At 34.6% G+C, this 206,288-nt stretch overlaps 6 protein-coding genes across 10 annotated transcripts; 3 read left to right on the top strand and 3 right to left on the bottom strand.

Annotated features, from left to right (window-relative positions):
- Positions 1-1,927: 1,927 nt before the first annotated feature.
- LOC136029630 (kinase D-interacting substrate of 220 kDa-like) lies at positions 1,928-23,054 on the bottom strand. Its single transcript, XM_065708132.1, has 7 exons — positions 22,843-23,054; positions 13,894-13,992; positions 9,786-9,884; positions 7,669-7,866; positions 3,955-4,449; positions 2,074-2,350; positions 1,928-1,968 (listed from the first exon to the last, which is right to left on the bottom strand). Exons 1-7 carry the CDS (start codon positions 22,990-22,992, stop codon positions 1,928-1,930), a joined length of 1,359 nt encoding a protein of 452 aa, XP_065564204.1. The 5' UTR covers positions 22,993-23,054.
- Positions 23,055-29,590: 6,536 nt separating this feature from the next.
- LOC136029002 (dipeptidyl peptidase 3-like) lies at positions 29,591-101,822 on the bottom strand. Of its 5 annotated transcripts, none has more exons than XM_065707008.1 (15): positions 101,652-101,822; positions 83,415-83,607; positions 81,085-81,204; positions 75,661-75,888; positions 69,412-69,549; positions 64,520-64,651; positions 58,252-58,382; positions 55,438-55,691; positions 53,485-53,655; positions 49,991-50,082; positions 41,461-41,582; positions 35,584-35,707; positions 33,381-33,557; positions 30,657-30,807; positions 29,591-29,825 (listed from the first exon to the last, which is right to left on the bottom strand). In XM_065707008.1, exons 2-15 carry the CDS (start codon positions 83,574-83,576, stop codon positions 29,680-29,682), a joined length of 2,148 nt encoding a protein of 715 aa, XP_065563080.1. In that variant the 5' UTR covers positions 83,577-83,607; positions 101,652-101,822; the 3' UTR covers positions 29,591-29,679. The 5 variants fall into 5 exon arrangements, with proteins under 5 accessions (XP_065563080.1, XP_065563079.1, XP_065563077.1 ...); XM_065707007.1 differs by lacking the exon at positions 101,652-101,822 and adding an exon at positions 95,433-95,535; XM_065707005.1 differs by lacking the exon at positions 101,652-101,822 and adding an exon at positions 95,250-95,352.
- On the top strand, positions 33,557-40,857 carry LOC136029005 (uncharacterized). The gene is made up of 2 exons (XM_065707010.1): positions 33,557-33,703; positions 39,418-40,857. Exons 1-2 carry the CDS (start codon positions 33,675-33,677, stop codon positions 39,923-39,925), a joined length of 537 nt encoding a protein of 178 aa, XP_065563082.1. The 5' UTR covers positions 33,557-33,674; the 3' UTR covers positions 39,926-40,857.
- Positions 101,823-116,543: 14,721 nt separating the features above from the next.
- On the top strand, positions 116,544-137,341 carry LOC136029001 (NPC intracellular cholesterol transporter 2 homolog a-like). Its single transcript, XM_065707003.1, has 4 exons — positions 116,544-116,683; positions 129,113-129,223; positions 134,507-134,682; positions 137,096-137,341. Exons 1-4 carry the CDS (start codon positions 116,614-116,616, stop codon positions 137,177-137,179), a joined length of 441 nt encoding a protein of 146 aa, XP_065563075.1. The 5' UTR covers positions 116,544-116,613; the 3' UTR covers positions 137,180-137,341.
- A 1,401-nt stretch (positions 137,342-138,742) lies between these two features.
- Positions 138,743-153,066, bottom strand: LOC136029000 (intraflagellar transport protein 46 homolog). The gene is made up of 7 exons (XM_065707002.1): positions 152,931-153,066; positions 146,232-146,407; positions 145,543-145,602; positions 143,659-143,887; positions 142,455-142,567; positions 141,429-141,556; positions 138,743-138,951 (listed from the first exon to the last, which is right to left on the bottom strand). Exons 1-7 carry the CDS (start codon positions 152,961-152,963, stop codon positions 138,845-138,847), a joined length of 846 nt encoding a protein of 281 aa, XP_065563074.1. The 5' UTR covers positions 152,964-153,066; the 3' UTR covers positions 138,743-138,844.
- A 13,033-nt stretch (positions 153,067-166,099) lies between these two features.
- LOC136028999 (silk gland factor 1-like) lies at positions 166,100-172,383 on the top strand. Its single transcript, XM_065707001.1, has 2 exons — positions 166,100-166,827; positions 171,367-172,383. Exons 1-2 carry the CDS (start codon positions 166,276-166,278, stop codon positions 172,075-172,077), a joined length of 1,263 nt encoding a protein of 420 aa, XP_065563073.1. The 5' UTR covers positions 166,100-166,275; the 3' UTR covers positions 172,078-172,383.
- Positions 172,384-206,288: the final 33,905 nt, after the last annotated feature.

Below are 206,288 nucleotides of genomic sequence, written 5' to 3'. Positions count from 1 at the left end.
GCTAGTACCCTTTTTAATAGTCAAAAGTGATTGGAGGGCAACAAACCTCCCTCCCACGCCCACCATTTCCCCAAACACATTCAACCAAAATTTTGAGAAAGCCATTTTGTTCAACGTTAATTGAACGGTCTTTAAATTATGTCTTTGAGGATGCCCCCCCCCCACAGCCCTCAGGGCAAGGGTTTTAAGTTATGCCCTTGCGGTACATAAGGTATATATAGAAAGGGTGATCATTAATACTATGGAATGGGCTCATCGGATGGAAAATCAGATATTTATTGCCTCTTTTTAAGATTAGGAGCGGTAAGAGGGTGGATACCCCCGAACCTCGTATATTCCCGAAACAAATCTAATAGAAACTTTGAGATGGCCGTTTGTTGTCGTAGAAACTTCGAAAAGAGCTCATTCAATTGGAAATTGAAAGGGCTAGTGCTCTTTTTAATAAGTGAAAGTGATTGAAGGACAACTAATCCCCTCCAACGCCCACCGTTTCCTCAAAAACATCCAATCAAAATTTTGAGATAGCCATTTTGTTCAACGCAGTTGAAAGGTTCGGAAATTATGCCTTTGAGGATGACAACCCCTATAGAGCCCTCAGGGCAAGGGTTGTAAGTTATGCTCTGGCGGCATATAAGGTATATACAGAAAGTGTGATCGTACAAACTTCAGAGGGGGCACGTTGGATTGGTAATCAGAAGTTCTAGTGACCTTTTTAAGATTCAGAGTGATCAGAGGGAGGATACTCATCCCCCCATTCCTCATATTCTCCCGAAATGCATCAGACAGAAATTTTAAGGTGGCCATTTGTTGTCTTAGAGACTTCAAAAGAGCTCATTTGATTGAAAATTGAAAGGGCTAGTGTCCTTTTTAATAGTCAAAAGTGATGGAGGGCAAGTGATCCCCCTCCCACGCCCACCATTTCCCCAAACATGTCCAATCCACATTTTTGGATATCGATTTTGTTCAACGTAATTGAAGGGTCCAGAAATTGTATCTTTGAGGACGACAACTTCCCCAGGGCCCTCAGGGCAAGAGTGGTAAGCTACTCCCTGGGGTATATAGGGTATCTTTAGAAAGGGTGATCGTATAGACTACGGATGAGGCTCTTTGGATCGGTAATAAGAATTTCTAGTGCCTTTTTTAAGATTCGGAGCAATCGGAGGGTGGATGAAACCCACCCCTAAAACCTTGTATTTTCCCGTAATGCATCTGAAAGACATTTTGAGATGGTCATTTGTTGGTGTAGAAACTTTGAAAAAGGCTCCTTCGATTGAAAATTGAAAGGGCTAGTGCCCTTTTTATTAGTCAAAAGTGATTGGAGGGTGACAAGCCCCCTCCACCCACCCCACGCCTATCAATTCCCCCAAAAAACATCTGATAAAAATTTTTAGATAGCCATTTGTTCAGTGTAGTTGAAAGGTCTACCATTCAACTACAATGGTATGGTCTCCCATACCTTCTTAGGACCAGAAAATAATTTGTACTTTGCTGAAAAAAATGGCTGTGGATTGTCAGTTTAGTATACATATACTGATATATATATGAGGTGTAATAATTTTTAATTTATTAAAGTAATTTTGCGTTTTACTGAAAACAAAATACTATTGAAATGTTTCCATCTTCCATACTTCCTTAAATAAAAACTTATTAAAAACTTAAAAAAGAAATGTCAGTATATGTCAATTTAACTGACAATCCACGGTCATCTGTTCTTTTTTTTTTTTCAGTAGAATGCAAATTGTGTTCTGGTCTTGAGAAGGTTATCATCCCTACTCATGTTAATTTTTGCTCGTTTTGAGTTTGACTCGGCTATTTATTGTAATTTTTCGTTCGTTTTGAGTTTTATTTATTTATTGATAGTGATTCGTGGTAGCTTTACGTTTGGAAGATTATTTGCCTTAATTTTTGCTCATTCACAGTGGGCCTTTTATGATGCTTCGGGCAAGACGAAACACATTATGAAAGAAGCTGAAAGAACGACAACAAATTAATAATATTACAATACATAGCACAATAAGATTACCAACACTTTTTAAGCAGACATTAAAAAATTAAATATCCTAATCATCTTACTCGACCCAGAAATCATCGTCAGTATAGGCTTCTCATGCGAGTGGTCAATGTTGTATGGTGTTTCTCCGGCTTTATTTGGCTTATAGAGAAGCTTTGAGTTCTTGATGTCTTTAAGGATGAGTTCTGTAATTGGTCGATTTCGAACTCGCATAGCAATATGAAGCGCCGTATCTCCATGATGATCTGTTGCACTAACTTTAGCCCTTTTCTCAAGGAGAATTTGAACAGAATCAACATTACGAGCCTTTACAGCACACAGCAGAGGCGTATCCCCATCCTGTAAAATTTATATGCAAGTTGATCTTCAATCACATTACCTAGACCTGAAGACCAAAACAAATATAAAAGTAAGGGTACTTGTCTATTGAACGGAACACACTCAACAATTAAACGGAACACACTCAAGAATTAAACTGACAAAAACCGGTTTGCCTCTCTGGAATCGGTTATGATTTGCTTATTTTGAGTTAGAAAACTACGATGTAGGTATATTTTAATTAAATTTTTAATATTGGGGTGGCTAGGGGTTATGTTAAGTTAGATATTTAATACAATACGTTCAACGCGTACTGCTTTAGATAATTCTTTGTCATAGTTTCCATAATTTAGTTTCTAAAGTATTATATTATCGTCAAGTTTTGGTACATTTCATTAGGATTAACTTAACTTCACTTCTTGGGTTTGTTTCCGTTTAACAAACAAATACCAAATGAAGTAATATCTCCAAACATGTTCTAACCACTACACATAAATACTTTAAACTTCCAATTCCTTTTTTTTTTTTCTTTTTTTCAATTCAATATTTCAGCTTAAAATGACAGAAAATATGTAAAGAATGTAATTGAAAGTTACAGCAAGCAATTAAGAGCAAGTACGTTTGAGATCAAATAATGAAAAACTTTATGAGTAAAGATCTGTTTAAAACTTCTTTTCCCATGCTTTTTTGTTTCTATTATTAGGATCCATTGCAATACGAACTGAGCACTATCCCAAAAGGTGTTCCAACACTGTAGTAATAGAATTTTCTATTACATTTTGGCAAAGCTCGAATAAAACGAAACGATAATTCAGATCAATCTTAGTGGGAAATGGTGACAAACTGACATGATACTAATTCTTTACCCCTCAAACTAGACCTCCAAAGCAAAAAGGATGCAAAAAGACTCAGCAAAAGTAAAAGTAAAAATATAACAAAGTGGAAATGTCCCAATGTAGGCTCTATTTTATAATGAATTCATACCTGCAGAGACCTATTTTTCCGGCCCATAAAATAATTTTTGTAGAAATCAAATCACTGCAATAGCAACTGCACATATTATTTTTTTCTTTTCTTTGGATTTCCGTTGAGGGTTCAAAAATCATAAAAATTATCTTTGTTAGGCCTTGTTTTCTTAAATAGAAGGAAGGTCCAATAAACCAATATCGGTAAGATTACACCTCAACACCCTTCCCCCTTTTCGGTACATGGGTATGAACGTTGATTGTTTATTTTGTTATCTACAATATTTTTTTCATTATCTAATTTACCTACTTTGTTTGTCTATACATAGCCTACTTTAGTTAATTATGCATCATAATTCACCAGAGGCTTAGATCACCAGATCACCAGATTTTTAGATCAACAGAGGCTTACAAAATTTGAAACAAGAAAAGAATGTCTTTCAAAATAAAAACAAATGTAGGAAAGCTCTTGTCAAAAAATAAAATAAAAAAAACACTATTTCGTGAAAAAAAAATCAAGGGAAAAAATAACTTTTTTGCAGAAATGAAACAGTAGCTCATATTATTATTTGATCTCCTCAGTAGACTTATTGAATTATAATTTGATTAATGGAATCAAATGCTGAGTATATATAAACAAATAAGTAAAGAAAAACTTACGTCTGAGAAAATTTCCAAACTGGGGCTAACATTCAAAAGTAATTTCAGAATTGCTATGTGATTCCTAGCAATTGCCCAATGAACTGCTGTTTTCCCATTTTTTCCCTGAGCATCTACATCAGCATGCTTCTTAAGCAGCTTCTCAACAATCTGTCGGTGTCCACTTTTAACAGCATGGATAAGTATAGTATCGTTATACCGATCATGACAATTGACAGTAGCACCAGCATCTAGAAGCAGCTGACATATTTCAATATATCCCTTTTTGCATGCTATTGTAAGGGGCGTGTGTCCATCGGCATCCATTACAGACAGGTTAGGTTTCTTCTCCAGTATCTTTTTAACGACACTTCGATAATTTCCTTCAACAGAAACCAGTAGAGGGGTCCAAGACTTCATTCCGACAACCTCTATTTTTGCTCCAAATTTGAGCAGGAGTTCGACAATTTCAAGATTCCCTTTTCGTGCTGCCCAGATAAGTGGAGTGTTGCCATGCTAAAATTAAACAGGGGAATAGAAAAACTGTTAGGGGGATAACAAAACTGCTAAAGAGAGTTGAAAAACTGTCTTTTCACTATTGAGGGCAAAAACGAAGAATTAAAAACGCTGTAACATATCTATGAAAATAAATGTTCTGCAGTGTAAGAAGCGATGAGGCGTGTTGCTACAAGATGGCTAGCAAAATATAACAGATCAAATTTCCACAAAATAATACCTATGTACTTTGGGTCATTTAACTTGTAAAGGCCTTTGCGATTCTGTATAAAAAAAAAATTCAAAAACTATATTTCACGCATCAACAAAAGATTCTCATCTTAAAATTTTGTGATCTCTTTTCACCGTGCATTCACAAAGGTAAAATGTAAGGAGTGTGCCCCAGTTCCCAAGACGTAGCTTATCAGGGTGAACGACACCAAATAAACTGGCTAAATACTAAACTTGCTACAGCCAATAAAAATATGTCGAAACATTTTAGTTACTTCCAACTGCATACCCCTAGACCGTATCTTTAAATTAAATTTAAAAAAAACTAGTTTTTTTAATGAAAGTAAGGAGCAACATTAAAACTTAAAACGAACAGAAATTATTCCGTATATGAAAAGGGCTTTTCCTAAATATATGAAAGGGGCTTTACGCTAAAGTTTGACTCTTTCTCTTAACTCTATTTTTAAAAAGGTAAGAAACTTTAGCGTAAAGAGGGGGGGGGCTTGAGGAGGAAAAGCTCCTTCCATATACGGAGTAATTTCTGTTCGTTTTAAGTTTTAATGTTGCTCCTTACTTTAATTAAAAAAAACTTGTTTTTTTATTCAATTTCTGGACGTTTTTGAATTAATGTATGTTTTGATCTTGGCTCTCCGCACATAAATGATTAAAACGAAATTTGCATATTAATTAATTGCAATTAATCGGATGATTTTGAGAAAAAGGAGCGAGGGAGGAGGCCTAGTTGCCCTCCAATTTTTGGATTACTTAAAAAAGCAACAAGAACCTTTAATTTTTTACAAACGTTTTCATTGGTAAAAAACATACGTAACTTACGAATTAACTTACGTAACGAACTTCTATATTCGTATGTTTTTATTGCGTTTATGAGGGGGTTCAACCGTCTTCGATACCTCGCTCTTTACACTAAAGCTGAAATCTTCTCCCAATTCCTTAAGAATTACCTCTGAATCACAAAGGCCGTAGAATAAATAGTTGAAATTACTAAAAATACTTTAGCTTAAGGAGTGAGGAATAACGAGGAGGTAAACCCCTCATATACGTAATAATTTTTGTTCGTTTTAAGTTTTAATGCTGCTCCTTACTTTCAGTAGAAAAAACTTTTCATACTTTTTTTCCTTATTTTTTCAAATAATGCTAGAAAATACTCCACCCCCTTCATTGAAATTCTCTTCCCCCATGAGAAGTTTCTCCATGGAAATATCCTCCCACGTAACCCCCCTTCAACTCTCCCCCCTAAACCAAAAAAAAAATCCCCCTGAAAACGTCTATACACTTCCCAGGAATCATTACTATATGTAAACAGAGGTCAAAGTTTGTAAATTGCAGCCCCTCCCACGGGGACTGCAGGGGAGTAAGTCGTACCTAAAGACATAGTTATTAGGTTTTTCGACTTTGGTGAATAAAATGGCTATCTCAGAATTTTGATCCGGTGACTTTTGGCGAAAATGAGCGTGGGAGGGGACCAAGGTGCCCTCCAATTTTTTTGGTCACTTAAAAAGGGCACTAGAACTTTTCATTTCCGTTAGAATGAGCCATTTCGTGACATTCTAGGACCACTCAGTCGATACGATCACCCCTGGGAAAAACAAAACAAAAAAAAAACAAACAAAAAAATTAAATAAACACGCATCCGTGATCTGTCTTCTGGCAAAAAATGCGAAATTCCACATTTTTGTAGATAGGAGCTTGAAACTTCTACAATACGGTTCTCTGATACGCTGAATCTGATGGTGCAATTTTCATTAAGATTGTATGACTTTTAGGGGGTGTTTCCCCTTATTTTCTAAAATTAGGAAAATTTTCTCAGGCTCGTATCTTTTGATATGTATAACTGATCTTGATGAAACTTATATATTTAAAATCAGCATTAAAATGCGATTCTTTTGATGTAATTATCGGTATCAAAATTCCATTTTTTAGAGTTTCGGTTACTATTGAGCTGGGTCGCTCCTTACTACAGTTCGTTACCAAGAACTGTTTGATAGTTTATTGAATTTTCGTTTCAAGGAAGAACGTTCAATTTATTTAACTTCAACTTTTTTCCCTTTTCTGAGTTATTTTGATTGATAGACTGTTCCTAGTAATTTAGTTTACATAAGAGATCCTTTCGAAACTCTTATTATCCCTGAAAACAAAAACTCTAATACAAAGTTGTAAAAACAGTGCTAAAGAAAATGACATAAAGCGTAGCGTTGTTGGTCAGAGATCCTTTCGGAAAAACCGCCAATAGAAAAAGAATACTGAACAAAGTGGTGAAATTTATCTCAATGTTTGTGCCACCCAGTCGATATAGGTTCCTTGTTTCTTAGATTGGGCATCGTAATTTTAATTCAATACGATTTTTCCAATGTCAAAAAACTGCGAGCAAATCTTGATTTAAGAAGATTTTTGACTGAAACTATTTCTCATAAAAGTTTCTTTTATCACTTTTGTAAAAATATTGTCTCTGGAATTCTAATTCTTTTGCTATATTGGGAGTAAAACATCATTTTTAATTCTAATTTTGTTTTTACTATTAGTCATAAAATTTGCGGTAGAGACTTTTTTGAATGAACTGTTGCTTCTTTAGTCTGTAGCCATTACAATAATTTTGGGTTATAACTTTAAATTCCCAGTGTTTTTGCTTGATACCATTAAAGTGTTGGGAGCAAGCCATCTTTGCGGACTCTCATCAACGAATTTGTTTCAGTATCACTGTAAGTTTCAAAGCAGTAGCTTCATTAGGATTCATCAGATCTATTCCAAAAATTCAGCGCGAGCAAAATTGGGGATGCACCTCAAAGAAAGCTCTTTGATTATATGTATCACCAAGACCAAATTAAAAAAAGAGAGGGACAAGTTGTCTTGATACTTTTTTGCATACCTTGTCAGGTCTATTCGGATTTGCTTAAACTCCAGTAACATTTTTAGAATCACTCTGATCCATCACCAAGACCAAAGTAAAAAAAAAAAGAGAGAGACAATTCGCCTTGATACTTTTTTGCATACCTTGTCAGGCCTATTCGGATTAGCTTTAGACTCCAGCAACATTTTTGCAATTTCTAAATATCCTCTTCCACATGCCCAAATTAAAGGTTGAGCATTATGATGTCCACTGCAGTTTACGTCAGCTCCTCTCTCTATCAGGCATCGTGCAACATCAGTCTTACCTTTATAAGACGCCCACATCAAAGCAGTCCATCCAACCTAGAAATTAGAAAACCTGTTAGCTGTCTTTTTTAATTATTTCTAACAGTCCATAGAATTAGATAGATTTTGTGGAAGTATTTAGTTTCTGGATGCAGGGTATATTTGTTCTGCAAGAAGCACCACAACGATTAACCTTAGGTAAATAGAAAATCTAATCTGTTTAACCTATTCCTTTCTCCAAGGCTGATTGAAGGCATATTGTGTCCATATGCAGGAAAACTATGAGCAGTGAAAGCTGTTTTTGGATAAATTTTGGTGGTTGCTTAGATGATTCTTTAGAAATTCCCGGCAGGATATTTTTGCGGGGCGACTAACGGCTAATTAAAGTGTACTGCGTTTATTACGTTCTATGGATTGCATGTGGGTATTTACGCACAAAGGAATTGCTGGACTTAATTATTTGGGATTACAATCATACTTAAAACTTGGAATTGTAATCTAATTTTGCTTGTTAACCTTTTGTTAACAAGCAATATTGTCACTTACACTGTTTATGGTCTCAAATCATACACATTTTCGCTGCTTTTGTGTTATCATGGTTGCAGATAGCTGCAATCAAGGAAAGAGCAACCACGGCCCATAGCGACCACTAGTTTCACGGTTCAAAAACAAACTGTCTAATGATAAAAAAATTCATTTGTAGCTGATTCAGGAATGGTAGCTATTATTTCGATCAATTTTAATAGTAAAACAATAACTTGAAAAAGAAAATTGTATGAATACTAAAAAATAGCCTGAAACCCCTCAAAAACGGTGTCGGATCGAAACAAAAGTTACACTAATGAAATACCCATCGTCAAAAACCTTGCACAGACCATTTGCATCTACCAGCTTTGAACAACAAGGAAAACTGCTTTTTATATAGACAGCAGCATTGATGTGCCCTCTTTTTCCTGCTTTTCATAACACAGATGGCGGGCCACTAAACAACATAGAGAGCTGTTTAAGGGCTCCTATAAAAGCTAATTTTTATACATATTCCTTTACATGCTTGAAATAATCAGAACGAGATTACCCTATGAGCTACTATAGGTGGTAAGCAAGGAGCCCAAAGCTTGAGAACCTATTCATAATAAATATTCATCGCTGTACAAAAAAAAGAAAAGAATCAGTGAAATATTCAAACGCATGATTGTAAGACACTAAGTTGAATTAATTTATATGACAATTTAAGGGGGCGCAAGAGGCCATGCACGCATCGAATGTTATAAATCTAGCAAAAAGTAGTTTCTAACTAACTTTAAATTGTGGTTATTAAACTCTGCAGTACATTTTACTAGCTGCACCATCTCCCATTTAAACCAATTTAACCGAGCTTGAATCAAAGCGTTAAAGAGAAATTACTAATTAATTCTCTTTTCGGGAATCAGCCATTGTACTGTCTATCATGGTTGTGGTGATACCTGCAACCCAGTAAATAGCGATCACCGACCCTTAGTAACCAAAAATTAAAAAAAAAAGCATTTTTAAATAAATTTCAAAATGTAAAAAATCGCCATCTGAAAACTATTCAGGAATGGTAACTATTATCCATAGTTTTGTAGACGCAAGGAGGAGGGAGGGGGATTAAACTAACTCCATTTTTAAATCTTTGTAAGAGTCCTTGTATTTTATCTTACCAATCGAGCAGCGCTCAGGCCAAACCGGTTTACTCGACGTTTAAGTGTTGATTTTAAGGCACCTACTGGTACAATGATGTTCCCAAGAAGAGAATATGCCGAACCTCTGTCTAAAAAAACAAACCTCTGAAATTACTTACACATTGACAACGCTAAAAATAGGGTAGTTTTATTTAAAATACAGCAAAATTATCGATGATATCGTACAAACTAAAACATTCAGGGAGGAAGGGCGGGGTCGATGTATGGTTATAAAGAAAAACTAAACGAAAGAAAATAACAAAGAAGTGAATATACCGAATCTTTGTACTCAATATCTGCAGAAGCTTCAAGTAAATCAATGCAAATCTGTGCATAACCCTCTCTGGCAGCAACAATCAAAGGAGTAGCACCATCCTAAACAAAACAAAAAAATATACTCGAGTAACCAAAAAAAGTTGATAAACTTCCATTTAAAAAATAAAGTTTGATGATAGGACACCTTTGTTCACTATAATGCCCCAAATATAGTCTGGGCGTGTGAATAAAACAATAAACGTTTCAAACGCAAGTAAATGTTTCTCCAGTCAACTTGAATGGTTAAATGACAATTCAAACACAGATTTTCTCAATAGCAAACAAAAAGCCATTCCACCTCACATCAGGCAGGGCATGTCTGTTGACTATCTTCCATTTCCTCAAACCGAATAGTCAAGACTGATTTACTAATTGCCTAGTTTACTGCGTTTGCCTAGAGGCCAATGGTTTTATCACGAAAAAGTATACTATCCACATATGGCAGGAAGCTGTTTTGCTTGAAAAAATATAACAAAAAGTTGGTTTTAATATTACTGGCGGCCGCAGGCAACGATGCATAAGCCGTCCCAGTGTCTTTTCTCTTAATTTTCATTAACACTAACCTATATAAAACAACATTTATGGGGCTTAATTGTTCTGAAAAAAACGGCAGCTGTTTCGTGAACAGAACCTCGATATTTGTTTGAACTTGAGTAATTAATATTTTAATTTCGAATGTTTTTTTCTGTGGTCCAATTATTGTGACTGAGTTTTAATGCTGTTCCTTATTTTCAGCTGGCATATCAAAAGTTATGAGCCTGAGAAAATTTGCCTTATTTTTAAAAAAAGGGGGAAACATCCGCTAAACGTCTCACAATCGATCAGATTCAGCGTACCAGAGAACCCTACTGTACAGGTTTCAAGCTCCTATCTGTACAAATGTGGAATTTTGTATCATTAGCCAGAAGAAAGATCACGGATGCGTGTTTATTTGTTGTATTTTTTTTCCATGGTGATCGTATCGACTCGGTAGTCCTAGAATGTCACGAGAGGCCTCATTAGAACACATACTACAAATTCCAGTGCCCTTTTTAAGTAGGCCCCCTCCCACGCTCTTTTTTTCCCAAAGTCACTGGATCAAAATTTTGAGATCAAAATTCAACAGAGTTGATAAATCTAATAACTATGTCTTTGAGGACGACTAATCTCCCATACTTCCCGGAGGCTGGAAGTTATGAACTTTGCCCATTGTTTACATATAGTATTGGTTATTGGGAAGTATACAGGGCAGTATACATTTTCAGGGAGGATTTTTCTGTTGGGGGGCGAGGGAGAGGGTTACGTGGGGGGATCTTTCCATGGAGGAAGAAAATATCTGTGAAGGGGGCGCTGGATTTCCCAGTATTATTCAAAAAGCAATCAGAAATTAAACTTAAAAAAACAAGATTTTTCAACTGAAAGTAAGGAGTAACATTAAAACTTAAAACGAACAGAAATTATTACGTATTTGAGGGGGGTTCACTTCCTCGTCCATACCTCGCTCTTTACGCTAATTTGTTTTAGTAATTTCAAAAGAACTATTTATTCTAATTAAATGGCTTTTTGGATTCAGGGGGCATTCTCAAAGAATTGGAACAACATTCGAAATCCCCCCTACCCCCTTCATGTGACTTAAAATTTCAGTTCGTTTTGAGTTTTAGTGTTTCTCCTTACTTTTAGTTGAAAAAACTTGTTTTTTTTTTGTTTTTTTATTTCTGATCGTTTTTTAAATAATGCCAGGAAATCTGATACCACCTCCACGGAGAAACCCCCTCACCATGGAAATATCCTCTAGACAATTTAATCCCGGTGAAAATGTATCCTGGACAATTACTCTTAACCACTCCGCATAAAATTGAGACGGAAAAGAGAAACAAGACACATAAAAAGAATTTTGTATAAGAATTCTGGCAAATTCGCACAATGTACAATTTCCCCTGACAAGTGCACTCCCTGGAAACTTCTGTCCCCACGGAAAATTCCCCCTTGGAATAATCCCCAGCAGAAAATTTGTCCCAGCAGAAAACTTGAAAAGATATGCATGCATCCCAATAACAAATACTATGTGTAAAATATGGGCAAATTTTATAACTTAAGACCTTTGCCCTGAGGCTATGGGGGGGGGGGGGGTTGTTATACCCAAAGGCATAGTTAATGAACCTTTCAACTACGATTAACAAAATGGCTATCTCAAAATTTTGATTAAACGAACTTGGGAAAAAAGCTGCGGGGGAGGTGGCATAATTGCCCTCCACTTATTTTGGTCACTTAAAAAGAGCACAAGAACTTTTAATTTCAGTTGGAATGGCCCTCTTCCGATATTCTAGGACCACTGGGTCGATACGATCGCCCCCTGGGAAAACAAACAAGAAAAAACAAATAAAAACGCATCCGTGATCTTTCTTCTTTCAAAAAACACAAAACTCCACATTTTTGCAGATAGGAGCTTGAAACCTATACAGTAGGGTTCTCTGATACGTTGAATTAGATGTTGCGATTTTCATCAAGATCACTAGACTTTTAGGGGGTATTTCCTTTTTTTCGAAAATTGGAAAAAAAAATCAGGCTCGTAACCTTTGATGGATAAGACTACACGTAATGAAATTTACATATTTGAAATCAGCTTAAAAAGCCAATTCTTTTAATATATATCTCGGTATCAAAATTCGTTTAAAAAAAACGTTTTTTTTATATTTCGGTTACTATTGAGCCCCTCCACAATATCTCGCTTTTTACACTAAAGTGTTTGTGAATTTGTAAAAAGCTTATGGAGTCATTCTTAAATAACTGGAACAAAAAGTCAAACATTAGCGTAAAGAGTGAGGTACTGAGAAGGGGGCAACCACCTCAAATACGTAATAATTTCTGTCCCGATTTAATTTTTAATGTTGTTCCTTACTTTCAGTTGGAAAAAAATCTGTTTTTTACATTTAATAACAACCACAAGCCGAAGACATACAATATTTTTAGTTCATTATCACCTAAAAATCATAGCTAAGAAACTGCTTGAGATAATATTAAATGCTAAGATTGGTCAAAAAATAATACAAACGAATTATTGTTTATATCGGACATTCTTTAACAAAATTATAACTTTATCGTAAAGAGCGAGGTACTGACGACGAAAAAAAAACCCCTCATATACGTAATATGAAGGGGTTCGCCTCTCGTCAATACCTCGCTCATTAGGCTAAAATTTGAATTAAGTCCCAGTTCTTTAAGAACGACTCCTGAAATACAAGGACCATTTAATTAGAAAACTAAGACGCTTTTTTAAAAGTACTTTTTTGCAAAGAGCTAGGTGTTGAGGAGGGGGCTCTCCCCTTCATACACATAATAATTTCTGCTAGTTTTAAGTTTTAATGTTGCTCCTTACTTTCGCTTGAAAAAACTTGTTTTTTTCATTTAATTCTTAAAGGCACCTCTGATATCCGTCTTATTCCAAAGGAAAAGATGATTTTGTTGGTTTATGAATACGGATAACGAAAAAACATTTAAGTTGAAGCTACTTTTTTCCAGTTGAACAAACACAGGCCCTACTATTGATCGAAATAAAAATCGGGGGTGGCAATTTTATGCCACTTGGTTAAGTAGAAAATATTAGGGGAAGTGTGAGTTCCAGAACGACCCATATATTGTCCAATATTTTATAAAGTTCTTCCTTCAAAGTTATTATTATTCATTTTGGTCACTGTATTAGTTCCAGGACTTAAGGATTAAACTATAACTGACAGATGTGGGAATGTCATACCACTTGCAGTAAGGAGAAATAATCTGGTGGAGTTTGTGGTGCAAAATGGCCTATTGTTTTATCCAATGCCTGGTGAAATAGAAGATCTTATTTATTTTCTTAGTTTTTGCAATGGTTTGCAGGACTTAGGAAAAGAATTATTTATGATGCCTTTAGGCGGAAAGGATTGATTAAAACGAATCCATTGACATGCTGGTATTTAAAACGTTAGTATATATGTATAGATGGGCATATAGCATAGAGAGTATAATCCTTATTAATGGCTTAAAGTATATTTGTTTTTATAGCCCATTTTCTTATAGCCATAAATTTACAAATTAATATCAAGCTACAACTTACATCATCTTCAGGGTCTGGGTCATCCAGAGATGCTAAAAGTTGCGCTATATACGGTGTTAAACCAAGTCTTACAGCAACATGTAAAGATGATAATTGACTCTACAAAAAATGGAAAATAAGCTAGTATAGACTTGCATTAGATCATTTGCTACAATAATAAACTAATTTAGCCATATTCACTATTTGTATATCCACTTTTATTTATGAATTATAGTCAAATAATCTGTTTCCCAGTTTTCTCAATGTTTCACTATCCTTAGATACACCTTGAGAAAGTATATGACATCTATCTCAATGAGTCACTTAAGCTCACCAGCTCTCCTAAATATGAAAGCTGGTGAAAATTAACTTTATTGCACAACTTTTGCTCTTCCACAACTTTTTGTTGTTGGTTTTTTATGGCAGTTGCCCGTTGGCGAAGTGCCATATAGCGATCACAATTTCTGTCCGTCGGTCTGTCGGTCCTGGTGAATAAGGCTTGAAAAATAAGGCTTTCAAAATTTGAGAATTTTATTTGAGTTTTTTTTCCATAGGGGGAAGGAATTTTGGTACTCATGTATTATGTGCTGCTGACTCAAGTTTACGCTGAGCAAAACTCGAGAACAAACCGGTTTCATCGTTAGTCTTTTTTCTTTTGTTTTAGCTTAACGCCGGCCACCAATGTAAATAGTGGCGACATTACTTTAAAACGACATTTGGAAAGCTCAGGTGCATATACTACTTATATAAACAAAACAACACAAAATGAATTAATTGAATGTTATTCTCAAGAGATTCTTAAATAAATACTTGCAGAAGTTCATCTTGCCCAGTTCTACAGTGTGGTTATTGATGAAACAACAGATGTGTCACACAAGTCACAACTAAGTGATACCCTTTCCTACAATTACAATTGAACATGACGTGAGGATTTTGTTGATTCTTAGACCTAAACAAAACATATTACTGACAGCATTGAAAACTACAAACCAATAATTAATGGGGATACAATCACTAAAGGGGATGTAGTAAATGTTGTTTTGGATATTCTTATATCTCTTGGTCTAGACTTGGAAAGTTGTGAGGGCATAGGCACTGATGGATGTAATATGATGGTGTCAGAAAATTGTAGTGCTGTAAAAGAAGTTCAACAGGTAGCAAAGAACGCCCTATGTTTTCCAAGTTTCAATGATGCTCTAAATTTTTCTGTGCCAGATATTTCTTCTTCCCAGAGAGTTAAAAACTCCATTGGGGCAACAAAAGAAAAAGGCCAGTTCCTTTTTTTGGTGCTTCTGCAAAGCGCAATTATGTTTTAACCAGAATAATGTATGCACAGCCATCTGGCATGTGGGAAACATGCTGGATTCTAAAGCATGATTCCTTATTCTGTTTCATGTTTGAGCTCCTTAAAATTGAGTAAGGTGATGAGATAACCCGTGGCTGGGCAGAATGCACAACTGCAGTAAGAGCAAAATCCTTATCGACTAAAGTCACACACTCTAATCTGAATGTAACCATTGACACTCTTAGTAATGTATCTGGACTGATTTTGCCACTTGGTTATTCATTTCAGAAGAAGTGCTTGGACCTTGTATCTACAGCAAGCCATATTAAGGACCTTCTAACCCTGTTGGATGTCCACTATTGGGAGAGTGAAAGCAAGTTCATTAAAACATTTCACATGGTAACTAAAGCAGCAAAAAAGGCTGGGTTTGGAAATAGCAGGCCCGCTGATTACAAAAAAAAAAAAAAAAAATCAGATTAGTATGCCATTCAGTTCACACAAGGAATAGTACAGATGGTCAGTTGTTATTCCTGTGTTATGCATGATCATTTCAGACTCAGAAAGTCATTTTTCATAGAAACCCTGAACACATTTAAGCTCAGTATTTTCTTGGCAATAAATTGTATGGAAAAGAACAAACCACAATTTACTGATATGATTTATGACTTGTTAGTGCAACACTGGTCAGCAATTGGTTTCCCCTGCCAATCAGTTTGTGAATCTGCCCTGACTGGAGAAGTGACAATATAGAAAACTTGATGGCTTCATCTGAGATAAAGCAATGCAGGCATAGGAAGAATACCTAAAACACAAGGGGAAGCTTTATAGAAACACAACGGCAAGGCTGATATTTTCCTGAACATTTCAGCACTCTTGCAGAGCCAAGTGACCCTTCCTGTCAATGTAGCAAGGGCAGATCCAGAGGAGACCTAAGATTTTTTTTTGTCCTCACACCCTCCTCCTGTTTTTTACTCTTTTTTAAATGGAAGTTGTCAATTTGGTCAATTACTAGCACTCTTATCACATTTCCTGCCCCCCCCCCCAAGGTTTTGCTCTAGATCTGGCTTACAGAGTATTATCAGTTTAGTGAAGTGTTTCTATGAGAGGATTGAAAACATAGCTATGAAAAAAAAGATAGAGGAAAGACTTGCCCTTCTTTATGTTGACTGTGATATTATCACATAAGTCTAGAAAGTGTTACTGATAGATTTGCTGATATGATTTTTGCTGGTATAGATTTACTGATTGATTTTTGCGGTTCGTGGTAATAAACTGTAGTAAGGAGCGACCCAGCTCAATAGTAACTAAAACTCTAAACGAGAGCTAAGAGCTCAGATGGCACTTGTGACGAGGTAGGAAGAGCCAAGAGCTCATATGGTATAGCTCTTGCAAAATTCTAAGAATCAATAGATTGCTTTAAAAGGAAAATCAGAGACTTAATACCAGTCAGGATTTAAAATAAAAGCTCTGAGTCACGAGGTCCTTCTAAATATCAAAATTCATTAAGATCCGATCGCCCCCTCGTAAGTTAAAAATAACTCGATTTTGCTAATTTTTCCTCTCCCTTCAGCCCCCCCAGATGGTCGAATCGGGGAAAACGACTTTATCAAGTCAATTTGTACAGCTCCCTGACACACCTACTAATTTTCATCGTCTTAGCACATCCAGAAGCACCAAACTCGCTTAAGCACTGAACCCCACCACCTACCTCCCCCAAAGAGAGTGGATCCAGTCCGGTTACATCAATCATGTATCTATGACATTTATAAGCATTTCCCAAGATTTCCGGTTTCCCTCTCCAACTCCCCCAATGTCAGCAGACCTGGTCGGGATTTGAAATAAGAGCTATGAGACATGAGTTCCTTCTAAATATCAAACTTCATTAATATCTGGTCACCCATTCCTAAGTTAAAAATACCTCAATTTTTTTAATTTTTCCAAATTAACAACCCCCAGCTCCCCCAAACAAAACGGATCTGTTTGTAAGTTACAAATACCTCATTTTTTCTTATTTTTCTAAATTACCCCCCCCCCCCAACTCCACAAAAGAGATCGGATCCGGTCCGGTTATGTCAGTCACCTATCTTAGAATTGTGCTTATTCTTTCCACCAAGTTTCATCCTGATCTCTCCGCTTTAAGTGTTTCCAAGATTTCCAGCCCCCCCCCCCCCCCCTAATGACAATGGATCCAGTCCGGATCTAAAATAAGAGCTTAAAAATTCTTCAAATAAATACAACATCCATACTTACTACATGCGATTCAAACAAGTGTCATTAAACATATTCCCCTGTCAATTGCCTGCTAAACAACACCACCCGTTGACACATCCAGCAAAATAAACATAAAAATAAATAAAAGAAACCAAGAACCCTAGAGAATGCCCAGCTTCAGTATCATCAAAAACCAGATAAAATGGGAACAAACTTAACATCCCAAAGGCAACCCCCACCAACCAACAACAATTCACTTATCACAAAAGATTTCCATAAATCAACATAAATTTAAGTTTTTGTTTAGCTGTTTTAATTGATTTTGAAGTATCCAATTTAGATGTATAAATATTCCATTACCGAGTTTCGAAGCGAAAATTTCGACCTTTCATTTATTATTCTTGGCTGATATAATCTATTAAAATTTCTAGTTAGATGTCCATGGTAAATTCTTTTGAGTGGGAAAAGGTTCAAGGAACGAAAAGACAAGGGAAGCAAACCACGGTCATACTTAAGTTTGAAGAGGATATATTCAACCGTCACAAAATGTCTTAAAGGAAGAATATTAAGGAAGCAATACAGAGATTCAGCTGATGACTTCGCTGGATATAATTTAGGGGAAGGCAAGTAGCTCTTAAGGACCCGCAAAGCTTTGTCCTGTTGTCTCTGAAGTGACGTAATATGAGAACTAAATGTGTTAAGGTAAACAAGTGATGAAAACATTAAATGAGAATGAATAAGTGCATAATAAAGTGATAATAAAGGGAAGGGACGACGTGAGTATTTGCATTATCCCTATATTTCTCCCCAATTTCATCTGCAGAATAGATATATGAGGCTTCCGTGATAGATTAGAGTCAAGGAGGACTCCAAGGTATCACATAGTTGCTGCGTGTGAAATCTTTATTTTAAAATCACTTGATTCAATTATTTGAAGTTCAGGAACTGCAGCATTACAACGCGAGAAAACTAGCTAGGTAATTTGACTCAAGCCACAATAGGAGATGGTTGAAAGCTTCTTCCAATACAAGTTTCAAACAGCTCACATCTTTCCCTGCGACAGTACACACAGTGTCATTCACAAATTGCAAATTTAAACCAAATATTCTCATTGAATTATTCAGGTTGTTCACACAAATTAAGAAAAGTAGGGGACCAAGTATTGACCCTTGCAGAACACCAGCAGTATTAGATTAATGAGTCATTTCAGCTATTAACTAACCTGAGCATCTAGATAACTAGGCAATACACAGTTTACTGGATGGAATATTATTTGAAATGATCTAAAAATATAGAAACATGATATACTAATCTGATTAATAGAAATAGCAAATTTGCATGTTGCTAGGATGAAAGTAAATACCTACATGATTTGATGCCTTTTCTTATACCCTTTCATACATCAATAAGTATTTCTGTGGCAAATTCTATTTTGATTCTTTAATGGTACCCTTAAATGTAAAACAGTCCATAGTAACCAACAGTTTAAAAGCAAGTAACTAGAAAAAACTGGCTAGTGAGAAAAAATTGTCATTTGCAGCTGATCCAGGAGTGGTAACTGTAATTTTCTTAGTCTTCATAGTAAAATAATTATTTGAAAAAAAATTGATAAGTTTTCAAAAGAGCCTGAAGCCCCTGAAAATGATATCCCAGCAAACATGACATCATTTTTTATGGGTTTCTCTTTATACAAATTCTACAGATTTGCTTTTATACTAACATTTTGCTATTAAGACTAATACAAAAAAAAATATAATTACTATTCCTGAGTCAGCTACAAATGGCATTTTTTTTCTCTTTGACCTTAAATTACCTTAAATTGCTGCTTGGAGCAATCTAAGGATTTTTCCTTGTAGAAACTCCAGAGTTGATAAAACATGACACTTAGTTGAATACTTACACTCGACTAGTGGTTTGATGTTGCTGATTCGAGTGCTTCCCAGTTATACTTCCATTCTTTTGCTGACCATTTGTTGTCAAGATGGTTCTTAAAGCTGTCTGTGGTTTGGGCAGCAATTGCATCTGGCAGTTATTCGTTCCAGAGGTGGGCCACATGGTTGGTTAGAAAACGGGTGTGTTGCCACTTTGAGGAGAAATGCCTGGATATCTGCAAGTTATGTCCCCTTGTACAAAAGTCCTGAGACGCCAGAGGAAGAAGATCAGGAGGTGCCTTTGAGTTAATAAGTTTATGAACCAGAATGGCATCACCCCGTCTTCTTCTACAAACCAGAGTTGGGAGTTTCAGCTTGCACAGCCTTGTAGGGTAAGGGAGCTCATGCAGTCCACTCACCATCCTAGTGGCTCTTTTCTGGACATCTTCAAGAATTTTAGCATTTTTTTGAAAAAGCGGTATGCAAGGACCATGCCTGTCTCAAGCCTTGGCCAAACAAGTCCTTTATGCAAAAGGCTCAGAATTTTAGGAGAAAAGGAGGAAATTGTTCTTTTTATGAGCCCTAGTGATGAGCTAGCTGATGCTGCTGCCTTCTTCGCATGAGTGCTAAATTTAATATAATTGTTGACAATTACTCCTAGGTCATGTTCTTCCAACACTGGAGAAAGGGACAAACCGTATTGACATTCTTGTGCCCAAAGTGTAAAACATGACATTTTGACAAATTGAAAGTGAGTGGCCAAGATTTTGCCCACACACTAAGGACATCAAGGTCTTTCTGAAGTTGGGAAGTATCCTCAAGAGTGCTAGCTGGACCAATTACCTTGAGATCATCAGCATATAGCATCATCCTGCTTTTAGGTGCTAGAGGAGCATTGTTTATGAAAATATTGAACATGGTGGAGCCAAGAACACTACCCTGTGGAACCCCACTGATAACATTTTGAGAGGAGGAGAGAATAGGATTACCATCTGTATCAAACAGTCTTATATGCTGTACACAATTCCTCAAGAAATCCAGAATCCATTTAATAATTTTTCCTCCAAACCCATAGATTGTAGCTTAAGCTCAAGTCTCCTATGACAAACTTTGTTGAATGCTTTTGAAAAATCAAGAAGGATCATGTCAACAGGGATTCCCAACTCCAGTAGTTTTGAAATAAAGTCATATGACTTGAGCAGATTGGTGTCAACTGATCTGTTGCATTGGAAACCATGTTGAGAAGGTGATTCTGATCAAGATGCTCAATAACTGCCTTGTTGACAATACATTCAAGAAGCTTAACAACAACAGAGGTGATACTAATAGGCTGGTAATTTTCTGCAGAATCTTTCCTTCCCTTTTTGTGAATGAGGGTAATATGTGCCACTTTCCACTCAGCAGGAAGCTTTGAGCTATCAAGAGATAGTCTGATGAGCTTTGAGAGTGGATATACTATTTCTGTTCTGCACTCATGCAAGAGACAGGATTAGAGGCCATCTGGCCCTGCAGATTTATTTACATCCAACAAAGCAAGTTGTTTCAAAACAGACTCCTCAGTGAGCTCAAGAGGTGGCATTAGTTGAGTAGCAGCATATGAGGGAGGAGCTGGGAGCTGACTAGCAGTTTCTGGTGTGAAAGCTGATGCAAACTGGTTATTTAGGATCTTGGCTTTAATAGCTGGGTCAGAAACTGTCTGACTATGATGGGTCAAACCAGGGACAGAGTGCCTATTTCAACATTTAACAGAAGCATACTGCCAAAACAGCTTGGGATTATTTTTTATATTTTTAGCTAACCTTTCTTCATGACTCTTCTTCAGTTATTTGATGGAATTGGTGGCCTCTTTCTGTGCCTTTTGATACTTCTGATAGTTTGCAGCTGTTTTCTTTTTTTAAAGTGTTCCTAGGTTAAATTCTTCCTACTCAGTAGTTCGCTAGTTAGACAAGTCATGAAGGGTAGTGTTTTAGCCTGTCTCCTCCAAAATGTTCTAGTGTGAGCTTTGTCAAAAACTAGCAATACAGCTTTGAATTTCTGCCAAGATTCTTTGATATCTGAAGTGAATATGGTATTCCCAATCAAAGTCAACAACTATCCCAGAGATATGCTTGTAGTCAATAACTTTGTGTTGTTTAGGAAGAGGTTGAGTAGTAGACAAGAACAATTCTGTGAGGATAGCAGCATAATCACTGTTACCAATAGGAGCAAGAAATCCATTTTTAGTCCACAAATCTGGATTGTTAAGAATAATTAGGTCCAGTATGTTAGATGTCTGACCATCTCTGTATGGTGTAGGTTGGTCAACAGTTTGGAACAGCAAAATGTTCAGACAGATAAGTAAGAAATGGAGATTCCTGTTCTTTGGCTGAAAATCAGAACCATCAACCCAGTCATAATTGGGAAGATTGAAGTCTCCAAGAATCACCACATGTTGGTTGCAAGAGTCTTTGATACTATCAGAAATGATATTAGCAATATACTGTTCAGATTCAAGGCAAGAGGGAGTATTAGGACTACAATGAACCACTCTGACCACTATTGTAGAGTTACCACACTGCAGTCTAACCCAGACATTCTCAACCCAAACACAGCAATGGGAAGAAGGAATCAAAGTGCTTACCTTGAGACTGCTTTTTACATATATTCCAACACCTCTCCTGCAGGCATTGGACTCAATATTAGATATGAGTTGGTATCCACTGATTTCAAGTGCTTGGGCTGTATGAGGCTGTTTCACATTTTAGGGGCATATAACAGATATGGCTGCAATAAAAACCACTTCTTTAGCTAGGCAGAGATGGAGCTCTGGAACTTTGTTGAAGGTTTGCACTAGCATTTGCACTAAGAATCCTTAATTTTCTAATATCATTTGCATGATGAGTTGCGCTGTGCAGAGATGATTTTGTAGCAAAAATACACCAGCAGAAAGAGGCTCAGTTGATGAAGCACCAGAAGAAACTGTTGAATTAGCACTGAAAAAATTGCAACTACTTGAAGACAACTCACTAATACATGAAATATTATCATCAACTGAAACAAACTAACTATTTATACTCTCACCTGGTGACAATAGTCTGTCCAGATGAGAAACATCACAGCTTAGTCCAAAATCATCCCCTGCTGTGGAACTGTGGTCTGCAGCAGGTCTGTGTTATTTTTTATGAAAGTTTGATTTAGAAACACATTTCTAAATTTTTGATTACTATGGACAATTTTCAGGCTTAGAATGTAATTTCATCCTACAAAAATCATTGAATTATGAAAGAGCACAAATAGGGCATAAAATGATGTATTCACTTTCATTCAAGCTAAATTATGTTGTCAACAACAAATTTACCATAGAAATATCCTACATAGCCTATTACAAAATAGGAATTTTATTGTTATAGTATTTTCTTTTAATTTCTTATGTATCTTAGAACTATATCTGGGATCAAGAGGGGGTATAGGCAAAACAAGAAATCTAATTGTTTTAGCTACTCTTTTTATTAATGCTTCCTTCAGAATAGCCATCCAAATGCACATTAACCAAAAGTATCATATGTTAACTTCTAAATATATTGAATAGAGATTTTGCCTAGACCATGGGCTAGCCTAGCCTACCTGAGCATCAAGAGAGCTTAAAAGCTCAACACCGTTTGGATGAGAGGCAAGATAAGTTTCAAGTCCTTTCAAGTCATTACTTCTAATACAACTCATCAAAGTTTGATCCACTTCCTCAGCTGCAGCTTGATACGGCAGCACTCCAGTCATTTTGTTAGCATCAGCAAATGTTTCAATCTTTTAAAACGTTTTGCCTTTAGTCTGCTTCATTGACTATTACTTGAAGTTTTTTAGATGCTAATCAGTCTTCTAAAAACTTGGTTATTGGTAATGTTTGAAGCATACAACCAGTTCAGCCTATGAAGTTATTAAATAAAAAAACAAGTTTTTTAACTGAAAGTAAGGAGCAACATTAAAACTTAAAACGAACAGAAATTACTCCGTATATGAAAGGGGTTTTTCCTCCTCAACTCTTTACGCTAAAGTTTGACTCTTTCTCTTAACTTTACTTTTTAAAACAGTAAAGAACTTTAGTGTAAAGAGTGGGGCGTTTAGGAGGAAAAGCCCCTTTCACATACGGAGTAATTGTGTTGTGAGAGCAACACTTTGGTTTTGTCTCTCTTTTTTTCTTTTTTTTTTCCTATGCCGCTGAACATTGATGAATATGGCATTACATTTTGGAAAGATCCGCAGAACTCTTGCCTGGGGCCAAAAAGGATGGTTTTTGCTTGTCCACGAGCCAGAGCCTATGGTGTACAAAGTGAAGTGGAGTTATGTAGCCTATGTCAGAGAGCAGTATCTGAAGTTGTGCAGCCAAGCTTTCGTTTCAAGCTTTCGCTTTCGTTTCGGAAAGCTCCGTTCTAGTAGGCAAGCAGGCAGGCACCACTTTCAAATTGAAGATGGAACAAAATCTATAATTTTTAAATATGTGCGGCAGTTACCCGGCCCCACAGCCAATACATCTTCTTTGAGTGATAAATAGAAAAATTTACAGAAGCAAAAAAGCAGCATTTTCCCACGGGTCCAAAAGTGCTGCCGTCATTTTCGCTGGGTTTATCATTTGTTTTTTCGGACTTGGGATTGAGGTAGAGAAATGTTATCAGATGTACCTCTTAAACTTTAAAAGTTCTGCCATTGCTAAAGAAATTGGAGCTTATCCTTTGCTCCTTTCTAAGTGGTGACATTAGAAAGTTGGTCTACGGCAAAAAAAATCAACTTTTGAACCAAGACAGATAGAATTTATTTTCGACGGCAATCGATAGCTCTTGATGAGATGATCAAAGTATATATCATCCATTTTTTGATGCAAAAATTCCTTCATGAGATATACTAGTTTGAAAGTTTCAAGGGGCTATCAACTTCAGTAGTAGGGTACACACTGAAACCAAAAATAAGCCAATACAAATTGTGAGACATGTAGGCGACTTGTAAGGAAAGGTCAGCTGTTAGCTCATAATCATCTTTGGCAGTGAGGGTTTGCAAATTTTGCTATTTGGTGTACCTATTATTTTTTTCCAGTGTATTTGATGATAAGACCGAGTTGGTTCCAGTGGTAAGACATGTAGGGGACTTATAAGTAATAATCATCTTTAGTGAAGAGGGGTTTATAACTTTTGCTAGTTGGTGTAGCCTACCCATACTCTCTGTAACCTAGAATTAAGTGTTTACGCAACGGGTACAAACGATGTCGTAAAACAACGAGGCAGTTTCGTAATAATTAATAGAGTGTCATCTATGGTATTTTGATCCTGAAAAGTTACGGATAGCTTTGTAAAACCAACTGGATTATATAAGATATTGTTCCAAGTCTTGATCCGTCACGATGTCTACGATTGAAAAAGATAAAGTTCAACTGGCTGCAAAGTCAATTTAGTCCCTTCTTTCGATATTCTTTTGTTATTGCTGTTTTTTCAAAGCTGAGGAATAGCCTTTGATCATGTGATTACTGATCGCGTTCTTCTTTGAACATAACTTTTTAAAAGCTTCGAAAGGCTGACAACTTCAGCGTTTAACCAATAGCAAAGAAACAAAACCAGTGTTGCTCTCGTAACACTTTATTCGGCGAAGCCGGACAAAGGTTGCCGCAACACTTCACGTTGCTCAGGCAACGTAGGTCCAGTTTCTGTTCGTTTTAAGTATTAATGTCGCTCCTTATTTTCAGTTATAAAAAAACTTGTTTTTTTAATTTAATTTCTGAACGTTTTTGAATTAATACATGTTTTGATTTTGGCTCTCCGCACATAAATAATTAAAGCAAAATTTGAATATTAATTTTTCTTTGGCTAAATGGCTTTCTCACAGTTTTAATCGGAAGATTTTGAGAAAAAAAGAGCGGGGAGGGGGCTTAGTTGCCCTTCAATTTTTTGATTGCTTAAAAAGGCAACTAGAACTTCTAATTTTTTAAGAACATTTTCATTAGTAAAAAATATACGTAACTTACGAATTAACTTACGTAGCGAACTTCTATATTAGTATATTTTTATTACGTATATGAGGCGGCTCACCCCCTCGTCAATACCTCGCTCTTTATAATAAAGCTTGAATTTTGTCCCAATTCTTTAAGAATGACCCGTAAATCACAAAAGCCGTAGAATAAATAGTTGAAATTACTAAAAATACTTCATCTTTAAGAGCGAGGTATTACGAGGAGGTGAAACCCTCATATGCGTAATAATTTCTGTTTGTTTTAAGTTTTAATGCTGCTCCTAACTTTCAGTTGAAAAAACTTTTCCTATTTATTTTTTCATTGTTTTTTTTTAAATAATGCTAGAAAATCCTGGCCCCCTTTATTGAAATTCTCTTCCCCCATGACAAATTCATCCACGGAAAGATCCTCCCACGTACCCCCCCTCAAACTAAAAGAATCCTCCTGAAAACGTCTCTACACTTCCCATTAACCATTACTATATGTAAATACTGGTCAAAGTTTGTAACTTGCAGCCCCCCCATGGGGACTGCGGGGGAGTATGTCGTCCCTAAGGACATAGTTATTAGGTTTTTCGACTATGGTGAATAAAATGGCTATACCAGAATTTTGATCCAGTAACTTTGGAGAAAAAATGAGCGTCGGAGGGGGCCTAAATACCCTCCAATTTTTTTGTCACTTAAAAAGGGCACTAGAACTTTTAATTCCCGTTCGAATGAGCCCTCTTGCAACATTCTAGGACCACTGGGTCGATACAATCACCCCTGAAAAAAAATAAATAAAAAAAATAAATAAACAAGCACCCGTGATCGGTCTTCTAGCCAAAAACACTAATATCCACATTTTTGTATATAGGAGCTTGAAACTCCTGCAGTGGGGTTCTCTGATACGCTGACTGCGATGGTGTGATTTTCGTTAAGATTCTCTTTTCTAAAATGAGGCAAATTTTGATAGTTAAGACTAAACTTGATGAAACTTATATATTTAAAATCAGCATTAAAATGCAATTCTTTTGATGTAACTATTGCAACCAAAGATCCGTTTTTTAGAGTTTCTGTTACTATTGAGCCTGGTTGCTCCTTACTACAGTTTGTTACCACGAACTCTTTGATGATTTAAGCTTGTTTAATAGGCTTCAATTTTATTGAAGCTTTATAAACATAAAATTTTATGGTTCCAATTAATTTGGTGATTGCACTGATCTAAATTCATATTCTTCCGCTTCTAGCACGCCACAACGTCGTCAATCGTCATACATAGCGTAAAGGCATCTGGATACCCAGCCTTTTTCCTAACATTGTTAGATGGGACACATAAACATATGTATCATTTACTTTTTTCTTTGTCTCGAAGAGAAAATTTTGAATCTTTATCGATTTTTGTTTTTGATTTGCCATGATTTTAAGAAATACAAACGCAGCATCAACTGCCATCTTGTTGTGATAAGACCGAAAACATCTTCTGTAAACCTTCAAATCTGTATTACTTTAAAAAAATGTCAACAAAAAAATTACAAAGAAAAGTAAAGAGCTACATTACACCTAAGATGAGATGAAATAAAGTCAAATTATGATTCAAATGTAAATGAACATAAATCACTATCAATAAATAGGCAAAACACAAAGCGAACAGATAGTTAAACTTCAAACAAACATAAACTACCAGAAACAGGAGCAGGGTCTCCTATGCATTGTAAGGACCAGAACATCACTTGAGCTTAATTGAAAAATTCCTATTACAAGCTGAGGGTTTTTATTTATCATACCATTAAAAAAATCATCATGTTATCCAAGATTAATGAAAATATCTAATGAATTTCAGATTGACAGTTTAATTCAGAAATTTTGTATTTATTGATATTATAAAAAGGAAAACGTCTAAAACGTATTTTATTTTCTTTAAAGTGCAAATAGCGTTCTGGTCTTTACAAGGCATTTCTGGTAGTTCCTGTTTATTTTAAGTTTAACTTGATCATTTACTTCATTTCTGATCGTTTCGGGTTGTTCATATTTATTGATGGATGGTGATTTATGTTTGATTTACATTTTAATTACTATGGCTTTATTTCCCCCCGTCTTAGGTTTAATGTAGCTCTATACTTTCTATGAAAAACCACTTTTGTGAAACAAGCTTTTTAAAATTAATTTGTGTTCGTTTTCAATTGACACAGTTTTTCTATTGTTTTATGAAAGGAATATCTGCAAGACTTTTTTTTCAGTTTTTCTCTTTATGAATGAAAATATTGGCTCGGAATTAATATATTAAACACAATTTTTGTTTTATAATAGTTGTACTATAAGACTTTGGATGGATGGGCATGTGGAATATTATTTGAATAGATTGAATGAAAATATGCATAATCTTTGGGCATCTATAGGTTTGAAGCCATTCCAACCACACTCGTGTGACAACCCAAATATAGACAAATGTTTATTAGCCATCCTCTAAGCCGTTCCAGAGATGTTACTGATACTCCCTTTTGACAACCTGCATGCACATGTGTTTTGATTTAATTGGACATCCCCCTTAACGTTCCTTGAAAATTTAGCAGCAGTAGTAGCATGCAGATAGTGCCTTTTGGTTGGTTCGAAATTCTACTAAAACTATTCTGAAAGTTTAAACTGAATATACCTTTTTGACAACCTGCATGAACATAGTGTGTTTTGATATGCCAAACAAAATGGTTGTCTCAAAATTTTGATTGGATGTGCAGAAAAATGTGTAGGGGGACTGGTTGCACTGCAATCGCTTTTGACTCTTAAAAAGGGTACTAGAATTTGTAATTCCAAATCGAATCAGCCCCCTCTGAAGTTTCTACGAAAAACCGCTTCCTTACCAGGTGGTTTGGTGAAAAGCTAAAAATAAGTAAATAACTAATACATAGAGCCGACTTGGTTCTTTGGTAAGCAGCGCTGATGATGTCGATGAATGTTGTTACTTTTAGGATAGCATTGCCAAATCCCACATAGCTTTCGCCCAAATACATAGTAATTTCGTTATTTGCAATTTGACAGAACTTCAAGACATATTCGTATGCACGGCATCGAACAAAATCTTACTGTGATAGGACCCGAAATGTCCCGAGCTTTCCATTACCTCAAATCTTTCTTTTGCTAGATAAAGCTCAGACACCTGTAGAATTCTCAAAGAATTTGCTGACACTATAAGGCAAATTTACTGAATAACCAGTCCTTTTGACCTAACAATATTAAGCTTGTTACTAGTGTCCGCCAAAACTGTGTCTGCAGGTAAGCTGCCGATGTTAAGACCGAACGAAGTGAGAAAAAGCTATGCCAGTTTCATTTGGAACTAGTTAGCTTTTAGAACTTCTTGGAGTAGCAAAGGGTTGTGGAAGCATCAAAGAAGGAGGAATTAAAAGAAAGTTTAGAAGAATTCAGCCTCTCCAAACATAGATTGCATTCCATTGTCTTCTCTCGTATTTAAGTAATAGGAGTTTCAGCTTTACCGACTGGTGGAGGATTTTTAGGTTTGTCGGGATATGAATGTTTTTTTTTTGCACACGTGATTTATTTTTACTAATAACTTGAGGTGAGATGACATAAGTCTATATTCAGACAGCGAAAGTTTAATTCTTAGAGGTTTTTCAGAACTGCTGGCCGTTATAACAAGACCTAAGGTTCTATTAACCGTTGCTACTTATTTTCCACTGGTCTTTTGGGTATTAAATTGTCAATCATAGCTCAGTGTCATCACTTTCCAGGTCTAGTAACTGCGCATCTTGGGTAAGAATGTGACAATGACGATATAAGGTGTATCTAAATCCAAATAAAGAACCACATATATGTAACGAATAAACTGAAAGATTAGGGGAATACCCAATAAAGAAAACAGATGAAGGTCAGGCTAAAACTCATTATTTGTTTAAGATATATTTTGCAAACACGGTTATTTGACTCTCAATAACAGGAAGACAAACATTAGTGCATAAACGGAATAATGTTGATCCAAATGTCCAAATGTGGTATCTAGTTGAACTAGGATAGATATCAAATCAGGAAAAAATTTCTAGGAGAGAAGGATTGATATAAATATATATATATATATATATATATATATATATATATATATATATATATATATATATATATATATATATATATATATATATATATATATATATATATATATATATATATATGTATATATATATATATATATATATATATATATATATATATATATATATATATATATATATATATATATATATGTATATATATACAAAGAGAGAGAGAGAGAGAGAGAGAGAGAGAGAGAGAGAGAGAGAGAGAGAGAGAGAGAGAGAGAGAGAGAGAGAGAGAGAGAGAGAGAGAGAGAGAGATTGAATTGCATAACTTTAAGGATGAATTAGGAAGGAAGATCTTTCGTGCAAAAACTATGCCTCATTTAATGTGCACTAAAAAGAATTATAAAATACCCAATCAGGTAATCACAGAATTGAACTCGGAAAATTAAAACTTAAATTGGTCTTTGTCCTTGTTATAAATATCGGTGAGGGCTTTGTACAGAGATGCTTCTTTTCCAGCAAAGCGGTCAGTCCAAGACTTAATTAGCCCAGATGGTGATGCCTCATAATTTCTCAAGATGATATCCTCACCTAAAATATAATTTCATTTGAAACCATTCAGGTTTTCATAGTTGCCACACCTTTAAATAATATTTATGTTGAGCACTCTATGGATCCAAATTTTACTAAAAAAAATTCAAATTTCACTGAAACCTTTGCTTTTTTTCAACTAAGTATAGAAAAATTCCATTGTCGACACTGATTCAAAATATGTATGTTTTATTGAGTTTGAGTTTCATTCAAAAAAGAAATTTGCATGACGAAAATTATGGGGAATCCCCTTTTTAAGCATAATGTATGCATCAGAAATCGGCAGTTATTCACCTTTTTTATTAGTTAAAATAAACAAAGACGGTATGAAAAAAGTTTTTTACAAAATTTTCTTATATCTTTTTATTAGTTAAAATAAACAAAGACAGTATGAAAAAAGTTTTTACAAAATTTTCTAATTCTAAGTCAGTTCAAAAATATATCTAATTAACCTTCTCAGTTCAAATTTTGTTAAATTTTCTTTTACATAAAAAAAAAAATATTTTCTCATAAAGTAGGGATCTTCTTGAAACACCTAAATTTGAAACAAAGAAGCGTTCGGTACAACAATAAACAACTATTAAATAATTATTCCGAATTTGATATGTCAGAAAAACGTCACTTTAAGGTAATGCAAGCACCTAACGAATTGCAAACAAGACCCAATATGCCTCCCAATGAATAGGCTTTATTATTTTTCAAAAGTACCTCGCATTCTTAAGAGAATATAGTAGACAATTCCAATAATTTCTAGCAAGAGAAGAAAATCAATAATCTACCTATCACTTTAAGCTCAAAATCCCATCAAATATCATGTGATTTTAACAATACCTGAAATTTCTGTATTCGCTTGAACAAAAAGCTTTCTTGGAGTTCTTCGAGCCAGTACAATATCTCTCCATTTTGACCAAGGTTCTTTCACTTCTGTATATTTATCAAATAGAGCTTTAGCACCTTTAACGTTGGCAGTCGCTTTGAAAACCTAAAACGGAAAACAACAGGTAAAAATAAGGTTCTTCAAACCTTAATCGAAGAAGGACCAGGGTTGCCACCCAATGAGAAAAATCACTAGATTTAGTGTCTTTTTTATTGATCTAGTGATTTTCTTCAACAATCTAGTGATTTATGTACTATTTTAGAGATATTTTTGTTCAGACAATGTGAAAGTCACTAAAAATAGTGATAAATTACTAGGAATGGAAAACCTGAGTAGGGCTAGGGTAGCAAGATAAATATCTCCATTTTGACGAGGATTCTTTCAGTTCTGTGTATCCATTAAATAGAGCTTTAGCTACTTTTACGTTAGCAGTCGCTTTGAAAACCAAAAAACGGGAAGCTAACAGTTTAGAATAAGGTTTGTTAAACCCTAATCAAAGAAGGACCGCGGTTGCCGCTCGGTGAGGAAAAATCACTAGATCTTAGTGATTTATTGGCTGATTTAGTGATATTTTTGCTTAGACAATATTAAAAATGATTAGAAATAGTTATAGATTACTAGGGGTTGCGACCCCGAGTAGGACTGAGGTAGCAAGATAAATATCTCTCCATTTCGACGAAGTTTCTTTCACTTCTATGTATCTATCAAATAGAGCTTTAGCCACTTCCACGTTAGCAGTAACTTTGAAAACCTAAAACGGGAAGCAAACGGGTTATAATAAGGTTTGTCAAACCCTTATCGAAGACGGACCAGGTTGCTACCCCATTAGAAAAAATCACTAGATTATTTTTTTTAGTGATTTAGTGATTTTCTTCAGTAATCTAGTGATTTATGTGCTGATTTAGTTATATTTTAGTTTAGGCAATATTAAAATCACTAGAAATGGTGATAAATTACTAGGGGCGGCAAACCTGAGTAGTACTGGGATACCAAGATAAATATCTCTCCATTTTGACGCAGATTCTTTCACTTCTCTGTATCTATCAAATAGAGCTTTAGCAGATCCAATAACAGCACTCATTTAAAAAACCTATAATGTATAGTAAGCGTGTCAAAATAAGGTTCTTCAAACCCTAATTGAAGTAAGACTAGGGCAGTCAACATTTTAATTATTACTAGACGTATTTTTCAAACATGAGGCATATAGAAGGATTTAATATTACGATGCATTGTGTGCCAAGAGTAAAAGCGAAGGCAATTAACCTCGACATGAGACGAAACTCTCTCCTTTAATTATTTAGATTTAATTTATTTAATTAATTATTTAGATTGAATTTAATTATTTAGATTTCGCGTGTTGGATCCTCGATGTGTATATTTTATTTTTATTTTTAAGTAGGTGATGTGGAGACAAGTTGTACTAGGGTGAGGATTGGTGAGTAGAATCTAAATATATTTTGAGTGTGAATGTATTTAATAGTTATTTATATTTTGTTTTGTTGTTTTTTTCCCAAATAGTGGGCCATCGAGCCCTTTGGGATATTCTTGTTTATAAATGGATGTATATTGATAATAATAAAAGGAACACTAGAGGAAAATATAATTTTTTATAACAGAGCACACATTGTGGTTGATTACAGCTGAAGTAAGGGACAAAAAAGAATAACTTGGAGGAAGTACATACCCTCCCCTCGCCGCGAAAAGTTGAGCTTTCCAAACTTGGAAATTTTATTTGAGTTGTGTTTTTTTTAAATATTTTAGTTGAGAAGTCCTAAGAAAAGGGATAAAGAGGAATTTACACACCATAAGTATGTTAAAAACTATAAAAAAAAACTCATAAATCTAATGTTGAATTAATGTTGAAAAGGCTTCCATATTAACTTCTGCAACTTTTGGCAGTAGCGGAAACCAAAAAAAAAAAAAAGAAGAAAAATATGAGTGAAAAACCATCAAAATTAAGCTAAGAACATATGTCTACAAAAAGTTTAAGAAGGTGTATCTCCTTTGAAAGCATAGTTGGCTTTGGGAACCAACAATTTCTTATTGTTTAAGTTCTTACGGACAAAAGCGTTGTCAAATTTTACGAGACTACCCCAAATCACCATTAATGAATAAATGAAACACAACACGAACAGAGGCTACAATAGATAACTTAGTCAAAGTCAGAACGAGCAAAAAATAAAACGAGTAGGGCTGACAACGCCCATGTCTTCTCAAGACCAGAACATGAGTTCTTTGCTTAGGCAGCACTAGTGCGCTGACTATGGTAGCCTTTTTCATGTTTTTGTTTTACATCTTTGTGTGTTTTCTTTTCTATTTTCTCCATCATTTTTTATTTTTCTATAGTGGGTATTTTCCAGGGGGAGGGGCTATTTTCCAAGGAGGTAAACGCTGGCCACCGGAGAAGGATCTGTGCGCTTGTGTTAGCCTCAAGTAGTTTTGTGCTATAAGCAGGTGTCTAGTAGTAATCTAGCAATAACTGAATCACAGTTATTTGAATTAATCTTGCTTTTGGTTTTGAAACAAAATATCACTCTGGTAAGTTGCGTTATACATAAATAAGAAGCATATATATCAATAAGTTACTAACTTCTGAAAAAACGAAAAGATATAAGATGTACCATCATTATTTTCTTAAGTCTTAGAATTTCTTTTCCTTCCCCGGTTACTTTACTTACTTGCAGTTTTCTAAGGAAGTCACCAATCACTCGTTTTCCTTCAGTTGATATCTTGGAGCGTTCTAATTTAATCAAAAGATCAGGATTGCCATCCTCTCCTGTTCTTTCTTCAATTCTTAGAAGTCCATCAGCTTCTAGCATTACTTGTAAAATAGCGTATCTAGCCTGAGAGTGAGCCTGAAAAAAGAACATTTCCAATTTTACAAATCAAATTAAGTAGTCAAATGACGAACAAGCCCAAAGAGGTAATTCCAAAGTATTATTTGAATTTCAGACGTTAGGTGAGGCGAGAAAATGCCTAGTCCTGCTGCAAGTACGAGTAGGTAAGTAAGTCAAGGTAAGGTAACTTATAAGTAAGGTAAGGTGGTAAGGTAACTTATAAGTAAGGTAAGGTAAGATAACTTATGCCCAGCACTAACCCTCTTCTCAGTTTTCGCAGACTATTACTTCTTACTTTTTAACCCGTATAGAGGTCTCAATTTTACAGGAAACCGTGAGGAAAATAGTAAAATATCGAGTTTTTTGGGTCTTTCTAAGCCTTTACCATCTCTTACAAACATACTTTAATAAAAAGGAAAAGCTGCAGGGTAAAGATAATATACAAAATCCTAAGAATACCAGATTTTACAAAAAGGACAAGGATACAAAGTCCTTCCCCCTTCCCGAAGACTTGCGTGCCTTTAACAAATAGATTACTTAATTGACTCTATGTACTGCCAATTGAAAACTATAGGTCTCAATTTTCAAAAAGCGGACATACTGGATTCTTTTTCTTTAATTCGCTACTCTTGCTTGATATGTTTGGCAATAGAAAATAAAACCGTTTTTCTGTTTTTCACCTATCTGGTAGCATTATTAGCAGCACTGGTGGATCCAGTGAAGATTTAAAACACAGGGTGTTTTTCTACAGATGAAAAAAAAACTGGAATGATAGAAAGTTAAGTCTTTGGACTAATACTAGAATACTATAGCTTCCTCAACCTTCGGAAAGTAAAGGAAGATACTCTAGGTATTTCACAGAGATATTGTTTAAAGATAAGTTTAGTTACTCGATTCCATGACTGTACATCAATAAATAGACTGAAAGAAAAAAATAGCTTGACTCCATTTTCTACGCCTTAGGCGGCTTGGTTTTGTGATGGGTTATCAGTAGCAGTAGCAACAGTAGAAGTTTGCATATTCTCTGAGAAGTTTCGATTATATTATTTCCCTTACTATATCTTTATCATTTTCACTATTTGTTATTTTTACTTTTATATTATTTCTAGAAGAAATTCGGATCACTTTGAATCAACTGTAGACAGTGCTTGAAATGAGTCTTTCGTTCACATGTTGAAAATTTGCTTTGGACAACTATGTTTACATGAACTCGTGTAAAATCCCGATTATACATGTTTGTAAGGAAAGTGTGTCATAAAGGTTGTTTTAAGTGACAAGGAAAGTTAAACACAAACTGTAAAAACGGCGACTTTTATTATTCAATATCTTAGATAAAACTATCAGATCAGAAATATGCCTTTTTGATTCGGGTTTACTTTAGCAAGAGAGAAAATAATATAACATACGGGGGTCTCACCTCCCTACTTCAGAATAAGAGGATAGCTTTGAAACTTCAAATGGGGACTACCATAACCCCCTCTCCTCCGTTTTAAAAGTTATATGAGCAATTTTTAGCTCTAACAAGATTCCTGCTGAAATTACGAAAGCTAGGTTATATTTTAAAATACTTAGAGTAGGTGCTAGAAAGGGTTCACATTAAATACATTTTATAGGTTAACGACAAAACAAACAATATTGCAAATTAATAGAAGTACATATTTTTCAAGGTCAATTTCTTTTCTCTCTTTCAATTTCTTTTTTTCTTGACACTTTCAATCTCTTTCTTCTCCAAGCAAATACCAATGATAGACGTTGACATCACCCAATTATGCAATGTCTACGTTTTGAGAGCTTACCAAACAAATAATTCGGTCTGCTCGTTTTTTTTTCAACAGGTAGAAATGTTGTCTTTTGTGCGAGAATCTGGCCCCCAACGGCAGACTATGACAAAATTGAGCGTAAGAAAAAGGACAAAAAAGATAAAAAAAAACAACAAAAACCAGATAATAACACTGACTTTGACTTGTTGCAGTTGGTACCTCAAGAGAGGAGACGCTATATGGTTAAAGACTCTTCCAAAGATTAATTTTTTTTAGGATTTTACCTGAAGCCAAGCATTCGTAGCCGGTGCGTACATTTCCAAGGCTTTGGCAACTCCAGCAAAGACCATACTCAACCAATTCGTATATATAACGTCCTCTGCTTCATCACCTTCATGACCAAATATCCTTTAAAATATAAAATATACTAAGTTTAACTGTCAATTTCTTTCTGAACATTGACGACTCACAACATCAACAGGAAGTTTTAAGAGTCGGTCTTTGCTTTGAGAGTTCGTCTCAATCAGTCTTGTTTGAGAGTTCATACAGTAAACACCTCTATTGGATACAATCTAATTACACAATAAGACTCAATTGTGATTCCCTATGGACTTCTCTTAATTAACCTTGAACTGGAAATTACTTGAAATTGGATTATTTAGTTATTTGATTTCCCAATGGACTTTTATTGAAAATATTTCCAGAATCAGAACTTGAATTATTTGACAGCTAATTATTATTGATTTTGGACTTATTAGTTAGTTGTATTACCAGTAAAATTGTACTTTGAATACGAAACGAACCAGAGCTACTTATATCTGCCTTGGATGTGAGAGACCGTGTGGGAAAGGTGTGACGATTCAGTGCTCAAAGTGCCTTTTATGGTTTCATCCCCATGTGCTGGAATCACACCAGTATTACGGGAAGAAAACCACAACTGGAAATGCAGCTCATATGTTATGGCAGTTGTAACTGAGCACCCTGTTGCTGATACTCCTACATACTCTGTTTTTAACCTCGACAATATGTTTTCCCCACCTTTGGATAACTCACCCCCTCAAAATTGTCCCAGTAGTTGTAAATGTTGCCTTTCAAAAGACAATTTGATCCTACAACTTGAAAAAAGATCCACACATGGAAATATAGCTTGAATTTCAAGCCCGATCCCTGTCGATGAATCAGACCGAAATCGACAATCTGAATTTACAGCTATTCGAAAACAGTTGTGACGATGTCGTGAAAATTGCTGAAGGACAAAGAATTACCGGAAGAGGTGAAACTAAGAAAAAGAGTGTCTTTTTTATATCGACTGGTGCATGCTACAAAAAAGAAAATTGTAATTTTCTACACATATGCCGAAAATATAAACTAAAAAAGTGCAAAGCAATTACTTGCATTTTCGACCATGTCGATCTTTTCCCTATGTTGGCTTGTGCCAACAAGTTGTTCAGTCTTACTCATAGTGATTTAAAATGCCGCATTAACCGTTCAGTGCCTTTTAAGTATTATGACCGTTTGGCTCGTTTTAACCGTGATCCAGTATTTGATTATAAATGCCAAGCCATACTCAGGTTGTTTATGGGGGCAATGCTTCAAGCAATAATCCTAGACTTGAGCCGGTACCAAAAAACTTGTTGAGGCGAGGGGGCCAAGAGCTGAGTCAAAGAAACCCGCTTTTTCGGTTCCTTCTCTCAATCGCGCCCACGACAACCTTTTTCAATACCGACATCGCGTTAGTAGATCCTTTCTTCGCAGTCACCGCGGGTCAGTCGGGCTCAGCATATCTCTCCAGTTCCCCTTGGTACTTCCCCCTTCCTACTTCCCCACCGACCCTCCGCCAATCCCCAGATTTATCCTTCCAAAAATATCAGCCTCCCACATTTCGACTATAAGCCACGCCATCCCACTTAGTAACAGGTTTTCGCTATTAGAAGAAATTGATCTTGTAGAATCGTTTGAACACTAGGAAACTTTTACCCCAGGCTCTCTCAATTTACCCCTAACTTTTAAAACTGAACCTCTTCCTCTCCCACTTCAAAACCAGTTTAGTAGTCACCCTACTACTAGAAAAATTGATCTTGAGTCCACCAATAGCACCTCCATCCCTGCAAAATATGATAAACCCCGGCCACCCCCAGAAAGTGTTCATAGAGCTCCTCACCCTCATAGCCCTTTTGCAAATCGTTTGCCAGATAAAACGGGTGTTTCTAGTACTCATAATAGTAAACATAAGAATAATAAACTACGTTACCATTTCCCTAGGTTTTATTAAGTAATGCAGAAAGCCTTAATTTTGAAAAACTTATTGGAGCTTGAAATTACGGCCAACAAGCTAGCATTAGATTTAGATAGCATAACCAAGGCTCAGTCCCAAAACTCGGATACTCTGAAGATGGCTCATTTTAATGAGTTTATTAAACTCCACCCACATGATCATTACCTTGGTAAAAAGGGTGGAGGGGTAATGATTTTTTGTCGTGATAATTTGTCCCCAAGGGAAGTTAATGTTCCAGGAATTAATGAATATGATGAAATAACGTGGATTAAAGTTAAAACGAAAGTTCTTCCACACCCATTAACTAATATTATTGTTGGTTGTTTTTATTATTCATCCAGCCCAAAATAGGAACAGCGTAAAGATTTCTTGGAAAACTCCATGCATCGCTAGAATACCTCCAGTCTGAAAATCCAAACACTGGGATCCTACTTACCGGTGACGGAAATGAAATAAATACAAGTCATCTTTGCCAGGAAGCTAATTTAAAACAAATTGTTAATATCCCAAGCACAAAAGGTGGTATTTCTCTCGACATTATTTGTAAAAACATGCATTAATTCTATCAAAGACCCAATTCCCTCCTCCCACTTGGTGGCAGTTGCCATCTTACGCTTTCACTAAATCCGATACAGGATTATTTCCACAAGCATAAATTTGATGTATTTAAGTATCAACCAATTGCTGGTAGTGGTCTACTCAATTTTGGTACATGGCTTTCAGAAGAGCAATGGGAAGATTTATTTGCTACCAACGATTTGAATAAGAAAACCAAACTTTTCCAAGAAAAACTAATCAATAATTATTTAATTCATTTTCTAGAGGTCAAAAAGAAAAATGTTCTAATGATAAGCCGTATATAAATGATGAAATAAAAAATTTAATCCGTCAAATATTAAAACTGGTCCGCTAAAGAAAAACTGAAGAAGCTAACCTACAAAGAAAATCTATAAAGAAGCAGATTCGGAAAGCTTCAGCCCAGTATTACCGTAATAAAGTAAGTGAACTCTTTAAAGCACGGTCGAAGCAGTGGTATAATACAGTAAAGAAAATTAGTGGTAAAATAGTCAAAAATGTTGATTTTAATTTTGATCTTTTCCCTGAAACTACAGCTAACTCATTAAATAAACACCTTGCTGCTATTGCACAATCCTTCCAGCTCTCTCACGTCATATTCCCCCAGCACCAGACCAGAATATCCCTGTAGTACAACCTCTTGATGTCGAGGCGAAAATACGTAAACTAAAAACAACTTCAATATGCCCCCTTGACATTCCAATTGATTTAGAAAAGGTATTCCCTGATAAGTTATCAAAACCTTTATCAAATATTTTTAATGCAATTACTAGAAGTGTTTCATTCCCTAAGTGATAGAAAAAAAGATACATTACACGCATACAGAAGAAAGGTGTTAGATTAGATTTTTATGGAGTTCGACCAATTATCTTAACACCAGTATTCTCTAAACTGTATGTACTCTCTAAACAGTATTCTCTAAACTGTATGAGAGTTTCGCAGCAAATTGGCTTAAAAACACGATCCTTGTACTTATTGATGAATAACAATTCGGAAACATGAAAGGTTTATCAACAACACATTACCTGGTCAGTCTCCTCGATACTGTATATAAATTACTTGACGAGCCAGACACCTGGCTCAATCTCCTTTTAATTGACCTCCAAAAGGCTTTTGATCTAGTTAGTCATAGTGTTTTAGTTGAAAAGTTGCTGAATGAATTTAATGTCCCCCATTTTCTAGTCAGTATTATTGCATCTTTTCTGTCAAATAGGAGTCAAGTTGTTAAGTATAAAAATATTTATTCTGATTCACTCTCTATTTCTAGCGGAGTTCAGCAGGGCACGCTTATAGGTTCTTTGCTATTTTTGGTAATGATTAACAGTCTTACTAATGAATCAGCCAATCGATGGAAATTTGTGGATGACATGTCATTGCTCAAAAAGTGCAGAAAAAATACTAAGAGCAGTGCAATGGAAATTCTTGAAGACGTTGCAAGTGAAGCAGCCCAGTCAAAAATGAAAGTGAACTCCCGTAAATCTCATATTATGACCTTTAGTTTTCTTAAATCAAAGCCATCATTTATAGCCCCAATACCTACTGAAATAATTAGAACAAAAACTAATCTCTTAGGGGTCACACTGACTAGCGATTTGAAATGGGATGCCCACATTTGCTCTATTGTTAAACAGGCTAATACGTCTCTGTCTCTCCTTAAGCTATTTACTAACTTTTCGCACCCAAAAGCACATATCCTCCGCCTTTATTCATCTTATATCCGTCCACAGCTTGAGTATGCTTGCCCGGTGTGGCATAATGGTCTTACAGTGGATTAGTCCGATAGATTAAAAATTATCCAAAAGAGAGCCATGAGAATTATTTACGGTCAGGACAAGTGCCTTACATTCTCCTCCTCAAGGAATTCCACCTCTCTACCTTGGCAGCCCGACGTGATACTCTGTACCAATTTCAGAAATAATCTGCGTTGTAACCCACGCTTTCAATGTATACTCCCAGCCCATTATTGCCCTCCAAAGCCCCGTTTATTTTGAACAAAATCACAAAAAATTCCAGTTTTAAATCCTATTAATGTGAGAACTGAGCTTTACAGAAAGAGCTTTGTGCCAGCGTTTGTTGAAATCATAAACAAATGAAATTTGTAATGCATCATGTCAATGTGTTATTTATATTATTAATGTGCTAGTTTTGTTGTTTCATTTTTATCTGACAGGTCAGTTGGATTCATCGGTGTATGTTTTTTATAATCTACTTATGTTTTTACTTATGCCCCCATTTTTTTTTTTCATTTTATTCATTGCACTCACTGTATTTGACAAGCCAGTTTGATTGACAGGCCATCGCTGTAGGCAATGCTTTAATATTTCACTTTTGTGCTTATGTAGGCTAGCTGACTAAAGGCAACAAGTTCGGCAGTTTTATTTTGTGAGAGTTTTCTTGATAATAAAGTACTTCTATTCTAAGAATTCTTAAGTGGCTATTTAAACTGATGCATCCTTCACATGTAGGGTAGATAGCCTGATTAAAGACGGCATTAATTAAAAGATTTGAAAAGTACAAGGCACCACAAAAAAAAAATGACTAACTAATTGGCTGAAATAATTATTTATGAAATATAAAACGTATATGAAATATGGCTGAATAAAAAGCTGAAACGATAATTGACGAATAATTTGCTCATTATCAAAAGCTGTAGCACAAGCACAACTATATAAGCTGTTAATTAATAAAAGGAAAAAAAAAAGATATAGATAAAAACGGTAGCCAACGAAAAAATCGTAGCTTACCGAAATCAACAAAACAGTTCAGTTTAAATAGTTTATAAAAAATAAAACAGTTTCTTATTTACAATTCGATTTAGACTTGGGCAAAGACAAGACAAAGCATTTACCGTGGTTGCAGCATCATATACAACCTATTTAAGAACCTTTTGCTCCGATCAGCACTTTATTACGAGCATAGCCTTAAGAAATTGATAACCACATTTTTTTCGATTATTGACTTCAAGGTAATGCACATATTTTGAGAAAAAAAAGTTTTTACACGGTAGATAGGGATACCTTGCTCATTCCGCTTTACTTTTTGATTCAAATAAAAACTAATAAACTACTTCTGGCATTTCTTTCAAAACTTAACGAATTTTCAATTTAAAATGATTACAGCCATACCGCCCGTTATGGAATTACTTCTCAATTCCAACAGGACGTGATAAACTGCACAAAATTTGGTTATCTACACTTCACCATTTTTCAGGTAATCATTCATAGGTTTAAGCTCTTGCCGAAACTGCGAGGTGGCTATAAAACAGAAAATCATACTGGATTGATGATGGCGTTCCTTTTGTTTCACTTACCTTAGTACATCCTTGTCAAGGGATAGATAAAGACCAACACATTCGGCGCGACATTCTTCATAGGCAGACCCAATAGTTGTAAAAACAGAGTCGTATGTTTCCCCCTCTTCGTAATATTTCAGCTAAAAAAGAAAGCAAGTTTAGAAAGAGTAGCTCCCTGAAAAACACAAAAATACAAAATAAACATATATACAGAACTAGCTGTTGGGGTGGCGCCGCTTCGCGCCACCCCAACACCTAGTTGGTGGGGCGCTACGCGCCCCCCCCCCCCAAGCCCCCCTGCGCGCGTAAGTCGTTACGCGCCATATTAGTTACGCGCCATTGTAGTTGTGTCCCTTTGTTCCACCTGTGAATAGAGATATATAAAAAATATATATATGTTTTTAACTACGTAAAACATGCGAATATACAACATTCTTCGCTGTCCCATTGTCTGTGCATATAAATAGATTGTCAGGTTTACTGACTCTTGAACATGCAACATATAATTGTCCATGGGAAAAACAATCCGTATTCAGATCTATGTCTCATTATTCTAATGATGTGTCCCTGTGTCCCGGTCGTCATTTATATTCCCTGTGTCCTGGTCGTCATTTGTGTCCCGGTGTCCCAGTTTGTAATTTCTCTTTGAGTGTCCCGGTCGTCATTTATATTCCCTGTGTCCCGGTCGTCATTTGTGTCCCGGTGTCCCGGTCTGTAATTTCTATTCGAACAATCCCTGTGTCCCGGTCGTCATTTATATATCCCGCCTGTGTCCCCGGCGTCCCCATTGTAGTTGTGTCCCTGTGTCCCGGTCGTCATTTATATTCCCTGTGTCCCGGTCATGATTTGTGTCCGGGTGTTCCAGTGTGTAATTACTCTTTGAGGTTCCCGGTCGTCATTTATATTCCCTGTGTCCCGGTCGTCATTTGTGTCCCGGTATGTAATTTCATCAGTTGACAAACATGACGTCAGTCGACAAACAACTTCATGACGCATAAAGCTCAATCCTTATAATGACATCAGTCGACAAACATGACGTCAGTCGACACACAAACATGACGTCACTCGACACACACAGACAACTTATTTATATTATATCTATAAAAATAAGTTGTCTGTGGATGGATGGATGGATGTGTCAGGTGACGTCACCTGAAAAAACTGGATTAGGTGACGTCAAAACTGAAAAAACTAAAAAAAGGCAAAAACTACAAAAAAAACTAAAAACTAATAAAAAAAATAAAAAAGCTAAAAAACTAAAAAAACTATAAAGGTAAAAACCAATAAAAAACTAAAAAAAAAACTGAAAAAACTAAAAAAAGGCAAAAACTACAAAAAAAAAACTAAAAACTAATAAAAAAAGTAAAAAAGCTAAAAAACTAAAAAAACTAAAAAAACTAAAAAAATGTAAAAAACTAAAAAAAATAAAAAATAAAAAAAAACTAAAAAAAAGGAAAAAACTGAAAAATAAGCTAAAATAAAGGTAAAAACCAATAAAAAACTAAAAAAAAAAGGAAAAAACTAATAAATGACGACACTCAAAGAGAAAGCGACCAGGACAAAAAACTAAAAAAAAAGGCAAAAACTACAAAAAAACTAAAAACTAATAAAAAAAATAAAAAAGCTAAAAAACTAAAAAAACTAAAAAAAGGTAAAAAACTAAAAAAACTAAAAACTAAAAAAAAACTAAAAAAGGTAAAAACTAAAAGAACTAAAAAAAAAAAAAATAAATGACGACACTCAAAGAGAAAGCGACCAGGACAAAAGGAATGTTCGATTAGCAATCAACAAAGCACCGGGACACAGGGAGTATAAATGACGACCAGGAAACAAGTAAAAAAAAAAATTAACAAAACTAAAAAGAAGGTAAAAACTACAAAAAAACTAAAAAGAAAAAAAAAACTAAAAACTAATAAAAAAACTAAAAAATCTAAAAATCTAAATAAACTAAAAAAGAAAAAAAAAGGAAAAAAATAAAGGAGAAAAACAAAACTAAAAAACGAATGTATATACAGACCGGTACACCGGGATACAAATGACGACCGGGACACAGGGAATATAAATAACGACCGGGACACAGGGACACAACTACAACGGGGACACCGGGGGAAACAGGGGGATATAAATGACGACCGGGACAAAAAAACTAAAAAGAAATAAAAACTAAAAACTAATAAAAAAAACTAAAAAATCTAAAAATCTAAATAAGCTAAAAAAGAAAAAAAAAGGAAAATCTATATATATAAAAATAAGTTGTCTGTGGATGGATGGATGGATGTGTCAGGTGACGTCACCTGAAAAAACTGGATTAGGTGACGTCAAAACTGAAAAAACTAAAAAAAGGCAAAAACTACAAAAAAAACTAAAAACTAATAAAAAAAAAAAAAAGCTAAAAAACTAAAAAAACTATAAAGGTAAAAACCAATAAAAAACTAAAAAAAAAACTGAAAAAACTAAAAAAAGGCAAAAACTACAAAAAAAAACTAAAAACTAATAAAAAAAGTAAAAAAGCTAAAAAACTAAAAAAACTAAAAAAACTAAAAAAATGTAAAAAACTAAAAAAAATAAAAAATAAAAAAAAACTAAAAAAAAGGAAAAAACTGAAAAATAAGCTAAAATAAAGGTAAAAACCAATAAAAAACTAAAAAAAAAAGGAAAAAACTAATAAATGACGACACTCAAAGAGAAAGCGACCAGGACAAAAAACTAAAAAAAAAGGCAAAAACTACAAAAAAACTAAAAACTAATAAAAAAAATAAAAAAGCTAAAAAACTAAAAAAACTAAAAAAAGGTAAAAAACTAAAAAAACTAAAAACTAAAAAAAAACTAAAAAAGGTAAAAACTAAAAGAACTAAAAAAGAAAAAAATAAATGACGACACTCAAAGAGAAAGCGACCAGGACAAAAGGAATGTTCGATTAGCAATCAACAAAGCACCGGGACACAAGGAGTATAAATGACGACCAGGACACAAGTAAAAAAAAAAAATTAACAAAACTAAAAAGAAGGTAAAAACTACAAAAAAACTAAAAAGAAAAAAAAAACTAAAAACTAATAAAAAAACTAAAAAATCTAAAAATCTAAATAAACTAAAAAAGAAAAAAAAGGAAAAAAATAAAGGAGAAAAACAAAACTAAAAAACGAATGTATATACAGACCGGTACACCGGGATACAAATGACGACCGGGACACAGGGAATATAAATAACGACCGGGACACAGGGACACAACTACAACGGGGACACCGGGGGAAACAGGGGGATATAAATGACGACCGGGACAAAAAAACTAAAAAGAAATAAAAACTAAAAACTAATAAAAAAAACTAAAAAATCTAAAAATCTAAATAAGCTAAAAAAGAAAAAAAAAGGAAAAAAATAAAGGAGAAAAACAAAACTAAAAAACGAATGTATATACAGACCGGGACACCGGGATACAAATGATGACCGGGACCCGGGACACAGGGAATATAAATGACGACCGGGACACAGGGACACAACTACAACGGGGACACCGGGGGAAACAGGGGGATGACCTGACAATCTATTTATATGCAAAGACAATGGGACAGCAAAGAATGTTGTATATTCGCAAGTTTTACGTAGTTAAAACCATATATATATATATATCTATATTCACAGGTGGGACATAGGGACACAACTACAATGGCGCGTAACTATTATGGCGCGTAACGACTTACGCGCGCGGGGGGGCTTGGGGGGGCGCGAAGCGCCCCCACCAACTAGGTGTTGGGGTGGCGCGAAGCGCCACCCCAACAGCTAGTCTATATATATAAAAATAAGTTGTCTGTCTGTGGATGTGTGGATGGGTCAGGTGACGTCACCTGAAAAAACTGGATCAGGTGACGTCAAAACTGAAAAAACTAAAAAAAGGCAAAAACTACAAAAAAAACTAAAAACTAATAAAAAAAAATAAAAAAGCTAAAAAACTAAAAAAACTATAAAGGTAAAAACCAATAAAAAACTAAAAAAAAAACTGAAAAAACTAAAAAAAGGCAAAAACTACAAAAAAAACTAAAAACTAATAAAAAAAGTAAAAAAGCTAAAAAACTAAAAAAACTAAAAAAACTAAAAAAAGGTAAAAAACTAAAAAAAAAATAAAAAATAAAAAAAAAACTAAAAAAAAGGAAAAAACTGAAAAATAAGCTAAAATAAAGGTAAAAACCAATAAAAAACTAAAAAGAAAAAAAGGAAAAAACTAATAAATGACGACACTCAAAGAGAAAGCGACCAGGACAAAAGGAATGTTCGATTAGCAATCAACAAAGCACCGGGACACAGGGAGTATAAATGACGACCAGGACATAAGTAAAAAAAAAAAACTATCTATATATATAAAAATAAGTTGTCAAACTAAAAAAAGGCAAAAACTACAAAAAAAAAACTAAAAACTAATAAAAAAGCTAAAAAACTAAAAAAACTAAAAAAAAGGCAAAAACTACAAAAAAAACTAAAAACTAATAAAAAAAATAAAAAAGCTAAAAAACTAAAAAAACTAAAAAAAGGTAAAAAACTAAAAAAACTAAAAACTAAAAAAAAACTAAAAAAAAGGAAAAAACTGAAAAATAAGCTAAAATAAAGGTAAAAACCAATAAAAAACTAAAAAAAAACTGAAAAAACTAAAAAAAGGCAAAAACTACAAAAAAACTAAAAACTAATAAAAAAAGTAAAAAAGCTAAAAAACTAAAAAAACTAAAAAAACTAAAAAAACTAAAAAAACTAAAAAAAGGTAAAAAACTAAAAAAAAATAAAAAATAAAAAAAAACTAAAAAAAAAGGAAAAAACTGAAAAATAAGCTAACATAAAGGTAAAAACCAATAAAAACTAAAAAGAAAAAAAAGGAAAAAACTAAAAAAAATTTTCATCTAAAAAACTAAAAAAAACTAAAAAAGGTAAAAACTAAAAGAACTAAAAAAGAAAAAAATAAATGACGACACTCAAAGAGAAAGCGACCAGGACAAAAGGAATGTTCGATTAGCAATCAACAAAGCACCGGGACATAGGGAGTATAAATGACGACCAGGACATAAGTAAAAAAAAAATTAACAAAACTAAAAAGAAGGTAAAAACTACAAAAAAACTAAAAAGAAAAAAAAACTAAAAACTAATAAAAAAACTAAAAAATCTAAAAATCTAAATAAACTAAAAAAGAAAAAAAAGGAAAAAAATAAAGGAGAAAAACAAAACTAAAAAACGAATGTATATACAGACCGGTACACCGGGATACAAATGACGACCGGGACACAGGGAATATAAATGACGACCGGGACACAGGGACACAACTACAACGGGGACACCGGGGGAAACAGGGGGATATAAATGACGACCGGGACAAAAAAACTAAAAAGAAAAAAAAACTAAAAACTAATAAAAAAACTAAAAAATCTAAAAATCTAAATAAGCTAAAAAAGAAAAAAAAAAGGAAAAAAATAAAGGAGAAAAACAAAACTAAAAAACGAATGTATATACAGACCGGGACACCGGGATACAAATGACGACCGGGACACAGGGAATATAAATGACGACCGGGACACAGGGACACAACTACAACGGGGACACCGGAGGAAACAGGGGGATGTAAATGACGACCGGGACACCGGGACAGGGAATGGTCGATTAGCAATCACCATCAACAAAGCTCAAGGGCAATCATTAGAATCATGAGGTATAGATCTGAATACAGATTGTTTTCCCATGGACCATTATATGTTGCATGTTCAAGAGTCGGTAAACCTGACAATCTATTTATATGCAAAGACAATGGGACAGCAAAGAATGTTGTATATTCGCAAGTTTTACGTAGTTAAAACCATATATATATCTATCTATCTATATTCACAGGTGGGACATAGGGACACAACTACAATGGCGCGTAACTATTATGGCGCGTAACGACTTACGCGCGCGGGGGGGCTTGGGGGGGGGGCGAAGCGCCCCCCACCAACTAGGTGTTGGGGTGGCGCGAAGCGCCACCCCAACAGCTAGTCTATATATATAAAAATAAGTTGTCTGTCTGTGGATGTGTGGATGGATCAGGTGACGTCATGTTTGTTCGCATATGACGTCTGAATTATTTCACACTAATACAAAAGAAGAAAAAAACTAAAAAAGGTAAAAACTACAAAAAAAAAACTAAAAAGAAAAAAAAACTAAAAAAGCTAAAAAACTAAAAAAAGGTAAAAATCTAATAACTAAAAAAAAACTGAAAAAAAATAAAAAAAGGCAAAAACTACAAAAAAAATAAAAACTAATAAAAAAACTAAAAAAGCTAAAAAACTAAAAAAACTAAAAAAAGGTAAAAAACTAAAAAAAACTAAAAACTAAAAAAGAAAAAAACTAAAAAAAGGAAAAAACTGAAAAATAAAAGAGAAAAAGAAAACTAAAAAAATATGAATAAATATATATAAAAATAAGTTGTTTGTGGGTTATGTCTGTCTGTCTGTCTGTCGAGTGACGTCGTGTTTGTCCGCATATGACGTCTGAATTATTTCACACTAATACAAAAGAAGAAAAAAAACTAAAAAAGGTAAAAACTACAAAAAAACTAAAAAGAAAAAAAAACTAAAAAAGCTAAAAAACTAAAAAAAACTAAAAAAAAGGTAAAAAACTAAAAACTAAAAAAACTGAAAAAACTAAAAAAAGGCAAAAACTAAAAAAAAACTAAAAACTAATAAAAAAACTAAAAAAGCTAAAAAACTAAAAAAACTAAAAAAACTAAAAAAAGGTAAAAAACAAAAAAAACTAAAAACTAAAAAAGAAAAAACTAAAAAAAAGGAAAAAACTGAAAAATAAGAGAAAAAGAAAACTAAAAAAATATTAATAAATATAAAAAATATAAATATAAATATAATATAAATTAGCAATCAACAAAGCACCGAGACACAAATGACGACCGGGACACAGGGAGTATAAATGACGACCAGGACATAAGTAAAAAAAAAACTAAAAAACTAAAAAAATGGTAAAAACTACAAAAAAACTAAAAACTAATAAAAAAACTAAAAAATCTAAAAATCTAAATAAACTAAAAAAGAAAAAAAAGAAAAAAGGAAAAAAATAAAGGAGAAAAACAAAACTAAAAAACGAATGTATATACAGACCGGGACACCGGGATACAAATGACGACCGGGACACAGGGAATATAAATGACGACCGGGACACAGGGACACAACTACAATGGGGACGCCGGGGGGCACAGGGGGATATAAATGACGATCGGGACACCGGGACACAAGGAATATAAATGACGCCCGGGACACTCAAAGAGAAATCACAGACTGGAACACCGGGACACAAATGACGACCGGGACACAGGGAATATAAATGACGACCGGGACACAGGGACATAACGACAAAGGGGACGCCGGGGTGCACAGGGGGATATATAAATGACGATGGCGACTCAGGGAATGGTCGATTAGCAATCACCATCAACGAAGCTCAAGGGCAATCATTAGAATCATGAGGTATAGATCTGAATACGGATTGTTTTCCCATGGACCATTATATGTTGCATGTTCAAGAGTCGGTAAACCTGACAATCTATTTATATGCACAGACAATGGGACAGCAAAGAATGTTGTATATTCGCAAGTTTTGCGTAGTTAAAAACATATATATATATATATATATATATATATATATCTATATTCACAGGTGGGACATAGGGACACAACTACAATGGCGCGTAACTAATATGGCGCGTAACGACTTACGCGCGCGGGGGGGCTTGGGGGGGGGGCGCGAAGCGCCCCCACCAACTAGGTGTTGGGGTGGCGCGAAGCGCCACCCCAACAGCTAGTATATAGATAAATATAAGGTATTTACATTTTTAAAAGGATCTAAATAGTGCAGCACAGAAAAGTGTACAATTATTTGCGTTTTTAAAATTAGAAAAGAATGGAAAACTGATATTTCTTTACTACTTTAGGCTAATTCTAGATTTTCAATACACACGACAAAAATTATTTTCCATACTTTGGAGGTCATAAGGTTTATATCCATTTAGATATGTTTGGATGGATATGTACACAAAAGGGTTGGATCACCTATTTTTGGTCTGAAGGAGCCCCCCAGAAAAAAAGAAAATAGGAGCCTTTGAAGGCATCTTTTTTAATTCACCCCACCCCTCCGAGAAAAGCCCTGATCCTCCCAAGAGTCAGAAATGTGTGCAACAATATTTACACATATACTGTTAACAGACCTACGAAGTAACTATTATCTTCCCTATCCGACCTCTGCCTTTGGTATCCTACTGAATATCCCACATCAGTTTAAACTATCTTCACGTTTGTATATTAAAAAAAAAGAAAAAAAAGGAAATTTATTTCGGAAGTTCAAGTATCTGTGTAGATTTGACCAATAAGTGAGAAGTTACCTTTACGATTAAATTTGGCAGAGAGAAAGAGAAAGAGGGAGTGAGTGAGTGAGTGAGTGAGTGAGTGAGTGAGAGAGAGAGAGAGAGAGAGAGAGAGAGAGAGAGAGAAATCTTTCCGAAGATCTAACTACAATGATTTTTCTAACGATTCACCTCTTCACCGGCTTGAAGAATGTTCTTAACAGCAGCTTCATCAAAATTAAGTTCTCCTTTTTCCCTGCGCAGCAACTTTCCACTACCGTGTCCTAAAAAAATGGAGGCATTTTTTTTTACTGGTTTCTATAATCTCTTGAATTATTCCAATATTTTCTCTATTTTCAATCCGTTTCGAAGTTGATCTATAGTCTTTTTACAATAAATTTAATTTACAATAATTTAATCTTTTTACAATAAGTTTAATTAATTTAAATTAATTTTTAAATTTTTATGGCGTCAACCTCTACTGACAATTGGTGGTCAATTAAACAAATTAAAATCTCTACGGCATTTGGGGAGTTTACGTCAAAAGCTTTAAATAGTATGCTACGGAGCAGGAAAATGCGCCATTGTGTCAGTCTCTGGCGGTTAAACGAAAAAGAATGATCACAAGAATATCATTTGTAACCTTTTTTCTTTAAGTCTGTCTCTTCTTGGTAAAACAATTTAATGACATGCACCCCTGATTGAATTAGTAAATTCGAAGAACGATTCGGCCAATAGAAGCCGAATCATAAGGTACATAATTCATAAGTTATTTACTGCATATCAGGTTAATAGGTTCTATTTCAAATTACTGTCTTTAGCATACTAGACCCTTAACTTCAAATTATTTTTGAAACTTGAATTAATAATACAATGTCTGAGCAAATAAGAATGTATAAGTAAGCCTATTTTTTCTTTCCTTTACAAAATTTTGTGTGTTTTCAATAATTTAATTACTAAAGAAGAGACAAAATCATTAAATCCAATCTAAAATGTAGTTTAAGTGCAGTAGAAAAATGACAACAAAATAATCACCCGTAAAAGGTATTCAAACTTTGTCAACAATAAAAAGCAATTTTCAGATCATTTTTGGATGAATCTTTAAAGTTTGGTGCATAAGATTCTTCTGATACAAACAAGCTATTTCCAACATAAAAAAAAATCTCTAACAAAAGGATAAATCTGGGTTAGCTCGTGTTTCCCTGTCTTTTTATTTAGTAAGCATCTGTTCATTGGCACCTAATTATGCCTTTTTTTAAAGTGAATAGCTGCCACTGATAAGAATGATTTTAAATCGGCCCCATAGCAGAACTAGATTGACATTCTAAGGCAGTTAAGGGATATAAACACATATACATATCATAAAAACTTGTCTTATCAAAAATGTTTTATCATATATAAATGTATTAATATATTTGATAATGTATGTACGTTTTCAATACAATCATCACTACGTTTTCTGATTGTCTGGCTTGCCCGAGGTCCCTCTTAATTTCACATTTCATGCCTCATAGGAGTAACACAATGGTTTAGGGGGTTGTTAATAATCCCATCTAATTCTGATTCTACACAATTTTGACCATCACAGGCATACAACATATAATATCTGACCTCTTAAGATGTCACTTGTTTCTTACAGATGCTTTAATGCTTAACTATGATCATGCCAATAGACCTGTACCCACTTTAAAATTTCAAAGATTAAAATTTAAGGTTTAACGAATGTTACTTTTTCTAATGATCATGATAAATTAACAACTGATTTCAACAACACACGCAGAAGTAGTTTTGGCCGTATTACCCTCCTCACTTTCAATATAAATTGTCAAAGATAATGTAGGAGTCAAAATATAAAATTCTTCACTCGCCTTGTTTTCGTTTGGAGGGCCAAAAAATATTTCCCGAACAAGAACTTTTAGTGGACTCATCAAAATTTGAACACGTTAAACCACTGACGACATCTAGCTTCAGTTTTTCATAACTTGCTAGATGACATCTTCCCTGTCCATGAGCGAAATATGCAAATTAAAGAGCAAGAAGTTTAAAATCAGGGTATAGGCACCACTGCATTGAAAAAAAATTTCAGAACAGAGCGCAAGTTCTTTTGAAAGATAGACGTCTGATTTCCATTGTCTGCAGCTTATATTTTCACATACACGAGGAAACTGGCATCTGATTTGATTGCAACCTTAGGACAGAAGTTCCTTATTTATAACCATAAATGTAATAAAAGAAATGCTAAAACGGACACAAATTTGGTAAGAGGTTAAGGTAAGTCATCTTTCGTTGGAATTAGATCTTTCATGTAAAATCAAAATAATTTATGGACACTCTATGTTTTATCCTGGTGAGTGTAAAATGCGTTTCTTTCCCTGGAAACCCTTTGGTAAATAATACGTGCGCTCCGTCTCTAAGCTCCTTTGGTAAACTGTTAATATGCTCCAATTTTTCCTAATCTCGTAGGAGACTTTCTTTATCTCACCATTGTACATATATTCTGTATCTCTGTTATTAATGTAATTCAACACAATATGTCTGAAGAAGATGTAGAACCGCAAATTAAAAAAAAAAAAATTACTACCCCCTACTACTAACAACTTATCGCACCGCATCACAGAGCAATCTGAGGCCAAATCCGCAGCACTGTATCAATTCCTTGGCTACAGTTACCTTGAGTGTTGCTGCTCCTTGAGTGCATTGTGACAGACAAATTCGAACCGTAGTCCCCAGAGTTTATGGTCACAATTAAAACAAAATAAAGATACAGAAAACAGGTATAATTTTCCAATAAGACGATGGAAAAATAACAAAAACAATTTTTTTTTCACCGAGGATAAGAAACGTCCAAATGTATCAGCTTCACTTCCGAACGCCTTTATCAAGGGAAAAGATAACAAAATATCACAAAAAATATAAAGAAAAATGAAAAACAACACAACACAAAACAAAAGCACATTTCAATCGCGCCCAGTACGTTAATTCAATTTTTATGCATCAGAATGCGCAAGGTAACATGGTAGGACAAAGCAAGATGTCTGCCTGATAGTGGAATCTGAGTCAATTTACAAAAAAAAGAGTTACATATGCCCTAGGTTAAAACAATTAAATTAAAAACAGGTGAAAAAACTTCACTGGTATGGCAGTTGATAAATTAAATTATTTTTTTTTCTGCCAGTTTAACCAAAGCTCGTTGACAATTTTAACCTTTATTTTTAGGGTTCAAACTTGCTAGGCGCTGATTATGCAGAATGTCATCATTCAAAGAATTCCAGGTTTTGGCTTGTCTTTTATCTAAACTATTATAAATAGAATTCAGTCTATACTCCCCGTCATCTTTATTTATGCTAATCCCCATAGATATTTTTTTCTATTTCTATTATTTCCCTAAAAACTTTGTAACAGTCCAACGAAATTATCATTTATTTTGTTCAATCAGATAGCATGGTATGATGAGGAAAATCAAACAAATGTTCCACCACTGCTGAGTCAAAAGCTTCTGGTCTTGTATTAGATTTTGCAGACAAATCTATTATAATCTCATTTTAATGATAAGATAATTTAATGATAATTTAATTTTATCTTGATAAGATATATAATTTACCTTGACAAACCTCTAATCTTTGAGGTGGGAAGTAAATGTATGCAGCCCCTTTCGAATTAACCAGTGCGTGACTAATCTGACTTACCGAGAAGTTCGTGAAGTCCTACTTGAACTTCAAATGATTCAACCCTGTATTTATCCATCAGAGCTTTATCTTCTGATGAAACAAAAGGCATCTTTGCATCTTTATAGCTAGCTGGAATAACATTTCCTAGTGATACATTTTTGAATCCTTCATTCTGACGAATTTCGTCATCTGAAATAGACATATTAAAATCTTTGAAAAGCAAAAAAAAAAAAAAACAACGAAAAAAACCGCTTAACAAACCTGGAAATGTAAGGGAAGGGGCAAAATGTATTTTTCAAAATCAGGGAGGGGGGGCAAATTTAGTTGCTTCTTTCATTTCTCTAGGAAACACGAAATAAGGCATGTTTCTATGGAAACATCCCAAAAAAGATATTCTTCAAAATCTAAGGAGGGGAGGGGCACATACACAGCCACCCAACCGAGGCCCTTGAGTAGGACAGGTTTGATCTACACAAAAAATTAAAGAAATGTTATTATAAAATTTGTTTTAAACAAATTTACCTAAAAATTAACTTTCAGAAGAAAAAATTGACAAATAAAAACCCACAACATAGTTACGTTCAAGTTGTTTATCTCTTCTTCTTCTTAGCCTCATGATGGTTTTGAATAAAATAAAACTAATTTGGAGCTATAAAACAAATCTAAAAAAAATTAAAAAGATTTATTTTCAAAAATTGATAAGGGGCAGTCGCCCGCATTAATTCAATTGTATGAGATACAATTTTAGAGTCTTGGTAACAACTTTGATTTTGCCTAAAAGGACCTCTAAAGGGACGGAGCATACCCTTGAAAATTAATCTCAAGTCTGCTAGAAAACTGAAAGCATTTGAAGACAAAACTAAGATTCATTTTTTTATCCAATGACTTAGGATTGGGCATAATATTTTTTTTTTCCATTTTAATCATTCTATTCATTAAATGCGACTGATCTGCCATTGGAATGGGCTTAAATAACGCTTCTCTTTTCTTTTCCACAACAGATAACAGTTGTTATTCAGAAACAAACAAACAATATTAGAAAAATCTCGCAATACAATTTTTTAGGTATATAGCAAATGGATTTGCCTATGCAAATAAGCAGGTATTTTTTTCCCATTAGAATAAGCTCTACGGCCAAATTTTACAATATTTCAGACACAGTTTAATTTTGACAATTACATTTACCCAAATTCACGGCTAACTAAAAGCGTTTGGGTTTCACTAGGGACACAACATTTCTACATATACTTAACTCATTTTTATTTTAAATTTACTTTATCTATTTTACTATTACTTACTTTATACAACTATCAGCTTTATACTTTTATATACTTAATACTTTTATCATATTTACTCGATGTTACTATTATTTACTTTATCTTTTTTACCTTAAATCCTTGATAAATATTCTACTTTACACGATTATTAAATTAGTGAACGCTAAAATTTTAAATATTTGGACAGGGAGAATCTATGATTGGCAATACAATATAACTAAAATCGCAAATTATTAAAATTACTGCATAATGGGCATTTAAGACCGAATATGGCTACCCACTTTATTATCGGGAAAAGAAACACACTTGGTACCCTTCAAGAAGATCCAAAATAGGAAATAAGTAGTAATACCATAAGATACCAACTATTATCTCTAAAAAGTTGGTATCGTGCGGTGTTAATGTGCCAAAAGCTCAAATTAAATTGTAAGTCACCTTAATCTGTCCCAGGATTTAGGCAACAACAAGAAGAAAAAAAAAACCTGAAAACCACACATATGTTCTTTTATCTTTGGAAAGCAGACTCCTCTACACATTAAAACCCAGAATAAAAGATACATAGTTTGATTGTAAGTATCTTACTTACAGTTTGGTATATTACACATATGTTCTTTTATCTTTGGAAAGCAGACTCCTCTACACATTAAAACCCAGAAAAAAAGATACATAGTTTGATTGTAAGTATCTTACTTACAGTTTGGTATATTGATTCCAGCTGGAATTCCACTACCAGCAAAAGAAACAACATCCAAAGAAGTGAAATCTGGCCTCAAAAAAGTATCCTTTTCCAAAACTTGGTCCCATGGAAGAAGTTTCAACAAGGTTTCAGCTTTTTCGACTAAGACAGAAAATTTAGCAGACATGGGCTTATTGACAACGGCAACAAATCCTTCAAATTCTCCACGAACACCAGATGGGTCACGATATGTTTCTATGAAACCAATATAGCTCTGGGAAAAATAAAAGAAGTTAACGAGAAATACTTTCAATTCTTTAAAGTCGATTAACTAAGAAGTCGATTAGTCCTGTAATACTCAGTTAATGGAAGCAATTACTGATTTTCAAAATACGGTTGATTTAACTCAAACGTTTAATTGTGTTTATATTGATTTTTATTTGGTATGTGATAAGATTTTAATACGTCTCATGGTGAAAAAATGCCAAAATTACGGAGTTAGGTGCAGAACTCTGGCTTGGATTACGGAATTCCCAATAGATAAGTCACAAAATTTTACAGTCTGTGTGGCTTTATCTGAGGAATGTATTGTTTGAGCAGAGTCCCCCATGGTTGTTGCTTGATATTAGTTTTTACTTTGTATGTTTATATATGATTTGCCACATAGTCAAGGACCCACAATAAAGAAAGATCACTAGAAAATAGCTAACAGGCTTCAACAAGTTGAAGAAGGTTTGAATATGGGCCAGGATTAACTAAGAACAGAGAAGAAATTAACGTAAAAAGAACTTTCGATGGTTTTTCCTAGTAGACTGAAGGTTAGCACTCTAAAATAATTTTTTTTATTTCCTAGGACAAGTGTACAGTGTACATTTCATTTCTGCTTGTGCAGTTTTCTCTGTATTATAAGCATATGTATTACAAGTTTCTGTGAAGTGTGGCAAGGGTAGAAGTGGCGAATAAAGTTGGATGGTTTATAACAGTTTCAGCAATAAAATTTAAATAAGTTATTTTGTTAACTGGTACATTTAATACAAATAGCGCGTTATAATAATAGCTAACTTGCTCAAATAGTAAATCCATTAACTCTATCAAACAAATATAAGAGAAAAATGAGAAAGAAGAAACAATGAGATAACCTGTGAGAAATGAAGGGCTTATATTTTTGTGGGACTACATGGTCAGGGAGGGTAGCCTTGGAAGAGGCATTAAAAAAGGTATCGTTAAAGAAGAATACACAATAAGATATAATAAGGCGACTAATTCCTGAGGTGAGCTGCTAGTAGTTGTCGTGAAAACCAGATCAGAGCTTCAGCAGATACCATAAAGTTTTATAGGTTGAATGTGTGGCATCTGAAGAACGCTTTGTGGCCCAGATCCTCCTTCCGATGAGGAGACCAGTCGTTCAGATCAATCTTCATTCGTCGTTTTGTCAAAACTATATCCCTAGATTTTCATTTGAACTCTTTTGGTTGCCAGTGCAAACTCTTTCGTTAGTAGTTTACTTTTCGTCAAGTTCTTCTTTGCATATCTTCCTGTCTCTCAATGTGTTTGCTTCCTTTGGTCATCTTATTTTATCTTAGGGCGAGAATATGAGGCTCAACCACGGGGAGGATATGTAGCGTCTCTAACATAAGTCTTTCATAAAGTTAGTAAACAAAATTTAATAATAACAATAAAAAAAAGTACGTATAAAACATTTTGAACAATAGCTCGCTATATGAATGTTTACATGCTGAAGATTGAACCACTACTGACAATACAAATTTAACTTAGTCTATTATATTCACTTTAAATCCTTCCACAAGAGTTGAGCTTTCGCATCCTAATGCTGTTATTATTTTTCCAGGTTATTAATTAAAACGTTGAAAGCATCCATCTTAACATCACTTCATTAATTTGCATCCCTTGATATATGAGGACCGATCTAGAAGCAAGCTAAGAGGCTCAATCTCTAACGACATATTCGTATAGAACCCGGAAACATTCTCTAAGAGTTATTTTTTTAGACTTAAACGCGACAAAATTGTCAAAAAGTTTAAAATCGTTTATAATAAAGTTTATTTTCAGCGTGGTTATTTCAGCGTAGGAGACGGCTGAAGCGTGCTCTCAGGCCAATATTTTTAAACTTCAGCGTGAGCGAGGATCGTTTAGATCTATCAGGTGGTTGTGGGGGGGATTCATCGTATCCCTCTTTCCTCCTTATGTGCAAGTACGGCTATGAAATGACAGACCTGCTACTTTAAGGACCTGCTCCCATGTGCTCACTTAACTAATTGTCTTTACCATTTGACTAAGCTATTATCTTCCTTTTTTTTTAATCTGGAGCCGTCTTTAATTCCCTTGGGATTCATAAACTATTCAGAAACATAAAAAAAACATTTTTGTCTTCTAGTTTATTTCTCAGTATTTATAAAAGATTTCGGCACCATACAATTTCCCACGACATGCTGTCTCTTCATGTTACACTAATTGAGATAAAAAACAAAAAGTTGAATATAAAATTCGATACCATTAATTATTTTATGAAATAACATTTGTTAGCGCGCAAACTTCCACCAATCGGCCCAAATAGCCAAAACCTTTCAAAACAATGATCAAAAGCTATTTAGAAAAAAAGACTACTATTACTGTATAATATATATATATATATATATATATATATATATATATATATATATATATATATATATATATATATATATATATATATATATATATATATATGCTACTACTACTATTATTATATAGTATATTAAAGTTATATATTATATTATTCTATATATTAGATTTAATATATATTTACATTCATATAATACATTCGATACTCACGTTTCAATTATTGGTCCCTTATTCTTGATCCAAAACCTTGATCCGTCTTTATGAGCATCTAAGGAGCCAGTAGCAAAGGACTCGATGTATTTCTCGACCATATGAACTTCTGTTTCATTAGACGCTGAAGTCTTAAATTTAGAAATGAAAGGAAATATATTGCACTAAGTTAATTATTTTGAAGATTCATGACCTACGAACAGGTAATATATAAAAAGATTAAACAAAGAAAATTTAAATAGGAAAACAAGTGTTTTCAACTGAAATTAAATAGCAGCATCAAAATGAACAGATTTTATTACATATATTCCCCCTCCGCAGTACCTCACTCTTGACCCTAAGGTTTTTTATAATTATAAAAAAGCTTCCTATTGTTCTAATTAAACGGCCCTTGTGTTTCAGGAGTCCTTCTTAAAGAATTGGGATAAAAATTCAAAGATTAGAGTATGAACCAAGTATTGAAGAAGAGACAACCCCCTCCCCACATAGGTAACAATTTCTGTTCGTTTTAAACTTTGATGTTTCTCCTTTCTTTCAGTTGAAAAAACTTTTTTTTTAATTTAAATTCTGATCGTTTTCCAAATAATGCCACGAAATCTGGCTCCCTCTCCATGAAAAACTCCTTCCCCCACGGAAAGTTCCTCCCGCGTAAAATACTCCCCCCCCCCACCGGGGGAATTCCCTCCAGACAATTCCATTCTCACTGAAAATTCAAACATGATAATTTCTTGAGGACAGTTCTGGTTGATTTTTCCACAAATTCCCTCCCCCCTAATAGGAAAATTTTTCCCGGACCTTAAGATCTCCACATGTAAAAAAGAGCAAGATAAATAAAAAGAATTTCCTATAGAAATTCTGGCAAATATCCCCAGTGCAAAATTCCTTCTGGAAAGTCCAGCTTTTGCAAACTTCCCTCCCCATGGAAAATCCCCCAAGAAGAAAATGCAACCTCTCCCCCTCAAAAACGTCGGTATACTACCCGATAACAAATATTTACGTAAAGAGTGAGCAAATTTCATGACTTACAGACCTTTGCCCTGGGGCTGTGTAGATAATGTTATCTAAACGGCATAGTTACTGGACCTTCCAACTATGCTGAACAAAATTTATATTTCGAAATTTTGATCGGAAGACTTCGGGAGAAAAAGGGGGCGTAGGAGGGGGCCTAGCTGCCATTCAGTCTTTTTGGTCACTTTAAAAGGGCACTAGAACTTTTAGTTTTCTTTCGAATGAGCCCTGTTTCGATATTCTAGAACTATTGATAAGAACCGGTTACCCCTGGAAAATAAACAAAACAGAAACAAACTAGATCTAAGTTGCATGGGCAACGTGAGGTGTTGCGGCAACCTTTGTTCGGATTCGCCGAGTAAAGTGTTGCGAGAGCAACACTTTGGTTTTGTTTCCTCGCTTCGATTAAACACTGAAGTCGTTAATCTGTAAGGATATTCAAATAAATACTAGGCACACCAACTCGAAAAGTTTCCAACCCCTCATTCCAACCAGCAAAAGTTGCAAATCTCTCATCGCCGAAGATGATTGTAGCCTAATAGCCGATTATTACTTACAAGTCCCCTGCATGTCTTACCACTGTAACCAAATTGGTCTTACCACCAAATACACAGGAAACAAATAATAGGTACACCAACTGGAAAACATTGTAAACCCCTCATTGCCGAAGGTGATTATGAGCTAACAGCCGACTGTTGCTTAAAACTCCCCTATATCTTTCAAAATTGGTATCAGCCTATTTTTGGTTTCAGTGTGTATCTTACTACTGAAGTTGTCAACCCCTTTAAACTTTCAAACTGGTAGATCTCATGAAGGATTTTTCCTACCCAAAAATGGATGACATATACTTGGATCAGCTCATCAAGAGCTATTGACTGCCATCGAAAAAAAAATATCTGTCTTTGTCCAAAAGTTGACTTTTTTGCCGTAGGCCAAGTTTCTAACGTCATCACTTAGAAAGGAGCAAAGGATAAACCTTAATTTCTTTAGCAGTGAGAGAACTTTTAAAGTTTAAGATGCACATCTGATACTATTTCTGTATCGGCCTATTTTTGGTTTCAGTGTGTACCTTACTACTGAAGTTGTCAACCCCTTTAAAACTTTTAAACTGATATATCTCCTGAAGGAATTTTTCTACAAAAATAGATGACATAAACTTCGATCAGCTCATCAAGAGCTATCGACTGCCGTCGAAAAAAAAATATATATCTGTCTTAGTTCAAAAGTTGACTTTTTACCATAGGCCCAGTTTCTAACCTCATCACTTAGAAAGGATCAAAGGATAAACTCTAATTTCTTTAGTAATGAGTGAACTTTTAAGTTTAAGAGGCACATCTGATACCATTTCTCTACCAGAATCCCAAGTGCAAAAAACCGAATGATAAACTCAGCTGAAATCACGAACAGAAATAGGTAGACACAATAATAGATTTTTGGCCCCAGGCAAGAGTTCTACAAAGCTTTCCAAAATGCAAAGTCATATTCATCAATCCGGCCTAAGGTCCATACTTTCAGTAAAAACCGCAGAGGTTAATCTCTTACCACTTTCTAGGAATAAGCTGAAATCGGGTTGCTAGAAAAAAAAACACGACAAAACCAAAGTGTTGCTCTCGCAACACAATAAACACGCATCCCTGATCTTTCTTATGACAAAAAATAAAACATTCCACATTTTCGCAGATGTGGACTTGAAACCTCTACAGTAAGGTTTTCTGTTACGCTGAATCTGATGGTGTGGTTTTCATTAAGATTCCTTGACTTTCAGGGGGGTGTTTCCACCCTTATGGAAGCCATGTAAACTTTCTCAGGTTCGTAAATTTTGACAGGTAACACTAAATGTAATGAATCTCCTATAGTTGGAATCCGCATCACAAGCCAATTCTTTTGATGTGTCTATTGATATAAAAATTTATTGAATCTAAGTTTCAGTTGTTACTGAACCACATCGCTCCTTACTTACAGTTCTTTAACACAAACTGTCTGATAAGAAATTTCGCGGAGTAAACAAGCATCTAGAAGTTTTTTTGCCTTAACTCAATTTTTGCCTTTCTTACCTCAATTTTGCTAATTTTTCCTAATTTTGCTAATTTTTGCTAATTTAAAATAAGAGCTCTGAGTCACGAGGTCTTTCTAAATATCAAAATTCATTAAGATCCGATCACCCACTCGCAAGTTAAAAATACCTCAATTTTTCTAATTTTTCCTCTCCCTCTGGCCCCCCAGATGTTCGAATCGGGGAAAAGACTTATCAAGTCAATTTGTACAGCTACCTGAGACGCCTACCAATTTTCATCGTCCTAGCACGTCCAGAAGCACCAAACCCGCCAAAGCACTGAACCCCACCACCTAACTCCCCCAAAGAGAGCGAATCCAGTCCCGTTACGTCAATTACGTATCTACGACATTTATAAGCATTTTCCAAAATTTCCAGTTTCCCCATCCAACTCCCCCAAATGTCAACAGATCTGGCCGGGATTTGAAAGAAGAGCTCTGAGACATGAGTTGCTTCTAATTATCAAATTTCATTAAGATCCGGTCACCCATTCTTAAGTTAAAAATACCTCAATTTTTCTAATTTTTCCAAATTAACAACCCCCAGCTCCTCCAAAGACAACGGATCCGTACCAATTATTTCAATCTCGTATCTGTAACTTGTGCTTATTCTTCCCATTAAGTTTCATCCCGATATCTCCACTCTAAGCGTTTTCCAAGATTTCCGGTTTCCAAGATTTCTGTTTCCCCCCTCCAACCCTCTGTGTCCCTGGATCCGGTTCAAATTGAAAATAAAGCATCTGAGACATATGATTCTTCTATATATCAAGTTTCATTAAGATCTAATCACCCATTCGTAAGATGCCTCGATTTTCATGTTTTCCAAGAATTCCGGTTTCCCCCTCCAACTTCCTTCATTGTCACCGGATCTGGTCGGGATTTAAAATGAGAGTTCTAAAGCACAAGATCTTTCTAGATATTAAATTCAATTAAGATCTGATCACTTGTTCGTAAGTTACAAATACCTCACTTTTTTTTAATCTTTCCAAATTACCCCCCCCCCCCCCCAACTCCACCAAAGATCCCTCCACCGATCCCTCCAGTCTAAGATTTTCCAAGATTTTAGGTTCTGCCCCCCCCAACTTCCTCTCCACCGGATCCGGTCGGGATTTAAAATAAGAGCTCTGAGACATGATATACTTCCAAACATATAATTTCAATAAGATCCGATCACTCCTTCGTAAGTTAAAAATACCTCATTTTTTTCAGAATTAAACCTCCTCTCCCCAACTCCCCCGAAGAGAGCGGTTCCGTTCCAGTTATGTCAATCACATATCTAGGACTTATGATTATTTTCACCACAAGTTTCATTGCGATCCCTCCACTCTAAGCGTTTTCCAAGATTTTAGGTTCTCCCACCCAACTCCCCCCAATGTCACCGGATCCGGTCAGGATTTAAAATAAGAGCTCTGAGACACAATATCCTTTCAAACATCGAATTTCATTAAGATTCCGTCACCCGTTCGCAAGTTAAAATACTTCATTTTTCTATTTTTTTCCGAATTAACCGGGCCCCCACTCCCGCCCTAGATGGTCAAATCGGGAAAACGACTATTTATAATTTAATCTGGTCCGGTCCCTGATGCGCCTGCCAAATTTCACTGTCCTAGCTTCCCTGGAAGTACCCAAAGTAACAAAACCGAGACAGACAGACAGACCGACAGAATTTGCGATCGCTATATGTCACTTGGTTAATACCAAGTGCCATAAAAAGAAACGTTACGATTAAAAAAAAATTCTTTTGAATGGCCTAAAATTTCAGACAAAAAAAATCTACAATTTGTTTTATGTAAAACTATAATCTATATTTCTGAAGACTGTAGAACTTTAAGAAGGGTAACCGTAGCTTTAAGTTACAGCCCAAAATCCAAGGAAGTATGTCAATGATTATATGACGTATTATTTTTACTCCGTCATATGCAGATACTTTTCCCACCAATTCCCGAAAGACAAGCATGTTGTACTTCGTTTTAAGGTCTTCAATCCACATTATTAGATGTGTAGATATTATTCATAACCTCTTTATTCAAAATTTAATAAAAATAGAAAAAAAATAAAGGAATACAACAAAAATAGATGAAAAGATGGGACAAGTAAAAAACTGACTACTTTATTTTGATCTTACTCATCTTTTCGGATGCTTTGTGACAACTCCAGTTAGGAAAGATTGTCCGATATCAATGGTATTAAAATTATACTGAAAGTACTAAATATCGAGAAAAAAAAATAAAGGGATTATTTTGAGTAATCTTCACTGGGCTTCAGTAGATTGGCAGAAACCAATATGTAGATAGTCCTGGCATTACATTCGTGAAGGTACCAGGTGAAGCCACCCCCCTCCTTTGCCTGAGTGTGGTTTCCATGCCAGTTTACTTCTGTAAGATCTTTATCCCACCTCACAGAGTTCTGTATCTACTGCTATTTGGAATGCACTATTTTTCAGGAAATACCGTACAAAAATTCTTAACAATGAACTTAATACTCCCTTAGAGCACTGGCCTGGGAGCTTTATATAAGCACCTAGGAAAAATAATAATAAGCTTCTCTATAAAACTTACGTATTCAGTTATTAAGTGGTATTTCAGGCAGTCCATGTAATATAAGCTAGAATCTCCTAAGTAACCTAAGCTTAAAAAAGAGTTTCAATGACATTCTGGTCTGACTCAAGCATTGAAAAAAATAAATAAAGACAAAAATAGTTGAAAAAATATAATAGTTGCAGATTTTAAGGTAAAATCAGGAAAAATAACATTTGATAAGGCCACTTTTTCAATCTTTGAAGATTTCCCCAGCATCCTCATAAAAGGAAGACTTTCCTTTGATTTAATTTGAAGAGTTTGATTTAATTTAAGAAATAAAATATATTTCAAATCATTACATAAAGTCCAACGAAGCCCTGCAAGAAAAAAAAAAAAAAAAAAAAAAAAAAAAAAAAAAAAAAAAAAAAAAAAAAAAAAAAAAAAAAAAAAAAAAACTTATTTTCTTGATATTATAATGCCCAGTGAGTCCATAGAATGTAGTCTTCAAATGGCGTTAGAAAGGATTGTTGTCATAACTATATTCTAACCTTGGTTTATTCCAAGCTTATATTGACCAGATCCAGACAACTATTACAGCCACCAACGGTATCCAAGGAAGAAACACCTTCGGAAAGATACAAAGGATATAAACAAATTATTAGATAGGATACTAGCTTCCACGTTCATACCTTGGCTTGTTCTAGTTCTGCATTGACCAATTCAAGCAAACTGCTATAGTCACCACCAGTCATTGTAAAAGAAGCACCTTCAAATACATCAGGTTCACTGTTATCTCTTGGGGCAATAGATGCAACTCTTATCTGAAAAAGAAATACGAAAATAGACGAAGGAGGATTGGGATAAAAAAAATGCCATAAATAAACAAACTAGGATACATACACAATTGATATATTAATTTTTACTATATCAAGCAGAATGATAAATATTATTATCACATGCAACCCAACCTGAATTACCGTTCCAACCTGACTTCCGTTTGCTACAGGCAGCAGCTTCAGACTTTGGACTTCATTTCACTTAGGCAGTGAGTACCAAAGGGACCACGAGACAAAAAAAAAAACTTCGACAGCTAATAAAAATGTGCCATATGGTGCAATAGGGACATAGGTTGCAAGCACGTGGATTGCACTTTTGGAATAATGTCATGTTTTATTACATTTTCTAACCATATATTTGTACTAGATTTTACTTTTCACAACAGAGCAAAGCAACATTTTAGCTCAAATTGAAACTTACTCTTTAATTTAAATCACTACGCTACTGATAGTTTGTCCCGTTAAATTTCGTTGAAGAGGATGATTAGTAGCTATTATTCGACATGGTGACTTGTACATAATTCGATATATTGCGATATATATATATATATATATATATATATATATATATATATATATATATATATATATATATATATATATATATATATATATATATAAATAAAAATATATATATATATATATATATATATATATATATATATATATATATATATATATATATATTTTATATATATATGTATATATATATATATATATATATATATATATATATATATATATATATATATATATATATATATATATATATGTATATATATATATATACATGTATATATATATATTTTTATTTATATATATATATATATATATATATATATATATATATATATATATATATATATATATATATATATATATATATATATATATATATATATTTATATATATATTACCGTGAATATCAGAAATCTAGTGAATGGCAACAACATTCACTGGTGAATGTTCGAAATTCCCTTTTGTCTGCTTCGATTCAATTAGTCTTGTGAGTCAGCTTTTTCAGTCTCATGCAAGCTATGATGGTAAAAGTTAACGTTAGGTTAGATTATGAAAATTTAGATTAGGCTAGGTTAAGTTAGATTACGTTAGGTCAAATTTGGTTCTAAATATCAGAAATGGATTAGAAACCTAACTTAAGCTAACCTAAACCAACATAGCCTCGTCTAACCCAATCTAATCTAACCTAATGTGTCATCATCAAACCTTGCATTAAATTGAAAAAATTGACTGGCAACGCTGAATATATCCAAGGAGAAAAAAAAAATATTTCGGACATTCACCAGTGAATGCCGACATTAGCCGATTTGCGGGCATTCACGGTAAGATATATATATATATATATATCGTCTTTCTGCGATATATCTCTAAAGAATGTCCTGCAGTAAACATTGCAACAAAGAATTTGGCTCCTGACTTAAGAGGGCAGGGGATATTCACCAACACCCCTTTAAAATTGGAATTGAATCACTTTTAACATCCAAGATGAAAGGAACTCTGGAAGTAAGTTGAATTTATACAAATTCAACACATTTGCTGTTTTTTATGCAATTGGACTTGCTCTATGTTCCTTTTATAGTTCCAAACATTAAAATACACTAACTTGTCGACCAGTAATTTGCGTTAAAACAGGTTTCCAAGCAGAGGAAATAAAATACTTGACATCCACTCTTAAAATAAAATATTTGCCACTAGCCGCCTCCCAAACCCTGAAGAAGTATATCGAAATAGAGTACACTAATTTCCCACGTCATGGCTTATTACCAAAACTGTAGTCTCTTTTGATATCCAGACCATTTCGGGATTTTTTTTAATGCCCTATTTTACGTAACTTGTACATAGTACTTTTGGTGAAAAATATTTTCCGGCAATTAATACGTAAAGAATTAATACATCCCAAATAACATAAGATATGTCTGGAAGTGCTACTACTATAAAAACTCCACTACCATTAAAAACCCAAGGCAAAACCAAGCAGCCTGAGGCCAACACAGCTACGCACACTCCTCCTCTATTACAATCTATCTAAAGCCTCCCTCTTTACACCCTCCTAAGAAGGTTCCACTTCCCTTAAATCTTTCTTTACGACATCCTCCCACTCAATTCAGGGACGAACTGCTTTTCATTCGACCCTTGAAGGTTGGCCGCAATGACAATCTTTGTCAACCTGTCATCCTTCATCCGCAGAACTTATCCTAGCCATCTCAACTTTTCTGTCATTATAGCCCTAGAAAGCGGATTTAACCAAATTTATCATACAACTTACTGTTTGAGATATGGTCGGTCAGTTGGGAACCCAAAATAATCCATAGACAATTTCTCTGGAAAACAGCCAGCAAATCCCCTTTGATTTTCGGAGCACCCAAGTATCAGAATCGTATTTCACGAATATCACCACTATAGCTTCCAATATTCTAATCTCGAATCGCAGACTTATCCTCCTTTCCTTCCAAACTTTTCTTTCACTTGTCAAAAAGCACCCTTGGTCTTGGCTTTTTTACTTTTAGCATTTTCACTGCATCACCATCTTTACTAATAATACTACCTAGGTAAGTCAATCTATCCACTTTGATCGGTCTTCTCATCACATAACATCACCTCTTCACCTTCACTTCTTCCTTGTCTTAACGACTTGGTCTTCTAAACATTAATTTTCAAACCTATGCTTGCACCCTCAACTCGCAAAACTACTTATTCATTTTACTAACAAACTCATCTAGGATAATTAAATCATCAGCATAATCTAAGTCTAGGTGAGTTTTACTTCTCCACTTGATTCCGTGTTCTCCCATTACCTTTGCTGTGCTTCTTAGGGCAAAATTAATCAAAATAATCCATATAAATGTGGATAAGCCGCATCCTACTTAACTCCTGATTTAAAACAAAACCTCATTTGCTAACCTCAGCTGCTAAGCTCATTTCCTACCTTAACCGCAGCAGTGTTATTCTTGTACATAGCACTAATAACTGTGATGTATTTGTCTGGTATACCATACAAGAATAAAATCTTGGCTTAAGCTCTTCTATCAACAGAATCGAACGCTAATCACTTCAATGTATTTGTCTGGTATGTTATACAGGTATAGGCCTTCCACTAAAAATCCTACTATCAGCGGAATCACAAGGTTGCTTATAATCGATAAAACTGAGGATTAAAGGGGTTTAATGACTCCGCCAATTCTCAATTATTAATCTAAGAGTAAAATTAGCTCGACACACCCTCTCCCCTTCACTAAGTAATTTACTTCCTACAAAAACCAAGCTAATACCTCTATAATCACAACACTTACTCTTATCACCTTTCTTATAAAAAAAAGTAAAAATACGGCATCAGACTTTATAGTCCCTACCGGCGGTGCTGATCACCGTTTCATGGCCCTTCAAATAGGAATTGTAATTCGTACCCCCTTCCTGTTTACCTTCTCCAGATTTGACCAGGTAGCAATTCAGAGCTGGGTCTACTATGGCTGAGATTATAGTTATGCCACGTACTCCAGTTCCTAACCAAATAATCAGCGACACCAGGACTTGAAACTCGTCTTCACAGACAAAAGGTTTCAAGGGTACCTTGAATTAGAGCATTCCTAAAATCGCTAGGTATTTCACCTTTTTCAAAAATCATAATCATAATCTTCAATAACTTGTATTTAACTTCAAGACCGCCACATTATAAAAAAAAATCATTTATCACACCATCAGCACCGATGCCTTATTATTTTTTAATCTTTTCAGTACTGTCATTAATTCTTCCTTCCAAATAAGTCTTCGTCACATCAAAAGTGTCACTAACATTCTCGTTCTTTTCTATATCTTTTCCAGTGTCTCTATCATGGTTTAGCACATTCTCAAAATGTTCTGCTCATCCCTCTTTCCTTATCGCTAATTGTGGTCCCGTTACTATTCTTAACTGGAACAAGTCCAGATTGTCTATTTCCTCTCAACTTATTAACATACAACTACATTATTTTAATATTAAGCCGTCTGGCTGCACCTTCCAGATCTCCAGCAATTTTATCCATTGCCTGCACTTCACACCTCCTTAATTCATACTTTAATGCTTTCTGCACTTTCTTTCCATTCCTCTTATTTGCACATGATCTATCCCATAAATACTTCTTGTACAAGCCCATCCTCCTCTCTATTAAGCATAAAGGATTTTCACTAATATTCCTAGCTGCATTTTTAATTTTCTTCCCAAGACACCACTAGCGACTTCACAAACTATTTTCCTAAAATTATTCCATCCATTTTCAATATTGTCAAATTTTAAACTCTCTATTTTAATATTCAACTGTTCCTAGGAAGTTTTTCCCGAAGTCTCACCTTGGAATCTACCAGCGTCATAACTTCCAGGGAGGAAGTTGCCCTTCCTAAATTTCAGCTTTAGGTTAACCCTAGACATTACTAGATGGTGATCTTTACTTTTAACATCAATAGCAGCACTCCTATATACCCTAGTATCTTGTGTCGATCCTGCCAATCTTCCGTTTACAACAAAATAATCAATAAGGTTAGCATAATTACCATCACGTGAACACAATGTCAACTTACGGGCCATTTTACAACCAAATTTTATATTGGTACCTACAAAACTGCAGCATTCCGGAACATTGCTATTTTCTTTTCCCATGCCAAATTTACCTAGGCTAGGATACCATATATTATAGTTGGCCTAAATTTTATAACATATGATAATTTTCTATAATAAAAAGTACAAATAAAAGTACCTCATAGGTGGTCGCTCCATTTTTCATATGCTTGAAGCATCTGTTGTTGTAACCTTCAATTCCTCTGACTTTAAAGAAACGGTTCACGAATTCGGCATCTTTTAAAGTGCAGTTGGATGAGAAGTATGTCGTTACACCCTTCAAAGATAAATCATTATATCTTTGCCTTCTAAACTTAGGGATGTAAACTTAGAGATACCAACAAAGAAGAAGAAAATCCCGAATCCAATAGCATGTTTGAGTATATATATATCCGACTATTGATAAACGTGATAGTATTGGTGGTATGGGAGGTAAAGTTATTTCCTTTCAAAGTTTTTTTTTCCTATCAGTGATTTGTTTCCTCTTCTTCCCCCGGTGACAAGTTTTGCTTTTAGGCGAGATGATTAAGTTTTTTTAATGCCAATTATGTATTTCATTAATAAATCCTTCCTTCCTTCCCAAAAAAAAATTAATAGAAGCGAAAGTGAAAAGAGATACGTATGTTGGTAAAAAAAACATGCAGGGGCTAGAAAAAAGCAAAATATACTAATACGGTACAAAAGGATTCAGCAAAAAAAAATTCAAATTCAAAAGGATTTAACGACCTATATTTCGAAAGGATCAGTCTTCCGTGACAAGAGAAACGGAACAACTATACTAGCAAATGTACCGGTTTTTGGCCGACTTCGGAACCAGACAGAGTTCATTTCTTTAGATACCAGAGCAGAGTTGTCAATACGTTAAAATACGACTTACTATTTCACCGGAAGTTAAGAGGATTCTTGTATTAAGCAGTAAAAAAAAAGTACAATCGATACAAGTACTGTCTTCATTAAAAAGTGCTTGTCCCTGCGACTGGACGCCTTTTATTCTATCAGGGAGACAGGCCGAGTCGAAAGAAACATGGGCCGAAAACTCGGTGGCGACGCCTGTTTCGCTTCCCAAAACATAAGCAAAATTATCAATTGTAATATATTTCCTCATTGTAGAATATCCTTTAGCAATTCTGGCTGTTTCAGACAGCTCATTGCACCTCTACAGTCAATACATTTATTCGTATTTCCTTTCAAGAAAAGGTCAAAAATGTGATAGAGCCTTTTTAAGAACTTGACTATAAAGGAACTGATAATGTTTGAAGTCTCCAATGAGATGTATCCAAAAAAAGCGACAGGAACCCTCCCCCCCCCCAAACCTAGTTTGCTACTTCTTTTACTTTTGGCACAGCGAAAGTTTGTTTGAATAAGAGTAAACTAAACGTTGACGGTTCACGTAAACTGTTTTGACCAAACCATCAATATTATTTTTTTGGGAAGGGGGAGGGCGTTGGCCTCCCCAACCAAACTAGCTAAATACATCCCGTGATTTCTAAAATAACATTACTTTTCTTTTCTGTTAAGAACATTTTTTCGATCAACCACTTGTCCTTTATTCCAATAGAAGTAGTACAAGGATACTGATAAAATAAAGAAGTAATGTGAACATATGTCTCGCGTCAAAAAGCAGATTTTTCAATCTTGCAATGTTTTGCAAAAAAAAAAAAAAAAAAAAAAAAAAAAAAAAAAGCTACTGTTTCAAATATAACATAGTGTCAAGTCACAAGAAAAAAAAACGAATAAAAAATAGTACAAATGGACTGGAGGTGGCCACACTGACCAGATGCATCTCTGTTTGCTTTGGGCCCAAAGTTTCAACATATTTAAAGAAAGTAGTTTCTTTCTGCTGTTCATATTGAAACAAGGAAGTGACCTTAATCGATTAACTGTTGCAATTTAAACTAACAATTTAGGTTGTTAGATTGCATAGGTGAAATATGAAAGCATTGCTCTATATTATGCATTTTTTGTTGTTGACGAGAGCAATAATTGAAGAGAGATATATTCTGTGAAATTAAGATGCTAAAAGTTAACATAGATCCAATGAAAAAAAGAAAGAAAATAAGGTACATGATATACACGTGAAAGTGAAAACATTGTGAAACACCAACAAATTTTAATTTGTATCTACATAAAACTTGAATTTACATTCAATGTCCTTTTATGCAGAAGAGAAGCACGAAATTTGAAGCCTAATAGGTACACTTAATTAACAACCATATAGTTAAGAGTGTCGTTCAAATAACTGTAACGATCATATAGTTAAGAGTATCGTTCAAATAACTGAATATAAAATTGGTGGAAGACGATCTGTAGAGTTCATTAAAGCTCTGGATCTCAGCACCTACCCAAGGATATGACCAAGAATAAAGTTAAACTTCTTAAAATCGTGTATTAGGACCAGATCTGGTCAATTTTACAGAGTACATACAGTCGAATCCAGCCTTCCTCTTACAAACTTATAGGCAATTTTGTAAAGCTATCAGACAATTTGTAGGACACTAGAGCACCTTTTCATGATGTACATAGTGAGTTGGAAAAAACTTCTTTCTTTCCATGATTAAAAGCTGCAAAAACTGCCACTTAGAACAGTGTATTAGGACCAGGTATAAATAAAGATCCTGCAGAGCCCTTAGGCTAATGATATTTTGGGGTCTCTTTGGACTCATTTAAGTTATTGAGATAAGCCAATGGGAAATCCGGAAGTGGCCCCTAATTCGAATAACAGGATTTCACATTAAGTGCCCTTCCTTCTAACAGTGGATCTCAAATAAGAGGCTGACATCTGAGCTGTATGTATTTCTTATTAGGTAAAGGATATTTTTTTTAAAGCACTTATCCTTAATTGAACTTTTATTTGTTAATCCGTGCTGCTTTATTACATTTTTGGATTTCACGTTCCTGGATTTCTGCATTTTCAGTAAGAGGCTTACTTCAACTTATGATTCGGTAGCAAAAGATTTTGGAAGATTTTACTCATTTCTTGAAAAGAAAAAATTTCCAAAGAGAAAATATGTTACTGAATTTTAATATGACGATTTAAAACTACAATAATCTTCAAATTTAGCTCCCTTTTTTCATGATTTCGTCTTCTTGGCTAGTTATATTTCTGTTCTCTTAGATGCTTGAAACAGATTGGCCAACATATAGCTAGAATCGGCCTTTAGTTTTGATAATTTTTGATTTATGAAAGTAAGAAAAGTGTCAGTAAAGCACAAATTGTGTTCTGGTCTTGAGAAGGCATGGGGGTTATCAGCCCTACTCTTGTTAATTTTTGCTCATTTTGAGTTTCTATGACAAAAAATGGCCATCTCAAAATTTCTGTCAGATGCATTTTGGGAAAATAAGAGGTATGGGTGGGGTATCCATATTTCGATCACTCTTTATCTTAAAAAGGACATTAGAGCTTCTGATTACCGATACAATGAGCCCCCTCCGAAGTTTATAAGATCACTCTTTCTATACAAAACTTATATGCCCCCAGGGCATAACTTAAAACCCTTACCCAGAGGGCTGTGGTGGGTTTGTCCTCCTCAAAGACATAAATTCTGGACCTTTCAATTACGTTGAACAAAATAGTTATCTCAAAGTTTTGATTGGATATAGTTGGGGGAAATGGTGGGTGTGGCAGGGGGGTCAGTTGCCCTCCAATCACTTTCAACTATTAAAAAGGGTACTAGCCCTTTCAATTTCCAATCGAATGAGCTCTTTTCAAAGTTTCTACGTTTCCATCTCAATTTCAATTATGCATTTTGGGAAAATACGAGGTGTGAGGGGGTATCCAACCTCCAGTCACACTGAGTCTTAAAAAGGGTACTAGCACTTCTGATTACCAATCCAATGAACATCCCTCCAAATTTAATACAGTCACCCTTTCTGTATATACATTATATGCCCCCAGAACATAACTTATAGACCTTGCCCTGAGGGCTGGGGGGTATGCACCCTCCCATCACTCTAAATATCAAAAAGGGCAGAAAACTTCTGATTAGCGATCCAATGAGCCCCCTTCGAAGTTTATACGATCACACTTTCTATATAAGCCTTATAACCCTGCAGGGCATAAATTATAACCCTTGGCCTGAGGGCTGTAGGAGGATTGTCATCCTCAAATACATAATTTCCGGACCTTTACAACTACCTTGAACAAAATGGCTATCTCGAAATTTTGATGGGATGATTTTGGGGAAATGCTGGGCGTGGGAGGGGGTAGTTGCCCTCCAATCACTTTCGACTATTAAAAAGGGCACTAGCCCTGTCAATATCCAATCGAATGAGCCTTTTTCGAAGTTTATACGACAACTCCTTCGATATGAAGTGCCCTGATCTAACCCCCCCCCCAAGAAAAAAAATAATACATTGTGCCCACATCGCTCTTTACTTAGGCTGCAATATTGCACTGCCTATGATAACGAAGGAACCGTTATAAATCAGCAAAGATAATTAAATGTTAGATAATTATTTTTTGAATCAGATTTAGTAAAGATTTATCATGCTGATTTCTTTGATATATCTTTTTTATTACTGTTTTTCCTTTACGTTTTTTTGGGATTATAAGGAGTGCAAAATTTCCCATTTTTTTCTATAGAAAGGATCTGCAGCCTTATTAAATTTGAGTTCTGACGGTTGATATGCTTGTTTATTTATTCTAAATGAAAATCTTGTTGATACATATATAGAACATGTAGGTATAGAACTTACATTTATAATATATTGATTTTTGCAATATGTATTATAAATTTTAGCAATATGCTTTAAGGGACAAACTCTTTGCACTGAAGACTCTTTTGAATGTACTTTAGGTAAAGACAGTTCTTTTATTATGACATATACCACATTCATTCGCCTGCGCTAACTCAAAACGATTTATATCACACAACATAAGAAAGTGAAAAAAAAAATCAGCTATTAATGAGGAGATATCGTTTTTAGCAGGAGGATTTTTAAGGCACCTAAAACATGGCAAAACAACTCAGATATCAAATACTCCCTTTCCAAACTATTTGTATACGTGACGATAGGGGGTTACAACAAATTTTGAAAAAAAAATCAAAAATTTGAAATCTTAAAACCAAATAGAATAGTAATTAACGAATTGCGTCAGTAAATAAAACTTGCTTAGTTTGGCTATGAATCTAAGGCTTACAAATCCCACAAAACGCCTTTTGAATCACCATACAAACAGTTGAGAAACAAAATGAGCAAATTTGGATAGATTTAAAGGTAGTTCTGGGTTGTCTATTCCAGGTCAACTGGATTCTTAGGCATTTATAGTACGAACAAAACCATAAATGAATTAGATTTTAAAAGCATTTTTAACGTAGATAGGATTTACAACCGCTTACTTCCATCTTATAAAGCGTCTTTTTTCTTCTGCTTTTATCTTTCAAGTAAATGTAATAATTCCTTAAATGCTTCGAAAGATTACTTTTTCTTCTTTATTATTGTTTTTTTTAGGACCAAAGGCAGCTTGGTAAGGATCTCCAAAGATGGAGGTACTTACCAAAATCTGCTGATTTTTAACGTAGACAGGATTTACAACCGTTTACTTTCATCTTATAAAGCATCTCTTTTACCAAAATCCGCTGGTTTTTAACGTAAATAGGATTAACAACCGCTTACTTTCATCTTATAAAGCGTCTCTTTTCTGCTGCTTTTATCTTTCATGTGGTTTTTATTCCTTAAATGCTTCGAAAGATTACTTTTTCTTCTTTATTATTATTTTTCTTTTTAGGACCAAAGGCAGCTTGGCAAGGATCTCCAAAGATGGAGGTACTTACCAAAATCTGCTTTGCTCCGCATTTCTTATCATACAAATTATACGACTCTGAAAAGGCCAGCTTTGCCGCTCACAGAGACTATCTATCTTGGCTTTATTGTAATTAGCCCTCGCTCACATGTCTTTCATCACTTCCACTAAGTTGATAATTCAAAAAAATATTAATGTAATTGAGGATAAGGATCAACTTAGAGGGTAAGAATAGAATTATCCTCTTTGTTGTTTTGATCTTTTACAACTTTATTTTTTTCTTCTTTGTTTTTTTTTTTTTTTAGTTTTTGACATTAACCCCGGAAATATAAGAAATAGCTGCTATATTGCTTCTCTTAAAAGTATGTCACCTTGAATTTATTTAAATCGCCATTAAATTTCTCTTAATATTTATATGTAATTTTCTATTTTTGTGTTATTAATAAAAGTCTTATTTTTAACGAATAAAGGCTAAGTGCGAAAAGGTACAAATTTAACTCTTCTGAAATAATTATTTAAGGAATATTACATTAATTTATGTTTGTTTGGCCTATATTTTTCAAAAACGATGCTCCTATAATGACAAATTTTGTCATTAATAAAATGACATAATGACAGAAAAAAAGAGAAAGACATAAATCCTACCATTTCTCCAAGTCCAAGGAACTGTTTTCTTTGATCTAATGAAAACATGCTATCTTTCACCAAACTCCATAACTCTAAAATGTTGTTACTTTCAGTAATGGATGATGTTAAGGCATTGACTAAAGCTTCAAGTTTTTCTTGAGGTAAATTAGGAATGAACTTTGAGTCACCAAATCCTTTGTAATTCCCCATATTGGTATAGAAACCACAGACATAAACCATAAAAGCCTGTAATAAATGGTTTTTGTAAACAGGTTGGGTAGAGAACAGGAGATAGGAGAGACGGAAATAGAAGTAAATATAAGCAGTTATTAAAGAGAGCAGCCACAAAAGGCTAAAATTGAAAACTATTAGGATTTCAAAAATTGCATAACACAACAGGGACCTAATCCCCAAGTTCAGGTGCGTTTCAAGCTAAAAAACATGGCTCTAAGTTAAATATTCAGACACAGACAAATTATGAAAAAATGCAGCACGCATTTGGAAAAAAAATAACTCCGCGAAAGCCCTTTTTATTATTTCTAAGTAAAAATAATCCTAACTAATAATCCTAACAAAAAAATAAATGTTCCAAGCCACTAAAAAATATGTAGCATTCAATAAGGTACATGAACGATCTACATAAATCCTTCAAACGCACCTTAAAGAAGCAAAAAAAAAAGGTTCATTTAATTAAAGGTTAGTTAAGGTTGACAAATCAAAATAATATTCCAAAATTCTTACAAGCTAGCACTTCATAAGTTGCTGTAGCAAATTCTGCTATTTTCTTGTTTTCATATTTGATCTAGAAATGGCCTAGGGATTAATATGTACTTTTTTTTAATCCTTGCTTGACTGAACTCTCTAAAATAAGCTAATATAAACTCTCTAAACTTACAATGGAAAAGCTTTGCTATTTAAACCACAAGATACACAACAGTTAGTATCAACACGGTGTACGGATTTTGCCATTTTTCTCCAGTATTCATTATATAGACCATATCAGCTTGACAATTAAATCGTTAAAATTGCTCTGTAATTAAAATAAAGCTATAAAGTGATTCCTTTTTACAAATAATAAGTACTTAAAATTGTCATTGCTTAAAAATCAAGACCATGCCAGACTATTTCTGAAAATCAAGACCTATAACTGTAAACCTTCTAAAGCCTCCTGGGAGACGGGGAGGGGATTGAGCTCGCACAAAACAAGTCTGAAAGGTTCTTCATTAGGCCTCAGCGATATCTTTTTTTTTTTTGGGTATGTCAATATTTCAGAGCCTTCTTGGTAATGGCTATAATCTTTATTTTGGTGGATTTGAATAGTCTAAGTCTTACTTAATAATTATGTCACACATTATTTTGTGAAGAACCTTTAAATCTTTGGATGTTGATGGTTTTGAATCTTGTTCCGAATTCTTTTGAACTGGTATCTCATCTCCAACTGTTTTTTCAAATGTGTTTGAGTAGTTCGTGTGTGCCCGACTCGTTCTTATGCGGTAGCGTTACGTCACTTCTAAAAAAAGGAAAAGATCCGGTTTCTTGTAGTTCTTATAGGCCCATAACGGTAGCTTGTACTCTTAGCAAGCTTTTTGAACACCTTCCACTATCTTATATCACTAAGCTTGCTCTAAATGATAATAATCAATTTGGTTTTAGATCTGGGCTAGGTTGTCAGCATGCTCACCGTGCTTTGACTTCTTTATTAAAAGATGCCCATCGCACTCGTCGCGTACTTCATTTCGCAACCCTAGACTTGTCTAAAGCATTTGACAGTATTTGTCATACTCAAGCATGGACAGCATTATGCCAGAGAGGAGTAAATCCGTCGGTAATTCACGTGCTTCGTTTTTGGTACTCGCATTCTTACCTTCGCCTTAAGTCATCAGATAATTCTTATTTTGGTCATATCCCTGTTCGTTGCGGTGTAAGACAAGGGGGAGTTCTTTCGCCGTATATTTTTAATGCTTGTATTGAAAATGTATTATCAAAAATATTGACTACGTGCCTACTAGGACCATCTGATATCTCATATCTGGCTTATGCGGATGACCTTCTTCTAATTAGTCAAACTGAGTCTGGTCTTGCCCGTTCAGTGAAGTCAGTTATTTCTGCTTTCCGTGATATCGGCCTGTTCCTAAATATTGACAAGTGCAAGTTTCTTGTTTTCAACGGTAATAATTGTTCAGAATCCCTGTACTGCGATGGTTTTAGTATTCCCCGTGTTAAATCGTTTCGTTGGTTTGGTATAACAGTTTGCGATTCTATGAATGCTCTCCGGTCTCGCGCTGTCAAAGATATTAGTGATAAGCTGAGGCTCGGTTACTCTAAGATTGTAGCAAATCGTGGACACTATAGGAGAAGAGCGCTAACTCGGCTTTACTCAAATTTTTGTGATCATTCTGTGCTCTTTTGTTCTGGTATTAGGCCACTTCTGTTGACTGGTGATCTAAAACGTATTCGCATAAATTATTACCGGTACTGCAAATTTCTTTTATACCTACCTCGTTCTTGCCGGAATACAAAACTGGTTAAAAAGTATTGTGCGACAGATATTACTGGTGCTTTCGAAAAATTATCTGCGAAGCTAGCTATTGAAGCGCTTTATAGGCTAGGATGTTTTCATCGCCTTATCCGTCTTTTTTCTGTATGTGATTAAATTTGTTTCTTTTGTATTACTTTTGCTGTTTTTCTTTTGTATTTTACTCCACTTAACCTCTGTTTTGTGAAGTGGGTGATAAATAAATTATTATTATCAGCTCCAATTGTACAAAAAGAAATAAGAAAACCCCCAGCTAAATGGCCTGAAAGAGATTAAACCAACAACTTTGCTTTTGAATATCAGGAAATTCGACGTTCGACGTTCAATTTCCTTCAATTTTTTACTGGTCAAAAAATCATTTGTGAAATAATACAGTCTTGGGGATAACAGAAGTAACAGACTGGGATGAAATTTCTATGATAGAATTGGATCCGTACCACGAATCCCCCATTTAAAATTTTGAAGCCATTAAAGGTTCTGTTGATTTCGATACATACCGCATCTTTTGAATTTCTGTGAATCTAGAGTTCCTTCAAAAGCTGTTTAGCTGCATGGGTAAGTTGTGGTATTCAATTCAATTTAGTTTTATATAATTTGGAATGCGGATACCCAATATATTACTTACTCCTTTGCTTTAAGAATAAGCATCCTATCATACGAGTCCCGCAAACTGTGTTGAGCCTTCTATGGGCATCATGCAGCGAACTATGCCGGACACTGCATGCATGGTTGCAGATTCGTCTTGTACCAAGACTAAACAGCCTTAAAACTACGAAGAGATTTTTACAAGGTCGATGCACTCTCTAGAAGCACATATGAGGACAGCTTTTATTAACAGGGTGAGGGTATGGCCTGACTAAGGTTAATAAGCAAAGAGTACATTTTCACCGACACGACTTTTGAGATAGCGTTGGAAACATTTGGTTCTTCATCTTACCGCAAGTGAACTAGATAGTGTTTGAAAACCTTAGACTTACGAAAGAATTTTGAGATGAAAGAATAGCTCTTGGAAAAGAATATGGTTATGACCTCATCAATAGGTGTAGATATCCTAATCATAATGGAATAATATCCCATCTACTGCCAGTGATGAAATAGTCAACTTCAGCAAAAAAAAAAAAAAAAAAAACACAGGCACCCATACTTCTGGCTTCCTGAGCTCTTCTATAGTTTTAACTACTCTTCATTATGTGGAGTAATGTCCACTTAGGGCTTATATTAGGTTCTGGTTTCTTTCTAAAAATATTAGAGAGCCAAAATGGCGGATGATTCAGTTAGGCGTTATTAACATGACCTTAAAATAGGATGTTAACTATGGGTTAACTAAAAGTCTCCATAGATTAAATCGTTTTAACAATGGCTGAATTTTAGAAAGAGAAAATCCAATAGAAAAATTTTATTTGAAGAAAATAGTCTACTTCTTTTTCCGAAGTCACGTATGGTCAGGCCTAAATACATAAAGTTTGTGCAAAAATAAATTCACAGTAAAAAAATTTATACATTCGATTTAAAATTGTTTTTGCACCCCCATTGTCGTTTCAAATTTTCTTCAAAAATGACACCAGAAAAGTAAGGTAAAAGGCTCTATCAGAAACTTATCTGGTGTTAATTGTTATCTGAGTCTGGCGTACCTTTGCAAAGGCCACATTATAGAGAGCTCAAGAGTCTCACCAAATTTCTTAAAAATTTGGATTAGAGATAACCTAATTCTTTTTAGAGGTTACCTAAACGGTGGACATAAATTTTAGTCACTTACATCACCAATGTACCCTCGACAATGAAATACAGAGCATGAGCAAAATATGTAACAGTCTTTTTTAGTTTTTTTTTTAGAGGTACACGGAAATGAGTAATTTAACCAGTGATATTAGGACTACTGGAGACCCACAACCCCAATATATTGAGATAAACCATTAAGGAGCTACTTTTTTGTAGAATATGAGTTTAGATTCATTTATTTATATATTGTGGGGTGTATAAGGATATGATGTTCCCTGAGGAAAAGTAAAGCAATGATGTTTTTTTTTTTTTTTTTTTAGTGTGATCGTATTAGTGGTGCCAGTGGCCATGTTTTCTTTTTATTTTAAGGATTATGTTTCTTTCTCCCATGGACAAACTTTGCTTTTTAGGGGAGGTAGCGACACCGTTTTTGTTTATTCTATGTTTTGTAAATACAGCATTCACTCTTTGAACAAGGATAAAATAAGATTAAAGGAGGCGCTATATTTCGAAGTTTAGAAAAGGCATATAAGGAGATCTCTAAATGGTAGAGCAATGGAAGAATTACAGTACAGATCAATTCCAATCAAAAATATGTTGTTTTTTTTTCTCTAAATATCCTATGAAGCTCAACTTAGACAAGAATTCAGTCTTTTCAAACTTGGTGAAGCGCAAGAAACTATCAGTAAATATGCTTCTTGTCAATAAAGGAAAAAAAAATGTTTTGTTTCGCGAATCTTCAGGCCAATAGGCTGAATAGGTTTCTCAAATTGCCCAAGCTGAAAATAATTTAAAGATTTTAAGTTTCTTTTCCAACATTAATGTCGATGCCAGCAATAAACATTACCCAATGCTATTTGCGCAGAATTTCCATATTCTCAACTTGAGTACACTAAAAAATGGGTTTAAGCTGAATAGTAAGAGCCCAAGCTCCATCCAAAAAATTAAAACTACATGCCCATGGCTGTAATTTAAAAATTTATCCTTATCTAAAGTCTAAAATGATTGTTCCCCACAAAATGTTCCAAACTCCTCTTTAGCTCTCTTATAAATTAACAAACGCATGCACCTAAACCTTTAGGCTGTGAGAATGATTAACAAATACATACACCTTTGGTGTAACGTAATGTTGTGATATACCTTTTGGAGCCGAGGATGATTCGATAGAGTAAAAACAAAGTACTTACTTGAAATTCTTCTTCAATAAATCCTGCCTTATTCAAGGCAATATCTCTAACCTCCTCCACTGTTTTCTTGCTAAATATTTGGTGAATCAAGTTAAATATTAGGGGCGACTCAGGCGAAGTCTAAAAGGGATTGTATATATTCAGCAAAGAAATCAAGAATATTAAAATAAAAAACTCATGTTGTTAAGCTCATGTTAACCCTTCTGAAAAGAAACACAAATCATGCCTACCAACTCTTTGTTCATCTATAATGTTCCGCCCACCTATAATCTGGCACATATATGGGGGGGGGAGGACTCAGTGCATTTTTAACTTTCTTAAAAATGTTGCACGTGATAGTTGAAGCCAAACATCACCTTTGCGGCATCAATAAAATGAAATTACCAAGGACAGTGACAATGAAATCTGACTGTTTGAATTGGCCAACTGGAAACCTACAACAAACACGACAAAGAGAGATAAAACTCCACAAAAAAAACAACCTCAAACGAGACTGCGGCCAGTAGTTCTACAGTTCTACTGGCCGCAGTCTCGTTTGAGGTTTTTTTGTGGAGTTTTATCTCTCTTTGTTGTTGGTTGTCATGTCTAGCCAATTCGGCTTAAGAACTTGATTGGAAACCTACACAACCGTTTGTGTCTTCAAAATCAGGAAAAATTGGAAATAAAATTTTTAATAAAAAAAGAGCCCCATATGCAGTTATGCAGTTTTTGATAATAGCAAATGCCACGCAAAAAAAGAAGTGAAGGTTAAAATCAACAGAAAATGAGCTAAAAACACTTGGCACAAAACGTCTAAAACTGTGTAGCTTATCTCTGAAGGTCTAGTTCTCTGGGGAAATCGACAAACTATTAAGTTTCGAAATTTTACTTACGAGACGCAGTGTCGAAATTGACTAATTAGCTTCCACCAACTGATTTTAACCGTTCAACTTGGAACACTGACAAAAGTGAGTTACTGCCCTAAGAATCTCAAATTTTGTAACAACTAATATAGAAATCCTTGAAAACCATTGTTTTCAGGTATGGCATTCTTTCAGCAATGTAAAACAATAAATAATAAATGCATTCTTGCAGCCCAATGAGTACTTATAAGCACTGTAAGGAGGAAAGAAGAAAATCAAGTATTTACATGTCCATTACTTACGGTTTGGTCCCTTCCTTTTTACATTTACACTTTTTGAAAAAAAAACTTCAAGTAATTAAATCCATAATTGGATTTTGCTAAAAAAAAAAAAAAAAAAAAAAAAAAATACCGCAGCCCTATTTTTAACTGACACAAGCTATATTTTTATTTCTTCTACTACTGATAGTTAAACATTCATTAAAAATTATTTCAGTAGTGTGGTTTAGAGCTGGCAAAATGTCAGCTCTGTGCCAGAGGACTGACAAGCCCCTTTTGGCTGATAACTAATATCTCTATTTAATAACTAAATTCCTTACTAAGATTTGGACTTAATAACTGCTTCTAAATGGCATTCTTTCAGCAATCTAAAATAATAAATAATAGCAGCCCAAGGAGTACTTATAAGCATTTTAAGGAAGAACTAGTAGAAAATCAAGTATTTACTTGTCCGTTACTCATTGTTTGTTCTTTTCGTTTTTACATTTGCACTTTTTTTTAAAAATTTAAAATAATTACAATCCATATTCGGATTTTGTATTAAAAAAAAATAAAAGTACCACAACCCTATTTTTCACTGCCACAAGTAATATTTTTATTTCTTCTACTACTGATAGTCAAACATTCATTAAAAATTATTTCAGTAATGCAGTTTAGAGCTGGCAAAGTGCCAGCTCTGTGTCAGAGGACTGACAAGCCCCTTTGGGCTGATAATTAATATTTCTATTTAATAATTCTACATAAAAATTCCTTACTGAGATTTGAACTTAACAACTGCTTCTAAATGTCATTCTTTCAGGAATCTAAAATAATAAATAATAGCAGTCCAAGGAGTACTTATAAGCACTCTAAGGAGGAAATAGTAGAAAATCAAGTATTTACATGTCTGTTACTTATTATTTGTTTTCTTCATTTTTACATTTACACATTTCAAAATTCTTTTTCAAGTAATTACAATCCATAATCGGATTTCGAAAAAAAAAAAAAAAAATATCGCAGCCCCATTTTCCACTGTTACAAGCTATATTTTTAGTTATACTACTACCAGTAGTCAAACATTCATTAGAAATTATTTCGGTAATGCGGCTTCGAGCTGACAAAGTGTCAGAGGACTGGCAAGCCCCTTCTATATAATTCTCAAAATTTTCATACTGAAAATATTGATAATAAATTATTATTATTATTATTGTCATAGCTTTGCAGTAAGTACCTGAGCAAGAACTATAAGACCACCATAATAAGACGCCTTTGATAAGTGATGAGCATAACGTTTCTCGCTGGACTCTAACGCTAAAAAGGCTTTCTCGCATTCAAGATAGACAACAGGCGTGTCGTTAGGGTAGGTGAAGAGTCCTTTGTCGATGTTGGCCATTGTTTTAATAGTGAAGAATTTTCTTTCAAACCTAAAAAAAACAAGAATATTTTGAAATATATTCTCTCAGGGTAAAAACACAGACAAATAATAGTATAAAAGCGCTAATACTGACAACAAAAACAATAAAATAATTTTCTATTTTTTTTCTTATTGTAAGTAAGCTAGTGATGTAAAAGATGAAAATTTCAATTGAAGAATTGAAGCGAATATTTTGAAAATTGCAATGTTCGGTAGGCCTCTCGAAAATTACGAATTTTTGAAAATTTGGAATTTTTCTGCAAAATTCAAACATATTGAAGAAATTACCAAATTTTTGCACAAAAAATACAATTTTTGGTAGATCATATCATCCCTAACAATGCAGTATTGTTCAACAGTTCGCGAAAACAGATAATTTTTTCCTCTGTAGATGATTATTTGTAAGCCACGTATCCATTTAGCGTTTTACAGACAAAACTACAAATAAATGAGCCACTTGGGAACACCATTTTCCTATACTGAATTAAAAAAAAAAGTGTTTTTGCAAGGTCATTGACTGATTGGCGATCCAGTTCGTCTGTAAAACATTACAATGAAAACCGAGCTATAGTAAGTCAATGAAGTCTATGAGGTCTGTGCATACAGAATTAAATATAATGCCTGCAGCTGGATTACGTGATTCTTATACGTTGATTTTTATATATAAGAATTACAGTGAGAGCCTTCCTGATTGTTTGAAAGGAATATTTTGTGAGAGGTCTGATGTTCATCACCACGTTACTCGGATACTGAGGTTACTCGATTAGTTCCAAGTAGGTCTTCTTTTTCACTTAGTTACAGAGCTTAAAAACTGGAATAAACTGAATATAGCTATAAAGGAAATAGGTAGCTTTGGCTAGTTTATATCTGGTTTACGTGTGGAGTCGCTCAGTTGGTATACTTTTGAAAGAGATTAAAGCAAATAAATTTTCCATAGGTTATTCATTTGTAATGTTTATGTAATTTTTTTTGTCGTCTTGGGGTCACGCAAGGTAATGTATTGTTTATTTTTTATGGTTGTTGGTTTCCGTACATGGTCTCATTTTTCACATTCTCCATATTCTCTCATTCTCCATATTATCTTTTTTCTTTTTTTTTCCTTGAATTTAGTACAGCCTCGCAAGCTTCGCTCATGTTTTGCTATTGATTAAGAAATGTTTATTTCTAATAAAATTGTTCTGCTACTAGCAAAAAAATGGTTGCATTTTGGGGCAATTAGAACGTGCTTTTGAGGTAAAAAAACACACATAATAAAGTCAAAAAAAATTTTCTGGCTGGTGATAAATTATGAAGCTTAAAATTCTTACTTATATTTTTGTTTTGAAAGGAATTGATTAACTATCTTTCTAAAAAAGAAGGGAAAAACAGCTGTAATAAGTTACACAGAAATCTCCACAAACAAAATCTCTTCTCCTTCGTTTCTAGAGCTATTTAATTAATAAATGGATTGTGCACATTTCCTAATGCCAGTTCTATTTGCTATTGAGCTGCACTTCAATACATCATAGTTATGATCCTCTGGATTTTCTTTACCAGAATGTTTCAACAATGTTAAAAATTAACATGCAAAAAATGTTAAGGATCTTTTTTTATGGCACTTTGTATTAACCAAGTGACATATAGCAGTCGCCAATTCTGTCGGTCTGTCTGTCTGTCGGTCCCGGTTTTGCTACTTTAGGCACTTCCAGGTAAGCTAGGATGATGAAATTTAGCAGGCGTATCAGGGACGGGACCAGCTTAAATTAGATATAGTCATTTTCCCAGTTTGACCATCTGGAGGGGGGAGTGGGGGCCGGTTAATTCGGAAAAAATAGACAAAAATGAAGTATTTTTAACTTATGAGTGGGTGATGGGATCTTAATGAAATTTGATGCTTGGAAGGATATCGTGTCTTAGAGCTCTTATTTTAAATCCCGACCGGACCTGGTGACATTGGGGGGGACTTGGGAGGGGAAAATCTAAAACTTGGAAAACACTTAGAGTGGAGGGATCGGGATGAAACTTGGTGGGAAAAATAAGCACAAGTGCTAGATACATGATTGACATAAACGGAACGGATCCACTCTCTTTGGGATAGTTGGGGGGGGGGGTAATTTCTGAAAAATTAGAAAAAATGAGGTATTTTTAACTTACAAACAGGTGATCGGATCTCAATGAAATTTGATATTTAGAAGGATATCGTGGCTCAGAGCTCTTATTTTAAACCTGACCAGATCTGGTGACTTTGGGGGGGGATTTGGGAGGGGAAACCTAAAATTTGAAAAACACTTAGAGTGGAGGGATAGGGATGAAACATGGTGGTAAAAATAATCACGAGTCCTAGATACATGATTGGCATAACCGGAACGGATCTGCTCTCTTTGGGGTAGTTGGGGGAGGGGTTAATTCTGAAAAATTAGAAAAAATGAGGTATTTTTAACATACGAACGGGTTATCGGATCTCAATGAAATTTGATATTTAGAAGGATATCGTGTCTCAAAGCTCTTATTTTAAATCCTGACTGGATCTGGTGACGTTGGGGGAAGTTTGGGGTGGGGGAACCTAAAATCATGGAAAACGCTTAGATTGGAGGGATCGGGATGAAACTTGGCGGGAAAAGTAAGCAGAAGTCTTACATACGTTATTTACATAATTGGAACGGATCCGCTTTATTGGGGGGGGGGGGTTAATTCTGAAAAATAAGAAAAAATGATGTATTTTTAACTTACGAAGGAGTGATCGGATCTTCATGAAACTTCATATTTAGAAGGACCTCGTAACTCAGATCTCTTATTTTAAATCTCAACCGGATCAAGCGTAATTGGGGGAGGGGCAGTGGGGGGGGGACCGGAAATCTTAGAAAATACTTAAAGCGGTGAGATCAGGATGAAACTGGATGGGAAGAATAAAAACATGTCTAAGATACATGACTGACATAACCGGACCGGATCTGCTCTCTTTGGTGGAATTAGGGGGGGGGCGGGTAATTTTGAAAATTGAGGTATTTGTAACTTACGAAATGGTGACCAGATCTTAATGAAATTTGATATTTAGAAGGATCTTGTGCTTTAGAGTTCTAATATTAAATTTCGAACAGATCCTGTGATGTTGGGGGGAGTTGGAGGGGGAAACCGGAATTCTTGGAAAACTTGAAAATTGGGGTATTTTTATCTTACGAATAGATGATGGGATCTTAATGAAATTCGATTTTTAGAAAGAATTCATGTCTCAGAGCTCTTATTTCAAATTCCGACCAGATCTTTGACATTGGGGGGAGTTGGAGGGGGAAATCTTGGAAAAACACTTGAAGTGTAGGAATTGGGATGAAGCTTGGTGGAAAGAATAAACAAATGTCCTTGATACGTGATTGACAGAATCGTACTAGATTCGCTTTCTTTGGGGGAGCTGGGGGGAGGGGTTCAGTGATTTGGCGAGTTTGGTGCTTCTGGACGTGCTAGGACGATGAAAATTGATAGGCGTGTCAGGGAGCTGCACAATTTGACTTGATAAAGTCGTTTTCCCAGATTCGACCATCTGGGGGGCTAAGGGGAGAGGAAAAATTAGAAAAAATTAGGTATTTATAACTTATGGTTGGGTGATCGGATCTTAATGAATTTTGATATTTAGAAGGACATCGTGACTCAGAGCTCTTATTTTAAATCCTGACCGGCATTAAGCCTCTTATTTTCCTTTTTAAATCAATCTATTGATTCATAGAATTTTGTTAGAGCTCATACCATATGATCTCTTGGCTCTTAGCTCTTCTTGCCTCGTCACAAGTGCCATATGAGCTCTTAGCTCTTGTTACCTCAAACAAACCTCTAACATAAATGAAAATTATTAATGGAGAGAAAAAGAAAAAAATAAGTCTATATACATTGGGCAAAATATTTAGTGTATACAGAAAGTTGAATATCTATTTTTCGCAAATATATGTTTTTTCAGAAAGTCTAGAATAAAAGGGCAAAATTTATGCAAATAAAGATCATGAAAAGGAGAGCCTTAACTTGCTAATAAAGGGGGCACAATTTCAACAAATACATATTTTTGAAAAGCTTTTTTTAAAACACTTTAAAGACAGTTTAAGCACCTTTCTTTAAATATAAAAGACCAAAATACTGCTACCCGGAAAAGTTGAAAGCATGGTGATTTTTAATATTTATAAATATTCAAAAACAGGTTTCTATCCCCTAACCATCCCGCATTTTCAATTTTAGTCTTAAAATTTTTAACTTATGAAGTAAACAAACAACAATACTAGTTGTGTTGCAGAGAAACACTGCTGTCCCAGCTGGTTTTTTTTTTCCTGTGATCAGCAGTCTGTAGCTCAAAGTGGTAAGAGATGCAAACTAAAAAATTCTCCTGGGTTTGGCAATCATGAAACAGGGCAGAAAAGGTTCCAGTGAAGTTTGTAAACTTTTCAGTAGTTTTCCAGAAAAAAATGCCCCCCCCCCTGCAAGTCATTCACAGATACTCATCGTTGTTAATTGGTTGTATAAAGCTATCATTACATACATTTACAAGCGCCAGGCTTGAAAGAGTTCAGATAAGAGCTCTAATGATAGTTTCAAAGCAGGCAGAAATGTTGTATGAAGAGCTGCTGACGAAGTTTAAAATACAAACTCTGGATAAAAGAAGAGAGAAACTCTGCATGGATCAGAATCCTGCATTTTGTACACTACAGTAATAATGAAACCTAAAAATTGAACTTTGACTGCATTTAAAAATTTGTGGCGTAATTGAAGCTTAGCACAAACACACCACCATGGCATTTTTGCAAAAAAAAAAAAGGTGCAGTTTTGAATTTTGAGTTTGGAGAGGAAACAACATAAACAACTTCTTCAATTTACCAGAGGGGTTATCTTGTAGCTGGGTCCTCCTTGTGAAGTATTTGCTATGATAACAAATTCTTATTTCATTTCAGTCAGACTAGCCCTATTTAATGGAATGTTGAAGGGTCTTTCAATTAATTTATGTTTTATCTATTTTAGAAGACTGTTATAACAATATAAAACTAAAATAACAAAATTTACATTTGGCAAATTTAATCACAGACATAAAAAGAAGAGGATATACTGGTAAATGACCTCCATAGTGCTGAAATTTGCCTCCAATATCTTATTTTTCTCTATAATTCGCTGATCAACTGAAGCTGTTTCTAATTCCTACATGTGTGCCTAATCTGAAACAAAATCCTGCATATATGTAGGGTGGCAAATATCGAAATAATTTCTTACACAAGACGGTTCAAAAGTATGACCAAGAAACATAAGAGAGATGAATTCACCAAAAATGAAACACATAATATCCAGATTAAATTAGCAATATGCTTTACAATTAAATGCCAGAGTTGCAATCAAACTCTCTTCAGTAATACTAATGATTAAAAAAAAAGTACTGTCAAGCCCCAGCAATTTTGCTTTTTGTTCAAATGAACTCTTTTGTATTAAGGTGGCTAATTAAGCAGTACAACTGTAACCAAACTGTAGCATACAAATATGATTCTCTTACATCAAAAAGTTCAAGTAAAAGCCTCATTTATATGTTTTTGTTTTGTTTTTTACATAATTTGTACTTGTACAGTTAAATTGCTTCAAATATTAACAATTATTTTTAATCCTCAATCCTTGAGTGCTGTGCCTGTCCCAATTCCAATTCATTGTCCTGTCACTACTTTTCACAAAGATGTGTGAAACTATCACTGGTTTTGCTTAGATTGGATTTCTTCAGGCTGGCTTAAAATACTATAGGCCATATGGGCTATCTAGTAAGTTTACTAATTGTGAAGGTTTGAAATTATCTTCTGCACTTGTTTCTCATTCACAGCTGTTTCATAATGTCAAATAAGGCCAATAAAAAAATAATGATAATAAAGAAAATAACTAAACTTCTATATATACCCTAGGGCTACATCTGGTCCTCTTAGGGAGAGGAGAGCTGGGATACAACTGTAACACCTTAATTATTATGTAAGAATGAGCAAAAAATCTAAATATATTTCTTTTTTTTCCAATTTGATTTGTGTAATACTGCATGGAGGTTGCCCCTGCAAAGGAAACCCTTAATAACTGGTTTGTTCCACTTTTATTATTGGTATTCAATTGCTTTTAATGGGTCTATTAATCCTATTGTTCTAATTCAGGTAAATTTTGAGTTTTCTTTTCTCATTACTTAGCCAGGTAGAAGGTGAGAATGCCAAAGGATATATTTTCTTATCTCTTTCTCAATATACTGATCATTTTCTTTGTAAATTTTATTTTGACCTTACCTCATTCTAAGTATTTCATTCATAAATACATACTACCTCACTTTAGCCCCACCTCTGCCATGGTAAACAAACATAAAGTTTGTTTTATGCACAAACTATATCAAATAGGTTTCTGGTAACAAACAGGAAGTAAGGAGCAACTCTGCCCAATAGCAGCCAAAAATAAAAAAGAAGAAGTTTTCATAACAATTAACACATCAAAAAAATTGGCTTTTAAACTGATTTTAGAAATATAAACTTTATTAAGTCTAATGTTAACCATCAAAAGCTACAAGCCTGAGATGTATGAGACATTACACATTACAGAGGTGTGTTTCTTTGTAGTTGCTTTTTCCCATGGGTAATTGTGTGGTACTAATGGTCCTAGAAGATCAAGAGAAGGTTCATTTAAACAAAAATTGAAAGTTCTATTGCCACTTTCCAGTGACCAAAAAGACTTTGCTATGGGAAAGTGACTTTTCTGCCATTTTTGTGCCACCAAACTATAATATTGCCCTGAAGAGAACCAAAGTTGCCACTGATTGACAATTCTGAGACAGTTGATCACTTTGTGAGCATCAAAGAACTTTCCATTGTGATTCTTAGTTTTTTTTCAACTGAAAGTAAGAAGCAACATGAAACTCAAAACAAACAGAAATTATTCCACATATGAGGGAGGCTGTCCTCTCCTCTACCTACCTCATTACCCAAAAGTTTAGCCTTTTTCTTACTTCTTTAAGAACAACTGCTGAAACAAAAGGGCCATTAAATTGGAATAAGAAGCTTTTTTTTAAAGCCCTAAAAAACTTTAGCATAACAAGCAATAAATAAAGATCATGTGTGACTGTGAGGAACAATTTGAGGCTCAGAACAAAACTTGTGAAGGAGGCCTGTATGATACTTGAAAAGAGTATGAAAAGAAGCACCAAATTGTGTATTCATATTCCACCTAACTAAGCAAGAAAAAAAACTCAAAATTTATGCAGGTCAAGAATAGAATGCCTATTTAATAAACAGGTGTGATGATTCAAGCAATGAAAAACAATGCACAAATATATCATTTAGGGCTATATCTGGTCCATTAGGGTGGGGCACAATTTTAATTGCAGCAGTGACAGCTATTTAGAAAGAATGTTAAATGGGGAACTAATGGTAGCCTATTAATCTTTTGCTATAGTAGGTTTTTTTCTTGAGGAAATCCTCATGCATGATTACTAGATTTCTGCCCTGCTTCACTTCTACCCCCCCCCCTAAATTAATAAATATATGGCCCAAATTATAGCCCTATATATTTACTATATTTTCAGTATACCAGTGTGACTCTTTTCTTCCTACTGCTTGTTTGAAGTTTGTTAAATTAGTAAGAAGTTATGCTACTAAAAACAAACTGAAAATATGCAATTTGGGCTATATATTTATCCATTAGGGGAAGGCATATATTAAAACAACCTTTGGGAATGATATAAACTAAGAAAATATTTAGAATGTTTGCTACTTATGTATTATAGAAACCACACCCAAGAAGTGAAGTTAGTTTAAAACTAATGACATATACGAAATAAGATGAAAATATGACACTTTAGAAATGGAATTATGGAAACTATAACAGAAAATTATTGAAAGCAGGCCACCCAGAATGCATTATATGTAATACTGAACCAACACTATGTATTAAACATTTAATGAAAATATACCTGCATAGCAGTTTATCTCACTTAGGCTAAGCAGAGGCGCCATTTGGGGGGGTCAGGGGTGGGCATTTGGTTGGTTGGTTGTGCAGGTTGGGCATTGTGGGCAAATGCCCACCCCAGATTTTCCAGGGGGGCCAAGCTTCCACCACAAAGGGCCCTTTGCTGGCCATAATAATCCATTATGTCCAACATAATCCATTCTGTCCAATATTTGCATGCCTATTAACCAGAGCATAATTACCTAATGACCCTTGGGGTAATTATGCTATTTGCTATTAATCATTGTAAACTTTGAATGTAGGTTAGGTACTAAATGAAATTCTCAAGTTCTGTCAAATGCCCATTTCCTAGATGATTATATTAATATTATAAATTCTGAATATTTGCAGTAATTCCTCTAAGTTGAGAGATTAAAATAGGTCAGTTCCTGTCAAATGTTTTTATGTTTATTTCCTTGTTATAATGAATATAACCCACCGTTTTATAATACTCGAGTCAGTTCTTATTCTGTTTCTGTCCTTGTCTTATGTACATTTACTGTATCATATGCGTAAATAAACATTTTTATGCTTGACACATAAACCTTATGAAAGTTAGAGATGCTTGACATCCTCTACTGGTCAAACCTCAGATTGTAGGCCAATGCTACCATAAGACTCTAAAGACAAGAGCACAGAGAGAAGTAGAAGACTTTACATCATTAAGCCTATTAACTTTTTAGTTAGGTAAATATAAAGGTATTAATAGCCATTAGCATTAGAACTCAAAAGATCACCAAGCATCTGAAACAATTTGTGACAACTTTGATGCTAGGAAAGAACTTCATCCAATCTGGAAATTGGACTACTGCTTTGGTGGATGAAATGAAGTGAGAGTACTCCAAGACTTTCAATCACTTACTAGCCAAATTTGACAGAAGGTTTACAGATAACTTGCCAGTGCTGAGCACACTCAAAGCCTTGGATCCAAGCTCAACCAAGATTATGGACACAGAGTTGCTCAAGCATTTCTCTGCTCTTTACTTTGAGCTGGATATCAATGACATTCTTCTCACCTGGTATTGGCAAGCGTTTCTTGCTCGACAAGGAGAAAAAGCTGGAAAACTTCTTAGACATTGTCAACCATCTTCAGGCATTACCAGTGGCTTACTCAGAAGTAATTAAAGTATTTTGTATTGCTGCCACACTTCCTGGGACAACACCATGCAATGAGCATTTGTTTTCTAGCCTAGAAATAGTGATCACTACCTGCAGTCTACAGCAGGAGACAATTGTTTCAGTCACTCCTTTTGATGTTTACAGAGAAGGATTTAGTAAAAAATTGGACTACAACCAGCTTGTTCACAATTTTGCAAAGATGAAACCTTGGCAATTCCCCTTATTAACTTCAGTGTTGTATTTTGTTTTCTCTTGTTATGTTTTTCCTTTTTGTAAATATATTTGATCTGAAAGATTTCTGCTGAAGGAAAACCGAGATTTTGGTTACAACCCCCAGCATGTTAATGATGATTACTTTCACCAATGTATTGTTTACTTAAATAAGAAAGTTTCTTGCTGAGAAAGGCCAGCCTGCAGTCTGGTTGAATTTTTCACTTTCAGTTTAATCACTTAACCTTGTTGATTGTGATCTTCAATGTTAGAATTAATCTTAGAGGTCAGTGAGGCTGAGTTCCATATTTGGTTACTGTACATTTCTAAGCAACACATAGGTGCTGAAAATACGTTTTTACTTAGTATATTTGATCAATGTGCTGCCACAACCTGCATCTTTTCTTACACAACATGAAGTGAGTCAGGGGGGCCAAGATGGAGTTCATGCCCACCCCAAGATTTGGCCCAAATGGTGCCTCTGAGGCTAAGCCAATTATCTGTGAGTGCACACAGAAAAACAGGTTTTATAACAGATCAAAAACAACAGTGTGGTCACTATAATATGTAAGTACCAAATATTTTAAAGTAGTTTTTAGATTTTTATAGTAATTCCTAAGAAGTTGTCATATAGCAAACTAATACCAATGCATTGGACAGGGAATCAAATGGTATATTTTTTGGTAAATATGTAGCAATTTACCACTTTTGAAGGAAACATGTTAGCCTAAAAAAATAAAAGCAGTACCATGAGTTTCCTTATCTTATAATCTCTCCAAATAGTGTGGTTGTTAGTCTTACAATGCACTTAACCCTCCCCCTCCTGATAGTCCAAGATATGACCCCAGGAACAAGTATAAAAATAAAAGAAAACACTAAAACAATAAAATTGTTAATTCATAATATGCAGTATTTCAACTAGGCTAATTAGATCCTAATTTGTTTTCTTCTCTCTTTATTCTTTTTTTCAAGATCATTTCAAATTAAATTTAGGTCTCTTAAGAAGGAAAAACCATAAAATTCCAGAAACTACTTTATAAAATTGTTAAAGAAATCTTTACAAGATTGTTATATTGTTCTTAAAAGTATAGTAGCCTACTTTACTTTATTCTCCTCTCCCCCCTTAAAAGTCAAATATACACCATGGGTTGTTTATAGCCTATGCCTACACAAACAATTTTGCATACATGACTCTTTTCTTTAAATTAATTTAATGGCAAATAAAACATGTCAACTGTATCAAACAACAGGAAAATCCATGGAGAAGAAATAATTTTTGTTTAATATTTGGCCATTAGGAGGGGGAGGGTTAAAATGATGTGCTTTTTGGAATTATTTAGCCTAAGTAAAAACTTTAGGAATTTGAACTTTAGCATTTCCTTCTAAGGGACCAAAACCAAAATAGTACCAAAATGTATAGCATAGGATTCACAATTCTATTGGGTAAAATTCTGAACAAGGTTAAAAAATTGAACTATCAAAGATGAATCTACAGATTAAGGTAGGCTATATCCCAGGAAGGTATTCTGGAGTAGCCTACCTACCTCTACTCCCTCTCCCTCTGGAGGGCACTGACCTATTGAAAAAAAATCTTTGCATTATAAAAGTGAAACCTTGCAAAATAGGCCTAGATCTTAAGCTAAAAACAAGTACAAGAAAAATATTTTCAGCTTCAGAACTTTGCTTAATCCCAATTTATGATGTTTCAAAGATCTGTAAATAGCCTATATTTCCTAGATTTAGAAGAAGAAAATAGTTAATAGGCTATGGCTTAAAATTCTATGCTACTCACATAGTGGAGTTACATTTTCAAAACTAAAACCAGAGAAAAAATAAAGTGAAAATTTTGATATAATGTTATTTTGTAGCCTGAAAATTACAATATGTCAATAACCTGACAATTAGGCAGTTTCATTTTTCTAGCCTAACCCCTTTCCAAAATCATAAAACATAGCTTGTCTAGAATTTTACAGTTTTTTCTATTTGATTTCTGCCTCAGCCCAAGCTTACACCATAAAATTTAGCCTACCCATTTGATTAACCTAGCTGATTCTATTAGCCTACTCTAGATTGAAGCTAATGCAAAGGTCAAAAAATAAAACAGTTACTATAGTAATTGACACAAGTCATTACAAAGCACATAGGCTATTCAAACCTCTTGACTGGGTCCTCTTCTTTTGACAGAAAACCTGAACCAAAGACAGGAGAAAGCAGAGGGTTGTATAAAGCCTGGTGAGACTGAGTTTTCAAACCTGAATACTTTCTAATTAAATTTGTCACAGTTTTTGCTTTGCTATAAAGTGGTCTTGACATGGAAAGAAGTTTAGAAATGAAATGCCGGAAAATTACAATTAGAGGGTGACTCACAATTCTTAAAAGTATCTCTTCTATATCTTGTTTCAAAGAAATAATAAAAAAAAAAGAAGAAATGAAGATAAAGGAAATATGAATCGCGCCATAAGCCAAGACTACGAGAAAATATTCAGTTTGTGTCCTTCCAGGACATGGAATAATATCAATTATGGTCAGAACCTGAGTAGAAATTTTTACCTTATTTGTATAATCTGGGCCACATTCCACCCTTACATAGCTGATTTACGCTAACGTTGCCTAGAATGTTAAAGAGTTTATCTTATTCTAAGTTAACGAACATTGTGTTTCACTTTTTCAAACAGTTCGCGATATGGAGCGACCTCGCTCAATAGTAACCGAAACTCTAAAATTTAGAATTTATATAACAAAAGCTACACCAAAAGAATTGCATTTTAATGCTGATTTTAAATATATAAGTTTCATTAAGTTTAGACTTACCCATCAAAAGTTACGAGCCTGAGAAAATTTTGCCTTATTTTAGAAAATAGGGAAAACACCCCTTAAAAGTCATAGAGTCTTAACAAAAATCACACCATCAGATTTAGCCTATCAGGAAACCCTACTGTAGAAGTTTCAAGCTCCTATCTACAAAAATGTGGAATTTTGCATTTTTTGCCAAAAGACAGATCACGGGTGGTCGGGTGCATGTTTATTTGTTTGTTTTTTCCGTTTTTTGCTTTTTTTTCCCAGGGGTAATCTGATCAACCCAGTTGTCCTAGAATTTCGTGAGAGGGTTCATTCTAATGTAAATTAAAAGTTCTAGTGCCCTTTTGCGAATGAGCGCCTTCCAAAGTTTATCAATCAATCAATTTATTGATACTAAAAGAAAAAACTAATACAAAAGTAAAGTGGTTACTAGGCCCAAGAAGCTTTGCTTGTAATGGACCACAGAGAACAAGAATAAAACACTATTATAAAATATATACAAAAAAAAAAAAAAAAAAAAAAACACTGGAACAAGACAAGGACATTGAATAGATAGGATATTTAACAGATAGAAGATTTAGAAGGAGATTAACATATAGCTGAAAATGATTTTAAAAGAAGAGAAGAGACATACAAATTAGGAAAGGATTAATAAAGAGAGAAAAATTATTGAATTGGAAATACCCGACGAAATAATGCCTTTGCAGAAAGAAAAAGAGGGACATCCGAAGGGATGGAGTTCCATAATAGAATTGATTGATATACTGGAGACCTCTGGCTTGCTGTAGAAGATCGTTTTGGTAAAATAAATCGTCGAGAAGAATTACGTAAAGAAGAAAAGTACCTACCTGAGCCTGTCCGTGAGAAAAACTGCTGTAGGGGCGGTGGGAGAGTACCTAGAAAAGCAGAATGCGCAAAATAAAGGGTACTTTTACCTATAATATGATCCAGCGGAGCTATTCCAGTATCATTATAAAGATCAGAGGAAGGGTAAAGCCGAGGGAGAAGAAAAGTAGCCTTCACTGCCCTATTTTGGGCTCTTTGAAGTGAGCAGAGAAGAGATTTGTTAGTATTACCCCAGACAGAGCAGCAATAAGAAAGGTAAGGATAAATAAAAGCATAATAAAGAGAAACCATAATATCAGGAGGAAGAAATGAGTTAATCCGGTGCAACATTGAAGACTGGCGGAGGATTAAGGAACGGGTGTGAGTTATATGCGGTTTGAAAGAAAGAAAACAGTCAAGATACACACCAAGAAATTTCACCACAGTAGCTTGTGGTATAATATCATTCCCAAAAGTCAGGGTGATTGGCTCCTGTACGTCTCGCATACGGTAAGGGGTCCTGAAGTTGACAATGGCACTCTTTCGGCTGTTAAGAGCCATACCATTTGACCAGCACCAATCCTTTACTTTATCAAGAAGACCTTGAGCCATAGAAGTGGCAGATGGCAGGTCCACCGCAGCAATGAAAAAGTTACTGTCATCAGCAAAAAGAACAGGGTGAACATGGGGATGAAGACCATCAACAAGATCATTGATGTAAATTAGAAATAAAAGTGGACCAAGCACAGAGCCTTGTGGGACACCTTTCAATACAGGCAAAGTAGAGGAAGAAGTACAGTTAACCAAAACATACTGAGATCTCTCTGAGAGGTAGGACCTAAACCATTCTAGTGGGACTCCATGCACTCCAAATAAAGATAGTTTAGACAGAAGAACATTGTGGTCAACCATATCAAAGGCCTTAGAAAAGTCGAGAAATAGACCCAAAACACACAAGCCCTTGTCCAGATTAACACGCACAAACTCAGTTGCATCAGAAAGTGCGTGCAAGGTAGAGAATGAGGGACGAAAACCATACTGATGGTTAGTGATGAGAGGATTTCCAGCAGTCGAATTAGTACTAAATACAAATGAAGAGAGTCGACGATACACTACTTTTTCAACAACCTTTGAGATGACGGGAAGAAGAGAAATAGGTCTGTAATTTGAAATTAGAGAAGAATCACCTTTTTTATGCAAGGGTACAACGGTAGCAACTTTAAATAAATGAGGAAAAAAACCAGAAGAAAGAGAGAGGTTAGTTATGTGTGAGATGGGATGAGAAACAAACTGACTGATTTTTTTAAGGACATTATTACTCAAACCAAAACTATCAACTGAACAACTACTTGGAAGTTGAGAAATAATACTAGAAATCTCAGTAGTACTACATGGGGAAAGGAAAAAAGACTTCTCTGTCATAGGAAAACAACTTACTCTACTCAGGGGTGGAATGAGAACTGAGGGAAGTGTGGTGAAATACGAATTGAAGGCACTTGCTAAGGATTTTTTATCCACAACAGATCCATCAGCTTTCCTATAAAGAGATGGGGAAGATTGTTTGAGTTTCTTACGGGAGAGAGCTTCATTAATTACAGTCCAAACCTTGCGCAAATTCCCTTTACACTCATTAATTCGACGCGAAAAATACAGCTTTTTTGCTAAGCGAACTGAAGAAGTGAGCACATTTTTGTAATGTTTATACTTCAGAAGATCTTCCTGTGTCTTACTTTTACATGCAGCCTTGAACAAAGACGCCTTCATACGGGTTGCATTGATCAGACCTCTAGACATCCATGGGCATTTAGGTGTAAAATTCCTTGGCCTCTTTCTAAGAGGAAAATGCTTATCCAACAGAGTGCCCATACGACACAAAAATAATCTAGTTGCACAATCAGCATCATTAGCTTCAAGAACACTAGACCAATCATTACTCTGAAGACTATGTATTAAATTAGAAATTTCTCTATCTGTAAAAGTTCTAAAAGAAGACTTGCCTTTCTCATCCACAGTAATCTCTGTTTTAGGCACAGATAGTGATAGATAAATAGGGAAGTGATCAGAAAGATCAGTGAAAACAAGACCAGACGAGAACTTCAAATTAGGAGAAAGAGAAGTGAAAATATTATCTATTAAAGTGGCAGAATTTCTTGAAGGGTCAACGCGTGAAGGAAAAAAAAATTGAAGGAAGTAGCCCAGAAGAAGAAAATACATCAAAAAGATGGTCACATTCATCATTTGATCCAACATTTAACATATTACAATTAAAGTCTCCCAAAACACAAATCCGTTATTTAGAGAAAGTCCCCACACCAGAAAGCTGATCAAGCAAATCACAGAACAGATGTGTTGGAAAAGGAGGGGGCTTATAAAACAAACAAACAGTATCACATGCAACCTGGCTTTTCAGATCAATAACAAGAGAATAAACTGTCCTACTATTAGACACCACCGATGTAAACAAGGATTCAAGATCAGATCTTCTACAAAATTCAATACTAGATTTTATGAACAAAGAAATACCCCCAGAACACTTTGTTACCATTCTAGGGACATGAATAGCAATATAACCATGCATGTCATAAGCTGTAAAATTATCACTGTCAGATAACCATGTTTCTGTCAAGCCTATGACATCAAAAGGGCAAGAATTATCAGACCACAGATACGATTTAAGAGTGTCCCACTTATCTCTTATCCCACGCACATTCAAACAAAAAACATTAAAGCAACTGTTTGAGGAGAGTGAGGGCATAATATTATCACAATAATCAATGGTGGTGTGATAATTACAGCTAGAACTAACCATAGATTCAAGGAGAGGGTCAGAAGTGTGTGCCTCTTGTTTACCAGCACTACTTGGTTGATCAAATATAACTGAATTAAGAATAGAAGAATTCATAAGGAAAGAGAAATCACCCATATTTATCTCAGACATATAAAACCTTCACAAATGACACACTATCCATAGTACACTTGAAGGTAATGGAATCATAAACAAAGAAAAAGAAATATCAGTGGGATGGCAAATATTAACCAAAGAAAGGGGTCAAATAATGTGGCACCAATCAGGAAAAGTTGAGCTGCGAGTGTTAAGGCATGACAAACAATGACAGAAATCAAGCTACATAAAGGCAATAGGATCTCAAACAAATATAAAGAGACATTAGTAGGATGGCTCATAATATTTGAAGAATAGGCTAAATTTACAATATAGGACCAGTAAAATTTATGTGAGCTGTAAGTGTGCTGACATGACAAAAGTGTGATAGAAAATAGCATACATGAAGGTGATAGGAACACAAACAAATACAAATAAATATCAATGGTAAGACACACAATATTCAAAGTATAAGACCAAAATAGATTTGAGCAATCAAAATTATGTGATCTGCATGTGAACACACAGAACAAAGATATGGTAGAATTAAGGCAAAATAAATTTGTCAAAGTACTGGCCAAAAGTATAATGTGGAGCCAGTCAAGATTATAAGAGCTGCAATTATGCTGACATGACAAAAATATGATAGAAATTGGCCTACATGAAGGTGAGAAAGTCAAAAACAAAAATAAAAAAAAATTCAGTAGGATGGCATATATTAATCATAATATTGGCCCAAAATATAATATGGGAACAGTCAAAACTCGATGAGCTGCAAGTGTGCAGACACAACAAGAACGTTCTAGAAGCCAAGCAACATGATGGTGATAGGATCACAAACAAACATAATGAAAAATCAGTGGAAAGGCACATATTAATTAAAGCAGTGGCACAAAATATAATGTGTAACCAGTTAAAATTATGTGAGCTATAAGTATGCTGACATGACAAGAGTAAAACAGAAAGCAAACTACATGAAGGTGGTAGAATCACAAACAAACATTGAGCAATATTAGTGGGAAGGGACATATCATCCAAGGTACTGCCCCAAAGCATAACATAGCACAAGTCAGAATTATGTGAAGACAGTGAAGAGTGAAAAAGGAAAAATGTAAGAACATAAAATAAATTCATACAAAAACAATTCAACATATTATAACAAAGTGAACTAAAATCCATCACTTTAATTCTCTGCATTTGCAGCACACAAATCAATTTCATCCTGTTCACTGAACTTAACTACTCTTCCAGACTGAGTTTTATACAGGATATCACCTTTACTGGACCAAACATTACGTAAACCAAGCTTTGACTTGGCATATGAAAGAAGCTGTAAGCGTGGTTTTGTAAGCATCTCAGAAAATAGTGTCCCAGATCCTTTCAAATCCTTCTTTTGTCTGAGAAGCAGTTGGCGAATTCGTAAATTACAAAATTCTACAACTATGGGTCTGGGTTTGGCAGATGGTTTGCCAATTCTTTTGGCTGATACAACATCAGACTGGGTAATTGGTATGCCAGGAAATTTCACAGCACATAGTGACATGAACTGACTTTCAGTGTTTTCAATGGGGACATCTTCTTTCACCCCAAAGACAATAATTTGGTTGCTCAAAGCCTGCTGTTCAAAACGATCATTTAATCTTGCCAGGTTAGACTGGATAGGCTTGAAAGAGCTCTCAAGGTCTTTCATTGATGACCCTAGAGTAGTCAAAGAAGATTCAATTGAAGATATGCGTTTATTATAGCTTTCAAGGGTCTTATCAACTAGACTACTAAGATCTAGACTGAGGCCAGCATACACATCCTGCTTGATTGCATCCAGCTTATCTGAAGAAATAGTGGCATCATGTTGAATGAATGCCTGTTCATCTTTCATTTTGATCACAGCCTCATCTACCTGGGTAGAGATCTTAGCCAATATGAGGTCATCAAGTAACCCTTTCACTGAAGATTTAAGGCTGTCAGGATGCAGTGAATCTGCTAACATTTTGTGTTTTATTTTTATATTATTCATGTGGCTAGTCAGGATGAGTATTTGCTCTGAGACAGATTCTGATCCAGAGAATTGGAGTGAGCTGTCTGACCTAAGTTCACAGGGTGGCTTGATTTGACCTTTCATTACTTACTTAATGTGAACAACAAGACAGGTACAGAGTAAGCAGTAGTATATGGCAGGCTGTGTATAAGGCAGGATATGGTTCACAATCTAGCAGCAAATTTCAAATAACAAAGCAGGAGCAAATTAAAATTAGCATAGGTCTCACCTGATGAGTCCCCTCTTACACCCCAGGGGTAGGGGCTGCTAAGTGTGCCCGCCTTTACTCACTGGTAGGCAGGCAGAACCAGTACTTCGGGCTGCTTAAAGCGTTGTTGGTAATGCCACAAGACTTCAGATTACTCCAGTTAATATTAACACGTCTTTTCAATTTTTAAATTTGGCGCCAATATTATACGATCAACCTTTCTATATAAGCCTTATGTGCCCCCAGGGCACAACGACAACACCTTCCATAAAAAACCTTGTATATCCTTAGGGCATAACTTACAACCCTTACCCTTAGACTCTTTGGAATTTTATCAGCCCCTAAGACCTTATTATATGATTTTTGGACTATTTTTGAATAAATTACTATCTCAAAATTTGTATCGCATGCATTTGCGGAAAACTCGACGTGGGGGTACTGCCCTCGATCACTTTGACTCATAAAAAAGATACTAGAACATCTGATTTCCAATCAAACAAGCCCCCTCCAGAGTTTCTACGACCAGGTTTTTCACATAAACCTTATATGCCCTCAGGGCATAACTTGCAACCCCTGCCCTGAGGGTATATGGAGGAGGGTTGTCATCCTAAAAGACATAAATTCCAGAATTTTCAACTATGTTGAACCAAATGCCTATATCATGGGAATTGATGGGTGTGGGGAGCTTGTTGCCCTATATTCACTTTGACTGTTTAAAAGGAAATAGCCCTTTCCATTTCCAATCGAACAAAACTTTTTTGAAGTTTCTACGACAAGAAATGGCCGTCTCAAAATTTCTATCAGGTTTATTTAGGGAAAATACGAGGTGTAGGGGGGGGGGCATCCACACTCCGATCACTCTGAATCTTGAAAAGGACACTGAAACTTTTGAGTACCAAACGAATGAGCCCCCTCCAAAGTTTATACGATCGCTCTTTCTATATAAGCCTTATATGCCCCCAGGGCATAACTTAAAACCCTTACCCTGAGGGCTCTGGGGAATAGTTTCTAGGGTTAGCCAAAAGCGGACATTTAGGAAGGCTAACTACCTTTTTGGAGCGTTTTGGACCCTGGGATGAGTATTTGAAAGAAACTATTCAGAAATTCTTTGAACATTAAACTCTCTGAACATCCGTTCAGAGAAACTCTCTGAACGAAGAATCTTGGCTCCTATAGACAGTAAATTACTTATTATGATGATATCTTTTTAGACTAGAGTAGCCAAGGTCCAGGGTATTTTTATCGCAGTTGTAAAAAGTTTAGAAGGACAGGAAGATAAATCTGCGAACCAAGATTAAATACTGGAAGCTACAGTAATGACACCAGTCAGGTTACAATCTTAAATTGTAAGAAACATGCTTAAGTATTACTCGAAATAAAGATCAAACCCCCATCACTTTCACTTTCATAAGATCCAGTATCTACATAAATAAACTTGTCATTAGCATCACATGCAGCTAAAAGTATAAGGCTAAAATAACTTTTATAAATGTGAAATTGAGACTCAGACATGTATAGGCACCGAATTTGCACATGTGTACCATCTAAGGCACCAATGCGATTTGGTAAAAACATTTTGCCCTAAAAATTTCACTGACACTTTTCAATGTATGTGATTGGGGCTCTTGCAGATACATTGGCCTTAAAACTTCATATATCGCCTTCAATGTATTTGATAATATCTGTGAAACTTTTGAGTGACCGACACTAAATTCATAGTGGAGAACTGCCATGGACACACCAGTACCCAGATATTTTAATTTCAAAGCAAGCTTCAGTTCTGAAGAGATTGCCATTCTACAATTGGTGTTATGTTTTTTTTTTATAAAGGCCTTATTAAACTGAGTAATTCAACATACTCTGCCTTTGTTAACATTACAAAATTTAAAATTTATCTTCATCATCTCTCATAAGTAAGTCATTAGGTAGTGCCAGATAGACTTTCATTGTCCTTTCCCTTTCATGTAGAATTGGATGTGTCCATAGCCTTTTCTTCATAAAAATCAATATATAAATTATAAACAAATTAAAGTAATATTCCTTTCATATAACAGTTTAAGCAACAGACAGTTTGAATGGTCAATTCACCTGTAACACAAACACAAAATTTTGTATTTAATTAGTACTTGTCAAAGAAACTGATTCTTTAAAACTATTTTGGTAATAACTGAAAAAATAAGCGATAGTAAAGAGTAATCTTAAGGGTTAGATCAATTAGAACTGCACAAATAGAAAAAGTGAAAATAGACACTGTGACTCAAATTTAATGTCAGTGCATTTCACCAACAATTGGTTCACCAACCAATCAGTCATTTTCAAAACTATGTGTACAAAAATTGTTAAGTTCTTCAAAACATATGTCAAAGTTAGAATTTACCTGGGTACCTGACTGACTGACCATATTTCTAACAGTAATACAAAAAGTGTGATTTAATCCTACTTTTTCTATCTATTTCTACCAACCTGGGCATCGAAACATCCCAATAAAAACACCATATTTCCACCTGGGAGTTTGTCCATGTTTCTGACCCCTAGGCTACATATTTATATATCTATATATATAAAAATAAGTTGTCTGTCTGTCTGTGGATCAGGTGACGTCATGTTTCTGTGTTGAGTGACGTCATGAAATTAGTTGTCGTCATGTTTGCTTTGACGGTGACGACATTAGACCGAGACAGAGGGAATATAAGTTACGACCGGGAACCTCAAAGAGAAATTACAGACTGGGACACCCGGACACAAATAACGACCGGGACACAGGGAATATAAATGACGACCGGGACACAGGGACAAAACTACAACGGGGACGCCGGGGGCACAGGCGGGATATATAAATGACGACCGGGACATTGACTACAACGGGACATGACGAATAGAAATTACAGACCGGACACCGGGACACAAATGACGACCGGGACACCGGGACACAGGGAATATAAATGACGACCGGGACACTCAAAGAGAAATTACAAACTGGGACACCGGGACACAAATGACGACCGGGACACAGGGAATATAAATGACGAGGGGGCGCGAAGCACCCCACCAACTAGGTGTTGGGGTGGCGCGAAGCGCCACCCCAACAGCTAGTATATATATATATAAATAAGTTGTCTGTGTGTGTGTGTGTCGAGTGACGTCATGTTTGTGTGTCGACTGACGTCATGTTTGTCGACTGACTTCATTTTAAGGATTGAGCTGTATGCGTCATGAAGTTATTTGTCGACTGACGTCATGTTTGTCAACTGATGAAATTACATACCGGGACACAAATGACGACCGGGACACAGGGAATATAAATGACGACCGGGAACCTCAAAGAGAAATTAAAGACTGGGACACCCGGACACAAATCACGACCGGGACACAGGGAATATTAATGACGACCGGAACACAGGGACACAACTACAACGGGGACGCCGGGGGCACAGGCGGGATATATAAATGACGACCGGGACACAGGGATTGTTCGAATAGAAATTACAGACCGGGACACCGGGACACAGGGAATATAAATGACGACCGGGACACTCAAAGAGAAATTACAAACTGGGACACCGGGACGCAAATGACGACCGGGACACAGGGAATATAAATGACGACCGGGACACAGGGACACATCATTAGAATAAAGAGGTATAGATCTGAATACGGATTGTTTTTCCCATGGACAATTATATGTTGCATGTTTAAGAGTCAGTAAACTTGACAATCTATTTATATGCATAGACAATGGGACAGCGAAGAATGTTGTATATTCGCATGTTTTACGTAGTTAAAAACATATATATATATATATATATATATATATATATATATATATATATATATATATATATATATATATATATATATATATATATATATATATATATATATATATATATATATATATATATATATATATATATATATATATATATATATATATCTATCTCTATTCATAGGTGGGACACAGGGACACAACTACAATGGCGCGTAACTAATATGGCGCGTAACGACTTACGCGCGCGGGGTGGCTCGGGGGGGGCGCGAAGCACCCCACCAACTAGTTGTTGGGGTGGCGCGAAGCGCCACCCCAACAGCTAGTTTATCTATATATATATAAAATAAGTTGTCTGTGTGTGTGTGTGCATGTGTGTCGAGTGACGTCAGGTTTGTGTGTCGACTGACGTCATGTTTGTCGACTGACGTCATTTTAAGGATTGAGCTGTATACGTCATGAAGTTGTTTGTCGACTGACGTCATGTTTGTCAACTGATGAAATTACATACCGGGACACCGGGACACAAATGACGACCGGGACACAGGGAATATAGATGACGACTGGGAACCTCAAAGAGAAATTACAGACTGGGACACCCCGTCACAAATGACGACCGGATCACAGGGAATATAAATGACGACCGGGACACAGGGACACAACTACAACGGGGACGGTGGAGGCACTGGCGGGATATATAAATGACGACCGGGACAAAGGGATTGTTCGAATAGAAATTACAGACCGGGAGACAAATGACGACCGGGATACCGGGACACAGGGAATATAAATGACGACCGGGACACAGGGACACATCATTAGAATAATGAGGTATAGATCTGAATGCGGATTGTTTTTCCCATGGACAATTATATGTTGCATGTTCAAGAGTCAGTAAACCTGACAATCTATTTATATGCATAGACAATGGGACAGCGAAGAATGTTGTATATTCGCATGTTTTTCGTAGATAAAAACATATATATATATATATATATATATATATATATATATATATATATATATATATATATATATATATATATATATATATATATATATATATATATATATATATATATATATATATATATATATATATATATATATATATATATATATATCACAGGTGGGACACAGGGACACAACTACAATGGCGCGTAACTAATATGGCGCGTAACGACTTACGCGCTCGGGGGGGGGCTTGGGGGGCGCGAAGCGCCCCACCAACTAGGTGCTGGGGTAGCGCGAAGCACCACCCCAACAGCTAGTATCTACATATATAAAAATAAGTTGTAAGTTTGTGTGTTTGACCATGTTTTGTGTTTGTCTGCATATATGTGTTTGTTTGTCCGCACATGACGTCATTATAAGTTTATAAGGCTTTGTATATGATGTCAAAGGCTTTGTATATGACGTCATTATAAGTATATAAGGGGGCGATTCAAAGAGAAATTTTAGTATAAATCTTACAATGACAGAAGAAACAGCCGAGGAAGCTGTTTAAATAGTTAATTCAAAGAGAAATTTTAGTATAAATCCTACAATGGCAGAAGAAACAGCCGAGGAAGCTGCTCAAAGAGTTAATGCCAAAAGGCTTGCGGCTAATAGAGAAAGTAAGAAAAGAAAGCGTGCCGAGGAATCACAAGAACAGGGTGAAAACAGGCTTGCGTCTCAAAGAGAAACTACCAAAAAAATTGTGCCAAGGAATCACTAGAACAACGTGAAAACAGGCTCGCAGCTCAAAGAGAAATTACCAAAAGAAAGCGTGCCGAGGAAGCTGCTCAAAGAGTTAATTCAAAGAGAAATTTTATTATAAATCCTACAAAGGCAGAAGAAACAGTCGAGGAAGCTGATCAAAGAGTTAATGCCAAAAGGCTTGCGGCTAATAGAGAAACTAAGAAAAGAAAGCGTGCTGAGGAATCACAAAACAGCATGAAAACAGGCTTGCGTCTCAAAGAGAAATTACAAAAAGAAAGCGTGCCGAGGAAGTTGCTCAAAGAATTAATTCAAAGAGAAATTTTAGTATAAATCCTACAATGGCAGAAGAAACAGCCAAGGAAGCTGCTCAAAGAGTTAATGCCAAAAGGCTTGCGGCTAACAGAGAAAGTAAGAAAAGAAAGCGTGCCGAAGAATCACAAGAAGAGTGTGGAAATAGGCTTGCGTCTCAAAGAGAAATTACCAAAAAAGAATCGTGCCGAGGAATCACAAGAACAACGTGAAAACAGGCTAGCGGCTAAGAGAGAAATTATTAAAAAAAATAGTGCCGAGGAATCACAAGAACAACGTGAAAACAGGCTCGCGGCTCAAAGAAAAATTACCAAAAGAAAACGAACCGAGGAATCACAAGAACAACGTGAAAACAGGCTTGAGGCTCAAAGAGATAATGCCAAAAGAAAGCGTGCCGAGGAATCACAAGAGCAACCTGAAAATTATCGCCTGGCATTCTGATACAGCCCAGTCGATGATAATAGCTTGAGTAGATGTGTTCAAGTCGGGACTATGTCTAAAATTTGTCCCTATTGCAAGGGCTTGAAATTTAATGGTCAAACAAAGGGAATGTATTGCGCCTCAGGAAAAGTTCAACTTCCTCAACAGGCTGCACCACCAGAGCCATTGAAGACTTTGCTTGCTGGAACTAAGTCAGAATCTAAGTCTTTTTTTGTTAAACATCAGAAAATATAACTCATGTTTCCAAATGACGTCGTTTGGTGCCCAAATCGAAAATCAAGATCAATTTATGCTTACTTTCAAAGTAAAAGGGCAAATTTATTAGAGCAGGGTTCCTTGTACCATTCTCAGGTGAGAATCATAAATTTTTACAACTTTACTTCATCAGTGATAGCAATTCTGAATTGAATGCACGTTGCGAAATTTCTCCCGACGTTGAAAGGACTATCGTTTCCCAATTGCAACATCTTTTTCACAAAAATAATAATTTAGTGCGTCTGTTCAAAACAACAATCGATTTGATGCCTACTGATACACATAAAATTGTTACTTCCGCTGACAAAACGCCTATTGGCCAACATGTGCGTAGATACAATGCTCCAACTATCGACGAAGTGGCAATCGTTATGGTCGGTGATCAGTATTTACCTCGAGATATTATTCTTCATAAGCGAAACGCTCAGTTGGCAAGAATTGCTGAAACTCATCGATGCTACGATGCCCTACAATATCCTATCATTTTTTGGGATGGGGTCGACGGCTATCATTTTAATAATAAATTTATAGATCCATCCACCAGCAAACCAACGGATAAGAAATGCAGCGTAATGAATTATTATTCCTATAGACTAATGAATCGTCACAATGAAGATAATTATATTTTAAAATGCCGTCAATTGTTTCACCAATACATCGTTGATATGTATGCAAAGATTGAATCAGAACGTTTGCTATTTATCCGTCTGAATTAGACCAAGCTCCGCTCTGAACAATAGATTTGCGAGATGCAGTTCTAAATGACGGTAATGCCACCAACATTGGAGGATTAACGATTTTACCTTCGTCATATGCTGGCAGTCCCCGTCATATGCTCAAGATGCTATTGCGTATGTTCTTCTCTATGGTCGTCCAGATTTATTTATTACATTTACATGTAATCAAGCTTGGGACGAGATACAGCAGCTTTTACTTCAAGGACAATCGGCAGTTCATAGACATGACAATATGGCCCGTGTCTTCCGGCAAAAGTTGAAATCACTGATAAACTACATAGTAAAACTTGAAGTGTTTGGGTCAGTGCGATGCTGGATGTACTCAGTGGAATGGCAAAAACGAGGATTGCTACACGCATATCTATAAATCTGGCTACATTATAAAATTACTTCTAATGAAATTGACGATGTGATTTCCGCTGAAATTCCTGATGAAAATGTCGATAAGGGCTTATATGATATTGTGGTAAACAATGATACATGGACCTTGTGGTGCACTGAATGAAAAATCACCATGCATGGCCAAAGGAAGGTGCACAAAGCAATATCCTGGACTTTTAGTACCCAACACAATTACTGGCAACGATGGTTACTCACAATATAGAAGAAGATCTACTGAAGATGACGGTAAAACAGCAATAATAAAAAAGCATAACGGTACCACGATCAAAGTAGATAATCAGTGGTTTGTTCCATATTCACCTTTATTGTCAAAAACATTTAATACACACATAAACGTTGAATATTGTAACTCCGTAAAGGCAATCAAATACATGTGTAAATACGTCACCAAAGGCAGCGAGATGGCAGTTTTGGCTTGCAGTCCGAAATCAGTGATATCGATGAAATCGTACAATATCAGGCTGGAAGATACATAAGCAGTAATGAAGCTGCTTGGCGAATTCTTCATTTCCGATACATGAACGAAGTCCAGCTGTTGCTCACTTATCGGTAAATTTACAGAAGGGTCAACGCGTTTATTTTTCAGAATCCAACGTGCAACACAGAGCCCTGAATCCACCGGATACAACATTAACTTCTTTCTTTTCGTTATGTCAAAATGATTCTTTTGCAAAAAAAAAAAAACTGTTGCATACTGAAGTGCCTTCGTATCGCACGTGGAATGCTAAAAATAAATCATTTGAACGTCGAAAACAGGGTAAGTCAGTCGACGGCCAACCTACCATCTTCAAAGATACCACGATAGGAAGACTTTACACCATTCACCCCAATCAACATGAATGCTTCTTTCTCCGCCTACTTTTGGTGAATGTACCCGGAATAACGTCCTTTGAGTATTTGAGAACTGTAAACGGAACTAAGCATGACACTTACCGTAGTACATGCCAAGCTCTGAATTTATTGGAGAATGACCAACACTGGGATAACCGCATCAATGACGCGTGCGAAACGTCAACTTTAAGTCAAACTCGTACATTGTTTGGAATAATATCAACAACTTACTCTCACTCAGCACCTATAGAGTTATGGGACAAATATAAATCAAAAATGTCCGAAGATATACTCCATCGAAAACGGTTAGAGACGTCAGATATGAATTTTGATTTTACATAAGAAATTTATAACTACACTTTAGTCATTATTGAAGATTTGTGCTTATGTATGGCAAACAAACCTCTTCAGGATTTGGGAATGCCAAATCGTAACGCTGCTGTTTCGACATGTGTAGAATTGGATCGTGAACAAAGTTACAACACGAGTGATCTATTGTCGTATGTACAAAATAATATTTCTAAGTTAACGTCTGAGCAAAAGGACATTTATGATAAGATAATGTATTGTGTCGATATCAACGTTAGAGAAATCTTATTTTTGGATGCGCCAGGAGGTACTGGTAAAACATTTGTGATAAAATTGATTCTGGCATCAATTCGATCAAAAAATGACATAGCGTTGGCAATTGCGTCGTCCGGAATAGCCGCAACGTTGCTGCCTGGTGGAAGAACTGCTCATCCCGCTTTAAAATAGGCTCTGAATTTGCATTCTACAGAATCTCCCACGTGCAATTTTTCCAAATCATCTGGGATGGGTAAAGTATTGCAGCAATGCAAACTTATTATTTTGGACGAGTGGACAATGAAACACAAAAAAATGGCTCGAGGCTCTGGATCAATCATTGCGAGATTTGCTAGGAAATTCGAAACCCTTTGGCAGCACATAAATATTGCTTGTGGGAGATTTCAGGCAAACATTACCTTTAATACCTAGATCAACCCCTACAGACCAAATGAATGCTTGCCTGAAAAATTCTAATTTATGGGCACACGTAAAGACGTTAAAATTAACTACAAATATGCGTGTCCGATTGCAAAACGATGACTCTGGTCAAAAATTTTCAGATCAATTGCTGGCAATTTGCAAACGGAAAGCTGCCAGTAGACTCAATTTCAGGACGTATACAGCTGCCTGGTGAATTCTGTAATTTAGTGACTTCCAAAAATGAATTGGTTGAAAAGGTATTTCCGAATATTCTAACCAATTATAAAAATCATAAATAGCTAAGTGAACGAGCGATTCTGGCAGCCAAGAATAAAGACGTCTACGAAATCAACAATATTATTTTGACCAAGATTCGAGATCAGGCAGTCCTTTACAATACAGTTGACACAGTTCTGGAACCAAATGAAGCGGTTAATTATCCATCTGAATTTTTAAATTCTCTGGATCTCCTAGGGTTTCCACCACACGTGCTACATCTAAAAATAGGCGTACCAATAATACTGTTACGAAATATCAACCCTCCAAAGCTTTGCAATGCCACGCGACTTGCCGTAAAAAAAAACAATGGAAAACGTATATAGGCAACAATCTTGGCAGGGCCGTTTGAGGGTGAGGCTGTTCTTATTACTCGCATTCCCATGATTCCAACGGATCTGCCTTTTCAATTTAAAAGATTGTAATTCCCAATTCGATTAGCATTTGCAATCACCATCAACAAGGCTCAAGGGCAATCATAAGAAAAATGCGGTATAGATCTTAATACAGATTGTTTTTCCCATGAATAATTGTATGTTGCATGTTTGAGTGTCGGTAAACCTGACAATCTATTTATATGCACAGACAATGGGACAGCGAAAAATGTTTTATATTCGCAAGTTTTACGTAGTTAACTTGTACTGTATATGTATATCTATCTATCTATATACAAATAAGTTATATGTATGCATGTTTGTTTGTTTGTAAAAAGAGCGTTTGCATATAACGTCATTATAAGTATACTAGCTGTTGGGGTGGCGCTTCGCGCCACCCCAACACCTAGTTGGTGGGGGCGCTTCGCGCCCCCCCCAAGCCCCCCCGTGCGCGTAAGTCGTTACGCGCCATTTTAGTTGTGTCCCTATGTCCCACCTGTGAATATAGATATAGATATATATATATATATATATATATATATATATATATATATATATATATATATATATATATATATATATATATATATATATATATATATATATATATATATATATATATGTTTTTAACTACGTAAAACTTGCGAATATACAACATTCTTTTCTGTCCCATTGTCTGTGCATATAAATAGATTGTCAGGTTTACCGACTCTTGAACATGCAACATATAATGGTCATTTATATATCCCCCTGTGCCCCCCGGCGTCCCCTTTGTAGTTTTGTCCCTGTGTTCAGGTCGTCATTTATATTCCCTGTGTCCCGGTCGTCATTTGTGGCCCGGTGTCCCAGTCTGATTTCTCTTTGAGTGTCCCGGGCGTCATTTATATTCCTTGTGTCCCGGTGTCCCGGTCGTCATTTATATCCCCCTGTGCCCCCCGGCGTCCCCGTTGTAGTTGTGTCATTTATATTCCCTGTGTCCCGGTCGTCATCCCGGTATACATTCGTTTTTGAATTGGTATATGATGAAATAAATTTTTAATTTTTTCCCTTTTTTTCCTTTTAGTTTTTTTTTAGGTTTTTTAGTTTTTTTCTTTTTTCTTTTTAGTTTTTTTTGAAGTTTTTATCTTTTTAGTTTTTTTATTTTTATTTATATTTTTTTAGTTTTCTTTTTCTCCTTTATTTTTCAGTTTTTTTCCTTTTTTTAGTTTTTTTTTCTTTTTAGTTCTTTTAGTTTTTACCTTTTTTAGTTCATTTTAGTTTTTTAGATGAAAATTTTTTTAGTTTTATTCCTTTTTTTCTTTTCAGTTTTTTATTGGTTTTTACGATTTGAACCTGGGACCTTCATTCTCCGTTCTGACACCCTCTCTCACCGAGTGACTACTCCAGCATGTTCATTTTGGTGTTTTAAATGGTATATTATTAACCAAATTAATGTGTTTTACAATATACTAAGCATCGTCATAACAAAAATGACGACAACTAATTTCATGACGTCAGTCAACACAGAAATTAAGTTCTGAAATTAAGTCATGAAATTAGTTGCCGTCATTTTTGCTTTGACGGTGACGTCATTCAAGTTATATAAGACATATGTTCACGTAGAAACCTATTAATGTTTAAGTTTACAATGACTGATGAAGATGCTCAAAGAGTCTATGCCAAAAAACTTGCTGCTGATAGAGAAAGTCAGAAAAGAAAGCGTGCCGAGGAACTATCAGCAGCAAGTGTTTTGGCATACACTCTTTGAGCATCTTCATCAGTCATTGTAAACTTAAACATTAATAGATTTCTACGTGAACATATGTCTTATATAACTTGAATGACGTCACCGTCAAAGCAAAAATGACGTCAACTAATTTCATGACGTCAGCCGACACAGAAACATGACGTCACCTTACAACTAATTTCATGACGTCAGCCGACACAGAAACATGACGTCACCTGATCCACAGATCCACAGACAGACAGACAACTTATTTTTATATATATAGAAGAAGATAGATAAGGCTTTGTATATGCACAGACAATGGGACAGCGAAGAATGTTGTATATTCGCAAGTTTTACGTAGTTAAAAACATATATATATATATATATATATATATATATATATATATATATATATATATATATATATATATATATATATATATATATATATATATATATATATATATTCTCAGGTGTAGGTGCCATTGTAGGGACAAAACTACAATGGGACGTAACGACTTACGTTTGCAGGGGGGGCGCGAAGTGCCCCTACCAAATAGATGCTGGTGTGGTGCGAAGCGCCACACCAACAGCTAGTATATATATATATATATATATATATATATATATATATATATATATATATATATATATATATATATATATATATATATATATATATATATATATCTTCTATATATATAAAAATAAGTTGTCTGTCTGTCGGTGTGTCAGGTGACGTCATGTTTCTGTGTCGACTGACGTCATGTTTTCGACTGACGAAATTACGAAATTACATTGGGACACAAATGACGACCAGGACACCGGCACATAGGGAATATAAATTACGACCGGGACACTCAAAGAGAAAGCGACCGGGACACAAGGAATGTTCAATTAGCAATCACCATCAACAAAATACCGTCAACAAACCATCACAAATGACGACCGGGACACAGGGAGTATAAATGACGACCAGGACATAAGTAAAAAAAAAACTAAAAAAAAGGTAAAAACTACAAAAAAACTAAAAAGAAAAAAACAAACTAAAAACTAATAAAAAAACTAAAAAAGCTAAAAAACTAAAAAAACTAAAAAAAGGAAACAAAAAGAAAAATAAAGGAAAAAAACAAAACTAAAAAAATAAAAATAAAAAAAAACTAAAAAGAAAAAAGAAAAAAAAACTAAAAAAGCCAAAAAAAAATGTAAAAACCAAAAAAAACTAAAAAGAAAAAAAAGGGGAAAAATACAAAAATTTGTTTCATCATTTACCATTTCAAAAACGAATGTATATACAGACTGGGACACCGGAATACAAATGACGACCGGGACACAGGGAATATAAATGACGACCGGGACACAGGGACACAACTACAACGGGGACGCCGGGGGGCACAGGGGGATATATAAATGACGATGGGGACACAGAGAATGTTCGATTAGCAATCACCATCAACAAAGCTCAAGGGCAATCATTAGAATCATGAGGTATAACTAAAAAAAAACTAAAAAAAAAGGCAGAAAACTAAAACCTAAAAAATTATATATATATATATAAAATTTATATATATTATATATATATATATATATATATTATATATAAAATTATATATATATATATATATATAAAATTATATATATATATATATATATATATATATATATATATATATATATATATATATATATATATGTATATATATATATATATATATATATATATATATATATATATATATATATATATATATATGTATATATATATATATATATATATATATATATATATATATATATATATATATATATATATATATATATATATATATATATATATAAATATATATATATATATATATATATATATATATATATATATATATATATATATATATACATATATATATATATATATATATATAGATATATATAAATAAGTTGTCTCTGTGTGTGTGGGTCTGTCGGGTGACGTCATGTTTGTGTGTTGACTGACGTCATGAAGTTAGTTGTTGTCATTTTGGTTATGACGGTGAGGTCATTAAAGGTATTTAAGACATGTGTTCACGGAGAAATCTATTAATGTTTAACTGTAAAATGACTGATGAACTTACAATGGCAACATCCGAGGAAGATGCTCAAAGAGTCTATGCCAAAAAACTTGCTGCTGATAGAGATAGTAAGAAAAGAAAGCGTGCCGAGGAATCAAAAGAACAGCAAGAAAACAGGCTTGAGGCTGATAGAGAAAGAAAGAACAGAAAGTGTGCCGAGGAACTACCAGAGCAACACGAAACCAGACTTGCTGCTAAAAGAGAAAGTGAAAAAAGAAGGCGTGCCGAGGAACTACCAGAGCAACATGAAACCAGACTTGCTGCTAAAAGAGAAAGTGAAAAAAGAAGGCATGCCGAGAAACTACCAGAGCAACATGAAACCAGACTTGCTGCTAAAAGAGAAAGTGAAAAAAGAAGGCGTACCGAGGAATCACAAGAACAGCAAGAAATCAGGCTTGCTGCTGATAGAGAAAGTAAGAAAAGAAAGTGTGCCGAGGAATCAGAGCAACCTGAAAGTTATCGCCTGGCATTCAGGTACAGCCCAGTCGATGATCATAGCTTGAGTAGATGTGTTCAAATGGGGACTATGTCTAAAATTTGTCCCTATTGCAAGGCCTTGAAATTCAATGGTGAAACAATGGGAATGTGTTGCGCCTCAGGAAAAGTTAAACTTTCTCTATTGGCTGCACCACCAGAGCCATTGAAGACTTTCCTTACTGGAACTACGACAGAATCTAAGTGTTTTTTATTACAAATCAGAAAATATTACTCATGTTTCCAAATGACGTCGTTTGGAGCACAAATCGAAAATCCAGATCAATTTATGTCTACTTTCAAAGTAAAAGGCAAATTTATCATAGAGCAGGGTCCCTTCTACCAAATTCAGGCGAGAATCATAAATTTTTACAATTGTACTTCATCAGTGATAGAAATTCTGAATTGAATGCACGTTGCGAAATTTCTCCCAACGTTGAAAGGACAATCGTTTCCCAATTGCAACATCTTTTCCACGAAAATAATAATTTAGTGCGTCTGTTCAAAAAAGCCATCGATTTGATGCCTACTAATACGCTTTTTTTTCGAATTAATCTTTGAAAACGCTGACATTGAGCAGCATCGCTCGAGAGCAAGAAATTTGAAACTTAGCAATGACTACATACCTATTTTCATTTCTTACCATAGGGTTTGCCCTTGGTCAAACGCTTTATAAGGATTGTGGTATGTGCCTATTCTTACATCATAAAATTTCTGCACTTGATATCAAGTCATTCTATAGTGCATCTGAGGTAATTTAGGAGTTTGGACTGAATGTCTCTAAGGGACTAAAGACTTGTAAAAGCCAATGTTAAGACTCAAAACTTCAATAATAATGCATGATTATCCCTATAATAATGAAAGAGTAATAGCGTTATATTCCCCATTCAGTATCCTTGCCAAATAGGTCTAGTTTATTATGATTGCTACTGTGACATGTCCCTTGCCCCCAAATAAGGCAGATATAGCCCTAGGCCATGCACAGTAAGTTAACAGGGGACTTGCAGTGCTCTCTAGAATATATTATATTAGTAAAAATGTATCTTGATTATGTTTTTTATTTTAAGCAATGGGCACCAGAAGGGAGGGCCATGCCCCCCCCATTACAACCCTGGAAATTTGGGACTATAAAGTAATTATGAGGAAACCAAAGGAAAGGGGGCAAAATAGGGGGAAACTAGAGAAAAATTGTGTTGCCTCATTGTTGGCTGTGTGACAATAGATTTTTACCATTAATAAAGAAAATACAAATTCTAATTTGTGACTTAGTGACCCCTTTCTTGTTTCCTACAAACATTTTTTCATGGTTTGATTATAGAAACAAAGAAATTCAAACTCTTCATAGTAATGAATGGTAAGTAAATAACAATCCTTGTCAATAATGGAAGTATAAGTGCCTAACCATTGATAACCTTCATTCAAAGAATCAGTTTTTTATGGTGATCCTAAATATGTATTTGTTCATTTGTAATTTGTGCAGTTATTAGTACACAGGAAAGTTTTTATAATTGTAGAGAACATAAGGAAAACAACTTCATAAGTGGAAATTTTGGTAAAAAAAAATATGCTGTCAACTTTTGATTCCATTGCAAGAGAACCCACAAGCTGAAATATGAAGCAACTATAATCAGAAATGTTTTTTGTGTTTTGTTATCATTTTTTCCCAGGAGTGATTGTATTCATCTAGTTTTCACTTTGACAAATATTTAATTGTTTACAGTTATGAAGTATAAAGGTGTCAATTATATTGATTTTTGGTATTCAAAATTAAATTAGAAATATTGACTTAAAAGTTTTATCTGATTTTCTTAATCTTAGTTTTAATGTTTTACTTTGAGCCAGCTACTTTGATAATGCATTAAATAGGCATTAAATGAGTCTAAAGGCATTAAATATTTTGGTGTTTGATAACCAAGTTCAAAACTGTCATACTGTTAGATAATATCAATCCAACATTGCTCAACAGAACTGAACACTAAGAGTTTATATCTCAGTTTTTGTAAGTAGACTATTGTTTTATGTATTTTTGTAATTACTTACTTTTTTTATTTTTATATACTTTAATTAACATACTTTTTTTATTGCCTTTAGAAAAACGTTAGTCTCTAAGCTTCATGAAATAAAGAAAAAAAACGAGTTTTTTCAACTGAAAATAAGGAGCTACATTTTAACTTAAAACAAACAAATTATTATATATTTGAGGGGATTGCCTCCTCCTGAACAATTCACTCTTTGTGCTACAGTTTTTCAGAAAAAAGTTACTTATTGTTCTAATTAAACAACCCTTGTGCTTCAAAAAGTTGTTTTCAAAGAATTTGGACAAAATTTGAGCTTTAGTGTAAAGAGCAAGGTGTTGAGGAGAGGGCTACCCCTCATATATGTAATTATTTATGTTCAAGTTTTAATGTTGCTCCTTACTTTCAGTTGAAAAAACTTGATTTTTGTTTAATTTCTGATTGTTTTATAAATAATGCCATGGTACCTGGCTTCACCTCCATGGCAAAAACCCCCCTCCATATAGAAATATCCTTTGGCCAATCCAATTCTGGGAAAAAAATTCCCAGGCAATTACCCTTAACATCTCCACATGTAAAATTAAATTGGTAAAGAGAAAGCAGGATATATGAAGAAATTTTGTATAGGAATTTTGGCAAATTCACCAAGTATAAAATTTTTGCCAAAAAGTTCTGGAAAAGTACTTGAAAGTTCCCTTTCTATGGAAAATTCTCTCAGTAGAAAATTCATCCTCCCCTCCCACCCAAAAAATAAATGCATGCATCCCAATAAAGATAAAACAATAGGAACATTTTATAACTTTTACATTGAAAGACATAGTTATTGGGCCTTTCAACTTTGTTGAAAAAAAAGCTATCTTAAAATTTTGGTTGGACAATGTTAGAAAAAAAGTGGATTTCAAAGGGGTCTCTGATTTTTTGGACACTTAAAAAGGGCACTTTAGAACAAGAATAAACCATCTCTTGACATTCTAAGCCCACTGGGTCAATACAATTACCCCTGGAGAAAAAAAAAACAAATAAACATGCATCCATGATCTTTCTTCTTGCAAAAATTAAAAAATTTCACATTTTTGCAGATATGAGCTTGAAACCTCTACAGTAGGTTTTTTTTTATAGCACTGAATTTGATGATGTGTTTTCCATTAAAATTCTATGACTTCTTGGGGGTCTTTTCCCTATTTTTTGAAAATCAGACACATTTTCTTTGGCTTGTAGCTTTTCATGGGTAAGACTAAACTTATGAAACTTATGTATTTCAAATCAGCATAATAAACCAATTCTTTTGATACATCTATTGGTATCAAAATTCTTTTCTAGAGTTTGAGTTATGATTGAGCTGGGTTGTTCCTTACTTACAGTTTGTTACCACAAACTGTTTGACTATCTGTCAAAATCTAAATAGAGATCATAGAACTATTCATAGTTTTTCTGTGCTATCAAAAGTTTTGTATTGATAAAACTTTACAGTTTCATGAAATGTAACTAAGCAAATAGAAGAAGTTTTTTAACTAAAGTAAAAAGTAAGTTTAAAATTTAGAATAAATGTAAATTACTCTGTATATAAGGGGGACTGCCCCCTTCTTAACAATTTGTTCATTAAACAAAAGTTTTTTAGTGCTTTGAAAAAAAATTCCAATTTTATGTTTTTTTAAAAATTTGGAAAAAAGCCAAACTTCACAGTAAAGAGAAGGGAGCTATAGAGCAGATAGACCCTCCCATGCAAAGAATATTATGTTCAAATAGGTTCCAAATCTGTTCCTTGCTTTCAGTTGAAAAGCTCTTTTTTTTATTTAATTTCAGATTGTTTTCCAAATCATACCCAGGCCTAACCAAGACATATTTTGAGGTACCATTCCCTTAAATCCCTGGTTAATTGCTTTCAATGATTGTATGTTGATTAGTACTTTCCTACATTTAAATTTGCAATTCCAATTTTGGATAAAATTTGAATGTACTTAACAAATTGGCAATGAATAGTAATTTTGGTGAAAAGTCCTTGTTAACATGACTACTAAAGAATTTGGTTGGATGAAAAGGAGTATTATTGTTTGTATGGATTGAAATTCTGTTAAGGTTTTGATCTTCTGCTTAACTGAAGCCATTACAACTTCTACAATAGGATTTTATTATTGATAAATACATTATATACATTTGTTTAAATACATTGAAGTACTTCATATATATAGAAAAAGAAAAATTTTACCATTTAATATTGCTAAAATCTAAGTTCCTAGTAGTATTTGCCTCCCCAAAGAAGTTTCCTGGCAGGGCCAATGATGACCTGTCTTGCCTTTTCCACCTATCTACTTGTAGATATGGGAATGTAACATTTTAGCTGTATAGAGAAACATTTTAATTAATTCCTACTCCCCCTAGGCTCAGGAAGAGTAAGCAGTTTGTCCATTAAAATGTATGTCTGTAGGAATCTACCCTATCCTCACCTAAGCAATGACTCACCCCCCTTCATTATAGCTGATACACAATTACAGATCACCAAACATAGCCTAATCTCTTTGTGAATCAAGCAAATCAACTTGGTTGAATCCAGTACTGACACAGTTTGGCATTACTCCTTTTGCATGAGGGAAGCCTTAAATATAGCTATTGATACTTTTAAATCAATTAGTTTCTCAGAATTGTTAATTGATTCAAAATTTGTCCTCTTTGGTCTAAAGTTGTAGTTTGGTGCTCTAAACCACCTAAACTGTCACCCAGCCACCACTGCTATTTTGGTGTCTGACCCCCTTGGAAAATTTTCTGCTGGTGCTCTTGTTTTAAGCTCTTTCAAACCATCAGAGGTTTATTTGTGCTTGCAACAATACACCCTGCCCACCCCCTAATAGTTCCAGATATAGCCATATGATAAACAAAAAACAATAAGATATTGAAATTATTTCCTCATAATATGCAGTATGTTTCTATCACTTAGATCGTCATGTTTCATTCCATTGCTATCTTGAGCCAACTTCACATAATGTGCATCAGTAGGCATTAGTAGGCAAATGATACATAGTGGGGTTTCTGTTTCTTCAATTTTATATGAAATAGATAAAAAATGACTGAGAACCCATTCTTCTAGAGAACAAAATATTTAGGAAGTTAAAAATAAATAAAAAATCTGAAGCAAGATGAACAATAACCTGATTGTGTTTTTATTAAATGTAAATGGGGATAATGTATGAAGTTACTTTTAGGCATAATGTCAAATTAGACTTGTTCCTACAAAGATCAATATAGAAAGGGGAAAATACCATACCTTATCTTCTTTTCTTGTTTTGTTGCAAAATATGGATTGAACTTCCAGGAATGAATATGCTGCCCAAACTGGATCCCAGAAAGGTCTTCAAAATTCCATAAGTACGCTTTCCATGTCTTGAACCATATCTTCTTCAAAAAGCCTGGCGAACCAGATAAATAAAACTTTTTGGACAAGACATGTACCCTTGATTACTATCTGGGAAGGTATTTCAGGCTGAAATATGTTGTTCAAAAGATTATTTTCTGAAAATCAGTCCTAAGTTAAAAGAAAACAACAATTTGGCTTATTTTTAAAAGAGTATTTCAAGCCATCAGAAAAGGGTCAACAAATTAAAACTGAAAACAGCATACCATGTCTGGATATGGTGTGTAACTTCACTCCTAGAAGTTTCATTCCATTTGCAAGTTATTGGTAAGATAGAGTCTTGTTCTTTTAAATTTCAGTTATTAGAACTTCATTCAAAAAAGCTGTAAAATAAGCAGGAAATTAGTGGTAAGTACACTTACCATTTGCGTGTTAGTGGTAAGATGGAGTCTTGCTCTTCTAAATTTTAGTTCTTTCTTTTTATGGCACTTGATATTAACATTTGCAAATTCTATCAGTCTGTCTGTCTGACAGTCCTGGTTTTGCTACTTTATGCACTTCCAGGTAAGCTAAGACAATGAAATTTGGCGGGCTTATCAGGGACCAGACCAGATTAAACTAGAAATAGTCGTTTTCCTGATTTGACCATCTGGGGGGGAGTGGGGGGCTGGTTAATTCAGAAAAAAAAGAAAAAATGACATATTTTTAACTTACAAATGGTTGATCAGATCTTAATGAAATTTGATGTTTGGAAGGATATCGTGTCTCAGAGCTGTTATTTTAAATCTCGACTAGATCTGGTGACATTGGGGGGGGGGGGTTTCAAAATCTTTGAAAACACTTAGAGTGGAGGGATTGGGATGAAACTTAGTGGGAAAAATAAGCACAAGTCCTAGATACATGATTGGCATAAAAGGAACGGATCTACTCTCTTTGGGGTAGTTGGGGGGGGGGGGGGGTTAATTCTAAAAAATTAGAAAAAATGAGGGATTTTTAACTTACAAATGGGTGATCAGATCTCAATGAAATTTGACATTTAGAAGGATATCATGTCTCAAAGCTCTTATTTTAAATCCCGACCAGATCTGGTGACATTGGTGGGAGTTTGGGGTAAGGGAACCTAAAATCATGGAAAATGCTTAGATTGGAGGGATTGGAATGAAACTTGGTGGGAAAAATAAGCAGAAGTCTCAGATACATGATTTACATAATTGGAACGGATACACTCCATTGGGGGGGGGGGGGGTTAATTCTGAAAAATTAGAAAAAATTACGTATTTTTAACTTACAGTGATTGGATCTTAATGAAACTTCATATTTAGATGGACCTCTTTTATTCAACTAAATAAAATAAAAAAATTCAAAAAAAAATTTGACCATCTGGAGGGGGAGTGGGGGGGCCGGTTAATTCAGAGAAAAAGAAAAAATGACGTATTTTTTACTTACAAAAGGGTGAACAGATCTCAATGAAATTTGATATTTAGAAGGATCTTGTGCTTTAAAGCTCTTTTTTTAAATTAAAAAAAAATGACCATTTGGGGGGGGGGAGTGGGGGGCCGGTTAATTCAGAGAAAAAGAAAAAATGATGTATTTTTAACTTACAAAAGGGTGTACAGATCTTAATGAAATTTGAAATTTAGAAGGATCTTGTGCTTTAAAGCTCTAATTTTGAATTTCGACCAGATCATTTGACATTGGGGGGAGTTGGAGGGGGAAACCAGAATTCTTGGAAAACGTGAAAATAGGGGTATTTTTATCTTATGAATAAGTGATAGGATCTTAATGAAACTTGACATATATAAAAGGATCTTATGTCTCAGACGCTCCATTTTTGACTCGCATTGGATCTGGGGACATAAGGGTTGGAGGAGGGAAACATAAATCTTGGAAAATGCTGAGAGTGGAGAGATTGGGATGAAACTTGATGGAAAGAATAAGCACAAGTTCTAGATACATGATTGACATAATTGGAACAGATCCGTTCTCTTTGGAGGAGCTGTGAGGGGGTGTTAATTTGGAAAAATTAGAAAAATTGAGGTATTTTTAACTTAGGAACGGGTGATCAGATCTTAATGAAATTTGATATTTAGAAAGAATTCATGTCTCAGAGCTCTTATTTCAAATCCCGACCAGATCTGTTGACATTGGGGGGAGTTGGAGGATGAAATCTTGGAAAACGCTTGGAGTTGAGGAATTGGGATGAAGCTTGGTGGATAGAATAAGCAAATGTCCTTGATACGGGATTGAAGTAACCTTACTGGATTCGCTCTGTTTGGGGGAGTTGAGGGGAGGGGTTCAGTGATTTGGTGAGTTTGGTGCTTCTGGGCATGCTAGGATGATGAAAATTAGTAGGCTTGTCAGGGAGCTGCACAAATTGACTTGATAAAGTCGTTTTCCCAGAGTCAACCATCTGGGGGGCTAAAGGGAGAGCAAAAATTAGAAAAAATGAGGTATTTATAACTTCGAGTGGGTGATTGTATCTTAGTGAATTTTGATATTTAGAAGGACATCATGACTCAGAGCTCTTATTTTAAATCCTGACCAGCATTGAGCCTCTTATTTTCCTTTTAAATCAATCTATTGATTCTTAGAATTTTGTTAGAGCTAGTACCATATGAGCTCTTGGCTCTTCTTGCCTCGTCACAAGTGCCATATGAGCTCTTAGCTGTTGTTTTCTTTTTCTTTATTTTTTTATGTTTATTTCTGTGTTTGTGCTGTTGCAATTGTGATTTCTTTTTTCATTATAACTTTAATCAAAAAAGCTTTAAAATAAGCTGAAAGCAAGAACTAGAATTGTGGCTCCTCCCTATCTCTTCCATCCCAGCTTTTTGGGCAGAAACGTATGCATATTTTACCTTTTCAAATCAGAATTTAGCTATAAATCCAAAATGTGTCACTGAGCCATTAATAGGTTTGAATGCTGCATCTTGTTTGACCTGAAATAATGCAACCATTTCTAAATCAATGATATACAAAACCATAAAGGGGGCCAAGGAGACATCAATTAAGAAATTTTAAACTGTTGAAATTTAAAGCTTAGGTGTTAACAGGCTTCTAAGTTTCATTGTCTAGAGATTTCTCCTCTGTGACAAATAGTGAGTTGAAACCAAGTTTTGTACTTGTGTTATTGGTTTTTCCTTTTTTGATTCCTGAAACATTTTAGTAACAGAAATTTGTCTTCATTGAAGTGACTATGCAACACCTATTAATAATTATTTATCACAGTGACATAGTTTTGTAATTGTTATTATAGTATTTGTTTGGCAATCACTATACTAGATAGACATAAAACTGTTTTTAAGATCAAATAAACAGGAAACAAATAATGAGTGTTTTAAGGTAAAGTAATGCAGCAGAAGTTTATGGGAGGATAAAGCCACTTATCTAAAATTCAGAATTATCATGGGGTATAATATTTCAAATAAAAAATCTAATTGTTATATTCATTTTGTAATTTTCCAAAAGAAAATGAAATAGAGGGTGCAGTTAATAAATGAAAGTAATTATTAATTAATTGATAAAATAAAAATAAATTATAAATTAATTAATGAAATAAATATTGAAGAAACTTGACCTTTTCTTGAACTACTGTGGTAGTTGACTTTGACCACAGCATTGAAGCTATTTACATGATGTGGTCTCTTTAATAGCTGAATGAGACCTATTTCATTCCCTTAAGGTAAACCCCGTCTTTGAAAAAGTACAATAGATCATAAAGACTTCTTCAGATTTTTCTAACCCTACAAATACTGCACCACTCTCCAGATGCCTCATCATTTGTAGAAAAAAAAACACACAGCAAAACAAGCAACTTCCATCAACAAAAGTACAAATTAATCTATGCACCTTACATAAAAACATCTTTAAAATTGAATAGAAGCATTGATGCTGCCACAAATGCCAATAAATTTGGTACTATCAATCAAAAGGTTGTATCAACAAGCTAGAACTTAAGATGGTGTAAAATAGTTCAACAAAGTATATTTCGAGAAAAATACAATGTCTAGACAGACTATAATCTCTAAGAATATAATATATAGATTTGGATTTTTTGTTTATTTTAGGATTCTAAAGTTTTGTAAGCATGTCATGTTCAACCCTCGCTACATTTTAGTCATTTTAAAAGTTTTGACTGTTGCATGCTGTTACAGTCAAAAGAGCGATGTTTAACTGACTAGTTTATATGAAAATGCATTTTGCAGTCCATTCTGCTCTTAAACTGATAGCAACTGGAAGAACTTCATAAAGTAGCTCAATGATTCATGAAGGTGATTGAGAGAGAGTTAGAGAAATGGATTTTCCAAAAATACAGATAGATGAGGAACAATTAATATCTAAACTAGTGAACCTCTTACACAACTTCACTCTGCATAAATCAACCTCCAGAAAAGTTACAGTACATGTAATTCAACTTCATGGAATTTATTCCTCAAATAACGAAACTTCAAATAAGTTAAGCTTCCAGAACTGGACCTACAAACAGCTCAGCCTGTGCTCAAAACTACCTTTGACTCTTTGATCAAACACAGACCAATTCCAAATAGTGCCACTCTTTCTTCAATGAAGTAAAAACAATAGGTAAACCTTTTTTTAAACATGCTTTCGTTCCCAAATACACCTAAAAAGGTTACTTATTCTTTCATCTGCCTAGAACAATTCACAGTTTTAGACTTAGATATTATATAATGGGAGCGTCATGATATATTTCATGACTATTCAAGGATATTTATGATGCAATTATTTGGATAATTGGGGCTATTATTGGGGGAAGAGGTTTGGAAATATCATGGGTCCACTTTTTGTCTCTAGTCATCCATATTGAAAATATGTAAACGATTTTAGTCCAAAAGAGCTGCCTTTCATTTAAAGTGTATGTGATGATCTGGGGGGAAGTTGGAAAGCCCATGGGTCCACTTTGTACCTTTAGTCCTACAGATTCAAATCTTTTATTGGTTCTTTTGTTTATGTTTTGACAAAGACAACTCACAAACTCATATCTTCTTCAATGAAACGTAAATGACTCTATCCTTTTAGAGGGCTTTGGGGGGGGGGTATATCATTTTTATTTTATACCCTGATTCTTCCACTGTAATTTTCTTTATCATTTAAAACATCTAAAGCTGAAATGACCAGCCATGACAAAACAAAAATTCTATGGGCTATGGAAGCATTAGAAATAAAATAAAAAACATTTTTGCAGATTTATCAGTTAATAGAGATACTGGTAATATAGATACTCATCCTATTTATTATATTATTTTTAAAAATGAACCTTTATTCGAAAACACAGTCTTACAAAATATCCAAGGGAATAACACAAATAAAAAACATAACGGAATGTCAGCATTAAAAGCTTATAATAACATAATGTTGTTATAATATAATTAAGTTTGTTTGTAGTTTTAAATTTATAACTCAGTTACAAAACACAATACCTAAGTTTAAAATGAATTTAAAAGATCATTTTTGGGGGAAATTTGTTGAATTTTATTATGGCTGGTAGGGGAGGAAGAGGAGTTGAAAGAGGTAAGGGTGGGCAGGGGCTAAGGTGGTTGGGAGGTCAGGGGGGACATGGGTAGTTGAGTATTGTAGAGTGATAGAGACTGGGATTTATTATTTTTATTTTACATTGTTATTTATTTATTATTATTTTTAATTTAGTTATTTATCTATTTTTTATGTATATGGGCTAAAGTTTATTTATTTTTGGTTTGTTTATAATAGACTTAATTCAATAGTTAAGTTTTCAGCAAATAGTTGAGCTAATTCATTGCAAAATCCAGTACAAAAGTGTTGTTTTATTTATTTATTCATTTGTGAATGTGGAATAATGAGCTTATGAACATACTTATAAGTTACTTATATATATATATATATATATATATATATATATATATATATATATATATATATATATATATATATATATATATATCTATATATATAAAAATAAGTTGTCTGTCTGTGGATCTGTGGATCAGGTGACGTCATGTTTCTGTGTCAGCTGACGTCATGAAATTAGTTGTCGTCATTTTTGCTTTGACGGTGACGTCATTAACGGTATTTGAACGCAAAACCGCGCAGTTAGATGAAAATCCACCTGGACAGCGAGAGTCAAAACTGAAAATGATAGCGATGATGATTGGGTTTGGGATTTTGACTTGGATAAGGTCATCAATGCCTACCAGATTTAAGTTAAAAAAACAAAGGTTCGTCGATATGTACTTCATAGTGACGCTGAAAAATAAAGAAGAAAAAGAAAACTGAAAAAAGAAAAAAGGTAAAAAACTAAAAAAAAAACTAAAAAGAAAAAACACTCAAAGAGAAATTACAGACCGGGACACAAATGACGAACGAGACAGAGGGAATATAAGTGACGGCCGGGAACCTCAAAGAGAAATTACAGACTGGGACACCCGGACACAAATCACGACCGGGACACAGGGAATATAAATGACGACCGGGACACAGGGACACAACTACAACGGGGACGCCGGGGGCACAGGCGGGATATATAAATGACGACCGGGACACAGGGATTGTTCGAATAGAAATTACAGACCGGGACACCGGGACACAAATGACGACCGGGACACAGGGAATATAAATGACGACCGGGACACTCAAAGAGAAATTACAAACTGGGACACCGGGACACAAATGACGACCGGGACACAGGGAATATAAATGACGACCGGGACACAGGGACACATCATTAGAATAATGAGGTATAGATCTGAATACGGATTGTTTTTCCCATGGACAATTATATGTTGCATGTTCAATAGTCAGTAAACCTGACAATCTATTTATATGCACAGACAATGGGACAGCGAAGAATGTTGTATATTCGCATGTTTTACGTAGTTAAAAACATATATTTATATCTATCTCTATTCACAGGTGGGACACAGGGACACAACTACAATGGCGGGTAACAAATATGGCGCGTAACGACTTACGCGCGCGGGGGGGCTTGGGGGCGCGCCACCCCAACAGCTAATATATATATATATATATATATATATATATATATATATATATATATATATATATATTATTTTAGTTAGTCTGTTTTAGTTTTATAATAATTTTTTATTTATATTATTTTAGTTTTAGATTCTTTTTTTTTTCTATGCTGAAGACGCCTTATTTTATTCAAGCAAAATATCCATTTGATTGTTGTTCTCTTTTTTCCCCCTACTGGCCATAGACCCATGTCATATTCAGATACATCTCTTTTTTTTTTTTTTTTTTTTTTTTTTTTTTTTTTTTTTTTTTTTTTTTTTTTTTTTTTTTTGCTGTAACTGATAGCTACTATGACAGGTAAGAAATACTTCAAAACACAATACATTTTCAGAAAAGCGCTTATGAAATTCTAGCTTTTGGAGAGTTTAAAAGAGTTGTACTAACAGTTCTATTATTGGCAAAGTCTCTTCTCTTTAAGATTAACTTGATTTATTAATTTTAATTTTTGTTTGTTGTAAATTAAAATGATTCGTCAGTTTCTTTTTGTTGTAAAATGCCCCAAAGTTAAATCTGTTTAGTTTTTTAGTGTTCCAGAATAAGGATTGATTTATATGACTAAGTTTATTGATATTCATGTCCAATTTTTCGTGTTTGCTGTCGATGGTTATTAAATGACCAAACAATTCAGTTGTTGGTAGTCTTTATTTTTATCCACTGAATCAGAATCCAGTCATTCCAGATTTCTTTCTGTCTACATTTTATGTAGAACTTTTTGTGTTCTAGGTTCTATAAACGGAAAAGTCAGATCTGTCAATGTAGAAGGTTGTTCAAGCGGTCCAATTTGTATATTAAAATCGGGAACAAATGTCACATTGAATGTGGAATTTGAAGCCTGTAAGTATACTTTAGATTTTATAATACACATATTTGAATTAATGAATTAGTGTTCTTTATTACCCCATCTATAAACCAAAAAAATTAAAACAATGGAGTACAATAAAAGAAGGGAAAACAAAACAAGTATGTCATAAAGATATACAAAAATGACTAATATTACCAAATCCAAATTAGTACATCCTTCCATGGGTTATAAGGGGACTGGTTACTCAGTTTCTGAAACTGTTTATCCCCAGCCTGATCTGGTTCCAGTTCACCAAAGCGGTTAACGATGTACCTATTCTTGAACCACCCAGGGGCCTGAAGCAAAGACTTCGCGTACTTAAAATAGCACTTTTGCAACACTCGCCTATCAGATTCAGTAAAAATGTCCCAAAATGGGGTCAAATTTAGAATATGTAGCAGAGCCACACTATTCTATATTCGAGAAAGGGCTTTCTGTTCAGGATTAATTTGCAATGTAACCATACTAGCATAAGGAATTCCAAGTTTGCGTTCAGTATTCCGAAGCAAAAGTGTTCGTGTTCTTAATCGAAGACCCAATCGGGAAACCTAAATATATCAGTATAGCAGTGGATGCCACCTCGCTATTACCTGGACGGACACTATCGGGCACATAACTACCGTGTAAATTAAAGAAGATGACTTGAGACTTTGCAGCACTCATACTTTGTCCTATTTGTAGATATCTATCAGATAGGCTATGAAAACTAAATTGAAGACTAGCTATTGACCAGCACGGTTTTAACAGATCGTCCACATAACAAAAACTGATGTATCCATATCCCTTTTGAAATGCAACTAATAGGTAGGCCAATCTGTGCAGGAAGAGACGTATTGTTGTAGATAATCGGTGATGTGATTGCTCCTTGCTTTATTCTGACGAATACAGGGAGCTCACTATCCGAAAGTACATTTCCCAACTTCAAACGAACTTTTAGATGCCTTTGCATATAATATAATGGGAAAATTACATCAAGGCCTACACCATGACTGTGCAACTATGCTTATCTTAACTAAAAGGCTTATTTACGTTTATATTACATGTGATATGTATTTTATGCAAGTCTGTATTACCTATAGGCTAGTGTAAGCTGCAGTCTAGGGGCCTGTTCATATTTGAAATCTATTATGAAAGATAAGTGACCTCAATTGGAAGTCTTACATTCCAAATATGGGAGCTAAATTTAGTATTAGTTTAAACACTAATTCAGACATAATAATCCCTTTGGGCAGTAAGTGTGATGGACAAGTAAAGTTTGTTGGAGGGAAGGTAAAAACAAAATGCTTAGTAGACGACTATTTCATTGTTTTTCCAGGAGAGTCTTATAGAACAATTTTAGGAGGATATGTTGCCCCTTCTCTGTACACAGGTATGCCTTGTATGATTATGTTTTTTTTTTGGGGGGGGGGAGATTTTTGCTACCCTTTTGGTCCTGCACATTTATAGTCTGGCTGTGATTGCATGGATTAATTCGTTTACTTCCTGATGAAACGAATATATTTATCAAGTTAATCTGAAAAGTTCTTCTACTTAATATTAATCATGATGATAATTGTTAGCTATATAAAAATTCAATATGTATTCTGTCAATAAGGTTATAGTAATTATTAACCTTATCGTCATCATTTCTAACCTAAACTGTCCTGATCCCTTTTCTAATTGCTAAAATTTTGATTTCGTTTCCAGATTCTAATTAATTGGTCCTTTACTAGGAATGACGCTTATTGAAATATATTTTGAAGCACAACCCCCCCCCCCCCAGCACACGCACTTGCACAAAAAGAAGGGATCAGGGACATACATTAAAATCCTGACTCTGAGCCTATACCCTACTTCCCTCCTATTTTAGCTGGGAAGCGATATTACCTTCTGATAAATATAATGGAAACCAGAAGCATAACTAGGACATTGGCTTTAATTTCTGACAAAGTTTGATAATTTTTCGTAAGATGCAGCTACCCTCTTTAGTAGATGCAATGAGGACTAGAGCCGATGTACCCCTTGATCAGTATATAATCGTCTATGTTTTGTTAGTTTTAATGGTCTGTTCTAGACTGAATAAACTCTTTCTAGCTATATGTGCTAAGTGTTAAAGACCAAGATGGGCCAAAGCAGTGTCCATTCAACTGGGTTTCTCATGGACTTCTTGCTTTCTGGTTCCAATCCGGATTCAGTGCTTTGAGTAAATTTGACAGGTAGTATTAGTCTTGATCTACAATCGTGGGGCTCAATGCTTTTCTTGAGGTCAAAATAATTTCAATAATCTGAAAATCTCAGCATGGAATATTACAATGTTGAAGGACAACTACAGTATTGATATTTTACTGACCAATTCAGACGTTTAGAACTGAACTTAGTTTCAGAAACTCATCTCATGATTAGGAAACCTGAAATTAGGTGATATGGAATTTATTTATTCTGGTAGGAAGGATGACATACATAGGCAGAGAGTAGGGATTTGATAAATAAGGAAGCTTTGAAATCTTAATTAGGGTGAGAAGGTATTTATAAACAGTATTCTAGTCTCTCACTTTATGACAAAAAATATAAGGTATCAGTCATAGTGACACATGCCTCTGTAGGACTGACTGATGGAGACAATAGCGATTCAGATGTATTTTGTGTACAGTTACAAGAGACGGGATCCCTGGTAAAAATACGGTATTCGAATTATGGGTTTTAATGCCGAGTCTGGTAGAAGCAGAATCCTAGCCTGTAAGTAAATTTGGTGTAGGGAAGGAAACAGCAAGGTTAGTAGACATTTGCATGATTGTAAAATCACCAACCTTATTGATTGTTATTGTCAATCGAAGACTGCCAGGATCGATACAAGACACTAGGGTATATAGAAGTGCCATTATTGATGTTGAAAGCAAATTTCATATGACGTTGATAGGCTCCAGGAAGAGAATTTAAAAGTAATTTCCAAGAACTGTTGTATATGAAAATGGATTTAACGATGTGTGAGATGGATTGAAGAATGTCAGAAAATATATGGCAAAGTAGCGTAAGTTGTCTTAGGGTGGTGAAAGAAACCGCTAAAAATATGAAATATTTTAGCTGCAGAAGCGGAATGTCATACCGCGTAAATTTTACGGGGAATGTCGGTCGCCGGTGTTTACCCTCCCCCACGGAAAATATTCCCTTTGGAAATACCCCCCCCTAGAAAAAATCCCCGTGGAAAATGAGGCTTTCCAAATTTAAGAATTTTATTTGAGTTTTGTTGGTTTTTTTTCCGTAGGGGGAAGAAATTGTGGTACTTGTGTATTATACGCCACTAACTCAAGTTTCGCTGCATAAGACTTGAGAACAAACCGGTTTCTTTGTTTGTTTCTTTCAGCTTAGCGTAAGACAAACAAAAGTTACAGAATAGATGGAAAATATATAATTTGGACTATATGTTTACGTATTAGATGGAGGGGGTAAAGTATTTGGACAGTTTGAAGTCAGAAAACAATTCTTACTTCATAATATGCAGAATAATTGTACCTGACGCATTTTATATGCAGGCCCGTTATTCTTTACCCCTCTCCCCCCTAACGTGCAAATATATACCCCAAATTTTTTTCTAAAGTGACGAAGAAACCGATCTATTGTCGAGTTTTTTAAATCGTAAACTTGAGTGAGTTGCGTAAGTTTTTTCAACTGAAAGTAAGGAGCAACATCAAACCTTAAAACGAACTAAAATTATTACGTATATGAAAAGGGTTGCCTCCTCAAGATCTCGCTCTTGACGGTAAAGCTATTTTTTATAGAATTTTAGAACAAAACTTATTGTTCTAATTAAACGGGCATTGTGTTTCAGGAATCGTTCTTAAAGAATTAGGACAAAAAAAAATCAAAACTTTAGCGTCAAGTGCAAGGTCTTGTGGAAGGGGCAACTTCTTTCATATACTTAATAATTTTTGTTAGTTTTAAGTTTTGATGCTGCTCCTTAATTCTCATTCTCATTCTTTTTTAATTTGATTTCTCATCCTTTTTAGATAATACCAGGAAATCTGGCTCTCTCCATGAAAAATTCAGGTACTTGTGTATTATATGCCACTCAATCAAGTTTACGATGTGTAAAACTCGCCAACAAACCGGTTTCTTTGTTTGTTTCTTCGTTACCTTAGAAACGAATTTGGGCTATATATTTACAAATTCGAGGGGGCGGGGTAAATTATAACGGGTCTGCATGAAAAATATGTTATGTAGCCTACAGTTATTCTGCATATTATGAAGCAAGGATTGTTTTCTGACTTGAAACTATCCGAATACTTTACCCCCTCCCCCTTATGTGCAAACATAGACCAAACTATATATTTCGCATATATTCTGTCACTTGTCTTTGTTTTGTCTCACGCTGAGCTGAAAGGAACGAACGAAGAAACCGGTTTGTTCTCGAGTTTTACAGAGCGTAAACTTAAGTGAGTGGCGTATAATGCACAAGTGACAAAATCCCTTCCTTCTTCGGAAAAAAAAACAACAAAACTTAAATACATTTCCTGAATTTGGAAAGCCTCATTTTCCACGCAGGTGGGTATTTTCCTTAGGGGGAGTAAACGCCGGAGGGGGTGGGGGCTCTCAGAACCGTCCTTGTCTGGCCTTAATAGTTCTAATTGTTAAGTCCGATATTCCGTCATAGTTTCAGGCATGAACTGTTTTTACTTAGTAAAGATGAACATTTGAAGTCATGGGGTATTATCATATTTTTTTGACCAATATTTGTTCAAGTAAAGAAGTTTGGTTTGCAGTGTATGGAAGTACAGAATTTGTATAGGAAAGGAAAGTAACAATATTTATAGACTACTGCTATTTTGTAGCTACAATAATCTAGCTATAACGGATCTGAAATTGTCATACCCATAAATGAATATGGTACTCAGATGACGGCAAGTTACATCATCTTATTAATTCCGTTATTTTGAATCGAAGAATGGCAGTATGGATAGAAAACACCTAAGGTATATTTGGGTGCTGATTTTGATGTTTAAAGCATAGATAACTGTCTTGTAGCATCTTAATGTAAAGCTAGTTAAAGATTTGATTTAAAGCTAAAAGTTTGGAAGTAAAGGCACTTTTTAGGTAGTTATGGTGTTAACAAACTCCAAAACTCCATGCATAGACTCTTTTTTGTTAAACAGTGGAATAAAAAGAAACAATAAGTGCATTTTTACCTCCAGTGCCGTTTAGGTGGCTTTTTGAATTTGACGTGACTGATTCTGATATGTATTACTCATGTAAAGCATTTCAAATATTAGTTTTCTATACATTTAGTTTTTTTTTTCTTATAGTAACGGATACGAACAAGCTGACAAGTGTTGTTCATGGAATCATAGGTGGCATTCCTCTTCCTTTTCTCTTGCCTAATGACAATGGATGTATTTCATCTGGAATAAAGTGCCCTGTCGTTAATGAAGAAACTTATCATTATGAGTCGGATCTTGAAATTTTGCAAATATATCCAAAGGTGAGGAAGATTCTAATGAGCCAAATAGTAATAATTTTTAGAACAGATAAACAAAATATAACCTTAACAGAAGACGAAAATCTCGAAAAATTATCTTGTAAAAAAAATAATTTATTAGAAAAAAGAAAAGAAGTGAATATGTAAAATGCTGCTACAAAAACTTGGTGCCGCACCAAGCAGCACCGAGTTTGCGCTGAGACACAACAGTGCTCGCTCCTCCTCCATCTGTATTTATTCAAAACTTTACTCTTTTCCGCCTCCTTTGAAGTTCCTCATTCTTTCAAATCTTTCCTTATGACCTAATAATATACTAGCTCTAGGGATATTAAAGAATATCAAGAAATAAATATGAATAATAAGCTACAGGGACCATATGCAGTTAAAATCAATGAATTCTTCCTGAAAACAAACGAGACAAAAGCGCAAGAACCAAAAAAAAACTGAGTAAACGAAAGGGTTGCATAATCGTCAAAAATTAGAGGTCCTTTGCTGTAATTCACGTACCTTCTTAAAGGACTTAACTCAAATCTCTAATGTTAATCTGCTACAGGGATATTAAAACGACTTTAAAGGAGGTGCATATTCTGCCTTCTGAGGTGATTGGGTGTAAATTTTAGATTTGGATAGTGTTTCTTATAAAACCGAAAGTATAAAATACTCTGAGTAGTAAGTGATACAATTGTGTTGAGCCAACACTTTTTTAGTGTCCTAAAAGGTACGTGTTTTTTTAGATAATACGGAGAGTATAACCCAGAAAAGGCATAAGTTATTCACAATGTTGTCTTCCTTGGGTCATATTTACGTTATGAAATATCACAAAACTCCCATTTGTGGTTAAACAAATCACTAGCTTTGAGATTACCGGCACACATTCATAAATTTGATCCTTGGATTTGTGTTACTCAAGCATTCATACCTTGCAGCGAAATGTGTTGTGGGTGTATCTTCCGGTGCATTTAAAGAGGATTAAATTTTGATTCCATTTCCATCCTTCAGAGGGACTTGCAAGTAAAAATTGTTTGTCTGAGCATAATCAGCTGATGGATGAAAGATTCGAAACTTTTGTCCAAACTGATTTACGTTTCATTTGATCAAAATGATTAGGGGAGTTTAATCAAAAGAATTCAACTAAGAGTTAATTGTTAGACTACGTTCATGTTCAAAGATGAGGGGTTATATGATGTAGCTGATCATAATGTATGACATCGTTTTTTGTTTTTGTTTAAAATTTCGAGGGGTTGAGAACTTAATCTTTATGGTTTTTATCCTTCTTGAAATACACCGTTAAAGCCTTTTGAAGTATTAACAACTTCATTGTTAATATTCAAGTGTAAAGACTGAATGAGTATTAAAAGTGTGAGGCTAGTAAAATATTTCAAATTGGAAATAGACTATTAGACCATGCTCATCTTGCTTATGAGTGACTTGCAACTCTAGTTAGTCCGTGTATTCGCTATTGGTATCTAATTTGCGTTGAAGGTAAAACAAAAAGTACCGTTCTAACACTGTCGTGGAGGGTGACTACGTGGAGGAAGAATCTTTGAGCAAGGTCAGGCTTCAAAAGGTGACGGACGTCGTAATTATGTAAATACTTGTTAGTGGTTTCTGATCTACAAATGAGGCTTCTAAAACCAAATTAGATAGCCGAATGAGATAGGATAATAGTGGAAGTTGGTTGGAATGGAGATGTATGTACGATCGTGTGTCCGAGTGGAAAATTATACCGTGAAACAAAATCTCGTTTAATAAATGAACTCTTGAGAAGGAAAAATTCATCAATCAGAGAAAAGTAAAAGTGTGATTGGAAGAACATTTGAATGAGGTTTTTTTAGTATTTGAGTCATCCAAAATCTGGGGAACAAAATGAATGATTCGAGAATCATTCATTAAATCAACCATCAATCAGGGAAAGGTAAAAAGGTGATTGGAAGAACATTTGAATGTGGTCTTTGTAGTATTTGATTTACCCAATATTTGGGGAATATAATGAATGATACTTCGGAATCTTTAAAGACTTACCTTCAACGCAATTAGTGTATAACTTAAAATCCCAATGGGTTTTACAACACCCAATAGGGTTCTCTTTTGAAACCCTCTCTAAGGGTGCTGAGTGATAAGAATATCATTTTAACAAATATATATTGTATTTGCAAACCGATTAAGGTGTTTAGAAAGCGACTTTATGGTGAAGAAAAAGTTATCTGGCATAGAGCTATATTCTATTAAATAAAGTGCTTCCAATGCTATAAAAGGAAAGAATGTTTTTGGCTAGAAACTCCCTTGGTTATGTTTTCATTGTTCAAGTATATAGTTGTTTTCATTGTTCAAGTATATAGTTGTCGTTTGACTCTTTTTACGCAAAAGAGCACTTGACGTGATGATTTTATTTTTGTAACCTTTTATCCTTTTTCAGATTCGTGTCATAGTAAAATGGGAGCTTAAAGATGAAACTGGGAAGGACATGTTTTGCATTCTTATTCCGGCGGCGATCCAATAAGAGCATCCATTATTTGTTTTCAGCATTCATGAAACCGCACTTTTCCTGCCAGCGTGTGTTTTAGTGATTGGGTTTGATCTCTTGTCTTTCTGTTTTACCTTTTATTTTAAGTGTGCTGTGTTTTTAAGGAGAACTGCTCTGTATTAAATATTATTTGCATTACTCCTAGAAAAATGGGTTGTTGTCACGTTTTGTGGAAAAAAGAAAACAAACAATGTTGTATTTAAGTTAGGAACATTTAAGAACCAAAACAGAGATAAAGCAATAGCAATTGTGTAATATAGTCCTTGGCTGTGTTTAGATCAATAAGAGAAAATGGACATTCACACCAAAACTTGGAATTTGGACATATAGACTAAATATGGGAATTATTTATGTCTGGTAAAGCTGCATCTGTAGTTATTTGCTATTTAAGGCTGTTAACAACGAATCAAATCAAATATATATGTAAAATAATAAATAAAACACTTTAGTTGTTTGACTATAATAATAACTGGTTTAAAACAGAATTTAATTCATAAATAGGTTCTGAGATAACACATTGTGTACGGAATCACGAGAATAATCTTCTGTCAGTGAATAAATGAGCAACCATTGAGATATTATGGCGAAGACCTCCGCTAAACCATGTTCCTAGTTTTTTGTTTTTTTTTTTTTTTTTTTTTTTTTTTTTTTTTGTACGTCTTTTCATAATTCCCGACAATTTTTATAACTTAGATTCAGCCCTTTTCCTAACCAATTTTTAGCTGCTGTTAGTAATTAGGATGTGGCGGTAACTGGAAATATCCAATGGCGTAATTTTCTTTTTTTTGTACGTCTTGTATATAATTCCTGACAAGTTTTATAACTTAGATTCAGCCCATGCCAAAACCAGCTTTTAGCTGGCGCTACTGATTAGGATTCGGCGGTAACTGAAAATAGCCAGTGACGTAATTTTCTTTTTTTGGATGTCTTGTACATAATTCCTGACAAGTTTTATAACTTAGATTCAGTCCATTTCATAACCAGTTTTTAGTCGGTGCTAGTTATTAGGATTTGGCGGTAACTGAAAATACCTAATGACGTAATTTTCTTTTTCTTGTACGTCTTGTACATAATTCATGACAGGTTTTATAACTTAGATTCTGCCCATTTCATAACCAGTAGTGATTAGGATCTGGCGATAACTGAAATAAGCCAATGACGTAATTTTCAAATGTTGTCTCGAAAGGCTTGTTTAGTGAATTCAATTGAACTTGGCCTTTAACTAAATACAGCTATTTATCTGGCTAGATCTTTATTGTGAACGGGTTGGATTGTTGCAAATTTCACAACTTTATATAAGCCATGCCTTGAAGGTAGACAACTTATTTTACTGGAGCCTTAGCTTCAATATAGATATCATAGAGTGCCGTCTATGGTTTATAGTAGTTTCGTGCTAAATTCTTTCTAATTTTTTTTACTTTCTAATTTTTTTTACCAGTTGGGACTGAACCACCTGTCTGTAGCACTATGAAAAAGAATACTATTATCTGAGGAAGATATGCCATCTTCCCGGACTTACTAGTTCAATGAACAGTGCGATTCTAACTTTAAACATGTATTCATGCTGGATACTATAGGAGCATTCAAATTAGTCTTGTTCCTCTCAATATTACTGCAAAATTTATAGCAGTCTCTATCTCTTCACATTGAGTTGTCGAATTGCCTTCGTCTTTGAATGTGGATGTATAGTGAAAATAGCTGAAACAAGGCAGCCTTGGATGAGCCAAGAGTAGGTATTCCAAACAAATCTGAAAGTAAATGATCTTTTTTAAAACTTCTTATAGTCCAAATTGTTGAATTGATGAATTTAAAATAAGGGTTTACCATTGAACTTTTTACTTATTTATTAAGGTTTTTTCTTGTTATTAATGTTCACATAAACTGTCTAAATATTATTCATTTGAAACGCTTTTCAACTACTTTTTCCTGTTTCTCAAAAAGTTAGGCTGGGACAGGAAAAATGATGGAAAATTATAGTCCCCAAATATGGTTAGAAATAGGTCTGTGGGCTTTGGGACAAAGCAAAAAATAATTTTTTGTTGGTTAACCCATGTTAATTTTTTGTTTACTTTAGAAGAATGTAAAACTTATCAAGAGCAACAACCTCAATACAAATAACTGTCAAATACAGACGGAACGAATGTGATCTAGGAAGCAAATATGGAAGCTTTTTATAGAGCTACTGCAACTATTGTGTATTTCCAAAGTACTGATGAAGATTTTCTTTAACCATTCAAAAATTGAACAAAACGGTAAACTACGCAAATTTGCGATAAGATGGACACGAAGACACAAAGCTCCGTCCAGCTATCTTGAGGCTGAGATCTTCCTGGGAACGTTTCCTGTGAAATTTTTTTTTCTGCTTTCTCCTTCAAAAGAAGATTCAACACTCATTCAAAACATTGTGATGGAGTGATGTAAAAGAGTAGCGCAAAAAATACCTGGCCCTCCAGCTTTACCAATAAGAACAACATAATAAACAACAACATTCTTGGAGGCTTCATGTTTAATTCATTCATAAATGTGTTTTTAATTGACTATCTAGATTCTTAAAGACATTAGGAGATTGTCACTGCAAGAGAATGATTCATGAGCTGGGTGATTATTGTTCCTATTAAAACTACGTTTTCAAACTACAATTTTGCTTCCAAGAAGAATTGTTGAAACCTCAATCTGGATATATAAAATACGCTCTTTATTGTTGGTGCAAACAGACTTGTTAATCTAGAATGGCAGTTGAATGACAATTTTCATATGGTTTTACTTGGTGATTGTCAGTGACTGTCATTCTTAAATTACAATTTTTCTCGAAAGAAAAATTGTTAATTCACTCGTAATAGCTAAAATAAAATTTTTATTGTCGTTGGAACAGACTCGACTACGGTAATTGACAGACATGGTAATTTTTGACAATCGCTTTTAACTATTGGACCAATTCCCTCTTGTAATTTAACTGTCAGGTTCCCATAAATACTTGTTCACTTAAATATTTTCAACGGATATTTTATTTTTATCTCGATTGTCATCGACCCTCTTGGAATAGAGAATTTTCGAAATTGACTTGAAACCATAACATTTGATGGACGTAAGAAACAAAAGCTCAATATGTCAAGTAAATCTAAGCTCCTCGTCGACTGTAGAAGCATATCTAAGCAGCAACTACATAATTAAAAAAAAAGGAATCAAAGGAAAAGTATAGTTTAAAGGGAATTAGTAAAAGCTTGTTACTTGGTAATATAGGTAAGATCATTATTTAGGTCCGTTTTTAGCTTGAAAGACAGAAGCTTTTTCATATATTATCCAATTGAGGTCTTCCTAGTAAAATCACCCTTATGCGCAGCGAATTGAAATTGGTAATTAATTTTCTGAATTTGGTTAGAAAAGTTTACTTACATGAGGCGCGCCACAAATATTTTGATGGTGGCGCTATCGTATAGTTTTCTTCTTCTTCTTTTTTGAATTATTATGGAGACGGTTTTTTATTATATTATCACCAGTGTTCAAATTCTGCTCTCTGTGGTGGGTTGCTCCAGTTGAGATTGAACTCCGAGTCCCCATTGTCATGAAGAGATCAACACTACTGCGCCACCACAGGACTAACTGCGCCAACGGTACAGGACTAAATCGTACCGTTGTCTGGTGAAAAGTAAATATCTTTGTCCTTTAAATGCTAATTGCCCTCTGTACTAAGAGTCTTGAGCCATGAGTTGAAAAATTATGGGCTCCTGTCGAAATGGGTAAGATGCTGTAACAATTTGGGAAAATTATATGTTTGTTAATTTGTTTTATGAGTTTTAAATATGTTATATGATTTTAAATATGTTATATGATTATATGTTGTCAATGTTAACAAATGTTTATGCACTTGAATTGTTTAAAATGGAATTAGTATTCTGTTAATGAATATTAGTATTTATGCTTATTGTTCCTGTCATGGTAAGCCATATTTTTGGAATGGAGTTGATACTGCAACACTTTCTAATATGAAGGATAATAACTTGGTGTGTAAAAAAAAAGCCTAGTTCCACATTGGTTGTAGAAATATGTTTAAGCACCAACTGGTAAAAAAGTAATATATGACAATAAACAAGAAAAAAACAAGTAAAATTTTTTTTAACTTGCTCAGTCGACATTATAATGTTCTCCAAGTATCGGGACAAATTCAATCACTATTTTTCCAATATAATAAGCTAAGTTTTATCTCCCTTATCTGAGAAGTACCTACCACAAATATTTTTGAAGAGTTGTTCTGTCGTACAATCGTCTAGTGAAAAGGGAATCCCTTCTTCCTTAAGGAGCACAGTGTCCTCTGGACTAAAAGGCTCTAGTAGTGATTCGATAGACGGCATACTCCTGTCAAATAAACAAGTAAAATTGGTAAATTCTATTTACTAGGAACAGACTCAATGAAAAAAAAAATGAAACAAATTTTTAATGAATATATGCAGGTTCATACAAACTTAAAGATCGAGCCCCCCTCTCTCCCTCTCACTCACTCACTCTCCCTTCCTCCCTCCCCCTCTCTGTCTCTTTTTCAGTTTTTTGCTACCTTAATACACTTATAATTTATTTTGGAAGCTTGTACTTCGAAACTGAAGGTATATTACCTGAATTGGAGTAGAGTTGTCACGGAACTCAGCAGAGTAATTATTTAAACGTGTCATAAGCTTTACAGAACATAGTAAAAAGGAAAATATGTTCAGTTAGGTGGACAAAAAGGGATGGAGTCTTTACCCACGATATCTCAGCCTCTAGAAAATAGTAGTCCTGACAGGAATATTTACAAACTTTACAGATGTCAAAGGTCTTACCAATGAATCACTTAACTAAAATCTCTGGATTGAAACCTACAAAAGAATTAGTGCATGTGGTTAACATGACGCTTTAATTTTTCTGTCTAAAAACAGATTAAAAATAAAACGCCTGATATAAAAACTACAAAACTGTGGATTTCTATCCTTGAAACGTACTTACTATGTGATATGGACAAACCCAGAGAAAGTGATGAAAGAGTCTAGGGATTTATAGCCACCCACATTCCACAAGCCCTATATTTCATTCGGAGATTGGCATTCTTAAAAAAAAAATGCTTCAAGACTATTAAGCTCCCCTAAAAATGCGCATCCTTACAACTATCATTGGGGGGGGGGGCTTTGTCTGAAAGGTGGAAATTTGGGCCTACAAATACCCTTTTTAAGACTTCATTGAACACCACCAGGAAAAGACTATATAAGTTTAAATTGCTCCTTACTCGGGTAGACGGAAAGTTGGCACAGGATTAGCTTTGTGTAGATCGGTCACTTCTTTGATCCAAGTATTGATTATGTTTGATTCCTTGTCAATATCGTTTACATGTTTCACTACCTGTAAAGTAGGTTTTTTCATTAGAAGACAGCTTCTTGACAACTGATTTTTAAAACTATATTCTAGTTAATTTGGGAAAGGTATTTTGTTAGACAAATATTTTCTTGCCGTTTGCCAATGTGCGGTAAGTCTACTTATTATATTTTTCATGGAGATCAAGTATTGTTTCAAATCAGTAAATGACTATTTAATCAGTAAATTACAATACAATGAATAGACTGAGATTTAACTAATTGGTTTGAGTTTAAATAAAGAATCAAATGAAGTTTCTGAAATCTGCCTTAGAATTTAGAAAGTTCACGATCAGTCCTACTTCGATATTTTTTTTTTCTGGAGCTTCTGACCGACTACGCCATCTCAACTAAAAATCGAATAGGATCTCGAAAATTAGAATAAATGGTTGATCTTACAAAGAGTAATTGGCTAGTGTTTTAACTGATTTTGGCTGAAAGTTCGATCTATTCTCTTTAGGCTAAACAACGCAAAATCTTGGCAAAGATAAGTCAAAGCAAGAAATATAAATATGGTAAAGAATACGGTATTGGAATTTACAGTTTCTACCGGTGGTGCTGAACACAGTTTCAGGGCCCTTGGGCCAGGAAGTGAAATGCAGGGTTGGCTATGCTTTTGCACATCCCTCCTGTTTACCCTCCCCAGATACTTCCAGTTACCTACTTAGGGTTGACTCTCGTTGAGCTTACAGAGCCATGCCACTGACCCCGTTTCAAACCAAATAACTTGCGGCACAAGGACTGGAACTCTGTCCTCGCGGACTTAAAGTCTAGGGTGCTAACCACTCAGCTAGGACGCCCTTAATCAAGATGAGCAAATGTTGGTTTACTTAGTGTGTAATGAAGTAAGCTCAAGGGACTTCCGTGTCCGAAAAAATGGCTATAAAGGAATAGAAAAAAGCGAAACATAAATAGAAGAAAGTAAACAAGACAGTTTTTACTTATCATAAAAAACTCATATCATAAAAAACGGACATGAACACACGTCTTGATGAAAAGGTCTTCTGACCAGACATATCTTAAAAGTATCAAAGTTCGATCTTTTAATAAAATATCGTGGTTTACAGTATATCGACTTACCATATTAGTATCATTTAAGTGTTGGGATAGAGATCTAAGCTGTAGTGCCAATATTGCAGGGTCACTTTGGGGTAGGCAGGGCTCATCCAGTATTAGAATGCCAAGCTCCTCTTTGCCTCCATATGGCTTTGTCACCTTAATTATAGGGTCAACACTTCCAATAGATGGGATATAATCAGGAACAAAAGGGCACAGGCGAGGCTCAAAATCTATTGGCTCAGGCTCAAAGCTGCAATTTTAAAGATACTTTAGAGCGAAGCTAAGAGAGTATGGGCAACATTTAACAGTGTAAACTGGCGCTAGTACTTAAAAATAATCATCAATGCCATCTAGCATTCTGGCATTTCTTGGCATTTTTTCAATCTGTAATTCTGTCACTTATCACTAGAGATCAGGCACTTATTACTACATTAACTTTGCTAATTACACTATTTTGATCATCATTGCACTGGAAAAAGGCCAAGAAATGTCAAAGTTTGAATTGCATCGATGATTTAGTCACCATTAGCGCAAGTTTCCACTCTTGTAAGTTCTCTATTACTTTTTAGTGAAGCTGCTCAAGTTGATACTCAGGATTTTATTGGCCAATAGGTGAGTACAGGCCATGGCTTATTGGTCTCAAAGCTGAGTGACCTATGTATAGTTCTTCAAATAAATAACAATTGCGTAGTGTCAAATAAACTCCTTGATCCAACATAAATTACTCAGTTTAAGTAATAATACCCAGAACTTTCAGAATCTAATAGAAGAAAAGAGTCGTCTCTCTTTTAAATCTGCATTTAACACCAATTTTAGAGCTATCAATTGAGTTTGCTCCTGAAATATTTCTTAGTAAGGGGTCATACTTTGGGGCACCTTGTACGTTGACTTGGATGTTTAGTCAAAACAGTGAGTCTTGAGTGAATATTCTTGAATGAATAATGCCAAAAATAAAAGAAGAAAATAAGTGCTACCTTTTCTAAGCTAAATTCTGACTTTGTTTTTGAATTTAGAATAATTTTTCAATTAAAATTCTATGATACATTAATGATAAAATTTTTGGGATAAATTGTAAGAAAATTTAATTAATTTTGTTTTTCACCAATGACATGCATGTCACCAGATTTAGTTGTAGTCTTAAAAAGGGTAAGCAGTTAATATTTATCAAGTGCAATACATTTAAATTTGACTCCATGTTCAAGAGGGGATTTTCTTGAACATAGCTTAGAAAATCAGATTTAGGCCATTACTGCAGCAAGTAATTTATTTTTGTGGATAAAAAGCTTTGTATTTTATGAATAACAATTAACTTGTAAATAAATGACGACAGTGAGTATAAATGATTTCAAATCTTTTCTAACGGTACTTCAGGTGAAACAAGAAAAATAAATTAATAAGCTGAACTCGAGTTGTAAATTGTTCCTACAATTTGTCAGCTTTTAAAAATTAGTTTGCCATCAAACTGAACAAGGGAATTAAATTTAGCAATTGTTTAGTAAAAGAAAAATTTAAGCTCAATAAAATGAGACAAACGGATTAGAGGCAAACATTTTACTTAATTTTTTGAAGAATATTTTCGTAAAATCTATAGAATAAATTTCAAAACTACTGAACTGTACATTATTATCAACATAGATATAGATGACTTCAAACTGCAGGTCGTTGCTGTCTTTCTCCGCCCCCTATATTTCAAAATATTGTCATGATTATTTACGTATGTTTTTTTTATACTTTCAGCTGTAAACACATTGTTTGCATTCTTTACTATTGTTTCTGTATGTTCTGAAATTTTCTGTATTTTACAGAAATATTTTTAATTCGCCCTCCCCAAATAAATCCATGTTTACGTGTCTGATCGTTATAAATACTATGCACAAAAAATATTTTGTCGGAAAGTGAACTTACATTTCTAGGTATTCAAAATATTCTTCAATATCTCCAGTGACAATATTGCTGAATAGCTCCCTGAAAAAATTAACGATTATGAATTACTGAGAATTAATTGCTAGCAAAAGGTTTTGGTAACTCTTTTCCATGCAAGTCAATATTCCATTACCGTTGGTGCCAGCCAACACGGAGTCCATGGCCTCGGCTGTAATTAAATAATCACTAAGTAAGCATAGATTTAATTTCCCAGTTCCTTACTTATAAATCGTTGCAAAAAAAAGAAATCGTAAAAACAAAAAGGGAATAAAATCAAGGGTAATTGTGTCATAAACCCCCTACCGCTTAAGTTGTTCATTCATTGACACATTATAAAAACAGGGGGTTTTTTTTCGTTAGTTTCTTTAGTTTCATTAATTCGCAAATAAATAGCCCAAATTTGTTTCTAAAGTATTATATTTTTATCTTAATTTGGTAAATTTCATTACGATTGAGCGTCAGAGAAACATATTAGAGGAACATTAGGTAGTTGGTATATAATACAAGTACCAAATTAACATATATTTTTCCTAATAGAAAATTTAATAACACGAAATCATGGCTGTGGCATATCATGCTACTATTTGGCTAGATCCCTTATCTTTCAATTCTATCACATTTTGTTTAGACACAAACAATGAATAAAATAATAAGTAAACAAAGCAGCTTGCCTATCGTATGCACTGTTTCCCCTCCCAGCTCTTGATAGAGGTCGAACCTGTCGAATAAAGGGAACAGATGTAACGTCAACAATTGGATTGCTACTAGCTGCCATACCGACCATAGATTTCCTAGATGTTCCTGATTTTGGGCGTGAAACTGATGCTTTTTCTTGCATTTCCATAGCCTGATGTAGAAAAAAAGAATTGAGATCCGATGGAAATTATTATTTCTGGAAAGTGCTTCAACTGAATCAAAATCTGTGATAGATGGACTAAAATATATGAATCGACACAAATTGTTGTACTACCCAGAAGACGTTGAACTGTGAGTAAATATGTTACAGCAGTAGACCTTAAAAGTCATTTAATATGCGTTCAGAAGGTTCTTGGTGATTCAGATATCTGTGGTCAGAATGAACATAATTATTAGTTTGGTTATTTTGTTATAGGTATTGGTTATAATCTATGTTGGCTATATTTATTGCATTCTGCCCACAAAGAAACGACGCATGGAAATCACTTAAAATAGGTATATTTAGGGTCTTTTGTATAAGACATTACAGAACAGACTGACACAGTCGATATAATATATTTGGTTTAAACAGGATTGTGTACATATTTCAGCTTGAAACAATAAAATCTGATAAAATTTAAATTGAATGAAAATATAACAAAAAAAACGACTAAAAAGCTTTTTAAATTTATGCAGCCGAATTGCAGAATAAAAAAAGTAACTTTCCTTGTTTCAGTAGATAAAATCCTTAATCAAATAATTCATTTAGTTGAATAAAAGACAACATCATTTTAGAAGTACAGTTTCCTGACCTTACTCTTAACGCATCTAGAAACATTTCTTTTATGACTTACCATGCTTAAAAAAAAATAAGCAATTCACGTAAAATGTACGTTTTTTAAACATCCATCAGGATTTACAACAGAACCAATTAAAAAAAAAATGTTCACACAGAGTTAAGTCCATGTCAAGAAACTTCCAATCAATTTGGTCTAATAAGAGAAAGTCATAAATTACTAGAAAATCAATATGAATAAGAACTTTGTGTGGTTTACTTCAATGTTGATTATTAATATCTATAAAACGTACAAATAATAACTCTTTCAATTCAGAGGTCCCACTTATTTAGATTTTAAACCGATCTGAGCTGTTTTAGCCCTTTTTTTTCTAGATATATTAATTTACATGCTCTAGCATGGTGTTTCTTTTCTTTTGCTGTTTACGCTAAGGAACAAAGAAAAACATGAGCAAGATCGCTTTCTTTTTTTCACAATCTAGGTTAGTCTGAGTTTCAGCCTAGGCCTGTTTAAATTTGGAAATTATGAAGATAGAGCTAAGTTGAAGTCAAAATTAATCGGAACTGCATTTTCATATTAGAGGTTACTTCCAAGATAAAGAAGAGCTGTCAGTCAATCAAACAGTGGTACGTTTACAGTTTGTGGTAACGAACTGTAACTAAGGAGCGACTCAGCCCAATATTAAATGAAACTCTTGGAAACGAAATTTTTATAAGAATAGATGCATCAAAAGAATTTTTTATTTTCATAGTGGTTATAAATATATAAAATTCGTTGAATTTCGTGTTATCCATCAAAAGCTACAAGCAAGAGAAATTTCGTCTGATTTTCGAAAAGGGGTTAATCATATAAAACTTGCGAGTTCTGACAAGTGCGTCTTTATCATTTTCTACAATACATTTGTATAGAAAGCAATATTATGAAATACTTTTTTTCTCAGACACAGTGCAACTTTCACGGAAACACTACTAACTTACTTTAAAATAGCGTGGGAAAAATAAGCTTTGTAAGATATGCTTAGCGTACTATAAGTTAAAAAAAACTTAAAAATTTTTGAGAAAAAATAATCACGAAAAATTTCTTATTTAACACAATTTTTTTTTTGGGGGGGGATGAGCTTCTGCAAGGATTCATTAGCCTATGTATATATGTATATATTTCCAAAAAAACCATTGGGCCATAGGAAAAAAAAAGAGAGAACATAAACATTACAAAACCAATAAGAAAAACACAAATAAATTAAAAAGAAAAAACGTACTTATATATGAATCTTCACGAAATTATTTATAAAAAGATACAACTTTCACGATGTATCAGCCCTCTTTCAACCAACCTAGCCAGATTCCTTAGTGTCATTTTAACTCGTGATCCTACAGTCTTCCACCAACCTTCTATCTATCATCACTAAGGGAAAACACTCATTTCTTAGATCCGCCAATTCCTTAGAATTCCCCCGAAAATTAAAAATATCTTCATCATCTTCCCCACACATCGGACGAGGGAATGGATTAAGATTTTAACTCCTAAATTTCCTCTCTCTTTTCGCAATTTCAATCGACGCTCCCCTTAAGTTCCAAATTCCATTTTATTAGCCTTTGTAGTAAAACTAACTTTCGAGTCTCATAGTTTCCAAAATGCTCATTTCAGTTTTTCTTATTTTTCTTTCTCTATTTATATGATTTAAAATAGCTATAAAAAAATCAAGAACTAGGAAATAGTACGAGTCAAAAGTTTATAATGAATTCAGTTATTTTGACAAGGAGCCCAAAAATTACAAGTTTACAATAGTCAACATAGTATAATTTTTGAAATATCTGTTTCCTTTCTTATTTTCTTGGGCGGGGAGGTAAGAATTCAAATAATTTTGATTTGACGTAATTGAATGTCATGGATTAACTTTTTTGTTCACAAATGTTTAGTCTAAATGAGATAAATGCAGCTTGTGGGTTAGATTGGATGAATATTCCTATTTTCGCAACGTCACCAATGTTTGAAAAATTTCGAATGGGATTTTATATATTCCTGACGAGCCATGAATGGGCAAGTAATGACGAATAATAACATTTTGTAGGAAAGTAAGGCGGCCAATTGAAATCTACGCGTAAAATTTATTTTTGATTGAATGAATTAATAATCACAGCTATGATGCTAGTGACAATGGTAAAAAAGGAGGGTCCAAAATGAATGAATTGGCATGGCATTTCCAAAACAGAATATAAAAAGGTAAGGATTTATCAACAAACCCAGACCTAAGAGTGTACAATGCCAAAGGGCGCAATAAATTGTCGCTGAACGACTTTTTTCTTAACAAAGACTGGACTGCAGTGATTTATCATTACAAATTCACTCCACTACCGCGTTGCCTATTTTTCCTATTGGCTACTTATACACTGTCAGATGCCTCCCAAGAATGGCATTTGAGAGTTCGGTATTACCTCTCTCTTTCACTGGTTATGACCGTTAATTGCTTCTTTTTCAGTGCTTCCACTATCCCCCAGTTTTCGGGGATTTTCTCGGAAATCTCGCAAAAACGGAGCGGCAAAAACAGTTGGGCCTAGAAACGCCAAAGCTTTAAATATGCCCCTGAAAACAGAAGTGAATATTCATTTGTTAATCTAATTAACAAGCCTCCGGGAAGTGCATCAATTTTCGCACACGTGTGCATCTTGTTTTTTTTTCTGTTTTATCTTATATGAGGATTTTTCTGAAGAGCCATATGAACATGGTTTCTAATTATCCTTGCATTTAATTGTTTGTTTATGGCCATACTTTCTTTGAGAAATGACTTCTCTGTATTTGCTTTTTGACAAAATGTTATTGTAAACTCAGAGGCACCTTCTAGACAAATAATTATTTTAAAATAGATGGCAATAAAACCGCTCTGCTTTGCTTTTACTTTAAACTATTTTCGTCTGAATTTTTTTTTATTCTTGATGATTTTATTAATATGCGTGTAATTTATAAGCTTTACCTATCATAGGGATACCATATTCATTAGGCTATGGGAGGTACGACACTATGCCTTGGTCCGGAATTAAAAGTGTCGAAAATTATAAAGGCAAGTGTGTATTTCTGTGAGCTGATTGATTTTCTGGTCCGATTACTTTGGTTAACTTATTAGATTTGAGGGGTTTTTACCTTTTGAGTTTATGGTGGCCAGAGCTGTTCCTAGGGTTGCTGGTGTCTCGGGTCAAATTTAACTACAGCGCCTCCTCTTGGCTCGAAAAAAAAAAGCTGAATCAAAGTAAAAAAGTGGATAAAAGAGGGCAATTCCTGAGCCGCAGCATACCCCAAGCCACGGCACCCGGGGTGGTCGTCATCAAAGCCAAAACGGAGGTCTTGCTGGTGTCTATAGACTCTGTATCCAGTGCCATACAGGTGCCGTAAATGGAGAGGAATTTGAAAATGCGGAATCTTTAGTATGCGTCGGCAGTCTTTTAACCTTTATTAAAGATTGTTTGAAATCGATTACACGTAGACTTGGCCTGACAACCAGCAGCTTTAAGAGCCTATCTTCAATCTCGAAAAGCAAATTGCTATCAAAACCACTGAAGGCTACTCTTTAAGTCTCTCATAGTCCCCATTGCTATGTATGTAAGTAAAACTTTCTCAGTCAAAGCTAATAATGAACGTTGAATCGGTACTTGTATGATATAGCGCCGGCCTAATATTCTTCGTCATAGTAGAATCTGTTTTTCTGACACTCAATCCTAATGAAATATACCTAAGCATGATAAAAATATAATACTTTAGAAACAAATTTGGCCTATATATTTGCACATTAGGGGGGGGGGGGGTAAATATAGCGGGTGTGCATACAATTATTCTGCATATTGTGAAGTAGGAATTATTTTCTAGCTTCACACTGTCCAAATACTTTACCCCCACCCCTAATGTGCAAATAAATAGTCCGAATTGTACATTTCCCATCTATTCTGTCAGTTCTCTTTGTCTTGTTTCAGGCTAACCTGAAAGGAACTAACGAAAAAAAAAAACAGCTTTACAATGCGTCAATGGATGAACAACTTGAGTGGTCGGTGCTATATCATGCAAGCACCGTCGAGTCTCAATGTTTGAAATAAAAATGCATCTGTCGCTTAGCGGTGATCACATAAATTCCGATGAAATACCTCCGTAAACTCCTCCACCGCTCATGCGCTATCATGGACCGAATTAGAAGTCAGCAACTCCGCTGTTTGGTTATCTTCAACGAATGGCATCAAGTCAAGTCCAAAAAATCACATTTGAAGGACGTTTACATGGCACACGACCTTGAGGCCGACCTCGCAAGAAATAGTGCGACAACTTCACTGGCCAGAACCTACCCCGACACGTGCGTCTAGCATCTGACAGAACCGAATATTGTCGCCATATCCAATGACTGGTAAGAAGAGAAGAAGCCCCAATACAGCCACATAGGCCAGATACGATATAATTCAAGTCAAGTTACCCTTTTTTACCCTTGTACAGAAGGGTAATTTACCTTGTTCACCCAAGTAAAAAAGTTACTTTTTTACCCTTGTACAAGAGTGAGACATATTCCATAAAAAGAAAATAATAAATTCAATGGAAATAATATAATGGAATATATATTTCTTATCAGCTAAAAAAGATGGCAGCAAACACAAGGGTGTCAGAAAATAAAAATGAAGCACAGCCCCTTGGTAATTATCAAAAACAAAGATAGTACACATAAAATAAAAATAACTGCCAATTTAAAAGCCAGGAAGAAAGATGTGTCGATGGAAACAAGACGTTTTAGTCCAGAATTAATAGTCAGCTGATGACGTCTCGTCCCTTAGGTAGTTAGATTTAATTGAGCTGGTCTTTTTTAATAAGTAGAATACGGTAGTGAGGTGGGTAAATAACACAATAGCTCAATAGTTTTACTTCCAATTATTAAATAAAAAATTATTAATAAGCCTACTCCCATCTATATTTTCGTGAAAAATCCCGTTGACAATATTCCACTATAGTTTACGGTGTGGCTATGTTAAGATGGTATTAAAATCTTTAGCACAAACTAATTCATAAAACCCAATTTATATATTTTGTTTTTTATGTTTATTTTCTCTATTAACAAGAAGAGACTCTTGAGTGATTATGTTTTATTTTTGATTTACTGGGATTCATAGGATATAGGGATTACATGGATACATATATTTTAGATGCCGAGTGGATTGGTGCGCTGGGTTCAGGATCCTTCGTTTGAGAGGACGCAGGTTCGAATCCCGGTGTACCCAATTGTTTAGTTTGGAACGGGAGTCAGTGGCGTGACTCTGTAAGCTTAGGCAGAGTCGACCCAGCTCTAAATGGGTACCTGGAGAAATCTGGGGAAGGTAAACAGGAAGGGTGTGCGAAAGCACAGGATGGTTGGCCCCCAGCCCCCCCTCCATTGCACTGCCTGGCTGAAGGGCCAAGAAACGGAGATCAACACCGCCGGTAGGGACTGTAAAGTCTAATGCCGTATCCTTTACCTTTTTTTCATATATTTTAGATTTACAGGAATACAAAATCATATATTTAGGTTAATTTTGGCTAACACCTCTCCCTGTATACTCCATTACTACAAAGTAAAGGATAACATAATAGATGAAGCCTGAGTGGTTCGCACAACACTTGAAATCAACTAACAGGAATTCCTTGCAGATTTTGAGCACTCATAAATCAAACAACCAAAGCTAAGGCCCCAAAGCTAATAAAATCAACCCCCCCCCCCAAAAAAAAAACTTTCATAAAACAAAAAAAGAACTTTGTCTTTGGGGCCTTAAAATGCAAAATTGTTTATTAAATTACATTTGCCTACACATAAGGACGTGGTGCATTAACAATCATAATGTAACTTAAAATTCAAGAAACTGTTCAACTTAAATTTCAAGCAAGTTGATTTAAACTTACCTCAGACTCTGAATTACTAAAGGAATCGTCCATATTCGTAACTAGAGAGAAGGGGGACTTTAATAGAATCACTATTCAAACATCCAGACGACAGACTGAGTTCTTCCAGTGTTTGTTTTCCATCGTCAGAATGACAAGTTGCTATAGTAACAGATTGAAACTGTTAAAACTTCGATCCCTTTTGGAAACTTTCAAGTGAAAAACTTGAACATGTCTTAAAAACGGAAAATGAATTTAAACTTGATGCTTCTTCTGTTACAAAGGGAATATTTTGTGCTTTATTATTAATTTTGAGAAGAAGAGAGGAACTGTTGGCAGGGGCAGATCTAGAGCAAAATGTTGGGTGGGCCCATTGTGACAAAGACACCAATGAGCAAATTCTTAGGGGGGGGGGGGAATGTGACAAAGGTGCCAATAATTGACCAAATTGACAAATATATTCTAAAAAAGAGTGAAATAAAGAAAAAAAACAGGGAAAGAGGGCACCTGAAAAAACCTTAGGGAGCCCAGGCCCCCCCTGGGACCTGTTTGGTCCCTGAAAAGAATATAAGTAATTGTTTCCACAGCAGATATTAGTTTGGAATAGCAGGCAGCAAATGATTAGGTGTATCAAACCAGGGACATACCAAGGGTGGAGGGTATATTCCTTCTTCCTGAGGGGTCTTATTACCCCTCAAAATCCAGATTCTCTTGAATTTGTGGACAGTTCTTAACTGAAACATATATTTTTTTTATTTTTGACCCTCCCCCCTCAATTTTGTTTATTACCCCCTCTCATTTTTTATTTATTTTAAATTCAAAAATATGATCCAAGATATAATAAAATATTTATGAACTGGTGAAGTTTTGTTAAACTGAAAATACAAATACTTAGTACATGCAGAACCCTCGAAATTCTAAATAAAGCAGCCTCTTCGTTTTAGAAGTCCTTTTGGAAGGTTGAATGCGATTATTCAAAGGGTGGTATGTAACAGTTTTTAGAAAACTAGGATTCGTACCCTTAATTCTACCACATCTATCCCGCTCTATTGATTGTCTCTCCGTTTTCTGTGCGTTGTTTGTTTTTTGTTCTCTAAATGAGAATAATGTTATCGACGAGATTCTAATTTTCTTAAAATGTTATCTAGGGCTTATACATTGTATTCTAGACTTTAAATTTGCAAAACTGTTTGGTTTTAGCAGAATTTGATTTTTGCCTCGGGTATTTTCTTATATTATTTGTAATAGGTAAGTTTTTTGCCTCAATAACTTGCTGAACGAAACGCATGACTAGATAGGACTATAACAATGGACAAATGGAAAGTTTTTCTTATGTTTTTTGATGCTTCAGACTTGCTATCTCACGTGTTTTGGTCTTGCGACATTTTGGTCCAATTCGGGTAAAAATTGTTTTCCGTTTGGCGAGGTGGTGGATAATGGTAGTTTACTGAGCCGCTATAAATTGAAAAAGAAAGGCTTGAATTATTCTATAATTATATTCTTATGATTTTATTCTACAATTATTCTCTCGACTGAGTAACATTTATCATTTCTGAGTCAGCGTTGGATTGAGGAATGTATTTCATTCGACACTTTCTTTAGAAAGCCGCTTTCACTTTTCCGTTATTTTCCGTCATTCTACTAACTTGCTTTCTAATAAAATAAAGCTAGCGCCTCTACATTCCAACATTTTATGGTAGTTTACTGAGCCGCTATCTCATTTGCTTCATGAAAATGTCAATATAATTCGAAAAGAAATGCTTGAACTAGCCGTCACTCTATTTTTTACAAATTTTACCATTTACACCACCTTACAATTTACACCATTTTTTGGCAAAATGGTGGATAATGGTATTTTACTGAGCCGCTATCTCATTTGCATCATGAAAAAGTCAACTAAATTCGAAAAGAAATGCTTGAATTAGCCGTCAATCTGTTTTTGCAAACATTTTTCAGTGCCAGCACCCCTGAATAAGTGAACACCTAAGATATAATGCCAGGAAAGGGGAGGGACTGAAATGCCAAAAAAAATCAGGTTAAAATTTTCTAATCTTTCTAGGGGGCGAGGCTCTTTGGATAATCATGTTCTTGAGATGACCCATCCCTCCTGCCTCCATACTATTCATTATTGAAATGTAATTTTCTATTTTACAATTAAAACTTTTTTGCAATAAGTGGTGAGCTGCCACCTCTTAGCAACTATATTGAACCCTCGGACCTATTATATTCCATCAAATAAAGGGGGGCTGTGGATACATTTCTCTTTCGATCAACATTTATCTGGAGAACTTGTGATCATTTAGAAAATTGGGACAGAAATAGGTAAAAAAAAACATATATCCCTGACTGTCCTCAAGAAAAACACGAAATATCCTGCTTTCGTAGATAAAAAAAAAAAAAAAAAAAAAAAAAAAAAAAAAAAAAAAAAAAAAAAAAAAAAAAAAAAAAAAAAAAAAAAAAAAAATGTCCACCATGGAGTTTTCAGATCTGCTGAATTTGATGGTGGACTTGTCGAAAAGGTCACAATCGTGATTGGGGATGTCCCTCCTTTGTAAAAGTATAGATATTTGCTTATGATAATAGCTGTTTTTAAGTAACCTCAAAATTGAAAGTGGTTACGTATATGGAATCTTCATAAAGTTGGTTCTTTTTTTCAGTATACAGTGTTTCTCATGAGTTTCCCTTTTTAGATTTCAAGTTTTTAGTAAGACGGGTCGCTCCCTATTAACCGTTCGTTACACTGCTAGGTTTGGCTGGGGAAATGATACTCCAAGCTTTGATTTGCTTCAACCTCCTCGCCCAATATGGCAATTTGGTGACTCTGAATATGGTCTGCAAAACTAACATCTGCGTAACATTTGGCTGGTAAAATACTCGGTATATGTTAGAATCAGGCAAGTATGCGGATTGACATCATACCTAACCACAGTAACACCATCCTCTCCTGAATCCAAGATTTGCCAGTAGCAAACCTGACAAAAAGTTATCTTTTCGAGGTGTACCTAACAAACTTTGCTTTGAAATTTATCTACATAAGTGATTTTCTGTCAATTTTTAGTGGGGAACGATATCCCCCTTAAGAACGAAAGTAGAACCAGATGAATCTTCGGGACATGGTGTGTTGATTTAGAAATTACATTGAGATTTTTCCATCGCCCTTAGTATTTGCTAAATACTTTTTAATTTTGTTTTTGACAAAATGTGGATGTTACGATTTATTTAAATTAATACATTTTAATCATTTTGGATGGTTAATGAAGGAAATTGTGTTTAAGCTTCTTTTTAAAAATAAAGTCACCTTTTTTTCACTCTGCCCTGGATTTTTAGGTCAGGGACGTTTTTTACCTGAAACAGCAAAATATTTTCAAAATTTCCAATACTTTTCCAATAAATTTCCAAAAAATGTCTAATAAGCCTTTCTAACTATCTCTTAAGGACACTATAACATATTTTCCAATAACATTATACGATAACATTTCAATGTGGTATTTTTCAACACTATAGCATCTTTAAAAATAGCATATTTTTCATAGTTCAGCGTTTCTACTTGAAGGATTTTAGTAGATTTTTGTTGTCTGAAACAGATAAATTCAGCAGTAACTAAAAAAATTATCACGCTAAGAAAATAATAGTAAAAAAAGTGTATTGAAATATATTGGTTCTGTTACAGCTGTCTCTCAGAGATGGATTTTAAATGGACGTACGTGCCCTTCTTGAAATCTAGAAAATTCAATAGTCTTTCCCAATTTTTTTTTTAAATGTAATTTGCTTTTTTTCGGGACCTTTTCAAGCTGTAGGCTACCCCTTAAAGTTTTACCAAATTCATAAATTGAAATGCAAAAGTGAAGTAGATCCAAGACGTACATTTTGCCATTCGTACCCTAAACGCTCTGATAAAATTATTTATTTTAATTGCCTCAGAACCGGTTTTGGAATTAGTTCTAGGATTCAATTGTCTAAGCTGATAATAATTCTAACTACGCAAATAGGACAGAACGAATTCAGACTGGACATTTGAAATTTCCTTATCAACTACAAGGATTTTTCCTACATATGTAAATGTCAATCGCTTAGAGATAAAGTCAGCCTTTAAACACATCAATATCAGAGATAAGTGAGATTTTCTGACAAAATAGGTCAGAGTCCTCTCTGTTGAACAATTGTTTCAACTCTATGAATATAGAAAAAACTTCTTTGTCAATATTTTGGTTTTCGTTTACATTACAATATGAATGAGAATAGTAGTATAGTTTAAATATTGATTTATTCAAGTCTGCTAACACTTTTTATGAGCCGTTTAAACAAATACTTAAACAAGGGAGGATGGCAAAAAAACAAGTCACAAATAAAACAGAAATTCAAAGTGAATGTTGACAATAAAATTGGTTATTTGGGCGAAAATGATTGGATATAAAAGGTAATACCGTTGAACTGTTAAATTTTCAGCTTACGAGTGGATTTGTTGGGAAAAAAGCATTGGGAATTTTGTTTCAACGTTTTTTAGTGTTAAGAGATAATTTATTTTAAATATGGGTTCAGTTATGAGTCATATGGGTTCCTACTATCGTCAAGCTCAACTATGGAGGAATTTATAGCCCTTGGAGTGGACTAGTAAAAAAAAAAGAAAAAAAAAAACAGATAACAGGGAGACGACTTCTGGGCCTCTTTTCCCATCTCAGACGAATAAAATACTTCCAAAATATACATTTTTTAATTTAAAAATAGATATAAAAGACTTTCTCAACGGTGGGGAACTCCTAAAGAACAAAATTATACTTTTTCCAAAACGTAATCGTTGCTGTGTCTCTGTCTTGTGTCAACGAAAGATGACAATTTTGCTATCTTTCGACGCCAAGATTCATTTTTATCTACTAGCCGACTTAAATTTTAGAAAATTCCTTTGAATATTTTATTTATACATTGAGAAATACTTTGGACACAAGGCCGTATCCAGGGAAAGGGGTACTTGGCTTAACCGTCCCTGAAATTTTCGTCCGGCTCGTGAACACGTGACAAAAATACACATAAACAAATTTTGACCGTTTTCAGACTTTTTATAACCCCCTATCCTGAGCCCACCCCGAACAAATTCTGACTAAAAAAGAATAGATCTGAAATTAATGAATATAATGATATTGGTATCTTTACTTTCAGTGCAAATAACAGTTGTAAAGAGGGCTGTATAGAAGCTTTGTAGTAGCAGGACCGGTGAAAATGATATGTGATTGTTTGAAACCCTGTATATATATATACCATTAAAAATGAAGAATTCAACTTTTAATGAAAACGACTTCTATAAGCAGTTACATAGTTTTGGGTGGGTGCCATATTTGAAAAAAAGTAAGAAAATTGGTCGAGAAATAGATGAAAGAAGTGCACCAAACAGCTTGAGAAAGTGTAGCTTTCCTTTGAAAGCGTTTTTCTTTGTGGGAATTATCAGATTGTTAATTATTTAATTCTTAAGGACGAAAATGAGCTTCAAATTAAAGGAGTTAGTTTTACGTATTTTTTTCGTTTTTGATAGTTATTTATCAGTTCTCTGTGAGTAGTAACAAGAAAATGTGGCACAATCCTGAATACTTCATAGCTCTGAAACACCAGCTAGTTCGGCACTGCAGGATTTGAGGACAACATTTGGTATGTTTTCTGGACCTGTGGCTTTGTTCCCATCAAGATGCCATAAAATGCGAAGGATCTTAGGCATACAAAATTCACGCGATCAAGGACAGTACAAGTTCAGTCCGAGAAACTTGGCACTTCTCTACCTTCTTCATCCAGATTTCAGAATTTGGCAAAAGCCTTAGCAAGAGCTTTAGCCTTTTTTGTGGATCTTGTACCATAGTTTCGTTAATCTGTAGAGAAGGAATAGAAGTCCCTTTGGACGACGGTAAGGCTTCCTTGACAATTTTCCATCAGCTTTTTGCCGAGGCATGTTGAACCTTGGTGGCAAATTCCTCCTTATACGAACCCGGGACTGCCGAATCCCATGAACGGCATCTTCGTGCGTGTTGATGAATGAAATCGTGTCCTATTCACTCATTGAAAGTAACCATCGCTTGTGTGACTTTTGCTTTGCTCGGGTAGCCTTCTCACACTGGGCGTTCAACCAAGGTTTGTCCTCACTGGACACATGGATCCGTTTTAAGGGGGTATATTTTTCAACAGAGTCGACTATGACCTGCTGGTACTTCTCTTAAGGTTTTTCTGGGCCTTCAAGGAGAGTAGCTCTTCACTGCTGAGAACAAAGAGTATTACTCAAACCGTCCCAGTCACCTCTTTTGTATAACTAGATTGTCCGCTCATGCTTAATTGGAGGTGGAATAAGATGGTTTCCATATGCAATGAATGCAACGTGGTTACTTGTGAAAGCATGAGCGCCTACCTTAAAGGAGTCGGGTGATCTGTAAGGAAGAGGTTAAGATGAGATTTAGGCATGAATGCCTAAGGTAGTTGGTGCTGGCAAGGGTATACCCGGTATTTTTTGGGGGGCGGGAGGGGGTATTTTTTTCACGATGGATTAAAAAATGAAAAAATTCAAAAAAATCATTTATATGTATTTTGATGCATTTTTATGAGTCAAATAGAAATTTAGTGGGGGGGGGGTCAAATCCAGTACCCCATGCCCTCTGGATACGGCCTTGCTTGCTGGCAAAATTTTGTTTTGAATTTTCTGGTATTTTAATTGCAGGTATGGAGTTTTGCATTTGCATTTTTTATGATATAAATTCTTATGCTTTTCTTTCTCTTTCTGTATTTTCTATCTTTTTTAGTCCAAACTTAGATTCAACTTAGTATTAATAAAAAAGTGAGCCCACGAAAACAGTACCTAAGGTGGACTTTGTAAAAAAAAAAAAAAAAAAAAAAAAAAAAAAAAAAAAAAAAAAAAAAAAATATGCATATCTTTCTCTTTCTGTGTTTTCTCTCTTTTTTAAAGTCAAAACTCATACTGTCTTTGCGAGAAAGTGATGAAGCTGTTTTTAGTATGTGATCACTAAGGACCTAGAGGTTTTTCACAGGATATTGCTATATAAACAGAAGGTGTCCATTTCCTGAGATCGTTAACACCTACAGCTTAAATTATTTTAACACTTTTATGGAGCTCAGAAAACTTAGACTCACAGGTGATAATTAGCTAATACCTAAGGAAGTAAATCTGCTTGCGTAAGTGGAACAGGATACATAACAGCTATTATGCTTGCCTGGAAACCCAGAACTAAAGAATAGAACGACAAAGAGTATCCAAGGCACCTCCAAGATTAGTCCTTCAAACAGTAAATAAAAAAACAAAAAACAATATAGATTAGTAAGTTATCAACTCCTAAATGCTATACCACGTAAGCTAAACTACTTTGATATTACCTATAAGGTTAGGTTATATATTTTCAATATAATAGGGGTACAACCACTGAAAAATTATATATTAACACAGAATATGCACACATAAAAGAAAGGAAGGAAGGAAGAGAAGATGATGAAAAGAAGTGAAGTAGAGAAAAACGAGAAAAGGTCTTGTTGGCGACAAAAAGGGCGTAAATTTTCAGCCCATCTTGGTTGTCTTAATGACCATGCCTTCAGATATATGTTCTTGCTCTCAGCCTGCATCTTAGATCGGACTCTGCGCGGTGTTTTATTGAGACAGATATTGAGTCAGCTGTGCGAGTTGCGGCAACATTTGAATTACCTAAATTTATTTAGATAATTATTTATCCGAGACACCTCCAAGATTAGTCCTTCAAACGGTGAAAAAAAAAAAAAAAACAATACAGATTAGTTAGTAATCAACTCCTAAATGTTTTACCATGTAAGCTAAACCATTTGATATTACCTATAAGGTTAAATAGTTTTTGATAGAATAGGGATACGACCACTGAAAAACTATAGCAATGCAGAATGTGCACACATACAAGCAAGGAATAGAAGTGAAGTAGAGAAAACGAGGTTATTCTATCACCTATGGTCACTTTTGGACTTATTAACAGTGCAATATCGAGAAGAAGAATCACAATTGATATATATATCTGCTAAAGGGTCTTGTTGACGACAAAAAATGCATAGATTTTCATCTTTGGTGGGCTATACGTTCTTATACTGTACTCATTTTCTTACTGAAATGGTTAACAATTAAAGATGTCCTTTACTAGGTGCTTATTGAGCCTTTGATTTAAATAAATAAAAAAGCTAGTTTTTCAACTGAATGTATGGAGAGACATAAAAACTTAAGACAAACAGAAATTACTATGTTATGATGGGGGTTGTCCCTTCCTAAATTACATAAAAAAAACTAGTTTTTCTAACTGAAAGTAAGGAGCGACATTAAAACTTAAAACGAACAGAAATTACTCCGTATATGAAATGGGTTGTCCCCTCCGCAATCCTTCGCTCTTTATGCTAAAGCTTTTAATTGTTTTAAAAAGCAGAATTGTGGTAAAGAGTCAAACTTTAGCGTAAAGAGCGAAGGATTGCGGAGGGGACAGCCCATTTCATATACGGATTAATTTCTGTTCGTTTTAAGGTTTAATGTCACTCCTTACTTTCAGTTAGAAAAACTAGTTTTTATGTAATTTCTGAACGTTTTTGAATTAATGCATGTTTGATTTTGGCTCTCCACACATAAATTATTAAAATGAAATTTAAATTTTAATTCCTTTTTTGGCTAAATGGTTTTCTCTTAGTTCTGATCAGACGATTTTGAGAAATAAGGGATGGGGAAGGAGGCCTAGTTGCCATGCAATTTTTCGGTTACACAAAAAGGCAACTATAAATTTTAATTTTTAACGGATTTTCTTATTAGTAAAAAATATACGTAACTCAAGAATTAACTTACGTAACAAACTTTTATATTCTTAAATTTTTATTATGTATATGAGGGGGTTTGTACCCTCGTTAATACCTCGCTCTTTACAATAAATCGTAAGTTTTGTGCCGATTCTTTAAGAGTGACCCCTGAATCAGAAAGGCCGTAGAATAAATAGTTGAAATTACTAAAAATACTATAGCATAAAGAGCGAGGTATTTATCTCCTCCTAAATACCTCGCTCTTTATGCTAAAGTATTTTAGAACCCCTTATATGCGTAATAATCTCTGTTCGTTTTAAGTTTCAATGCTACTCCTTACTTTCAATTGAAAAAACTTTTCCATGTTTGTTTTTTCATTGTTTTTTTTTATAGTAATTTTAGAAAATCCTGCGCCCTTTTCATTGAATTTTTCTTCCCCCATGACATATTTCTCCAAGGAAAGCTCCTCCTACATAGCCCCCTCCCCTCAACCCCACCCCCAAAACCAAAAAAATCCCCTGAAAACGACTGTACACTTCCCAATAACCATTATTATATGTAAACACTGGTCGAAGTTTGCAACTTGCAGCCCCTCCCCCAGGGACTGTGGGGGAGTAAGTCATTCCCAAAGAAATAGTTATTATGGTTTTTGACTATGCGGAACAAAATGGCTATCTCAAAATTTTGATCTGTTGACTTTGGAGAAAAAATGAGCGTGGGAGGGGCCTAAGTGCCCTACAATGTTTTTGGTTGCTTAAAAAGGGCACTAGGACTTTTCATTTCCGTTAGAATGAGCCCTCTTGCAACATTCTAGGACCGCTTGGTCGATACGATGACCCTTGGGGAAAAAAAAAACAAACAAACAAATAAACACGCACCCGTGATTTGTCTTCTGGCAAAAAAATCGAAATTCCACATTTTTGTAGATAAGAGCTTGAAAATTTTTCTATAGGGTTCTCTGATACGCTAAATGCGATGGTGTAATTTTCGTTAAGATTCTGTGACTTTTAGGGGGGTTTTCCCCTATTTTTCAAAATAAGACAAATTTTCTCAGGCTCGTAACTTTTGATGACAAAGACCAAATTTAATGAAACTTATATATTTAAAATCAGCATAAAAAATCCGATTCTTTTGATGTATATTTTAGCATCAAAATTTCGTCATTTAGAGTTTCGTTTACTATTGAGCAGGGTCGCTCCTTACAACAGTTCGTTACCACGAACTGTTTGATACCTCGCTCCTTACGCTAAAGTTTGAATTGCTTGAGCGTAAAGATTAAAATTACCATACTCACAAGGTTCAATATATTTTTATAAGACACATAAAGAAAGACAAAACTTCTTTGAGACCCCACTCAAGGCTTAATGGCCTTGAATTCACAATAACGTTTACAGGGAAAAATCGCTCGCAAACCACACAAAAAACCGCACAAAAGACTTGGCTATTTATCAAACACTTGTTATTTCTCCTTACTAGATTATATTGGTGATATGAAATTAAAAAAAAAAAAAAAAAAAAAAAAAAAAAAAATGCTGGAATATTCTTTCGCTGAGCTTTTGAGACACTGAGTAAGTGGCAATACTTAAAATTGGAAGACGGTGAGTTCCAACTTTTTGTATTTTCATGAATAAGTTAAATAAAATCGTCCCCTCTAAATTCCTAAATTTATACTTTGCCCGCCCCCCACTGGACATTTGCATGAATTAGTGTCAATGGCTGTATACCAGTATCGATGCTTGTTTGAAAAACAAGATAGCAGCCGACCGTGAAAACACTTAAAAACAAAAACGGAACCGGATAGTAAATACAAATTCTAGCACTGAAGAATAGGATTAATCATTTATCTATTCAACTGTATGATAAACTGTTGAGCTTTTTCGTGAAGAAGAAGAAAAATAGGTACAGAAATTAATGTCTACATTAAATCTTGTGTTGTATGGGTGGACATTTAGATTTGGCTAAAATACATTTATTAGGATCTTCATAACAAAATCAGAGAACTGCCTTTGGCCCTTTCCTTAATTTCTGGGAATTTAGGTGACAGTTTGAAAGAATCTAACTTCAAAATGAATATCTCAATATTAACGTAACACGCAAGGGTTGTCCAGACGAAGTAAAGAAGATAGATAGAAATAAAATTCTTTAATGATTTTAGAATAAAACAAATTATTACATGGATTTATCTTCCTCTATTAAGGTTAATATAAGATAGATTTGGAGAATCGCGCTAATTATTACAAGTATTATTACCGAATTCTGAAACTGCACCTCCCTGCAAAAGCGTACCTTGTAGACCTTGTAACATAATTGACCACTTTTTTTCTCTTACTAAAGTGAAAAAGAAATCATCAGTGCAACAGCACAAACACAGAAAAAAAACCCACACCCTAAAACCAAACATAAAAATATAAACTATAAAAATAATAATAAATAATAAAAAATATATAAAATATAATAAACAATGAATTGCAAATAATATATATATATATATATATATATATATATATATATATATATATATATATATATATATATATATATATATATATATATAAAACAATTAAGGACAGAAGGACAAATGAAGACTGTTTTCCTACTTTAGTAATACTAAGTTTGAAGTCTTTTTATGCTGTGAGTACCCCTAGGTGAATTATCTTCAGATAAAAGTCTGTTAAACTTTATGCTAATTATGTACTAACAATTTTATCTAAGAAATCCAATATCATTATTAACAATTATACTTTTCTGTAATCTTTGCCATCCTCATTCATTTAGCGAAGAAAACTTTTGTATTACTACTGAAATCTTGTCGTTCTCAAGTTTGATCCTTGCAAGCCATAGCATTCAAAATTGGAGACATATGCAGGGAGATGGGGCTTTATACCCTGCCACACCCCCGAAATCATAAATTCTCCAGAGTTTTTGGGCACTTTTTATTCAAATTATTGAGTAAGACATATTTTTATTTTTATTATTATTATTAGATACCCCCCTAAAAAGGTCCCTGCGTTAATGGCTGTTCAAAGCTAATAATCTGAAACGTATAATTTCGGTAAACCAAATTCGTACAATAGCATTAATTTCTAGGCCCCTTTTTCATGAATAGGCTCGCCTAATAGCCATGGGATAGAATAGATGAACGAAGAACAATTTCCTAGGTTACATAATTTATGTATAAATACTTTATGTTCTATACTATATGTTCACTACATGTATACTATATGTTCTATTATTTTTTTTAGTTCCTTCATGGTCTGCAGTGGCACAAATTCATGGGAATGTAGGGAGGAGGCGGTAATTTTCGGCTTTGGTAGTATATATTTTAGCTGATAAGCAATAGTCCATAGTATCAGTATTGAAAGTGGACAATATAGATTCGGACCACAATTTGTGCGAATGCACGTCTTGTGAGTACAACTGAGTACTCCCTTATTCTGTGGTAGCCTAAGTTCTAAGGTACATTATCAGGGGTGTAATTTTCTATGGGGCAGGGGGGGGGGCACCCAGGCCTTACTTTGCAACGATTTTTCAAGAGTGAAAAGGCCCTCAGCTAGAAGGGCTTTTCAAAAGCCTAGAGAAGGTATATGCCTTGAGAAGGACTTGTAGAGAAAGAAAGATGCTAAGAAAACAGTTACTTCTTCATAATATCCAGAATAATTGTAGATATCACATTTTCCATGCAACCTTGATAACCTTTATCCCCCCCCCCTTCTAATGTGAAAATTATCATTTGGGCTGTATAATCGCACATTTGGATTGGGGTAAAGTATAGTGGGACTGCATGTAAAATTGTTAGCTACGATCATTCTGAATAATATGAAGCATGAGTTGTTTTCTTAAGCTGTTTCCTTTTTCACAGGTCTTGCTCTAGGCTTATATTTTTTTTCTTTTGATATTTATTCCACAATTATGAGCTTGTTTGTTATCTTTCTTTCTTTCCGTTTGTTTTTTCAGCGGATTCTGTTAAAGTGATTTATGTAAACTCTCTCACAAATACGGAGTGTTTAATAACAAACACTTGGTGTTTGTAGACAAACGAGAAAGTATTGCCTTTATTTGTAAGAGCTTGAATTTTTTCACATTAATACTTTCAGTTAAATCCTTTGGCAAAAGCAGAGTAATACATAGGATCCCAGAAAATTACACAATATACATTTTTCCTTTATTCTTATTTGCAATACATGGCTTTTATCATTTGTCTCCATTTTCCTTCCGTAAACATTTTAGAAAACATTTAGTAAACATTTTTCCACTTCAAAGTTTGAAATCAACAATATTCCGAGTTTTGCAATTAAGTTCACAGCAAGTGACTACCTAAATTCTATATCAATAGCCAATCAGATTTTAGATCGATCATTGTCTCCGCCCACTTAAGAAAGCTCAAAGAATATTAAGTTGGAGTTTCGCGCAAGTTTACCGAGTGACGTCCTCTTCTGTTTGAGTTCTCTATTAAACAGTCTGTAAGCCTACATGGTTAAGAACTGAGCAAACTAATTCAGTGCAGTGCCTGTTGCTAGTAAAATATTAGCTAAGAAAACAAAATCTTTGACACGCAATTTGACAATTCCTAGTGTAAACTTTTCTAAGGAAGATGTTGTCAGAAGTCCCGCCTGGGACTATGTTGACCCAGAAGCTTTACTCAGATGGACATAGTGCAAACACATCAAGTTTAGCGTATTCTTCTGCTATGGCCAGTATGGGCATGATGCCCCCAGCCTCTCAGCAAATCTTGCCTAGTCTGGGTACTCCAACCTCACTTCACTCCATGACATCCTGTATGACTCCATCAACACCAACTGGAACATCATATGGGAGCATGAACGGAGGTATAGCCCCCTCTATGCCCCCCATGAATTGCATGGGTAACTCAGCTTTAGCTCCAGTTTCTATGAATAGAAGTGATCCTCGAAATAGCGTCGCTGAAGCAACCAAAGCTTATAGAAGAAGTTATACCCATGCTAAGCCTCCTTACTCCTATATATCTTTGATTACAATGGCAATTCAGAATTCAACTACTAAAATGCTTACCCTTTCTGAGATATATCAATTTATCATGGATATTTTTCCCTTCTATCGGCAGAATCAGCAAAGATGGCAAAATTCAATCAGACACTCGCTGTCTTTTAATGATTGCTTTGTTAAGGTAAGTTTGAGGCTTTTTACACGACATAAGAAAATAACTAGTAATAATCCTTCAGATTATAAACATATAAGTAATAAAAAAGCTAAAGAACATATACAAAGCGAAAGATATTATAATAATAAATTTTCAATGAAAATATTACCGAAAAAGTATTTTTCAAAATCTAAGGAGACAAAATCCCCGCAATTCTCCCACCAATTGATACCTTTATTCAAGTGCTTTGATCCTAATATACCATTGTTTCTCTGCAGAATGCTGAGTAATATTAAGAATTGAGTATATATTAAGGTTTTATTCTGAATCTTTTGTGTTTAAGTTTTACTGAGTGTTAAAATTAAAAGCGCAAAAATGGTACAACTATTCCCGCCACTGAATCCAGACGTTAAATAATATTGTCCCTTGAAAACTTATTTCTGTGGAATAAAGCTTAAAAAAAAACTCATTCTTAAGTCACTCGCGCCCTTAAAAGTTCAAATTTTTATTTGAAATTCTTCTAACTTTAATCCAAAATGTAAATTTTGCTCAAAAGAAAGTTTTTAAGATATTTCAGGAAAAACTTTATTTAGTTTCCTTTTAATGAAATGTTGAGGAAATTTAACGGAGAGGGTACTACTCTCTCAGGGCACTCAACTGTAAAGCCTTTCCTGGTCCTTGGTTGTGGAATTTCTTTTATCCGTCGGCAAATCATACTGTTTTGTTTTCCGTTTGTGATTTAAAAATATTTCTTATTTTTTCATTTTGCCGCAATAATGAAATTAACAGTTTTTTTTTATTTAGCTCATACGAAGTATTTTCATTAAGTTTTAATAAAAAAATAAATATGAAAAGTTTTTTTACTACTGAAAGTGAGGGGCAGCATTAAAATTTAAAACGAGCAAAAATTATTAAGCATATGAGGAGTTTACCTCCTCGTAATACCTCGCTCTTTACGCTAAAGTATTTTTAGTTTTTTCAACTATTTATATTACGGCCTTTGTGATTCAAGGGTCATTCTTATGGAATTGGGACAAAATTTAAGCTTTAATGTAAAGACCAAGGTATCGACAAGGGCTGAGCCCCCTCATATACGCAATAAAAACATACGAATATAGAAGTTCGTTACGTAAGTTAATTCGTAAATTACGTATATTTTTTACTAATGAAAATGTTCGTTAAAAATTAAAAGTTCTAGTTGCCTTTTTAAGTAATCAAAAAATTGGAGGGCAACTAGGCTTCCTCCCTTGCTCCTTTTTTCTCAAAACCTTCCGATTAAAACTATGAGAAAGTCATTTAGCAAAAAAAAAAATTAATTTGCAAATTTTGTTTTAATTATTTATGTGCGGAGAGCCAAGATCAAAACATGCATTAATTAAAGAACGTCCAGAAATTAAATAAAAAAAAGTTTTTTTAAATGAAAATAAGGAGCGACATTAAAACTTAAAACAAACAGAAATTACTCCGTATATGAAAGGGGCTTTTCCTCTTCAACGCCCTGCTCTTTACGCCAAAGTTTTTTACTGTTTTAAGAAGTAGGGTTAAGAGAAAGAGTCAAACTTTAGCGTAAAGAGCGAGGCGTTGAAGAGGAAAAGTCCCTTTCATATACGGAGTAATTTCTGTTCGTTTTAGGTTTTAATGTCGCTCCTTACCTTCATTTAAAAAAACTTGTTTTTTTATATTTAACTTTACAACAAAAGTGCCGACGGTGTTCAATAAGAAATTATGCATCCATACAAGAAAAAAAGGAGACCCTGTGAGACATTGGTTCCTTGTTGCAGTGTTGTGAAATCTCTTTCCAAATTGTTATATTTTATATCTCATAAATATATCTTTTAGTAACTGAAGATGTTAGTCATCATGTTAGTAACCTAACATGGTAAACATAGCTGTCAAAGGATGGCACTTTTCGAATGTCTTGTTTTTAATTCAAAATTTGCTAAAACAACGGAATCGATACTATTAGATAGCAGACAAAATGTTTTGTTATGGCGTAAATTATACACAAAGCAGCACAAAAGCGGTCTAGAAGCAAAAACAAAACTATTTATGTTTTTAGTTGTTGGCAAACTAAGATAAAATTGACTGTTTTTAGACTCTCATTTGCGTAATTGACTGTATTTGCACGACTACCGTCAAGTTAACTGTGGTTCCTTGATATGGTTCTTAAAAGGTCCAAACGTCAAAGATTTGCTTCTTTTTCGCAAGGCAATTGATGGATTGAAAGGCCAAACTTTAAAATAATTTTTTCTTTTAGTTACCAACGAAAATCCCAACGTCCTTAAGTTACTATGCGCTAACTTGGATGTATTTTTTTCCTAATTCTCGCTTAAAAATTCAAAAGAAACAACAAAATTACCCCCTCCTAAATTTTGGGAATACAATTTAGCCCCCTCTCCTTATTTCCATGAATTAATGCTACTGATCATTAGCCCTGATCCAAAATTGATGACCCTTTTCTCTTTTATTTCCTTTTCAATATGTCCTGATTTTTTATACCACCATTTTCAAATACAATGGATCAACTCCAACTATTGTAGGTTCTTGAAACTTTCTTCACTCTTAATTTGATTTGATTTCGACAACTGAAAGCATACGCCTGAATTTAAACAGTTGAGTCTTTTTCATACAGATGAATGGCAACACAATTAACTTTAAGAACACATACAGGCATGTTTATATTTTGTCAATGCTTTGCATCTGTTAAAACACAGACAAAAAGGAGGAAGAAGTTTAGAAGTTTAGGTTTGAAATATGAAGTTGTAAACTGTGTGGTTTTGGAAATACTCGCATTAGCAAATATTTCTAGGAACGGTTAGTGTCTCTGTTTATGTTACGAATATATCAGAACTACTTTTTAGAAATTAATTAAGTTTTTCAAAATTCCCATCCCCTGATGAGCTGATTGTTCGTTTTGTGATCTTCAAACTCATAACTTTAACAAATTCATCTAAAATGTTTGATCACACCGGTAAAATGTTTTACCGCATTAACCCTAACTTGGATGGCACAGGGATAGAATCTGACATCAGCCGCCAAAATGTTGGTCTTCGCAAGAAAGTAAAAATTTTTTAAACCTGGCATACAATATTGTGTGAATTGCTTTTTAGAAAAGGTCAACGCAAGCAGCTTAATCACAATGGTCTTGAGGGACTTTTTAAATACAACTCTGCAATTCTTTCGAGTTTGGTGAAAAGAGATGTTATTTTTCTAGCCCCTTTGATGTTGAGTCTCCAAGCTCCTTTTTGGTTACCTTTTAGTGAATGCCTCGTTTATGCAGGATAGCATATTTATTTTTTTCAGAGAGGAAGAAGGCTGGGAGAAGCTTGTAAAGCAATTTTAAGAAAGAATAAAATATTGAAAACAAAATTTGCTTGAAGAATTTCCTATTAACTAAATATAAGCAAATTTGGTGTTTTTTATTTGTATTTTGGCATTCCAAGGGTTGGGAGGGGGGTGCAATATGCACTCTTAATTCTCCTCTAGGCAAGCTTCTCTGAACCAGTTTAGTTTTAGTGCAGGGTTCAGACGTAGCGGTTTATTGTTAATAAAATCCTTCCAGAATAACACGTTTGACCTCTGTTGGACTTAGCGCTCCCAGGCAAGGCAATATAGCGAATCCTTTTCAAGCAACTTAAGTTGGTTTAAAGTACCAATTTTCATAGACCTTTACAGAACATTAGAGATGTGGGACATTGGGCAAGGAGCCATTAGTCCCTAAGCTAAGACAACCTTCAGGAAAAACAGATAAAACTTCAATGTGTCTATGAAATAAAAACAAATTTTCAAAGCTGTTCAAAGGGGGAGGGGGTGCCGCGACTTGGCACTTTGATTAAATTTTTCTTTTTAATTCGGCTTTTTTCTAATATTTCAGTCGGTAAGGCGTGCTGTAATTAATTTTTCCGTTGACACCCCCGACCCAACCCAAGCAACGGCTCAGCTTCTGCGATTTTGTTAATGCCATGAAATTACTGAAACTGACACGTTTTATTCTTATCTTTTCAATTACTTGTCAAATCGTTACTTAAATAAAGTTCTTTTGGTTTTCAATGTACTCTACAAAGAAATAGAAATAAAATGACTTTTAGAGATATTACAGTCGAGGCAGAAGTTGTAACTTCTTTTTTTATTTCGTTGACTTATCCTAAATACTTGAAAAATATAAATTTCAGATTAGTGACCAGAAATAATGATAATATCACAACCCTGAATGTTTCATATTTTCGTATTTCTCTTGGTGTCTCCCTTCATTTTGAATCTAAGATAAAAAACTAAAAGAAAGTTAAAGAACAGAATACCTGAAAAAAAAATTGTTAACTGAAAATATAAGAAAAATATTGGATATACTTATTTCTTTTATGGACATGAAATTGAAAAATATGGTATTTTTTTCATTCAATTCCGCTCAGACTGGAAGCACAGTCTGATTTCTCGAAACCATTGAAAACAAATACAATTTTTACATTTGGGATTTTTAATTTGTTCGTCTCCAGATTAATCTATAACTTTTACTGAAAAAATACGAAATAACATATCAAATATAATACAATACATAATTTATTACAGGTACCACGGACACCTGATAAACCTGGAAAAGGATCATTTTGGGCCCTCCATCCAGAATCTGGAAACATGTTTGAAAACGGGTGCTACTTGCGACGGCAGAAACGATTCAAGTGTGATAAACAGAAAGACCCCAATAGGCCCAGCAAATCTTGTCGTAAGTCAACAAATTCAGAGTCTCAAAATGACTCAGATGACTCAAATGACCAGAAGCCGATGCTTCCAGATCGTAGTCAAGTAACCAGTACATCACCATCAAAAGTTGTTGGCCCGAGTGAAAACATAGACCCGATTGATCACGTAATGCAACCCCCAATTCCCACTACTGTTACACAGCATGAAGCCCTGTCCCAGTGTGATGATCGCTATGACAAATATGACAGATACGAAGTTCCTCGATTTGATCGTTATGGGGGTTATGAGCGGTACGATGAGCAACAACAACGATATCTTATGTCTGACGCCGTATTTAGTCAACAAGGCCAATTTTTCGCCTCAGGCCTCAGTTCCATCCCTCCTCTCCGAGCCGACGGATACATGCCAAATCCCCATCCCTTTTCAATTCAACGTTTGCTACCCGGTTCAATTGACGGCAAAAGTGACTTTAAAATGGACTATAACTATGACCCAAGTTCAGCTGGATTTTATAGCTTTCATGGTAGTGGATATGGCGGATATGGGTCAAGTGTTGCACCTAGTACTGGTGGATTGTGAAACAGTGATCTCTGGCTCGGAGCGAGCAAATCAAAGGTAGCTAGATCTGACAGTGCAATATGAACGAAATAACTAATGCAGAGCTCTATTATAGCAGAGCGCACTAAGAAGGCAGTACATATGAGCATTCTTATGTTGAAGTTACCTTAGGGAGGGCATTGGTTACTGGGTTTGAAGTTGTTAATGAAGCATTCCATTTAATGTTAGTGTGTTTTTAGCGGGTTTTTCGTTTTGTTGCAGAGTTGAGAAAGTGCTGAATTAGATACGTATGTTAACTAAATAATACATAACATTTCAACTTACAAATACCTTTTCGGTTTCTTTCGTTTTCTTTTTAGTTTAGCCACAAAATCAGGAAGTAATGCAATGTACTTATAAGCTGTAAATAATAAGATAAAACTATAATAATAATATTATAGCTCAATTATACCACCCAAAATATGTTGAAGAAGTTTTATTGGAGTTCTTTTTTAAACACAAGATGTTTGGTCACAGTAACTGCATTTTAACATGCAACTAGTCATGGTATTAAACTGTTACCAACTGTTTGGAGAGTTTCCCCAAAAGATGAAAAACTTTCCGGAAACAAAAATTCTTTATACTGCAGGATCAGTGTAAACGACCATATATTCACCGTCAGCAAGCTCGTTGGTAACTTTAAACAGGGTCTGGAGCCAGGATCTAGTGAAACTTACCAGATTTAAAATTTGCAGGCATGGGTATCCACCCCCTGTTAGCCAACTAGGCTAACTATAGCAGTGCCTAAGTTAGGTAATCAATCCAGGAGTTTCGCAAGTAAAAACTGCAAATTTTCATTTATTTTATTTGTTTAATATATGTTCTCTATTTCGGCAGGTTTAATGCAATATGACTGAAGTAAAAACTGCTAATTTTCATTTATCATATTTGTTTAATATTTGGTCTCAATTACGGCAGTTTTAATACAAAATGACTAAAGTAAAAGCTGCAAATTTTTATTTATCATATTTGTTGAATATTTGGTCTCTATTCTGGCAGTTTTAATACAATACGATTGACTATTGTTTCCAAGGGTTTAAAAGCCATAACCACTTAAACTCTTCGGTACCCCCCCCCCAGCACTACCTTAAAAACAATTCAACATATTAACAATAATAAAATTGAAACACAATCTGAAACTTGCGAATTTGACTAACTGCATTATACAAAACAATAATTATGTCTGTTATTTGTTTGAAGCTACTTTACAAGGATTATATTTATGTTTTTCATTGACTAAGGGTTATCAATTGTGTTTATTTATTTATTTTTTTTTAGATCAAGGCAACGGTTTGTCCAGGCTTTAGTTTTTTTTTGGGGGGGAGGTACAAAAAACTTTCAGAAACACATCAAAAATTTGTTTAAATGCTTTTTTGTTACATTTTTACGAGTCAAACTAAAGTTTGAGGGGGGGGGGGTGTCAAGACCGATAATATCCACCCCCTGGTACCGGCTTGGATCAAGGCTATCTGAACTCAAAATAAATAAGAACGTCAAGCAGTTCAATCGATGTGAAATGACGATTCTTGAAGCGTGGCAAATTCTTGGATATCAGCCTCAAATCAATCTCGCGGAACAAAGATTTGCTTCTATTCTTGGAAGACGTAATCCATCTAGCATGTACTCTCACATATACATGTATTTCTTATAGAAAATTCTTGGGGTATAAGATATTAAAACCACATATAAACTATGCTTATCGCTCAGTCCAGCGCTAAATTCTTCAGGAATTACGTTTGAAACAAATCGTGATATACTAACTTGGACTAAAAAGAAGCCAAAACAAAAAGATTGTTTCTTTTATTTTTCATCAGTTTTCACTTTGTTTGTAAAAGTAAAGCCAAACACAAAGGATAATGCTGGCTAAGATATAAAGAGAAATTAATAGTTTACAGCTTATCTGTCAATTTTTCCGTAGTTCTTTATCAAATACAAATGGTGTCCAAGAGTAAGAGAGGGGGGATGGTTAATGTTCACCCTCATAGAATGTCAAAAATGAAAAAAAAAAAAAAAAAAACACCCAGTTTACGAAACATGAAAACAAATATGAAACCATTTTCGGCAGACAATTTTGTTAAAAGATGAAGGGCCGGTGACTCCTTCATATTTACTTAGGAGAATTTCTGGTCGGTTTGTGTTTTGACTTCATTGTTCACATTGATATGAAAGATCTGTTTTTTTTATTCTTATTTTTGCCGTACTCTTTGTCTGTTTCAACTTTTGTTATAATAAGTAATTTGTAAACTACAGGATATTGTGCTAAAAAATGAAATTTGCCACAGCATGGATTTTTTTTTTGAGAGCCGAAAGATTTTATGAAGATTTTTGATACCTCGAGCCAAAATGTTATCGTATAATATTTCACAGATGATGAAAATTGCCGTTTACGACGTGAAACAACAGAAAACGACAATTTATCGAGACAATATCTCTTCTACTAATCAAGAAGGTAAAGGAAGGTAAAGGTAGAACACTTTCTTTAAAAGAGTTTTCTCCCGTTTTTCTATGGTTATAGATACTCCCGCCTGAAAAGGGTACAGCCTTAAAAAGTCATAGAAGGGGGCTCTGAAACTAGAAGTTAGGTTTTAAGCAATATTTCAGTATTTTAAGGTGGGAAGGTCTTTTGGAACACTTTTGAACGTGTACGCCTACTCTTTGGTGTGGATAAACAAATAAATGTATCTTCCATAGTGAAACTTGAAATTTGAATACGATAATAGCAAACTGCCATTTCTTCAGGAACCATTCTTAGTAGTTGATCAATATCCCTTCAAGTGAAAGGAAGTAAGAGTTATATTCCCCTGCCCTTCAAATTCATCCCTGTATAATCCAGCATGTTCGTGCAGTATTTCTTCATTTATGTTAATACATATATTTCTGTTTAGTGTTTTTTAATCTGCTCCTTTCTGAAATACAGCCCTTGAGATGTATTTTGGTAAACTCTTTCGTAGCCCCCCCCCAAAAAAAATGTAGAAGTAACACAATTCTTGCTTTTTAAATAATCGGTTCCTGGGAACTTTGGATCAGTCCGTTTGTCAGTATTCTCATCTCTTATCCAGACTCTTCGTACAAGACAAGATTCAATCTACTGCAGAAATAAAAGCCCGAGACCTCTTTCACCCTTCTCCCTTTATTTTCCATAAAATTCGTCTTTTTCATGTTTTTGATTTACTCCAATTCCTCTATAAACCCCACCCTGAAGTAAACTTCTCCATAGGTCCCTAGTTAGTTCTCATTTATATATTATTTATGTGTTCTTTATTCAAAGGAGTTGAATCAGCACCATCCAGAAGGGGGGTGGCAAGCTGCCCCGTGCACCTTGGCTGGGGGTGGGGTTGCTGGGGGATTGCCATTTTGATAAAATATTTCCCTTTAATTCGTTTTTCTTGGGCTTATATTTGAGTCAGGAAGGGATGCAGTGATTAATTTTCCAGTGGGCACCAACAGCCCTAGGAACAATTCTGAGTTGAATTAATCAATAACAATTGTTTATGGTTAAATTGGTTTCATCGTAGGTCATATATTTATCCTTTAATTATGAGTTTATAGATAATATCAAGTTATACTATGCATGTTTTCGGAGTCTTAACCAGGGCCGTATTTACCTTCTTGGAGGATTTAGGTAGAATTCACAAGGGGTTGCTTAGATATCTTGAAATTTTAGCAAGTTTCAATATCCCCCATAAAATGATCAGTTAGGTTAGGCTGACCTCGATGACCTTATTAGCTGCTTATATGGTTTTTGACAGTGCTCGATTTTTGCTTTTAAAATTACCATGCACAAACACATTAAATAAAAATATAACGAACTTCATGTTTCCCTTTAACATTACAGCAAATGCTCAACCATAGATATAATTCAACAATGTTTGTACGTGTTATTGCCAAATATATTGAATTTTCGGATTTGCCAATTTTTGTTACTTTCATTATTACATTTGCCATCACTTATGATTTTATATAGACACAATACAACTCTTTCAAATCAGCGTCATCTAAAGAAAAGTCCCTCCTACTCCCACTCACGCATACCCTGTTGAACTCACTCATATTTACAGTTGAACTCACTCAATAACGCGTGACATGTCTACCTTTCTGACCCACTTTAGTTCAAGCTTCTGGTGCAGTTCTCCCGAGTATATTTCCGTGTGTGCAAGGTTCCAGTGGTGCAATCTACTGGGTGTAATCTTTGTGGGTGGCAATCTTCCAATAACAAATATTAGACAACGGCTATTAAAATTGCATAAACATGGATCCTACGAAGAAAGACACTCAGTACACCCACTTCTGTCTAAAAAAAAGAAAAAAAGGAAGTTTCCTTCAAAGTGTTGAGACTCCACTTTACCCTAATTAGGAGCAATATTAAACCTTTAACCTACTCCAGAGAGTGTGAGGATTTATTTTATTTTTGACCTAATTGCATTTATTTGTTTTTACTTAGGCTTTTAATGCTTGGTTTAGACTGAGCAAAAATTACACTCAAAACTTTGCTAGATTTAATTGAATTGCCCCTTCTCCAATAGATTTTGAAAAATTCTTTTTGCATATATCTTCATTGAAAAAAAAAGGAAAAAAAATCTATGTCCCCTTACATCTTTGTTAATTTATGCCCCCATTTCGTCACTACAATTGAATAATAATAATAATAACAGTGAATTGAGGGATGAACAGGCATGAGTGTGCCAAATTAATTCGGGGAGAAATATTCGAGAAGGGAGGAGAAAGGCCGCGAGGATTATAAACAAAATGAAGAAATCAAATATGTATATGAAATATTTAGACACAGTCATAGGAGCCTCAAGCTTTGGGGGCGGGGTCGCAAACCCAAAGGATTACTGCCTCTGTAATGTGCCTTTTCTAAACATGTTCAAAAATAACAATAACTAGAACAATTATTATGAGTTTTTTCTAACTGTAAAAATTATTGGGTATAAGTACTGAATTAATTGATTGGTCGCATTACCAGGATGTAAATAAATATTTAAATATAGAAATTTTAAAATTTATACAAATTCACTTTTAACTCTGCAAAAACGTTCAATTTTTTTTACCTTCAATAAAGATAAAATAAAAAAAAAATATATAGCGCATACACTAAAACGTTTAACCTTTTGGCTAGTTATTTCTTAGAATTCGCATTACCAAAGCTCCTTAATAGTACCTTTATTAGCAAGAAACAAAGTCTATACTATGGATAAACAATAATTTCCCCAGTAATATGATGAAATTATTTACACACACACATATATATATATATAGATATATACATATATATATATATATATATATATATATATATATATATATATATATATATATATATATATATATATATATATATATATAATGTACCAATCAATTTAATTGAACCGCTGGGTTTTCTGTAAGGCCTTATTTTCCAATGAGAATTCAAAAATTAATCGTCTTTCTTGACCACCACTAATTTTTCCTCAAAGGCCTTTTTTCTTGTGTCTTTATTATTATCTATTTGGGATTGATCAGTAAACATTTTGTGTGTTTTCGTCGTCACTTCCCTGTTTTTTCTTTGTAAAGAAGTGAGTACTATTACAAATAAAAACAAACCATTGGAAAATATTTACTGTGTAAATTTACACAAGGCTATCACTCCTAAAAATGTATACAGAGGAAAGAGTTTGCTATTCAAATAAATCACAATAAAATGAAAGATGAACTATTCAAATAATAATATATGAATATTTTAGGCAATTCTGAGGCATAACTGTTTAAGTTTAGACATCTTAGCCAATTCCAGGGTTGACATTTACATGTTTTTGATGTAATTTATCTTTTTTATTGTTGATAAAAAAAAAGTAGCAGACCCTACGAAAGTAAAAAAGTCACTTCTGAATCTTTTGGTGTTTATATTGGCCTAAAATAACACTTGGCTTGTTTGAGTCCAGAGGGCCTCTTAAGCCCAGAGTAGGTTTTAAAGGTGGCAACAAGGGAAGCCGCCCCAGAGATTGTGCCAGAGGTGGACTCTACGATTGATTGTTTTATCACAGAGTTGTCACACAAATATGTTGGGCCTCTGCATGATATTACTATGCACCATAGCTTAGATAAATACCTTACAATTAATAAAAGTTAAATATATATAATATAAAGATAAATACATATATATATATATATATATATATATATATATATATATATATATATATATATATATATATATATATATATATATATATATATATATATATATATAGATAAAATATAAGTATAAATACAATTAATAAAATTTAAGGTAAATAGATTACAATAAATAGAAGTCAGAGCATTTTGAGGCCGAGAAGAATCCTACGAGAATCACAACACAGCACATTTAGATTTACGACTCTTTGTCCGGCAGGTATGACTCAAGCTGTTCAAGCTGCCTCTGTGAAAGGTAGTTAAACCATAATGAAAGAGGACCCAGAGTGTCTCTTTCAACGAAAATGTGGTTCAAATTTTCAACCGCCCACCCCCAGAGCCGTTTCTAAGGTAAGTGGTGCCTGGAGAAAAATTAATTACAGCATTCCCACCTGACCGAAATGTTATAAAAAAAAAAGCCAAATCAAAGTGAAAAATTTGACCAACATGGGTAACCGCCCGGCCACGGCACCCCTCCCATCCACAGCCTCTCCCCAGCCACGGTCCCTGGGGCAGCTGCCTCGGTTTACCCCTTTTGAAAAGCTTTGCTGACCTCCAAAAACATTAAATATTTGTATTCTAAAGGCAAAATGAAGTATAGATTATAAAATTAATATTAAAAAAAAATCCATTTAAAAGTTACAAGCATGTGAAAGATGCTAGGTTATTTACTCGTAGAATTCTTAACTATTATAATATCTTGCACAAGCCCCTCATATTTGCTTAATGAGCCTGTTACAAAACAATCAATCTTGGAGTCCACCTTACACGCAGGGTCTTGGGCGGTTAACCTTGTTGTCACCTCTAAAACCTCCTCTGGGTTCAAAAGAAAAAAAAAATCATAGAATAGATTGAGTTAAAGCAGTGTCTATCATTACAAATGCTTTCGGAAAAAAAAAAGAATTGACAAAATGACTGAATTGGTCAGGCAGGATTCAGTGCTTTATAAGGGTTACAGTTTGAAATTTAGGAGTTACCCTAACTAAAAACCGCTCACCGCTAATCATTTTTTGGGAAATACTTTATTGATAGTGATAATCGGATAAGAATAATGAGAAAAAACGATTTTTGGGAAACTAAAAACTGGGAAATTTTCTGAGACTAGGGCACAAACATGTTATTAGGGCGCACTTGTCACTTGTCACTTGTGTCACTTGTTGCTTGCTGTTTTATTTCATTTCTGTTACATCCCTCGCTTGCTTTTGTGCACTTAAATTGTTATTATTATCATTATTGTGATTATTAATATTATTATTATTATAGTTATTATTATCGCTATTATTTTTATTGTCAAATATCTCCAAACAGGACTTCGGATTCCTCTATGAGCAGTTCTAGAAGAATTTTTCTGTGGGTTTACTATGTTTGCGGTTTTAACCATACTGTTTGTTCTAAAAAAAATCAAGGACCCTAGGTGATCATCAGTTGATTTTATTTTGTGATTTAACTGTTTATTAAGACTGATCATGCTCAATACATACTGTTTGCTTTTACTTTGAGGAGGATTCGGCTAAATGCTGATTTCCAAAGCAGGAAATTTTCGTTTTCGTGCAAATAAAGCCCGTAAATTAGCTGCAAAAGACTAATCTTGGCTTGTAGGGTATGTGTCAACTTTAAATGCTTTGTTCTTTGCAAGAGCACGGTATTACAAAAGGGGGAGACAAATGATAAATATAGTGTTTAGTTACTTGTATTTTTTTCCGTTTTTGATGCGTTGTTTTCAAATTACAAGAATCGTTCTATTCCGAAAGTTCTTTTCCATAGCTCCATATTTCCATAGTTCTTTCCGAACTATGGGAAATGAATTTTCGCCCTTTTTAAATCAGATTTGACTTCACAATATTAATTCTGCAAATATTGTGTTTCTTTTTAGTTACTATAACAACATTTAGTTAGATTTCATCTTCATAGATGTATTTCATTAAAAACCAAACTTGAAATTATTGAGTTTAAAAGAAAAAAAAAGATGAAGCAGGTGGCTGTTTTAAAAGCAACCCACCCCATTGCAATTCTTTATCCCTTTTTAGTGACTATTCATAGAGATTTAGTTTCTATTAGTATAATCCCCCAAATTATAGTGCGAGGGTGCGAATAATCCTGATTGACCCGATAGGGGGTTGGGAACACAATCAATTATCCGCATCTGATTGTTAAATCTTCATCATTGATATGGGCAGCGTTGTTGTCTTGTTTCAATGTTGTACTGACAGTTGATCTATTCGTAATTTGGGCTATATCAAAACTTTTAACAACATAACAGGCTATTAATGTGGTATACTATATGACCATGTCGACCGAGCCATTCCATGGGTGCCGGCAAGGGGATGCAGGGGGTCATGGCCCCCCTGGAAATTTGGGACAATAAAGTAATTATAAGGAAACCAAAATAAATAGAGGAGAATAAGGAAAAACCATGGAAAAATGTGTGTTACTCCATTGTTGGCTGCCTGCCAATAGGTTTTGACACTTAATAAGGAAAATATAAGTTCTAATTTGTGACTAAGTGACCCCTTTCCAGTTTACCACAAATATTTTTTCTGTATGATTTGGTTGGAGCAAAAAAAAGGAAGATCAAATTCTTCATGGTAATGAATAGTAAGTAAAAAACGATCCTTGTCAATAAAGAAAGTATAAGAGCCTAACTATATCAATAAAATAATCAGCTTTTGATGGTGATCCTAAATATGTATTTGTTTATTAGTAATTAGTGCAGTTATTAGTACACAAGAAAGTTCGTATAATTACAGAAAACACAAGGGAAACCACTTAATAAGAGGCAATCCCGGTACAAATATGCTGTAAACTTTTGCTTGCGTTGCAAAAGCACCCATGAGCTGATATTTAAAGCTATTATAATCAGAAACGTTTCCCATTAGCAGAATACTGGGAATTTCTGTATTTTCCCCCGGACGGATGCGTTTTTTGTGTTTTACCATTCGTTTATGTTTATGTTTGTTCCAGGAGTGGTTTTGTTTATTTAGTTGACACTTTGAAAAAGATTTAATTTTTTACAGTTATGAAGCTTAAAGCTTTCAAATATATTGGTTTTTGGCTTTCAAAATTGAATTAAAAATTTCTATTTGATTTTCTTAATCTTAGTTTTATAGTTTTAGTATTTTACTTTGAACAAACTGTTTTTATAATGCGGTAAATTTATAAACACCGATTCTAAATGCATTAAATATTTTGGTGTTTCATAACCAAGTTCAAAACTGCTGATACTGTTTAAAAATATCCGTCCAACACTTTGGCATTGCTCAACAGAACTGAATGCTGGGAGTTTATATCTTAGTTTTTGTAAGTAGGCTGATTTTTTGTGTATTTTTTGGAATTACTTACTTTTTTCATTTTTAAACACTTTTACTTTAATTGACATAATTTTTCCATTGCCTTTAGAAAAATGTTTGTTTCTAAGCTTCATTAAAGATAAAAAACAACAAGTTTTTTTCTACTGAAAGTAAGAAGAAACATTAAAACTTACAATGAACAGACTTTATTACGCATACGAGGGGGCTTTCCCCCTCCTCAGCACCTCGGTGTTCAAGCTACAATTTATTGGCACTTTAAATAAGTTACTTATTGTTCTAATTAGAAAACCCTTGTATTGCAGGAGTCTTTTTTAAAAAATTTGGACAAAATTTAAACTTCAGCGTAAAGAGTGAGGTTTTGCGAGGGGGACACTCCTCCCCTTCATGTACATAATAATTTCTGTTCGTTTTAAGTTTTAATGTTTTTCCTTACTTTCGTTTGGAAAACTTGTCTGTTTTTTATTTAATTTCTGATCGTTTTTTAAATAACACCAGGGTACCTGGCTCCACCTCCACGGAAAAATCCCCCTACCCCGCAGAAATGTCCTCTAGAAAATTCAGTCCAGAATATTACCGTTAACATCTCCACGCGTAAAATTGAATCGGTAGAGAGAAAGCAAGGAATATAAAGAAATTTCGTATAGGAGCTCTGGCAAATTCAGCCAGTGTAAAATTTTCCTTGAAAATTCACCCCCTGGAAACTTCTTTCTCCATGGAAAATTCTTACCGTGCAAAATCCTCCCAGCAAAAAATTCGTCCTTCCTTCCTCTCCCGAAAAATACTATACTATATAGTATTTAGGGGGATGTATAGACTCCCTTCTTAACACCATTTTGATTAAACAAAAGTTTTTTAGTGTTTTGAAAAATGTTTTTTCTTCAATTGCAAATTTACTTTAAAAATTCTGAAAAAGCTAAGGAGCTAAAGGAAGCTACAGCTAAGGAGGAGACAGCCCCCTTAAGATGTAGAATAATCTATTCAAATAGGTTTCAAATTTTTTCGTTGCTTTCAGTAGAAAAGATTTTTTTTTATTAAATTTCTGATTGTTTTCCAAAGTATACCCAGGCTTAATCAAGATGTAATTCGAGGTACCGGTCCCTTAAATCCCTGTTTAATTGCTTTTAAAATGTGTAAATCCATAATTGTATGCTCTTCGGTTGGAATTTCGGTTGGATGAAAAGGAGTATTATTGTTTGTATGGATGGAAAGTCTGTGAAACGTTTAATCTTCTATATAACTGAAGCCATTATAACCTCTGCAATAGGTTTTTCTTATTGATAAATACATCACATGCATTTGTTTAAATATTTGTTTAAGTACTTCATATAAAAAGAAAGGGAAAAATATGACCGTTTAAAGTTGCTGAAAACTAAGTTCCTAGCAGTATTTGCCACCCCAAAGAAATTTCCTGACGGGGCTGATGACGACCTGCCTTGCTTTTTCCACCTCTGTGGGGTTAAATTTGGGAATGTATCATCGAGACCCATTGCAAGCAAAGCTTCTTGGGCTTCGTAATTGCTTTTCGTTTGTAATTATTTTTCTAGTATTAATAAATTGATTTATTGATTGAATTCCTACTCCCCTTTACCTCTTTCAATATTTATCTGAAGCATCATGACGAGTAAGCTGTTTGACACTTGCCATTAAAGATCACCAAACATAGCTTAATTTCGTGGTAACAAACTGTAGTAAGAAGCGACTTGGCTCAATACAAACCAGAACTTTAAAAAACATAATTTTGATACCCTTAGTTACATCAGAAGAATTGCATTCTAATGCTGATTTTAAATATATAAGTTTCATTAAGTTTAGTCTTACCCATCAAAAGTAACGAGCCTGAGAAAATTTACATTTTTCTAGAAAATAGGGAGAAACACCCCTTAAAAATCATAGAATCTTAACAAAAGTATCACCACCAGATTCAACGTGTCAGAGAACACTACTGTAGAAGTTTCAAGCTCCTATCTACAAAAATGTGGAATTTTGTATTTTTTGCCACAAGACAGATCACGGATGCGTGTTTATTTTTTTGTTTGTTTGTTTTTTCTCAGGGGTGACTGTATCGACCCAGTAGACCTAGAATGTCAAAAGAGGGCTCATTCTAATGGGAATTAAAAATTCTAGTGCCCTTTTAAGTGACAAAAAATTGGAGGGTGCCTAGGCCCCCTTCCACGCTAATTTTTTTCCAAAGTCACCGGATAAAAATTCTGAGATAGCCATTTTATTTGGCATAGTCGAAAAACCTAATAACTATGTCTTTAGGGACAACTCACTCCTCCACATTCCCCGTGGGAGGGGCTGCTTTAGGGACAACTCAATCCTCCACAGTCCCCGTGGGAGGGGCTTCAAGCTACAAACTTTGACCAGTGTTTACATATAGTAATGGTTATTGGGAAGTGTACAGAATTTTTCAGGGGGATTTTCTTTTTGGTTTAGGGGAGGGCCTTATGTGAGGGGAACTTTTCATGGAGGAATTTTCCATGAGTGAAGAGAATTTCCATGAAGGGGACGCAGGGATTTCTAGCATTAAAAAAAAGCAATGAAAAAATAAATATGGAAAAGCTTTTTCAGCTGAAAGTAAAGAGCAGCATTAAAACTTAAAACGAACAGAAATTATTACGCATATGAGGGGTTCACCTCCTCCTAATACCTCGCTCTTTGGGCTAAAGTATTTTTAGTAATTTCGACTATTTATTCTACGGCCTTTGTGATTTAGGGGTCATTCTTAAGGAATTGGGACAAAATTTAAGCTTTAGTGTGAAGAGCAATGTATTGGCGAGGGGGCGAACGCCTCATATACATAATAAAAACCTACGAATATAGAAGTTCGTTTCGTAAGTTAATTCGTAAGTTAAGTATATTTTTACTAATAAAAATGTTCGTAAAAAATTAAAGTTCTACTTGCCTTTTTAAGTAACCAAAGAATTGGAGGTTATCTGAGCCTCCTCCCCCGCTTCTGTTTTTCTCAAAATCGTTCGATCAAAACTATGAGAAAGCCATTTAGCAAAAAAAAAAAAATAATATGCAATTTTCGTTTTAATTATTCATGTGCGGACAGCCAAAATCAAAACATGCATTAATTCAAAAATGTTCAGAAATTAAATTAAAAAAAAATAAATGTAAGTAAAGGGGGACGTTGAAACTTAAAACGAACAGAAATTACTCCATATATGAAAGGGGCTTTTCCAACCTCAACGCCCCGCTCTTTATGCTAAAGTTTTTTAACTGTTTTAAAAAGTAGAGTTGAGAGGAAGAGTCAAACTTTAGCGCAAAGAGCGAGGCGTTTGATCAAATTCCATTTCTTACAGACCTTTCCTAACTATTTGAAATTTTCAACTAGGTTGAGCAAAATGGCTATCTCACAATTTTGATCGGACGATTTTTGGGAAAAAAGAGTGTGGGAGGGAGGCTAGGTGCCCTCCAATCCTTTTGATCACTTAAAACTTTTAATGTCCATTCAAATGCTCCCTCTCCCTGTCTTCTTTTTACTGATGAGGCTTAAAACCTCTACAGTAGGGTTCTCTGATACACTTAATCTGATGGTGCAATTTTTATTAAGATTCTTTGTCTTTTTTGTTGGGGGGGGGGTTCTTTCCTTTTTTAAAAACAAAACAATTTTCTCAGGTTCGTAGATTTTGGTTGGTAACGCTAAACTTAATGAATATTATATTTTGGAATCAGCATTTAAAGCCAGTTCTTTTGATATATCTACTGATAACAAAAATCTGTTTGTTTTTAGAGTTTCGGTTACTATTAAGCCGAGTCGCTCATTACTTACAGTTTGTTCCCGTGTACTGTTCGATGGGGAATGGCATCTCCGTGGAGGGCTCAAAGCCGCATTAGACATTACCTTACTTGGGAAAGAATCAGCTAGATTTGTAGTTATGGTTTTAACCCAAATTTTACTAAGAACAGATTGTAGCAAAAGGAATCCTACTGATTTGCTCTGCCTTCCAAAGAAAAAAGATTGCACGTTTCCACAGTAACAGGGAAAAGACACCAAACCTAAGATGCTTGAAACTTGCTAATTCCGTTTATTTTAATTTGCCAGTGCTCGCTTCCTTGAAATATACTCAAAATAATTCTAACGTAGGAATTTTTAGCGACAAAGGGGAAAGATCATAACCGAATATATACAAGCCTTACTTCCACTACAAAACTTAATAGGAAAATTAACATTGGCCTGTGATTTCTTAGCAAAATGAATGGTGTATATATTATCATATCCAAAGCCAAATGACATATTTCATATTTCTACTTTCATACACGAACAAAAACTTATTTTTCAACTATTTGGAGGAATATTTATGTATTCAAATGTAGATATATGCAAATTATAGCGCTGGCTGAATAAGGTGGCTTCATCCAGCTAGTGAGCTGTATCTCCTCCAGTCACAGCCACTCTCTTCTTCCTCCTATTAAGTTAATTAGGCCCTGAAAATGCTATTCAAGTGGCTAATCCATAACAAGAAAGGTGTAGCATAACAACTAAAGTGTTTTTGAGAGTAGCTAAAAAAAAAGCCACTCGCGAGCAAGAGGACAAATCTAGTTTTAGGTTGTGGCTTTTCCACAGCCCAATTGTTTTTAGGTTAAAAAATACACCTGTAACCATTGTCCTTAGAAAGGAAAAATAGGCAAAAAACATTCAGAAATTCAAAAGAAAACAAGGAAGGAAACTGCGTACCAAGCTTCTATATCCAATATTATGGTTTGTCTTTCCAACAGTCTTTCAACGTTTTCGTACTTATTGTAGCAAGAGAAATAGGGACGATGATGACGACAAAAGCAGGCTTATGTGTCATTCCAAGATCTATATCTCTTCAAATATAGCGATAAAAAAAAGTAAAAAGGCTAAGCTTTCGGCAGAATTCAATTTCTTACTTTTTATTCTAGATTGGATGAAAGTTCTGCAGTTACAGTAAACCACTGAACAAAGTTTTGCACGACTTTTTACCAACGACTGAGAGCAAAAAAAGTTTGAAGCAGCCTGCAGCCAAGTCCTGCTTTTGCAGTTTAGTCTTCACCTGTCATAGCTGTAGCTCATGTCCTCAAAGGTCATCAGATCTATACAATTTCACCTACTCATGGAATGATAGAACTATATCCCTGAATACCAAATAGATCCGATTCAAAGACATCATAGGAAAAAGTGTGCTTTGATCATAATTGACTCTTTGTTTTGGTGCTTCCTTTCCAGTGAGTTTTTTTTTTAGCAGCTTCAGTGTAATATAATGAATGCATACAAAATTTCGAATCGCGGAGAAAACGCCTTGAGTCTAAATGAAATTAAACATGAAAAAAAAATTAATGAAAGTAAGGAACGCCATTAAAACTTAAAACGAACAGAAATTACTCCTTATATGAAAGGGGCTTTTCCTCCTCAACGTCCCGCTCTTTACGCTAAAGTTTGACTCTTTTTCTTAACTGTACTTTTTAAAAACATTAGGTAACTTTAGCGTAAAGAGCGGGGCGTTGAGGAGGAAGCAGCCCCTTTCATATGCGGAGTAATTTCTGTTCGATTTAAGTTTTAATGTCGCTCCTTACTTTCATTTAAAAAAACTTGTTTTGATCTTGGCTCTCCGCATATAAATAATTAAAACAAAATTTGTATATTAATTTTTTTGGCCAAATGGCTTTTTCATAGTTTTAATCGGAAGATTTTGAGAAAAAAGGAGCAAGGGAGGAGGTCTAGTTCCCCTCCAATTTTTTGATTACTTAAATAGGCAACTATAACTTTTAATTTTTACGAACGTTTTCATAAGTAAAAAATATACGTAACTTACGAATTAACTAACATAGCGAACTTCTGTATTCGTATGTTTTTACTGCGTATATGAGGGGGCTCACCCCTCGTCGATACCTCGCTCTTTACACTAAAGTTTAAATTTTGTCCCAATTCCTTAAGAATGATCCCTGAATCACAAAGGCCGTAGAATAAGTAGTTGTAATTACTAAAAATACTTTAGCGTAAAGAGCGAGGTATTACGAGGAGGTAAACCCCTCATATGCGTTATAATGTCTGTTCGTTTTCAGTTTCCATGCTGCTCCTCACCTTCAGTAGAAAAAAAAAACTTTTAATTTTTTTTTTCATTAAAACTTAATGAAATTACTTCGTATGAGTTAAATAAAAAACTGTTAATTTCATTATTGCGACAAAATGAACAAATAAGAAATATTTTTAAACCACGAACGGGAAACAAAACAGTATGATTTGCCGACGGATAAATAAATGTTTTTTTTAAATAATGCTAGAAAATCCTGCGCCCCCTCCATCGAAAGTCTCTTCTCCCATGAGAAATTCCTTCATGGAAAGATCCTCCCACGTAACCCCCCCCCCTCAGCCCTCCCTCCCAAACCAAAAAAGTCCCCTGAAAATGCCTGTATACTTCCCAGTAACCATTACTATATGTAAACACAGGTCAAAGTTTGTAACTTGCAGCCCCTCCCACGGGGACTGCGGGGGAGTAAGTCGTCCCCAAAGACATAGTTATTAGGTTTTTCGACTATGGTGAATAAAATAGCTATCTTAGAATTTTGATCCGGTGACTGGGGAAAAACGAGCATGGGAGGGGGCCCAAAATTTTTTTGGTCACTTGAAAAGGGCACTAGAACTTTTGATTTCCGTTAGAATGAGCCCTTTCGCGAAATTCTAGGACCACTTAGTCGATACGATCACCACTGGGAAAAAAAACAACAAAAAAAACAAATAAACACGCACCCGTAATTTGTCTTCTGGCAAAAGATTTTTGTAGACATTTTTGTAGATAGGAGCTTGAAACTTCTACAATTGGGTTCTCTGATACGCTGAATCTGATGGTGTGATTTTCATTAAGATTGTATGACTTTTAGGGGGTGTTTCCTCCTATTTTCTAAAATGATGCAAATTTTCTCAGGCTCGTAACTTTTGATGGGTAAGACTAATCTTGATGAAACTTATATATTTAAAATCACCATTAAAATGCAATTCTTTTGATTAACTATTGGTATAAAATTCCATTTTTTAGAGTTTAGGTTACTAATGAGCCGGGTCGCTCCTTACTACAGTTCGTTACCACGAACTGTTTGACAAACACAATGGAAATTTACCGATTGGTACATATCTTGATTTGTCAATTGGAATTCCCTAATTTCTGCTTTCAATATAAATGTAGCTCCTGCATCCAATTAAGTAATAACTATGATTTTCTGATAAGATAAAATTAAATAAAAGAATAATATACTGTTAGCATTAAATCACAGATAATATTTCACAAGAATGTCAGCTTCACCCAATAACGAGCTTAAAAAAAAAACAATTTTATTTGTACGATCCGGAACAGGATTAGGGGATAGGAAAAGGGTGCTATATTCCTTAATGTTATTTTATTTTCGGTATTCATCTAAATGAGTAAAATTATTGAAAAGGTTGTTCTATTAGCCACCCCCCCCCTAAAGATGACATATCTGCTTTGAACTTAGTCTACTGCATTAAGAAGTAATTATATTGAGTTAAAATAAATTTACTTTAAAATATCACTGTAGGAATTTAGAACGATCAGCTTATCTTATAGATATAAAAAAATTTAAAGAAAAAAAAATGTTTTTAAAACTAATTTTAAGTAAAATAATGCTCTCGTTTGAAACATTACCTGCTACGCTTATGGTTTATGGCCCCTCTTCAAGCTTTTGGTACGATATTCGTCTGCCGCCTTACGGTTTTGATGTCTCGGTGTCAGATGCCTATTTTGCTACCGTCCAACCGCTAACATTCGGTTTTATCCATCTATCAAATTATTTTTGTAAATTTACTTTGCATTTTGTTTAGACCGAAATATACTTTGAAAAATCGTTGACAATGTTTGGTAAAGGACCATTTTTGTGCTTTTAAAGCAAGTTTAAAGGAATTTTCAATAAAAAGGTTTAATTAATGTTATAATTGTGGCTCTGTGATTGGATTGACATGAGAATAATGAGTCCAATAATACAAGTATCTTTCCTTTTGGTACAAGTTACAGATGCGGGTTTGTCAAAAAATGGGGGGGGCAGACCCTGAAACTCTGGGCTGATGTTCAGGCCATTGTTAGGGGAAACATAAACCTTAAGTTATTGTGACAAACTTAGACAAGGTGGTAAATGTAATTTTAACGCAGTAGCAAAGTAAAAAAGGTGGGAGAATAGTTTAAAAAAGGAGATTGTTTCTGCATCAGGGTGGGCAACTGTAGCGGAAAGTGCTTTTTAGCACTATTTCAGTATGTATAGCACTGTAGCAGGTGCTCATGGTTGCCGCCTGCAGCACGAAAATACTATTTTGGCATTACTTTGAGCATTATTATTGTTAATTTTTTAACCGTAGCACCAAAAATCGCTGTGTAGCACGCAAATTTGGGCGATTGTAGCACTTTAGGAACTGATCGCGGTGGCAAACCTGGTCTGCATCTTGAAGAAAAGGAAGCTCCTTCTTTCGAGTATCAAAATTGACATTCAGGTTCAGTAATGGTCTAGAATTCAGCTATTATCGCATTAGCATTTTGAAAAACAATGCTGATTGTGAATGTGTCTGTCGATCAGCCTAATATTTAGTTCTCTTGAAGTGGGGGGAGGGGGGTAATGTCTTATCATAGTACTAATGTTTTTTTGATACTTTAGAACACGCTCGAGAAGTGAAGTTAGGTTAATCCGAATGAAGTATACAATAAAAGGAATTATAATACTTTAATTTATACAATAATATAATTTGGACTATATATTTGCACACTAGGAGGGGGGGGGGGGGTAAAGTAACCTAGCCTAACCTTACCACCAAAACCACCACCCCTTAATGTGCAAACATATAGCCCAAATGATACAAGTCCAATGCATTCCGTCACCCGTTATTTGTCTCTGTGGCTATGAAGCCATTTTTCTTAGATCTTACATTCAGTAAACTTTTTTAGTGTGTTTTGAATTGTACGGGAGTACCGTTCCTTTCCCCAGGTATTTAAGAGCAGACCTCTAAGTTTCCTGAAGGTGGATTGGGCTGAATATTCCCCGAAATTCACTTGAGATGGACCTTCGCCCCGTACTCTAAGCCTATGCATATGTTATCCCCTACACTGGGGAAAACTTTACCTTTCATAGTTTTTATCCCTAGGGACTGTGAGTTTCACAGTAGGAAATTGTATAATTTGCGATGAAATGCAGGCAGCGGCTCAATTTTAGCACGTATTACATAAGAAAAACTAGTTTTTTTAACTGAAAGTAAGGAGCGACATTAAAACTTAAAACGAACAGAAATTACTCCGTATATGAAATGGGTTGTCCCCTCCGCCATCCCTCGCTCTTTACGCTAAAGCTTTTAATTGTTTTAAAAAGCAGAATTGTGGCAAAGAGTCAAACTTTAGCTTAAAGAGCGAGGGATTGCGGAGGGGACAACCAATTTCATATACGGAGTAATTTCTGTTCGTTTTAAGTTTTAATGTCGCTCCTTACTTTCAGTTAAAAAAACTAGTTTTTTTTATGTAATTTCTGAACGTTTTTGAATTAATGCATGTTTGATTTTGGATCTCCACACATGAATTATTAAAATGAAATTTGTATATTAATTCCTTTTTTGGCTAAATGGCTTTCTCTTAGTTTCGATCAGACGATTTTGAGAAATAAGGGATGGGGAAGGAGGCATAGTTGCAATGCAATTTTTTTCGGTTACATAAAAAGGCAACTATAAATTTTAATTTTTAACGAATTTTTTTATCAGTAAAAATTATACGTAACTTAAGAATTAACTTATGTAACAAACTTTTATATTCTTTAATTTTTATTATGTATATGAGGGGGTTTGTACCCTCGTTAATATCTCGTTCTTTACACTAAATCGTAAGTTTTGTCCCAATTCTTTAAGAATGGCCCCTGAGTCAGAAAGGCCGTAGAATAAATAGTTGAAATTGCTAAAAATACTATAGCATAAAGAGCGAGGTATTTATCTCCTCCTAAATACCTCACTCTTTATGCTAAAGTATTTTTAGAACCCCTCATATGCGTAATAATCTCTGATCGTTTTAAGTTTCAATGCTACTCTTTACTTTCAATTGAAAAAACTTTTCCATGTTTATTTTTTCATTGTTTTTTTTTATAGTAATTTTAGAAAATTCTGCGCCCTTTTCATTGAATTTCTGTTCCCTCATGACATATTTCTCCAAGGAAAGATCCTCCCACATAGCCCCCTCCCCTCAACCCCACCCCCAAAACCAAAAAAAAATCCCCTGAAAACGACTGTAAACTTGCCAATAACCATTATTATATGTAAACACTGGTCGAAGTTTGTAACTTGCAGGCCCTCCCCCAGGGACTGTGGGGGAGTAAGTCATTCCCAAAGACATAGTTATTATGGTTTTTGACTATGCGGAACGAAATGGCTATCTCAAAATTTTGATCTGTTGACTTTGGAGAAAAAATGAGCGTGGGAGGGGGCGTAGGTGCCCTCCAATTTTTTTGGTCACTTAAAAAGGGCAATTGAACTTTTCATTTCCGTTAGAATGAGCCCTCTTGCGACATTCTAGGACCACTTGGTCGATGCGATGACCCCTGGGGAAAAAAAAAAACAAAAACAAATAAACACGTACCCGTGATTTGTCTTCTGGCAAAAAATACGAAATTCCACATTTTTGTAGATAGGAGCTTGAAAATTTTGCTTATAGGGTTCTCTGATACGCCGAATGCGATGGTGTAATTTTCGTTAAGATTCTGTGACTTTTAGGGGGTGTTTTCCCCTATTTTCTAAAATAAGGCAAATTTTTTCAGGCTCGTAACTTTTGATGACAAAGACTAAATCTGATGAAACTTATATATTTAAAATCAGCATGAAAATCTGATTCTTTTGATGTATATTTTAGCATCAAAATTCCGTTTTTTAGAGTTTCGTTTACTATTGAGCCGGGTCGCTCCTTACTACAGTTGGTTACCACGAACTGTTTGATTCTGCATTTTATATTGCGGGATTGAGCAAAGGAATGGTTGATGGTGGACCAACCTTTGTAAGGATAAATTGCCCAAGGCTAAATTTCTTCATTTTTATCAGTACTTTGTCGTTTTTCTATGATATCAATCTGTCAGAGCATGTCAAATGTAAGTTTCATGATAACAAATTTTCATTAATGCTTATTGTACAAAGGCTACTGATAAGAAAGGATTTGAAATAATTAATTTTATTCTTCATTGACGTATGCTGAGCTTTCTATTGCTATTGTAAAATTTTTATATGCTGATAATTTAAGCCAACGTTTAGAGGGCATTATAAAAAAATACAGGAAATTGTTATCTGGATTAAGTCCTCCATTGAAATAAAAATAAGAAACTAATTTTAAATTCGTAGCTTAATTTATTAACAGATCAAAACGATATCAGAAACTATATATCAATATACTTTTCAATTGGAATTCTTGAAGCGGAATATAGCGATCTAAAAAAGAATTTTTTTTTGGCTGAAGTCTGCAAAAACAAATCGTTGAAAAAGTTTGATCGCGCAAAAACAATGCTGTACAATGTACAGCTTTTTCATGGCAGTTGTGGTTTTTGGCAGTTGTGGCAAAAACAATGCTGCACACTGTGTAGCTTTTACATGGCAGTTGTGGTACACACGGCAGAAGTTGCATGGCAGTTGGGTTTTTTGTTTGTCAACTACTTTTCAAATTCAGAACTAAGTAACCGTTTAATCAAAACAATGCATCACCTGTCACTTGCCTGGGCCCAGCCAGTGAATCTCTGCACGATTTAGACGATTACGACGTTTTGGGTCTTCTAAAAATGTTACTTAGCCCAAGTGGGCAAATTCATAAAAACAATAAAAAGGCTTTGTTGTTTTGCATAAAACCATAAAAACTCATGGAGGAATTCGAAGACCCCTCCACGGAGGAAGACCCTTCCCCCTACTTACTTACTGAGGATTATCTATAAGGAGACTGCATCATAAATGTTTTCCGACCTGTAGATTATTCGTGACTTCAACATTACTTCTGCACGATAGCGAGTTCAGTCTGTTTGGGGATAACTGCTTTTGTCTTCTAGTTGTATTTGAGAGAGTATTTTCTTCACTTGAATTGGAGGCTAAAAAGGAGGCTTATAGTCCCTAAAATTGTGTCACTGGCAATTTCAGCTAAGAATGATGTCGTTAATAATCCCGGCGAAGAATCAAAAGTTTCGTGGTAACGAACTGTAGTAAGGAGCGACCCGGCTCAATAGCTAACCGAAACTCAAAAAAAAAAAAAAAAACCCATCAAGTTTAGTCTTACCTATAAAAAGTTACGAGCCGGAGAAAATTTGCCTTATTTTCGATAATAGGGCAAACACCCCCTAAAAGTCATAACACTTATTGAAAATCCCACCATCAGATGCAGATTATCAGAGAACCCTACTGTAGAGGTTACAAGCTCCAATCTGTAAAAATGTGCTATTTTTTGCCAGAAGACAGATCACAGATGCATTTTTTTTTGTTTTTTTTTCCCTGGGGTGATCGTATCGATCCAGTGTTCCTGAAATGTCGCAAGAGGGCTCATTCAAACATAAATTAAAACTTTTAATACCCTTTTTAAGTGACCAAAAAACTGGAGGGCAACTAGGTCCGCTCCCACGCTCATTTTTTCCCAAAGTCAGTGTATAAAAATTTTTAAGATAGCCATTTTGTTCATCATAGTCGGAAAAATTAATAACTATGTCTTTGAGGACGACTTTTTTCCCCACAGTCCCCGGGGGATGGGCTGCAAGTTATGAACTTTGCCCATTGTTTACATATAGTAATGGTTATAGGAAAGTATACATACATTTTCAGGGAAATTTTTTCTGGGGGGGTCAGGGGAGGGCCTTACGTGGGAGGATCTTTCCATGGAGGAATTTATCACGGGGAAAGAGAATTTCCATGAAGGAGGCTATGGATTTTTCAGCATTATTTAAAAAAAATGAGAAAATCAATAAAAAATCAAGTTTTTTCAACTGAAAGTAAGGAGCAGCATTAAAACTTAAAACGAACAGAAATTATTAAGTATATGATGGTGTTCGTCTCCTCCTCAATACCTCACTCTTTAAGATAAAGTACTTTTAGTAATTTCAAAGGAGCTATTTATTCTAATTAAAAGGTCTTTGTGATTCAGGGGTCATTCTTAAAGAAGTGGAGCAAATTTCAAACTTTAGTGTAAAGAGTGAGGTATTGACGAGGGGGCCAACCCCCTCATATACATAATAAAAATATTCGAATATAGAAGTTCATTAAGCGAGTTAATTTGTAAGTTACGTATATTTATTGCTGTTAAAAACCTTCGTAAATAAAACTATAATGTATGTATGTATGTATTTATTTATAACTCATCATACAAAATAATGAAGTGATGGAGTACATTGAAAAAAAAGGAAAAAAAGAAGAAAGAAACAACATATCGTAATTGCATTCTAAAATACAAACAAAAATAATTCCACGTCAAAAAATAACATTTTGCCATTCATGGCCGGTTTGCTGGTACTAGTGGTCTTTTTAAGTAATTAAATAAAAAAGAACAATTTTTTTTAACTGAAGGTAAGGATTGACATTAAAACCTAAAACGAAGAGAAATTACTCCGTGTATGAAAGGGACTGTTCCTCCCTCAACATCCCGGTCTTTACGCTAAAGTTTTACTCTTTCTCTCAATTCTACTTTTTTAAACAGTAAAATTAGAAACTTTAGTTAAACTTTAGTAGAAAAACTTTTAAAGTTAAACTTTTAGTAGAAAAATTAAACTTTAGTGTAAAGAGTGGGACGTTGAGGGAGGTACAGCCCCTTTCATACACAGAGTAATTTCTGTTCGTTTTAAGTTTTAATGTCGCATCTTACTTTCAGTTAAAAAAACTTCTTTCTGAACGTTTTTGAATTAATGCATGTTTTTATTTTGGCTCTCCGCAAATGAATAATTAAAACGAAATTTGCGTATTAATTATTTTTTGCTAAATGGCTTTTCTTAGTTTTTATCAGACGATTTTGAGAAAAAGGGTGTGAGAGGAGGCCTAGTTGCCCTCCAATTGTTTGATTACTTAAAAAGGCAACTAGAATTTTTAATTTTTAACGAACTTTTTTATTAGTAAAAAATAAACATAACTTACAAATTAACCTTCGTATTGAACTTCTATATTCGTATATTTTTATTATGTATATGAGGAGGTTTTCCCCCTCATTAATACCTCAATCTTTACAATAAAGCTTTAAGTTTGTCCCAATTCTTTAAGACTGACCCCTGAATCACAAAGGCTGTATAATAAATAGTTTAAATCACTAAAATACTTCAGCGTAAAGAGCGAACTATTTAGGAAGAGATGGACCCCCCATGTGCGTAATAATCTCTGTCCGTTTTAATTTTTAATGCTGGTCCTTACTTTCAGTTGAAAAAAACTTTTTCATATTTATTTTTTCATTGTTTTTTTTTTAATAATGCTAGAAAATCCTGCGTCCCCTTCATCGAATTTCTCTTCTCCCATGAAAAATTCCTCCAAGGGAAGATTCTCCCACGTAGCCCCCTCCCCTCAACCCCCCAGAACCAAAAATCGTCCTGAAAAGGTCTGTATACTTCCAAATAATCATTACTGTATGTAAACGCTGGTCAAAGTTTGTAACTTGCAGCCCCTCCCCTAGGGACTGTGGGGAGTAAGTCAGCCCCAAAGACACAGTTGTTATGTTTTTCGACCATGCTGAACAAAATGGCTATCTCAAAATTTTTATCCGTTGACTTTGGGAAAAAATGAGCGTGGGAGGGGGCCTAGGTGCCCTCCAATTTTTTCGTCATTTAAAAAGAGCACTAGAACTTTTAATTTCCGTTAGAATGAGACCTCTCGAGACATTCTAGAACCACTTGGTCGATACGATCACCCCTGAGAAAAAATTACAAAAAACGAACAAACAAATAAACACGCACCCGTGACCGGTCTTCTGGCAAAAAATACCAAGTTCCACATTTTTGCAGATAAGAGCTTGAAACTTCTACAGTAGGGTTCTCTGATACGTTGAATGGGATTGTGTGATTTTCGTTAAGATCGTATGACTTTTATAGGGTGTTTCCCCCTATTTTCCTAAACAAGGCAAATTTCCTCAGGCTCGTAACTTTTGATGAGTAAGACTAAACTTGATGAAAGCCTCTTTCATCAAAGACCTCTTTTCTCAAAGTAGTCAAATCAAAACTTTGAGAAAGTCATTTAGCCAAAAAATAAAATTAATATGCAAATTTCGTTTTTATTATTCATCTACTGTGAGCCAAAATCACAACCTGTATTTATTCAAAAACATTCAGAAATTAAACAAAAAAAACAAGTTTTTTAACTGAAAATAAGGAGCGACATTAAAACTTAAAATGTACAGAAATTATTCCGTATGTGAAAGGGACTGTCCCTTCCTCGACACCCTGCTCTTTACGCTATAGTTTTACTCTTTCTTGCAACTCTACTTTCTAAAACAATAAAACATTTTAGTGTAAAGAGCGGGGCGTTAAGGAGAGGACAGTCCCTTTCATATACAGAATAATTTCTGTTCGTTTTAAGTTTTAATATCGCTCCTTATGTTCATTAAAAAATAGTTTTTTTTCATTTTCTAATTAAAATAACATTTTATTAATTATTTTATTTATTAATTAATCATTATTATTTATTATTAATTATAATATTTCATATTATTAAAAAAATATAATTAAAATATTATTGCTGGAAATTTTCAAAACCACTTTGAAATTGATATACAATCTAAAATTCATGGGTTAAATTGAAGAAGGCATACCTGAGAATCAAAATCGAGGCTCTCTTAAAAGGGATTAAGGTAAAAAAAAAAAAAAAAAGTGTAGTCACGTGCTAGTGGTATTGTTGCTAATGGAATTACAAGCGTAAGAAAACTTGGTTGGGGAATAAAGTGATCGAGGGAAAGATATTATGTTTTTGTTTGTAATCCTTTTAAGTGAAGGGAAGTGAAACAGGGCTCTAGTGGCCTCTCGTTCTACATTTTGAATATAGGTAATCGATGAAAGTAAAGCTCAAGAGTTTAATAGCATGCTCTTGTGAGTTGAGCACAATGTCTCTCACGAAGCAAAACCGTCATGAGAGCTGTCAACAATTAAAGCTGGTAGATCTTTCGCAAATGAATGAAGAATCATTATTTGGCAAAATATTACACAAATGACCTTTCCTCTTTTTCGCAACTTCATAAAAAAATATTGCGCTTCAAATTTGAAATGTATTTGAATTCAAAACTTGTCGCTAAAAAGATGGTATGGGTGTTTTAACACCACCGCGGTTTTCCGCCACCATATGTTTTCCACCACCCAGGAAATCTTGCATCATCAAGAGGATTAGTTGGGTCAGAATAGACAGGTTAGGTTAGTCTATGTCTATGTTTTTAACTATATCTGTGTCTATGCCTATGTCTATGTCTATGTCTGTTCTTATGTCTATGTCTATTCTGACCTACTTAAATTAAAAGGTGGCAGAAAACATACGGTGGCGGAAAACAGCGGTGGCGTTGAAACACTGCTACGAAAAGATTGATATGGTGTATCCACATTTCTTAAACGTATGTTTAACCTTATTCTGACAAAGAAGATGTTTTATGGTTTTTCTCTCTCCTGTAGAACCTGAGAAAGCGAACTGAACATCTTTATGTTATTATGGTAAGGAATCTGAATATTAATTATAAATAGTAACTCCATCTGTCTTGAATGTCATTTAAGGGAGTAGACTGGAAATATGCCCTACTTCCCTCCCTCTGACGACTAGAAACATGCAAAAATGCACGAATACAGGACGAAATTTTCTATAAAATAGGAGAACGCGTCTTTTTTAAACCTTTACCTCATGGAAGAAACTTTCCAGATTTGCCTTTTCGTCTGTAAATGTCTTAGGGCGTTTAAGATAGTATTAGTGCTATTGCAATATTGAAGTCATGCGCCATTTTTTAACCATGTTACATTTAGCGTCTTTTGAAGTAATTCAATACTTCCCCCTCAACATGCATTGAAAGTTGCAGTTCAATACCCGTAGACATTCCTTAGATAATACATATGCACCTTTTTTACAGGTTCCGTTAACCGTAGAAAAGAGTTGTTATTACTTCCTCCTTCGACCCTGGGTTTTTATATTCAAGTTTAATTTTCGGAAAACAAAGCTTCGAGAATGATCATCATTCTTTAATAATCTTTTGTCACTTGTGTCCCATCATTCTTGTGTCCCTTCAAGTATATTCTTATAGGGGGGGGGGGAGGTCTGAAATATCTAAAATATTTTAGTTCAACATTTCCATGGTTTCAAGGCGAATCTGCCGAGCTAACTTTTGTTTTACAGGGATGTTCCCGTATTCCCATAGACGCCAATAGGACGGTAATATCCCCGGGAAACAAGAAGCCATTGAATTTAAATAAATAAATGAGATATTTTACCATTTAAATCTCGGCAAAAAAGCTCCTGGTAACACTCTGATAGCCCCCCCCCCACTTAAAGAAATTTTCTGGTTGGCATTCATGACCTCCTCCTCCATCTCTCTACCTTTTTGCCCGTTGCAAGTAAATATAATCTTTCACGTTACATAGAAAAAATGTCTGCAGTAAGAGAGGTGCTTTTATCCCCTGCACCAATATTAGATATGTAGTTCAAATACTCGAGCAAGTCAAGCGGGATGAGAGATTAATATTTATACCCCCCCCCCCGAAATTTCTCACTATATTTTTCCGAAGGATCACGAAATGATAGGAAATTTGTGCATAGAAGCCCCCCTTATGAGGCTTTAAGCACACCCTCTCCTCTTGCACCAAGATCTACCAGCCCGCCTCTATAATGGCTTATGTGAAACTATACATCATTTAACATAAGTTTGCCAAGCCTCAAATGAATGAACTTAGTTAACAAAACTTTAAAGTATTTATCTTTATTGACCGTTTATTTGACGTGGACAACCTGCACCTTTAGGAAAGAATATGCCACCATGCAACATTGCTGTAACTGAAACTAGAAGCTCAATGTACAGTTTTGCGATAAATTAAAATCAATTGGCCATCTAATGATTCCCGCTCGATGGCTTTTTGGCATTCTTTGTGCCTATAATGCCGTTTTGCGCCTTAAATGGTTGAAAACATTGGCTATGCTATGGCACAATCTTTTTTTCAACTTCGACAGAATTTTTAATGTCCTTTCTAAAGAGCCTGCTCCTGATATTCTAGGAAAATTGTTTTGATAAGGCCACACCCGAAAGAGAGAAAAAGAAAAAAAATGAACACGAAGCCATGATCTTTTTTATCGAAAAAAAATATATACAAAATTTCACATATGTACATATAGTGGCTTCAAATCTCTACAAAAGAGGTTCTCAGACATGTTGAATTCGATATTATAATTTTCATCAATTTCATTCGCCCTCTTGGGGAGAGTCTCCCGTTTTTCTCGCAAAGGGAGCAAATTTTCTTACGCTCGTAACTTTTGTTATGTCATTTAAAACTTATTGAGTATTTACTTGGAACCACTATAAGAAATCATATCATTTTATGTATGTATTGCAATCAAAATTCATTTTAGAGTTCTAGTTACTATTAACCCGAGTGGCTCTTCGTCACGAACTGCTTAATATACAAAAAAAAATATAAAGCTTAATATTTTCATTTAAACGTCAATAAAAACAAAGTTCCTGCTATTGTTTATCTACTCTCTCCTGGATAATTCCATAACGACACCCAAGATACCCCTCCCACCTTCTTTACTAGTAAGCATATGAATGTAATCTTTATGTTACAAAGAGAATATTTTTCTGGAATAAGAAGGGAGCTATCACCGCGGAGCACCTACATTCAGACTTAATCCAAATGAAAGGAGATTAGAGACTAAGTTATTCCTGCCACCCCCAGATCCTCTTCCATATTTAGGTGAAGTTTCACGAAGAGTTAGAAAATTAGGGCAAAGAAATGCACAAAGCATCAAGCACACCCCTTACTTACCCAATGACCCACCGATGCTCCTGCATAATAGCTGACGCGATATTATAGGTCACTGAATATAATTTTACCAAACATCAAGTGAATCACCTTAGCTAAACGAAGCTTCAAAATAAGTGTCTATTTTAACATTTTATTTTTTATGAACTACGTGACTCTTTAGAAGTAAATGCACAATCGCATGGCATCACTTTCTCTGGTTTTTAAACAATTTGAAATTGACTGTCTATCTCAGAATTTTCAGTCGATAGCTGATCATAGCTGATCATTATGCTGATCATAATGTTCTGTTAAACAAGTGAATAGGCCTTTCTCCCACATCACCCCCAGACGCCCATTATTTTCCCTGTAACATTATGTGGTGATAGAATTTGTCCTTCGTCTGTTCTAGTGAAAGAATTGTTTTACCTTGGTCTTTTTATTGATGATTAAATAAAAAATAAGTTTTTTTTAAATGAAAGTAAGGAGCGACATTAAAATTTTAAACGAACAGAAATTACTCAAAGGGGCTTTTCCTCCTCAACGCCCCGCTCTTTACGCTAAAGTTTGACTCTTTCTCTTAACTCTACTTCTTAAAACAGTAAAAAACAGTAAAAAGGGGCTTTTCCTCCTCAACGCCCCGCTCTTTACGCTAAAGTTTGACTCTTTCTCTTAACTCTACTTCTTAAAACAGTAAAAAACTTTAGCGTAAAGAGCGGGGCGTTGAGGAGGAAAAGCCCCTTTCATATACGGAGTAATTTCTGCTCGTTTTAAGTTTTAATGTCGCTCCTTACTTTCATTTTAAAAAACTTGTTTTTTTTATTTAATTTCTGGACGTTTTTTTATTAATGCATTAATGCATATTTTGATCTTGGCTCTCCGTCCATAAATAATTAAAACAAAATTTGCATTAATTTTTTTGGCTAAATGGCTTTCTTATAGTTTTAATCGGAATATTTTGAGAAAAAAGGAGAGAGGGAGGAGGCCTAGTTGCCCTCCAATTTTTTGACTACTTAAAAAGGCAACTAGAACTTTTAATTTTTTTACGAACATTTTCATTAGTGAAAAAATAGACGTAATTTACGAATTAACTTACGCAACGAACTTCTATATTCGTATGTTTTTATTGCGTATATGAGGGAGTTCACCTCTCTTCGATACCTCACTCTTTACACTAAAGCTCAATTTCTGTCCCAAATTCTTAAGAATGAGCCTTGAATCACAAAGGTCATAGAATAAATAGTTGAAATTACTAAAATACTTTAGCGTAAATAGCGAGGTATTACGAGCAGGTAAACCCCTCATATGCGCGATAATTTCTGCTTGTTTTAAGTTTAATGCTGCTTCTCACTTTCAGTAGAAAAAAAACTTTTCATATTTATTTTTTCATTGTTTTTTAATAGTGCTAAAAAAATCCTGCGCCCCCTTCATTGAAATTGTCTTCCCCCATGAGAATTTTTTCCATGGAAAGATCCTCCCACGTACCCCCCCTCAACTCTCCCTCCCAAACCAAAAAAATCCCCATGAAAACCTCCGTACACTTCCCAGTAACCATTATCATATGTAAACACAGGTCGAAGTTTGTAACTTGCAACCCCTCCCACGGGGACTGCAGAGGAGTAAGTGGTCCCCAAAGACATAGTTATTAGGTTTTTCGAATATGGTGAATAAAATGGCTATCTCAGAATTTTGTTCCAGTGACTTTGGGGAAAATATGAGCGTGGGAGGGGGCCTACGTGCCCTCCAATTTTTTTGGTTACTTAAAAATGGCACTAGAACTTTTAACTTCCGTTAGAATGAGCCCTCTCGCGACATTCTAGGACCACTGGGTCGATACGATCACCCCTAGGGAAAAAAAAACAAACAAAACAACAAAAAACAAATAAACACGCATCCGTGATTTGTCTTCTCGCAAAAAATGCGAAATTCCATGTTTTTGTAGATAGGAGCTTGAAACTTCTACAATAAGGTTCTCTGATAAGCTGAATCTGATGGTGTATTTTTGTTAAGATTGTATGACTTTTAGGGTGTGTTTTCCCCTATTTTCTAAAACGAGGCAAATTTTCTAGCAAGTTTTTAATTGTTTTAAAAAGTAGAACTGTGGCAAAGAGTCAAACTTTAGCGTAAAGAGCGAGGGATTGCGGAGGGGACAACCCATTTCATATACGGAGTAATTTCTGTTCGTTTTAAGTTTTAATGTCGCTCCTTACTTTCTGTAAAAAAAAAACTAGTTTTTTTTATTTAATTTCTGAACGTTTTTGAATTAATGCATGTTTGATTTTGGCTCTCCGCACATAAATATTTTAAATGAAATTTGCATATTAATTCTTTTTTTTTTGCTAAATGGCTTTCTCTTAGTCTTGATCAGACGATTTTGAGAAATAAGGGGTGGGGAAGGAGCCCTGTTGCCCTCCAATGTTTCGGTTACTTAAAAAGGCAACTAAAACTTTTAATTTTTAACGAACGTTTTTATTAGTAAAAAATATACGTAACTTAAGAATTAACTTACGTAAAAAACTTTTATATTCTTATATTATTATTACGTATATGAGGGGGTATGTCCCCTCGTTAATACCTCGCTCTTTACACTAAATCTTAAGTGTTGTCCCAATTCTTTAAGAATAACCCCTGAATCAGAAAGGCCGTAGAACAAATAGTTTAAATTACTTAAAATACTTAAGCATAAAGAGCGGGGTATTTATCTTCTCCTAAATACCTCGCTCTTTATACTAAAGTATTTTTAGAACCCCTCATATGCGTAGTAATCTCTGTTCGTTTTAAGTTTTAATGCTACTCCTTACATTCAATTGAAAAAACTTTTTTATGTTTATTTTTGCATTTTTTTTATAATAATGCTAGAAAATTCCGCTCCCTTTTCATTGAATTTCTCTTCCCCCTTGACATATTCCTCCAAGGAAAGATCCTCCCACATAGCCCCCTCCACTCAACCTCACCCCCAAACCAAAAAATATCCACTGGAAACGTCTGTACGCTCCCCAATAACCATTACTGTATGTAAACACTGGTCAAAGTTTGTAACTTGCAGCCCCTCCCCCAGGGACTGTGGGGGAGTAAGTCATCCCCAAAGACATAGTTCTTATGGTTTTTGACTATGCGGAACAAAAGGGCTATCTTAAAATTTTGATCCGTTGACTTTGGGAAAAAATGAGCGTGGGAGGGGGCCTAGGTGCCCTCCAATTTTTTGGTCACTTAAAAAGGGAACTATAACTTTTCATTTCCGTTAGAATGAGCCCTCTTGTGACATTCTAGGACCACTTGTTCGATACGATGACCCATGGGCAAAAAAAGAAAACAAAAAAAAAACAAATAAACACGCACCCGTGATCTTTCTTCTGGCAAAAAATTCGAAATTCCACATTTTTATAGATAGGAGCTTGAAATTTTTGCTATAGGGTTATCTGATACTCTGAATGCGATGGTGTGATTTTGCGTTGTCTCTGTTTGCAGTCATAGGGTTCACAGTCAACGACAATATTTGAAAGTCTCATATAAATGTAACTGTGAGTTTTCTGCATAAAATGCCTCGGAATTTCAGCGGTACTCAGGTGTGCAGGCATTTTGTTTTCTTGAAAATTAGACATAAACATATTTATGCATAATGGTAGGGTATTTGTTTTTGTTGTTAAAAAAGGTATATCAATCAGTGCTTGTACACACAGATTTATTTCACGCAGGGGGTTGAACGGGTCACGCAGGAGAGGAGGATCGAGAATCTTGAAAAAAACATATAATTGAAGCCCCCTCCTATTGTGAGGAAAGCCAAATTTTGTCTTCACAATTACATATTGCCAATTTCTAAGACAAATAATACCAGGGAATTTTTAGCAAGGGTATTTACCTTTCAGACAATTAATAATCAAACTTATAGTTCTTTTAAAAAGAAGCTACATAATAAATTCTGTTTTAAAAATGTTTTTTTTTTTTTTACTTGGAATAACCGCTTCAGCCGCCAGTAATTTTTTTGTTTTTATTTCACACACTTGTCAACTTATCACCCTCTGGAAAACACAGAAATTTCAGTCTTAGTTTTGTAGAATAAATAACCACTGCAGCTTACCCATTCATTTTTCACCGCCCTAGTCTGTGGTTTGCCCTTACTTGTGAAGAGAGTACTTGAAAACCACTGAGCGGCAAGGGTCTTTAGAAATCTCTTGGCAATATTCAATTTAAGCAACACTTTACCCTTCCATTTAATATCTACTCGAGATGACATAATAAAACTCATCCAAATGTGAATGCTATGAGTGTTTTTTCCGAAACATCTTTTCAGTTGGGATGTAGGGTCTCGATTAAACGCAATGCCACACGTTCAGCCACAACAAAGAGGAAAAAAAGAAAACAAAGGGTTGTTTATAAAACCTAGTTGGTTTGATCTAGCATTAGTGTTGAAGCAAAATCAGATTTATAAGTCTAATGTAGTTTTTTTTCACCTTTGTATATTAGTAAATTATGTTTTTTTTTTAACCCAAATGATGCTAGCTATTAGGTGTGTTGGCCTCGCTTGAAGTCAACACACCTAAGCACGCTCCCCCTCCATCCCAATCTCTTCAAAACCTCCGTGTTTACACCCATGCAAGAAATACTCATTACTCTTAAATCTTTACTTACGACATCCTCCAACACCAACCAGGGGCAACCTCCTTTTTGTTTGGCCCTAGACGGTTGGCCAGCAAAGACACTCTTTGGTAATCTGTCATCCTTCATCCGCAGAACGTGCCCTGTTCATCTCAACTTTTCTCTCATCACAGCCCGAGAAAGCTTAATTGAACCGCACTTTTCGTACAGCCTACTTCTTGAGATACGGTCAGTCGGTCAGGTACCCAAAACAGTCCGTAGGCAATTTCTCCGGAAAATCAAACAATTCGTGGTAACGAACTGTAGTAAAGAGCGACCCGGCTCAATAGTAACCAAAACTCTAAAAATGGAATTTTGGTACCAATAGCTACATCAAAAGAATTGCATTTTAATGCTGATTTTAAATATATAAGTTTCATCAAGTTTAGTCTTACCCATAAAAAGTTACGAGCCTGAGAAAATTTGCGTTATTTTAGAAAATAGGGGGGACACCCCTTAAAAGTCATAGAATCTTAACGAAAATCACACCATCAGATTCAGCGTATCAGAGAACCCTACTGTAGAAGTTTCAAGCTCCTATCTACAAAAATGTGGAATTTTATATTTTTTGCCAGAAGGCAGATCACGGATGCGTGTTTATCTGTTTGTTTGTTTTTTTTGTTTTTTTTTTTACCAGGGGTGATCGTATCGACCCAGTTATCCTAGAATGTTGCAAGAGGGCTCATTCTAACTGAAATCAAGAGTTCTAGTGCCCTTTTTAAGTGACCAAAAAATTGGAGGGCACCTAGGCCCCCTCCCACGCTAATTATTTTCCCAAAGTCAACGGATCAAAATTCTGAGATAGCCATTTTATTCAGCGTAGTCGAAAAACCTTATAACTATGTCTTTGGGGACGAATTACTCCCCCACAGTCCCCGTGGGAGGGGTTACAAGTTCAAAACTTTGACCAGTGCTTACATATGGTAATGGTTATTGGGAAGTGTACAGGCGTTTTCAGGAGGATTTTTTAGTTGGAGGCAGGTTTTGAGAAGAGGGGGATATGCTGGGGGAACTTTCCGTCGGGGAATTTTTCATGGGGGAAGAAAATTTCCATGAAGGGAGAGCAGGATTTACTAGCATTACTAAAAAAAAAACAATGAAAAAATAAATATGAAAAAGTTTTTTTTTTCAGCTGGAAGTAAGCAGCAGCATTAAAACTTAAATGAACAGAAATTATTACCCATACGAGGGGCT

This window comes from Artemia franciscana, chromosome 7 (assembly GCF_032884065.1).
Source record: "Artemia franciscana chromosome 7, ASM3288406v1, whole genome shotgun sequence".
NCBI classification, from domain to species: domain Eukaryota; kingdom Metazoa; phylum Arthropoda; class Branchiopoda; order Anostraca; family Artemiidae; genus Artemia; species Artemia franciscana.
Note: the sequence above shows the minus strand (reverse complement) of the source record. Positions and strands in the feature narration are given on the sequence as shown.

Excerpts from the sequence above, each read along its gene's own strand:
- LOC136029630 (XM_065708132.1), bottom strand. The coding sequence starts at position 22,992 with ATGACTGGAGTGCTGCCGTATCAAGCTGCAGCTGAGGAAGTGGATCAA. Across the intron at positions 13,993-22,842 it reads TAAGCTCTCTTGATGCTCAG|AGTCAATTATCATCTTTACA; the intron begins GTAGGCTAGGCT and ends CATTTTTTGTAG. Across the intron at positions 9,885-13,893 it reads ACCCAGACCCTGAAGATGAT|GATGGTGCTACTCCTTTGAT; the intron begins GTAAGTTGTAGC and ends TGTTTTGTTTAG.
- LOC136029005 (XM_065707010.1), top strand. The coding sequence starts at position 33,675 with ATGCCTAGTCCTGCTGCAAGTACGAGTAG. Across the intron at positions 33,704-39,417 it reads CCTGCTGCAAGTACGAGTAG|CGGAGTTCAGCAGGGCACGC; the intron begins GTAAGTAAGTCA and ends CTCTATTTCTAG.
- LOC136029002 (XM_065707004.1), bottom strand. The coding sequence starts at position 95,195 with ATGTCAAGACCACTTTATAGCAAAGCAAAAACTGTGACAAATTTAATT. Across the intron at positions 55,692-58,251 it reads AAGGGACCAATAATTGAAAC|CTATATTGGTTTCATAGAAA; the intron begins GTGAGTATCGAA and ends TTTTTCCCAGAG. Across the intron at positions 35,708-41,460 it reads CTTGACAAGGATGTACTAAG|GATATTTGGTCATGAAGGTG; the intron begins GTAAGTGAAACA and ends TATATTTTAAAG.
- LOC136029001 (XM_065707003.1), top strand. The coding sequence starts at position 116,614 with ATGACTACATACCTATTTTCATTTCTTACCATAGGGTTTGCCCTTGGT. Across the intron at positions 129,224-134,506 it reads GAATGTGGAATTTGAAGCCT|TAACGGATACGAACAAGCTG; the intron begins GTAAGTATACTT and ends TTTTTCTTATAG. Across the intron at positions 134,683-137,095 it reads TTTTGCAAATATATCCAAAG|ATTCGTGTCATAGTAAAATG; the intron begins GTGAGGAAGATT and ends ATCCTTTTTCAG.
- LOC136029000 (XM_065707002.1), bottom strand. The coding sequence starts at position 152,963 with ATGGACGATTCCTTTAGTAATTCAGAGTCTGAG. Across the intron at positions 146,408-152,930 it reads TTAGTAATTCAGAGTCTGAG|GCTATGGAAATGCAAGAAAA; the intron begins GTAAGTTTAAAT and ends TTTCTACATCAG. Across the intron at positions 142,568-143,658 it reads ACTTAAATGATACTAATATG|GTAGTGAAACATGTAAACGA; the intron begins GTAAGTCGATAT and ends CCTACTTTACAG.
- LOC136028999 (XM_065707001.1), top strand. The coding sequence starts at position 166,276 with ATGTTGTCAGAAGTCCCGCCTGGGACTATGTTGACCCAGAAGCTTTAC. Across the intron at positions 166,828-171,366 it reads TTAATGATTGCTTTGTTAAG|GTACCACGGACACCTGATAA; the intron begins GTAAGTTTGAGG and ends AATTTATTACAG.